A 288,358-nucleotide genomic window follows, 5' to 3' on the forward strand; every position below is an offset into this window, starting at 1 on the left:
AGCTTGGCGGATGAGCTTTTTGTCCCTAGGCCTTCTCAAAGGACTAGAGGACATGAGCTGCGCATGGAGGAAAAACGTTTTAGCCATTTATTTAGGAAAGGGTTCTTTACAGTAAGAGTGATTAAGATGTGGAATGCATTGCCACAGGAAGTCGTTATGGCAAACTCTATACCTGCATTTAAAGGGGGCTTAGATGCTTTCCTTGCATTGAAAGACATCCATGGCTACAATTACTAGGTAATGCCTAATGATGTTGATCCAGGGATTTTATCTGATTGCCATCTGGAGTCAGGAAGGAATTTTTCCCTTTTGGGGCTAATTGGACAATGCCTTGTAAGGGTTTTTTCGCCTTCCTCTGGATCAACAGGGATATGGGAGGGAGCAGGCTGGTGTTGTACTTTGTACTGGTTGAACTCGATGGACGTATGTCTTTTTTCAACCAAAATAACTATGTAACTTTGTCTAGACCAGGCATGGGCAAACGTGACCCTCCAGCTGTTAAGGAACTACAAGTCCCACAATGCATTTGCCTTTATGAGGCATGACTGTGGCTGTCAGACTTCTGCAATCCATTGTGGGACTTGTAGTTCCTTAACAGCTGGAGGGCCAAGTTTGCCCAGGCCTGGTCTAGGCATTCCCATGTGTACTGCAGCTATATTTCCATGAGTAGAGGTGATGACAGTTGGCAAATAGGAGCAGCTTGGTGAGAACATTTTATTGCAACCCCCCCCCCCAACCTTGCTCAAGACGGTTTGGGTAAGGTGATTTGCAATCACGTGTAGATACACTGAGCAGAATACATCTGGGGTGTAATTTTAATGAAATCTGAATAGCTTATGCTTCATACATGCTGCTTGAGTGCATAATGCCTTACTCAGCTCAGAGGACATTAATAAATCATAAAAGACTAAATTAAGAAGGAGGAGATGGGAATGTATGCCAGCAACGGTCAGAACTGAAGACTAGCCTCACTTTCAGCAGCAGAGAGGTCTTTTTATGAACATTCTGCTGGATTGGAGGACTGTGCATAACATTTGTGTCCCGGGGAACAATTACTATTTTATCAATAGTCCGACATTAGGTGGCAAAGCATGCATTTATGTTTGTGTAAAAGTGGATTTACGCCTTAAAGAGGACCTGTAGTGTTACATAGTAGAGTGCAGTAAATTAATCAGGATACCCACTTGTATTCAGCATCAAAAACACTTCCTATATCTATATATTGCTGCATATTGGTATGTAGCTCCACCCTGCCAGTGATGTCACATCCTAGGCTGTTTAGCTATGCAGAATTCTTCTCACATAGCATTCTGGGAGACCAGGCATTATTTTAATTGGCTTTGGAATTCTCAGAAACAAACATTCCACAGAGCTGCACCTGCCAGCAGTAAAGATGTCACCAGCCGTGATACATCCCAGAATGTAAATCAGGAAGAGGAAAGATTTTACAATGGCCAAACACTGACTAAAAAAACTACCAAGTCATATTGTAAAAAAACAAAAACAAAAAGCATTTTTCTTAATGTTATTATTTTTAGCCCAGTTCCTCTTTAAAGAGACACTGAAGCGGAAAAATAAATGATGATATAATGATTTGTATGTGTAGTACAGCTAAGAAATAAAGCATTAGCAGCAGAGATATGAGTCTCATATTGTTTCCAGTACAGGAAGAGTAAAAAAAGTCCAGTTGTTATCTATGCAAAAAAGCCATTGAGCTCCACAACTTTCAAAGTCGCAGAGAGCTCTGTCTTCTGAAGCTTGTTATCTCAACTGTCAGTCACTGTATTTTCTTTTTCTCAGCAGAGGACAGGTCAATAGTTCACTGGCCTGCTCTGTAAAATAATTTAGAATGCTGAGTAGTGTGTGAACTGCAAATATTAGAGGATGATGCAATGTTATAAAAAACACTATATAACTGCAAATAAAAATATGAGAATATTTTCTTTGCTACTAATGTTCTAGTAATTATCCGTACTACACAACCAATTCATTATATCATCATTTTTGTTTCCGCTTCAGTGTCTCTTTAAGGCTGCTGCCTGTTTATCTCATGCTTCCTGCCAGGGCTGTTTATGGTCGGAAATGCCAAGATCCACGGATAATGCGCACATTCTCATTTCATTGTAATTAAAAGGTCTTACAATGCAATCCCAGCCAAGCAGATTGAAGTTAGCTGCCTAATAACGGCAGGCGGCGTCCTGGGAGGGATTATTAAGAATAATTAGACTGAAGATTAACAATAAGAATATCTTCATTATATTTTAATTATATCAGTCAAAGAGTGTCTGTCAATCCTATTACCAATCCCTGGCAGGGCCCAGATGTGCTGAGGCCTCACTGCTTACTCTGGCCAATCCCTGGCAGGGCCCAGATGTGCTGAGGCCTCACTGCTTACTCTGGCCAATCCCTGGCAGGGCCCAGATGTGCTGAGGCCTCACTGCTTACTCTGGCCAATCCCTGGCAGGGCCCAAATGTGCTGAGGCCTCACTGCTTACTCTGGCCAATCCCTGGCAGGGCCCAGATGTGCTGAGGCCTCACTGCTTACTCTGGCCAATCCCTGGCAGGGCCCAGATGTGCTGAGGCCTCACTGCTTACTCTGGCCAATCCCTGGCAGGGCCCAAATGTGCTGAGGCCTCACTGCTTACTCTGGCCAATCCCTGGCAGGGCCCAGATGTGCTGAGGCCTCACTGCTTACTCTGGCCAATCCCTGGCAGGGCCCAGATGTGCTGAGGCCTCACTGCTTACTCTGGCCAATCCCTGGCAGGGCCCAAATGTGCTGAGGCCTCACTGCTTACTCTGGCCAATCCCTGGCAGGGCCCAGATGTGCTGAGGCCTCACTGCTTACTCTGGCCAATCCCTGGCAGGGCCCAGATGTGCTGAGGCCTCACTGCTTACTCTGGCCAATCCCTGGCAGGGCCCAGATGTGCTGAGACCTCACTGCTTACTCTGGCCAATCCCTGGCAGGGCCCAGATGTGCTGAGACCTCACTGCTTACTCTGGTCAATCCCTGGCAGGGCCCAGATGTGCTGAGACCTCACTGCTTACTCTGGCCAATCCCTGGCAGGGCCCAGATGTGCTGAGACCTCACTGCCTACTCTGGCCAATCCCTGGCAGGGCCCAGATGTGCTGAGACCTCACTGCTTACTCTGGCCACTCCCTGGCAGGGCCCAGATGTGCTGAGACCTCACTGCTTACTCTGGCCAATCCCTGGCAGGGCCCAGATGTGCTGAGACCTCACTGCTTACTCTGGCCAATCCCTGGCAGGGCCCAGATGTGCTGAGGCCTCACTGCTTACTCTGGCCAATCCCTGGCAGGGCCCAGATGTGCTGAGGCCTCGCTGCTTACTCTGGCCAATCCCTGGCAGGGCCCATATGTGCTGAGGCCTCACTGCTTACTCTGGCCAATCCCTGGCAGGGCCCAGATGTGCTGAGACCTCACTGCTTACTCTGGCCAATCCCTGGCAGGGCCCAGATGTGCTGAGACCTCACTGCTTACTCTGGCCAATCCCTGGCAGGGCCCAGATGTGCTGAGACCTCACTGCTTACTCTGGCCAATCCCTGGCAGGGCCCAGATGTGCTGAGACCTCACTGCCTACTCTGGCCAATCCCTGGCAGGGCCCAGATGTGCTGAGACCTCACTGCCTACTCTGGCCAATCTCTGGCAGGGCCAAGATGTGCTGAGACCTCACTGCTTACTCTGGCCAATCCCTGGCAGGGCCCAGATGTGCTGAGACCTCACTGCTTACTCTGGCCAATCCCTGGCAGGGCCCAGATGTGCTGAGACCTCACTGCTTACTCTGGCCAATCCCTGGCAGGGCCCAGATGTGCTGAGACCTCACTGCTTACTCTGGCCAATCCCTGGCAGGGCCCAGATGTGCTGAGACCTCACTGCCTACTCTGGCCAATCCCTGGCAGGGCCCAGATGTGCTGAGACCTCACTGCTTACTCTGGCCAATCCCTGGCAGGGCCCAGATGTGCTGAGGCCTCACTGCTTACTCTGGCCAATCCCTGGCAGGGCCCAGATGTGCTGAGGCCTCACTGCTTACTCTGGCCAATCCCTGGCAGGGCCCAGATGTGCTGAGGCCTCACTGCTTACTCTGGCCAATCCCTGGCAGGGCCCAGATGTGCTGAGGCCTCACTGCCTACTCTGGCCAATCCCTGGCTGGGCCCAGATGTGCTGAGACCTCACTGCTTACTCTGCCCAATCCCTGGCAGGGCTCAGATGTGCTGAGACCTCACTGCTTACTCTGGCCAATCCCTGGCAGGGCCCAGATGTGCTGAGACCTCACTGATTACTCTGGCCAATCCCTGGCAGGGCCCAGATGTGCTGAGACCTCACTGCTTACTCTGGCCAATCCCTGGCAGGGCCCAGATGTGCTGAGACCTCACTGCTTACTCTGGCCAATCCCTGGCAGTGCCCAGATGTGCTGAGACCTCACTGCTTACTCTGGCCAATCCCTGGCAGGGCCCAGATGTGCTGAGACCTCACTGCTTACTCTGGCCAATCCCTGGCAGGGCCCAGATGTGCTGAGACCTCACTGCCTACTCTGGCCAATCCCTGGCAGGCCCAGATGTGCTGAGACCTCACTGCTTACTCTGGCCAATCCCTGGCAGGGCCCAGATGTGCTGAGACCTCACTGCCTACTCTGGCCAATCCCTAGCTGGGCCCAGATGTGCTGAGACCTCACTGCTTACTCTGGCCAATCCCTGGCAGGGCCCAGATGTGCTGAGACCTCACTGCTTACTCTGGCCAATCCCTGGCAGGGCCCAGATGTGCTGAGGCCTCACTGCCTACTCTGGCCAATCCCTGGCAGGGCCCAGATGTGCTGAGACCTCACTGCTTACTCTGGCCAATCCCTGGCAGGGCCCAGATGTGCTGAGACCTCACTGCTTACTCTGGCCAATCCCTGGCAGGGCCCAGATGTGCTGAGACCTCACTGCTTACTCTGGCCAATCCCTGGCAGGCCCAGATGTGCTGAGGCCTCACTGCTTACTCTGGCCAATCCCTGGCAGGGCCCAGATGTGCTGAGGCCTCACTGCTTACTCTGGCCAATCCCTGGCAGGGCCCAGATGTGCTGAGACCTCACTGCCTACTCTGGCCAATCCCTGGCAGGGCCCAGATGTGCTGAGACCTCAATGCTTACTCTGGCCAATCCCTGGCAGGGCCCAGATGTGCTGAGACCTCACTGCTTACTCTGGCCAATCCCTGGCTGGGCCCAGATGTGCTGAGACCTCACTGCTTACTCTGGCCAATCCCTGGCAGGGCCCAGATGTGCTGAGGCCTCACTGCTTACTCTGGCAGGGCCCAGATGTGCTGAGGCCTCACTGCTTACTCTGGCCAATCCCTGGCAGGGCCCAGATGTGCTGAGACCTTACTGCTTACTCTGGCCAATCCCTGGCAGGGCCCAGATGTGCTGAGGCCTCACTGCCTACTCTGGCCAATCCCTGGCTGGGCCCAGATGTGCTGAGACCTCACTGACTACTCTGGCCAATCCCTGGCTGGGCCCAGATGTGCTGAGACCTCACTGCTTACTCTGGCCAATCCCTGGCAGGGCCCAGATGTGCTGAGACCTCACTGCCTACTCTGGCCAATCCCTGGCAGGCCCAGATGTGCTGAAACCTCACTGCTTACTCTGGCCAATCCCTGGCAGGGCCCAGATGTGCTGAGAGCTCACTGCCTACTCTGGCCAATCCCTGGCTGGGCCCAGATGTGCTGAGACCTCACTGCTTACTCTGGCCAATCCCTGGCAGGGCCCAGATGTGCTGAGACCTCACTGCTTACTCTGGCCAATCCCTGGCAGGGCCCAGATGTGCTGAGGCCTCACTGCCTACTCTGGCCAATCCCTGGCAGGGCCCAGATGTGCTGAGACCTCACTGCTTACTCTGGCCAATCCCTGGCAGGGCCCAGATGTGCTGAGACCTCACTGCTTACTCTGGCCAATCCCTGGCAGGCCCAGATGTGCTGAGGCCTCACTGCTTACTCTGGCCAATCCCTGGCAGGGCCCAGATGTGCTGAGGCCTCACTGCTTACTCTGGCCAATCCCTGGCAGGGCCCAGATGTGCTGAGACCTCACTGCCTACTCTGGCCAATCCCTGGCAGGGCCCAGATGTGCTGAGACCTCACTGCTTACTCTGGCCAATCCCTGGCAGGGCCCAGATGTGCTGAGACCTCACTGCTTACTCTGGCCAATCCCTGGCTGGGCCCAGATGTGCTGAGGCCTCACTGCCTACTCTGGCCAATCCCTGGCTGGGCCCAGATGTGCTGAGACCTCACTGCCTACTCTGGCCAATCCATGGCTGGGCCCAGATGTGCTGAGACCTCACTGCTTACTCTGGCCAATCCCTGGCAGGGCCCAGATGTGCTGAGGCCTCACTGCCTACTCTGGCCAATCCCTGGCTGGGCCCAGATGTGCTGAGACCTCACTGCCTACTCTGGCCAATCCATGGCTGGGCCCAGATGTGCTGAGACCTCACTGCTTACTCTGGCCAATCCCTGGCAGGGCCCAGATGTGCTGAGACCTCACTGCTTACTCTGGCCAATCCCTGGCAGGGCCCAGATGTGCTGAGACCTCACTGCCTACTCTGGCCAGTCCCTGGCAGGCCCAGATGTGCTGAGACCTCACTGCCTACTCTGGCCAATCCCTGGCAGGGCCCAGATGTGCTGAGACCTCACTGCCTACTCTGGCCAATCCCTGGCTGGGCCCAGATGTGCTGAGACCTCACTGCCTACTCTGGCCAATCTCTGGCAGGGCCCAGATGTGCTGAGACCTCACTGCTTACTCTGGCCAATCCCTGGCAGGGCCCAGATGTGCTGAGGCCTCACTGCTTACTCTGGCCAATCCCTGGCTGGGCCCAGATGTGCTGAGGCCTCACTGCTTACTCTGGCCAATCCCTGACAGGGCCCAGTTGTGCTGAGGCCTTACTGCTTACTCTGGCCAATCCCTGGCAGGGCCCAGATGTGCTGAGGCCTCACTGCTCACTCTGGCCAATCCCTGGCAGGGCCCAGATGTGCTGAGACCTCACTGCTTACTCTGGCCAATCCCTGGCAGGGCCCAGATGTGCTGAGGCCTCACTGCTTACTCTGGCCAATCCCTGGCAGGGCCCAGATGTGCTGAGACCTCACTGCCTACTCTGGCCAATCCCTGGCAGGGCCCAGATGTGCTGAGGCCTCACTGCTCACTCTGGCCAATCCCTGGCAGGGCCCAGATGTGCTGAGACCTCACTGCTTACTCTGGCCAATCCCTGGCAGGGCCCAGATGTGCTGAGACCTCACTGCTTACTCTGGCCAATCCCTGGCAGGCCCAGATGTGCTGAGACCTCACTGCTTACTCTGGCCAATTCCTGGCAGGGCCCAGATGTGCTGAGGCCTCACTGCTTACTCTGGCCAATCCCTGGCAGGGCCCAGATGTGCTGAGGCCTCACTGCTTACTCTGGCCAATCCCTGGCAGGGCCTAGATGTGCTGAGACCTCAATGCTTACTCTGGCCAATCCCTGGCAGGGCCCAGATGTGCTGAGACCTCACTGCTTACTCTGGCCAATCCCTGGCTGGGCCCAGATGTGCTGAGACCTCACTGCTTACTCTGGCCAATCCCTGGCAGGGCCCAGATGTGCTGAGGCCTCACTGCTTACTCTGGCCAATCTCTGGCAGGGCCCAGATGTGCTGAGGCCTCACTGCTTACTCTGGCCAATCCCTGGCAGGGCCCAGATGTGCTGAGACCTCACTGCTTACTCTGGCCAATCCCTGGCAGGGCCCAGATGTGCTGAGGCCTCACTGCTTACTCTGGCCAATCTCTGGCAGGGCCCAGATGTGCTGAGACCTCACTGCCTACTCTGGCCAATCCCTGGCAGGGCCCAGATGTGCTGAGGCCTCACTGCTTACTCTGGCCAATCCCTGACAGGGCCCAAATGTGCTGAGACCTCACTGCTTACTCTGGCCAATCCCTGGCAGGGCCCAGATGTGCTGAGACCTCACTGCTTACTCTGGCCAATCCCTGGCAGGGCCCAGATGTGCTGAGACCTCACTGCTTACTCTGGCCAATCCCTGGCAGGGCCCAGATGTGCTGAGGCCTCACTGCTTACTCTGGTCAATCCCTGACAGGGCCCAGATGTGCTGAGGCCTCACTGCTTACTCTGGCCAATCCCTGGCAGGGCCCAGATGTGCTGAGGCCTCACTGCCTACTCTGGTCAATCCCTGGCAGTGCCCAGATGTGCTGAGACCTCAATGCTTACTCTTTCCAATCCCTGGCAGGGCCCAGATGTGCTGAGACCTCACTGCTTACTCTGGCCAATCCCTGGCAGGGCCCAGATGTGCTGAGGCCTCACTGCTTACTCTGCCCAATCCCTGGCAGGGCCCAGATGTGCTGAGACCTCACTGCTTACTCTGGCCAATCCCTGGCAGGGCCCAGATGTGCTGAGACCTCACTGATTACTCTGGCCAATCCCTGGCAGGGCCCAGATGTGCTGAGACCTCACTGCTTACTCTGGCCAATCCCTGGCAGGGCCCAGATGTGCTGAGACCTCACTGCTTACTCTGGCCAATCCCTGGCAGGGCCCAGATGTGCTGAGGCCTCACTGCTTACTCTGGCCAATCCCTGGCAGGCCCAGATGTGCTGAGACCTCACTGCCTACTCTGGCCAATCCCTGGCAGGGCCCAGATGTGCTGAGGCCTCACTGCTTACTCTGGCCAATCCCTGGCAGGGCCCAGATGTGCTGAGGCCTCACTGCTTACTCTGGCCAATCCCTGGCAGGGCCCAGATGTGCTGAGGCCTCACTGCTTACTCTGGCCAATCCCTGGCAGGGCCCAGATGTGCTGAGACCTCACTGCCTACTCTGGCCAATCCCTGGCAGGGCCCAGATGTGCTGAGATCTCACTGCTTACTCTGGCCAATCCCTGGCAGGGCCCAGATGTGCTGAGACCTCACTGCTTACTCTGGCCAATCCCTGGCAGGGCCCAGATGTGCTGAGACCTCACTGCTTACTCTGGCCAATCCCTGGCTGGGCCCAGATGTGCTGAGACCTCACTGCTTACTCTGGCCAATCCCTGGCTGGGCCCAGATGTGCTGAGACCTCACTGCTTACTCTGGCCAATCCCTGGCTGGGCCCAGATGTGCTGAGGCCTCACTGCTTACTCTGGCCAATCCCTGGCAGGGCCCAGATGTGCTGAGACCTCACTGCTTACTCTGGCCAATCCCTGGCAGGGCCCAGATGTGCTGAGGCCTCACTGCTTACTCTGCCCAATCCCTGGCAGGGCCCAGATGTGCTGAGGCCTCACTGCTTACTCTGGCCAATCCCTGGCTGGGCCCAGATGTGCTGAGGCCTCACTGCTTACTCTGGCCAATCCCTGGCAGGGCCCAGATGTGCTGAGGCCTCACTGCTTACTCTGGCCAATCCCTGGCAGGGCCCAGATGTGCTGAGGCCTCACTGCTTACTCTGGCCAATCCCTGGCAGGGCCCAAATGTGCTGAGGCCTCACTGCTTACTCTTGCCAATCCCTGGCAGGGCCCAGATGTGCTGAGGCCTCACTGCTTACTCTGGCCAATCCCTGGCAGGACCCAAATGTGCTGAGGCCTTACTGCTTACTCTGGCCAATCCCTGGCAGGGCCCAGATGTGCTGAGACCTCACTGCTTACTCTGGCCAATCCCTGGCAGGGCCCAGATGTGCTGAGGCCTCACTGCTTACTCTGGCCAATCTCTGGCAGGGCCCAGATGTGCTGAGACCTCACTGCTTACTCTGGCCAATCCCTGGCAGGGCCCAGATGTGCTGAGGCCTCACTGCTTACTCTGGCCAATCCCTGGCAGGGACCAGATGTGCTGAGGCCTCACTGCTTACTCTGGCCAATCCCTGGCAGGGCCCAGATGTGCTGAGGCCTCACTGCTTACTCTGGCCAATCCCTGGCAGGGCCCAGATGTGCTGAGACCTCACTGCCTACTCTGGCCAATCCCTGGCAGGGCCCAGATGTGCTGAGACCTCACTGCCTACTCTGGCCAATCCCTGGCAGGGCCCAGATGTGCTGAGACCTCACTGCTTTCTCTGGCAAATCCCTGGCAGGGCCCAGATGTGCTGAGACCTCACTGCTTACTCTGGCCAATCCCTGGAAGGGCCCAGATGTGCTGAGACCTCACTGCTTACTCTGGCCAATCCCTGGCAGGGCCCAGATGTGCTGAGGCCTCACTGCCTACTCTGGCCAATCCCTGGCAGGGCCCAGATGTGCTGAGACCTCACTGCTTACTCTGGCCAATCCCTGGCAGGGTCCACATGTGCTGAGACCTCACTGCTTACTCTGGCCAATCCCTGGCAGGGCCCAGATGTGCTGAGGCCTCACTGCTTACTCTGGCCAATCCCTGGCAGGGCCCAGATGTGCTGAGACCTCACTGCTTACTCTGGTCAATCCCTGGCAGTGCCCAGATGTGCTGAGGCCTCCCTGCTTACTCTGGCCAATCCCTGGAAGGGCCCAGATGTGCTGAGGCCTCACTGCTTACTCTGGCCAATCCCTGGCAGGGCCCAGATGTGCTGAGACCTCACTGCTTACTCTGGCCAATTCCTGGCAGGGCCCAGATGTGCTGAGGCCTCACTGCTTACTCTGGTCAATCCCTGGCAGGGCCCAGATGTGCTGAGGCCTCCCTGCTTACTCTGGCCAATCCCTGGCAGGGCCCAGATGTGCTAAAGGCCTCACTGGCAACTCTGCCTACTCCGGCCAATCGGGCCATTTGCTGTACCGGGACATTCACTAAATCCTGTTCAGTTCATCAAATGAAGCCAGAGAGATGGCATACAGGAAAGGATGAAGATGCAATGGCGCCCCTAGACAAGATATCTCTTTTTGCCCGCCGCTGATGGTAACCTGGCTTTTTTAGTAAGACTTGATGGGGGCCAGCATCCACTGGGCCCCTAGATTCACTCCAGGCTCTAGGCAACTGCCTAGGATTACCTTGTGGATGATCCGGCTCTGACGGCTGGTAAAAGGATGATACTGGCCTGGCTATGGGAAGTCCAGAAGGCAAACAGATCATCAAACCATGATTTGACCTTGAGAAGCAATGAGTTTTTCAGTGACGTGTTTGCAGGACGTGTGGGTTGTACGATGCGGTGAAATCCGTAGCGAAAGCTTCCACACTCGTGAGAATATAAGTAAGCTATAGCTTCATACACACACGAGATAACCCCTGACCAATACGCAGGAATGGGAGAAGCCCAGTCCATGCCACTCTCTCTTAGAGAGACTCTGTAAAGAAAATAAACCTTCTGGGGGAGACTTACCTCAGGAGGGGAAATCCTCTGGATCCTAACAAGGCTTCCCCGTCCTCCTCCATCCCGGCGATCCAGTACTGGCAGCTCCCGAACACTAGTGTTGTCCGGATCATGAACGATTCGGATCTTTGATCCGAATCTATTTTGTGAGTCAAATCATCCGAATCATCAAAATGAGTGATTCGGATCACAAACGGGGCGGGGCCAGGAGTAGTGTTGGGCGAACAGTGTTCGCCACTGTTCGGGTTCTGCAGAACATCACCCTGTTCGAGTGATGTTCGAGTTCGGCCGAACACCATAAGGTGTTCGGCCAAACCGTTCGGCCGCATGGCCGAACTAAGAGCGCATGGCCGAACGTTCCCCGAACGTTCGGCTAGCGCTGTGATTGGCCGAACGGGTCACGTGGTTCGGGCCCGAACGCGCTGTGATTGGCCGAACGGATCACGTGGTTCGGGTAAATAAATACCCGAACCACGTCATATCTCCGCCATTTGTCTGTGGGTTTAGCTTTGGGTAGGCAGGCAGGGTAGTTCGCTCTCCAGCCACGCTAGCCAGAGTCCCCCCCAGTCATTGTGTGTCGCTGCTGGGAACAGTAGTACACCGCTCGCTCAGCCACACTATATATAGCATTGTTTACTGCCACTGTGTACCTCGCTCAGCCACACTATATATAGCATTGTGTTTACTGCCACTCTGTGTACACGGCTCAGCCAGACTATATAGCATTGTGTGTACTGCCACTGTGTACCTCGCTCAGCCACGCTATATATAGCATTGTGTTTACTGCCACTCTGTGTACACCGCTCAGCCAGACTATATAGCATTGTGTGTACTGCCACTCTGTGTACACGGCTCAGCCAGACTATATAGCATTGTGTGTACTGCCACTCTGTGTACACCGCTCAGCCAGACTATATAGCATTGTGTGTACTGCCACTCTGTGTACACGGCTCAGCCAGACTATATAGCATTGTGTGTACTGCCACTCTGTGTACACCGCTCAGCCAGACTATATAGCATTGTGTGTACTGCCACTCTGTGTACACGGCTCAGCCAGACTATATAGCATTGTTTACTGCCACTCTGTGTACACCGCTCAGCCAGACTATATAGCATTGTATGTACTGCCACTCTGTGTACACCGCTCAGCCAGACTATATAGCATTGCGTACTCTGCCAGTCAGTGTGTATATTGCTGGGATCAGTAATACTCCACTCACCGCCAACCACTATATGAGCTCACCATGAGTTCCTCAGAGACCTCCGCTGTGAGCAGCACTCCCAACAACAGCAACAGCCAACGCCCCACGCAAGCTATAACATCCACCCCAGCAGCCAGTGGTCAGCAGCAGCCCTCCCCGGAGGAGAACGTTGTGTCCATCGGTCCGTCGCCAGAGCGATTAATGAGGGCTGCCATTGAGGAGATGATGGGGCCTGATGTGGAGGAGGAGGTCTGGCTCAGGCCAGCATCCCAAGTTAATGTTGAGGACGATGAGGGGTCTGTGTCTGGGGATGTTGGGGTGGCAGAGGTGGTGGGTGGGTCAGACTCAGTAGAAGAGTTGTATGATGAGGATGATGATCGGGACCATCTGTATGTGCCTCAGAGTCCGACCCCGGAAAACATGTTGTATCGTGTGTTTAGGTACTAAAATCTGCGTTCCCACTTCCCAGTACTGCCCGCAGTGCCCGGGTCCACGGATCCATATAATTTTTTGGGCAGCACTATCAAACTGTGGTACTATGAGTGAGTTGCCATGGTCCTTCTGTGCTGCCTGTCACACTCACCGTCTGTCTGCAGATGGATTGTTCAACACAGCTACGCCATCTGACATGTAGTCCTGGACCTTGACCATCTTCTCCAGGCGATCGGTGTTGGAGGACGTGGAACTGCCCGATTGCTGTTCTGTGGGCTGCTGCATGGGTGTCAGAAAATGTTCCCACTCCAAGGACACTGCCAATACCATTCCCTTTTCGGCACTAGTAGCAGCTTGTGCTCTTTGCTGCCCTTCTGGTCCTCCTGGGTTTGCTGAAGTCAGTCTGTCGGCGTACAACTGGCTAGAGAAGGAGGAGGATGTCAATCTCCTCTCTAAAGTCTCCATCCTCAAGGGCCTGCTGGAATTGTTCCATTTTTGACCTGTCTGACACTTTCTTCAATCAGTTTTTTAACATTGTGTTTGTATAAACTGGGTATAAACCCAGTAATTGGTGTTGTCCAGATTCCAGAATAATGAATAATAATGAATAGTGAATAATGCGCGGGCCGCGTTCAATGCAGTCTAGCATGAATTGAGCCATGTGTGCCAGAGAGTCCTGCCAGACTCCTCTGTCTTCATGTTCTTGTGAGCGTTGTGATTGTTGTGATGCACCATATTCGTCACCAGCATCACTTTCTTCCTCTTCTGCTGTCCATTCCCGCTAAATTGTGGAAGTCCAACGTGCACCGCTCTGTCCCTCGGCAGTGGGGGCATCCAATTCCTGCTCCAACTCCAGCTGTTCCTCGTCCTGTTCTTTGTCATAGCTGGGACCAGCGTTTCCTGAGGCAGGTTGCCTGATGTTGGTATCATCACGCTGATCGTTTTCATCTTCAGAATCCCCCACTTGCATCATGCCAGCGGTTTCCATCTTCAACATTGATTTCTTCAGTAAACACAGCAGTGGTATTGTAATGCTGACTGTAGAGTTGTCACTGCTCAGTCACGCAACGTGGATTGCTCAAAATTTTGGAGGACTTGGCAGAGATCCAACATGGTGGCCCAATCAGATCCACAGAAGCTTGGTAGCTAGCTGCTGGAATGCGCCTCGGCACTGCGCAAAAGCGTGCTAGCATGTGCAGCGTAGAATTCCAGCACGTAGGGAGGGACATCACCCAGCGAGCGATGGTGCGCTAGATTAAAGCGCTCCTGCATCTCTTGGTGAGTCCTTCAGAAGCGGTACTGGACTTTTAACAATGTTTTTTTTTTTTCCCTTCAACAGAAGATTTGCCACGTTGGAGTGAGGAGGACGCCGCCGACCCCGACACCAAGCTGAACCCCGGCGAACTCCAAGCAGAGGATCTTCAGGAACCCTCAAGGCTTTGAGCAAGCTGAGGAGGATCAGCAGTCCCGACGAGACCTCTCCTCATATGCGAGTGCAGTGGAGCTCTCCAGAACAACCTCTCAGTTGTCACTTTGTCACTGGTCACTTTGTCACTTTGTCATTTTGTCACTTGTCACTTTGTCACTTGTCACTTTGTCACTTGTCACTTTGTCATTTTGTCACTTTGTCACTTGTCACTTTGTCACTTGTCACTTGTCACTTTGTCACTTGTCACTTTGTCATTTTGTCACTTTGTCATTTTGTCACTTTGTCACTGGTCACTTTGTCACTTTTCACTTGGTCACTTGTCACTTGGTCACTTGGTCACTTGTCCAGATGATCTCGGTACACCTCCTGCGATTCAAATTCCTGCACACATTGCTCTGGGATTTAGGTGTGATGAATGATGCATCTAACTGGCCACCGGAGGTAATTAAGGCCTTCAAAACATTGAAAGCAGCTTTCTGTTCCGCCCCCATTTTGCGTCATGTTGAGTTGTTGACGTCATGTTCATCCTCGGCCTCGCCTTGCATTTCAGTGCGAGGTGCATTTTCCACAGAAAAAGGTTGTGAATCCGGGCACAACATTTGTGGCTGTTCCATTGACCTTTCACAGGTAGAAGATTGTGGGGGTGGGAATAGCTCCTCCGAATAGCCCATTGTGTCCTGAAAACTACTCATTGCATTGCTTTGCGCACACATTTTTTTGTCCTCATGCAAGGCCTGAGTTGCACCTGAAAGCGTGGCCTTCTCCTCCTGCGCCTCCTCCTGTTCCATCACATCTGCTGCTGCTGGGTTAGCATTGACGCCCGGTCCCTGTTTATTGAACCTCTTATCTTTATTACATTTATGACTGCATGGCGGTAAAAAGCATGCTATCCGCACGCTTCTTGTCCTCATGCAAGGCCTGGGTTCTTGTGTCTCAAAAAGCGTGGCCTTCTCCTCCTGCGCCTGCTCCTGTTCCATCACGTGTGCTGCTGCTGCTGGGTTAGCGTTACCGGTCCCTTTTCCTGGAACCTCTTCTCTGTATTACATTTATGACTGCACAGGTAACATGCTTTTTGTCGCCATGCAAAGAAACATGACATTTTCCACATTTAAAAGACAGTTTTTCCTTTGAAACTTTACAATCTATTTTCTCAAAAACTATAAGCTCTTTTTCAAATATTTTTTTTCCTCTTGTACCCACTCCCAAGGTGCACATACCCTGCTAATTTGGGGTATGTAGCATGTAAGGAAGCTTTACAAAGCACGAAAGTTCGGGTCCCCATTGACTTCCATTATGTTCGGAGTTCGGCGCGAACACCCGAACATCACGGTGTTCGCCCAACACTAGCCAGGAGCGACACGCCCCCTCTCAGCGGGCAGCGGGGTCCTGGAAGCAGAGCTGAGATGGATCGCTCTGTTGGATGGGAGGCAGCCTTGCAGGGACAGCAGGTAGATAAGAGAGAGGGGACATGGGTGCCACTGCCAGATATGTGTAGAGCACACATACTGGCTATAACGTGCTGCCCATTATAGGCTGGCTGTTCCGTAGTTGTGCACAGTGAACACATTGGAAGCTTTTGGCTCAGCTCAGCACAGCTCAGTAACCTTGCAGGCACTGTGATTGCAGCGCGATATGATCCTCCTGCACTCGGCACTAAACAGCTGCACTTATCTTCTGGGAATGCTTTGGGGAATGCTTTCTTTCACTGTGCGACGTTTGCATTCAAGGTACACAGATGCACATATAGGTGAAATACATGTAAAGAATATGATTGCAGCATGTGGGTATTGTGTGCAAGCATTTCTGCTCTCTGCTCGTCCCTCCTCCCTTCTCTGTCCACTCCCTGCCCTCTGTCCATCTTCTCTGTGTGTCCACCCTCCTCCCCTTCTCCTGTCCTGCTAGTCATTTCACCCCCTGAATGCTTCGGTAGTAAAATGATCCGAGATTCGGATCAAAGATCCGGATCTTTTCAATGATCCGATTCGAATCATCCGGATCATTGAAAAGATCCGAACTTCCCATCTCTACCGAACACCAGGGAGGTCAATATTTACCTCTCCCGGCTCCAGCGTAGGCGCAATAGCGGCTCTCCGCTCGCGCTCCAGCAGAAATAGCCGACCCCAATCGGATCTTCTCTACTGTGTCTGCGCTGGAGGCAAGGAAGGTAGATGTTTCAGGCATCAGCTGTGGTTTTGGGGGAGCCCAGAACTGAGGGGCAGAGGAGGACGAGGGAAAGCCAACACGTAACTAGTATTTGGTGCAGTCATAGCCTGGAATCTATGGTGGTGCTGGGCACAGTTACATAGTTTGGTTGAAAAAAGACATCCATGCATCAAACTCAGCCAAGTAATTATAGCCATGCATGTCACCCCCTCCTCCCTGCAGATGTAGAATCTGCTTCTTACAATAAGATTCCGCATACCACTCTTAAAACTCCTTAATAAAGGTTAGAAAACTAAAAATAAACAAATCAAAGTGCCGATATCATCAGTGCCAATATCTTCAGTGCCAATATCTTCAGTGCCAATATCATCAGTGCCGATATCTTCAGTGCCGATATCATCAGTGCCGATATCATCAGTGCCGATATCATCAGTGCCAATATCATCAGTGCGAATATCATCAGTGCCAATATCTTCAGTGCCAATATCTTCAGTGCCAATATCATCAGTGCCGATATCTTCAGTGCCGATATCATCAGTGCCGATATCATCAGTGCCGATATCATCAGTGCCAATATCATCAGTGCCAATATCATCAGTGCCAATATCTTCAGTGCCAATATCTTCAGTGCCGATATCTTCAGTGCCAATATCATCAGTGCCAATATCATCAGTGCCGATATCATCAGTGCCGATATCATTAGTGCCAATATCATCAGTGCCAATATCTTCAGTGCCGATATCATCAGTGCCAATATCATCAGTGCCGATATCATCAGTGCCGATATCATTAGTGCCAATATCATCAGTGCCAATATCTTCAGTGCCGATATCATCAGTGCCAATATCTTCAGTGCCAATATCTTCAGTGCCAATATCTTCAGTGCCAATATCATCAGTGCCAATATCATCAGTGCCGATATCATCAGTGCCGATATCATCAGTGCCGATATCATTAGTGCCGATATCTTCAGTGCCAATATCATCAGTGCCAATATCATCAGTGCCAATATCATCAGTGCCAATATCATCAGTGCCGATATCTTCAGTGCCAATATCATCAGTGCCAATATCTTCAGTGCCAATATCATCAGTGCCAATATCATCAGTGCCAATATCTTCAGTGCCAATATCATCAGTGCCGATATCTTCAGTGCCAATATCATCAGTGCCAATATCATCAGTGCCAATATCTTCAGTGCCAATATCATCAGTGCCAATATCATCAGTGCCAATATCATCAGTGCCAATATCTTCAGTGCCAATATCATCAGTGCCAATATCATCAGTGCCAATATCTTCAGTGCCAATATCTTCAGTGCCAATATCATCAGTGCCAATATCTTCAGTGCCAATATCTTCAGTGCCAATATCATCAGTGCCAATATCATCAGTGCCAATATCATTAGTGCCAATATCATCAGTGCCAATATCATCAGTGCCAATATCATCAGTGCCAATATCATCAGTGCCAATATCTTCAGTGCCAATATCATTAGTGCCGATATCTTCAGTGCCAATATTATCAGTAGGGCTGAGCTCTCGGATTCCGAATTTCGAGTTTGCCATCGGAATTTGGCAGTTCCGAGTAAGCACTCGAAACTCGAAAATTCTGCAATTCCGAGTACCGAATTCGTGTTTACATTGAAGTCAATTGTGCTAAATTCCGTGGTGAATTGTGAAGCCCCCTTACATGCTATCATCACCAAATTTGGCATGTATATTAAGCAGATGAGTAGGAACATGGTAAAAAAATTTTTTGTGAAAAGAGCTTATAGTTTTTGAAATAAACGATTTTAAAGTTTCATAGGAAAAATGATTTTTAAACTGTAAAATGACACTGCTGCAGTACAGGTTACTGCATTCCGAGTTCTGTATACATATTGTATACATTTCATGAAAACAGACAGAGTGGGGTCCCCCCTCCCAAGCCTCCTTAACCCTTTGTCCCCCATGCAGGCTGGGATAGCCAGAATGCGGAGTCCCGGCCACGTGGGGCTTCGCACCCTGAGCTATACCAGCCCGCATGGTCCATGGTATGGGGGGGCTCTGGAGGAGAGGGGCGGCCAACCTCCCCCTCTCCCCCAGAGCCCTTGTCCAATACATGGACAAGGGCCTCTTCCCCACCTTTCGGTGCCCCAGGAGGAGGTGGGGGCCGCCGACATCCTGGGGGGTTCATGGTGCCATAAACTTGGAAACTTGGCAGCGAGCGGGAATCACTTACCGATTCCCGTACAATGCCCACTTTCAAATGTGCATTGTAAACAGTAAAACAATGACAGCACGCAGCCTTCCCCCCTCACACACACCTCTTCCCCACCACCAGCTTACCAAAAAGACTATGGGTAAAGAGTAGGCCAGCATCTTGCCTTGGACCACATTTCATCCTGATCCTTTTCTGCCAAAGCAGCACTGGGGCAGGTGAGTATTAAACTCCTCCTACTCTGCATGTTCCCTATAGTTACGCCACTTTGTTCAAGACTGTTCAATGAACGGAGCTTAAGGACGTGGACTGAGGACTCTTCTTGTGGATTTTATATGCGCAATTTTCTTTGGGAATATGTGAGTGTAATCTTTTTTAAACTTTTAAATTAAAGCAACAGTTTTACGCTATGAGGACTCCTTTCTAGTCAATAGGAAAAAGCTTGATGGATATTACCGTTATGGAGGTGTAGATGAAGAAGGAGACAGCGAGGTTGGGAATGATTATGCGCTATGGCTGACCTATAATTTGGCAGCATATAGGAAAGGTGAGAGGCTGGAGATCTTGGTGGTGTATATGCAGCACAGTGTGTTGGAAGGTGGAAGCACTGGGAATAAACTTATAAGCTGTCTGTGGTTTGGCAGCCTGCACGGAGGGTGAGGGGCTGTGAGATCTGAGTGTGGTGGGACCACATAAAAGCTCAATTTCACGTGGTGGAATATATATTCTTTACAGAATCACGCTATGTTTGTTTGTCTATATTGGGAGTGTGAAGGCACAGAGAATTGGAAGATTGGTGGATCTATTGAGAGCGCAGTGTCCGTGGATATATCAGACTGGTACACTTGTATGTTGGTGAAAAAAGACTGCGATCCAATACACAGTATTTTTATTTTTTACAGGTGGACTTTTTAAGTGCACTGATATCTTGAGGAGTAATGTTGGGGTCACAGTTTTTAGCATTATTTGCTGTGTTGTTTTTTTTTACAGGTGGGACTGTATACAGGTGCTTAGGCGCCGGGGGGATGCTAAAAACATTTGGGTTGTGTGCACATACTACACTATCGAGCGCACTTTCACTGGGAATTAAATGAATGTTAAACCTTAATAAAGAATCTGGCCCGCAAATTCCCGTATCCCCATCAAGCAAAGCGCTCCAGGGTGTGATCTCCTCAACCTCCCTGATAAGGACTTGTAGAAGATACTCCCAGCACTCCAATCTGTGTACAAGCGGGGCAACGCCCTGTCCCTCCCCCCCTCCATAGCAACAGAACACGTCGCTAGCCTAGAGCCATGCGTCTGTACGCATCCTGGGAGTTTAGCATCTGTACACACCCTGGGAGTTTAGCATCTGTGCGCACCCTGGGAGTTTAGCATCTGTACACACCCTGGGAGTTTAGCCTCTGTATGCACCCTGGGAGTTTAGCATCTGTGCGCACCCTGGGAGTTTAGCATCTGTACACACCCTGGGAGTTTAGCCTCTGTATGCACCCTGGGAGTTTAGCATCTGTACACCCTGGGAGTTTAGCCTCTGTATGCACCCTGGGAGTTTAGCCTCTGTATGCACCCTGGGAGTTTAGCCTCTGTACGCACCCTGGGAGTTTAGCCTCTGTACACACCCTGGGAGTTTAGCATCTGTACACACCCTGGGAGTTTAGCATCTGTACGCACCCTGGGAGTTTAGCATCTGTATGCACCCTGGGAGTTTAGCATCTGTACACCCTGGGAGTTTAGCCTCTGTATGCACCCTGGGAGTTTAGCCTCTGTATGCACCCTGGGAGTTTAGCCTCTGTACGCACCCTGGGAGTTTAGCCTCTGTACACACCCTGGGAGTTTAGCATCTGTACACACCCTGGGAGTTTAGCGTCTGTATGCACCCTGGGAGTTTAGCATCTGTACACACCCTGGGAGTTTAGCCTCTGTATGCACCCTGGGAGTTTAGCCTCTGTACACACCCTGGGAGTTTAGCGTCTGTACGCACCCTGGGAGTTTAGCCTCTGTACGCACCCTGGGAGTTTAGCCTCTGTACACACCCTGGGAGTTTAGCCTCTGTACACACCCTGGGAGTTTAGCCTCTGTACACACCCTGGGAGTTTAGCCTCTCTGTACACACCCTGGGAGTTTAGCATCTGTACACACCCTGGGAGTTTAGCGTCTGTACACACCCTGGGAGTTTAGCCTCTGTACACACCCTGGGAGTTCAGCATCTATACACACCCTGGGAGTTTAGCGTCTGTACACACCCTGGGAGTTTAGCGTCTGTACACACCCTGGGAGTTTAGCCTCTGTACACACCCTCAAGGTTTAGTCTCTGTACACACCCTGGGAGTTTAGCGTCTGTACACACCCTGGGAGTTTAGCCTCTGTACACACCCTGGGAGTTTAGCATCTGTGCGCACCCTGGGAGTTTAGCATCTGTACACACCCTGGGAGTTTAGCATCTGTACACACCCTGGGAGTTTAGCATCTGTACGCACCCTGGGAGTTTAGCATCTGTACACCCTGGGAGTTTAGCATCTGTACACACCCTGGGAGTTTGGCCTCTGTATGCACCCTGGGAGTTTAGCCTCTGTATGCACCCTGGGAGTTTAGCCTCTGTATGCACCCTGGGAGTTTAGCCTCTGTACGCACCCTGGGAGTTTAGCCTCTGTACACACCCTGGGAGTTTAGCATCTGTACACACCCTGGGAGTTTAGCATCTGTACACCCTGGGAGTTTAGCCTCTGTATGCACCCTGGGAGTTTAGCCTCTGTATGCACCCTGGGAGTTTAGCGTCTGTATGCACCCTGGGAGTTTAGCATCTGTACACCCTGGGAGTTTAGCCTCTGTATGCACCCTGGGAGTTTAGCCTCTGTATGCACCCTGGGAGTTTAGCCTCTGTATGCACCCTGGGAGTTTAGCCTCTGTACGCACCCTGGGAGTTTAGCCTCTGTACGCACCCTGGGAGTTTAGCATCTGTACACACCCTGGGAGTTTAGCATCTGTACACCCTGGGAGTTTAGCCTCTGTATGCACCCTGGGAGTTTAGCCTCTGTATGCACCCTGGGAGTTTAGCCTCTGTATGCACCCTGGGAGTTTAGCGTCTGTATGCACCCTGGGAGTTTAGCATCTGTACACCCTGGGAGTTTAGCCTCTGTATGCACCCTGGGAGTGTAGCCTCTGTATGCACCCTGGGAGTTTAGCCTCTGTACGCACCCTGGGAGTTTAGCCTCTGTACACACCCTGGGAGTTTAGCATCTGTACACACCCTGGGAGTTTAGCGTCTGTATGCACCCTGGGAGTTTAGCATCTGTACGCACCCTGGGAGTTTAGCATCTGTATGCACCCTGGGAGTGTAGCCTCTGTATGCACCCTGGGAGTTTAGCCTCTGTACACACCCTGGGAGTTTAGCGTCTGTACGCACCCTGGGAGTTTAGCCTCTGTACACACCCTGGGAGTTTAGCCTCTGTACACACCCTGGGAGTTTAGCGTCTGTACACACCCTGGGAGTTTAGCCTCTGTACACACCCTGGGAGTTCAGCATCTGTACACACCCTGGGAGTTTAGCGTCTGTACACACCCTGGGAGTTTAGCGTCTGTACACACCCTGGGAGTTTAGCCTCTGTACACACCCTCGGAGTTTAGTCTCTGTACACACCCTGGGAGTTTAGCGTCTGTACACACCCTGGGAGTTTAGCCTCTGTACACACCCTGGGAGTTTAGCCTCTGTACACACCCTGGGAGTTGAGCGTCTGTACACACCCTGGGAGTTTAGCCTCTGTACACACCCTGGGAGTTTAGCCTCTGTACACACCCTCGGAGTTTAGTCTCTGTACACACCCTGGGAGTTTAGCCTCTGTATGCACCCTGGGAGTTTAGCATCTGTACACACCCTGGGAGTTTAGCGTCTGTATGCACCCTGGGAGTTTAGCCTCTGTACACACCCTGGGAGTTTAGCGTCTGTACACACCCTGGGAGTTTAGCCTCTGTATGCACCCTGGGAGTTTAGCCTCTGTACACACCCTGGGAGTTTAGCGTCTGTACACACCCTGGGAGTTTAGCGTCTGTACACACCCTGGGAGTTTAGCCTCTGTACACACCCTGGGAGTTTAGCGTCTGTACACACCCTGGGAGTTTAGCCTCTGTACACACCCTGGGAGTTTAGCATCTGTACGCACCCTGGGAGTTTAGCGTTTGTACATAATAGTAAGGGCTGTGTGTGCAGACGGGAGTGAAGGCATTTCGGAGGGGAGGCAATCAGAGTAAATCTGGCCCTGGTGATCTGACTGATGTATCATCACTGTATCCTCCCTGGTAATTGTCTCAGCTATTTCTCTGTTATTTTCATACAGCAGAGAGCGTAACGCGTCCCATGCCGGCCATTAGTCGGAGTTCTTTTCATCATCCGTGAATCTGCGTGTTTGACGGCAGCTCCAGATATCTGCGGAGGGATTCCTCACTCGGTTAATATGTTTGTTGTTATCAGTGTTAAATCCATATGCCAGGGATATTCATTTACTGCATACGGTCTGCAATCAGCACTACTAGCATAATCAGCTCCCGCCCACACTTCTATGGCTGCTGGAGAGGCGGCTGCATGCGATCACCGCTCAGGGCGAGAATTCACCTCCCAGGACTTGTACTGCTTGTTACGCTCTTATCTGGCCAAAGTGTCAGTCTGGGATCTCCATCATTTCATTATGGGCGGGTCAGTCCTGCTACTCTTAGGTCTAATAATAATAATAATTTATAACACTTCTGCATCCCGGAGGACACGAAGCCTTGCAGAACTTAGGGCTGGGGCACACCGAGCGGGTTTTTCTGCGTTTTTGCAGCTGCTTGCGGCTGCGGATACGCTTGGGTAATGTATCTCAATGGGCTGGTGCACACCAGAGCGGGAGGCGTTTTGCAGAAACGCATACTCCCGGGCTGCTGCAGATTTTGGATTTCGGAGGCGTTTCTGCCTCCAATGTTAAGTATAGGAAAAACGCAAACCGCTCTGAAAACCGGCAGTTCAGAGCGGTTTTGCAGGCGTTTTTGTTACAGTAGCTGTTCAGTAAAAGCTTTACTCTAACAATATATGAAATCTACTACACCAAAAACGCTTTACAAAACCGCAAAACGCTAGCTGAAACGCTACAGAAAAATAACAAAAAGCGTTTCAAAATCTGCTAGCATTTTGCGGATCTGCTAGCGGGTTTTGGTGTGCACCGGGCCTATCTGAGGGTGTGAGACTATGAAGTGTGAGACCAGCCACACAACTGCGTCAGTATAGCTTCCATTGTGGCTGAGATCCAATAGCTTTAGGTGACATGTTAATGCTGGGATTACAGGTTGGAACAGTTGAGTACAAGGTTTGTGTCACTGCCTGTCATGTGACTCATTCAGATTGTTTTGATTCACCGTGAGCCAGCAGGTCCTCAGCTTTACTGCTGGCAGAATTTAAAATGAACCAGACAGCACAAACTGCCTTTGTCTATAGACACACCAAAAAACAATGTGATAGAAGGGCATGTATTTATTTTTTTATTTATATAATGTCATATTTAATTATTTATACAGTGGGATGCAAAAGTTTGGGCAACCTTGTTAATTATCATTATTTTCCTGTATAAATCGTTGGTTTTTACGATAAAAAATGTCAGTTAAATATATCATATAGGAGACACACACACACAGTGATATTTGAGAAGTGAAATGAAGTTTATTGGATTTACAGAAAGTGTGCAATAATTGTTTAAATAAAATTAGGCAGGTGCATAAATTTCACGTCATTTTATTGATTCCAAAACCTTTAGACCTAATTATTGGAACTCAGATTGGCTTGGTAAGCTCAGTGACCCCTGACCTACATACACAGGTGAATCCAGTTATGAAAAGAAGTATTTAAGGGGGTCAATTGTAAGTTTCCCTCCTCTTTTAATTTTCTCTGAATAGTAGCAACATGGAGGTCTCAAAACAACTCTCCAATGACCTGAAGACAAGGGGCCTGATTTACAAAGTGGTGCTAACTGTTAGCACGCTGGTGAAAAGCCCTTTATCATGCCTAAACTGAAATAAAGTCGCGCGCAAAGTTTTGCACGTAAAGTTTTAAGCTACTGATTACGATGAAGTTCAGTCCTGGGTTAAAATGACACTTTAAGCCTCATACTCACGGCAACGACCCAGGAAGATGGATCCGGTTACAGCTCCCTCACCACGGGAAAAACGAAAGGTCCGCACCAGTCCAGGGTTCCAAACTTTATTAGGACATATACATCAGTAAAACACGGATACAAGCATCAGTTAGCTAATCCCTCACCACGAGTGTCTAGCGATTCATCTTCCTGCCGGCGTGTCAGGCGATGTTACACGTGCGAACAAGACCGTACTACTGCTGAACCGCCCGCTGCCCGGCCTCCCTCAACGCGTCACTCTCCGGACTCCTCCTCCTCAGTCACTCACTTCACAGTGCCGCCCACTGCCAGCCACCCACTACCACCGGCCCGGTACTTCCTGAAACTTTTGTATGGGGAAGCGGGCAGAGGGGGGAGCGCTAGCGGAGGGGGTGGGGGGAATTTCCGACCCCCCCCCCCCCCGCGATCGGGGCATGCTCCCCCCTTATGCCTGCGACCCCATAGGGGGGCAGTATTCGGCCGAACAGGGCCCTGTTCGGCCGAACAGGGGCCCTGTTCGGCGGCCAATTAGTAGTTCGGGGCGAACCCGTCAGGTGTTCGGCCGAACTCGATCACCCGAACAGGGTGATGTTCTGCAGAACCCGAACAGTGGCGAACACTGTTCGCCCAACACTACCTGGGGGGTACTTGCCTCGGGAGGGGGAAGCCTCAGGATTCTATTGAGGCTTCCCTCGTCCTCCTCGGTCCTGCGTCGGTCTCGCTGTGCCCCTCCAAATAGCAAGGATGTAAATATTTACCTCCCCGGCTCCAGCAGACGCATTATCAGCTCTCCGCCCGGAGATAGGAGGAAATAGCTGTCAGGCCGCTCTACTGTGCAGGCACAAGTCTCCTGCAAGTCTCCTGCACCTGCGCAGTAGATCGTCTATTTCCACCTATCTCCGTGTGGAGAGCTGAAACAGCGCCCCCGCTGGAGCCAGGGAAGGTAAATATATCAGCGCTTATCAGGCTTGTCTAGGGAGGGTTGCGGGAGGTTTCGGGGGAGCCAGCGCCGGACTGCCTGCAGCTACAGGGGAGGGGGAAGCCTCATTGGGACCCTGAGTCTTCCCCTTCCCGAGGTGAGTACCCCCCAGGGGACGTTTTTTTTGTTAGAAGTTCTCTTTAAAGATCCGTTCCGCGGTGACTGTCTTTTATCACCGTGTGACGCTAAGCGACATTCGCATAGTCATGTGCCTGTACCCACGTGGTGACGTCACGTAAATGACCGCCTGCTGCTCAAAAAGAGAGAATCGCCACGTGGGTACACCGCTTTACTAGGAATTGTACACAGAAAGCCCAGACAGTGCAGTGGAGATATCACTATACAAGGCTGCAGCGATAGAACAGAGACTCATCTATTAGATGAGAAGTGAAGTACTCGGAAGAGAAAATGAGTTTGTTTTAAACATTGAATTAAATACAGGAAAGAAAAGAAAGAACCGTCTATTCGTGTCATGTGTGGTACATCACCAATCATAGGCATAATGGCGGCAGTGTGATATATCACCAATCATAGGCATAATGGCGGCAGTGTGATATATCACCAATCATAGGCATAATGGCGGCAGTGTGATATATCACCAATCATAGGCATAATGGCGGCAGTGTGATATATCACCAATCATAGGCATAATGGCGGCAGTGTGATATATCACCAATCATAGGCATAATGGCGGCAGTGTGGTACATCACCAATCATAGGCATAATGGCGGCAGTGTGATATATCACCAATCATAGGCATAATGGCGGCAGTGTGATATATCACCAATCATAGGCATAATGGCCGCAGTGTGATATATCACCAATCATAGGCATAATGGCCGCAGTGTGATATATCACCAATCATAGGCATAATGGCGGCAGTGTGATATATCACCAATCATAGGCATAATGGCGGCAGTGTGGTACATCACCAATCATAGGCATAATGGCGGCAGTGTGATACATCACCAATCATAGGCATAATGGCGGCAGTGTGATATATCACCAATCATAGGCATAATGGCGGCAGTGTGATATATCACCAATCATAGGCATAATGGCGGCAGTGTGATATATCACCAATCATAGGCATAATGGCGGCAGTGTGATATATCACCAATCATAGGCATAATGGCGGCAGTGTGATATATCACCAATCATAGGCATAATGGCGGCAGTGTGATATATCACCAATCATAGGCATAATGGCGGCAGTGTGATATGACATAGGCTGCCATTATCACAGCAGGTTATATATATATATATATACATGTGACAGCAGATCTGCGGGTGCTGCTACCACCTATCTCATCCATGTTCCGGGATTCGGGAACACCACTGGAGCACGACCAACCCCTCTCATGTTAGCGGCAATCACTGCTGAATTCACCGGCCAGGGAGACTTCAATTAGCGCCTGTAGTTTAGAAGCTGAGCAGCGATGGAACAGACCCCAAGCTAGTCTCATTAGTGCTGCTGTATGACAGTCATTAAGGATTCCCTGCAGCATTGTGCTGTACCCACAGCGGCACTACTAACACAAAGCTGCTACCCCCGCAGCAGATTATATCAGTGGCCTGTTAGTTTCCTGCGTCCAGAACTCTGCCTAAGGCAGTCCCCCGGACATGTGAAAGGACAGGACAGAGTCTTATTGTATTTATATTACAATATAAATTATTTTTGTATTATTGTGCACCCTATCTGAACAGCGCCACAGAATATGTTGTCGCTTTCTAAATCAATAATATACATAATATACGTAGGGATAGGATCAGCTGATCAGATGTTGCAGAACGGACAGCCATACTGTCCCAGGAAAAAAACAACACATATATCCTACTAATATAATAAATGGGAAAGTTCGGATGTTTGGATGTTTGTTACTCGATCACGCAAAAATGGCTGATCGGATTTGAATGAAATTTGGCACACACATAGTACATTACCTGGAATAAAGTATAGGATACTTTTTATCCCCATAACCAAAAAGGGGGCGGAGACAAATACAAATTTCACTGGGAAATGTAAACTGCAGCCATTCTTACACTGGTAATGGCAGGGTTCTCAAACTTTGCACAGTTGCTCACTGGGTGACTGGGATTTATATTTATAAAAGTGGGTGGAGCCTATAAAAGCCAATCAAAATTCACCTATTGACTTTCAAGGGGAATATTTCATTGCTGCCATTCTTGCACTGCTACTGGCACAAGCCTCAGATCTGGTACAGTTGGTCATTGGGTGACTGGGGTTCAAATTCAGAAAAGGGGGTGGAGCCACAAACAGCCAATCAGATTTGTTTCATTTCAATGCAAATTATTGATGCCAAACACCGCAAAGCTCACAAACTTGGTCATTGAGTAATTGTGTGTGAGGGTAAGTGGGCGGAGCCAACACCAGCCAAATACATACCCGGGCAACACCAGGCCATCAGCTAACCGGCATATAACATATGTATTGTCCACAGTTTGATTTCAGTGAATTTTCTATAATAAATAAAAGGAAAACTGTTCCAGGCATTTTCTATCTTTGCTCCCTCCGACTGAAGCCAATCCTAATGTAATTTCCTCCCTTACTCTTTTTTTCTCTCCTAGTAACTGCACTGGCTTTGTAAACACATGTGAGCACAGCACAGATCAGATTTCAGCAGCTCAGATAACTACCCTCAGCCAATCAGTGAGGAGCAGGAATATGTTAGGGGTGATGACAAACAGTGGCGTAACTAAGGAGCTTCGGGACCCAGTGCAAGATTTTCAAGGGGTCCCAAGAACTCTATTGATATGGAGTCCCAAATCCCACCAAGGACAGCTGCTGTGTCAGATAAGTGTATTTAGATTAAGGAAATAGTTTGTTACTGATTACCACTATGCAATGCCCATATAGAGGTGTTTATTATCAGAATAGCACTAATGAAAAGCTCATAAGATGCATGAAGGAGGCCCCTAGTGGGCTCCTCTGGTCCAGGGGCCCCTGTGCGGTCACAACCTCTGCATCCCCTACTGCTACGCCATTGATGACAAGCTTCCCTCTCCCCGGCAATGTACCAGAATAGAGCCAGGCTGACTGAGATAAGATTTATTACAGCAGAAACATTTCTGATTATACTGGAATTTTTGCAATGCAGGATCAGGATGTAGACTACATAATAAACACAGAGCAGTGGGTAAGTGGAGTTTGATTTTATGGATGACTATCCTACTTTAACCACTTTAGGACCAGGATATTTGGTGCAGATCTGTGCTGCGTGGGCTCTCCAGCCCACAGCACAGATCAGGAATCAGCCAGGGCAATCAGATTTCCCCACTTTTTTCCCCACTAGGGGGATGTCCTGCTGGGGGCGTCTGATCGCCGCTGGCTACTTGTGCCTTGCGGGGGGGGGAGGCTCTTCAAAGCCCCCCTCCGCAGTGATTCCCAGCGTCCCCGTCCTTCCCTCCGTCCCCCGCAGGCTATGGGCGGCGCAGGATGGAGATCCGTCCTGCGCCGCCTCTAATAGGCTTCAGCCTATCAAAATGCGGCGATCCCCGGCCAAACAGAGGCCGGGGATCGCCGATCTCCTTAGCAGCGCCGTATGTTGTAAACAGCGGGGATTTCTTCCCCGCGTGTTTACATTTCGCCTGCGAGCCGCGATCGGCGTCTCGCAGACTGTTCACGGAGACACCCTCCGTAAACTGACATGGAAAGCGGCCATTTCCATGTAAAACCTCTTAACACCTAGGTCCGCTGATCGGCTGACCGTGGTCGCTAAGTGGTTAAAGGAGATCTGAGACGGGGTGAAAAAGTTCCCTTTTACTTACCTGGGGCTCCTGCCAGCACTCCATAGTCTTGAAGGTCCCTTAATGGTCCGTTGGTTTGCTTTCAGCTCCTGTAAAGTCTATGAGTCGCTGCTGCACTACTGCACTACTGCGTGCATGCACAGAACACTCCATGACTTGTAGCTGTGCATGCGCAGAACATCTTCGGCCACAATCAAGGAGGTGCAGCACAGAGTCAGTGCATCACCCATACTTTACTGGGGCCGGAAGTAGATCAATGGTGGGGACAGGACGATAGAAGGGGGGCGGGGGGAGGGCGAACACTAAGGGACCATCAAGACTACAGGGGCTGGAAGAAGCCAGGTAAGTAAAAGCCAACTTTTTCACCACGCCTTGGGCTTCCCTTAAAGCGGTATAAAACTCTGACATAATATTCAATAAAAACATGTGTTTCTACTTTTTATAACCCATACAGTTATCATATTTTCTTTTGTGCATAAGTATGATTATTCATTTAGAAATTACAAGTTCCCAAAGTACACTTTTTTGCTCTGAGAGCTGACTTTGCATTTTATCCATAACGTGTGTATTCATATTGTAATGTGTGCAGACATGCTTTCTGAGTGTCTGACTGTGTACAGGAGAGTCTGCACAGTCAGAGAATGTGTCACATTCCTCACTTGATACAATTAAGTAAACACAAGATAATGTTATCTCCAGTTGGGATGCGTCCAGCTTTCCCTGCAGGGAGCTTGTAAATCCTGTGTTTAACTAGTTGAATGCTGTTGTAGTAAAAAAAAAAATGGTGGTAGTATATAATATGCTGTAAATAATCTTTTAAAGCAAAGAAGAAATGATTGGATTCATGCCACTTTTAAGTAAAAAGTGCTTAGTACAAGTTAGTACAGAAATGTGCATAACTGCATTACTGACAGATGAAGAAAGTGACATTAATTGTCTCTGTACAGTGGGGGAGATATATATTTGTCAAGGGAACAGTCAGTTCTTGAAGGTAATGTGTTAGACGTAGAGGAAAAAGAACAGGCGTGAGAATATGAACAACCTTGACAAGGGCAAAGTGCTGGGGTCAAAGTAACTCTTACCGAAACTGGCCCAAAGAGGAGGGGTAAGTGGTGAAATGGTGAGAGGGTCATGGGTGCCCAAAGCATACCTCCCAACTTTCTGAGACCAGAAAGAGGGACACTTAAGCCACACCCCTGCCATGCCTCTAATCACACCCCTGCCACACCCCTTGTCACGAATACTATAAAGATTTCATAAGAAAAATATGTTGTTTTATAATTCAAACCCCACTGGTCTGATTTATTTTCCTGATTTAACATTTGAAAATTATAAGCATACACCTTTAAATGATGGAAATAACATTTGGAGTCAGTTAAACACATTTTTTTCTGTAGACAAATACATACATTTGCATAAATCTGTACATCAGTGCTGAAAGAGGGACAAATGAGAAAGAAAGAGGGACAGGGGGACAGGGTTCCCAGTCCCTCCGAAAGAAGGACAGTTGGGAGCTATGCCAAAGTTCAATGAAGTAGATGGAGAGCAAAACGATCCCATCTGTTCTGATCCCACAGAAGAGCGACTGGAGCACACATTGCTGGAAACACGTAATACTGGCTGTCACGGAAGAGCCGTGAGAAAAGAGAACGCAATCGCAATCGGTTTGCTGCACCGATTGTCGTTGCGTTGCCAGATCTGGATTGTCTGTCTGTGGCTACCTGCAGTCAAGCCTGGGGTCTCTCCTTCTCTCAGCAGAGAAATAGCATTAACTTAGGTGCAGGAGAGCTGTTGATTTGCTAATGAACTTGGAACAAACTCTTGTGTCCAAGAGGCTAGTGTTTACTTTTACTGTAATTACCTGAGGACAAAGGGTCTGCACTCCCACCATTTGGTGAGCCCAGCAAAGGGAGCTTCCCTCACAGTTTGAGGCCAGACAGCCTGACTCCGTCAGCAGCAGAGAGAAATGAATGCTGTATATGATTTTTTGCATCTTTACGGAATATAGTATGTAGGATAATTATGAGAGTTATATCATTGGGTTTGTGGCGTCTTGCGAAATCTTTCGGAGACCAGCCTTGGGGGGCCAGGGGTACTCTACAACCCAGTTATTAAAGTCCTCAGAAACGGGATCCTCTGCCCTAATCAAATCTGATGTCATAGGCATTGTCATAATCTGAGGAATATTAATCTGTTATCAGCGCAAATGTGGCATTTATCGGTTTTGAGTTACAGCGTTTTATAAGTTTAAACCTAAATCTCTCTCCGAGGACAACTGTGATTGGTTTGTAGTTCAGAGGGGGCAGGCATTGCCACACCCCCGAACCAGCTTCATCAAAAGCACATTGCCAGCAGGCGGACCTCGGTCCTCCAAATTCCATCTTCTTGAGAGCATGCTGCAGCTTTGAGGAACAGTGGCGGCCATCTTGTCTGAACTTTGCTCCTGAACTGAAACAAAGGAAATTTACGAGTTTTCCCAGAAAGGGCATATTTCCACGAACTTTAAGTATCCGTATTTTCTTCCCTTTTATTTTTTATACTGTGCTATTATTGGTCTCTATAATTGTTGATTTTAACAATGTTCTGTATATATTAACTATTTATATTGCATTTTTAATAAACGACGCTAACGTCCTTTATTTGTTCAGCTACCCTATTCTTCAGCCGCACAAACTGAACCCTGGTCACTGAAGAGTCGCTACTATTGTTGCTAGCTAGATAAAATAGAGTGGGTTTAACCGTTTTATTTGCTGGTCTAGAGTCAGTCGGTCAGTGGGCTCCTCTGTCCCATGGTAACAGAGGTGGTGGCAGTTATACCCTGAAATAGTGTGTAATTTGTAATTACCGAAACTCACAGGCTCCTTTCTAGTTGGTCTGCGGCCAAATTCCCAGCAGTTTCTGCGCACCGATTGCGACCAGAGATTGCATGGTCTGTGTGCTGAAACCAATTGGAAGGCATTGTGTGGCCCGGCCACTAGGGGCTCTGTGACATTGGCCATAAAAGGTACAGAACACACATTACATCACAGCTTAACATGCACGATTTCAATTCATTACCCCCCAGGTCTTGTTGTACATACACCAGAGTGATGGAGCATCCTGGACCTGGATATAGAGAAGATGATATACACTTTGCTGATATTATTTATTTCCTTTTAAATGAACCCTGAAGAGACATCAAAAATGGAACACCGAACTTACCTGTGGCTTCCTCCAGCCTCTGTATCTCGCGAGGTCCCTCGCTGTCCTCTGGGTCCCTTCTATTCTCCCGATGGTGGCTCTGTTAGCTGAGTGGATAATAGGATAACAGAGGCGCCAATAGGATAAAAAACACTAAAAGAACTTAAAAACCCATCTTGGTAATAGAGGAGGCAGTGGTGGACTCACCCCCTCCAAGCAGAACACACGACTGTGGATTTTCAGTCAAAACAATTTTATTGGATACTCCAAATAAAGTGCAACGCGTTTCACGGGATACAAACCCGCTTCATCAGGCAATAACAGATAGGAGTAAACAGCATCTGCCAGTATCATCAACACTGAGCGCCTCTGTTGTGCGGAACTGTGCCTGCGTGGCTCGTCCGAGCGCCTGGCTCGATCACATGTACACCACCATGAGCCGTTCTGCGCATGTGCACAATGCTCACAGAGACTGGTGTGCGGACAGGCCACACACGCGCAGCTAATGCATCCTCCATCGGAAGAATGGAAAGAGAAAGGATCCAGAGGACACCAAGGAACCTCATGGGCTACAGGCCGCTGGAGGAAGACACAGGTAAGTTCCGTATTCCATTTGTGACGTCTGTTCAGGGTTCCTTTAAAGGTCCACCATCAAGAAAAAAGTGAGCAGTTAAAATTTGGCAGAACTGACAGGGCCATCTCCTGATGGGGAATCTCAGGGTTATCTTTATTTTCAGCAGCATTTCCTGAACAGCAGTTGCAAAGTCTAACTGCCAAAATAGTGTGCAGGTGAGTAGGGAGGCCGGCTGGTATTTTACTGTTTTGGCAATTAATCTGCTGTTCAGGAAATGGACTGCACCAAAACCTGTCGGTACTGTCAGATTTTAACTGCCTACTTTTTTCGTGAAAGTGGTCCTTTAGAGAGACTCTGTAACAAAAAAAAGCTCCCCTAGGGGGTGCTCACCTCGGGAGGGGGAAGCCTCAGGATCCCAATGATGCTTCCCCCTCCCCTGTAGCTGCAGGCAGTCCAGCGCTGGCTCCCCCGAAGTGTCCCGGAATCCTCCCTCGACAGGCCTGACAAGCGCTGATTTATTTACTTTCCTGGCTCCAGCGGGGGCGCTGTTGTGGCTCTCAGCACGGAGATAGGCGGAAATAGCCGATCTCTGGCAGGTCCGCTCTACTGCGCAGGTGCAGGAGACTAGCAGGAGACTTGCGCCTGCGCAGTAGAGCGGCCCGACAGCGATCGGCTATTTCCGCCTATCTCCGAGCGGAGAGCCGATACTGCGCCTGCACTGGAGCCGGGAAGGTAAATATTTACATCCCCGCTGTTCGGAGGGGCCCAGCGAGACCGCCGTGGGACACAGGAGGACGAGGGAAGCCTCAATAGGATCCGGAGGCTTCCCCCATCCCAGGTGAGTACCCTCCAGGGGAACTGATTTTAGTTACAGGTTTTCTTTAAATGGAAATAAATATGGCAGCCCCCATATCGCTATCACTTTAAGCATCCTTAAAGCTGCAGCATCCCAGAATCCTCTGTTTCCCTGTTTTCTCCATTCCGAGTCCCGGCTGCAGCTCTTTTCCCCGCAGTTATAAGTCTGCTGCAGTGTATTACAATTCTAGCGATATGTTTTCCTTCTGTATGATTTCCCTTTAGCACAGCCAGGCAAGGCACATAGCAATTATCTTATGAAATCCCTCTAGGTGTAATGGGCCTGTCATATTGGTCTTCCCACGTGTGAGTAGTTCCCATACACTGCGCTCTCACCCACTCCCATCAGTTGTGCTGCCCACACAGCGCTCTGTGATATGTCCCTGCAGTGGCTGCTGCTAATGTGACTCAGTCATTTGCATTGCTCTGTTACAGCCTGCAGTGAATTGATCTGTGAGTTCACACGCCGTGTGCGCTGGGGTGGAAATTCTGCAAATTCTGAAAAATTGTCACTTAAAGATATTTAACTTCAGTTCTGTGGAAGTTGGAGTTGAAAGACACAGAAAGTAACTGGATGGGCATCAGAAACACGTCTTCAGTGATTAACAAGTTTATTTGCGTTTCAATGATTATGTTAGAGCCAAACTGCCGCCACAGACTAGTGAGTGTAACCGCCTGGGTGATCTGTATCAGCTCCTTATCTGCATCAGTGTCTTATGCAGCGGCTCGATTGATAAGTAAGATCGCCACGTGTAGACCCGGCTTTAGAGTAGACAGCAGTAATGCCACATACTCACCGCAGAGATGCAAAAGAAGGATCCAGCGACGTCCTCCAATGATGAGCGTTGCCCGATCCCGCTAGCTGCAGGCAAAGTCATACATTGCTAAACGAGATTACCTGATGGGCGTGAACTGAAGACAAAAATTACAAAAAACCCCACAGGTCTCCCTCTATCTAACATAGTGCCCCTGCAGAATGCTGACAGAGGAGCGCACTCACCTGTCCCCCGGCGCTCCCTCCTGTGTCCTTTATCATAAATAGCATGCACTGGTATCCCTGCATGTTCCCTGTGACCTGCCGGCATATACGTCACACAACTACATACATGCTGTGGGCTCATGGGCTGGGATACAGACAGAAAACAGGAGAAGGGGACAGGACACAGGAGGAGGAGACAGGAGGAGGAGGAGACAGGACACAGGAGGAGGGGACAGGACACAGGAAGAGGGGACAGGACACAAGAGGAGGAGGGGACAGGCAACAGGAGGAGGGGACAGGACACGGGGGAGGGGACAGGACATAGAAGGAGGAGGAGACAGGACACAGGAGGAGGGGACAGGACACAGGAGGAGGAGATAGGAAACAGGAGGAGACAGGATACAGGAGGAGGACACAGGATACAGGAGGAGACAGAAAACAGGAGGAGACAGGACACAGGAGGAGGAGACAGGACACAGGAGGAGGAAACAGGACACAGGAGGAGGATAAGACAGGATACAGGAGGAGGAGACAGGACACAGGAGGAGGAGGAGACAGGACACAGGAGGAGGAGGAGACAGGACACAGGAGGAGGAGACAGGATACAGGAGGAGGAGAGAGGACACAGGAGGAAGGGCAGGACACAGGAGGAGGGACAGGATACAGGAGGAGGAGACAGGACACATGAGGAGGGGCAGGACACAGGAGGAGGAGATAGGAAACAGGAGGAGACAGGATACAGGAGGAGGAGACAGGATACAGGAGGAGGAGAGAGGACACAGGAGGAGGAGACAGGACACAGGAGGAGGAGATAGGACACAGGAGGAGACAGGACACAGGAGGAGGAGATAGGAAACAGGAGGAGACAGGACACAGGAGGAGGAGACAGGACACAGGAGGAGGAAACAGGACACAGGAGGAGGATAAGACAGGATACAGGAGGAGGAGACAGGACACAGGAGGAGGAGGAGACAGGACACAGGAGGAGGAGACAGGATACAGGAGGAGGAGAGAGGACACAGGAGGAGAGGCAGGACACAGGAGGAGGGACAGGATACAGGAGGAGGAGACAGGACACATGAGGAGGAGACAGGAAACAGGAGGAGGAGACAGGACACAGGAGGAGGAGGAGTCAGGAAACAGGAGAAGGAGACAGGACACAGGAGCAGGAGACAGGACACAGGAGGAGGGGACAGGACACAGGAGGAGGAGACAGGACACAAGAGGAGTGTGCTGGCTGACAGGTGAGGGTGCTGCCAACACCCTGCAGGATGTTCCCTGGAGCGATGTCATGTGATCACTTCCTTGGCACTAACATTTAAAAAAAACAAGTTGATACACACTATATACAGTATATATATATTTTAAAAAAATGCCCTATGTCCCTTGCCTATTTTATTTGCCTTCACACAAACCTTATATATAAAATCTGTATTCCAGTGTTTGGTGATATTTAGTGACAATAGCGATGTGATGTCAGTGTAAAGAAGAAGGCTCTCGTATGTAAATTGCCGGAACACACATTGAAATCCCTGGCGCAGGAGCGTTATTTAATAAGTAGGCACTATGTTAAAATCAATCAAATAAACCTCCCAGCGGGTGCCGACTTGCTCTGGAGTAAAAGGGATTAGATTATTATAAGCAAGATTTCCACTTTCCACCCAGCTGTGGGAGAAGCAAGTCCCCGGTAAATCGCTGGCAACCATTTCATACGCGAAGGTTCTCAAGCCTTTGAATACAGCACACCCTGCGACGTAGTCACTTAGAACGACAGAAGCTGCGACACCCTGCAGACTGCAGCAGCACCGCCGCACAACACACGCTACATAATGGATAAATGCCATTTCTCAAACACGGAAAAAAATACCACATAATTATGGTTATAGTTATTATTATACAATTTTCTTTGCAGTTTCTAAAGCCTCTGTGTATCATATTGTGCGGAGTAATTGAGGGTGAAATATACAAAGGGAAAGAAAAGGAACAAATCTAAAGTGCATAACAATAAAAAGAACGAAGAAGTTTACGGCTAGAAGCCAATGAAGACTTTTAAACACTTTGTGGCCGGGATTGTGTCTTATAGTGAACCTAAAGCAAAAAAAAAAAAAGGTTTAATTTGGGACTTCTAACAGCAGTGCAGTTTCTAGGCTAAAATGCATCCAAGGCGAGGGTGTAAAAATTGTGCCCCCCCCCCCCCCCCCGCGCGGAGCTATGTATAGGTGCCCGCAGTATAGGTTAGCCAGGTCTAGTTGCACTTAGTATAGGTCCATAGGTCCCCCAGTATAGGTGGCCCCCCCAGTATAGGTGGCAAGGAATAGGTATCCCAGTGTAGGTAGCCAGCTATAGGCCCCCAGTATAGGTAGCCAGGTATAGGTGAGCCAGTATAGTTGCCCCCAGCATAGGTTAGCCAGGTAGGTGCCTCCAGTATAGGTAGCCAGTATAGTTGCCCCCAGTATAGGTTAGATAGGCAGGCGTCCCCGGTATAAGTTAGATAGGTAGGTGCCCCAGGTTAGCTAGGTGGGTGCCTCTTATATAGGTAGCCATAATAGTTGCCCCCAGCATAGGTTAGATAGGTAGGTGCCCCCAGTATAGGTTAGTTAGGTAGGTGCCTCCAATATAGGTAGCCAGTATAGTTGCCACCAGTATAGGTTAGATAGGCAGGTAGGTGCCCCCAATACAGGTTAGATAAGTAAGTGCCCCCAGTATATGTTAGATAGGTATCTGCCCCCCAATATAGGTTAGATAGGTAGCTGCCCCCAAGTATAGGTTAGATTAGGTCGGTGCCCCCCAGTATAGGTTAGATTAGGTAGGTGCCCCCCAGTATAGGTTAGATTAGGTAGGTGCCCCCCAGTATAGGTTAGATTAGGTAGGTGCCCCCCAGTATAGGTTAGATTAGGTAGGTGCCCCCCAGTGTAGGTTAGATAGGTAGCTGTCCCCCAGCATAGGTTAGATAGGTAGCTGCCCCCCAGTGTAGGTTAGATAGGTAGCTGCCCCCCAGTGTAGGTTAGATAGGTAGCTGCCCCCCAGTATAGGTTAGATAGGTAGCTGCCCCCCAGTGTAGGTTAGATAGGTAGCTGCCCCCCAGTGTAGGTTAGATAGGTAGCTGCCCCCCAGTGTAGGTTAGATAGGTAGCTGCCCCCCAGTGTAGGTTAGATAGGTAGGTGCCCCCAGTATAGGTTAGTTAGGTAGGTGCCTCCAATATAGGTAGCCAGTATAGTTGCCACCAGTATAGGTTAGATAGGCAGGTAGGTGCCCCCAATACAGGTTAGATAAGTAAGTGCCCCCAGTATAGGTTAGATAGGTAGCTGCCCCCAGTATAGGTTAGATTAGGTAGGTGCCCCCCAGTATAGGTTAGATTAGGTAGGTGCCCCCCAGTATAGGTTAGATTAGGTAGTTGCCCCCCAGTATAGGTTAGATTAGGTAGGTGCCCCCCAGTATAGGTTAGATTAGGTAGGTGCCCCCCAGTATAGGTTAGATTAGGTAGGTGCCCCCCAGTATAGGTTAGATTAGGTAGGTGCCCCCCAGTGTAGGTTAGATAGGTAGCTGCCCACCAGTGTAGGTTAGATAGGTAGCTGCCCCCCAGTGTAGGTTAGATAGGTAGCTGCCCCCCAGCATAGGTTAGATAGGTAGCTGCCCCCCAGTGTAGGTTAGATAGGTAGCTGCCCCCCAGTGTAGGTTAGATAGGTAGCTGCCCCCCAGTGTAGGTTAGATGGGTAGCTGCCCCCCAGTATAGGTTAGATAGGTAGCTGCCCCCCAGTGTAGGTTAGATAGGTAGCTGCCCCCCAGTATAGGTTAGATAGGTAGCTGCCCCCCAGTGTAGGTTAGATAGGTAGCTGCCCCCCAGTGTAGGTTAGATAGGTAGCTGCCCCCCAGTATAGGTTAGATTAGGTAGGTGCCCCCCAGAGTAGGTTAGATAGGTAGCTGCCCCCCAGTGTAGGTTAGATAGGTAGCTGCCCCCCAGTATAGGTTAGATAGGTAGCTGCCCCCCAGTGTAGGTTAGATAGGTAGCTGCCCCCCAGCATAGGTTAGATAGGTAGCTGCCCCCCAGTATAGGTTAGATAGGTAGCTGCCCCCCAGTGTAGGTTAGATAGGTAGCTGCCCCCCAGTGTAGGTTAGATAGGTAGCTGCCCCCCAGTGTAGGTTAGATAGGTAGCTGCCCCCCAGCATAGGTTAGATAGGTAGCTGCCCCCCAGTATAGGTTAGATAGGTAGCTGCCCCCAGTGTAGGTTAGATAGGTAGCTGCCCCCCAGTATAGGTTAGATAGGTAGCTGCCCCCCAGTGTAGGTTAGATAGGTAGCTGCCCCCCAGCATAGGTTAGATAGGTAGCTGCCCCCCAGTATAGGTTAGATAGGTAGCTGCCCCCAGTGTAGGTTAGATAGGTAGCTGCCCCCCAGCATAGGTTAGATAGGTAGCTGCCCCCCAGTATAGGTTAGATAGGTAGCTGCCCCCCAGTGTAGGTTAGATAGGTAGCTGCCCCCCAGTGTAAGTTAGATAGGTAGCTGCCCCCGCCCGGCGGATCGCTCAGAAACAGCCTTATCAGTCCACCGACAGACTGTACACACGCTGTACTGTCTGCTGAAAACCCGCCCAGCGGGAGGTGACGACGGACCCATCGTTGCCTTCTGTCAGACGTGTGTACGAGCCTTAATGCTGGGCATACACGGGTCGATCCGGCGGCCGATTAGCCACCGGATCGACTCCCGCCACGTCCCCGCTCGTCCGCGCGGATCGATTACCGCTCGTCCCCGCTGGTGCTCCTTATCACTCAGCTATTGATCGAGCAGGGAATCTATCCAGCAGGTCATCGGACCAGTCGGATATTATCAATCGAGCCATCAGCGGCTCGATTGATAAGGACAAAAAACTTGGCCCTTCAGCTGTTGAGGAACTACAAGTCCCACAATGCAATGCAGGAGTCTGACAGCCACAGTCATGACTCATAAAGGCAAATGCATTGTGGGATTTGTAGTTCCTTAACAGCTGGAGGGCCAAGTTTGCCCATGCCTGGAATAGATTATGGCCTCAATTCACTAAGCTTATCTCCTGTCTTTAATAACGTTTCTAGAGTGGTCATCATGGTGATGAGGCATGTCCTATTCAGGAAACATTTTACCTCAGGCAAACCTAAAGTTACCTCTTCTGTCTTTAAGTTAACTTTTCAAACCTTAAAATAACTCCACAGTTAAAGACAGGCTGCTTATTAACTGCGTGTGAAAATAACTACAGAGGAGGTAAATTAACTACAGAGGAGGTAAAATAACTACAGAGGAGGTAACTTAAGGAATGAAGAGATAAGATAACTCTCTCACTGTGTCGTGGCAAGTTTTCTCTTGCCTTTTTATCTCCAACATGATCTTTATCTCCAGCCAATGGCCTCAATTCACTAAGATCATGCTGGAGATAATAAGGCAAGAGAAAACTTACCTCCACACAGTGAGAGAGTTATCTTATCTCTTAATTCCTTACGTTTCCTCCTCTGTAGTTATTTTTACACGCAGTTAATTAACAGCCTGTCTTTAACTTTAGAATGCTGGAGTTATTTTAAGGATCGAAAAGTTAAATTAAAGACAGAAGAGGTAACTTTAGGTTTGCCTGAGGTAAAATGCTTCCTGAATACGACATGCCTTATCGCCATGGTGATAACTCTAGAAATGTTATTAAAGACAGGAGATACGCTTAGTGAATTGAGGCTAAAGTCAGTTGTTGCTGTCTGGTGCTTCTTGAGATCACTTTGCAATGTCTTGATTAATTTATATTTCTTTTTCCTCACTGCTGCTATCTTTCTGTGAAGTTCCTCATTAAACACTGAGGTGAATTTGGAATGTGCTGGGTGGTTTTCCTCATTTGACTCTAGTTGTGGTTTTAATCAAAATGACATTCATAGCAAAAAAAAAGTCAGTACTCTGCGATGTGTCAAACCCGGCTGTGCCTGGAGGCAGAATTCCTCAACATTTATAAAGCGGAGGAAACATTCCACACTAGCCGCGTGACACGGGCGATTCTCACAGCGGTGACAAGTCCGCCAGCGGGGAACGGCTGTAGCCAACCTCCTGTCACCTGTGTGGCGTCTGTAGCAGTTGTCAGTGGCAGCTGAATGTCAGTAACTTGTTGCCTAGCAACGGAGCAGGGCTTCCTTCTGTTTCTAGGAACTCAAAGCTGGCAGCGAGCTGTTCCTCCAGGCACTTCCCCGTCGGCCATTGTGCCCCTAGAGTGGGAATCGCTCATGTGACATAAGTCTAATTAAGAAACCTCATGTACATGTGACTATAGAGACACTAATGGCTGCACCATGCATCATTTATCTCCAACCCCAGCCCCCCCCCCCCCCCCCCCCCAAAAAAAAAGGGATATAACCTAATCTAGCGAAATAGCTGCAAATTCTTTGAAGGTCCAAACATGAGGAATGTCACCTTTACATAAGAAATAAAGAAAAAACCAATAAACAAATATGAATACAGTGACATAAAATTATAATAGATATTTGCTCAGAATGAGACCACCACCATCGCACTCGAGGGGGAGGGGGGTACAGGAGGCGTGCCCCTGTGGTGACCTGCAGGGCAATGGCAGAAGTGATGACCACACATTTTGCATAATGGTTATTTTGCTGTAATGCCTGGCAGATTTCCTGCTTTCTTTCAGCTGCTATGCCCCCATCTATCACCACCTTCTTCACCCTATGTGGTGCGTCCCCGCTTGAACGGGAGGTGAGGAAACAACACCTACCGACTTCGTTTACACCCAGGCCTTGGAGGTGCAAGGTATAGCAGCTGAGGCCAAGAAAGCCAGAGTACCACCAGAGCAAACAATACTATGCAGCTGGGTGATGGAAGAGGCTACACAGATCACCACAGGAGTTATGGACAGGAGAGCGAGATTACCCAGAGCAACCGCAGCTCTGGGCTTCCGATAACCGTCACAAATAAACAAGACACAATGGTTGCTCAGGACAACCGCCGCCCTGAGCCTCTGACTAACAAGACAGACAATAGACAGGCAGACAGATTGGTGGCTAGCAAGTAACAGCAACAGCAAGTAGCAGTAACAGTAGCAACGAGTAACAAGACAGACAATAGAGAGACAGACGGAATGCTTGCCAATCTAATTGCTGCCCCAGCGATAGCAAGCATCCACACTGACTTGGACAAGACAGACAAGTAAGAGCGTAACTAATAGCAACCGCAGCCTATTATTATTATTATTATTATTATTTATTGTATTTATAAAGCGCCAACATATTACGCAGCGCTGAACATTAATTTAGGTTACAGACAATATTTAGGGGTGACATACAGCAATATGACAATACAGGAATACAAGAAAACCAGATCACACAGCACAGTATGAGTACAAGGTAATGCTTAGTCACTGGATGCAGCATGGAGATCACACAGCACAGTATGAGTACCAGGTAATGCTTAGTCACTGGATGCAGCATGGAGATCACACAGCACAGTATGAGTACATTGTAATGCTTAGTCAGTCACTGGATGGAGCATGGAGATCACACAGCACAGTATGAGTACAAGGTAATGCTTAGTCACTGGAGGGGAGCATGGAGATCACACAGCACAGTATGAGTACAAGGTAATGCTTAGTCAGTGGATGGAGCATGGAGATCACACAGCACAGTATGAGTACAAGGTAATGCTTAGTCACTGGATGGGAGCATGGAGATCACACAGCACAGTATGAGTACAAGGTAATGCTTAGTCACTGGATGGAGCATGGAGATCACACAGCACATTATGAGTACAAGGTAATGCTTAGTCACTGGATGGAACATGGAGATCACACAGCACAGTATGAGTACAAGGTAATGCTTAGTCAGTGGATGGAGCATGGAGATCACACAGCACAGTATGAGTACAAGGTAATGCTTAGTCACTGGATGGAGCATGGAGATCACACAGCACAGTATGAGTACAAGGTAATGCTTAGTCACTGGAGGGGAGCATGGAGATCACACAGCACAGTATGAGTACAAGGTAATGCTTAGTCAGTGGATGGAGCATGGAGATCACACAGCACAGTATGAGTACAAGGTAATGCTTAGTCACTGGATGGAGCATGGAGATCACACAGCACAGTATGAGTACAAGGTAATGCTTAGTCACTGGAGGGGAGCATGGAGATCACACAGCACAGTATGAGTACAAGGTAATGCTTAGTCACTGGATGGAGCATGGAGATCACACAGCACAGTATGAGTACAAGGTAATGCTTAGTCAGTGGATGGAGCATGGAGATCACACAGCACAGTATGAGTACAAGGTAATGCTTAGTCACTGGATGGAGCATGGAGATCACACAGCACAGTATGAGTACAAGGTAATGCTTAGTCACTGGATGGGAGCATGGAGATCACACAGCACAGTATGAGTACAAGGTAATGCTTAGTCAGTGGATGGAGCATGGAGATCACACAGCACAGTATGAGTACAAGGTAATGCTTAGTCACTGGAGGGGAGCATGGAGATCACACAGCACAGTATGAGTACAAGGTAATGCTTAGTCAGTGGATGGAGCATGGAGATCACACAGCACAGTATGAGTACAAGGTAATGCTTAGTCACTGGATGGAGCATGGAGATCACACAGCACAGTATGAGTACAAGGTAATGCTTAGTCACTGGAGGGGAGCATGGAGATCACACAGCACAGTATGAGTACAAGGTAATGCTTAGTCAGTCACTGGATGGCAGCATGGAGATTAGGCAAGTTAGGTTCACTCAAATGCATGGCATGGGTTCACAGTAATGGAGGTGCCAGATCAGGTAGGACACAAAAGGAGGAGGACCCTGCCCAAAGGCTTACAATCTAGAGGGAGAGGTAAGGACACGAATGGTAGGGGACCAGAGTTCAGCTGTAGGTTTAGAGCACTTGTGAGGGGTAGTAGGCCAGAGTGAAAAGGTGAGTTTTGAGGGCTTTCTTGAAGATGTTGAAGGAGGGGGCTGCCCTAATGGGTGGAGGTAGGGAGTTCCATAGTGTTGGAGCAGCTCTTGAGAAGTCCTGGAGGCGTGCATGGGACTGGGTGATGCGCGGGGTGGTTAGGCGAAGTTCATTGGAAGAGCGGAGTGAGCGGCTAGGTGTGTACCTCTGAGTAAGATCGGAAATGTAGGTTGGACAGGTTTTGTGGACAGATTTGTAGGTCAGACACAGTATCTTGAATCTGATTCTGGACTGGATAGGAAGCCTATAGTTATGTTCACAGGAAACAGGATTAGCAGGAACAGACAGACAGGAGGATTGTTTGCATAGCAATAGAGAACATCCACACTGATACAGACAAGACAAACAGGTAGGAGCGTGACTTATGGCAACCGCTGCTATAGTCATGTCCACAGGAACAAGCAAGCAGGATAACTACCAGTCAGAGCAGGGACAAGGTCCTCCAGCACCCAAGGCTGAGACACCAAAGTGCGCCCCTCCATCCCTCCCACGCCAGCTGTCACACACTGATTGCTATTAGACTAAGAGGGCCACAGAGCCCACAACCTCCACAACACCTTAATATCTAGTTATCTGGCTTGCAGTCACTGCTATGTATCCCCTTTTCCTATTTATTTCTGCTTCATAAACAATTAGGAATGACAGCTGAATGAATTGTGCGCCCCCTCCTACACTGCACCCTGAGGCTGGAGCCTCTCCAGCCTATGCCTCGGCCCGGCCCTGCTACCAGTCACCAACGTGGTGAAGGCAGTCTCCCACTAGCAGGATGGTAAGACTTCACTGACCCCTGCGGATGCAGTGAACGTCCAGGCAAGTAAGGTAATACAAAATACAACTATCACTGCATGGACCCAGTAACAACTCAGACAAGCTGTACGCTATGTCAGGCGGGGTCTGGAATGAGAGACAAGCTTTTATGTGGACATCAGCCAATGGGAAGAGACATGCAAATTCTTTCACAGCTGAATGGTAATCATGCAATCCTGTGCTACACTGATTGAAGGCTGCAAGCTGCCTGTGAATGGAAGGGATTCTCATTACAAATGCAGGCCAGATTATGCAGCAACATGCATGAAAGATATCCACAGCTGTCTGACTGCAGTTCAAACGCAGCCAGCCATAGATGGATTCATGACAACATCCTGGGCTACTCTGAACTGCAGAGTGACTGCAAATAGCAAAGACTCTCATGGCAATTGCAAACACAACCAAGCAACCAAATGCAGGCAGAATATCAAAACTGCTCGGCTGCAACCGGCAGGAGGGATCCTTACACTTGCATTGCGATTCGCAATTAGGATGCAAAATTGTAATGCAAAATTTTGGGGTAAAATCGTACGTAATTTTGTTTGCAAATGTAATTAAGAACTGTCATTTCACAATTTTGTGTAATTTTCGTGCCGACTTTAGTGGTTAATAGCAAAGCCCCCTATATGTTATCATCACCAATATTGCTACATATATTAAGAAGAAGGGCAGGAACAAGGTCATCATTTTTTTCAAGCAGACTTTGTCGTTTTTGAGAAAATTGTTTTTAAAAATTGAAAGGAAAAATGGTTTGTAAACTGTCATTTTTCTGAGTTTAACCTTTTTTTTTTCCTTTGCAATTTTCAAATCGATATTCTCAAAAACGACAAGGTCTGCTTGAAAAAGAAATATTTTGCCTTGTTACCATATAACAATTTTGGTGACGATAGCATATATGGGGTCTTTGCTATTAACCACTAAAGTCGGCACGGAATTACACAAAAATTATGCAAAACTTATGCAAAATTACAAAAATTATACAACTTATACAACTGTACACGAAATCAGTTGAATGTCCAAATTGTTATTACGTATAGGCCGTAATTGCAAAAATATATGAGAAATTTAGTGTAATCGTATTTAGCAGATTAATATCATCCCTAACCGGCAGCAATAGCCCAATACTGTTCCTGCTTCCAGCGGCAGAACAGGTCCTCTTGCCTCTCTTCAGTGTAGCCTTGTGGCGCTAGTGACTCCTGATGCTTGTCACATGACATACAGAGGCTGCACGGTGCGGAGTAGTGAGGACCTGTCCTGGCTCTGGAAGTAGGTACGCTATGACGCTCTGCTTCTCCTACTCTGCTATATCTGAGGGGGGGGGGCTGCCTAATACTGGGATTGTGGGGAACTTCCTAAATCTGGATTCACAGACTTCCTAACACTTGGACTTTTGGGGGGTGGGGCCTGGCAAGTTTCCGCTAAGCTGGTGGACCGCTGACGGAGGTTCCCTCCTTCTCTGTCTTTTCCCAACCTTAAAAACCCAAATGCACCCAACATTGAACATGGGAAATGATAATAGCAATTAGTTTGATAATTGAAGAATGAACAGTGTATAGATACATAGTGATGGACAGAATATCTGTTTTCATGAATCTAATATGCTTTTCAGAGCTTCCTGTTCTTTGTATATTTTTAGAAATGGTGATTTCATTTTGCACACAGCCCACTAAATAATATGCTTTTCTGATGAACTGTGTTTTGTATGGAGATTTAGTCAAAAAGACAAAAATCGGCACACCAGAGTGGGGAAAATACCATAGTATTTATTTTGTAAAATCTATCGGGGGATATGTTTATTTTGTGCTAAAGCGTTCATCTCCGGTTTCCTTTAAGGGATACCAGAAGTGACATGTGACATGATGAGATAGACATGTGTATGTACAGTGCCAAGCACCAAAATAACTAGGCTGTGTTCCTTTTTTTTTCTTTCTCTGCCTGAAAGAGTTAAATATCAGGTATGAAAGTGGCTGACTCAGTCCTGACTCAGACAGGAAGTGACTACAGTGTGACCCTCACTGATAAGAAATTCCAACTATAAAATACTTTCCTAGCAAAAAATGGCTTCTGAGAGCAGGAAAGAGATACAAAGAGGAATTTCTTATCAGTGAGGGTCACACTGTAGTCACTTCCTGTCTGAGTCAGGACTGAGTCAGCCACTTACATACCTGATATTTAACTCTTTCAGGCAGAGAAAGAAAAAAGGAACACAGCTTAGTTATTTGTGTGCTAGGCACTGTACAATGTACATACACATGTCTATCTCATCATGTCACATGTCACTTCGGGTAGAGCCCACCACCAACCTCAGAAGTTGGCCTTCATCACAGTGAGTACTGCCGGTGATTTGTGCTGGTTGAGACTGCTGGTTAGTTGAACTAAGGATAACCAGAACTCTGCTGCATTTTATTTAACTGCTGTGTAGTAAAGACATGTTCATAGCAAATCACAGAATTGAATGATCACTTTTTAAGTCAAGATAATTGGTTATAATCTTGCTGACTAGTTTACTACAGTAGTTTTCTTTTAACTTGCAAAACGTACTGGTCATACCAGCTTTAGTAGCTGCAAACATTTGAAATAAATTCTACGTTTCTAAATGTAAAAAAAATAGCATTCTTATTACTAAGCATTGTAAATGATATATATTTATTATTAAATTAAGGAGGCCCTGTAGTGACATATGATAGAATGTAGTATATTATTCAGGACACCCAACTCCATGAAGCCCTGCTGACCTACTGATATTCAGGCCAGGCTGATTAGCTATGCGGAATTCTCCCCCAACCTCCGAGCTTCTTGGGAGACCAGGTATAGCTTGTACTGGATTCAAAACTCTCATTAAACTAACATTCCTCAGAGATCACCCTGACAGGACTAAAAATGTTGCCACCTGTGATGCATTTCAGAATGTAAATCAGGGAGAGGAAAGATTTTACAGCAGTGAGCAAACACTGACTAAATACTTGATAAATGAATGTTGTAAAAAAAAAAACCAAAAAAAAAAACCTACATTTTTCTTTAAAAACAAGCAGTACATTCCTTTGGAAAGGGAGTAGGGTGCCCGTCATATAAACTTGTTCGCAGCCCCGCCCGATATAAACGCCCGAGCGCTGGGGTTCGTGTGGAGTAGAAGGGGTCACATGACACAGCCGAGCGTTGGGGTTCGTGTGGAGTAGAAGGGGTCACATGACACAGCCGAGCGTTGGGGTTCGTGTGGAGTAGAGGGGGTCACAGGACACAGCCGAGCGTTGTGGTTCGCGTGGAGTAGAGGGGGTCACAAGACACAGCCGAGCGTTGGGGTTCGTGTGGAGTAGAGGGGGTCACAAGACACAGCCGAGCGTTGGGGTTCCTGTGGAGTAGAAGGGGTCACATGACACAGCCGAGCGTTGGGGTTCGTGTGGAGTAGAAGGGGTCACATGACACAGCCGAGCGTTGGGGTTCCTGTGGAGTAGAAGGGGTCACATGACACAGCCGAGCGTTGGGGTTCGTGTGGAGTAGAGGGGGTCACAGGACACAGCCGAGCGTTGGGGTTCCTGTGGAGTAGAGGGGGTCACAGGACACAGCCGAGCGTTGGGGTTCGTGTGGAGTAGAGGGGGTCACAGGACACAGCCGAGCGTTGGGGTTCGTGTGGAGTAGAGGGGATCACAGGACACAGAGGTGCGCTGCTTCCACATATATCTGGAAATGCACCCGAGATGCCTGTTGTTAATTAGAATGTTACTAATTAATTATTTTTTATTAGGTTCCTTTTGCTGCCTATTATTGTTACTTAATTATAAATTGATTGAGCGCCTGACATTTGGTCTTATTTTGTGGAAGTAGCGAGTTTGGGGATTTTTCTGCTTTATTTTTATGGTTACCTCAGGTTAAAGCTATGAACCCCCAATAAAGCGGAAATGGCCATTTGGGAAGGTTTCTGCTTAAAGTGGATCCGAGATGAAAAACTAACTCTAACAAGTAACTTGTCTATATATCTTATCTAAAGTTTAGATAGTTTGCACAGCAAATCTAGCTGCAAACAGCTTCAACAGAATATGATTATTTCTTCCTGTGATACAATGACAGCGGCCATGTTTGTACACTCAGGCAACTTATCTGCATCTTCAGCCCTCAGCCTGGGACAAAAACCTAATCCCTCTCCTCCTCTCCTCTGCCTCTGTAATCTCTGGCTAGTAATACCTCCCCCTCCTCCTGCCGAGACTGAGCTCCCATGAGCCCTTGCTACTGTCTGAAAATGCCTTGGCTCTCTGAAAACCTGTGGGCGTGGCTTGTTTACTTTATAGGGAATTAGAGTGTTAAAACAAAAACAAAAAAGTATTTGGCTTGAGGAATGCCCTATAAACAACAGGAAAGGAACACAATTATGCAATGTGTAAAAGTTCACCTCGAATCCACTTTAACCACTTGACGCCCACAGTGTTAAAGAGACACTGAAGCGAGACTAAATCTCGCTTCAGGTCTTTTATATAGCAGGGGCACGTGTGCCCCTGCTAAAACGCCGCTATCCCGCGGCTTAACGGGGGTCCCTTCACCCCCAACCCACCCCCCGCAAAAGATGGTCGGAAAATGGTCGCTGGCTGTCTCTCTTCCTGGAGGCAGAGCTAACGGCTGCAGCCCTGCCTCCCAGCGCGTCTATCAGACGCGCATCGTCGCCTCTCCCCCGCCCCTCTCAGTGAAGGAAGACTGAGAGGGGCGGGGGAGAGGCAGAGATACGCGTCTGACAGACGCGCATGGGGCAGGGCTGCGTGCATTAGCCCTGCCTCAATACGGAAGCGCTCCCCCGCTGCACGGAGGGGGTTTGGGGGGACAGGGACCCCCGTTAAGCCGCGCTATAGCGGCGTTTTAGCAGGGGCACACGTGCCCCTGCTATATATGAGGTCTGAAGCGAGATCTATTCTCTCTTCAGACTCTCTTTAACTCCCCCTAAAGACCAGGCCATTTTATGCAGTACTGGGCTGTGCAGGCTTTTCAGCCTCCTGCACATCCCAGCTAAGGAGCCCAGCGATCGGAATCACCTCCTTGTTTTGTCCCTAAGGGGACATGCCGCCGGAGGGGTCCGATCGCTGTGGCAGTTTGTTTATTTTTTTCCCAGCCTCTATGTCTCCTTCCCTCCCACCTCCCTCCCCTTCCCTCCTGCCCTCCGTGAACAGAATTGGAACAGGAGGTCCTGCTCTGCGCCTCTCATAGGCATCAGCCTATGGGAGGACCGTGATCCCCCGGCCAATCAGAGGCCGGGGATCCCCGATCTCGTACAGCGCTTCTGGGGGCTGCAGCGATGTACGCTTGTAAACAAAGGGGATTTCTTTCCCCTTTTGTTTGCAAACAGCCTGCTAGCCGCGATCGGCAGCTAGCAGGCTGATCACGGTAATCCGCTCCGTGAAGTGGCAGGGACCGATCTTGCATGCACGCCGACGTTCCCTGCCAAACTGCAGCCCCAGGACTTGACACCAATTGCCGTGAGGCGGTCTTTAAGTAGTTAACATATAGGGTGCATACAGGTGTCCATAGATATACAGTAATTGCAAATTCAACATTTCAACGTTTCGGGGCCACAATGGACCCCTTCATTAAAGCTGGATTGTCAGACACAAAATCAAATTCCATTTACCCACTGCTCTGTGTTTATTATGCAGCCTGCAACCTTACCTGCATTGCAAGCACTTCAAGCTATTCAGAAATGTTTCTGCTGTAATGTTTCTGCTTGTTTAACAGACATGCATCTGCAGATCAGACAATCATCTGCAGATCTGAAGATCCATCCTGGTGGATCTGATCTGCACTGCAGGTGAATGTCAGTTAAACAAGGTGTGTATGATGATCTGCGGATATCATAGACTATGAATGCAATTTGCAGGAACTGATCTTTTGCAGATACTGATCTGTTGCATGTGTACAACATCTGTGTGTGCAGCATCTTGCAAAGATTTCTGTCTGATGGGGAGTTCAGCTCAATAGAATAGACTGTGTAGGTGTGGCTCTCATACTACATGGAAGGGGGTAAGATTTCTGTCTGATGAGGAGTTCAGCTCCATAGAATAGACTGTGTAGAGTATGGCTCTCATACTACATGGAAGGGGGTAAGATTTCTATCTGATGGGGAGTGCAGCTCCATAGAATAGACTGTGTAGGTGTGGCTCTCATACTACATGGAAGGATGTAAGATTTCTGTCTGATGGGGAGTGCAGCTCCATAGAATAGACTGTGTAGGTGTGGCTCTCATACTACATGGAAGGGGGTAAGATTTCTGTCTGATGGGGAGTGCAGCTCCATAGAATAGACTGTGTAGGTGTGGCTCTCATACTACATGGAAGGGGGTAAGATCTCTGTCTGACGGGGAGTGCAGCTCCATAGAATAGACTGTGTAGGTGTGGCTCTCATACTACATGGAAGGGGGTAAGATTTCTGTCTGATGGGGAGTGCAGCTCCATAGAATAGACTGTGTAGGTATGGCTCTCATACTACATGGAAGGGGGTAAGATTTCTGTCTGATGGGGAGTTCAGCTCCATAGAATAGACTGTGTAGAGTATGGCTCTCATACTACATGGAAGGGGGTAAGATTTCTGTCTGATGGGGAGTGCAGCTCCATAGAATAGACTGTGTAGGTGTGGCTCTCATACTACATGGAAGGGGGTAAGATCTCTGTCTGATGGGGAGTGCAGCTCCATAGAATAGACTGTGAAGGTGTGGCTCTCATACTACATGGAAGGGGGTAAGATGTCTGTCTGATGGGGAGTGCAGCTCCATAGAATAGACTGTGTAGGTGTGGCTCTCATACTACATGGAAGGGGGTAAGATTTCTGTCTGATGGGGAGTGCAGCTCCATAGAATAGACTGTGTAGGTGTGGCTCTCATACTACATGGAAGGGGGTAAGATTTCTGTCTGATGGGGAGGGCAGCTCCATAGAATAGACTGTGTAGGTGTGGCTCTCATACTACATGGAAGGGGGTAAGATTTCTGTCTGATGGGGAGGGCAGCTCCATAGAATAGACTGTGTAGGTGTGGCTCTCATTCTACATGGAAGGGGGTAAGATTTCTGTCTGATGGGGAGGGCAGCTCCATAGAATAGACTGTGTAGGTGTGGCTCTCATTCTACATGGAAGGGGGTAAGATTTCTGTCTGATGGGGAGTGCAGCTCCATAGAATAGACTGTGTAGGTGTGGCTCTCATACTACATGGAAGGGGGTAAGATTTCTGTCTGATGGGGAGTGCAGCTCCATAGAATAGACTGTGTAGGTGTGGCTCTCATACTACATGGAAGGGGGTAAGATTTCTGTCTGATGGGGAGTGCAGCTCCATAGAATAGACTGTGTAGGTATGGCTCTCATACTACATGGAAGGGGGTAAGATTTCTGTCTGATGAGGAGTTCAGCTCCATAGAATAGACTGTGTAGAGTATGGCTCTCATACTACATGGAAGGGGGTAAGATCTCTGTCTGATGGGGAGTGCAGCTCCATAGAATAGACTGTGAAGGTGTGGCTCTCATACTACATGGAAGGGGGTAAGATGTCTGTCTGATGGGGAGTGCAGCTCCATAGAATAGACTGTGTAGGTATGGCTCTCATACTACATGGAAGGGGGTAAGATTTCTGTCTGATGGGGAGTGCAGCTCCATAGAATAGACTGTGTAGGTGTGGCTCTCATACTACATGGAAGGGGGTAAGATTTCTGTCTGATGGGGAGTTCAGCTCCATAGAATAGACTGTGTAGGTGTGGCTCTCATACTACATGGAAGGGTGGTAAGATTTCTGTCTGATGGGTAGTGCAGCTCCATAGAATAGACTGTGTAGGTGTGGCTCTCATACTACATGGAAGGGGGTAAGATTTCTGTCTGATGGGGAGTGCAGCTCCATAGAATAGACTGTGTAGGTATGGCTCTCATACTACATGGAAGGGGGTAAGATTTCTGTCTGGTGGGGAGCTCAGCTCCATAGAATAGACTGTGTAGGTGTGGCTCTCATACTACATGGAAGGGGGTAAGATCTCTGTCTGATGGGGAGTGCAGCTCCATAGAATAGACTGTGTAGGTGTGGCTCTCATACTACATGGAAGGGGGTAAGATCTCTGTCTGATGGGGAGTGCAGCTCCATAGAATAGACTGTGTAGGTGTGGCTCTCATACTACATGGAAGGGGGTAAGATTTCTGTCTGATGGGGAGTGCAGCTCCATAGAATAGACTGTGTAGGTATGGCTCTCATACTACATGGAAGGGGGTAAGATTTCTGTCTGATGGGTAGTGCAGCTCCATAGAATAGACGGTGTAGGTGTGGCTCTCATACTACATGGAAGGGGGTAAGATCTCTGTCTGATGGGGAGTGCAGCTCCATAGAATAGACTATGTAGGTATGGCTCTCATACTACATGGAAGGGGGTAAGATTTCTGTCTGATGCGGAGTTCAGCTCCATAGAATAGACTGTGTAGGTGTGGCTCTCATACTACATGGAAGGGGGTAAAATTGGTCTGTGATCTTTCATTTTCCAAAGACTATGGTCTGCTGTGTGTATGCACCCTAAAGCTTAATGTATACAAAGGAGCATAGCTGTTCAGGACTCTGGTGCCTATGTGTGTGGATGAGGGGAAGCATGTACTGGGGAACTTAGAGAGGGACTTATACAGGGACTGGCAGAAGCATTTTTGACATGCACTTTACAAGTAGAGTTACCCTTTATGTGTTGAGGAAACTGAGAAGGGTTTGAGAGATGAGAGGGATCACAGCTGAGGTTTGGGGAGCAACAGGGGAGAGATAGGAGGATAAATGAGAAGTAAAGTAAGATAAAGAGAGAAGGAGAGACAGCAGACATGAAGGGAGCAATATAAAGAAGAGTGAGCGAGGATTGACTGATGAGGAGGCAGAGGATAGAATGACACATGACAAGATGGGGGGAGGAGAGGGAGGCAGAGGCAAACATTAACAGTAAGAGCTTTTTATCTAATTGCTCCATTTCCACCGTCAGTACTTTTTACTTTGCTGAACCGCCAACGTTACAGAGAAAGCGACACAAAGAACTGAAACGCTGTCCTTGAAAAATGACACATACATTAGGAACGTAGCGGCATCCACACAAGCAGAGGCTCAACAAGACATCACAGTTTAGGCTGGAGTCTTCTGCAGTCGCGGTGATGGGATAATGGCAAGATTTTCACCACAGGAGACGATAATTGCTTCGAAGCGTCTGAATAAGTGAAGGGAAGTGAAGTGGAGGATTTGCATATGTAACTGCGAGCGGAATCATGTTTATGTTTCCCTGTAGGACACCTGAGACATTTCTGACAAAGCCATTGGGGGCCATTCACAATGATTTGAATTCGCACGTTCTGCATTGTTACAATATCGCGTTCATCACACGTGGATTGTAATTCAATGGCTCTGCGGTTTTTCTGCATTTTGTGATTTTTCTGCCTATTAAAATTGTCCGGCAGGTCTGCTTTCTCGTGTGGGATGTGAAATTAGCGTTTAACCACTCAATATTTTTACGACAGTTTATCTACGCCCCCGGATACTTCATCTTAGCTCCAGGGGCGTAGACATATATATCTCGCTGTGATCGCCGCTGCGAGTGCTCCCATGCGCGCTCCCTCACACGTTCACACCGCCCATTAGTAGACTGATGGGAAATGGGAATGCATGTTCCCATACACTGATTAATGTGCCTGTGATGAGATGCTGGTGATCATTGAGAAAGTGAAAGTAAAAACATACACTATTTCCTGTGTACAGTACAAAGGAATAAACTCTAGTGGCCAAATAGTAAAACTATGCCCTAGTAAATTAACTTAAATAAAACATTTGTATATTCAAAAAAAAAGATATTTAAAAAAATACATAGTTACTTTAGGGACTCAACTTTTTTTTAATATGTATGTCACGAGGGTATATTACTGTGATTTTTGCAAATAAGAGCTTCTAATTAGTGACAAACACAAAACTGATAAAATGCACCTTTATTTTGAAATAAAATATTATCGCCATACATTGTACTAGGGACATAATTTAAACATTGTAATAAACAGGACAAATGGGCAAAAAAGTGTGACTTTTTTCAACAGTTACACATTTTATTTTAAAACTATAATGGCCATAAATTTTCTGAAAATCCTTAAAGGGAACCAGAGATGAACGATTCACACAAAATAAACATATCAGTTGATAGCTTGTAAAGAATAAATGCTCTACCTGATAATTTCGCCGCTCTGGTGTGCCTTTTTGAGTGTTTTTTATCCATTATTGCTCCAGGAAATATCCAATATGGCCGCCGGCTCATACCTGTTCTGCTTCCGGGTTATGAGTTGTTCTGGATGTGCTGTCTATCCTCTATGAGACTATAGACAAGCAGGGCTGCTGCAGCCTTTCATCTGTCTGCTTTCAACTTCATATTCTGGTATGCTGTGTGGCTGCCTGTAGGATGTGTCTCTCATAGAAATGAAACTGCATACAGTAGATAATGACAGGCTGCACACTGCACACAGATACACTTGTCTGTTTCAGAGCTTCTTTCTCGGCAGCAGCAGCCCCTCCCATGTCAACAGCTCTGAGTAGGAAATCTGAGCCAGGAGGTGGCAGGCTTGGGCTTGAAAAGACTCTACAGAAGAGTGACTCAGCTATAATGATTCCAGGTCAAACCTAGACTGAATAGTCGGTGGATTCTTATCACAGTTGATAACAGATAGATTAGACTGAGAAGAATAAAACTAAAAGCAGGGTAGGTGTTTACTGTCATGTTCCCACTGATAAATGTAATAAAATACATGAGGGTGCTTCCTCTCTGGTTCTCTTTAATTAATTTTGTCATAATTTGCAATTTTATGTAATATTTTTGTGTGTTATCCTAAATTTATGTTTAATTTCTAGCAACAGGAAATCACAATTTTCATGTTTTACATGAAAAATTGTCACTAAAATAATGATCATTACAAGAATTATCGTAATTACAAGCATTTAGTCACAAAAAATGTTGGATATGCTAATAATTACGTGACATTTCACATAATTTTTTTTGTGATTTTTTCAATTACAACTACGAAAATTACACAAAATTTGGGGCCCATTTAACCTTAATCCATCTCTAGTCCTCCCCGCATCTCAGGTTTACTCACTATGGGCTTAATTCACTAAAGTGTGCAAAGTGTTAGCACGCCGGGGTAAAAGCCACTTTGCATGTGCAAATTACTTAACACCATAGTTAGCACATGCAAAGCTTTTAGGCGTGATAACCGAGTTATCACGCTTTTGTGAATGAAGCCCAATGTATCCCTCTATGTCATTTTTTATCATGAAGTATCTCTGCTAATCTCTCACTAGTTGTAGTGAGAAATGTGGTGAGATAGTTCATGAGATACAGCGTGCATTATGATTCCTCCCTTTGTAGGTGGACCTGTCCTGCTAGACTGCAGAGCACTGTGACACCCCCGCTCTGTAGGTGGAGCTGTCCTGCTAGACTGCAGAGCACTGTGACACCCCCGCTCTGTAGGTGGAGCTGTCCTGCTAGACTGCAGAGCACTGTGACACCCCCGCTCTGGAGGTGGACCGGTCCTGCTAGACTGCAGAGCACTGTGACACCCCCGCTCTGTAGGTGGACCTGTCCTGCTAGACTGCAGAGCACTGTGACACCCCCGCTCTGGAGGTGGACCGGTCCTGCTAGACTGCAGAGCACTGTGACACCCCTGCTCTTTAGGTGGACCGGTCCTGCTAGACTGCAGAGCACTGTGACACCACCACTCTGTAGGTGGAGCTGTCCTGCTAGACTGCAGAGCACTGTGACACCACCGCTCTGTAGGTGGACCTGTCCTGCTAGACTGCAGAGCACTGTGACACCCCCGCTCTGTAGGTGGAGCTGTCCTGCTAGACTGCAGAGCACTGTGACACCACCGCTCTGTAGGTGGACCTGTCCTGCTAGACTGCAGAGCACTGTGACACCCCTGCTCTGTAGGTGGACCAGTCCTGCTAGACTGCAGAGCACTGTGACACCCCCGCTCTGTAGGTGGAGCTGTCCTGCTAGACTGCAGAGCACTGTGACACCCCCGCTCTGTAGGTGGAGCTGTCCTGCTAGACTGCAGAGCACTGTGACACCCCCGCTCTGGAGGTGGACCGGTCCTGCTAGACTACAGAGCACTGTGACACCACCGCTCTGTAGGTGGACCTGTCCTGCTAGACTGCAGAGCACTGTGACACCCCTGCTCTGTAGGTGGACCGGTCCTGCTAGACTGCAGAGCACTGTGACACCACCGCTCTGTAGGTGGACCTGTCCTGCTAGACTGCAGAGCACTGTGACACCCCCGCTCTCTAGGTGGACCTGTCCTGCTAGACTGCAGAGCACTGTGACACCCCCGCTCTGTAGGTGGAGCTGTCCTGCTAGACTGCAGAGCACTGTGACACCCTCACTCTCTAGGTGGACCTGTCCTGCTAGACTGCAGAGCACTGTGACACCCCCGCTCTGTAGGTGGACCTGTCCTGCTAGACTGCAGAGCACTGTGACACCCCCGCTCTGTAGGTGGAGCTGTCCTGCTAGACTGCAGAGCACTGTGACACCCCCGCTCTGTAGGTGGAGCTGTCCTGCTAGACTGCAGAGCACTGTGACACCACCGCTCTTTAGGTGGACCTGTCCTGCTAGACTGCAGAGCACTGTGACACCCCCGCTCTGTAGGTGGACCGGTCCTGCTAGACTGCAGAGCACTGTGACACCCCTGCTCTGTAGGTGGAGCTGTCCTGCTAGACTGCAGAGCACTGTGACACCCCCGCTCTGTAGGTGGACCTGTCCTGCTAGACTGCAGAGCACTGTGACACCCCCGCTCTGTAGGTGGAGCTGTCCTGCTAGACTGCAGAGCACTGTGACACCCCCGCTCTGGAGGTGGACCGGTCCTGCTAGACTGCAGAGCACTGTGACACCCCCGCTCTGTAGGTGGACCGGTCCTGCTAGACTGCAGAGCACTGTGACACCCCTGCTCTGTAGGTGGAGCTGTCCTGCTAGACTGCAGAGCACTGTGACACCCCCGCTCTGTAGGTGGACCTGTCCTGCTAGACTGCAGAGCACTGTGACACCCCCGCTCTGTAGGTGGAGCTGTCCTGCTAGACTGCAGAGCACTGTGACACCCCCGCTCTGGAGGTGGACCGGTCCTGCTAGACTGCAGAGCACTGTGACAACCCCGCTCTGTAGGTGGAGCTGTCCTGCTAGACTGCAGAGCACTGTGACACCCCCGCTCTGTAGGTGGACCGGACCTGCTAGACTGCAGAGCACTGTGACACCCCCGCTCTGTAGGTGGAGCTGTCCTGCTAGACTGTAGAGCACTGTGACACCCCCGCTCTGTAGGTGGACCTGTCCTGCTAGACTGCAGAGCACTGTGACACCCCCGCTCTGGAGGTGGACCGGTCCTGCTAGACTGCAGAGCACTGTGACACCCCCGCTCTGTAGGTGGACCGGTCCTGCTAGACTGCAGAGCACTGTGACACCCCTGCTCTGTAGGTGGAGCTGTCCTGCTAGACTGCAGAGCACTGTGACACCCCCGCTCTGTAGGTGGACCTGTCCTGCTAGACTGCAGAGCACTGTGACACCCCTGCTCTGTAGGTGGAGCTGTCCTGCTAGACTGCAGAGCACTGTGACACCCCCACTCTCTAGGTGGACCTGTCCTGCTAGACTGCAGAGCACTGTGACACCCCCGCTCTGTAGGTGGACCTGTCCTGCTAGACTGCAGAGCACTATGACACCCCCGCTCTGTAGGTGGAGCTGTCCTGCTAGACTGTAGAGCACTGTGACACCCCCGCTCTCTAGGTGGACCTGTCCTGCTAGACTGCAGAGCACTGTGACACCCCCGCTCTGTAGGTGGAGCTGTCCTGCTAGACTGCAGAGCACTGTGACACCCCCGCTCTGTAGGTGGACCTGTCCTGCTAGACTGCAGAGCACTGTGACACCCCCGCTCTGTAGGTGGAGCTGTCCTGCTAGACTGCAGAGCACTGTGACACCCCCGCTCTGGAGGTGGACCGGTCCTGCTAGACTGCAGAGCACTGTGACAACCCCGCTCTGTAGGTGGAGCTGTCCTGCTAGACTGCAGAGCACTGTGACACCCCCGCTCTGTAGGTGGAGCGGTCCTGCTAGACTGCAGAGCACTGTGACACCCCCGCTCTGTAGGTGGAGCTGTCCTGCTAGACTGTAGAGCACTGTGACACCTCAGCTCTGTAGGTGGAGCTGTCCTGCTAGACTGCAGAGCACTGTGACACCCCCGCTCTGTAGGTGGAGCGGTCCTGCTAGACTGCAGAGCACTGTGACACCCCTGCTCTGTAGGTGGAGCTGTCCTGCTAGACTGCAGAGCACTGTGACACCCCTGCTCTGTAGGTGGACCTGTCCTGCTAGACTGCAGAGTATTGTGAAGTCTGGCGGAGGCAGCTGAGTTCTATGTACTAGGCTTGACTTCCCCGGTATGTGTGTACAGCTCGGGTACACTGTGTGTCACAGCCGGAGGTACAAGCTGCTGTCACTACAGCTCTCTCCGTCTCGCCTGCCCACTGCTTCTTTTATCCTCACCCTTTACAGGATGAATAGGGACAATCTATTCTCTGAAATGTCATTGAATGATAAGCTCTTCATTCCATTCTGAAATGAGTCACTTGGTGAAAAGAAAGTGACAGAACAGACGGGAGGGAAACAAAAGGGAAGGAAAACGTTTCACAGACCAGAAATATTGGTTAATGTGTCGCTACATTTACCTGTCTTGTCATACAAGCGGGGGCGTAACTAGAAATCACTGGGCCCCCCTGCAGCTGCATCCCTTGCAGGGTCTATTGTTACGCCCCTGCATACAAGGACTGCCAATACATCTAGCCTCAAGCCAATGGGCAATAGGGAATGAAGAGGTTGTAACTGCACCAGGGCCCCCCTGGACCTGAAGACCCCTCTTCTGCCACTGTATTAGCATACCACCAACTTTATGAGATAGGGAAGAGGGACACTTAAGCCACACCCCTGATCACACCCTTGGCACACCCCTAATCACACAGTCCTCTCTATCCTGCTTCTTTTCCTTTCATAATAACATTTGAAATTAAAAAATACATCAATTTAAAGGATGGGAATAATGTGAGTCAGTTAAACACATTTTCGGAAGAAAAGTACATGTATGTATTAGTTCTTCATTGCTGGTAATGATCAGCTCTTTACAGGATGAATACAGAGTACAGCTCAGCACCTTGAGACAATGGGAGCCCAGACGGGGCAGTATCAGCAGTTCTGGTTCAGTTAGTGGTAGACAAAACATAGATATGATTCTCACAAAATTGGGTTGCTCAAAAGGCAACCAACCACCACCGTGGAATATGGAGAAAAGCTGGCTCCACTGGGCTGAGATTGCGGATGGCACTGAACATTGGCCTGAGGAAGTTAGCATTTGACTCCACGAAACGCATAATAACAATCTATTTCTTGTACTTTTGTTATGTTATCCTTGAGTTAAGTGAGTTAAGCCACTTCATTTATTCCATTTTACTGGTTTTAACTAGTTTTACCTTCTCTGGGCGCCTCTGCTCCCTTTGCAATGTATATATTGTAGATTAAAAAAGAAAACGTTTTTCAATATAGCCTTACATTAGCAGCTCCTCCCATCTCATCACAGCTCTCTGTGGTGCTGCCAGTATACAGAACAGGAAAGCAGAGCCAGAAGGGGGCAGGCTTGGGCTTGAAAGGACATCAGAGAAGACAGACTCAGCTATAATGATTACTGAGCAAAGCCAGACTGAGTGCTCAGTGGGGGATTTTATCAGGGCTGATAACAAGCAGGCTGAGCAGTGAAGGATAAAACAGAGAGCAGGTAGGTGTTTTCTCTAATGTTCCCACTGATATATATGGTAACATACATGAGGGTGCTTCATCTCTGGTACACTTTAAGAGAAACCTGTAACTAAAAAAAGTTCCCCTGGGGTACTCACCTCGGGTGGGGGAAGCCTCCGGATCCTATCGAGAGTTCCCCCGTCCTCTTGTGTCCCACGGCGGTCTCGCTGTGCCCCTCCGAACAGCGGGGATGTAAATATTTACCTTCCTGGCTCCAGCGCAGGCGCAGTATCGGCTCTCCGCTCGGAGACAGGCGGAAATAGCTGATCGTTGCCGGGCTGCTCTACTGGGCAGGCGCAAGTCTCCTGCAAGTCTCCTGCGCCTGCATAGCAGAGCGGATCCGACAGAGACCGGCTATTTCCGCCTATCTCCGTACTGAGAGCCGCAGCAGTGCCCCCCACTGGAGACAGGGAAGGTAAATATATCAGCGCTTGTCACGCTTGTCGGGGGAGGATTGCGGGACACTTTGGGGGAGCCAGCGCTGGACTGCCTGCATCTACAGGGGAGGGGGAAGCCTCATTGGGACCCTGAGGCTTCCCCCTCCCGAGGTGAGTACCCCTCAGGGCAGTGGCGTAGCTAAGGAGCTGTGGGCCCCGATGCAAGTTTTACAATGGGGCCCCCCATGCACTCTATACATAGCAATTGAAACGGCGCACTAAAAGCTGCCAATGGCAACTACAGTGTCAGAGGTGCAAGAAGGGGATGGGGAGCAGCTTGTTAATGATTACCCCCAAGCACTCTATACATAGCAATCCCTGCCAATGGCAACTACAGTGTCAGAGGTGCAAGAAGGGGATGGGGAGCAGCTTGTTACTGATTACCCCCAAGCACTCTATACATAGCAATCCCTGCCAATGGCAACTACAGTGTCAGAGGTGCAAGAAGGGGATGGGGAGCAGCTTGTTAATGATTACCCCCAAGCACTCTATACATAGCAATCCCTGCCAATGGCAACTACAGTGTCAGAGGTGCAAGAAGGGGATGGGGAGCAGCTTGTTACTGATTACCCCCAAGCACTCTATACATAGCAATCCCTGACAATAGCAACTACAGTGTCAGAGGTGCAAGAAGGGGATGGGGAGCAGCTTGTTACTGATTACCCCCAAGCACTCTATACATAGCAATCCCTGCCAATGGCAACTACAGTGTCAGAGGTGCAAGAAGGGGATGGGGAGCAGCTTGTTACTGATTACCCCCAAGCACTCTATACATAGCAATCCCTGCCAATGGCAACTACAGTGTCAGAGGTACAAGAAGGGGATGGGGAGCAGCTTGTTACTGATTATCCCCAAGCACTCTATACATAGCAATCCCTGCCAATGGCAACTACAGTGTCAGAGGTGCAAGAAGGGGATGGGGAGCAGCTTGTTACTGATTACCCCCAAGCACTCTATACATAGCAATCCCTGCCAATGGCAACTACAGTGTCAGAGGTGCAAGAAGGGGATGGGGAACAGCTTGTTACTGATTACCCCCAAGCACTCTATACATAGCAATCCCTGCCAATGGCAACTACAGTGTCAGAGGTGCAAGAAGGGGATGGGGAGCAGCTTGTTACTGATTACCCCCAAGCACTCTATACATAGCAATCCCTGCCAATGGCAACTACAGTGTCAGAGGTGCAAGAAGGGAATGGGGAGCAGCTTGTTACTGATTACCCCCAAGCACTCTATACATAGCAATCCCTGCCAATGGCAACTACAGTGTCAGAGGTGCAAGAAGGGGATGGGGAACACAGCTTGTTACTGATTACCCCCAAGCACTCTATACATAGCAATCCCTGCCAATGGCAGCTACAGTGTCAGAGGAGCAAGAAGGGGATGGGGAGCAGCTTGTTACTGATTACTCCCAAGCACTCTATACATAGCAATCCCTGCCAATGGCAACTACAGTGTCAGAGGTGCAAGAAGGGGATGGGGAGCAGCTTGTTACTGATTACCCCCCAGCACTCTATACATAGCAATCCCTGCCAATGGCAACTACAGTGTCAGAGGTGCAAGAAGGGGATGGGGAGCAGGTTGTTACTGATTACCCCCAAGCATTCTATACATAGCAATCCCTGCCAATGGCAACTACAGTGTCAGAGGTGCAAGAAGGGGATGAGGAACAGCTTGTTACTGATTACCCCCAAGCATTCTATACATAGCAATCCCTGCCAATGGCAACTACAGTGTCAGAGGTGCAGGAAGGGGATGGAGAGCAGTTTGTTACTGATTACCACTATTCAAAGTATCTATAGAAGTGATTATTATGTGCACAGGACCAATAGAGAGCTAATACTGTAGTTGAGGGAGGGCCCCTCTGGCCCAAGGGCCCCGATGCGGTCGCTACCGCTGCACCCCCTATTGCTACGCCCCTGCCTCAGGGGATGTTGTTTTTTTAATACAGAGTCTCTTTAAAGGGAGACTTAAAGAGGAACTCCAGTGAAAATAATAAAAAAGTGCTTCATTTTTACAATAATGATGTATAAATCATTTAGTCAGTGTTTGCCCATTGTAAAAGCGTTCCTCTCCCTGATTTACATTCTGACATTTATCACAGGGTGACATTTTTACTGTTGGCAGGTGATGTGTAATGATTTGTGTCAGAAAGTAACAGAATTCTGATTATTAGGTGATCTGCAGAATCACCTATAATGCAGATATATACCTGATTATATGGTGATCTGCAGAATCACCAATAATGCTGGTATATCAGACAGCTAATGTGTTACTAAGGTTTAGTGCTTGGTGCAACAGTAGTACTGATAGATTTAGCTATGCCACACCAGAGGAGCTGGTGGGCACTAACAGTACAAAAGCCCTCACCAGAGACTACAAACAAAAAAAACAAATAACATTTATATCACACTTTTCTCCTGGCGGACTCAAAGCGCCAGAGCTGCAGCCACTAGGACACGCTCTATAGGCAGTAGCAGTGTTAGGGAGTCTTGCCCAAGGTCTCCTACTGAATAGGTGCTGGCTTACTGAACAGACAGAGCCTGAGATTCAAACCCTGGTCTCCTGTGTCAGAGGCAGAGCCCTTAACCATTACACAATCCAGCCACTCCTGTCAGAGGCAGAGCCTAGGGTCCTCTGGTGAGAGTAGAATGGTCAGACTAAACGAGTTGGCAACAGACTGGCAGATACGGTACAAAGTCAGAAGGCAAAGGCAAGAAGGTTATAACAGGCTGAGTCAGCAACAAGATCAGATGGGCAGAGGTACAGAATCACTGAGAGTAAGGATAGTCGGAATGAGGCAGAGTCATACACAGATAATACAATATTGAATTATGATTATGGCTATCAACAATCTTAACACTGTGTGAAATCCCCGGTTTCCTCCCGGATCAAAGCACACCGGATCTATCTAAGGTCTGAGCACTAACACCAAGTATTCGCAACAGCAGACAGACAAAGAGCAACTGACAGCTCTCTGCTTTTATGCTGACAGGGACTCCCAGAGCCCTGCCCAACTAGTCAGACCAATCAGCGGCGAGTAGCACTCCCCGTGACGTCATCCGACCCGCAGGTCAGCTGAAACGCCTTCGGGAAGCGTAAAGGTCCCGCCACTGGGCGCGCACACGCGTAGCTCTGGGCCTGTGTGCTGGCGAGACCTCCGTGCGTGTCGTGTGCGACCCAGCTGAGCGGCGGGGATGGCGGCGGCGGTCACGCTGCTTTCCGTGATCACCGCTTCCCCACCGCTCATTACATGATGTCAGTGGAAGGAGATGCTGCTTGCATTGTTGGCAGTTGGAAACAGCTTTAAACAACTATTTCCCACAATGCAATGTTTACAGACAGGAAACTGTCAGAACCATGGTCCTGACATCACACTGTGGGAGGGATTTCACCACAATATTACCCATACAGAACCTCCCGATTTAGTGATGATTGTAATCAACAAATTATGATTTTTAAAAATTTCACGTAAATTTTCGCAATTATACGTAATTAAAATTTTGTGTAATTTGGTGCTAAACTTCAGCAGTGAATAGCACAGCCCCCCTACATGCTACTGACACCAAATGTATATACATGAGTTAAGGAGAGTCGTGGGTACAAGTCAAAAAAATAATTTTTCAAAAAGACCTTGTAGTTTTTGAGAAACTCGATTTTAAAAATGCAAGTAAAAAATTGTTTTTAAACATAGAAAAATGACAGTTTAAAAACCATTTCTCTTTGCATTTTTAAAATCGAGTTTCTCAAAAACTACAAGGTCTTTTTGAAAAATTATTTTTGCGACTTGTACCCACAATTCTGCTTCACATATGGCAGCAATAGCGTGTACGGGGACTTTGCTATTAACCTCTAAAGTCGGCACAAATTTATGCAAAATTTCGCTAAAATTATGCGGAAAATTACACAAAATGTTCAAATACTACTATTACATACGGAATTAATTACGATTTTCTCTGACATTTCGATGTGTAATTGCAAATTTCGATGTGAAATTTCGCATATGCGAAATTTCGGCCCACCACTGCCCCTGATGATCCGTTTGTGAACAGGAATAGATTTCTGTAAAAGGGGGCATCAGCTACTGATTGGGATGAAGTTCAATTCTTGGCTAACGTTTCTCTTTAAGTCAACCTGCAAAAATGATAATAACATACCTGGTGCATCTTGCAGCCCCCTGGAGTCCTCCGGTGCTCTGGTGCAAGTCCCTCCGGCTCCGGTCAGCAGCGGTGACCCCCGCAAAGCTGGCCAGTTGCTGCCAGTCAGTGGCTACTGGCGTGTGTGTCCCTGAGCAGCGTGCACCCCCTGATTACTCTCTCGTGGCCGGGAGTGCTCTATTTTCACATACTAGGCGTGTGTGTCCCTGAGCAGCGTGCATCCCCTGATTACTCTCTCGTGGCCGGGAGCGCTCTATTTGCACGTACTGCGCGTGTGTGTCCCTGAGCAGTGTGCACCCCCTGATTACTCTCTCGTGGCCGGGTGTGCTCTATTTTCACATACTTGGCGTGTGTGTCCCTGAGCAGTGTGCACCCCCTGATTACTCTCTCGTGGCCGGGAGCGCTCTATTTTCACATACTGGGCGTGTGTGTCCCTGAGCAGCGTGCACCCCCTGATTACTCTCTCGTGGCCGGGAGCGCTCTATTTACACATACTGCGCGTGTGTGTCCCTGAGCAGCGTGCATCCCCTGATTACTCTCTCGTGGCCGGGAGCGCTCTATTTGCACATACTGCGCGTGTGTGTCCCTGAGCAGCGTGCATCCCCTGATTACTCTCTCGTGGCCGGGAGCGCTCTATTTGCACATACTGGGCGTGTGTGTCCCTGAGCAGTGTGCACCCCCGATTACTCTCTCGTGGCCGGGAGTGCTCTATTTACACATACTGGGCGTGTGTGTCCCTGAGCAGTGTGCACCCCCGATTACTCTCTCGTGGCCGGGAGCGCTCTATTTTCACATACTGGGCGTTTGTGTCCCTGAGCAGCGTGGATCCCCTGATTACTCTCTCGTGGCCGGGAGCGCTCTATTTGCACGTACTGGGCTTGTGTGTCCCTGAGCAGTGTGCATCCCCTGATTACTCTCTCGTGGCCGGGAGCGCTCTATTTACAGATACTGGGCGTGTGTGTCCCTGAGCAGCGTGCATCCCCTGATTACTCTCTCGTGGCCGGGAGCGCTCTATTTTCACATACTGGGCGTGTGTGTCCCTGAGCAGTGTGCATCCCCTGATTACTCTCTCGTGGCCGGGAGCGCTCTATTTGCACGTACTGCGCATACACAGAATGCTACATAGACTGTCACTGAATGGGGTATAGTGCTGTATTAGCTGGGCCTATTTTTATGGAGTCTCAGGCAAACAGAAAGCCCACTTATCTGGCATTACCTGATCCCCATCACTGCCAAATAACTTAGCTTTTTTTTTTTTTTTTAGATAGGCCCCTTTTGAGTCAAAGGTTTTCCTATTTCTAAAATAGTTTTACAAATGTGGCCACTATTTACATGAGATCATTGTAGGACCCCAGTATGGCAAACCTGCTTATGGCTGATCAGGTGGAGAGATTTCCTAATACCACTCAACAGAAATGACACAGTTATTAGCGCTACATCGATGATGTTTTTTAGTATATGGACAGACAGGAAGCATAAACTAAACAAAAATCAGTCACTACTCTACATTTTCCATCCACCAATCAGGTTAAAAATGGCATTCTCTGTAAACAGGATTGAAACCCGATGAAGGCTGCACAGCCGAAAGCTTTCTTACTCTTATTCTTTTAAGTCAGCCAATTATTGGTGTCCTCCTGATTCACAACATCTTGCTTTGCCTGTAAACTCTGTGAACTTCCTAGACGCCATTGTAACTGTTATAGTATTCCTGATCCTAGGTATAACCCGCTAATAAGCACATGGAGGTACGTCCATGCTGGATCCACACACCTCTGTACATTGTCCGCTCCTCTCCTCCTCCCCCCTGATCTCTGTAATCACTCCTTGAAAATGTTACTTTTGGCTAAAGTAAATTTCCAGACAGGAAGAGGCGGGGCTGCCGCCTTTCTTCACCATTCTGATTGCAGCACTTGTGCCTTGAGGGATAGTGACAGCTTGGCACTGATGTCTCCTGCCAGCCCCAGATGTTCAGGCTGGTCAGCTTACTGACAGCAAGAGATTAGAGTGTGGGTGAGCTGTGGGGATAGTCTGGGCTTGATTCACAAGAGCGTGATAACTCAGTTATCACGTCTAAAAACTCAGTTATCACGCCTAAAATCTTTGCACGTGCTAACTAGGGTGCTAGGTAGTTTGCACCCTAGTTTGCACCCTAGTTTGCATGTGCAAAACATCTAGGCATGATAACTCAGTTATCACCCTTTTGTGAATCAAGCCCCCTGTGTCTATGCTGTGCCATTGCTTCTGGAGTCTGGACCTGATTCAGAGTAGCCTCCCCCTCTACACCTCCAGGACTGGCTCTTCCTTAGAGGCAAACTGGTCAATTTATCCTGGGCCCTCGAGAGCTGAACCCCCCCCCCTCCCCTCAGGCCCCTGCAGAACTTTCGGCAGCATTGCCACTCACCTGTCCCAGCTCTCATGCTCCTTCATTAGACTATGAACTCGCGGGGCGCCTCTCCTTTTGTTGGGGGGGGGGGGCGGCTTGGGAGCCCTAAGGGGTAAATCTGCAAATGGGACACTAATGTCACTTATGTGGGGGTTGTCAGAGGGGCTCCTAGGTTCATTTTGCCCCATTGTAACTGGAACTGGCTCCTCACACTGCTGCACTCATGACTGATGCCTCTCTTGCCTCTGCCTTGACCAAGCCCTGCCCAGAGCCATTGTCACTGAGGTGGAGATCTAGCAATGCCCTCTTACATGATGGCCATCAACCTCTTTCAATATTCATTACAGTGATGAGAAATGGAGATCTTCGACTGAAAGGACAGCTGCCGCCCACACAGTGGTGACCAATAAGTTAATAATTGATAGAGATCTCTAGATGGAGACATCTGCTGCTGGACCAGGAGAGAGAGGAACAGCAGAGTCCTCAGAAAACCTTGCTGGGGAGGCCCAGAGGTGGACGTTTCCATTCCTGGCAGCAGCGCTACTACAGATGCCGCGATCCGCTCGCTGTTCGGAGATGCCCAGATGCGTGTGTAGACTTGGCAAGACATACAGGAGAATCTGCTTAACTCACAAGTGGGTGGGAAGATACTGCAGCCTCTCAGCATATGAGCTTCAAAGGAGACCACCATGCCAGGAAGAGGACGAGGAGAACCGTATGCTGCAAACTCCCACACTGTGGGGTTAAACAAATGTTTAACATTTAACAAAAAAGAAGGGATATCTACACATTGCCTTTATTTCTAAAGACCCTGGAATGCAGCTTTAAAGACCATAACATGCCACAAAAAAGCTTCACCCTCTTTGTAGAATAAAAATGAAAGACACACCGAGGACTGAAATTTAGATACTCACCTTGGGAGAGGGAAGCCCCGCCTCCTCTGTTTCAGCACTGGGACCCTGAAGTTGGCGCCTGCAATCTTGTACAAGGATGAGTGTGGTTGCACTGCGCAGGCGCAGGATGGCTCACGCCTGCCCGATAGTGCGGAGCCGCTGCTTAACCTTGGCTGAAAAAGACAAGTCCGTTCAGCTCGGTGTTAGTGTGCCCTTGTCGACATAAATGTGGGAGTCCCAGTGCAGAAACTGTGAGGAGGAGGGCGATGGGAATGCCTTTGGAGGCCCCTGAGGTAAGTACCAAAATTGGGGGCTGTTTTTACCTTCAGGTTCTCTTTAAAGAGGTCCTGTAGCGACACACAGTTAGAATGCAGTAAATGACTCAAGATACCTTCTTTTATGGTCATTTTCCTGGGTTCAGCATGACACACTGCCCATATGTATATATTGCTGTATACTGAATGTAACCCTGCACTTTTAGGCTGTTTAGTTATGTGGAGTTTTCCTCCCAGAGCTTTCTGGGAGAACAGGTATTATTTCTACTGGCTTTGGAATTCTCAGAAACAAACATTTCGCAGAAATCACCTGCCAGCACTAAAGATGTCGCACCTGTGAAAAATGTCAGAATGTAAATCAAGGAGAGGAAAGATTTTACAACGGGCAAACACTGACTAACTAATTTATACATGAAAACTTTGTAAAAAATAAAGAAGATACATGAATCAGGCAGTTTTATGAATTATTTTCACTACACTTTAAATTCAGCTTCAAAACAGAGACGCACCTCTGTGATTACACAGCACGATCTCTCTCCCGGCATTCCTGTCTCCTGATTACCAATATTTGCTTTTCCCCTCTTCCTGTTTTCCTGCCCCCCCCCCCCCCCCCCATTCCGGTGCCCACCACACCGCCCACCACCGCCGGCACGCCGGTGCAATAACTAATCAGGTGTGGATGAAATGTACGGGGCTGTTACTCTGCTAATTAGCTCTGCAGCATGTGTGCAGCTGCTTAATTATCCATACAAGTAAAGCATATTCATCTATCAGAGCGATCGCTTGTGTGAGAATTAACCTTTTCCTGGAACCGGCATTCATCAACAGAATTGATGCTGATTGTTTAAAGGAAACATTCAAGCTCGTAAAAAAGATCCACTTACCCGGGGCTTCCTCCAGCCCGTGGCAGCCGTCCTGTGCCCTCGCCGCAGCACCAGAGGCTCTCGGTCTTCTCCCCTGGTCCAGCCGGGTTCGGTTCCGGGTCGGCCTCCTCTGCCACGGGCTGGAGGAAACCCCAGGTAAGTGGATCTTTTTTTTTATGAGCTTGGACACTCACTTTAACCCCTTTACCACCCGTGGTGCGTGTATCTATGCTCCTTTTATCACCCCCTCCCCACCAGCTGCGTAGATACACGCACCCCCCTCACCACTACCGCCGCTGTCCGCGCTCCCGCTCGCTCATGCGCGTGCTCCCGCGCTTGTGCACGTCGCCGCCCGCTCCCCCTGAGATCAATGAACGGGAAAAACCATTCCCGTTCATTGATCTAAGCCCCCCAGCAATGATTGGCTGCTTCTATGAGAAACAGCACGATCATTGTGAAAAAAAAAGTTTCCCAGCCTCATTACACTTCCTGTAAGCGTACTTCCTTCACTTACAGGACGCATTCACAAAAAATTACTGTGGCCATATTGTGGCCAAAAAGTAAAACTACAGTTAACAACATTTTTCATATATAAATACATTCTTTTACATTAAATTACCTCATTAACTCCCACACTCCCCAATTTTTTTTAATTTTTTTTGTAATAGAAAGAAAAAAATTACAATAAAAAAAAATACATAAATAGTTACCTTAGGGACTGAACTTTTAAAATATTTATGTCAAGAGGGTATAACACTGTTACTTTATAAACTATGGGCTTGTAATTAGGGATGGATGCAAAACTGAAAAAAATGCACCTTTATTTCCAAATAAAATATTGGTGCCAAACATTGTGATAGGGACATAATTTAAATGGTTTTATAACCGGGACAAATGGGCAAATACATTTCATGGGTTTTAATTACAGTAGCATGCATTATTTAATAACTATAATGGTCGAAAACTGATAAATAATGAATTTTTCCCCACATTTTTTCCTATTTTCCCATTAAAACACATTTAGAATAAAATAATTCTTGGCATAATGTCCCACCTAAAGAAAGCCTAATTGGTGGTGAAAAAAACAAGATATAGTTCATTTCATTGCGATAAGTAATAATAAAGTTATAGACGAATGACTGGAAGGAGCGCTGAAAGGTGAAAATTGCTCTGGTGTTTCAGGGGTAAAACCCCTCAGTGGTGAAGTGGTTAAGCATGCAGCATATGCGGCTGCTCCACCGACGAGCGTCGGGAAAGATGGGTGTACAACCCCGGGAAGACGATCACGCCCAGAGGTTACCGATACGCTTAAAGGGGGAGGCCAACTCCCATGATGCTTCTGTTATATGCAGCACTGTTCTGATTATCAGCATGGCAAGCCTAATGATCTGATCATAGCCTCTGCTCAACCCAGCCATTCTCCTCAGGACCACTTCTCCGCAAAGGCCACAGAGGCCCAGGCTACCATAGAGGCAACCTGGGCAACTGCTCCAGGTGGGGATCCATATTCTTTGAGGTTGCAGAATTTGCTATTATTATTTGTGTGCGATGCATATTGCCGGGAAGATGGACCGGTCATATATTTGAGACTAATATTTCTCCCCAAATGTAAGGGGCCGGTTAACCTCCAGTTGTCCCTGAGTTCCGCCCACAAAGCCGGATGCTACATAAGGGAGAGACTGAATTCTAATTGAAGTTCTCCAGTTTAACAAAACCTACGGATGGAAGCTAGCGAGAGAACCCAATGCTAGCTGCCCTGAATTCTGAAAACTTTCCTGGACTTCCACACAAAGGACACATTTCTTGAATACTTATTGTCTAAGTATCCATCTTCTTTGTTTTCCCATTTATTTTATACTGTAGCTACATCTCTATTATTGTTACTTATAATAGTTTTCTGTACATATAAATTCTGTATATTGCATTTGAAATAAAGTGACTTAAAGAGACACTGTAGAGAAAAAAAAAATGCATGATATAATAAATTGGTTGTGTAGTAAGGATAATTACTAGAACATTAGTAGCAAAGAAAATATTCTCATATTTTTATTTTCAGTTATATAGTTTTTTTTATAGCATTGCATCATTCTCTAATAATTGCAGTTTACACACTACTCAGCATTCTAAATGATTTCACAGAGCAGGCCAGTGAACTATTGCACTGTCCTCTGCTGAAGAAAAAACAATACAGTGACAGTTGAGATAACAAGCTTCAGAAGACAGAGCTCTCTGCAACTTTGAAAGTTGTGGAGCTCAATCAGGGGCATAACAATAGACCCTGCAAGGGATGCAGCTGCAGGGGGCCCAGAAGCCACAGAGGGCCCTGTCCTGGGAGACTGACAACTAAGAGAGAGAGAAAGCTTTCTGCTCTCTGCACAATTGTTCTAATGACTGCATCTGCTCGGCCACTGATAAGGAATCATACAAAGTTTTGTACATAACGATTTGTAGAAAGTCCCTATTCAGTGTTCAGCAGGGTCATGTGTAAAACTCCCACCCAGCCCCCAACCTCTCTACCCCTCCCCAAGTGCTGTGTACTGTAGTGATGCTGGAGGAGTCTGCAGAGCCCCGCCCCCAGCCTCTCCACCCCTCCCCAAGTGCTGTGTACTGTAGTGATGCTGGAGGAGTCTGCAGAGCCCCGCCCCCAGCCTCATCAGAGATGGACAGAGTGAGTGTAACGAGCTGAGGCTGGGAGCACACTTGTCTGTTAGTTTTATGTATGTGTTTTCTGCACACCATGTGTGTCTGTATGTGGGAAACATGCACATTTTATCACAGAGGCTAATGTAATTAATATACAAAATGTGTGCAGTGCTTCACTGCTGTTTGTTTTTATCTACATGGGGAAAACACATTCAAGTGTGCAAGGAAAGGGGGGGGGGTCTATGCTTTTTTTGCATAGATAACAACTGGAATTTCTTAACTCTTCCTGTACTGTAAGCAATACTAGACTCATATAACTGCTGCCAATGTTTTATTTCTTAGCTGCACTACACATACCAATCATTATATCATAACTTTTTTTTTAGTTTCAGTGTCTCTTTAAGGTCGTTTTTATGGCTACATACCTGATTTGAGCACCGCAGAGAGAATCCTGGCCTTTCTGAACATTTGCTACCTGAAGTATCGTATTGTGTCAGTTCCGACTAGAGCGTGCTAACAATTTTATCCGCAGGCTCAGAATAGTCATAGTGGGTTTCTCTGTCCTTATACAGAGGTGGTGGCAGATAAGAATAATAATAATACCTGAAATATTGTGTAGTAAAGTGTTTGTGTTGCTGGAACGTTCCCTCCAGGCCCGTCTGTTTGCCCAATTCCAGCATTTTTAGCGCATCAAGTGCATCCACGAGATTAGATGGTCTGTTGGTTGAAAACAGATTGGGAGGCATTGAGCATTCCGTCCAGTAGGGGGCCCGTGACACTTGGAAATACCGCATTACCGCAACTTGGTAATTTAAGCCCAGTTACACAGCTCGGAAGCATTTGGATCAATCAGAGAATGCCCCCCCCCCCAAAAAAAAAGAGTCCTCAGAAATCGTTATCAGAAATCCACAGGATCAATAATTCGCATTGGCGAAAATCAGAATTTCCGTAGAATTGAAAATCGGCATTTCAGACCCTCCCTAGCGCCAGGCCCCCAAGCACTGCCGGGCCCCCAGGCCTCCCTTTGACCTGTGCCCCTGGTGCCTCTGCAAAGTCTTTGGCAGCATAGCGACTCTGCTGGCACTCTGGACCATCAGTCTGTGCTTCCCGTCCTCATCCCTGCTGACCTTCTCAGGGTCCTGGCGGGTATAGGCATGCGGTGAGAAGAGGTCTCCCTGCGGGGATGAAGACAGGGGGCACGGACTGATGGAACAGAATCCCAGCACTCTGTAGGGGCTCCAAAGAGCACAAGTCAGGGGGAGACCGGGGGGAGGGGAAGGCTGGTGCTTAGCAACCCGCTCTGGGCCCTGTGGGGGGATTTGCTGCCAGGGGACGGGGTGGGAGGTAACCCAGGTGACTTTTGCCCTGGTGTCGTGCCCCAATGTAGCCAGAACTGGCCCTGCATAGGCCCAGGGGAGATGCTGACCAAAGAGGGAATTTTCACATGAAAAAAAAGGGGAACTGGTACACATGGAAGGTCAGGCTGCAAATGCAAAGGGTCTTTAGCTGGCCAGTCTAAGTAATGTCACATGACACCATCACATGGCAGCCCATGCTGTCACGTGACCTATGCATGATCCGGAAGAGAAGGGGAGAGGTCGAGGCCGAAACCATCCAGCACTCGTCAGATCCATCAACTGGTCAAGCAGATCCGACCATCAGATAGATCCTCCTCTGATCGAGTCTGATTCCCTCTATTGCTGCCAGTGCACAGAGATCTTCTATAGGAAATCTGTGCAGCCGCCTCTGCCTGGTAGCCCCTCATGTGTTGTGTACCCCGAGGCTTGTGGTGAGTGTTGTAGGCTCCCTTTCTGCTGACGTGCCTCCTCCTGTGCCCCACATTTGTCTACACATGGTCACCGGGGGCACCTGTACCAGGTGAATTCACCGCCTGTGTGTGATGTCAGTACATGTGGCGGTGTCACATGGTACAGCTGCCAGCAGACAGGTGAGCTGCAACACTCACCACAGGCTCGGGGCCAGGAGGGAAATCAGCTATTGGGCCGTCAGGTTGGTCGTTGGGAGCTCAGACCCCGCTAGCACCACACACCTAACTCACCCCTTTACAGCATTTTTGGCTGGAAATTGATCGAAATGTCAATCGGACAGCCAGGTTGTGGAACTGTTCTCTGCCGGAGCCTAAGATGCCCAGTAATGGTACAATCTTAATTGTACACCGACTGACCATTTGTATGTAATACGAGGGAAACTAACTAAAGTATCCATTTCAAGTACATTCACTCAGTTTACCCTCCTATTATATTCTATAGATTTGGTAAGATTGTACAGCTGAGACTCATTGATGCTCAGCTTTAGTCTTTGACCAGATGATGGTTCTAGTGAGGAGGAGGAAAGACGCCCCTGGGGGGTACTCACCTCTGGATCCCGTCGAGGCTTCCCTCGTCCTCTTCCGCCCCCCGGCAGGCATGTAAATATTTACCTTCCCGGCTCCTGCGCCAGCGCAGTAGAGCGGACCCAACTGTGATCGGCTATTTCCGAGCGAAGAGCCGCAACAGCGCCCCCGCTGGAGCCGGGAAGGTAAATATTGAACAGCCTGACAAATTGTCGGTAGTGATGTCGCGAACCTCCGATTTTCGGGTTTAACAGGGTTCGCGAACTTCCGCGGAAGGTTCGGTTCGCGGATACGTTCGCAAACCGCAATAGACTTCAATGGGGAGGCGAACTTGAAAATTTACAAAAATTTCTACCGGCTGGAAAAATGATGGAAAACATGTTTCAAGGGATCTAATACCTGGAGGAACACATGATTGAGTGAAATACACATCAAAAGTCCCAGGCAAAAATCTAGATTTCACATAAACCCCAATTTTAAGATCACAAATCTCATTCAATGTTCAATTACAGGCCTACGCTACTTTACAACATCAGGTAGTGTATCCCTCACTCCTTCCTTCCCCTCCTTCTCTCCTCCCAGTCTTGGCCGGAGGGAGGAGGGTGTCATCTTCCAGGGAATTGCTCTCTCTTTCTCTCTCGCTCTAGGACTTGATGGTTTTAAGCTGAAAATTCACGTCAATGGCATTAACGGATACTAGTGTTGGGCGAACACCTAGATGTTCGGGCTCGGGCCGAACATGGCCGCGATGTTCGGGTGTTCGCGCCGAACTCCGAACATAATGGAATTCAATGGGGACCCAAACTTTTGTGCTTTGTAAAGCTTCCTTACATGCTACATACCCCAAATTAGCAGGGTATGTGCACCTTGGGAGTGGGTACAAGAGGGAAAAAAATATTTGAAAAAGAGCTTATAGTTTTTGAGAAAATTGATTGTAAAGTTTCAAAGGAAAAACTGTCTTTTAAATGCGGGAAATGTCTGTTTTCTTTGCACAGGTAACATGCTTTTTGTCGCCATGCAGTCATAAATGTAATACATATAAGAGGTTCCAGGAAAAGGGACCGGTAACGCTAACCCAGCAGCAGCACACGTGATGGAACAGGAGGAGGGTGGCGCAGGAGGAGAAGGCCACGCTTTGAGACACAACAACCCAGGCCTTGCATGAGGACAAGAAGCGTGCGGATAGCAATTTGCATTTTGTCACCATGCAGTCATAAATGTAATACAGATAAGAGGTTCCGTAAAAAGGGACCGGCAACGCTAACCCAGCAGCAGCACACGTGATGGAACAGGAGGAGGCGCAGGAGGAGAAGGCCACGCTTTCAGGCGCAACCCAGGCCTTGCATGAGGACAAGAAGCGTGCGGATAGCAATGCATTTTGTCGCCATGCAGTCATAAATGTAATACAGATGAGAGGTTCAATAAACAGGGACCGGAAACGCTAACCCATCACAGATGTTCATTGTTCATGTTACTTGGTTGGGGTCTGGGAGTGTTGCGTAGTCATTTCCAATCCAGGATTGATTCATTTTAATTTGAGTCAAACGGTCTGCATTTTCTGTGGAGAGGCGGATACGCCGATCTGTGACGATGCCTCCGGCAGCACTGAAACAGCGTTCTGACATAACGCTGGCTGCCGGGCAAGCCAGCACCTCTATTGCGTACATTGCCAGTTCGTGCCAGGTGTCTAGCTTCGATACCCAATAGTTGAAGGGTGCAGATGGATTGTTCAACACAGCTATGCCATCTGACATGTAGTCCTTGACCATCTTCTCCAGGCGATCGGTGTTGGAGGTGGATCTGCACGCTTGCTGTTCTGTGGGCTGCTGCATGGGAGTCAGAAAATGTTCCCACTCCAAGGACACTGCCGATACCATTCGCTTTTGGGCACTAGCTGCGGCTTGTGTTGTTTGCTGCCCTCCTGGTCGTCCTGGGTTTGCGGAAGTCAGTCTGTCGGCGTACAACTGGCTAGACGAGGGGGAGGATGTAAATCTCCTCTCTAAAGTCTCCACAAGGGCCTGCTGGTATTCTTCCATTTTGACCTGTCTGACTCTTTATTCAAGCAGTTTTGGAACATTGTGTTTGTACCGTGGATCCAGAAGGATATGAACCCAGTAATTGGTGTTGTCCAGAATGCGCACAATGCGTGAGTCGCGTTCAATGCAGTCTAGTATGAATTGAGCCATGTGTGCCAGAGTCCTGCCAGAATCCTCATCATCCTCTTGTGAGCGTTGTGATAGTTGTGATGCATCATAGTCGTCACCTTCTTCCTGGTCTGCTTCTGCTGACCATTCGCGCTGAATTGTGGAAGTCCAACGTGCACCGCTCTGGCCCTCGTCAGTGGTGGCATGAAATTCCTGCTCCAACTCCAGCTGTTCCTCCTCCTCTTCTTCGTCATAGCTGCTGGGGCCAGCGTTTCCTAAAGCAGATGGCCTGATGTTGGTATCATCACGCTGATCGTTTTCTCCTTCAGATTCCCCCAGTTGCATCATGACAGCTGTTTCCTTGATTTTCAACATTGACTTGGCAGCTGTCCGGATGCGCCTCGGTACTGCGCCGTCATGTACTGGACCACTGCACTCTTCTGCTCGCAAAAGCGGGCTAGCATGTGCAGCGTAGAATTCCAGCGCGTAGGGACATCACACAGCAAGCGATGGTGGGGGAGATTGAAGCGCTCCTGCATCTTGGCGAGTGCCCCCGAAGCAGTACTGGAATTTCTACAATGTTTGGCCACTCGTCGCACCTTCAACAGAAGATCGGCCACGCCTGGGTATGTCCTCAGGAACTGCTGAACTACTAGGTTCATCACGTGCGCCAGGCAAGTGATGTGTGTCAGCTTAGCCAACCTTAAAGCGCGAATGAGATTACTCCCATTATCACACACAACCATGCCCGGTTTCAGGTCCAGCGGTGCCAGCCACAAATCCGTCTGTTCCTTTATTCCCCTCCAAATTTCCTCCCCGTGTGCTGCTTATCCCCAAGGCAGATCAGCTTCAGCAACGCTTGCTGACGCATGCTAACAGCTGTGCTGCACTGCTTCCACGATCCTACTGCTGCTTGGTTAGCATTTCTGGATGAGGTACAGCTTTGAGATGCGTTGGAGGAGAAGGAGTCAGAGAGGTAGGTGCTGCTGTTGTTATCCAGTGGGAGGGACGGCGGTGCAGCTGTTTACGGCGTGGGCAACACCCGCGCCGTAGCAGGTGAGGAATCGCTGCCAGGCTCCACAAGGTTCACCCAGTGCGCGGTAAGGGAGATGTATCGACCCTGGCCGAACGCACTCGTCCAGGTGTCAGTGGTGAGGTGAACCTTGCAGGCAACGGCATTCTTCAAGCTTCGGGTTATTTTGCTGACCACGTGCTCATGCAACTCAGGCACTGCAGAGCGCACAAAGTGGTAGCGGCTGGGAACCACGTAACGTGGGATGGCCACTGACATCATGCCCTTGAAGCTGCTTGTCTCCACCACTGGATATGGCAGCATTTCGCAGGCCAGAAGCTTGGCTATGCTGGCTGTTAGTGCCACGGCCCGGGGGTCATTTGCTGGCAATTTCCTCTTGCGCTCAAACATCTCCGAGACAGACAACTGAACCGTAGGGCTGCACACTGAAGGGCTGTTGGTTGTTGTGTTTGATGAACACTGGGAGACCTCAAGAGCACTACTCTGGAAAGTGACAGTGTCAGCGTCGTCTGATGTTTGTGAATGTTGTTGTGAACCACGCAATGGCTGGGCTACTGCTGCTGCTGAGGAGGGTCTGGTGGTGAGTCTGGTGACCCCAAGGGAGGCAGTGTTGCTGGTACCCTGTCCTGCCGCGTTTGCCCACAGAGTGGGATGTTTGGATACCATGTGGCGGGTCATGCTGGTGGTGGAGAGGTTGTTAATATTTTTCCCCCTGCTCAGGCGGGTCTTGCACACCTTGCAAATCACCATGGTACCATCCTCAGTGCAGTCTTTAAAGAAAGCCCAGACTTTGGAGCACCTGCCTTGCTGGCGATTTCTGTTTGTGCCTCTTTTGCGTCTCACTTGAACTTCCACGCTTGTGGTGCCTGAAATTTCGCGCCGCCTACCTTGTGGCACAAGGCGAACTCGTGCAGCAGTGGGTTCTTCAACAGACTCATCTGTGCTGCTACGACGGCGATGTTCTCCTTCACATACAAAATCTGGGTCTGTGTCCACATTGTCCAAACCCTCCTCTTCCATCTCCTCAAACTCGTCATATGTGATTGTGGGCCGCCGCCGTGGAGTAGAGCTCCCCAGTACAACGTCTGCGCAGCTCACTCCAACGTCGTCTTCCAGATCTTGTCGGCCGACCTCCTGCAATTGCAACCCCTCCTGCCCAACTTGCTCTGGGATTTGGGTTTCCGAGTCCTCCTCGGACTCGCCTTGCATTTCAGTGCGCGGTGCATTTCCCACAGTAAGTGGTTGTGAATCCGGGCACAACATTTCTGGCTGTTCCTCCATTGACCTTTGAAAGGTGGAAGTTTGTTGGGCTGGGAATAGCTCCTGCGAATACCCCATTGTGTCCTGAGGAAATTCTTCGGACTGGTTATTTGGCAGTTGTGTGCGTGGTGTCGCTGCCAGTTGTGTCAGCTTTGTGCCCACTGGCTCCTTGTAACTGGCTGAGGACTCGGACCTCGTGCGTGATGTGCTGGTGCTGCTTAACCCACTGCTGGACGCTTGAGAGGTCATCCAAGTAATTATCTGGTCCTGTTCTTTTGGATTTGTGAGGGTTGATTTCCTGGACAACATGGGCGGTATTGAGTGGGTTTTTTTCGGTGCTCCACTGTGGCCTGTACATGAACCGTCAGGGGGAACACCTCTTCCCTTGCCCCTCCCTCTTTCACAGGATTTCTTCTTCATTTCACTTATCCTTAAAGTACACGCTGACTGGCAGCAGTACAGTGGCAGTACAGAAATGCTATATAGTGGTGGGTGAGCGGTGTACTACTATTCCCAGCAGCGACACAGAGCACAATGCTATACAGTGGTGGCTGAGCGGTGTACTACTATTCCCAGCAGCGACACAGAGCACAATGCTATACAGTGGTGTGTGAGCGGTGTACTACTATTCCCAGCAGCGACACAGAGCACAATGCTATACAGTGGTGGGTGAGCGGTGTACTACTATTCCCAGCAGTGACACAGAGCACAATGCTATACAGTGGTGGGTGAGCGGTGTACTACTATTCCCAGCAGCGACACAGAGCACAATGCTATACAGTGGTGGGTGAGCGGTGTACTACTATTCCCAGCAGCGACACAGAGCACAATGCTATACAGTGGTGGGTGAGCGGCGTACTACTGTTCGCAGCAGCGACACAGAGCACAATGCTATACAGTGGTGGGTGAGCGGTGTACTACTATTCCCAGCAGCGACACAGAGCACAATGCTATACAGTGGTGGGTGAGCGGTGTACTACTATTCCCAGCAGCAACACAGAGCACAATGCTATACAGTGGTGGGTGAGCGGTGTACTACTATTCCCAGCAGCGACACAGAGCACAATGCTATACAGTGGTGGGTGAGCGGTGTACTACTGTTCCCAGCAGCGACACAGAGCACAATGCTATACAGTGGTGGGTGAGCGGTGTACTACTATTCCCAGCAGCGACACAGAACACAATGCTATACAGTGGTGGGTGAGCGGTGTACTACTATTCCCAGCAGTGACACAGAGCACAATGCTATACAGTGGTGGGTGAGCGGTGTACTACTATTCCCAGCAGCGACACAGAGCACAATGCTATACAGTGGTGGGTGAGTGGTGTACTACTGTTCCCAGCAGCGACACAGAGCACAATGCTATACAGTGGTGGGTCAGCGGTGTACTACTGTTCCCAGCAGCGACACAGAGCACAATGCTATACAGTGGTGGGTGAGCGGTGTACTACTATTCCCAGCAGCGACACAGAGCACAATGCTATACAGTGGTGGGTGAGCGGTGTACTACTATTCCCAGCAGCGATACAGAGCACAATGCTATACAGTGGTGGGTGAGCGGTGTACTACTGTTCCCAGCAGCGACACAGAGCACAATGCTATACAGTGGTGGGTGAGCGGTGTACTACTATTCCCAGCAGCGACACAGAGCACAATGCTATACAGTGGCGGGTGAGCGGTGTACTACTGTTCCCAGCAGAGACACAGAGTGGCAGTAAACACAATGCTATACAGTGGTGGGTGAGCGGTGTACACAGAGTGGCAGTAAACACAATGCTATATAGTGTGGGTGAGCGGTGTACTACTGTTCCCAGCAGCGACACAATGACTGGGGGGACCCTGGCTAGCCTGGCTGGAGAGAGAACTACCCTGCCTGCCTACCCAAAGCTAAACCCACAGACAAATGGCGGAGAAATGACGTGGATCGGGTATTTATTTACCCGAACCACGTGACCCATTCGGCCAATCAGAGCGCGTTCGGGTCCGAACCACGTGACCCGTTCGGCCAATCACAGCGCTAGCCGAACGTTCGGGGAACGTTAGCCCATGCGCTCTTAGTTCGGCCATATGGCCGAACGGTTTGGCCGAGCACCATCAGGTGTTCAGCCGAACTCGAACATCACCCGAACAGGGTGATGTTCTGCAGAACCCGAACAGTGGCGAACACTGTTCGCTCAACACTAACGGATACCAGCAGAATTTCACAGGCAATTTCAGAATTCTGCCGGATTAAAAAAGCAATTCTGTTCTGACCAAACGGAGTGGAATGACCAATTTCCGCCCAAAATTGCAGAAAATACAATTCCGCGGAAAGTGGTGACCATCCCTACTAGAGAGAGAGAGAGGGAGAGAGAGAGAGAGAGAGAGAGAGAGAGAGAGAAATCTACATGGCTATGTGGGGTTCTCTCCGGACAACTGTTGAACACAAAAGGCAAGGCCATGCCTGGGTGGGGTTGAACCACCAACCTTTTAGTTAACAGCCAAACATGCTAACCAATTGTGCCACAGAGACTGTGTTCTCCCCCTGGCCAATGTGAGTTGGCTTTGACATACTACACATCCTTAAGCAAGCTCATTTTTCTCTAGGATAGATCATAATGGTACATGCTAGGCTGCCTTCAGCATGTAGTGTTGGTGGTGGACCAGCAGTTAAGAGCGCTGACTACCAAGCACTCAGACCTGGGTTCAATTCCTGGCCAAGGTATATAAGCTGGCTTTTGAAATTCAACAATACCCTGGAAGATGAGACCCTCCTCATGGGCGTCCGCACATATGGCAAAATGGGGCAGACGCCGCCCCCTGGCCAGCTGCTGCCCCCCCCTAGCCACCCGAAACCGGAAGTATCCAGCCGCCTGTCAAAGACAGCTCTGAGGGGTACAGTAACTCTCCCTGGGTGGCTGGATGATCAGCCATAGCGGGTAGGGGCGGGCGGCTGTGCTGCTGGATCCGTAATAATTGGATGGGCCGGCAGCTGTGGGCTGGGCGTGATTCTGAGCTAAGGGCCAATCGGAAGCTGCTGTTTCTGTGCTGGGCTACAATAATATGGCGGCGCACAGTTGCAGGGACGGAAGCAGCTCTCTCGGGGGTGACAGTTGAAGCAGCACACTGACCAGGATGGGAAAGCTGCCTACAGCAGCCAGTTGTCCACGGAGGCTGAGTGATGACAGGGCTTCCAGGGCTATTCAGCATCCCAGGCTCGCCTTGCTGACAAAGCTGAGGAGGTGAGAGAAGACTGCACAGCAGGGGCTCTAGATGCTATCACAGCGTGCTGGCTTTCCTGTACACGCCCCCCTCCTCCACTATCCTCCTGCAATCTCAGAATCCCCCGACTGAATGTAACACACTGGAGCCTCAAAGTCACACTATCCTGCACTGGATGAGGCTACAAAACAGTCTACAGGTACAACAGTGTGCTGCTGGACAAGCGGCCTTTTAAAAAAAACTGGTGTATGTGTTTGTATATATATGTGTGTGTTTTTGTGAATGCACATTGATATGGAGCTGTGTATGCAGTATGTGTGGTGTGGGTGGTTTGTAAGGTGTGTGTCTGTGTGGTGTATGTGATGTGTGTGGTTTTTGCAGTGTGCGGTATTTGCAGTGTGTATGGTGTAAGCAGTTTGTATGTATGTGTGTGTTTTTGCCTGAGTGAATGCACATTGATATGGAGCTGTGTGCAGTTTGTGCAGTGTGTGGGGTGAGCAGTTTGTGCAGTGTGTTCTTTGTGTGGTATTTGTGGTGTAAGCGGTTTGTGGTATGTGGTGTGTTCAGTATGTGTGGTGTGGGCAGTTTGTGAGGTGTGTGGTGTATGTGATGTGTGTGGTATTTGCAGTGTGTATGGTGTAAGCAGTTTGTGCGGTGCGGTGTGCAGTATGTGTTTGGTTTGTGCAGTGTGGTGTATGTGATGTGTGCGGTATTTGCACTGTGTATGATGTAAGCAGTTTGTGCGGTGCGGTGTGGTGTGCAGTATGTGTTTAGTTTGTGTAGTGTGTGTGGTGTATGTGATGTGTGTGGTATTTGCAGTGTGTATGGTGTAAGCAGCTTGTGCGGTGTGGTGTGCAGTATGTGTTTGTGCTGTGTGTGTGGTATTTGCAGTGTGTATGGTGTAAGAAGTTTGTGCGGTGCGCTGTGCAGTATGTGTTTGGTTTGTGCAGTGTGTGGTGTATGTGAATATGTGTGGTATTTGCAGTGTGTATGGTGTAAGAAGTTTGTGCGGTGCGCTGTGCAGTATGTGTTTGGTTTGTGCAGTGTGTGGTGTATGTGATGTGTGTGTGTGTGGTATTTGTAGTGTGTATGGTGTAAGCAGTTTGTGCGGTGTGGTGTGCAGTATGTGTTTGGTTTGTGCAGTGTGGTGTATGTAATGTGTGCGGTATTTGCAGTGTGTATAGTGTAAGCAGTTTGTGCGGTGCGGTGTGGTGTGGAGTATGTGCTTGGTTTGTGCGGTGTGTGTGGTATTTGCAGTGTGTATGGTGTAAGAAGTTTGTGCGGTGTGCTGTGCAGTATGTGTTTGGTTTGTGCAGTGTGTGGTGTATGTGATGTGTGTGGTATTCGTAGCGTGTATGGTGTAAGCAGTTTGTGCGGTGCGGTGTGGTGTGCAGTATGTGTTTGCTTTGTGCAGTGTGTGGTGTATGTGATGTGTGTGGTATTTGCATTGTGTATCGTGTAAGCAGTTTGTGCGGTGCGGTATGTGTTTGCTTTGTGCAGTGTGTGTGGTGTATGTGATGTGTGTGGTATATGCAGTGTGTATGGTGTAAGCAGTTTGTGCGCTATGTGTTTGGTTTGTGCAGTGTGTGTGTATGTGATGTGTGTGTGTGTGTGTGGTATTTGCAGTGTGTATGGTGTAAGCAGTTTGCGCTATGGTGTTTGGTTTGTGCAGTGTGTGTGTGTGGTATTTGCGGTGTGTGGTAGGCCTGAACGATTTTTGGAAAAAATTGAATTGAGCGATTTCTGTCTGAAATTTCGATTCTAGTCACGATTTCCTTCAAATCAAGCTTTGTTCCCCCTCTGTCCCCCTGTATCTCTTTGTGTCCCCTTTGCCTCTTTATGCCTCCTCTGGGTCTCTCTCTTGCCCCCTTTGTGTCTCTGTGCCCGCTCTGTTTCTCTCTCTGTCTCTCTGTGCCTCCTCTGTCCTCCAAGCTGCATCAGTTCTGGACATAGCTTCAAGCACGAGTCCAGCGATGCCCGTCTATCCACTTCGCCTCCTGCCGGTTCTAATGCACGGAATACTTCCTGTATGTCATGTGACATAGAGTAACCCAGAGTTTTGCTAAGCACCAGAGCTGGCAGATGATGATAGAGGACGGAGAACGTTGGACTCGAGCGGTAGGTATGTCCAAGGCTGCGGGCCGCACGCGCCGGGACTTTGGGGAGGTTTGAAGCCATTTCTTCAAATTCCCCATGTGGAAATTATGTGATCGCGATAATTGTCACTTTGACGATTCCGAAATTGTGATGTTGGTGATCACGATTTTGGTTTAAATTCGATTTATCTTTCAGCCCTAGTGTGTGGTGTGTGCTGCATTGCTGCCTGTGTAAACAAACATGTTTTTGGAATCCTCTGACTAGCACTGGTCTGCTCTTCAGCCGTAGCTCGTCCTGTGCACATTTGGTTTTTGTTATCCTTGTTATATTTTTGACCTTGCTACAGCGCTTGTGTAGCAGATTTGACATTTGGTTTTTTAGCCGCTGATGTGATGTAACTGATCATATTTTAATATTTACTGCAGGAGATCTAGTTGGTGTGGGAATGCTCCTGCTACTGCTCAGAATGCTCCTGCCAAATATTTATTGTGGCAATATTTTTTGTAGAAAAGGGGGCTTCATCTAACATTTTGCTGGGTAGGCCCACTTCCACCACTTCTAAGTTCGTGTACCCATGACCACGCCCCACCCATGACCACGCCCATGTTCTGTTGCATGGACACACCCATTTTTCGGCGCGGCGCGCTACGCGCGCCGCATTGCTTCGCCCCCCCCCTCACTTTTGCCCCCCCCTGGAAAATTTTCTGCGGACGCCCATGACCCTCCTCCCTCCGAGAGGAGGGAGTAACGTAATAACAATTAGCTAGGAACAAGCCTATAAGAGCCTAGCAGAGTCTGTCAGCAGCTGTCCCTTAACTAATTAGTGCAGGCAGACTAGTGAGTAAAACGGCGCAAGGACCTTGCCTTTTATAAGGGGGGTGGGGGTGGGGGGCTCTAGGAGTGAGTGCAGTCTGATTGGCAACAATGTGCCGGCTGACTGTGATGTAGAAGGTCAAAGTTCTGCTTAATAGAGCATTATGGGGCGAATCGAACTTCCGGAAAAGTTCGCCTGCTCTTGGCGAATGCGAACTACCGAAGTTCGCCGGCGAACAGCTTGCGACATCTCTAATTGTCGGCTGTGCTTTCCGTGGGCTGCAGCGAGACCGCCGTGGGTCAGAGGGGGGCAGGGAGTACTCCCAAGGTGAGTACCAACCAGGGGCATTTTTTTATTATAGTCTTTTTAAGAAGGTCTCACATTCTCTACTCCGGATTTATCTTTCAACATGTTTATATTCTAATCCTCGGTGGTGTGGGTGGGTGATGTGTGTTACTGGCAGGTATGAGACAATGGCGTCAATTCACCAGAGAGGATTCACTAAGAGAAAAAAGGTAGGTAGTTTATCTCATGAGGTATTTTAACACTCTGGAGTCAATTCACCAGTGTGAGAGTAGTGTTGGGCGAACATCTAGATGTTCGGGTTCGGGCCGAACAGGCCGAACATGGCCGCGATGTTCGGGTGTTCGACCCGAACTCCGAACATAATGGAAGTCAATGGGGACCCGAACTTTTGTGGTTTGTAAAGCCTCCTTGCATGCTACATACCCCAAATTTACAGGGTATGTGCACCTTGGGAGTGGGTACAAGAGGAAAAAAAAATTAGCAAAAAGAGCTTATAGTTTTTGAGAAAATCGATTTTAAAGTTTCAAAGGGAAAACTGTCTTTTAAATGCGGGAAATGTCTGTTTTCTTTGCACAGGTAACATGTTTTTTGTCGGCATGCAGTCATAAATGTAATACATATAAGAGGTTCCAGGAAAAGGGACTGGTAACGCTAACCCAGCAGCAGCACACGTGATGGAACAGGAGGAGGGTGGCGCAGGAGGAGAAGAAGGCCACGCTTTGTGAGACACAACAACCCCGGCCTTGCATGAGGGCAAGAAGCGTGCGGATAGCAGGCTTTGTACCGCCATGCAGTCATAAATGTAATAAAGATAAGTGGTTCAATAAACAGGGACCACGCGGCAACGCTAACCCAGCAGCAGCAGACGTGATGGAACAGGAGCAGGCGCAGGAGGAGAAGGCCACGCTTTGTGAGACACAACAACCCAGGCCTTGCATGAGGGCAAGAAGCGTGCGGATAGCATGCTTTGTACCGCCATGCAGTCATAAATGTAATAAAGATAAGTGGTTCAATAAACAGGGACCACGCGGCAACGCTAACCCAGCAGCAGCAGACGTGATGGAACAGGAGGAGGCGCAGGAGGAGAAGGCCACGCTTTGTGAGACACAACAACCCAGGCCTTGCATGAGGGCAAGAAGCGTGCGGATAGCATGCTTTGTACCGCCATGCAGTCATAAATGTAATAAAGATAAGTGGTTCAATAAACAGGGACCACGCGGCAACGCTAACCCAGCAGCAGCAGACGTGATGGAACAGGAGCAGGCGCAGGAGGAGAAGGCCACGCTTTGTGAGACACAACAACCCAGGCCTTGCATGAGGGCAAGAAGCGTGCGGATAGCATGCTTTGTACCGCCATGCAGTCATAAATGTAATAAAGATAAGTGGTTCAATAAACAGGGACCACGCGGCAACGCTAACCCAGCAGCAGCAGACGTGATGGAACAGGAGGAGGCGCAGGAGGAGAAGGCCACGCTTTGTGAGACACAACAACCCAGGCCTTGCATGAGGGCAAGAAGCGTGCGGATAGCATGCTTTGTACCGCCATGCAGTCATAAATGTAATAAAGATAAGTGGTTCAATAAACAGGGACCACGCGGCAACGCTAACCCAGCAGCAGCAGACGTGATGGAACAGGAGCAGGCGCAGGAGGAGAAGGCCACGCTTTGTGAGACACAACAACCCAGGCCTTGCATGAGGGCAAGAAGCGTGCGGATAGCATGCTTTGTACCGCCATGCAGTCATAAATGTAATAAAGATAAGTGGTTCAATAAACAGGGACCACGCGGCAACGCTAACCCAGCAGCAGCAGACGTGATGGAACAGGAGCAGGCGCAGGAGGAGAAGGCCACGCTTTGTGAGACACAACAACCCAGGCCTTGCATGTGGACAAAAAGCGTGCGGATATAGCAGCAATGCTTTTTGCCGCCATGCAGTCATAAATGTAATACAGATGAGAGGTTCAATAAACAGGGCCCGGAAACGCAACACCATCCCAGATGTTCATTGGTCATGTTACTTGGTTGGGGTCCTGGAGTGTTGCGTAGTCATTTCCAATCCAGGATTGATTCATTTTAATTTGAGTCAGACGGTCTGCATTTTCTGTAGAGAGGCGGATACGCCGATCTGTGACGATGCCTCCGGCAGCACTGAAACAGCGTTCCGACATAACGCTGGCTGCCGGGCAAGCCAGCACCTCTATTGCGTACATTGCCAGTTCGTGCCAGGTGTCTAGCTTCGATACCCAATAGTTGAAGGGTGCAGATGGATGGTTCGACACAGCTACGCCATCTGACATGTAGTCCTTGACCATCTTCTCCAGGCGATCGGTGTTGGAGGTGGATCTGCACGCTTGCTGTTCAGTGGGCTGCGGCTGCATGGGTGTCAGAAAATTTTCCCACTCCAAGGACACTGCCGATACCATTCCCTTTTGGGTACTAGCTGCGGCTTGCGTTGTTTGCTGCCCTCCTGGTCGTCCTGGGTTTGCGGAAGTCAGTCTGTCTGCGTACAACTGGCTAGAGGAGGGGGAGGATGTCAATCTCCTCTCTAAAGTCTCCACAAGGGCCTGCTGGTATTCTTCCATTTTGACCTGTCTGACTCTTTCTTCAAGCAGTTTTGGAACATTGTGTTTGTACCGTGGATCCAGAAGGGTATAAACCCAGTAATTGGTGTTGTCCAGAATGCGCACAATGCGTGGGTCACGTTCAATGCAGTCTAGCATGAATTGAGCCATGTGTGCCAGAGTCCTACCAGAATCCTCATCATCCTCTTGTGAGCGTTGTGATAGTTGTTGTGATGCATCATAGTCGTCACCTTCCTCCTGGTCTGCTTCTGCTGACCATTCGCGTTGAATTGTGGAAGTCCAACGTGCACCGCTCTGGCCCTCGTCAGTGGTGGCATGAAATTCCTGCTCCAACTCCAGCTGTTCCTCCTCCTCTTCTTCGTCATAGCTGCTGGGGCCAGCGTTCCCTGAGGCGGATGGCCTGATGTTGGTACCATCACGCTGATCGTTTTCTCCTTCAGATTCCCCCAGTTGCATCATGACAGCTGTTTCCTTGATTTTTAACATCGACCTCTTCAGTAAACACAGCAGTGGTATGGTAATGCTGACTGAAGAGTTGTCACTGCTCACAAGCAACGTGGATTGCTCAAAATTTTGGAGGACTTGGCAGAGGTCCAACATGTTGGCCCAATCGGATCCACAGAAGCTTGGCAGCTGGCCGGATGCGCCTCGGTACTGCGCCGTCATGTACTGGACCACTGCACTCTTCTGCTCGCAAAAGCGGGCTAGCATGTGCAGCGTAGAATTCCAGCGCGTAGGGACATCACACAGCAAGCGATGGTGGGGGAGATTGAAGCGCTCCTGCATCTTGGCGAGTGCCCCCGAAGCAGTACTGGAATTTCTACAATGTTTGGACACTCGACGCACCTTCAACAGCAGATCGGGCACGCCTGGGTATGTCCTCAGGAACCGCTGAACTACTAGGTTCATCACGTGCGCCAGGCAAGGGATGTGTGTCAGCTTAGCCAACCTTAAAGCGCGAATGAGATTACTCCCATTATCACACACAACCATGCCCGGTTTCAGGTCCAGCGGTGCCAGCCACAAATCCGTCTGTTCCTTTATTCCCCTCCAAATTTCCTCCCCTGTGTGCTGCTTATCCCCAAGGCAGATTAGCTTCAGCAACGCTTGCTGACGCATGCCAACAGCTGTGCTGCACTGCTTCCACGATCCTACTGCTGCTGGGTTAGCGTTTCCGGATGAGGTACAGCTTTGAGATGCGTTGGAGGAGAAGGAGTCAGAGAGGTAGGTGCTGCTGTTATCCAGTGGGAGGGACGGCGGTGCAGCTGTTTGTGGCGTGGGCAACACCCGTGCCGTAGCAGGTGAGGAATCGCTGCCAGGCTCCACAAGGTTCACCCAGTGCGCGGTAAGGGAGATGTATCGACCCTGGCCGAACGCACTCGTCCAGGTGTCAGTGGTGAGGTGAACCTTGCAGGCAACGGCATTCTTCAAGCTTCGGGTTATTTTGCTGACCACGTGCTCATGCAACTCAGGCACTGCAGAGCGTGCAAAGTGGTAGCGGCTGGGAACCACGTAACGTGGGATGGCCACTGACATCATGCCCTTGAAGCTGTTTGTCTCCACCAATCGATATGGCAGCATTTCGCAGGCCAGAAGCTTGGCTATGCTGGCTGTTACTGCCACGGCCCGGGGGTCATTTGCTGGCAATTTCCTCTTGCGCTCAAACATCTCCGACACAGACAACTGAACCGTAGCGCTGCACACGGAAGGGCTGTTGGTTGTTGTGTTTGATGAACACTGGGAGACCTCAAGAGCACTACTCCGGAAAGTGACAGTGTCAGCGTCGTCTGATGTTTGTGAATGTTGTGAACCACGCAATGGCTGGGCTACTGCTGCTGCTGAGGCGGGTCTGGTGGTGAGTCTGGTGAACCCAAGGGAGGCAGTGTTGTTTCTGGTACCCTGTCCTGACGCGTTTGCCCAAAGAGTGGGATGTTTGGATAGCATGTGACGGCTCATGCTGGTGGTGGAGAGGTTGTTAATATTTTTCCCCCTGCTCAGGCGGGTCTTGCACACCTTGCAAATCGCCATGGTAACATCCTCAGTGCAGTCTTCAAAGAAAGCCCAGACTTTGGAGCACCTGCCTCCTTGCTGGCGATTTCTGTTTGCTCCTCTTTTGCCTCTCACTTGAACTTCCACGCTTGTGGTGCCTGAAATTGCGCGCCGCCTACCTTGTGGCACAAGGCGAACTCGTGCAGCAGTGTGTTCTTCAACAGACTCATCTGTGCTGCTGCTACGACGGCGATGTTCTCGTTCACAAACAAAATCTGGGTCTCTGTCCACATTGTCCATACCCTCCTCTTCCATCTCCTCAAACTCGTCATATGTCATTGTGGGCCACCGCCGTGGAGTAGAGCTCCCCACAACAACCTCTGCGCAGCACACTCCAACGTCGTCTTCCAGATCTTGTCGGCCGACCTCCTGCAATTGCAACCCCTCCTGCCCAAATTGCTCTGGGATTTGGGTTTCCGAGTCCTCTTCGGACTCGCCTTGTATTTCAGTGCGCAGTGCATTTCCCACAGTTAACGGTTGTGAATCCAGGCACAACATTTCTGGCTGTTCCTCCATTGACCTTTGAAAGGTGGAAGTTTGTTGGGCTGGGAATAGCTCCTGCGAATACCCCATTGTGTCCTGAGGTAATTCATCGGACTGGTTATCTGGCAGTTGTGTGCGTGGTGTCGCTGCCGGTTGTGTCAGCTTTGTGCCCACTGGCTCCTTGTAACTGGCTGAGGACTCGGACCTCGTGCGTGATGTGCTGGTGCTGCTTAACCCACTGCTGGACGCTTGAGAGGTCATCCAAGTAATTATCTGGTCCTGTTCTTTTGGATTTGTGAGGGTTGTTGTCCTGGACAACATGGGCGGTATTGAGTGGGTTTTCTTGGGTGCTCCCCTGTGGCCTGTACGTGAACCGTCAGGGGAAACACCTCTTCCCTTGCCCCTCCCTCTTTCACCGGATTTCTTCCTCATTTCACTTATCCTTACAGTACACGCTGACTGGCAGCAGTACAGTGGCAGTACAGAAATGCTATACAGTACCACTATTCCCAGCAGCGACACAGAGCACAATGCTATACAGTGACGGGTGAGCGGTGTACCACTATTCCCAGCAGCGACACAGAGCACAATGCTATACAGTGACGGGTGAGCGGTGTACCACTATTCCCAGCAGCGACACAGAGCACAATGCTATACAGTGGCGAACGAGCGGTGTACCACTATTCCCAGCAGACACAGAACAGTACACAGAATGCTATATAGTGTGGCTGAACGAGCGGTGTACCACTATTCCCAGCAGACACAGAACAGTACACAGAATGCTATATAGTGTGGCTGAACGAGCGGTGTACTACTGTTCCCAGCAGACACAGAACAGTACACAGAATGCTATATAGTGTGGCTGAACGAGCGGTGTACTACTGTTCCCAGCAGACACAGAACAGTACACAGAATGCTATATAGTGTGGCTGAACGAGCGGTGTACTACTGTTCCCAGCAGACACAGAACAGTACACAGAATGCTATATAGTGTGGCTGAACGAGCGGTGTACCACTGTTCCCAGCAGACACAGAACAGTACACAGAATGCTATATAGTGTGGCTGAACGAGCGGTGTACCACTGTTCCCAGCAGACACAGAACAGTACACAGAATGCTATATAGTGTGGCTGAACGAGCGGTGTACCACTATTCCCAGCAGACACAGAACAGTACACAGAATGCTATATAGTGTGGCTGAACGAGCGGTGTACTACTGTTCCCAGCAGACACAGAACAGTACACAGAATGCTATATAGTGTGGCTGAACGAGCGGTGTACTACTGTTCCCAGCAGACACAGAACAGTACACAGAATGCTATATAGTGTGGCTGAACGAGCGGTGTACCACTATTCCCAGCAGACACAGAACAGTACACAGAATGCTATATAGTGTGGCTGAACGAGCGGTGTACTACTGTTCCCAGCAGACACAGAACAGTACACAGAATGCTATATAGTGTGGCTGAACGAGCGGTGTACTACTGTTCCCAGCAGACACAGAACAGTACACAGAATGCTATATAGTGTGGCTGAACGAGCGGTGTACTACTGTTCCCAGCAGACACAGAACAGTACACAGAATGCTATATAGTGTGGCTGAACGAGCGGTGTACTACTGTTCCCAGCAGACACAGAACAGTACACAGAATGCTATATAGTGTGGCTGAACGAGCGGTGTACCACTATTCCCAGCAGACACAGAACAGTACACAGAATGCTATATAGTGTGGCTGAACGAGCGGTGTACTACTGTTCCCAGCAGACACAGAACAGTACACAGAATGCTATATAGTGTGGCTGAACGAGCGGTGTACTACTGTTCCCAGCAGACACAGAACAGTACACAGAATGCTATATAGTGTGGCTGAACGAGCGGTGTACTACTGTTCCCAGCAGACACAGAACAGTACACAGAATGCTATATAGTGTGGCTGAACGAGCGGTGTACCACTGTTCCCAGCAGACACAGAACAGTACACAGAATGCTATATAGTGTGGCTGAACGAGCGGTGTACCACTGTTCCCAGCAGACACAGAACAGTACACAGAATGCTATATAGTGTGGCTGAACGAGCGGTGTACTACTGTTCCCAGCAGTGACACACAATGACTGGGGGGGACCCTGGCTAGCGTGGCTGGAGCGCGAACTACCCTGCCTGCCTACCCAAAGCTAAACCCACAGACAAATGGCGGAGATATGACGTGGTTCGGGTATTTATTTACCCGAACCACGTGACAGTTCGGCCAATCAGAGCGCGTTCGGGTCCGAACCACGTGACCCGTTCGGCCAATCACAGCGCTAGCCGAACGTTCGGGGAACGTTCGGCCATGCGCTCTTAGTTCGGCCATATGGCCGAACGGTTTGGCCGAGCACCGTCAGGTGTTCGGCCGAACTCGAACATCACCCGAACAGGGTGATGTTCTGCAGAACCCGAACAGTGGCGAACACTGTTCGCCCAACACTATGTGAGAGGACAGAGAGAAAAGTGTTGGATAGCAGGGGATAATGGAGAGATATGCATGAGGAAAGTGTGAGAAAGCAGAGAGTTAGGTAATCGGTATTAATGATTTGCATGGGATACTTTTCCTCTCTGTAAGCTTGAAAGTGAAGCATTGTGGGTAGGAGGCGGAGTTTTACCACTACCTGACCAGAGTATTCCCGCCTTTTACAGCCGGATCATATCATAAATCATATCACGAGTGAGTCTGAACTTCTTCACCACCTCTGTCTCAGTAAAATTATCAAGAACTGTTCTCTCACGAAAAATACGAGGGGCGATTAAACAGACCCTCCTCCTGCACCTTCGTCTCCTCATAATAGAAGCAAGCTCTAAGGCCTAGTGCACACCAGAGCGGTTCGGCTGCGTTTTGCGATCCGCCTGCGGGTGCGGATCCGCTAGGGTAATGTATCTCAATGGGCTGGTGCACACCAGAGCGGGAGGCGTTTTGCAGAAACGCATACTCCCGGGCTGCTGCAGATTTTGGATTGTGGATGCGTTTCTGCCTCAATGTTAAGTATAGGAAAAACGCAAACCGCTCTGAAAAACGGCACTTCAGAGCGGTTTTCCAGGCGGTTTTTGTTACAGTAGCTGTTCAGTAACAGCTTTACTGTAACAATACATGAAATCTACTACACCAAAAACGCTTCACAAAACCGCAAAATGCTAGCTGAAACGCTACAGAAAAATAAGAAAAAGCGTTTCAGAATCTGCTAGCATTTTGCGGATCTGCTAGCGGGTTTTGGTGTGCACCAGGCCTAACAGAGTAAGCTCAAAAGGCTCCATCTTCCACAGCAGCAGCTGCTGTGTGAAAAACACGATATCTCCAGGTTCATTCAGGGGATAAAGAGATGAAAAAATAATGAATGGTCACACCCCCTTTCTTCCCTGGTGAATTGTGATTTGGAGAAAAACTAACTGCTAACTATCACTTATTTATCTCATACTTATCTCACATTTATCTCTTGCATTTCTCTCTGTCAATATTTTCCCCTATACTTCTTGAGAATTGCTATTTGGAGATATCACAGGAGGTAAATTACCTCCCAAGAGATAAATAGGTTCGTAACCTCTGGTGAATTGACGCCAATGAGAGATTGTTTCCCAGAAATCGCCATACTGGATGTGCGGTGATGGAACCAGCAAGGCCTTCATGAACCCCCTGTTTTTATGTATAGGAGTGAGAGTGGTGTTTATATTTATCCCTTTCTGTACTGCAGTTTTGTCCTCCTGTTTAAATGCAGTTTTACCAAATGTACAGCTTATTACAACAACACGAAATAAGATTTGTAAAGTGATTTTTTCCCGTAGGACTCGAAGCACACAGACAATGCTCAGACCAGTAATTGGTTGATTGGTAAATTGTGGTCCACTTGCAGATTAGCTGGCAGTGGGAAGAGATTTCTTGTCATGTTGAGCTTGATTTCTGATGGAAGAAGAAGTCCCGTGTTTCCGTACATATCCGTTCACGCATGTCCGTTCATTTGCCGTACATTGTAGCAGGTCTGGTATCTGTACTCACGCGAAGACTTTAGAGCTTGCAATCAGTCATTGCCTATTTAAATCTGGGCTTCTTCGGAGCCTGACATGAAGAATCAGCGCTATTAGCAGCAGGCCATCTCCCGTCAATATTACACAGCATGACAGCATGAATTAATAATGCTGATAAAATAGAATTTAAATGAATTTCCGTATAGCGGTAAGAATAGCGGTCAGCTGGGCGCCCGGCGCTGTGTCACTGTCATCTGCTGCTATTGGTCATTGTCTTTGTCGAGACAACTTTCTGTACATTTCTGGAGAACGCCAGGTCTTCCTGAAAGGGGTCACATGTGGTAAATGCATACGCAGCGGTCAGCGTATGTGTTCATGTGCTGCTTATTTCATGAATGATCCATGAGGAAAGATGAGGTAAAGCAAACTAGTCCTAGATATTCCATTTGTTGAGTTGTTGGGTCATTTGTAGTATTTATATATATAAAGTAAAGTATACATGTGCCAGAGCCAGCATTCCAGCTGATATAAAGTTATTCATGTAATTGGCTCAGAAGACTTGGAATCGCTCTGTATCCTGGAGAAGATCGACAAACCCTTATCTGCAGCATTTGTTTGTCTACTACGGGATAGGGGGGATAAGATAGACAATGTATAGATAGATGTCTTCCTGAGGTCCAGACCTAGACTTCGAAGGAACTCAAGGCCTCCATTTCTGCCCTCCAATCACATCCAATCTGCTCAGGCTGATCTCATTAAAAATCCAAAATCAAATTTACTATACCCCACTCCGTTTACATAAAATGAATTTCACCCTTCTCGAACCAGATGCAGTTCTTCAACTGGCACATTCGGTCATATGTTTCGGACCTGTCTACTTTCTGGTGGAAGGTTGATGAGTCTATCGTATTGCTGTCAGACATTCCAGGCCCACTTTTTCCTAGAATTGTGTCCTCCTGACCGATTGATCTGGAACATCTTAGAAGGCACCAAAAAACACTGATTAGAGTGCTCTGTCGCTATGCAAAAAACTTGATTGCCATTCACTGGAACCATCCTACTTCCGACTCTATAAAATGACACCACTTAATAGGAATAGCCCTGCTAAATCCAATACAATTTGTAATGAATGGAATAAGATTCATGCCCCCAAACCCTCAGATTAGATAGTGCTCAGCCCAGAGCCAGACAGAACCAGGCGGGTTGTTACCTCCCCCTTGACCATTGCCATGGTCGACCAAAGAAGTTAATTGCACGTGCTAAGTACCATATCGTTGTCTTTTGCAAACAGACATATGAGTGCTGGCAGCATTGCTGCAGAGGTGGGGGGGGGGGGGGTCAGACTGTCAGTGCTCAGATCATACGCTGCATACTGCATCATATAGGTCTGCATGGCTGTCCTCCCAGAAGGAAGCCTCTTCTAAAGATGATGCACCAGAAAGCCTGCAAACAGTTTTCTGAAGACAAGCAGACTAAGGACATGGATTACTGGAACCACTTCCTGTGGTCTGATGAGACCAAGATACACTAATCTGGTTCAGATGGTGTGAAGCATGTGTGGTGGCAACCAGATGAGGAGTACAGAGACAAGTGTGTCTGGCCAACAATGAAGCATGGTGGTGGGAGTGTCATGCTTTGGGAGAGCTGCAGGTCATTGAGGGAACCATGAATGCCAACATGCACAGTGACATACTGGAGCAGAGCATGATCCCTTCCTTCAGAAACTGGGCAGTATTCCAACACAGGCCTTGGTAGCCTTTCCAGAGATCCGACGATGGGTAAGGTCGGTAAGGCCTTGTTCACATCATACGCGCTTCCGTGCGCATTTGGAAGCACGTATGATGTGCTGAAATGCAGGAACGGCAGAAGGGCATAGAAAGCCCTTCTACAGCTCACATCTACTGCGCTGCGCAGCAATACAATGTGCTAGGAAGCACGCTTGCGTACTGCTGCAAGCATTTTGCCCGCAAGCGCAGAGCTGATCCCATCACTGTCAATGGATGGGATCAGCAGCGCAGCGGGCAGGGGAGCAGATGGCGTGCGATCATATGCGTTGCATTCGGATCGCACGGCCATCTGCGCTAGGTAGATGTGAATGAGGACTTAGGCTAAAAAGAATGCAGTTCGACCCCCAGCAGTCATGGGGCTCGAATTACAAAAGGGTGCTAACTCAGTTAGCACGCCCAAAGCTTTTATTGAGTAAAGTTTAGCGCTGCGCGGAAACTTTGCACTGGTTGCGATCAAAATGTTGCACCGAGTGCGCCTTGAACGTCGCACCGGGTGCGCCCGAAAAAGTGACGTTTCAGGTGCACCCAGTGCAACGTTTTAGGTGCACCCGGTGCGACGTTTTAGGTGCAACCGATGCAATGTTTTGCATGCACTGCACAGCAGTAAACTTTGCGCTCGCTATCTTAGTGCGCAAAACACTGCCCGTCTTAAAGGGCTTTAGGCGTGCTAAGGGGCTTTTAGGCCGGACCGCACAATGCATTCCAATCGGTTTCAGCACACAGACCATGCAATCTGTGGTCGCAATTGGTGCGCAGAAACCGATGGGATTTTAGCAGCAGACCGACTAGAAGGAAGCTTGTGAGTTACGGTAATACCAATTAAACACTATTTCAGGGTATAACTGCCACCACTCCTACAGAAGGGTAGGAGGCCTCTACACTGATACTAATACCTGCAAATAAAACGGTTAAATGCACTCTATTTTATCTAGCGATAAACAACAGTAGCGACTCTTCAGAAGGCTAGGATTCGGTTTGTGCGGCTGAATAGCAGGGGTAGCTGAACAAATAAATGACTTTTTAGAAGTCTTTATTATAAATGCAATATAAATAATTAATATATGCAGAGAATCATTACAATCAACAATTAGGGAGACAATCGTAGCGCAGTATAAAAATAAAAATGGAAGAAAATACGTATACTTAAGGTCAGGTGAAATATGTCCTTTCTGGGAAATCTGAGCACATGGAAAATGTCCTTTGTTTCAGTTCAGGCAATGGCCGCCAGCCACATAGTCCTCTGGCTGGCTTGATCAGGTGATGGTACACAGGGGAGGACTGTCCCTCCTTGTATGCATCCTGGTTTTATGGAAGCGAGTTTTGGGGTGGGACCAAGCCCGACCCTCTGGTTGACAAACCAATCACAGTTCAAGTCCTTGGATAGAGATTTAGGTTTAAACTTATAAAACGCTGTAATTCAAAACCGATAAATGCCACATTTGGACAAAGTCATGCTGTGTTGCTGCCGTTCTGTCTATGGGACTGCAGTTTCTGAATAGGCCCCCCTGCTGTGGGTTTTCCTGACTATTCCTGGGTGGAGGCAAATGCTACCTCCACCCAAAGCCTGCGCATGCACACCACAACCGCTGCCTACAGCACAAATACTACCTCCACCCAAAGCTTGCGTGTGCACACCGGAACCGTGACCTACAGTGCAAATGCTACCTCCACCCAAAGCCTGTGCATGCACACCACAACCGTGACCTACAGTGCAAATGCTACCTCCACCCAAAGCCTGCGCATGCGCACACCACAACCGCGGCCTACAACGCAGAATTGTATTTGCTTTAGCTACTGCTGCTTGGCATTGTGTGCGATTACCTATCTTGTTATCAACCAGTATTCCTAAGCCCTTCTCCATAGTGGTGCTCAAATACCCCTTTTTAAAATTCGAGTTTGGTCGAATTCGAATAGTAAATTATTCGAGGTCATTCGAATATTCGAGTCGAATAATTTTTACTATTCGATTCGACCTCGGACTTCGAGCTCACTATTCGAGTCGGTATTCGAGCTAACTATTCGAGCTGACTATTCGAATTGGCCTTAAATAGCTTCCAACACTTGTTTTGAGGGTGAATGATGCAAGAAACCTCTTTTTTTCCAAGTAACAACAGCAAGTGATTATGTGGGGATGTTCCTTTAAAAGAAAATGTGGAAAGAGAAGTTGTGTCCTTAATTTTGTTCAGTAGTGTTACTGTATATACTTGTTCTTCTTCTTCTTTATCTTTCTTCTTCTTCTTCTATATCGTCTTCTTCTATATCTTCTTCTTCTATATCGTCTTCTTCTATATCGTCTTCTTCTATATCGTCTTCTTCTATATCGTCTTCTTCTATATCTTCTTCTATATCGTCTTCTTCTATATCTTCTTCTATATCTTCTTCTATATCGTCTTCTTCTATATCTTCTTCTTCTTCTTCTTCTTCTTCTTCTTCTTCTTCTTCTTCTTCTTCTTCTTCTTCTTCTTCTTCTTCTTCTTCTTCTTCTTCTTCTTCTTCTTCTTCTTCTTCTTCTTCTTCTTCTTCTTCTTCTTCTTCTTCTTCTTCTTCTTCTTCTTCTTCTTCTTCTTCTTCATCTTCTTCTTCTTCTTCTTCATCTTCTTCTTCTTCATCTTCTTCTTCTTCATCTTCTTCTTCTTCTTCTTCTTCTTCTTCTTCTTCTTCTTCTTCTTCTTCTTCATCTTCTTCTTCTTCATCTTCATCTTCTTCTTCTTCATCTTCTTCTTCTTCTTCTTCTTCTTCTTCTTCTTCTTCTTCATCTTCTCCTTCCTTTTCAATATCGTCTTCTTCACGTATTTCTCTTTTCAATTTTTTTTTAAAGAAATGCAGCTATTTTTGAGCGTAACAAATAGCTGGTGGGCGCACGCATGTTGGAAGCGCCATTGTATGTGCTCCCTGGCAGTGGAAACACAAAGACAGCAGGAGGTAAATTCAGCAGCAGGAGGAGGAGGATGAGTGTGTGGCAGCAGGCAGTCAATGAGGCAGGCAGCTCGCCGTGACATAATAGCCCTGGTACCTAGCGGTGATACCAGGGCTGTAAATAAACACAACAGGAGGTCCCAGACAGCGGTCGTGCAGCCCACATTGTGTCCAATACACAACTGGGACAACACAGTTTTCAACCCGGGCACCTCAGAAAAATTAAACCTTTTTTTTTTTTTTATGGTTTTTTGGTTTTTGGTTTTGCAACCAATATAGCTATTGTTTGACGTAATAGCTGGTGGCAGAGTGGCAGCAGAAGGTAAATCATCTGTGTACCCTGGCAGTGGGAAACACAGACAGACAGCAGCAGCAGGAGGAGGAATGGAGGAGTAGGCGAGCAGCTATTGTTTGACGTAATAGCTGGTGGCAGAGTGGCAGCAGAAGGTAAATCATCTGTGTACCCTGGCAGTGGGAAACACAGACAGACAGCAGCAGCAGCAGCAGGAGGAGGTATGGAGGAGCAGTGTGAGTGTGGCAGCAGGTAGGCAGCGTGACATAATAGCCCTGGTACCTAGCGGTGATACCAGGGCTGTAAATAAACACAACAGGAGGTCCCAGACAGCGGTCGTGCAGCCCACATTGTGTCCAATACACAACTGGGACAACACAGTTTTCAACCCGGGCACCTCAGAAAAATTAAACCTTTTTTTTTTTTTTATGGTTTTTTGGTTTTTGGTTTTGCAACCAATATAGCTATTGTTTGACGTAATAGCTGGTGGCAGAGTGGCAGCAGAAGGTAAATCATCTGTGTACCCTGGCAGTGGGAAACACAGACAGACAGCAGCAGCAGGAGGAGGAATGGAGGAGTAGGCGAGCAGCTATTGTTTGACGTAATAGCTGGTGGCAGAGTGGCAGCAGTAGGTAAATCATCTGTTTACCCTGGCAGTGGGAAACACAGACAGACAGCAGCAGCAGCAGCAGCAGCAGGAGGAGGTATGGAGGAGCAGTGTGAGTGTGGCAGCAGGTAGGCAGCGTGACATAATAGCCCTGGTACCTAGCGGTGATACCAGGGCTGTAAATAAACACAACAGGAGGTCCCAGACAGCGGTCGTGCAGCCCACATTGTGTCCAATACACAACTGGGACAACACAGTTTTCAACCCGGGCACCTCAGAAAAATTAAACCTTTTTTTTTTTTTTATGGTTTTTTGGTTTTTGGTTTTGCAACCAATATAGCTATTGTTTGACGTAATAGCTGGTGGCAGAGTGGCAGCAGAAGGTAAATCATCTGTGTACCCTGGCAGTGGGAAACACAGACAGACAGCAGCAGCAGGAGGAGGAATGGAGGAGTAGGCGAGCAGCTATTGTTTGACGTAATAGCTGGTGGCAGAGTGGCAGCAGTAGGTAAATCATCTGTTTACCCTGGCAGTGGGAAACACAGACAGACAGCAGCAGCAGCAGCAGCAGGAGGAGGTATGGAGGAGCAGTGTGAGTGTGGCAGCAGGTAGGCAGCGTGACATAATAGCCCTGGTACCTAGCGGTGATACCAGGGCTGTAAATAAACACAACAGGAGGTCCCAGACAGCGGTCGTGCAGCCCACATTGTGTCCAATACACAACTGGGACAACACAGTTTTCAACCCGGGCACCTCAGAAAAATTAAACCTTTTTTTTTTTTTATGGTTTTTTGGTTTTTGGTTTTGCAACCAATATAGCCATTGTTTGACGTAATAGCTGGTGGCAGAGTGGCAGCAGAAGGTAAATCATCTGTATACCCTGGCAGTGGGAAACACAGACAGACAGCAGAAGGGCAGTACACAGCAGCCCACTGTAGGTGTAAAATGTGTGGCTGCAGGCGACGTAATAGTCAAAGTGAACCAGGCTGGCTTAGTGAGCAGGAGCCAGGAGGTGGTAAAGGGTGGTAAGGCACATTAACGATGGTTCCGGCAGCCAGTTCATGTCCCCCTCTCGCCGACAACAGGGGCCAGGAACTCGCCTTCCACCCACGCCTGGTTCATCTTGAGAAACGTCAGTCTGTCCACAGACTTGTGAGACAGACGTGAGCGTTTCTCGGTGACCACGCCACCAGCTGCACTGAAGCAGCGCTCGGACAGCACGCTGGAAGGGGGGCAGGACAGCACTTCCAGGGCGTACTGCGCCAGCTCGCTCCAGATCTCCATGCGCTTGACCCAATACTCCATGGGATCAACAGGGGCATCGCTGTCAAGCCCGCTGTACGACCCCATGTAGTCAGCCACCATGCGGGTCAGGCGCTGGCTGTGACCGGAGGAGGATGCTGCTGCATGCATCTCCTCTCTAGTCACTGCTGCCGGAGCCTCTACAGTCCTGTAGAGCTCGTGGCTGAGAGACAGCAGGTCTGTGGGGCGCTTGCTGCTGCTGGATGCAGGCACCTGCTGCTGCCTCTGTGCTGGCTGCTGGACAGTGGGGGTGGAAGGCTGGGGGAAGGCTTCCTCCAAGCGCTCAACAAGGGCCTGCTGCAAGCTCCTTATTTGTTGCGCTGGGTCTCCTCCTGCAGGCGGCAGGAACTGGCTCAACTTCCCCTTGAGGCGTGGGTCCAACATCATGCTGATCCAGATGTCCTCCCTCTGCTTCATCTGGATCACCCTGGGGTCCCTGCGCAGGCACGTCAGCATGTGCGCTGCCATTGGGAAGAGGCGGGCCACGTCTGCTGGCACATCGACGTCAGTGCTGTCCTCATCCTCCTCCTCTGCCGCCTCATCCTCTCTCCACCCCCGCACCAACTCAGCTGCGCTGTGCTGATCCCCCTCATCAGCAGCCAGGTCAGGGACCTCCACCAAGTCCTCCTCCTCCTCCCCCTCAGAGGTGGACTGCGCAGCTGGTTGCCGCTCCTGCTGGTCCAAGGCTGCCGCTCCCTGTTCCAGCAAAGCATCGAGGGCCCTGTTCAGCAGAGAAACCAGGGGCACCCACTCGCAGACCATAGCATGGTCCCTGCTCACCATGTTTGTGGCCTGCAGGAAGGGAGCCAGCACTAAGCACACCTGCTGCATGTGCCTCCAGTCATCATCGGGGACGATGGACGGGAAGTTGCTGGTCTTGTCCCTTCTCAGAGCTGCGGAAACAGTGGCCAGGGCAAGGTACTGTTTGACAGCGTGCCTCTGTTCAACCAGACGCTCCAACATCGCCAGGGTGGAGTTCCAGCGAGTCGGAACGTCAAGGATCAGCCGATGGCGTGGCAGATCCAGCTCCTTTTGCACGTCTTCCAGGCTCGCACAGGCTGCAGCCGAGCGCCGGAAGTGACGCACAACATTCCTTGCCGTTTCCAGCAGTTCGCCCATCCCCTGGTAGGTGCGCAGGAACTTCTGCACCACCAGGTTCAGCACGTGGGCAAGACAGGGGATGTGGGTCAGGTTTCCCCTGTGTATTGCGGCAACCAGATTGGCCCCATTGTCGGCCACCACCTCTCCGACTCTGAGGCCTCTGGGGGTCAGCCAAATCCTCTCCTGCTCCTGGAGTTTGGCCAACACATGGGTTGCCGTCAGCTTGGTCTTCCCAAGGCTGACCAAGTGCAGCAGCGCTTGGCAGTGGCGGGCCTTCACGCTGCTGCTGAGGCGGGGGGTTTGGCCAGGTGTGCCGGAGGATGGCAGAGGATCGGAGGAACCTGCTGCAGTTCCCCTGAGCCTGCGGGGTGGCACCACCCACTGTGTTGCTGCTGCTGCTGTGCCCGCTGCTGCTCTCCCATCCTCACCCCCTTCCACCAAGCTGACCCAGTGGACAGTGAAGGACAGGTAGCGGCCTGTCCCGAAGCGGCTGCTCCAGGAGTCCATGGTGACGTGGACCCTTTCACCAACCGCGTGCTCCAGCCCTCGCTCCACATTGGCCATCACAAAGCGGTGCAGTGCAGGAATGGCCTTGCGGGAGAAAAAGTGTCTGCTGGGGAGCTGCCAGTCTGGGGCTGCGCAAGCAAGCAGCGCACGAATGTCGCTCCCCTCCTGCACGAGCGTGTACGGCAGGAGTTGGGAGCACATGGCCCGTGCCAGCAAGCCGTTCAGCTGCCGCACGCGACGGCTGCTGGGAGGCAGAGCCCTAACCACCCCCTGGAAGGACTCGCTCAAAAGGCTCTGGCGTGGCCTTTTGCTGACACGGGAATCAGCAGACACAGCAGAGGAGGCCACTGAGGACTGGCTGCCAGAACAGGCCTCAGTGTCGGCGGCAGGAGTTGCAGAGGGGGGAGGAGCAGTGCGTTTCCGCACTCCTGCTGGTGCTGCTGGAGGAGCAGGAGGGCGGGTGGCTGCTGTTGCTGCTGCTGCTGCTGAAGGCTGTGCAGTGATGGGTGTGGTGCCACTGCCAGCACCAGATGCCTTCAGCCTCTGGAACTCCTCATGCTGGTGGAAATGTTTAGCCGCAAGGTGGTTGATGAGCGAGCTGGTGCTGAACTTTAAGGGGTCTGCACCTCTGCTCAACTTCCGCTGACAGTGGTTGCAAGTGGCGTACTTGCTGTACACAGTGGGCATGGTGAAAAAGCGCCAGATTGGTGACAGAAACATCCCCCTACGGCATGGAAGCGCTGCTGCCTGTCTCCCTGTGGTGGTTGGGGGGGGGGCTTGGGTGCTGGTGGTGGTACTGGCTGATGCTGCTGCTGCTGAGCCTGAGACACCAGCAGGGTGTGGGACGCTGCCAATGCTTGCAATGATGCGCCTCCTTGCAAGGCCCACAAGCGCATCCTCCTCCTCCTCCTCAGAGCTGCTGAGGACGACATCCCCTGGAGGTGGTGGCACCCAGTCTCTGTCTGTCACCGGGTCATCATCATCCTCCCCCTCCTGAAACATGTCCTGCTGGGATGAGGACCCCCCAAACTCCTCTCCTGATGCATGGATGGGCTGCTTGACTGTCGCCACAGTCTTGCTGTCCAATCCCTCATCCCCCAAAGTGCCCATCAGCATCTCCTCCTCAAGATCGCCAACAACAGCAGACAATTTACTCATGATGCCTGGGGTCAAAAGACTGCTGAATGACAGGTCGGCGAGTGACGGTGAACTGGCCTCCTCCCCAGACCCTGCTGGGCGGCTGCTGCGAACAGGGGTGGTGGTGGTGGTGAGGGTGGAGGCCTCGGATGCAGAGCTGATGGCGGGCTGCTCATCCTCCGTCATGAGTTGCACCACAGTGTCTGCATCCTTTTCCTCAATGGGACGTTTCCGACCCGGCTGGAGGAAAATGGGAGCAGGTGCTACACGCTGCTGCTGCTGTGTCTCTGCAGCGTGAGTTGCAGATGCTCCTGCTGGGCGGCGCCCAAGGCGTCCACGGCCAGTGGCTATGGGAGGAATGTTAGCCACTGACGCTGCTGCTGCTGCTGCGGAACTGTGCATGGTGGCGCGCCCGCGGCCGCGGCTTGCCACAATGCTGCTCCCTCTCCTCCTGATTCCCTTGCTGCCCTTCCCCTTGCCCAAACCGCGCTGGCTGCCACTTCCAGACATCTTCAATGTTTTGGGCGTATAGACAAAAGTTTTTTAAAAGGGCGGGTGAAAAGTGGGGTACTTTAATGGAGTGGGTTGGTTGGTGAGGTGACTGAGTGAGTGTCCCCTAGTACAGTAAGTAAGTAGTAACAGTCAGGAAGTACAACTAGCAGTTACAATAATCAGTAGTAATCACAAGTAAATTTAGTGTGTGTACACTCAGACAGTGAGTGCCCGCACGCAGGAGCTAGTAGCCTATGAACACAGTGACTGAGTGTCCTAGACTCCTAGTACAGTAAGAGTAAGTAGTAACAGTAAGTAGAACTAACTAATTACAATAATCAATCAGCGATCAGAAGGAAATGGAGTGTGGGTGGTGTGTGTACACTCAGACAGTGAGTGACCGCACGCAGGAGCTAGTAGCCTATGAACACACAGTGACTGAGTGTCCTAGACTCCTAGTACAGTAAGAGTAAGTAGTAACAGTAAGTAGAACTAACTAATAATCAATCAGCGATCAGAAGGAAATGGAGTGTGGGTGGTGTGTGTACACTCAGACAGTGAGTGCCCGCACGCAGGAGCTAGTAGCCTATGAACACAATGACTGAGTGTCCTAGACTCCTAGTACAGTAAGAGTAAGTAGTAACAGTAAGTAGAACTAACTAATTACAATAATCAATCAGCGATCAGAAGGAAATGGAGTGTGGGTGGTGTGTGTACACTCAGACAGTGAGTGACCGCACGCAGGAGCTAGTAGCCTATGAACACAGTGACTGAGTGTCCTAGACTCCTAGTACAGTAAGAGTAAGTAGTAACAGTAAGTAGAACTAACTAATAATCAATCAGCGATCAGAAGGAAATGGAGTGTGGGTGGTGTGTGTACACTCAGACAGTGAGTGCCCGCACGCAGGAGCTAGTAGCCTATGAACACAGTGACTGAGTGTCCTAGACTCCTAGTACAGTAAGAGTAAGTAGTAACAGTAAGTAGAACTAACTAATTACAATAATCAATCAGCGATCAGAAGGAAATGGAGTGTGGGTGGTGTGTGTACACTCAGACAGTGAGTGACCGCACGCAGGAGCTAGTAGCCTATGAACACACAGTGACTGAGTGTCCTAGACTCCTAGTACAGTAAGAGTAAGTAGTAACAGTAAGTAGAACTAACTAATAATCAATCAGCGATCAGAAGGAAATGGAGTGTGGGTGGTGTGTGTACACTCAGACAGTGAGTGCCCGCACGCAGGAGCTAGTAGCCTATGAACACAGTGACTGAGTGTCCTAGACTCCTAGTACAGTAAGAGTAAGTAGTAACAGTAAGTAGAACTAACTAATAATCAATCAGCGATCAGAAGGAAATGGAGTGTGGGTGGTGTGTGTACACTCAGACAGTGAGTGCCCGCACGCAGGAGCTAGTAGCCTATGAACACAGTGACTGAGTGTCCTAGACTCCTAGTACAGTAAGAGTAAGTAGTAACAGTAAGTAGAACTAACTAATTACAATAATCAATCAGCGATCAGAAGGAAATGGAGTGTGGGTGGTGTGTGTACACTCAGACAGTGAGTGACCGCACGCAGGAGCTAGTAGCCTATGAACACAGTGACTGAGTGTCCTAGACTCCTAGTACAGTAAGAGTAAGTAGTAACAGTAAGTAGAACTAACTAATTACAATAATCAATCAGCGATCAGAAGGAAATGGAGTGTGGGTGGTGTGTGTACACTCAGACAGTGAGTGACCGCACGCAGGAGCTAGTAGCCTATGAACACACAGTGACTGAGTGTCCTAGACTCCTAGTACAGTAAGAGTAAGTAGTAACAGTAAGTAGAACTAACTAATTACAATAATCAATCAGCGATCAGAAGGAAATGGAGTGTGGGTGGTGTGTGTACACTCAGACAGTGAGTGCCCGCACGCAGGAGCTAGTAGCCTATGAACACAGTGACTGAGTGTCCTAGACTCCTAGTACAGTAAGAGTAAGTAGTAACAGTAAGTAGAACTAACTAATTACAATAATCAATCAGCGATCAGAAGGAAATGGAGTGTGGGTGGTGTGTGTACACTCAGACAGTGAGTGACCGCACGCAGGAGCTAGTAGCCTATGAACACACAGTGACTGAGTGTCCTAGACTCCTAGTACAGTAAGAGTAAGTAGTAACAGTAAGTAGAACTAACTAATTACAATAATCAATCAGCGATCAGAAGGAAATGGAGTGTGGGTGGTGTGTGTACACTCAGACAGTGAGTGACCGCACGCAGGAGCTAGTAGCCTATGAACACAGTGACTGTCTGACTGAGTGTCCTAGACTCCTAGTACAGTAAGAGTAAGTAGTAACAGTAAGTACAACTAACTAACAATAATCTATCAGTAATCAGAAGGAAATAGAGTGTGTGTACACACAGACAGTGAGTGAGTGCACACACGCAGGAGCTAGCTAGTAGCCTATAAACAGTGACAGTCAGTGAGTGTCCTACTCCTAGTACAGTATAACTACAATACTATTAGTAAAGGACAGCAGAAATACTGGTATAGATGAGAGAAATAAACAGAGGACAGCTGCCCACAGAGGCAAGGCCCCCCTGAGGCCTAAACCTGTAAGCTTGCAGCAGCTGCCTGTCTCTAATGTAACACACAAGCTACTAACTAAAATACAATGTCTATCTAACTAACAACAATATAGGTGTATATGGCAGGTGTAGGTGAGCAAAAACGCTAGGTAAATGATCACAATAGAGCACTTGCTAAGCCAAAGCACAAAGGAGCAACTCTCTCTCTGTACAAGTCTCAGGCAAGCATGGAGAAACGGAACATGGCGGCCGCTATTTATAGGGTAGGGGCTGGCCAGGGTCCCCCTCTGTGATTGGCTGCCGTCAGAGGGCCTGGGAGCCCTCTGATTGGCTCTAAGGACATCAATCTGGGCTATGACGCTATTCGAGCTCGGTACCGAGCTCGAATAGCGCCGTTTGCTCGAATAGCTCGAATAGTGAATGGGCTATTCGAGTGTACTCGGATAGCCCATTCGAATAGCTACAGCTATTCGGAGCTCGAATACCGAGCTCGGATAGCTGAAAAAGAGCTCGAATATTCGAGCTACTCGAATATTCGAGCTCTGCTGAGCACCACTGCTTCTCCAAGTCTGATGTTCCCAGCTGTATGCAATTTATTGTATATGGTGATCTACCATTGGTACGTCCAAGGTGCATAACTTTACATTCATCAACATTACATTTCATCTGTCATGTGCCTGCCCATATGGCCATGTTGTCAAGGTCCTGTGGTAATAAATCACTATTTGTCTTGTCGTGTTAACAACACTGCATAATTTTTTATCCTCTGTGAAAATGTCAACATTACTCTGTATTCCATTAACTAGATAAATTGAAAGGATTTGACCGACTACTGACCCTTGCGGGACCCCACTGCTAACAGTTTCCCATTTTGAGTATGTTCTGTTTACCACCACTCTTTGCCTTCTGTCCCTTAACCATTTCTCCACAACACACACACATTTCCTTCTAGTCCCTGTATCCTCAGCTTCTGCATCAGGCTGTTGTGGGGAACAGTGTCAAAAGCTTTTGCAAAGTCCAAGTACACTACATCTATAGCTTTCCCAAGATCTAAATTTTCATTCACCACTTCATAAAAGCTGAGCATGTTGGTGATACAGGACCTGTCTTTAGTGTAAAACCGTGCTGTCAGATTGGAATAAGATTATTCTACGCTACATAATTTTGTATAGCATCACTTAGGGTACCTTAAAAAATGTACTGTATACACATCAGATGTTAAAGCAGCAGGGAAAGCCATACTATCCCAGGAAAAAAAAAACATATAGGAGTAGATAAATACATACATAACATATTTATTGCACTGTCCACATTTTGATTTCAGTGAATCTTATATAGTGAATAAAAAGAAAAAAATTCCAGGCATTTTCCATCTTTACTGCATCTGACTGAAGCCAATCTTGATGGTATTTCCTCCCTCAACTCTTTTAGTACCCGGGGGTGGATGCTATCTGGGTCAGGTGCACTGCACCCCATACGGTACTACCCGATTGGCTACAGAAGTAGTTGATTGGATGTAAGGAAGGGAAAGAATATTGTAACCGATGGTCTATTTGTAGATGATCAGCTACAATAGCAGTTGTTTCAGCACTTGAGGGGGAGGTAAGTGTTAGGTGCATGGAAGGGAGGATTAGTGTGAGGAGGTTAGGTTTAGGCACTAGGAGGGGGGGGGGGGGGGGTCAAGTGAGAGTAAGTGCATAGTTCAATATTGTTAATGTAAGAAATCAATACTTTTACGAGCTGCAGCACCGGACGCCGCAATATGTACGCATATAATTTGTAAATGGAATTATGACAGATGAGTTTTGTGAATAGGGAACTGAACTATTTTACAAGCCTAACATCCTTTCCAGAAACCGACCCCAAGACATTCCTGACGCAAGACTAAAAAAGGGTGAGATTAATAATAATAATATTATTCGGCCAGGCGGTCCGATGACAGGGGGTCAGATGACAGGTGATCTGATGACAGGTGGTCTGATGTGAGGTGATCCGATGTCAGGAGGTCCGGGTACAGGTAGTACGATGACAGGTGGTCTGGTGACAGGTGGTCTGATGTCAGATGGTCTGGTGACAGGTGATCCGATGACAGGTGGTCTGATGACAGGTGGTCTGGTGACAGGTGGTCTGGTGACAGATGATCCGATGACAGGTGGTCTGATGACAGGTGGTCTGATGACAGATTTAGTGACAGGTGATCCGATGACAGGTGGTCTGATGACAGGTGCTCTAGTAACAGGTGATCCGATGTCAGGTGGTCTGATGTCAGGTGGTCTGGTGACAGGTGATCCGATGACAGGTGGTCTGATGACAGGAGGTGGTCTGGTAACAGGTGATCCGATGGCAGGTGGTCTGATGACAGGTGGTCTGATGTCAGGTGGTCTGATGTCAGGTGGTCTGGTGACAGATGATCCGATGACAGGTGGTCTGATGACAGGTGGTCTAGTGACAGGTGATCCAATGACAGGTGGTCTGATGACAGGTGATCCAATGACAGGTGGTCTGATGACAGGTGATCTGGTGACAGGTGATCCGATGGCAGGTGGTCTGATGACAGGTGATCTGGTGACAGGTGATCCGATGACAGGTGGTCTGATGACAGGAGGTGATCTGATGACAGGTGATCTTATGACAGCTGATCTGGTGACAGGTGATCCGATGGCAGGTGGTCTGATGACAGGTGGTCTGATGTCAGGTGGTCTGATGTCAGGTGGTCTGGTGACAGATGATCCGATGACAGGTGGTCTGATGACAGGTGGTCTGATGTCAGGTGGTCTGGTGACAGATGATCCGATGACAGGTGGTCTGATGACAGGTGGTCTGATGTCAGGTGGTCTGGTGACAGATGATCCGATGACAGGTGGTCTGATGACAGGTGGTATAGTGACAGGTGATCAGATGACAGGTAGTCTGATGACAGGTGGTCTGGTGACAGGTGATCCAAAGACAGGTGGTCTAGTGGCAGGTGGTCTGATGACAGCTGGTCTAGTGGCAGGTGGTTTAGTGACAGGGGGGCATTTGGGAATAAAGGACCGAACGCTGAAATCTGTGAATTTAGCGACATGTGTATGGCGTTTCTAGCAAATCTTTTTCCAGCCATCCCACACAGAATTCATAGCGTCAGTAATTCAGATTAATGTTGGGATCAGAGGAGATCGATCATGTGTCTGGTGGTATAAATCACATTTATTGATATAGTGGCTGAAATAAATGTTTTCATTGTAAATCATTTATCAGCGTCTGCGCGGCGAGCATATGGACGCCGTACAGGGCCGAGATATAATGTGCGGCTGCGTTCTACTGTCATCCTCAGTGTCTGGAGCAATTACGGGTGTCTTTAATGCAACCCGGTGATGATAAACCGCAGCCATTATCTCCCCAGGAGGTTTTATTAAATCAGGTACCAATATTACACTGCGGGGATGGAAAAATCTATTCATTGACAGAGCAGGCCAGGGACAGATATTTCTCCCCTCAGAAATAGCAACTTAAATCTACTGTACAATTTTCTTCTTTAATAAGAATGTTGAACTTCATTTGAAGCCCTAGTTCTCCCTGCTTGTCCTTTGTTTGTTAGTAACAGCTGTGGAGGAGAGTGCACGTTATTCACATTATCATCATATTTCATGCAGTCTAATCCAATGGCTAGAACTATAGAATGCCAAAATAGGACATCATGGTCAAACCATAAAGACCAGCACTCTTGATTCAAACTTGTCATTTGAGGTGCAGAACTGTCACTCTACCAAAGTACCAGGCTGGACCATATGTAACACCCTAATGTTGGGCATACACAGCTCGATTTTGCCGTTCGCTTCTCCCGCTCGATCGATTCCCCGCTCGATTCCGCAGGCAATTCTCTTATCTTCCGCTCGTTTTTCTTATCTTTTTCAATTGCGTTGAATGCAGAATCGAGCGGGGAAATGATCGGGCTGGGAGATCGGACGTGTCGGAAATTATCTATCGAGCCATCTAAATTGCTCAGAATCCAGCCGTGTATCCCCAGCATTAGACCAGCACACTTTATTCTAGTGAAGTGCAGCCAGGAACTTTCCGCTTTGTCAAAAAGGTCAGGGTGACCCAGAACCAGTAGGAAAGTATAGGGGGCTACAAGAGACCGAAGACCCCTCTTACTAAAAAGCAACATTTAGTGTAATTTGCCTTCTTGAAACAGAAGGTATTTGCAATAATTCGGCGTTAAGTGAGCAACTGTGCTTACCCACAATGCATCACTACTGAATATGCCAATTATCTTATTATGCGCCTGAAGAATTATGCCCTAGAACTGCTGATGTACAGCACGCCTATAGCTTATACATGTTACAGAGCCACATCAGCCCCACATGCATAAAAGCTGTCTGTAAAGGAGTTATTCTTGGTGGATAGTTACCAGTAGTGTTGGGCGAACAGTGTTCGCCACTGTTCGGGTTCTGCAGAACATCACCCTGTTCGGGTGATGTTCGCGTTCGGCCGAACACCTGGTGGTGTTCGGCCAAACTGTTCGGGTTCGCCCGAACGGCTCATTGCCTGGCCGAACAGGGCCCCTGTTCGGCACGAACAGGGCCCTGTTCGCCCGAATACTGGCCCCCTATGGGGTCGCAGGCATAAGGGGGGAGCATGCCCCGATCGCGGGGGGGGTCGGAAATTCCCCCCACCCCCTCCGCTAGCGCTCCCCCCTCTGCCCGCTTCCCCATTCAAAAGTTAGGAAGTGAAACTGTACCTGTGCGGCCGGTAGTGGGTGACTGGCAGTGGGCGGCACTATGGAGAGACTGAGGAGGAGGAGGAGTCCGGAGAGTGACGCGTTGAGGGAGGCCGGGCAGTGGGCGGATCAGCAGTAGTACGGTACTACTGCTGATCCGCCTGCTGCCCGGCCTCCCTCAACGCGTCACTCTCCGGACTCCTCCTCCTCCTCAGTCTCTCCATAGTGCCGCCCACTGCCAGTCACCCACTACCGGCCGCACAGGTACAGTTTCACTTCCTAACTTTTGAATGGGGAAGCGGGCAGAGGGGGGAGCGCTAGCGGAGGGGGTGGGGGGAATTTCCGACCCCCCCCGCGATCGGGGCATGCTCCCCCCTTATGCCTGCGACCCCATAGGGCCCCCAAAAGCGGGATGTTCGGGGAGTTCGGGGTTCGGCCCGAACATGCCGAACATTGCGGCCATGTTCGGCGAACTTTCCCGAACCCGAACATCCAGGTGTTCGCCCAACACTAGTTACCAGTAACCTCAGAGAGTCTAGAAGAATAAGAGCAGGAGCCCGGTGGTGCAGTATTGTAGGGTGGAGGAGGGTGTGATGCAACTGAAATATCTCTACTCACAAAGGTGGGTTCTAACAACCTGCAACCCCCGTCAGAGCCTGTGGGATATAACCGTCCACGCTTGTTTATTCCAGGTCTGCTGTGCAGGTGATGGGTGGAGCTTTTAGGGAGGACTAAAAAACTATAAACCACTATAAGGGGTATAAAGGTAAAAAAAAACACTGTTGGAGGCACCCGGTATAATTAAGTTGTAATGACAATTTAACTGTAGAGAGGCAATGTGGATCTTACCACTTTTAAAGAATACGCCAATATTATCAGAAAAAATATACTTATTCATTCGAGTACTTAAAGGGAAAATGCATCTGACGGGTGCTGGTCCTCTTCTTCAGGTGAGTACAGTGCCTTATCTGTAGAGCTGTGACACTGTGAGCTCCTCTCATAATCAGGCATATGAGAGGCGCCCAAAAATATATCAAATATTTATAAACCATTTAAAAGAGGCATTTTTTGGCTTACCTCAATAATGCAGACAAAAGATGTGCCCAAAAACAATTCATTAAACACAATCTGGCAACGTGTTTCGTGAGAGTTAATTTCACTTCTTCAGGTCAGAAAAATTTCTGTAGAAATCTATACATTATCTCTCGTAGCTCCATAGTAACTGCATCATAATGTATATAAGAAACAATAATATAATAATAACAACTAAACAACAGCAACAATAATAAGAATACAAATATATTTAATATATAAGATATAATAATGTATGTAATGTAAGAAGAATAAAGAATACATATAAAAACACATATGCATATGGTATAAAATAAAATATAAAAAAAGACGTATAAAATCACAAAAAGATATATATACAATATGTGTACAGTAGCCAAATTATTGACTGTGGAATAATTGCAGCAAAAGTAAAAAAAAAAAAAGAAACAAAATCATAATAAAATGTCCATGACCAGTTTTGTTTATTGCAAACAAAAGAAACAAATACAAAAATGAAATGATTAGTAATTCTAATGACTACAGATTATCTAATTGATAAATAATTCATAAGAAAATGCATCCACATAGAGAGACAGTTTTGTAAACCAAACCAGTTTGTCACGTGTTAAAAAACATTTTCATAAATGGTTAAGTTCAGTGCGAATTACGGTTTATATTCTGAGATATTACGCATTAAGGTGAAAATAAACTTATGAAATCAAGAATTGTATCTATCCTCTTTCTCCTAAAAATGACTTCCACGGTTTTATTTTATATTTAAATCTACTTTTTACGTTTTTACTGTTTTATAGTTTTTGCTCAATGACACATTCATTGAAGTATGTCACAGCTAAAATCGATGAACTATTGAACCTTTTTATCTCTTCCGTGCTCTCAGAAGCCATTTCCTGCCAGGAAAGTGTTTTATAGTTGTAATTTCTTATCAGTGAGGGTCACACTGTAGTCTGATCCGGCCTCGACCCAGACAGAAACTGTCACTTGCATACCTGATGTTTAACTCTTTCAGGCACAGAAAGAAAAAAAGGAACACCGCCTAGTTATTGGTGTGTTTGGCTTAGAGTTGGGCCGAACGGTTCGCCGGCGAACGTGGTTCGCGCGAACGTAGGTGGTTCGCGTGCGGGTACCGCACGCGAACCTTTTGCGGAAGAAGTTCGGTTCGCCCCATAATGCACTGAGGGTCAACTTTGACCCTCTACATCACAGTCAGCAGGCCCAGTGTAGCCAATTAGCCTACACTAGCCCCTGGAGCCCCACCCCCCCTTATATAAGGCAGGCAGCGGCGGCCATTACGGCCACTCGTGTGCCTGCATTAGTGAGAGTAGGGCGAGCTGCTGCAGTCTCTCATATAGGGAAAGATTAGTTAGGCTTAACTTCTTCCTGGCTGCATACCTGTTCTGTTCAGTGAGCCCTCAGCCCACTGCATACCTGTACTGTGATCCTGCCACTGCATACCTGTACTGTGATCCTGCCACTGCATACCTGTTCAGTGATCCTGCCACTGCATACCTGTTCAGTGATCCTGCCACTGCATACCTATTCTGTTCAGTGAGCCCTCAGCCCACTGCATACCTGTACTGTGATCCTGCCACTCCATACCTGTTCAGTGATCCTGCCACTGCATACCTGTTCTGTTCAGTGAGCCCTCAGCCCACTGCATACCTGTACTGTGATCCTGCCACTGCATACCTGTTCAGTGATCCTGCCACTGCATACCTGTTCAGTGATCCTGCCACTGCATACCTGTTCTGTTCAGTGAGCCCTCAGCCCACTGCATACCTGTACTGTGATCCTGCCACTCCATACCTGTTCAGTGATCCTGCCACTGCATACCTGTTCTGTTCAGTGAGCCCTCAGCCCACTGCATACCTGTACTGTGATCCTGCCACTCCATACCTGTTCAGTGATCCTGCCACTGCATACCTGTTCAGTGATCCTGCCACTGCATACCTGTTCTGTGAACCCGTCACTGTATACCTGTTCTGTTCAGTGGACCCGCCACTGTATACCTGTTCTGTGAACCCGCCACTGTATACCTGTTCTGTTCAGTGGACCCGCCACTGTATACCTGTTCTGTTCAGTGGACCCGCCACTATATACCTGTTCTGTTCAGTGGACCCGCCACTGTATACCTGTTCAGTGAACCCGCCACTGCATACCTGTTGTGTTCAGTGAACCTGCCACTGCATACCTGTTGTGTTCAGTGAACCTGCCACTGCATACCTGTTCTGTGAACCCGCCACTGTATACCTGTTCTGTTCAGTGGACCCGCCACTGTATACCTGTTCAGTGAACCCGCCACTGTATACCTGTTCTGTTCAGTGGACCCGCCACTGTATACCTGTTTAGTGAACACGCCACTGCATACCTATTGTGTTCAGTGATCCTGCCACTGCATACCTGTTCTGTGAACCCGCCACTGTATACCTGTTCTGTTCAGTGGACCCGCCACTGTATACCTGTTCTGTGAACCCGCCACTGTATACCTGTTCTGTTCAGTGGACCCGCCACTGTATACCTGTTCTGTTCAGTGGACCCGCCACTGTATACCTGTTCTGTTCAGTGGACCCGCCACTGTATACCTGTTCTGTTCAGTGGACCCGCCACTGTATACCTGTTCTGTGAACCCGCCACTGTATACCTGTTCTGTTCAGTGGACCCGCCACTGTATACCTGTTTAGTGAACACGCCACTGCATACCTATTGTGTTCAGTGATCCTGCCACTGCATACCTGTTCTGTGAACCCGCCACTGTATACCTGTTCTGTTCAGTGGACCCGCCACTGTATACCTGTTCTGTTCAGTGGACCCGCCACTGTATACCTGTTCTGTTCAGTGGACCCGCCACTGTATACCTGTTCTGTTCAGTGGACCCGCCACTGTATACCTGTTCTGTTCAGTGGACCCGCCACTGTATACCTGTTTAGTGAACACGCCACTGCATACCTATTGTGTTCAGTGATCCTGCCACTGAATACCTGTTCTGTGAACCCGCCACTGTATACCTGTTCTGTTCAGTGGACCCGCCACTGTATACCTGTTTAGTGAACACGCCACTGCATACCTATTGTGTTCAGTGATCCTGCCACTGCATACCTGTTTTGTGAACCCGCCACTGTATACCTGTTCTGTTCAGTGGACCCGCCACTGTATACCTGTTCTGTTCAGTGGACCCGCCACTGTATACCTGTTCTGTGAACCCGCCACTGTATACCTGTTCTGTTCAGTGAACCCACCGCATCAGTGCGCATACCTGTGCAGTTAAGTGAACCCACCTACCTACGTGAGTGCACGCAGTGTGATATACCACTCCGTGCATACCCAATATGGACAAAACAGGTAGAGGAAGAGGAAGAAGTAGTGGCAGAGGCAGAGGAAGGCCACCCGGCAGGTCTGCGCGAGGTCATGTAAATGTAATTTCGTGTGGACCTGGCCCACAGTACAGTGCTCGGAAGAAGGCACGTCCCATCACCTCCCAAGATTGTCAGGACGTGGTTGAGTATTTAGCGACACAGAACACCTCATCTTGCTCAGCCACCATCGCTACTACTAGCACCACTTCCGCTGCATTTGACACTTCGCAAGAATTATTTAGTGTTGAAATCACTGATGCACAGCCATTGTTGTTACAGCCAGATGAATTTTCACCAGCTAATATGTCTGAGTTACGCGGCAACACTATGGATGTAACGTGTCAGGAGGATGAAGGACCTACTGATGGTGCAAGTTTGGATTTGTCTGAGGCAAGCGAAGCTGGGCAGGATGACTACGATGATGACGGTAATAGGGATCCTCTGTATGTTCCCAATAGAGGAGATGAAGAGGGGGACAGTTCAGAGGGGGAGTCAGAGAGTAGTAGGAGGAGAGAAGTTGCTGAAAGAAGCTGGGGCAGCTCTTCGTCAGAAACAGCTGGTGGCAGAGTCCGGCACCATGTATCGCCACCTATGTACAGCCAGCCAACTTGCCCTTCAGCATCAGCTGCTGAGGTCCCCATAGTGCCCACATCCCAGGGTGGCTCAGCGGTGTGGAAATTTTTTAATGTGTGTGCCTCAGATCGGACCAAAGCCATCTGTTCGCTCTGCCAACAAAAATTGAGCCGTGGAAAGGCCAACACTCACGTAGGGACAAGTGCCTTACGAAGGCACCTGGAGAAAAGGCACAAACAGCAATGGGATGGCCACCTGAGCAAAAGCAGCAGCAGCACACAAAAGAAAAGTCACCCTCCTTCTCCTCTTCCTCCTTCAGGTGCATCATCTGCTTCTGCCGCTTTCTCCTTTGCACCTTCACAGGCACCCTCCTCCACTCCGCCTCTGCCCTTGAGCGGTTCCTGCTCCTCTGCCCACAGCAGCAGTCAGGTGTCCGTGAAGGAAATGTTTGAGCGGAAGAAGCCACTTTTGGCCAGTCACCCCCTTGCCCGGCGTCTGACAGCTGGCGTGGCGGAACTGTTAGCTCGCCAGCTGTTACCATACCGGCTGGTGGACTCTGAGGCCTTCCGTAAATTTGTGGCCATCGGAACACCGCAGTGGAAGATGCCAGGCCGCACTTATTTTTCGAGAAAGGCCATACCCCAACTGCACCGTGAAGTTGAGAGGCAAGTGGTGTCATCTCTTGCGAAGAGCGTTGGGTTAAGGGTACACCTGACCACGGATGGCTGGTCTGCCAAGCACGGGCAGGGCCGCTACATTACCTACACAGCCCATTGGGTGAACCTGGTGGTGAACGATGGCAAGCAGAAAGCGGCGGACCAAATTGTGACACCTCCACGGCTTGCAGGCAGGCCTCCTGCCACCTCCTCTCCTCCTGCTACATGCTCTTCGCTGTCCTCCTCCTCCTCCTTGGCTGAGTGGCAGTTCTCCTCTCCAGCTACACAGCCCCAGCTCCGCAGGGCCTATGCTGCATGCCAGGTACGACGGTGTCACGCCATCTTAGACATGGCTTGTCTCAAAGCGGAGAGTCACACTGGAGCAGCTCTCCTGGCTGCTCTTAAGAAACAGGTGGATGAGTGGCTGACCCCGCACCACCTGGAGATAGGCAACGTGGTGTGCGACAACGGCAGCAATCTGCTTGCCGCTTTGCATATGGGGAAGCTGACACACATACCCTGCATGGCACATGTCATGAATCTAGTGGTTCAAAGATTTGTGGCAAAGTACCCTGGCTTAGCGGATGTCCTGAAGCAGGCCAGGAAGTTCTGTGGGCATTTGAGGCGCTCTTACACAGCCATGGCACGATTTGCAGAAATTCAGCGTAAAAACAACATGCCGGTGAGACGCCTCATTTGCGATAGCCCCACTCGCTGGAACTCGACCCTGCTCATGTTCTCCCGCCTGCTAGAACAGAAGAAAGCCGTCACCCAGTACCTCTACAACTGGAGTAGAACGAAACAGTCTGGGAAGATGGGGATGTTCTGGCCCGACAACTGGACACTGATGAAAAATGCATGCAGGCTCATGCGGCCGTTTGAGGAGGTGACCAACCTGGTGAGCCGCAGTGAGGGCACCATCAGCGACTTAATTCCCTACGCGTACTTCTTGGAGCGTGCTGTGCGTAGAGTGGCGGATGAAGCTGCGAATGAGCGTGACCAGGAACCGTTACGGCAGGAACAGGCATGGGACCAATTTTCATCAGACCCAGCTGTTTCCTCAACACGCACGCAGTCAAAGACAGGACGCTCCAGCGATCTCATGGTGATGTCGGACATGCGGACGTTCTTTAGTCCAACGCCTCGCCGTAGCCCTTCCGGATCCACCCTCCACCAACGCCTCGACCGGCAGGTAGCCGACTACCTGGCCTTAAGTGTGGATGTAGACACTGCTGTGAACAGCGATGAGGAACCCTTGAACTACTGGGTGCGCAGGCTTGACCTGTGGCCAGAGCTGTCCCAATTTGCCATCCAACTTCTCTCCTGCCCTGCCGCAAGTGTCCTCTCAGAAAGGACCTTCAGCGCAGCTGGAGGCATTGTCACAGAGAAGAGAAGTCGCCTAAGTCACAAAAGTGTTAAGTACCTCACCTTTATCAAAATGAATGAGGCATGGATCCCGGAGGGCTGCTGCCCGCCCCAAGACTAAGTCAGTCCCCGCACACACAGCATCTCTGCCTGCACGCCGTGTGACTGGCTGCCTGGCCTGCCCCAAAAAGACTAAGTCGCTCCCAGTCCCTCCACACAGCATGTCTGCCTGCAGGCCGCTTCACTACCTTCTCCGCCACCACCAACAGGGTCCGGGACTCCAGGCGGATTGCTGAATTTTTTAGGCCGCTGCTAGCAGCGGCCGCTGTAATAATTTTTATGGTGCGTGTACATGACTGCCTAATTTTTCTGGCTGCACTGAGGGCAGCTGCAACAACAAAAGAAAAGGCATGTACATGCGCCCATTCCCCTTCGTGATCATTACCTTGCCGTGGTGAAGGGGCTTGCGTATCACAATGAAGCAATGACCGGCGCCTAGATGAGTGTCTCGGGGGGCACACAAAAGATAATAAGGTCGTTGCTTCATTGTGGTCAGACCAAATTTGATCAGCTGGACAGTCACTGTTCTGTCATTCAGCTACATCAGCCAGGCCGACCATATGGGCTGTAAAGCCACAAAAACCTGCACTCTCGCCATGGTGCGCACCAGTCCAGCACGGCCGTCACTAGTACAAACAGCTGTTTGCGGTGCGTTACACGGTGAGTTTGGTGTGTCAGTGTGAAGCAGTACCTTAATTACACTACCTGATTGATGTATACACATGCAAGATGTTTTAAAGCACTTTAGGCCTGTCATTTAGCATTCAATGTGATTTCTGCCCTTAAAACGCTGCTTTGCGTCAAATCCAGATTTTTCCCCGGGACTTTTGGCGTGTATCCCACTCCGCCATGCCCCCCTCCAGGTGTTAGACCCCTTGAAACATCTTTTCCATCACTTTTGTGGCCAGCATAATTATTTTTTTTTTTCAAAGTTCGCATCCCCATTGAAGTCTATTGCGGTTCGCGAACTTTAACGCGAACCGAACGTTCCGCGAAAGTTCGCGAACCCGGTTCGCGAACCTAAAATCGGAGGTTCGGCCCAACTCTAGTTTGGCTCTGTACATACACATGTCACCTCGGGTATCCTTTAAAAACATACAAGTTTAAAGTAGAGTTTTAAAATTATTCCGCACTACTACTAAAAACTCATTGGTCCACGATTGTTGGTGCTGCCCTGGATCTATGCTATCTAAGGCCGGACAGTCCATCTGTTTTTCTTCTCCCAAGGCCCTTTATTGGGTCATAAGCCACCAAAGACCAAACACCCAGCTCATAGGCTTATCCAGCACATAACTCCTCCCACTAAGATTCATGTTGCTGCTTACTGGATGACCAATGTGCTCTCTTGCTCAGACATCAGCTAAGAAAATTGGCTCAGTTACGCTATCTGAAAACAATCCTAGCTAAAACTGATGACAGGGCCTTTCTTCCACAAATGTGGGGTCCATGTCCACTCCATGGGGGACACCATGTTTTGAACTACTTGCGTGTTTTCACCTGTTTATATCTATCCCACCTATCTATGTTTTATGTTTATGTCTATCCCACCTATCCTTAGACTATCGTATTGTCTGCAATCATGATAACTTATATTTGTATCCTTCTAATTCTTATTCTTGATGGATGTGAAACCATCTCTCTTACCACAATGCCACGATGTCTACCTGTCTACTTTTCTGCCAATGAGATTTGGTTGGATCTTATAACTGTACTTTACCTGTTAGACTTTTACTGCATTCATAATACAGAAATGTTTTAGAGTGTCTACTAGTGAGAACTTACTAACCGCGAGTAAGTGAATAGCTGGCACCTGAAGAGAGCGATACTGATACTGATGAGGCTTATACAGTGGGGGGAGGGGAAGGAATCTTCATTTTTCAGGATGTAGACATAGCCCCATGATTGGTCATCTCAGTCCCGTACAACACAGCTGGTCCGGAGGGCTGGTCTGCACACGATCGAGATGTCTGTTCATGTGTCCCAGGGCAGCTTGTTAGTACGAGCACAGTTACAGGGAAAGAGGCGCCCTGGTATGTATAAAATGGATTAAAACCAGTTTAAAATCGAAAAAGGTGAGGTGGCGTACCTCAATAACGAAATTCTTGTATGAACAAAGGGTCTTATTTAGCACAGGCAACGCGTTTCGTGGGTTTCAGCCCGCTTCCTCAGGCCAATCACAGTGCCTAAAACAACTATCAATACTCCTCAGTGCCTTCACAGAGTACAAAGATCAACAAAATGTACACATATACAGGAAAAAATTCCTTTCATGAATACAATATATTTTATACCAAAAACATGTACGGATGTCGTAGACCTGCATACATGTTTTTGGTATAAATTATATTGTATGTATGAAAGGAATTTTTCCCGTTTGAACATGAAAAGTATATGTGTACATTTTGTTGATCTTTGTACTTTGCGCATGCATTGCGGAGTATTGATTGTTGTTTTAGGCACTGTGATTGGCCTGAGGAAGCGGGCTGAGACCCGCGAAATGCGTTGCCTGTGCTAAATAAAATTAATTTCGCCGTCTAACAGTCTCCCGAGTGGCGACCACCACTCTGAGACTGAAGGCTCCGCTCCGCCCACCAAGCAGGAGATGCGTGCACAGCCTGTGCGCAATCTCCTGCAAAACAGAGCCCCAGGACTTTACGCCGATCTGCGTTAGGTGGTCCTGGGGCTGCCGCCGCAGCCACACCCATCAGCGCGACGCGTTAAAGTCACAACGTGTCTGCATTGAGAGGTAAAGCACTGCAAGCAGTGAGTTATCACAACGCAACATTTTTGAATGCGACTTTAACGTGGCACTGTAAACGGCCTATATAGGGTTAGCATATATAAGACTTTATAAGACTTTATAACGTAGCTCCGCAACGTGGCACTGTGAATGCGACCTTACACAGATTTATGTCATGACAATCTATGTTCATTGCAGGTATGTTATGGCAATGGAATGCCCCAGTATAGCCGTGTCTTGTAGCAATATCCATATCCTTCTCCAAGTCTCTCCGGGACTCTCATCCCATCTCCACCTCTGACTTCATTGCTGCTTTCTGATTCCGCCAACATTCGCCGTGCATGAGAGCTTGGCACCATTGCTCTTAACAGGTGCCTCTGCGAAATCTGATAAGGACACGATGACAGATGGCAGATGACTTATTCTATTGGTTCTTCTGGGATTATGTGGCCAGGTTATTAAGCGACAGAGTCAAGCACATGAATGAAACAATTGCTTTTCACCGTCTCTCGGTAAAATAATCTAGCATTTTTTTTTTCTTCTTGCCAAACAGATTCTTAAATGTAACGTGACAAAATTATCTCGGCGTCTAAGTGCCTCCATGCATGGCTTTGTGGTTCAGATTTCTGATGAAGGGGACTCGTCTGTCCTCAGTTCTGCTCCCGGGTGGTCAGTGGTCTCATTCCGAACAACAGAAACCTCTCTGACCTTGCAGGCACTTTCCTGTAAATGGAGGAGGCTGCCTCTCTAGGGAGGAACATGCTGAGATGCAACATGTTAATCATAGATTGATAAACTCCAAGGTTTGACCTTCTTGTCCGCCGCTTTCAGCTCTCGTCAATTACCTGCTAAAAGCCAAGGTGTAGAATGCTTTTCATGTATGATACATAGCAATCAACGTGCACTTAGGAGGAACAGTAAGGAAACACTAACGGTAAATATAAAGAAAAATCTACGAATATTCATTGAACAAGGCTCTGAATGTAAAGGGCTGACAATGGTCAGGCGGCGACACTCAACAAACCTTTCTTCGTGTAGCTCTATAATGGAACGGGATAATGGTCCTTTGACCACTTTATGGCTGAGTATAAGAAAGGGGGAAAATGTGTGTAAAATAACCTGGCAAGCTCAAGTAAGTATCATCATAGTATTCAAAATGTTATCTTGTTTTATTAAGACAACCGAGAGTCCTATTGGACGAAACGCATGGGGCAGAGCCAGTGCGCACTGATGTCATTGAAGTAGGAAATGCTAGTGTTAGTTGTCGAGATTTCCATATGGCGGGATATCATTTTTCCAATAAACTGAACTGTGTATGATCAGATACACATAGACCTAATAATTTCCTTCCCTTAGGTTACAGAAGACAAAGACTTCTTAATGTAGGGTGATTATAGGTTAACATATACATTGATCATTGAGAAAGGCAGAGCATATTTTAATATGGCGATGTAATATTGCCATGCAAGGCTGACTTGTATGTGTCTCTAAAGGAAGGTCAGATGTTGAACAACAGGCAGTCAGCTGATGTGCTATTTGCAATGGGTAATCCCATTCACCTTACTGGGAACAATGATATCAGACCATTCTTTGTTTTAGGTCAAAACACTTGACAAGATAGCAAACAAGAGGAGTCTGAGTGACAATAGTGTGTTTAAAAAATGGACTAATATCTGTATACAATGGCTCAAACCTGGCTACATTGAATGTGAAACCAAAACCCATGCAAGGTTTCTATGCAATATTTGTGTTTCCAAAGTCCAGACACAAACACAAGGCTTAGGAAATACCTTTATTTTTCTTATAGCTGGGCAAACCAGTAACAATATGAAAATGTTATTGAAAATGTATACGTGTTAATATAAAGATTCCCTGAATGAATATATCCAGAATGGTATAGAAATGTTATATGGTTACCAGTGTTGTATGTTAAACAATGATGTTAGAGATATAAAACTCTGCTAACAAGCACAATATGTTATAAAGGAGAGGTCCATGGTGGTTTTAAGCATGCCAATGATTCTTGGATCAAATCCAATCTATCTTAAATATGGTAGAAAAGGTCACTGTATAATAAATAATAACCAGTGATTCCAGCAAGGTCAGCTATCCATAGAGGAATTATAACATTGATTTATTCACTGTTGGGTTATAATAAAACATGATTTTTGTTTTTAGTTTGCCAAATATCCCAGTAAGTCTGTGATTAGTTAGCCAACAGCACCTACAAAGGGTGAAAGCCAGTATTACACTTGGGTTAAAGATTAGTCACAGAAAGCTCCCATTGATCACTCCCACTGCCCAGTGATAGGCTAGAAGACTTAATCTCCTGGGCAGGACCATAGGTAGTGAGGGGAATAAGATGAGAGGGGTCATTCAATGAGGAGGATCAGACCATCAGGAGATCTGAGCAGACCAGGACATAGAGGATTCATGCCATCTGAACACAGCCACGCCTAAGAGGAACACGCCCAGAGGCCATCTTGGTGACTATACTTGAACCCAGTTCTGATTTTTCTTTTTAGTCATATGGCTTATCACAGCACGAATATCTGAACTTTTGATTTATTGACGATTGTCTTTCTTAAGTTTATAGTCATTTATAGCCAAAGGGAGTGCGTTCTTCCAGTGCACAGGAATTACTCATTCCATATATTTGATAAAACCCATTCAGTGGGTATATTTTTCTTTAGATTGACACAATCAATCGTTCAAGAATCGCTGACTGTGAAATCCATAACTTATCTTTCTTTTTGGATAAAAGCTAGACCTTTCAAGCTACCTCCTCTAGATATTTTGATACTTTGCCGCAGCATGTGCAAGCCACACCTAACCAAGTTTAGGACGACTCAATAGATATTTTATTCCAAAATTATATGTATTTTACCCGCCTGCTCTGTGTAGTAACACAGGCCAGCGGAGGTTAAAGTGTGGACAGAGGGAAAATTCCTGTCATTTATAGTTGATTGCATAGCGATTGTGGGGCAACGCCCAGTCGTCAGATCCACTGAGTCATCCTAAATTTGTTATATTGAATGGTATAGCTGACATCAGCCAGTTTATTTTAGATAGCGCATTTTTGATTTTGGACTGCGCAATTTTGATTTTTGATAGCCACCATTTTGTTTTTGATAGCCACCATTTTGTTTTTGATAGCCACCATTTTGTTTTGATAGCAGCCATTTTGATTTTGATAACAGCCATTTTGTTGTCGTTCAATTCATCCATTTTGTCTCCAGAGACCCTGTGGTAAATTGAGTAACAGGGCCGACGGCCATATTTGATGAGTCATAACTCTGCACTGTATTTGAGTTGACTGCTAATTGGTTTAAGCCTTTTGTATTGGTGATTAAGTATAATAACATTTTGATGTTTTACTGAAATTATTATCCCGCTTATTGCTTATTATAAGAATGACCTTATGAGTTTTGTTTTATATCAAAAGTGCAATATTATATTGTTTTGATATTGTAATATTTATTCGATATTAAATTGATATTTTTATAAATTGGTCCACATTTATTTGCATGTTTAAACCAGTACTGTAAAACCTCGGAAAACAAGCTCACACAGTTAGGCGTATGTTTGTATCTTAAGCTCCTCCTATTTTTTCCCAGGAGCATTGCATTTACATTTTTGATTTTATAATTATTTTTAAACAAGTTATACAAACATTGACAAAACGCCCGACATAATGCTAGTGTACATGTGGAATCGTGCATCACCCTGCAGCCTCATTCAGCCCCATCTGTGAATATAGGAGGGGGTCAGCTGGATTACATAATTTAAACTCTGTCTGGATCTCAAGGGGAATAGATTTTAGGGACAGCACTTCTTCACACCACATGTAGATTACAGACAAGACCAGGGGCGGACTGACAACTCATGGGGGTCCCCGAGCAGAAGGAGATTATGGAGCCCTGTACACCTGCAAGCCACACCTGCCCATCCTCAAGCCCCACCTACACACAGCCCCACCCACATAACCTACACTACAAAAATGTATCTTCACTATGTTCAAAATAAATGTTTACTAATTAAAATGTAGCCTCTATGACCATCAAATAAACAAATGCAGCAACCATTACCTCCGACACATGAATTGCAAGAACCATTACCTCCGACACATCAATTGCAAGAACCATTGCCTTAAACACATGAAATGCTAGAACCGTTGGCTCCCACAAATGAAATGAAAGAACTGTTAACTCTCAGACATGAAATGCAAGAACCGTTACCTTAAACAAATGAAATGCAAGAACTGTTAGCTCCCACACATGAAATCCTTTGGGTTGTTTGGGTGCTTGGAGGGAGGGAGGGAGGGTGGTTTGAGTGCTGGGTGGGTGGTTTTGGTGCTGGGAGGGTGGTTTGGGTGCTGGGTGGGAGTGTGGGAGTGTGGTATGGGTGTATGGAAGGGTGGTTTGGGTGCTACATGCTTTGGGTGGGAGTTTTGGGTGCTGCTTGGTTTGGGTGGGAGTTTTGGGTGCTGCTTGGTTTGGGTGGGAGGTTTGGGTGCTGCTTGGATTGGGTGCTGGCTGTGGTGCCGGGGGCTTCCCTCCCACCCTGCAGAGGTGCGAGCGGACTAGTTGGCTTGCCACATATACTTATGTTCTCCAGGGCAGGCACCAGCAAGCAGCGGCAGTGCGGCACTGACTGCTCTTTGTTCGCCGCTAGTGTCCTATCTTTCGTCCGGCAGCGCCTCCTATGACGTTATAGGAGGTGCCGCCGAAACCATGGGGGCAGGACACCAGAGGCAGAGAGAGCAGTGAGAGAGGCAGTGCTGTAGCCTGGAGCTTGTAAGAGTATCTGTGCCAACTACTGTAGCTCTGCCCGCAACTCTGCAGGGCGGGTGAGGGGTATAGGTGGCACCACAGCCAGCGTCCAAACCAAGCAGCACGGCACCCAAACCTCCAGATCAGAGGGGTGCCAGGGGCAGGCCCTATACTGACCACGGGCCCTTGGTCCATGCCCGAATGGTCAATCTGTTCCTGGGCAAGACTAACTTCAGTAATAATGGAAAGATTCAGGTTAATATTAAGAAATTTAGATTAAGGTTAGGCATCAGAAAAGGCTTAAAGTGAACCAGAGACGAAGCATCTTCATGTATTTTACCATGTATATCAGTGGGAACATTAGAGAAAACACCTACCCTGCTCTCTGTTTCATCCTTCACTGCTCAGCCTGCTTGTTTTCAACCCTGATAACATCCCCCACTGAGCATTCAGTCTGGCTTTGCTCTAATGACTCAGCTATAATGATTTCTGAGCAGAGCCAGAAGGGGGCAGGCTTGGGCTTGAAAAGACATCAGAGATGACAGATTTAGCTATAAAGATTCCTGAACAAAGCCAGACTGAATGCTCAGGGATTTTATCAGGGCTGATAACAAGCAGGCTGAGCAGTGAAGGATGAAACAGAGAGCAGGGTAGGTGTTTTCTCTAATGATCCCACTGATATGTCTGGTAAAATACATGAGGGTGCTTCATCTCTGGTTCACTTTAAAGGGAAGCTAAGTGACATGTGACAGGATGAGCAGTGGCGTAGCAATAGGGGGATCAGAGGTAACGACTGCATCAGGGCCCTTGGGCTAGAGGGACCCCTCAAACACAGTATGAGCTCTCTATTGGTCCTATGCTGATAATAATCACTCCTTGAATAGCAGTACTAGTAATCATTAACACACTATTCCCCATCCCCTTCTTGCACCTCGGACACTGTGGTTGTCTTTAATTCGTTTTGGAGTGTTGTATCAATTATTATTTATAGCATGCTTGGGGGGCCCAATGCCAAACTTGCACTGGGGCCCACAGCTTCTTAGCTACGCCACTGAGGATGAGATGTGTATGTACAGTGCCTAGCACACTAATAATTATGCTCCTTTCTCTACCTGAAAGAGTTAATATTCAGCTATGCAACTGACAGCTTTTCTCCAGTCGGGACCCAGTCAGACTACTGATAAGGAATTACAGCTATAAAATACTTTGCGCTAAGAAGCCCAGTTCTCTGCCAGGAGAGGATAGATAAAAAGGTCACTAGTTCATATATGTGAACCTTCTTAGACACAGGGAGCTGAGACAAAACAATACATCTGTATTTGTGTCCCCCCCCCCCCCTAGTTTTGAAACATAACATAAAGCTGTAGAATATCAAAAAGTCATTTTTAGGAGTAGGAGGGTAGATACTATTGTTTATCTCATCACCTTGTTTTCACTTAATTGTAGGTAGGTATACAGAGGTGCCAGTAAGAATAAAACCGTTTAAAAAAAATTTAAAAGGGGGAAGTATGGTGGACTTACCTGCCTCGTAGAAAAAACACTGTGAATTATAGTAACGTTTCACTGTCTAACTTGTATTAGATACTCCATATGTGCAACGCCTTTCGCAAGTCGTGGTCCTGCTTCATCAGGTAATTTTTTTCTTACGTTTTCACTTAAGTTTCACATTCAGCTCATTGGGGAGAGGTTAGGGTTAGGCATTATGGAGGAGTTAACAATAAAGAGGGAGGTTAGGGTTAGGTGTTTGGACAGAGGTAACGTTAAGCGGGAGGTTAGGGTCAGGCATCAGTAGGAAGATTGAGAAGCAGAAAAAGTACCACCACCAATAATAATGTTGTAAAGGTAAAAGCCAATGCCAAATTTCCGTGCACCCAAATAATACTTACCCCAGGTATGAAGCCTAACCCTACCCTAACCCTCGGGCCTTTCCCCTAAGCTAGTCTGTGCTGTGCCTGTATTTATTATCACACTTTTCCTTTAACCAATTCCTGTCCCTATGATGTGAATATAAGTCTCTGCACTCCCTACAAAATGTTAGATAACACTGTTTATTTATCTCTGAACTGATAAAAACTCAAACCCTTGCAAACAAAAACGCCAGCAAACCCTTCTCCTCCCCACAGGGAATTCAATAGCAGAGTTAATTAGAAAACAAGTGTAAAATACACATTCCAGGAGCAGACAGTAGCAGATTGTATACATTACTTAATCGTTACATCTAATACATTATCAAAATAAATGAACTGTTTAAATAAACAGGAGGACTAGACAAATAAAATGTGTGGGTTCAATGTACGATAGAACTGTTTACATTAAAGCTACAATATATGAAAGTGGGTAAATGGTGTATTTTTTCACTTTTTTACATTATTTTCCTTTTAAAATGCATAGAAAATAAGGTAATTACTAATAACAAATATGAGCCACCAAAAGCTCAATTTGTCCTTAAAAAAACAATATATAGATCATTTAGTTGTGATAATTATTGATAACGTTTTTTCCAAAGTAATCAGAGCTGAGCTGAACTGTGAAAATGACCAGGGTAGGGAAGTGGTTATTTAACCAAGGAGATTATCCATCTATTATACAAGAATATATATGGATACCTTGGGCTTGCTTCACTAACCGGCGCTAAGTGTTAGTGCCGGAGTGAGCAGCCGCTTAGTGCCCCATAAGTAGCTTTGCGGGCACTAATAGTCCCGCAAAGCTACATCACGCACAAGACCACCCACATACCGCGCAGCGCGGCGGGACAATAATAGTGCACGGTGCGACGATAACGTTGCACCCGCCGCGACAAAAACAATGTGCCGCTTAGGGGGCACCTTATGCGCCGTTACAAGACAGTGGGTGCGACGTTATCGTCGCACTGGGCACTATTACTGTCCCGATGCATTGCACATGATGTGGGTGGTCCTGTGGGTGAAAACCACCTAACGCTGTGGTTTGCGCCCACTAACTGTTAAGGCCTCCTAACCGGCTTAGGGCTGGTTAGTGAATTGAGCCCCTTATGTCCAAACTAAGTGCTAAGTGCTAAGAATTATTGTTTGAAAAATGTGCTCTTGAGAGATGTACCAATATGTAATGCCAGCGGTGATTAACTTCACATTCATCGGTCTTTATGCCACAATAAGATGTTTTGATGAAATGAAATCGTGGAGATCCCCCTTGAGAATGGTACAGTCTGGTTCTGCCCTTGTCTCCCATTATAATGTCATCAGGACAGTTTGGGCAGCGCCTTATACGGGATGAATAATCGCCATCTGGTCCATCATCACATCGCAGAACTCTGACGGGCTGTTTTATGGCAGTGTGATTTTGTGCGCTCGTTTATTGCGATGTGTTCACCTGAATGTTACAGTCCAGAGCTGTGAGCTCACAGTCATTACCAGCAGCATGTGGTTTATTAACGGGAGTGTTTAATGTTATTCCTTCCCCCATTTATAATAAGATAATATGTATTCAGCGTGCTGGGAGTAGCATGCTGGGAGTGTGGGGGTGTGGGGGGTTCAGCTGTGTTATTTGTGTACGCTGCACAGATTTTACCAGCGGAGCTGACATGGAGAGACCTTATATAATGAGGACATAGAGAGACCCTGACATTGTCTACATCAACATCCTACACAAGATGACAAGTTCAACTTCAGCCCGGGACAGGAGCCGGTCTCCAGACTACCACAATCAGTACATCTACCTATGTGCTCTTATTATTATTATTATTATTACTAGCTGATTGCCCGGCGTTGCTCGGGTATGTATCTGGCTGGTGTCGGCTCCGCCCACTTTTTTTAACCCTAACACACAAATACTCAATGACCAAGTTTGTGAGCTTTGCGGTCTTTGGTATCAATAATTTGCATTGAAATGAAAAAATCTGATTGGCTGTTTGTGGCTCCACCCCCTTTTCTGAATTTGAACCCCAGTCACCCAATGACCAACTGTACCAGGTTTGAGGCTTGTGCCATTAACAGTGCAAGAATGGTAGCAATTAAGTATTCCCCTAGAAAAGCAATAGGTGAAGTTTGATTCACTTTTGTAGGCTCCACCCACTTTTCTGAATATTAATCCCATTCACTGAGTGACCAACTGTGCAAAGTTTGAGAACCCTGCCATTAACAGTGTAAGAATGGCTGCAGTTTACATTTTCCCAGTGAAATTTGTATTTGTCTCCACCCACTGATGACCCGGCGTTGCCCGCTTATGTATTTGGCTGGTGTTGGCTCCGCCCACTTTCTAACCCTAACGCACAAACACTCAATGACCAAGTTTGTGAGATTTGGGGTCTTTAGCATCAATAATTTGTATATTCCCATAGAAATTAAACAAATCAGATTGGCAGTTTGTGGCTCTGCCCCTCTCCAGCATTTGAACCCAACTGTAGCAGGTTTGAAGCATCTACTATTACCAGTGTAAAAATGGCAGCAATTTAAATATTCCACTTGAAAATCAACAGGTGATATTTGATTGGCTATTATAGGCTCCACCCACTTCCCTGAATATTAATCTCAGTCACTCAGTGACCATCTGGGCAAAGTTTGTGAACCCTGCCATAAACAGTGTAAGAAGGGCTGCAGTTTACACTTTCCGGTGAATGTTGTTTTTGGCTCCGCCCACTTTTTGTAACCTGGACACAAAGTCACTACTCAATGCCCAAGTTTGTGAGTTTTGGGGTTCTTGGCATCAATAATTTGTATTTTCCCATGAAATGAAACAAATCTGATTCACCATTTGTGGCTCTGTCCCCTTTTCTGAATTTGATCCCCAGTGACCCAATGACCAACTGTACCAGGTCTGAGGCTTGTGCCATTAACCTCCCTGGTGGTCTATTAAAAACTGCCAGGGGGCAGCGCTGCCATTTTTTAAATTATTTTTTTAAAATCATGTAGCGAGCCTAGGGCTCGCTACATGATAGCCGCTGCTCAGCGGCATCCCCCCAGCCCCTCCGATCGCCTCCGGCGATAGGCGATCAGGAAATCCCATTCAAAGAACGGGATTTCCTGGAGGGCTTCCCACGTCGTGACGCCTAAGGGAGTCCCGATCCACCCCTTAGTGCTGCCTGGCGCTGATAGGCCAGGCAGTGCAGGGGTCTAGGGGGGGGGCTCTGCGGCGGCACGGATAGCGGCGAATCGGCGCGGGGCAGCGGCGATCGGTGTGCAGGCGCAGCTAGAAAAGTGCTAGCTGCGTTCAGCAAAAAAAAATTACGCAAATCGGCCCAGCAGGGCCTGAGAAAACCTCCTGCGTGGCTTACCCCGAACTACGTTCGGGGTTACCGCCAGGAAGGTTAACAGTGCAAGAATGGCAGCAATTGTAATATTCTCCTTGAAAAGCTACATGTGATTTTTGATTGGCATTTTTAGGCTCCACCCACTTTTGTGAATATTAATCCCAGTCACCCAGTAACCAGCTATGCTAAGTTTAAGAACCCTGCCATTAACAGTGAAGAAGGGCTGCAGTTTACAATTTCCCAAAAAAAATCTGTTTTAACTCCACCCACTTTTTGTAACCTTGACACACAGTCACTACACAATGACCAAGTTTGTGAGCTTTTGGGTTCCTGGCATCAAAATTGTGCTAATGGAAGCAGTTTATCCAGCAAAGAAATCTGGCTGTTTTTAGCACAGCCCCTTTACTGAATTTGAACCCCAGACACTTAACGACCGACTGTAGCAGGTTTGAGGCCTCTGCTATTAACAGTGTAAGAATGGCTGCAGTTTTAATATTCCCCTTGAATAGGTGAATTTTGATTGGCTCTTGTAGGCTCTACCCACTTTTCCGAATATTAATCCCAGTCACCCAGTGACCAACTGTGTGAAGTTTGAGAACCCTGCCAGTAACAGTGTAAGAAAAGCTGCAGTTTACATTTTCCCATGTAAAAAGTTAGTTGTTTTTGGCTCTGCCCACTATTTCTAACCTTGACATACAGTCACTTAATGACCACGTTTATGAGCTTTGGGGTCCTTGGCATCAATAAGTTGCATTTTACTATTGAAATTAAACAAATCTGATTGGCTGTTTTTGGCCCGCTCCCTTCAAAATTTAAACCCCAGTCTCCCAGTGACTGACTGTACCAGATTTGAGTCCTCTGCCATTAAGAGTGTAAGAATGGCAGCAAAGTACATATTCCCTTGAAAATCAATAAGTGAATTTTGATTGGCTGTTGTAGGCTCCACCCACTTTCCTGAATATTATTCCTAGTCATCCAATGGCCAACTGCGTCAAGTTTGAGAACCCTGCCCAGGGCCAGCCCGCTCATGAGATGGGGTGAAACATTTGCCTCAGGCGGCAGATCTGGGGGGGGGGGGGGGGGCGGCACCCGCCTGTCCTTGGATGCTGGGGGCCGCCCACCGAGCTGGAGGGGTAGCTGGCAGAAAGGGGGTATTGGGCCTAGCGGTGGGGAGGGGGGTCAGATCCCCCCTCCCTCGCCTGGGTCCCCCGATCTGCGCTGCTCCTCCAGCGTTAAACCAGTGTGCATATCATTAAGAGGCAACGGGCGGGGGAATCACTCACCTTATCCGTGTTCCATCGTGTGCTCCACTGACGCCACTTCCGGCAACGCCGCCCACTGTATTGTAAGTGGACGGCCTTGCAGGAAGTGACGTCAGTGGAGCACGCGATGGAACGCGGAAGTGGTGAGTGATTCCCCCGCACGTTGCCTCTTAATGATATGCACGCTGGTTTAACGCTGGAGGAGCAGCGCAGATCGGGGACCACTGCTAGGCCAATACCCCCTTTCTGCCCACTACCCCTCCAGCTTGGCGCCCGCCCCCCCCCCCCCGGCTGGTGTGGCGGCGATTTTTTTCTAATTTTGCCTCAGGCGGCAAAAAGTCTAGGGCCGGCCCTGAGCCTGCCAGTAACAGAATGGCTGAAATCCATCTAACAAATCTGATTGGCTGTTTGTAGCTCCACCCCATTTAGTAAATGTGGACCCCAGTCACCCAATGACTGACTGTATCAGGTTTGAGGCCTCTGCCAGTAACAGTGTAAGAATGGTAGCAATGTGAATATTCCCCTTGAAAATCAATAGGTACATTGTGATTGGCTGTTGTAGGCTCTACCCACATTTCTGAATATTAATCCCAGTCACTCAGTGGCCAATTGTGTAAAGTTTGGGAACCCTGCCATGTAAAAAATGAAGTTGTTGGCACTGCCCACTTTTTCTACCTTTGACATACAGTCACTCAATTATCAAGTTTATCAGCTTTGGGGTCCTTGGTATCAATACTTTGTATATTCCCATTGAAAAATAAACAAATCTTCCTGTTGGTGGCTCCGCTCCCTTTCTGAATTTGGGTCCTAGTCACCCAGTGACCAACTGTACCAGGTTTGAGGCATCTGCTATTAACAGTATAAGAAAATGGTAGCAGATGAAATATTCCCTTTGAAAATCAAAAGGTGAATTTTTACTGGCTGTTGTAGGCTCCACCCACCTTCCAAAATCTTAAAGGGAAGGTCCAAGCAAAAAAAAAAAAATGAGATTCACTTACCTGGGGCTTCTACCAGCCCCATGCAGCCATCCTGTGCCCTCGTAGTCACTCACTGCTGCTCCAGTCCCCCGCTGGCAGCTTTCTGACCTCGGAGGTCAGGGCCAAATTGTGTACATTTTTACGCATTCCCGCTAGTGCAGGAACATTAACACATACATTTTTACGTGTTAGTGGTGAAACGCGTAAATTTTTGTTCCTGCACTAGCTGGAATGCGTAAAAATGTACGCAATGTGGCCCTGACCTCCGAGGTCAGAAAGCTGCCAGCGGGGGACTGGAGCAGCAGTGAGTGACTACGAGGGCACAGGATGGCTACATGGGGCTGGTAGAAGCCCCAGGTAAGTGAATCTCATTTTTTTTTTTTGCTTGAACCTTCCCTTTAATCTCATTCACACAGTGACCAACTGTGCAGAGTTTGAGATCCCTGCCATTAACGATGTAAGAATGGCTGCAGTTTATATTTTCCCAGTAAAATCTGTTTTGGCTCCGCCCACTTTTTGTAACCTTGTCACACAGTCACTCAATGACCAAGTTTGTGAGCTGTCAGGTTCCTGGCATCAAAAATGTGTGAATGGAAGCAATTTATCCACCAAGGAAATCTGATTGGCTGTATGTGGCCCTGCCCCTTTAGTGAATTTGGACCCCAGTCACCCAATGACCGACTGTAGCAAGTTTGAAGCCTCTGCCATTAAAAGTGTAAGAATAGCAGTAGTTTCAATATTCCCCCTTGAAAATCAATAGGTGAATTTTGATTGGATGTTGTAGGCTCCACCCACTTTCTTAAATCTTAATTGCATTCACCCAGTGACCAACTGTGGCAAGTTTGAGAACCCTGCGATTAACAGTCTAAGAATGGCTGTAGTTTACATTTTCCCATTCAAAATGAACGGCTGAAATTTGATTGGCTGTGTTATGCTCCTCCCACTTTTCCTGGATTTGTACCCTCGGTCACCAAGTGACCACCAGTGCCATGTGTGGGGACTCTGGGTTGATTACTGTGAGAATGGCAGCCTTTTCCATTTTTTCCATTGATTTGAATGGGTGGAATCTGATTGGCTGTTTGTAGCTCCGCCCAGGTGTGCAGGGGGGCCGCGAGACCCCCAGAACATATCATCCCAGGTAGTAAGGTATCTGCATACCAAGTTTCGTACAAATCGGTCAAGCCGTTTTCGCGTGATCGCGGCACATACACACACACATACACACACACACATACATACATCCGATTTTATATATATAGATTATTATTATTATTAATATTATGTATTTATATAGCGTTGACATTGTCTGCAGCCCTTTATGGAGTACATAGTCATGTCACTACGATAATCTTATGTCTATGTAAGTATCATGTAGTGTATGTATCGTAGTCTAGGGCCAATTTATGGGGAAATCAATGACTTAAAAACTATAAAGAAAAAGAGGTGTGTGCCCAGTATGACCCTATGGAAGCACCCCAAAGTGAGAATAATGATCATGTGCAGATTATTCCTACAGGATGCCGCAGGCTCACTTGCCACTCCCTGTCCCTCCTGCCCCCTCCATACAGCAGCACATAGGGGTTTGTCACTGATTGTACATTCCACTTTTGACCTTTTCCTGGAAGAGGAGAGCAGACAGAAATCATTGTGTGCCTTGTCCATATGCTCTGGTCAAAAGTTCCGTTATACGGGAAATGAGTTGTAGTAGTGTTGGTCTGTTTGACCAGGTGATGCCCCGGGTGTCAGGCATGCATTACTCTACATTAGATCTAATATTCCGCAGCCAGCCGTCCTCAGACTTTCCATCTTCTCATCAGAATGTAATGTATGATATCTCAGGATCACTTTACTGAATATTCATATAGTTCCGAGGTCTAGAAACACATTTACATGATGGAGTCACAGTTCCCTGACATTCACTTTGTTTTCAGCAGTTTTCTTACTCGGTTAATTGCATCCAGATGTGGTATAACACCGTCTCTGGCAATCGCCGGTCTCCATGAGGCCAATCTATAGGCAGAGGCTGGGAATAGGATGCCAGTGTAAAGATTCTCGTGCCTGTATTGTTTACATTGCCCTATCATCCTCCATGGCACTATACAGAGAACAATACAGGCAACATGGAGTACTATAAATACAGACATGGCTCATCCACAGTACAGTCCACACATCCAGCAACACAGGTACAAAGCTACAAGTACACATGTTACGGCCGCGTGTAATTTGGGCGCATGGAGAAGCTGACATTCCTCTGCTGATTACCTAATCTCTTCCTTTCTGCACATAATTCAGGGTCCAGATATTGCTAATACCCACATTACGCTGATTATATTATAATTCGGGCTCTAGTCATTTCTGGCACCAAATTACATAAGCACATTAAGACTGTAATTACCATTCTGTCCTACAGCTGTGCCTAAATCCAGGCACAGCACAGGTGCCAAAATGACCAGCCTCGCAAAACCAGAACCGTGCTTAAAGTGCACGCGAGATCAACCTTGGCTCAGAAATACCAAAGTAATGGGAAGCCTGCCCACCTCCAGAACTACTGCGCCTGGAGGTCGGCTTGACGTCATCGCCGGGGACCGGGAGGCAGCGGAAGTGAATGGCTGATGGCAGAGCTGCGGTGAGGGACATGCTGGGAGATTGGAGCTGGACGAAGCCCCGGGTAAGTAGCACTTATTTTCATTTAAAAAACCTGATGACTCCTTTAAGTGCAGCCAATACCTCCTCCAGGCCCCAAGTGCTGCAATTATTCACTTCCCTTCCTGCAGCCCAGTATGTCCCGTCCCTTTCCTTGTTAATTGTTGTGGCCGGGACTTTCACACCTGTGTTTTCTTGCCATTTCCTTTATCAGGATAGTGTCACTTACCACAGGGTAAATTAGTGCAAATGTCACTATTAGTGCATGCATTATTCAGTGTGCTCAGTGTTGCCCATGACTTGTGTATAAGTCGACCCCTATACTCTTATGATGTGAGTCAGACTTAAATTCCTAGACTTATACTCGAGTATATACAGTATATATATATATATATATATATATATATATATATATATATATAATCGTATGTATGTATGTATGTATATATATATATATATATATATATATATATATATATATATATATAATCGTATGTATGTATGTATGTATGTATGTATGTATGTATGTATGTATGTATGTATGTATGTGTGTGTGTGTGTGTGTGTGTATGTGCCGCGATCACTCGAAAACGGCTTGACCGATTTGAACGAAACTTGGTACACAGATCCCTTACTACCTGGGATGATATGTTCTAGGGGTCTCGCGGCCCCCCTGCACACCTGGGCGGAGCTACAAACAGCAAATCAGATTTCACCCATTCAAGTCAATGGAAAAAATGTAAAAGGCTGCCATTCTCACAGTAATCAAGCCAGAGTCCCCACACTTGGCACAGTTGGTCACTTGGTGACCGAGGTTACGAATCCAGGAAAAGTGGGAGGAGCATAAAACAGCCAATCAAAATTCAGCCATTCATTTTAAATGGGAAAAAATACAGCCATTCTTACACTGTTAATCGCAGGGTTCTCAAACTTGCCACACTAGGTCACTGGGTGAATAAGATTAAGATTTTGGGAAGTGGGTGGAGCCTACAACAGCCAATCAAAATTCATCTATTGCGTTTAAAGGGGAATATTTAAACTGCTGCCATTCTTACACTGTTTATGGCAGAGGCTTCAGACTTGCTGCAGTCAGTCATTTGGTGACTGGGGTCCAAATTCACTAAAGGGGCCCCAAACAGCCAATCAGATTTCTTTGCTGGATAAACTGCTTCCATTCACACATTTTTTATGCCAGGAACCTGAAAGCTCTCAGAATTGGTCATTGAGTGACTGTGTGACATGGTTACACAAAGTGGGTGGAGCCAAAAACACATTTTACTGGGAAAATATAAACGGCAGCCATTCTTACACTGTTAATGGCAGGGTTGTCAAACTTTGCACAGTTGGTCATTGAGTGAATGTGATTAAGATTTTGGAAAGTGGGTGGACACTACAACAGCCAATCAAAATTCAACTTTTGATTTTCAAAGGGAATATTTAAACTGCAACCATTCTTATACTGTTAATAGTAGATGCCTCAAACCTGGTACAGCTGGTCACTGGGTGACTGGGGTTCAAATTCAGAAAGGGGCGGAGCCACAAACAGCCAATCAGATATACAAAGTATTGATACCAAGGACCCCAAAGCTGATAAACTTGGTAATTGAGTGACTGTATGACAAGGTTACAAAAAGTGGGCGGTGCCATAAACTTAATTTTTTACATGGCAGGGTTCCCAAACTTGATACAATTGGCCACTGGGTGCCTGGGATTATTATTCAGAAATGTGGGTGGAGCCTACAACAGCCAATCAAAATTCACCTATTGATTTTCATGGGGAATATTTACATTGCTACCATTCTTACACTGTTAATGGCAGAGGCCTCAAACCTGATACAGTCAGTAATTGGGTGACTGGGGACCAAATTCAATAAAGACGGTGGAGCCACAAACAGCCAATCAGATTTGTTAGATTGATTTCAGCCATTCTGTTATTGGCAGGGTTCTCAAACTTGACACAGTTGGCCACTGGGTGACTAGGATTAATATTCAGGAAAGTGGGTGGAGTGTACAGCAGCCAATCAAAATTCATCTTTTGATTTTCAAGGGGAATATTTACATTGCTGCCATTCTTGCACTGTTAATGGCACAGATTATTATACAGAAAAGTGGGTGGAGCCTAAAAAAGCCAATCAAAATTCACCTGTTGATTTTCAAAGGGAATATTACATTGCTGTCATTCTTGCACTGTTAATGGCACAAGCCTCCAACCTGGTACAGTTAGTCATTGGGTCACTGGAGTTCAAATTCAGAAAAGGGGATAGAGCAGGCATGGGCAAACTTGGCCCTCCAGCTGTTGAGGAACTACAAGTCCCACAATGCATTGCAGGAGTCTGACAGCCACAGTCATGGCTCATAAAGGCAAATGCATTGTGGGATTTGTAGTTTCTTAACAGCTGGAGGGCCGAGTTTGCCCAGGCCTGGGATAGAGCCACAAACAGCCAATCAGATGTGTTTCATTTCACTGGGAAAATACAAATTATTGATGCCAAGGACCCAGAGCTCACAAACATGGTCATTGAGTGACTGTATGTCCAGGTTACAAAAAGTGGGCGGAGCTAAAAACAAATGTCACTGGGAAAATGTAAACTGCAGCCCTTCTTCACTGTTAATGGCAGGGATCTCAAACTTTGCCAAGATGGTCACTGGGTGACTGAGATTAATATTCAGGGAAGTGGGTGGAGCCTATAATAGCCAATCAAAATTCACCTGTTGATTTTCAAAGGGAATATTTAAATTGCTGCCATTTTTACACTGATAATAGCAGATCAGAGCAGTTTCTAGGCTAAATTTCACCCAGGGCGAGGGTGTAAAAATCGCCCCCCCCTCACCCCCATGGAGCCAGGCATAGGTGCCCGCAGTACAGGTTGTACAGGTTAGCTACGTAGGTGCCTCCAGTATAGGGTAGCCTGTATAGTTGCCCCCAGTGTAGGTTAGATAGGTAGGTGCCTGCTTTATAGGTTATCTACGTTGGTGCCTCCAGTATAGGGTAGCCCATATAGTTGCCACCAGTGTGGGTTAGATAGGTAGGTGCCCGCAGTATAGGTTAGATAGGTAGGTTCCCGCAGTATAGGTTCGATAGGTAGGTTCCCCCAGTATGGGTTAGATCGGCAGGTTCCCCCAGTTTGGGTTCGATAGGTAGGTTCCCCCAGTATAGGTTAGATAGGTAGGTTCCCCCAGTATAGGTTAGATAGGTAGGTTCCCCCAGTATAGGTTAGATAGGTAGGTTCCCCCAGTATAGGTTAGATAGGTTGGTCCCCCAGTATAGGTTAGATAGGTAGGTCCCCCAGTATGGGTTAGATAGGTAGGTTCCTGCAGTTTAGGTTATATAGGTAGGTTCCCGCAGTATAGGATAGTTAGGTAGGTTCCCGCAGTATAGCTTGGCTAGGTAGGTTCCCGCAGTATAGGTTAGTTAGGTAGGTTCCCGCAGTATAGGTTAGTTAGGTAGGTTCCCGCAGTATAGGTTAGTTAGGTAGGTTCCCGCAGTATAGGTTAGTTAGGTAAGTTCCTGCAGTATAGGATAGTTAGGTAGGTTAACACAGTATAGCTTGGCTAGGTAGGTTCCCGCAGTATAGGTTAGTTAGGTAGGTTCCCGCAGTATAGGTTAGTTAGGTAGGTTCCCGCAGCATAGGTTAGATAGGTAGGTTCCCGCAGTATAGATTAGTTAGGTAGGTTCCCGCAGTATAGGTTAGTTAGGTAGGTTCCCGCAGTATAGGTTAGATAGGTAGGTCCCCCCAGTATGGGTTAGATAGGTAGGTTCCTGCAGTTTAGGTTATATAGGTAGGTTCCAGCAGTATAGGATAGTTAGGTAGGTTCCCGCAGTATAGCTTGGTTAGGTAGGTTCCCGCAGTATAGGTTAGTTAGGTAGGTTCCCACAGTATAGCTTGGCTAGGTAGGTTCCCGCAGTATAGGTTAGTTAGGTAGGTTCCCGCAGTATAGGTTAGTTAGGTAGGTTCCCGCAGCATAGGTTAGATAGGTAGGTTCCCGCAGTATAGATTAGTTAGGTAGGTTCCCGCAGTATAGGTTAGTTAGGTAGGTTCCCGCAGTATAGGTTAGTTAGGTAGGTAGGTTCCTGCAGTTTAGGTTAAATAGGTAGGTTCCTGCACTTTAGGTTAGTTAGGTAGGTTCCCACAGTTTAGGTTAGTTAGGTAGGTGCCCCGCAATGTAGGTGTTAGGTAGGTTCCCGCAGTTTAGGTTAGTTGGTATGGGCGGTATGAGTTGGGCGCAGGAGCGGGGGGAGCGAACATAATAGTAATAACTCACCTGCTTCCGCCGAACCCGCGCTGCTTCAATGTCCTTCCTTTCCCGGCATCTATCTCATTAGTAACAGTGCTTCCTGTGATGACATGCGGTATGTCATCACAGGGGGCGCTGTTACCAGGCGATGGACGCCGGGAGAGGAAAGATATTGAAACTGCGGGGGAACGGATGAAGAAGGTGAGTTCTAAACTATTATGTCCATTCCCCACTCCGGCGCCCCCCCTCCTGCCGCACAATAAAGCGCCCCGGGCGATTGCACGTATCGCACGCTCATAGAAACGGGGCTGTAGCAGATGCCTCAAATCTGCTATAGTTGATCATTGGGTGACTGGGGTTCAAATGTTGGAGAGGAGTGCAGCCACAGACAGCCAATCTGATTTGTTTAATTTCTATGGGAATATACAAATTATTGATGCCAAAGACCCCAAAGCTCACAAACTTGGTCATTGAGTGTTTGTGCGTTAGGGTTAGAAAAAGTGGGCAGAGCCAAAACCGGTCAAATACATACCCGGGCAGGCAGTTCCACGTCATTAGTGGGTGGAGACAAATACAAATTTCACTGGGAAAATGTATACTGCAGCCATTCTTACACTGTTAATGGCAGGGTTCTCAAACTTTGCACAGTTGGTCACTGGGTGACTGGGTTAAATATTCAGAAAAGTGGGTGGAGCCTACAAAAGTGAATCAAACTTCACCTATTGCTTCTCAAGGGGAATATTTAATTGCTGCCATTCTTGCACTGTTAATGGCACAGGCCTCAAACCTGCTACAGTTGGTCATTGGGTGACTGGGGTTCAGATTCAGAAAAGGGGGTGGAGCCACAAACAGCCAATCAGATTTTTTTCATTTCAGTGCAAATTATTGATTCCAAAGACCGCAAAGCTCACAAACTTGGTCATTGAGTAATTGTGTGTTAGGGTTAGAAAAAGTGGGCGGAGCCAACACTAGCCAAATACATACCCGGGCAACGCCGGGTAATCAGCTAGTATATATATATATATATATATATATATATATATATATATATATATATATATATATATATATGTACACACACTATTTTATTAAAGGGGCACTATGGGGAAAAATTGTAAAATTTAAAATATGTGCAAACAGACAAATAAGAAGTACATTTTTTCCAGAGTAAAATGAGCCATAAATTACTTTTCTCCCATGTTGCTGTCACAGTAGGTAATAGAAATCTGACAGAAGCGACAGGTTTTTGACTAGCTCATCTTCTCATAGGAGATTCTCAGCAAGGCTTTATTCTTTATAAAGATATTCTCTAAAAAGGATTTACACAATGATCCCGGCCAGCTTCCCTGCTCGCTACACAGGTTTTTGGTAGTTGGACAGAGCAACTGCCATTCACTAAGTGCTTTTGAAAATAAATAAATCCCTGAGAATCCCCCATGAAGAGATGGACTAGTCCAGAAAATGTCGCTTCTGTCAGATTTCTACTACCTACTGTAAGTGACAGCAACATAGGAGAAAAGTCATTTATGGCTCATTTTACCCTGGAAAAAACAGTTCTTATTTGTTTATTTGTACTTTTTTTCGCCATAGTGCCCCTTTAATGTGGTAAAATGTAATCCAGTGCCAGTCAGTTCCCAGCCATGTGTCCATTAATCACATTGTCCAGCGAGGTGGTCCAGAGTCAATTATGATAATATGTCCCCCCCTGATCTGCACACGCCTCACTCCTGCTGCTATGTTACAGATTCCCGGCTGCAGTCATTTCAATGTACTAAACACAGTCAGTAACGTCACTTGGGATTCCTGGAGGAATTAGCGCAGCGGAGAACCTGTCACTGAGCGCCGGCCGCACAGCGTGTACAGATCATCAGAGGAAGGATCATTATGACTGACATTGGATTCATTTCTGGGAAGATTGATTGATAAACTTTAAAGAAAAGAAATGCAGTAAGTGTGTGTTTGTGGTTTATTTCATTAACCCCTTGGGGATCACGCGGCTCTTGCCCCTTAAAGTGTACCTGTAGTGAAAAAGTGCCCCTGGGGATATTTATGTTGGGAGTATGAGAAAATCTTGTACTGCATATCCACAGGACACTCCTGGCGGCGGGAGCGTGATTGAGGACACACGTGGGAATCCACAGATTCACAGAGGCGCTTGGCATAGTACCAGACCTGCATTGTATATGCTTCATCTTATTTCCTGAGGAAGCGGGTCTCTCCCACGAAACGTATTTTACTGGAGTGTGTAAATAAATAGTTTTGCTGAAAATTGATGGGCATTTTCTTGTGTCTGCCCAGAGGGGGTAAGCCCACCACTAACGCCTTATTTTTATACGTTTTAGCTCTTTTTATCCTTCTGGGGCCTCTGTAGCCATACTGGCCAATGATTGGTCACTTTTACCCCTTCCATGTAGTGTGAGAGTTACCTGAATAATCTGCTCACAGTATTCAGAATCTGTCGGCTCTGGTGTGATTGTATGTTACATGCGGACATGTCAGCGATCTGACAGCCTGGCTTCTGTGTTTAGCCCGTGCCATGTGTAGCGCTGATCTGCCGGAGGATTCCCACTCTTTCACAGCGATAGAGGGATTGCTCTTTAATTCTTGTGCTGTGACTGTATGTTACATGCAGACATGTCAGCGATCTGACAGCCAGCTCTGCGTTTAGCCCCTGCCATGTGTAGCGCTGATCTGCCGGAGGATTCCCACTCTTTCACAGCGATAGAGGGATTGCTCTTTAATTCTTGTGCTGTGACTGTATGTTACATGCGGACATGTCAGCGATCTGACAGCCTGGCTTCTGTGTTTAGCCCCTGCATTGTGTAGCGCTGAACTGCCGGAGGATTCTCCCCCTTCTCAGCAATAGAGGGATTGCTCTCTAATTCTTGTGCTGTGACTGTGACTTATTATTCCTGAATACCTATGCTAAGATGAATAACCAGCTCCACAATTATCTGTAACAAAAAACATGAGGCAGATAGCAAACATATGAGAGCATATAAAACAGATCCAAGGCGCAGGCAGCTGAAGCATATGGAGCTTTCACTGGAACAGGAGTCTCTGGAAACTGGCATATCAATGAGGAAATCAGAACGCTTCTCTCTGTAGAGACACTGAGGCCTATACTAAGAGAGAAGAGTATCAGCATGAACCTCAGGGATGCCCCTCCTCCCAGGGGTCTGCCCCGCCTGCCAGGGGCCTCTCTGTATAGACAGGGAGGGTCTATACTAAGGGAGGTGAGTATAGCCATTGACCTCAGGGCTGCCCCGCCTCCCAGGTGCCAATGTGTAATCACATGCTAAAGGAGATGAGTACTGACATGGACCTCAGGCCTTCCCCTCCTCCCAGGGGTCTGCCCCCCCTCCCAGGGGCCTCTGTGTAATCGCATGCTAAGGGAGATGAGTACTGACATGGACCTCAGGCCTTCCCCTCCTCCCAGGGGTCTGCCCCACCTCCCAGGGGCCTCTGTGTAATCGCATGCTAAGGGAGATGAGTACTGACATGGACCTCAGGCCTTCCCCTCCTCCCAGGGGTCTTCCCCACCTCCCAGGGGCCTCTGTGTAATCGCATGCTAAGGGAGATGAGTACTGACATGGACCTCAGGCCTTCCCCTCCTCCCAGGGGTCTGCCTGCCTCACAGGGGCCTCTGTGTAATGGCATGCTAAGGGAGATGAGTCCTGACATGGACCTCAGGCCTACCCCTCCTCCCAGGGGTCTGCCTGCCTCACAGGGGCCTCTGTGTAATCACATGCTAAAGGAGATGAGTACTGACATGGACCTCAGGCCTTCCCCTCCTCCCAGGGACCTGTCCCGCCTCCCAGGTGCCACTGTGTAATCACATGCTAAAGGAGATGAGTCCTGACATGGACCTCAGGCCTTCCCCTCCTCCCAGGGACCTGTCCCGCCTCCCAGGGGCCTCTGTGTAATCACATGCTAAAGGAGATGAGTCCTGACATGGACCTCAGGCCTGTCCCGCCTCCCAGGGGTCTGCCCCACCTCCCAGGGGCCTCTGTGTAATGGCATGCAAAGGGAGATGAGTCCTGACATGGACCTCAGGCCTGTCCCGCCTCCCAGGGGTCTGCCCCACCTCCCAGGGGCCTCTGTGTAATGGCATGCTAAGGGAGATGAGTCCTGACATGGACCTCAGGCCTACCCCTCCTCCCAGGGGTCTGCCCCACCTCCCAGGGGCCTCTGTGTAATCGCATGCTAAGGGAGATGAGTACTGACATGGACCTCAGGCCTTCCCCTCCTCCCAGGGGTCTGCCCCACCTCCCAGGGGCCTCTGTGTAATCGCATGCTAAGGGAGATGAGTCCTGACATGAACCTCAGGCCTGTCCCGCCTCCCAGGGGTCTGCCCCACCTCCAAGGGGCCTCTCTGTAATCACATGCTAATTACTGCATCATTCCTGTAAACAAATCAGGAACAAAGTTTAGTTTACTGGTTATATTTGCAGCGTTTGCCTTCCCAATGCTTCAGCCAATGGTTCTGTAGTTATAATAAATCCATGGTCATCTAAGGACGAAAGGAAGGAGAGGCCAGGAGCCCAGTGGTGCAGTAAGTTGTAAGTAGTTGTAGATATAAGTAATATTGATATATACTCCCAAAGGTGCAAAACCAGCAACCACGGTTTCAGCCTGTGAGAAATTAACCACCCCACTCGGTTCTCCAGATCTTTGCTCAGGAACTGGGCAGTTGCTCCCCTGAGGATCTTTGGACGTTTCTGAAAACGAGTACCTCCCAGAGGAGATTTAGGTTATAAACATATATATAGAAATGTTTATAGAGTCGCTCACAAAATCCAAATCAGAAGACACATGTTGATCTTTGAACTGACCTGAAGAAGCGTTTTAGTGCCCACGAAACACGATGTATTGCTTTTTGTGCTCAAATAAAAACTATTTCCTGTATCACTCTCCTCATATATTTTATTTCTTTGTTTACACTTTCAGTAAGTTTTCTCCTAAGTGGTATGTTCACATCTGATCAATAAATTGCCTTTTAAACCACCAGCAAGCAGGAAAATAATCTAAATAAGGTTTATAATATTTTTCACCAACTTTGGTACTCTTTCTTCTTATATATATATATATATATATATATAATGTTTTTTAATAAAGGTAAGACATAAACTAGATCATACAAACAAATCCCAAATTCTCCATACAAAAGTCTCACATAATTTTACAAAAATCCAAATAAAAATGCAGCAAAACAATGCAGAAAGAAAAAGGAAAGATGAAAAGAAATAACCCCCCCCCCCCCCCCCCTGAGTATATGTGTATATTTCCTATGACGTATCCCCCCCCCCCCCCCCATAGACACGGTTGGTACTCTTCCAATTGCAAAGTGTTGAAAAGCTACTTTAAATAGAAGATGAAAAACTAACTCCTAGGAGAAATCTGAGGAGAAAAAAATAATTGCACATGGATCCTGGGAGATAATTTTTTATTTTCTATTTAGAATACATTTTCAGCACTTTGCAATTAAAAAAGCACCAAAAAAGTAGATGAAAAAGTACTATTTTAATTTTTTTCTTGCTTGCTGGGGTTTTAAAATGCATTCTATTGACAAGTTTGAAAATATCACTCAGGCGAAAAAAAAGCGTAATCTCCCTTCTTCAAGGTTTTTTTCCTTAAAGAGAACCCGAGGTGGGATTTAATTATGCTAGTGGGGCACAGAGGCTGGTTGTGCACACTAACACCAGCCTCTGTTGCCCCATGGTGTGCCTCCAGGACCCCCCTGCACGTCGCTATACCCCCCGCAGCGTGTCGCCAACACAATGTTTACCTCTGCCTGTCTGTTAGCTCCTCCCGCTGATTGGAGGGAAGGGACGTGGGCTGGGTAGCGCCGATACGGAGGAGGCGGGGGAGCAGCGCTGACAGACAGGCATAGGTAAACATTGTGCTGGCGACACGCTGGGTGTCGCCAGCACTGCGGGGGGTATAGCGGCGCGCAGGGGGTCTTGGAGGCACACCATGGGGCAACAGAGGCTGGTGATATCAGTGAATGGTAGAAAAGATGAGGCTCCAGCACACTCAAAATAACAGCAGGGGACTGGACTCGACTCTCAGCATAGGACTGCAGCGGAGTAATTCCTTTAAAAGCGTGCACAGGCTGTTAGGTGGCAAATGAGCAAGTATAGAGGAGAGAGAGGAGATGAAGCCAGCACTGCTATTCAGGTAATTTACAGTCAGCAAGGTCGGATGCAAAGCGGAAGGGTGGGCGCCAGGTCTATATCCCCCTGCGGACAACTGTTTCGCGCCGCTGGCGCTTGTTCACCGCAACGGGGAGAGTTGGGGGCGGATCGCTTAAGCGTGGGTTACATACCCACGTAACTGCGGCACTTCCGCCTACGTTAGCTTGTCACGCCCCCAGTTTCTAAGGCAACCAATGGCTGCAGAGGCTGGTGATAGTGTGCACAACCAGCCTCTGTGCCCCACTAGCATAAGTAAATCCCACCTCGGGTTCTCTTTAAAAGACAACTGGAGAATCCAAAAGAAATCGACACACAAAAACGCTATGCCAGGAATGGTGCTAAGGACATTCACACTCAATAAAGCAAGTGCAAGGAGAGAGTGCTAGTGAGTGTACAGTGATATTCTGAACTACCAGGAGGGACTGAAGAGAGAGGAGCTGAAACTACGGACTTTATTCAAGTCACTTGTTCTCCAGATTTTTATCCTAAGGTAACCCGTGATCTCGAGCTGTTTTTCCTGATCACAAGGTCGGATTCTGAATTTGTGATTGCCTCTCGATCACGGATTCAGTTCCGAATGTATTCGCGATTGTGTCCAAATCCGACTTGTGATCACTGGTCGTGATTATTACCTGAAAACCCGCCGACGTTAGCGGTTAATAGCAAAGTTCCCCTACATGATATAAACATCAAATTTGCAGGATATGAAGAACAGTGGAAACAACTTGGTGACATTTTTTTTTTCAAAAAGACCTTATAGTTTTTGAGAAAATCGATTTTAAAGCTTCAAAGGAAAACAGTATACACTTAAATGTGGTAATGACAGATAATGTATTTACCGCATTTACATGTATACTTTTTTCCTTTGAAACTTTAAAATTGATTTTCTCAAATCCGGATCACGATCACGGCATATACGGATTTCGATTCTGCCATGGCCGGATTGACTTGAATTCGGGGGGTATCCAAGCATCACTGGTGAGGATCTCGCCCTCGAAGGACTGGTTTGACATCCCTGGTATAGAGTAACACACAGTGACAGCACCAGAGATGGCTCCCAGATTCCTCCATAAGCTCTCCAGGATATATCACCACGTGTGTTGGGAGTTACCACCACCTACCCAACCACTAGGTGGAGCTGAGCTACTTGCCCATGATATAGACAAAGGATTTGGTGGAGAGAATTCTGTCTATACCAGTCTGCATGAATGACAAGATGGTAGAGGCTCAGGAGGGGGGACCCCACCTTATCTGTTTTGTTAGAAATGTTTACAACATGATATGATTGAAAAGTATTACACTGCAATCTGTCAATTAATTGACTCATTTTTCCTATCATAACTTTAAAGGAAACATCCAAGTAATACAAAAAAACAAAATCCATTTACCTGGGGCTTCCACCAGCCCGTGACTGCCATCCTGTGCCCTCGCCGCAGCTCAAGTGGCTCCCGGTGTCCTCCGCTGCAGAAGCCAACCTCGCCAGGTTATCTTCCGGGTTGGCTTCATGTGCATATATCCTGGTCCGAGGAAGCCCTAGGTAAGTGGATTCTGTTTTTTTTTTATTGCTTGGACCTTCCCTTTAAGAACAGTCTTCTAAAAAAAAACTACAAGATATTTTTTGATTTTTACTTGTTCCCACCATTGTCCCTAATATACCTAGCAGGAGCGTAACTAGACTTAATAGGGCCCCCTTGAAAAAATGATAGCACAGGGCCCCCTTAGTTCCCAAACACCATTCGGGTCACGTGATAGGGAGCCAGCGAATGGCAGCATAGAGTGTTCTGCTGTGAAGGGAGGTTTTTTTTTTTTTTTTGCTAATTGGCTGCACTTGCGGTTGGGGAGATAGAGGAGGAGGAGGAGGGGCCTCTGGACCCCCTGCGATGGCAGGGGTCGCAGGTAGGGATGCTCGTTCGGATTCCAGGGAAATGCAATTTCCACATTTCCAATCGAAAATTTAATTTCTGCATCAAAATTCGGAAATCGGTATTGCAAGTGCGGTAGGCAGATTTTCGCGGAACTTTCAGTTGACTTTAACGTCAATTTTCTCAAAAACGACAAGGTCTTTTTGAAGGATTTTTTTTCCTCTTGTTCCCACCTTTCTGCTTAACATACCTTGACAAATGTATGTTTTTATCGCTTACAGGGGCTTTGCTATTAACCGCTAAAGTCGGCAGCTGTTGACTGTAATGTAAAATGTGTAAAATCTGCATTACCGATATGGGGTATGACGCCGACTTTAGCGGTTAATAGTAAAGCGCCCGTAGGTGGAAACACCAGATGTTCAGTGTATTTTAAGTAGAAGAGTGGAAACAAGATGAAAAAAAAAATCTTTCAAAAAGACCTTGTAGTTTTTGAGAAAATCGAAATGCAGAATCGGTAGCGATAACCGGCAATGGCGGAAAGCGGATTTTCTGCAGAAGCGGAAATTGGCACTTCTGACCATCCCTAGTCACAGGGGTGATTGCTACGCCTACGATAATTTGGTGTTGATATCATGTATGGGGCTTTGCTGCAATTAACCACAGAAGTCGTTGGCTCAACTGATTCCAGCGCAAGTTCATGAAACCGATGCACGGAAATGTTGCAGATTGTTTGGACATGTGATGAAAATCTTTCGAGTAAAGCAGTGACCATTTCCTGTATTCCTAGTGACAGACATGGACAGCCACCCCTCCTTCTCATTAGTGTTGGACGAACAGTGTTCGCCACTGTTCGGGTTCTGCAGAATATCACCCTGTTCGGGTGATGTTCGAGTTCGGCCGAACACCTGATGGTGTTCGGCCAAACCGTTCGGCCGCATGGCCGAACTAAGAGCGCATGGCCAAACGTTCCCCGAACGTTCGGCTAGCGCTGTGATTGGCCGAACGGGTCACGTGGTTCGGACCCGAACGCGCTCTGATTGGCCGAACTGTCACGTGGTTCGGGTAAATAAATACCCGAACCACGTCATATCTCCGCCATTTGTCTGTGGGTTTAGCTTTGGGTAGGCAGGCAGGGTAGTTTGCGCTCCAGCCACGCTAGCCAGGGTCCCCCCAGTCATTGTGTCGCTGCTATGAATAGTAGTACACCGCTCGCTCATCCACACTATATAGCATTCTGTTTACTGCCACTCTGTGTACCTCGCTTAGCCACACTATATAGCATTCTGTTTACTGTTCTGTGTCTGCTGGGAATAGTAGTACACTGCTCGCTCAGCCACACTATATAGCATTCTGTTTACTGCCACTCTGTGTACCTCGCTCAGCCACACTATATAGCATTCTGTTTACTGTTCTGTGTCTGCTGGGAATAGTAGTACACTGCTCGCTCAGCCACACTATATAGCATTGTGTTTACTGCCACTCTGTGTACCTCGCTCAGCCACACTATATAGCATTCTGTTTACTGCCACTCTGTGTCTGCTGGGAATAGTAGTACACCGCTCGCTCAGCCACACTATATAGCATTCTGTTTACTGCCACTCTGTGTATCTCGCTCAGCCACACTATATAGCATTCTGTTTACTGCCACTCTGTGTCTGCTGGGAATAGTAGTACACCGCTCGCTCAGCCACACTATATAGCATTGTGTTTACTGCCACTCTGTGTACCTCGCTCAGCCACACTATATAGCATTCTGTTTACTGTTCTGTGTCTGCTGGGAATAGTAGTACACCGCTCGCTCAGCCACACTATATAGCATTCTGTTTACTGCCACTCTGTGTACCTCGCTCAGCCACACTATATAGCATTCTGTTTACTGCCACTCTGTGTCGCTGCTGGGAATAGTAGTACACCGCTCGCTCAGCCACACTATATAGCATTCTGTTTACTGCCACTCTGTGTACCTCGCTCAGCCACACTATATAGCATTCTGTTTACTGTTCTGTGTCTGCTGGGAATAGTAGTACACCGCTCGCTCAGCCACACTATATAGCATTCTGTTTACTGCCACTCTGTGTACCTCGCTCAGCCACACTATATAGCATTCTGTTTACTGCCACTCTGTGTCTGCTGGGAATAGTAGTACACCGCTCACCCGCCACTGCATAGCATTGTGCTCTGTGTCGCTGCTGGGTTTAGTGGTACACCGCTCACCCGCCACTGTATAGCATTGTGCTCTGTGTCGCTGCTGGGAATAGTGGTACACCGCTCACCCGCCACTGTATAGCATTGTGCTCTGTGTCGCTGCTGGGAATAGTGGTACACCGCTCACCCGCCACTGTATAGCATTGTGCTCTGTGTCGCTGCTGGGAATAGTAGTACACCGCTCACCCGCCACTGTATAGCATTGTGCTCTGTGTCGCTGCTGGGAATAGTGGTACACCGCTCACCCGCCACTGTAAAGCATTGTGCTCTGTGTCGCTGCTGGGAATAGTGGTACACCGCTCAGCCACACTATATAGCATTCTGTTTACTGTTCTGTGTCTGCTGGGAATAGTAGTACACCGCTCGCTCAGCCACACTATATAGCATTCTGTTTACTGCCACTCTGTGTACCTCGCTCAGCCACACTATATAGCATTCTGTTTACTGTTCTGTGTCTGCTGGGAATAGTAGTACACCGCTCGCTCAGCCACACTATATAGCATTCTGTTTACTGCCACTCTGTGTACCTCGCTCAGCCACAGTATATAGCATTCTGTTTACTGCCACTCTGTGTCTGCTGGGAATAGTAGTACACCGCTCACCCGCCACTGCATAGCATTGTGCTCTGTGTCGCTGCTGGGAATAGTGGTACACCGCTCACCCGCCACTGTATAGCATTGTGCTCTGTTTGCTGCTGGGAATAGTGGTACACCGCTCACCCACCACTGTATAGCATTGTGCTCTGTGTCGCTGCTTGGAATAGTGGTACACCGCTCAGCCACACTATATAGCATTCTGTTTACTGTTCTGTGTCTGCTGGGAATAGTAGTACACCGCTCGCTCAGCCACACTATATAGCATTCTGTTTACTGTTCTGTGTCTGCTGGGAATAGTAGTACACCGCTCGCTCAGCCACACTATATAGCATTCTGTTTACTGCCACTCTGTGTACCTCGCTCAGCCACACTATATAGCATTCTGTTTACTGTTCTGTGTCTGCTGGGAATAGTAGTACACCGCTCGCTCAGCCACACTATATAGCATTCTGTTTACTGCCACTCTGTGTACCTCGCTCAGCCACACTATATAGCATTCTGTTTACTGTTCTGTGTCTGCTGGGAATAGTAGTACACCGCTCTCTCAGCCACACTATATAGCATTCTGTTTACTACCACTCTGTGTACTTCGCTCAGCCACACTATATAGCATTCTGTTTACTGTTCTGTGTCTGCTGGGAATAGTAGTACACCGCTCGCTCAGCCACACTATATAGCATTCTGTTTACTGCCACTCTGTGTACCTCGCTCAGCCACACTATATAGCATTCTGTTTACTGTTCTGTGTCTGCTGGGAATAGTAGTACACCGCTCGCTCAGCCACACTATATAGCATTCTGTTTACTGCCACTCTGTGTACCTCGCTCAGCCACACTATATAGCATTCTGTTTACTGCCACTTTGTGTCTGCTGGGAATAGTAGTACACCGCTCACCCGCCACTGCATAGCAATGTGCTCTGTGTCGCTGCTGGGAATAGTGGTACACCGCTCACCCGCCACTGTATAGCATTGTGCTCTGTGTCGCTGCTGGGAATAGTGGTACACCGCTCACCCGCCACTGTATAGCATTGTGCTCTGTGTCGCTGCTGGGAATAGTGGTACACCGCTCACCCGCCACTGTATAGCATTCTGCTCTGTGTCGCTGCTGGGAATAGTGGTACACCGCTCAGCCACAGTATATAGCATTCTGTTTACTGTTCTGTGTCTGCTGGGAATAGTAGTACACCGCTCTCTCAGCCACACTATATAGCATTCTGTTTACTGTTCTGTGTCTGCTGGGAATAGTAGTACACCGCTCGCTCAGCCACACTATATAGCATTCTGTTTACTGCCACTCTGTGTACCTCGCTCAGCCACACTATATAGCATTCTGTTTACTGTTCTGTGTCTGCTGGGAATAGTAGTACACCGCTCGCTCAGCCACACTATATAGCATTCTGTTTACTGCCACTCTGTGTACCTCGCTCAGCCACACTATATAGCATTCTGTTTACTGCCACTCTGTGTCTGCTGGGAATAGTAGTACACCGCTCACCCGCCACTGTATAGCATTGTGCTCTGTGTCGCTGCTGGGAATAGTGGTACACCGCTCACCCGCCACTGTATAGCATTGTGCTCTGTGTCGCTGCTGGGAATAGTGGTACACCGCTCACCCGCCACTGTATAGCATTGTGCTCTGTGTCGCTGCTGGGAATAGTGGTGCACCGCTCACCCGCCACTGTATAGCATTTCTGTACTGCCACTGTACTGCTGCCAGTCAGCGTGTACTTTAAGGATAAGTGAAATGAGGAAGAAATCCGGTGAAAGAGGGAGGGGCAAGGGAAGAGGTGTTTCCCCTGACGGTTTACGTACAGGCCACAGGGGAGCACCCAAGAAAACGCACTCAATACCGCCCATGTTGTCCAGGACAACAACCCTCACAAATCCAAAAGAACAGGACCAGATAATTACTTGGATGACCTCTCAAGCGTCCAGCAGTGGGTTAAGCAGCACCAGCACATCACGCACGAGGTCCGAGTCCTCAGCCAGTTACAAGGAGCCAGTGGGCACAAAGCTGACACAACCGGCAGCGACACCACGCACACAACTGCCAGATAACCAGTCCGATGAATTACCTCAGGACACAATGGGGTATTCGCAGGAGCTATTCCCAGCCCAACAAACTTCCACCTTTCAAAGGTCAATGGAAGAACAGCCAGAAATGTTGTGCCCGGATTCACAACCATTAACTGTGGGAAATGCACCGCGCACTGAAATACAAGGCGAGTCCGAGGAGGACTCGGAAACCCAAATCCCAGAGCAAGTTGGGCAGGAGGGGTTGCAATTGCAGGAGGTCGGCCGACAAGATCTGGAAGACGACGTTGGAGTGAGCTGCGCAGAGGTTGTTCTGGGGAGCTCTACTCCACGGCGGCGGCCCCCCACAATGACATATGACGAGTTTCAGGAGATGGAAGAGGAGGGTATGGACAATGTGGACAGAGACCCAGATTTTGTTTGTGAACGAGAACATCGCCGTCGTAGCAGCAGCACAGATGAGTCTGTTGAAGAACACACTGCTGCACGAGTTCGCCTTGTGCCACAAGGTAGGCGGCGCGCAATTTCAGGTACCACAAGCGTGGAAGTTCAAGTGAGAGGCAAAAGAGGAGCAAACAGAAATCGCCAGCAAGGCAGGTGCTCCAAAGTCTGGGCTTTCTTTGAAGACTGCACTGAGGATGTTACCATGGGGATTTTCAAGGTGTGCAAGACCCGCCTGAGCAGGGGGAAAAGTATTAACAACCTCTCCACCACCAGCATGAGCCGCCACATGCTATCCAAACATCCCACTCTGTGGGCAAACGCGGCAGGACAGGGTACCAGCAACACTGCCTCCCTTGGGTTCACCAGACTCACCACCAGACCCGCCTCAGCAGCAGCAGTAGCCCAGCCATTGCGTGGTTCACAACATTCACAAACATCAGACGACGCTGACACTGTCACTTTCCGGAGTAGTGCTCTTGAGGTCTCCCAGTGTTCATCAAACACAACAACCAACAGCCCTTCCGTGTGCAGCGCTACGGTTCAGTTGTCTGTGTCGGAGATGTTTGAGCGCAGGAGGAAATTGCCAGCAAATGACCCCCGGGCCGTGGCAGTCACAGCCAGCATAGCCAAGCTTCTGGCCTGCGAAATGCTGCCATATCGAGTGGTGGAGACAAACAGCTTCAAGGGCATGATGTCAGTGGCCATCCCACGTTACGTGGTTCCCAGCCGCTACCACTTTGCGCGCTCTGCAGTGCCTGAGTTGCATGAGCACGTGGTCAGCAAAATAACCCGAAGCTTGAAGAATGCCGTTGCCTGCAAGGTTCACCTCACCACTGACACCTGGACGAGTGCGTTCGGACAGGGTCGATACATCTCCCTTACCGCGCACTGGGTGAACCTTGTGGAGCCTGGCAGCGATTCCTCACCTGCTACGGCGCGGGTGTTGCCCACGCCGCAAACAGCTGCACCGCCGTCCCTCCCACTGGATAACAACAGCAGCACCTACCTCTCTGACTCCTTCTCCTCCAACGCATCTCAAAGCTGTACCTCATCCGGAAACGCTAACCCAACAGCAGTAGGATCGTGGAAGCAGTGCAGCACAGCTGTTGGCATGCGTCAGCAAGCGTTGCTGAAGCTGATCTGCCTTGGGGATAAGCAGCACACAGGGGAGGAAATTTGGAAGGGAATAAAGGAACAGACGGATTTGTGGCTGGCACCGCTGGACCTGAAACCGGGCATGGTTGTGTGTGATAATGGGAGTAATCTCATTCGCGCTTTAAGGTTGGCTAAGCTGACACACATCCCTTGCCTGGCGCACGTGATGAACCTAGTAGTTCAGCGGTTCCTGAGGACATACCCAGGCGTGGCCGATCTTCTGTTGAAGGTGCGACGAGTGGCCAGACATTGCAGAAATTCCAGTACTGCTTCGGGGGCACTTGCAAAGATGCAGGAGCGCTTCAATCTCCCCCACCATCGCTTGCTGTGTGATGTCCCTACGCGCTGGAATTCTACGCTGCACATGCTAGCCCGCTTTTGCGAGCAGAAGAGTGCAGTGGTCCAGTACATGACGGCGCAGCACCGAGGCGCATCTGGACAGCTGCCAAACTTCTGTGGATCCGATTGGGCCAACATGTTGGACCTCTGCCAAGTCCTCCAAAATTTTGAGCAATCCACGTTGCTTGTGAGCAGTGACAACTCTTCAGTCAGCATTACCATACCACTGCTGTGTTTACTGAACAGGTCGATGTTGAAAATCAAGGAAACAGCTGTCATGATGCAACTGGGGGAATCTGAAGGAGAAAACGATCAGCGTGATGGTACCAACATCAGGCCATCCGCCTCAGGAAACGCTGGCCCCAGCAGCTATGATGAAGAAGAGGAGGAGGAACAGCTGGAGTTGGAGCAGGAATTTCATGCCACCACTGACGAGGGCCAGAGCGGTGCACGTTGGACTTCCACAATTCAGCGCTAATGGTCAGCAGAAGCAGACCAGGAAAAAGGTGACGACTATGATGCATCACAACAACTATCACAACGCTCACAAGAGGATGATGAGGATTCTGGCAGGACTCTGGCACACATGGCTCAATTCATGCTAGACTGCATTGAACGTGACCCATGCATTGTGCGCATTCTGGACAACACCAATTACTGGGTTTATACCCTTCTGGATCCACGGTACAAACACAATGTTCCAAAACTGCTTGAAGAAAGAGTCAGACAGGTCAAAATGGAAGAATACCAGCAGGCCCTTGTGGAGACTTTAGAGAGGAGATTGACATCCTCCCCCTCCTCTAGCCAGTTGTACGCCGACAGACTGACTTCCGCAAACCCAGGACGACCAGGGGGGCAGCAAACAACACAAGCCGCAGCTAGTGCCCAAAAGGGAATGGTATCGGCAGTGTCCTTGGAGTGGGAAAATTTTCTGACACCCATGCAGCAGCAGCCCACAGAACAGCAAGCGTGCAGATCCACCTCCAACACCGATCGCCTGGAGAAGATGGTCAAGGACTACATGTCAGATGGCGTAGCTGTGTCTAACAATCCATCTGCACCCTTCAACTATTGGGTATCGAAGCTAGACACCTGGCACAAACTGGCAATGTACGCAATAGAGGTGCTGGCTTGCCCGGCAGCCAGCGTTATGTCGGAACGCTGTTTCAGTGCTGCCGGAGGCATCGTCACAGATCGGCGTATCCGCCTCTCCACAGAAAATGCAGACCGTCTGACTCAAATTAAAATGAATCAATCCTGGATTGGAAACGACTATGCAACACTCCTGGACCCCAACCAAGTAACATGAACAATGAACATCTGTGATGGGTTAGCGTTTCCGGTCCCTGTTTATTGAACCTCTCATCTTTATTACATTTATGACTGCATGGCGGCAAAAAGCATTGCTATATCCGCACGCTATTTGTCCTCATGCAAGGCCTGGGATGTTGTGTCTTAAAAAGCGTGGCCTTCTCCTCCTGCGGCTCCTCCTGTTCCCTCACGTGTGCTGCTGCTGCTGCTGCTGGGTTAGCGTTTCCGGTCCCTGTTTATTGAACCTCTCATCTTTATTACATTTATGACTGCATGGCGGCAAAAAGCATTGCTATATCCGCACGCTATTTGTCCTCATGCAAGGCCTGGGATGTTGTGTCTCAAAAAGCGTGGCCTTCTCCTCCTGCGGCTCCTCCTGTTCCCTCACGTGTGCTGCTGCTGCTGCTGGGTTAGCGTTTCCGGTCCCTTTTCCTGGAACCTCTTCTCTGTATTACATTTATGACTGCATGGCGACAAAAAGCATGTTACCTGTGCAAAGAAACATGACATTTTCCACATTTAAAAGACAGTTTTTCCTTTGAACATACAAACACAATTGAGCACTGTCAAATATCGTGCACTTCTGTGCATTTTAAATTTAGCCCTGTGGCAATCAAACATAGAAACTTGCCAACTAAAGAAAAGAGAAAGCCATCTAGGGCATCACATCCAAGGATTTAGACTACACAATGTCTCCAATTCAAGTATTAATCTTTATTTAAACAAGCTAGTTCACAGTAAAAACAATTAAAATTCATTAAAAAAGCTCCCAGGGGCTACCAATATAATGGATATGTATCCCCACCAACAATAGAATAAATAGATCTATATATATCAATAAGTACAATTCAAATTCAAGCAGATGCCGATTATGTGCAAAATATTACTGTAAAGTGCTTGGAGTGCAATACAAAAGTGCAAATGCCATAACCTCAAAATTTAAGTACATGTGTGAACATCAATAATCAATTCATATAAACAAACATAAATAAGAAAAAGTGCCAGTGCTTGAAGGTGGGTAGGTGTGTGCATGCCCACACCCATCGAAAAATAATGGGCGTGCGCATACACACAGACCACCACAAAACCAATGCAATACAGTGTAATCAAAAATTATACAAACAAACACCGCAGTTACTAGTGAAGCGCATGTCCAGTACACTAAAATTGTGAATCAAGTAGACAACTCCGTGCCCAGTGAAAGCATCCGCTTACCGAAGGGTAATCGTGGGGAGCCCGGGGAGACGTCTGGAGACGTCTCCCCGGGCTCCCCACGATTACCCACTGGGCACGGAGTTGTCTACTTGATTCACAATTTTAGTGTACTGGACATGCGCTTCACTAGTAACTGCGGTGTTTGTTTGTATAATTTTTGATTACACTGTATTGCATTGGTTTTGTGGTGGTCTGTGTGTATGCGCACGCCCATTATTTTTCGATGGGTGTGGGCATGCACACACCTACCCACCTTCAAGCACTGGCACTTTTTCTTATTTATGTTTGTTTATATGAATTGATTATTGATGTTCACACATGTACTTAAATTTTGAGGTTATGGCATTTGCACTTTTGTATTGCACTCCAAGCACTTTACAGTAATATTTTGCACATAATCGGCATCTGCTTGAATTTGAATTGTACTTATTGATATATATAGATCTATTTATTCTATTGTTGGTGGGGATACATATCCATTATATTGGTAGCCCCTGGGAGCTTTTTTAATGAATTTTAATTGTTTTTACTGTGAACTAGCTTGTTTAAATAAAGATTAATACTTGAATTGGAGACATTGTGTAGTCTAAATTCTTGGATGTGATGCCCTAGATGGCTTTCTCTTTTCTTTAGTTGGCAAGTTTTTCCTTTGAAACTTTACAATCAATTTTCTCAAAAACTATAAGCTCTTTTTCAAATATTTTTTTTCCTCTTGTACCCACTCCCAAGGTGCACATACCCTGCAAATTTGGGGTATGTAGCATGTAAGGAAGCTTTAAAAAGCACGAAAGTTCGGGTCCCCATTGACTTCCATTATGTTCGGAGTTCGGCGCGAACACCCGAACATCGCGGCGATGTTCGGCGAACGTTCGCGAACCCGAACATCTAGGTGTTCGCCCAACACTACTTCTCATACACGGCTTCCATTTACACATTAATTTCTGCATTCTAGTATGATACGTCCATAAAGATACAGCATCAGGATAAGAAGGAAATGGTTGTGACGTGATCTGAGACTGACTGTCCTCCGATCTGACAGACCATTTAGGGAATACGAGGATGAGCAAGGCTGCTCTCGGCTGGAGGAGTCGTGCTGAAAAGAGGTGAAAATGAAACACTTGTAACAAGGCAAATAAACTGGTCCTTCTCAATGTCTAGAAAGTGATTGGAAAGAACATCAGTGTCTGACGCTACAGAGAGAAATATTGCAGCCTGACTGTGTGCCCATCCCCTTTGCGTTCCTGTAGCTGGGAGCATTGTGCGCAGGGCCGGATTTGTACTCTTTACTGCCCAAAGCCACCGTCAGCAGCCACCCCACTTCAGTATAGAGAGCCAGATGACCCTCCCCTCCTCCAGTTTAGATAGTCTGATGACCCCTCCCCCCCTTCCCGCTAGTATAAGAAGCCAGACAACCCTTCACCCCCCCCCCCCCCCCCAAGTATAGCCTGCTGCCCACCCGCCCTTCATCCTGTGGTGCCCTAGGCCATGGCCTATATGGCCTTTACTTAAATTCGACCCTGATTGTGCACCTGGGCAGTAGGACCACAAATGTGCAGAACAGTGCAACTGGGCAATCTAAAAGAGCTCAGAACAGGAGGACAGTGGTGGAGCCCAAAGTCGTTTTTTTTTTTTTTTTAAATATTCTTTTTTTTTAAATTTTCACAAAGAATATTACAACAACTCCCATATCCACACGCAGGTAGGGAGTAAACACAACAGATTAACCCCAATAGACAACTCAAGCAGACCACCCTCCCCCCCTTCCACATTTCACTCCACCATACTACTTAACTGGAGTCTTAGCCAACAATGGCCATGAAAGTGAAGCTATGCCACAGCCCACATTGATGTAGATACGTGACCAGTAATCTGGCCTAGGTCGTGTCCTTATTTGAAATCCATGGTTTCCACATCTTCTCAAATTTAGATGTACAGCCTCTTGCCAGGTATGTGACTTTATAAAGGTGCAAAGAATTGTTGGCCTTTTTCTACTCCCTTGTATGGTTGGAGGGTCTCTCTGTTTCCAGGTGAGAATAATGGCTTTTCTGTAGTAATAGAGTAGAAGTCCTACAAGGGAGTGTTGTGCACATGCGCGGGCTATCCCAGTACACACCATGTAGGATCCAGGGGAACTTTCACTTTTGTCACGTGGTTGATGAAATCACATACCTGCTGCCACGGTGGGATTAATGACCCGGTGCCGTGAGATTGGTGGTTGATGCAACCCCAATTCAGATCAGCAGGAAGTGCATTTTAATGGCCTGATTCCAAGCTCCATGCCATTTGCATTACTTTATCGGTTAAATAAGGATTACTAGCTAGCATCCCATCTCAATTGTTCACTTTCATAATTGATTGCCGCTTTTACAACATAACAATTATAAACAGGCAATCAGATTTTGTTCCTGAGAAATCCGTACTTTGAGCCTCCAAAAAGATTGATAATTACCTAGTAAAAACTAGACTGCTAAATAATGAGTGCACATATTTTATGGAATTATGAATTACGAATTTAGCATTGGAATTTTGCAATTTCGAGCTTGAACTTGGAGCTTAAAATTCATAGATTTCCGAAATTCAAATTCTGAATGTTACACGAAAAGCAAAACGTAACTGCTGAGCATGCTCCAGAAACATGAATGTGAAAATTGGAAAATTCAAGTGAAATTACAAGCTATTGTGAACATAGATCGGTAAAGTCCCACTGACCATGATTAACCTTATGGTTAGTGGGAAAATTTATTCACAATAAATGACATGAATGTTTGCTAGTTAGCTGAGGGTAACTGCCAGGAAGACCGATGCCAGGAGAACCGATGGCAGGTAGACGGATGCCAGGGGGACCGATGCCAGGAGGACTGAAGTCAGGAAGACCGATGCCAGGAAGACTGATGCCAGGAGGACTGATGTCAGGAAGACCGATGCCAGGAAGACTGATGCCAGGAGGACCGATGTCAGGAAGACTAATGCCAGGAAGACCGATGCCACAAGGACCGATGTCAGGAAGACAATGCCAGGAAGACCGATGCCAGGAGGACCAATGTCAGGAATGTCAGGAAGACTGATTACAGGAAGTCTGATGCCAGGAAGACCGATGCCAGGAAGATGATGCCAGGAGGACCAATGTCAGGAATGTCAGGAAGACTGATTACAGGAAGTCTGATGCCAGGAAGACCGATGCCAGGAAGATGATGCCAGGAGGACCAATGTCAGGAATGTCAGGAAGACTGATTACAGGAAGTCTGATGCCAGGAAGACCGATGCCAGGAAGATGATGCCAGGAGGACCAATGTCAGGAATGTCAGGAAGACTGATTACAGGAAGTCTGATGCCAGAAAGACCGATGCCAGGAAGATGATGCCAGGAAGACCGATGCCAGTAGGACAGATTCCAGGAAGACAGATTCTATGAAGAATCATGCCAGGAAGACCGATGTCAGGAAGATGATGCCAGGAAGACCGATGTCAGGAAGATGATGCCAGGAAGACCAATGCCAGGAAGAACAATGTCAGGAAGACGATGCCTGGAAGACCGATGCCAGGAAGACCGATGCCAGGAGGACAGATTCCAGGAAGACAGATTCCATGAAGAACGATGCCAGAAAGGCCTATGTCAGGAAGACAGATGCCAGGAAGTCCGATGCCAGGAAGACCGATGCCAGGAAGACCGATGCCAGGAAGACTGATGCCATGGAGACTGATGCCAGGAAGACCGATGTCAGGAAGACAGATGCCAGGAAGACCGATGCCAGGAAGACTGATGCCATGGAGACTGATGCCAGGAAGACCGATGTCAGGAAGACAGATGCCAGGAAGACCGATGCCAGGAAGACCGATGCCAGGAAGACTGATGCCAGGAAGACCGATGTCAGGAGGACAGATTCCATGAAGAACGATGCCAGAAAGGCCTATGTCAGGAGGACCGGTGTCAGGAAGACAGATGCCAGGAAGACCGATGCCAGGAAGACCGATGCCAGGAAGACTGATGCCAGAAAGGCCTATGTCAGGAGGACCGATGTCAGGAAGACCGATGTCAGGAAGACAGATGCCCATTTTTAGCATTGAGACAATTCAATCTATGAATCGCTCAGGTGATTGATTCTAGCTGGTTGTAAATTACCAGGTACTGCCACGAATCACATATGGTTGTAAATGGTTTTATTGTTATTGCATCAATGAATTAATAAACGTTGTATTGAACTTATTTATTGATATGAAATGGCATTCTTTTTCTTCGGCGGGCAGCAATAATCCACTTACGCCTTTACCTAGAGTGCATCCAGTCTGCTCAAGAAAGCTGATCACTTCCAAAGCGTGGCCTAAGGTCTTGTGCTGCATTGAATGTAACACCTGTGGGATAACAACCACACCGGCTCAGAGCTGTTACAATATGTCAGGCAGCTCAGGAGTAAAAACTTAAAGTTTAACTTACCTGGGGCTTCTACCAACCCCTGCAGACCAGTGCTGCTCGGATACCCCTTTTCAAAATCCGGATCCGATTCGAGTCCGGATACCCCGATATCCGATCCGGGTCAGATATCCGAGTTCAAAATTTTCTGATCTGAATCGGATATCCGACCCTAGTATCCAGGATATCCGGGCAAATTCGGATATCTGGATAGAAAAACCGGAAGTGGCCTTTAAATTGCTTTAAAAACGTTTTTTAGGGCATGTAGCATCATTATTTTGTAAAGGGGAACACTAATTGATGATGTGGGGACTTAAAATCCCCCCCCCCCCCCAAAGAAAAATGGCTTTCTATTAACATTAGGCCTAGGTTCCAGACAGCGGTTGTGCAGCCCACATGTAACGATTGGTGTCAGCAAGTAACAGAGTTCTGATTATTAGGTGATCTGCAGTATCCCCTATAATGCAGATATATACCTGATTATATGGTGATCTGCAGAATCACCAATAATACAAGTATACCAGCAGCTAATGTGATAGCAAGGATAGTGCTTGGTGCAACAGTAGTACTGATAGGTATAGCTCTACCTCACCAGAGGAGCTGGTGGGCACTAACAGTACAGAGCCCCTCACCAGAGACAAGGGCCCTCTGGTGAGAGTAGAGTGGTCAGACTAATCGAGTAGGCAACACACAGACAGATACGGTACAAAATCAGAAGGCAACGGCAAGAAGGTTTTAACAGGCAGAGTCGGCAGCAAGATCAGATTGGCTGAAGTACAGAATCAATGAGAGTAAGAATAGTCAGAACGAGCAAGAGTCATACACAGATAATAAACAGTATTTCGATTATAATTATAGCTATCAAACAAATCCTATCACTGTGTGAAATCCCCGGTTTCCTCCCGGATCAAAGCACACCGGAACTATCTAAGGTCTGAGCGCTAACACGAAGTGATCGCAACAGCAGACAAGTTGCGAGTGATTCTTCCGGGCTTAAGAGCCCGGAGAGACCCCGAGGCACGCCCCCCCCCCCCCCCCTGCGCCTGGTCAATCAGTGGCGAGGGGCGCATAGTGTGGCGTCAGCCGACCCGCAGGTCAGCTGATACGCCTCCTCGCCACATAAAGGTCGTGACGGTGCGCGCGCGCACGCGTCAATGCGACCTCATGTGCGGACGAGAGACCCGTCCTCGGCGTGCTAGACATCCGAGGCACGGGAGCGCTGCTAGGTAGGGAGATAGAGGCAGCTGCGGTGGCGGCGTGATTTGCCGCCACTGCCTCCACACTATTTGTTACACCACATTGTGTCCAAAGTCCAACCGCACAACTGGGACATGACAGTTATCAGCCCAGACATCTCCAAAATATTACGCAGCAATTGTGTTTTGGGTTAAATATAGGTGGTATCAGTGGCCTGTGGCACCCTGGCCTGGCGGTGGGAGCTGCACAGGCAGCAGGAGCAGAGCAATGCAGCAGCAGGTGAAACGTCTGCCAGGAGCATGCCGGACGTGGCACGTTGCAAGTGCCAAGTGCCGAGTGACAGTCAGACAGCAGAGGAGAAGACACTAGTGCACACTAACTGTCACACTGGCACTGCTCACAGCACAGCAGTTCTGTAGAAGGCTAACACAGTAGTACTACTACTCTAACAACTACTAGCACTCACTGCAGTACAACAGTACTAACTACACAATAACACAGTAATCCTTCCTATCCCCTAATCCCTAACCTATGCCTAAGGCTAATAGCTGGCCAGCAGGCAGCAGCTGGCCTGGTCTGTGCACAGCACACACACAGGCACATAGGAGCTGCCTGCAGCACACACTCTGACTGTCACACAATGAAATCAAGCTAGCTAGTCTAATTAACAATATAACAATAGTGTAGTGATAGTGAAGGGGTTAATCACTGAACAGCTTTCGGTTTATCACTGTGTACAGCCCTTGCTAGGCCCGCAGCACTGGAGCACACACTCTGACTGTCATACAATGACATCAATCAAGCTAATTAACGATTTAACAATCGTGTAGTGATAGTAGTGAAGGGGTTAATCACTGAACAGCTTATCTCTGTGTACAGCCCTTGGCCCAGCAGCACTGGAGCACTAGAGATGGGCCGAACCTCCGATTTTAGGTTCGCGAACCGGGTTCGCGAACTTTCGCGTAACGTTCGGTTCGCGTTAAAGTTCGCGAACCGCAATAGACTTCAATGGGGATGCAAACTTTGAAAAAAAAAAATAATTATGCTGGCCACAAAAGTGATGGAAAAGATGTTTCAAGGGGTCTAACACCTGGAGGGGGGCATGGCGGAGTGGGATACATGCCAAAAGTCCCAGGGAAAAGTCTGGATTTGACGCAAAGCAGCATTTTAAGGGCAGAAATCACATTGAATGCTAAATGACAGGCCTAAAGTGCTTTAAAACATCTTGCATGTGTATACATCAATCAGGTAGTGTAATTAAGGTACTGCTTCACACTGACACACCAAACTCACCGTGTAACGCACCGCAAATAGCTGTTTGTGTAGTGATGGCCGTGCTGGACTGGTGCGCACCATGGCGAGAGTGCAGGTTTTGGTGGCTTTACAGCCCATATGGTCGCCTGGCTGATGTAGCTGAATGACAGGTATGCAGTGGTGGGTTCACAGCACAGGTATGCAGTGGCAGGTTCACTGAACAGGTATGCAGTGATGGGTTCACAGAACAGGTATGCAGTGGTGGGTTCACAGCACAGGTATGCAGTGGCAGGTTCACTGAACAGGTATGCAGTGATGGGTTCACAGAACAGGTATGCAGTGGCAGGTTCACTGAACAGGTATGCAGTGGTGGGTTCACAGTACAGGTATGCAGTGGTGGGTTCACAGAACAGGTATGCAGCCAGCCAGGAACAAGTTAAGCCTAACTAATCTTTCCCTGAGAGACAGTCTGCAGCAGCTCGCCCTACTCTCACTAACGCAGGCAGCACACGAGTGACCGTAATGGCCGCCGCTGCCTGCCTTATATAAGGGGGGGTGGGGCTCCAGGGGCTAGTGTAGCCTAATTGGCTACACTGGGCCTGCTGACTGTGATGTAGAGGGTCAAAGTTGACCCTCAAGGTGCATTATGGGGCGAACCGAACTTCCGCAAAGGTTCGCCAGCGGGACGCGAACGCGAACCACCGAAGTTCGCGTGGAACCGTTCGCCGGCGAACCGTTCGGCCCATCTCTATGGAGCACACACTCTGACTGTCACACTATGACATCAATCAAGCTAATTAACGAGTTAACAATAGTGTAGTGATAGTAGTGAAGGGGTTAATCACTGAACAGCTTTAGGTCTATAACTGTGTACAGCCCTTGCTAGGCCAGCAGCACTGGAGCATGTCTCTCAGTGAGCATTCAGCAAGCTAGGACAATATGTCTCATCATGGCAGTCCTCCTTATTATATAGGGGGGCTGGCCAGTGTTCCTTTCTGTGATTGGGTGCCAGGGTTTAGGCTGGGAGCCCTCTGATTGGCTCAATGAGGTCAGGTGGGGCTGGCCAGGGTTCCCCTCTGTGATTGGTTGCTAGGGCTTCTGCTGGGAGCCCTCTGATTGGCTCCAGGACATCATCTCCGTAGTTACAGTATTTCGGATGCGGATATCTGCAATATCTGCAGATATCCGCGTTATGCGGTCAAATATCCGCAGATAGCTATCCGGATTTCTAGAGAAATCCGGAATCCGATTCGGATAGCTGAAAAATGGTCGGATATCCGGAATCCTGATGAGCAGCACTGCTGCAGACGTCCGGTGCCCTCGCGGGGTTAAACAATCCTCGGATCCCCTGCCGTGGCTCAGTTTCGGTTTTGGCAACTGAGCATGTTGCTGGCCACTGCGCCAGCGTGACTCTGGCCACGTGCGTCCTCGATCATGCTCCACTGCCGGGAGCATCCTGCGCATGCGCAGTAAGAGAAAATCCCGTATTGTGTATGCAGTAGGCATCGTCTTCCTGGCATCGGTCTTCTTGTCATTGGACTTCCTGGTTTGCCTGCAATAAAGGGTCCCTAATGGGGGGGGGGGTCTGTTGGGTGCCCCTGAAGAAATTTTGCCCAGGGGCGCCATTGTTACCAGAACCAGCCCTGCTCATCCTATAAGACTTGTCAACTAGTCATCCTTATCCTTGCATCGAAGCATGCGGCCAGTGAAGCCTTGCTCTCCATACTTGCTCCAGGTCACTTCCTCACTCAGTAGTGCAGCAAGGACAGCAGTGGGGGCTTCTGGGTATTCTGACAGACACTTCCTGCTGAGCTGTGGTACCCAACGTGCACATTCTGACGCCTAGCAAGGGTTAATGTGCTACTGCAAGTGAGAAGGTGAAAAAATGTGCTGGCATTTTATGGCAGCTGCAAAGATAGCAATTTTTATTTAACCACCGTTGGAACAAGAAATTCTGTTCTGCTGAACAATTAACTTAGCAGGGGGAGAGGAAAAAAAAAAAAACGTTGCCTAGAAACAATTTGATACCTGTCTATTGTAAAGTATCAATCATGGTTGCCATGGTAACAACATCCTGTCTTTCTGTGGGAAGCAGCGATGAAGCTGTTGTTACCATAGCGATGCAGAACAGGGTCACTGTCCATGCATGTAATTTGGGTAGATGTGAGATGCTACGGCACTGTCATCTGTTTGTTTGTTCTGTGTCTGCGCTCTCGCACTCCCTGTAGCATTCTTCAATATTCAGGAGGATTTTTTTGAAGTCAGGGGCAGTGTAAAAAGAAGGAAAAGGGGGGTGGGATGATGTTTGGGAAGCAGTTGCCCAGGCAACAGAGTTAGGGCGTTTCAGAGGGTGGTTGCTATGGGAATGTGGATGCTGACGACGACTGGTAAGGTTGGAGGGGACAGATTGGCTTCATGCTTATCTGCAAGCTTGTCAGTCAGCGCCCCTGCCTTCCTCACCTTCAAGATAGCAGCAGGGACCAGGAGTGAGCTACGAGGATAAGACAGAATATCTATCCAGGGACAGTGGCAGGCAGTGTGTGAGCACCACAGAGGAAGACGAGTGAGCAGGAGAAGCCACCCAGAGTCAGTAGACAAGCAGTCAGAAAGGTGACCATAGGGAGCAGAAGCAGCTGATAGCTACAGGCAAGACCATTGTGGAGCCCTCAGCTTCAGGGTAGGTGGAGCACGTGTCAAAGCGAAAAAAGGAGGTAGCGACAAAAAAGGCAAAAAGGCAAGGATTCCACAGAAGAGGGCGATAGAATTAAGGGGGAGTACAGAGACATTTGAACGCAGGAGCAGCGTCCCTTCCGCACACAGAAGCAGGAGATACCGCCGTCGTACCACGCCGAGAGTGCGCACGACTTCCGTCAGCTGCTTGTGACATCTCTATTTTGCCACCACCGAACATCTCTGGGGTCACCGTGGTGTGAATCCGGCATGGCAACCATCACCTGCACGCGCTTCAGCGAGGAATACCAACTGTTCGAGGAGCTCGGAAAGTAAGTTGGGCATCTGCTAGAGAGAATTTCGATTCAATAGCAAGAGCAGCAAACTGTTAATAGTGTAGGAATGGCCACAGGTGAAGACCTGCCAAGTGGACAGTCTTCCTTCCTGTTGTGATGGATTTGGGGAAGTTCAGGATCTTGGGTAGCAGGTGTGACATTCTCACTTGAGGGAGGTCTGTGAACATCTCCTGGGTGGGTTTTATGTTTGGAAGATATTTTAAGTGACATTTGTGGCTAGGAGCTTCTCTAGGTAGCATACGTGGCTAGAAGCTTCTGTAGGTAGCATGTGTGGCTAGGAGCTTCTGTAGGATACCATGTGTGGCTAGAAGCTTCTGTAGGTAGCATGTGTGGCTAGAAGCTTCTGTAGGTAGCAGGTGTGGCTAGGAGCTTCTGTAGGTAGCATGCGTGGCTAGATGCTTCTGTAGGTAGCATGCATAGCTTGGAGCTCCTGTAGGTAGCATGTGTGGCTAGGTATTTCTGCAGGTAGCATGTGTGGCTAGGAGCTTCTGTAGGTAGCATGTGTGACTAGATGTTTCTGTAGGTAGAATGTGTGGTTGGAGCTTCTGTAGGTAGCATGCATGGCTAGGAGCTTCTGTAGGTAGCATCCGTGGCTAGGTATTTCTGTAGGTAGCATGTGTGGCTAGGAGCTTCTGTAGGTAGCATGTCTGGCTAGGAGCTTCTGTAGGTAGCATGTGTGGCTAGGAGCTTCTGTAGGTAGCATGCATGGCTAGGAGCTTCTGCGGGTAGAATGTGTAGCTAGGAGCTTCTGTAGGTAGCATGTGTGGCTAGGAGCTTCTGTAGGTAGCATGTGTGGCTAGGAGCTTCTGTAGGTAGCATGTCTGGCTAGGAGCTTCTGTAGGTAGCATGCGTGGCTAGGAGCTTCTGTAGGTAGCATGCGTGGCTAGGAGCTTCTGTAGGTAGCATGTGTGGCTAGGAGCTTCTGTAGGTAGCATGTCTGGCTAGGAGCTTCTGTAGGTAGCATGTCTGGCTAGAAGCTTCTGTAGGTAGCATGTCTGGCTAGGAGCTTCTGTAGGTAGCATGTGTGGCTAGGAGCTTCTGTAGGTAGCATGTCTGGCTAGGAGTTTCTGTAGGTAGCATGTGTGGCTAGGAGCTTCTGTAGGTAGCATGCATGGCTAGGAGCTTCTGTAGGTAGCCTGTGTGGCTAGGAGCTTCTGTAGGTAGCATGCGTGGCTAGGAGCTTCTGTAGGTAGCCTGTGCGGCTAGGAGCTTCTGCAGGTAGCATGCGTGGCTAGGAGCTTCTGTAGGTAGCATGCGTGGCTAGGAGCTTCTGTAGGTAGCATCTGTGGCTCGGTATTTCTGTAGGTAGCATGTGTGGCTAGGAGCTTCTGTAGGTAGCATGCGTGGCTAGGAGCTTCTGTAGGTAGCATCTGTGGCTAGGTATTTCTGTAGGTAGCATGTGTGGCTAGGAGCTTCTGTAGGTAGCATGCGTGGCTAGGAGCTTCTGTAGGTAGCATGTGTGGCTAGGAGCTTCTGTAGGTAGCCTGTGCGGCTAGGAGCTTCTGTAGGTAGCACGTGTGGCTAGGAGCTTCTGTAGGTAGCATGCGTGGCTAGGAGCTTCTGTAGGTAGCATGCATGGCTAGGAGCTTCTGTAGGTGGCATGCGTGGCTAGGAGCTTCTGTAGGTAGCATGTGTGGCTAGGAGCTTCTGTAGGTAGCATGCATGGCTAGGAGCTTCTGTAGGTAGCATGTGTGGCTAGGAGCTTCTGTAGGTAGCATGCGTGGCTAGATGCTTCTGTAGGTAGCATGCATAGCTAGGAGCTTCTGTAGGTAGCATGTGTGGCTAGGAGCTTCTGTAGGTAGCAGGTGTTGCTAGGAGTTTCTGTAGGCAGAATGTGGCTAGGAGTTTCTGTAAGTAAGATTTGTGACTAATAGATTCTGTATTTAGCACATATGGTTAACAGGTTCTGTAGGTAGCATGTATGGATAGGAGTTTCTGTAAGTAGAATGTATGGCTAGAAGCTTTTGCAGGTAGGCTAACAGATTTTGTAAGCAGCATATGTGACTAGAAGCTTCAAACAAGAGACGTTTATCTAGAAGCTTTGAGAAGTGGTAGGCATGGGAATACTCCACTTGGAGGTGGCATGGGTAGCCATGGGTAGCTTTGAGAGCCTTCTATAGGTCGATTATAATATAATAATATAATCTATTCATGATGAGCTTGGAGAGATGACACCAGTAGCAATGGGCTTACTATAAGAGGTATGGACCTCTAGCAGAGACAGATGCAACTTTGACAGACGGCGTGCAAACCTAGGAACTCCAAACAGTACCACGCATGATAAAAGTTCCCATTAGAATTGTTTTGACTTTTTGCCGAGTACAGTTGCCTATTGTAGGTCAAGAGGGTCCTTTATAGACACTTTATAGATTGGTGATCGAAATACAACTGTCAAATTGTACCTTGCTAATTATGAGAACATGCCTGGTTCTGATATTCTCGACCCCCAACCTACCCCCTCTCCAGACATCGATCCAGATTCTTGGTAGTGTGTTGAACTCCAGCCAGGGCCGGCCCTAGACTTTTTGCCGCCTGAGGCAAAAAATTTTTTTTCCACCGCCACCCCCCCCCCACCCCCGGTGGGGGGGGGGGGGCGCTCTGGGGGGCCGCCGAGCTGGAGGGGTAGCTGGCAGGACGGGGGTATTGGGCCTAGCGGCGGGGAGGGGGTCGTACCCCCCCCCTCCCTCGCCTGGGTCCCCCGAACTGCGCTCCCCTCCAGCCTTACATAGAAGAAGCAGCCGCTATTTGTAAGACGCACGGGCGGGGAGGACTCACCTCTTCCCAGCGTGCGCTCCACTGACATCACTTCCTGCAGCGTTGCAGGAAGTGACGTCAGTGGAGCGCACGCTGGATCGAGGAAGAGGTGAGTCCTCCCCGCCCGTGCCTCTTACAAATAGCGGCTGCTTCTATGTAAGGCTGGAAGGGAGCGGAGGACGGGGGACCCAGGCGAGGGAGGGGGGGGTCCGACCCCCCATCCCCGCCGCTAGGCCCAATACCCCCGTCCTGCCAGCTACCCCTCCAGCTCGGCGGCCGGCTCCCCGCACGGACGGGCGGATGCCGCCCCTGGAAATTTGCCGCCTGAGGCAAAAGTTTCACCCCGCCTCATGAGCGGGCCGGCCCTGACTCCAGCCTTGTCTTTCACGGTAATTTATTCTGTGGTATGAAAGTCTGGCGATCGATCACAGAAGAGCGAAAAGTAATTACTTATCAATTCAGCGGTACGCACAACAGACCCAGACCTCCGAACACAGGATGGAATCCTGGTCTAGCCGTCCTTCGTAGCGAGCGTAAGCTTTCGGGTAACAGCCGCCTGGGTCATCTTAGACCGGTTCCTTTTAGGAAGCCGTTAGCGATGTATGGCCTGTTTGGGCGCACAGGGAATTGGCTCGCTTTACAGGAATCGAGGACATCTTAAGCCATTGAGCTGGCAGAGAGTCAATAAAACTGCTATCTGTGACATGAGTGGCAGTTATTTCCTGTTAGAGGAACTCACCACAATGCAAGCCTGTGTATTGATGGAGCCCATTAGAATGCAGCGTTAGTTGAGCCATTTTATGCTAATCTCGCATGGCAATGCATTGGAGATAAATATCTGTTATATCATCCAATACATCGCTTTGGAATAACATTGGCTGGCGTACAGCAACCACTCTGATCTGAAAATTGCTGCTCACAGACTGATGCATTGTTAGGAGACTTGTCTTGTTTACACACATTTATGATAGCTGGTTTAATGCATTCTTTAAATCTGGTGATTGGGGAAGTCGATCCACATCGCCCAACCTGTTTCGCTTTTCCTGGGCTGATTAAGTATAACCGGGCAAAGGGCTGTGATAATGACAGTGTAAGCTGCAATGAGACATGTCCACTAATCCCATTCTGCCTTTTATTAGTATTTCATTACTGGCAATACAGCAAAAGGTACTTGTTTAATGGTTACCGTGGGCAACCAGGAATTGTAAACAGCTTTTTGCTTATTAATTCAGACTGCAATTGTCAAATCATCAAAGATTGTGAAGAAAAAAAAAAAGAGAATTCCAAAGAATTGTGTGTTGCAAAGGCTGTTATAACATATGGTCATACTGAGACGGTACTAAGTAATGTACAGGGGCCCTATCGTGTCTGCCTGCAATTATTGTGTTTTAAATATTTTAACAAATACAGGAGTCAAGTCATTGAGCTGACGTTATAATATGATTATCACAGGATTATATTGCAGCAAAGCATAAGGCAAAAACAAACAAAACAAAACTGTTGCTATTGCCGAGTAACCAACAGTGGAAAATTGGAGCTTTCCTGAGTTTTTAACTATTTCTGAAGCTGCTATAGAGCATCCTGCATCTAAACAACTTAGATGATTTGCAAAAAAATCACAGCACTCTCAGCTGATTGTGTATGATACCGTAACGTTAAAGCGGGACTCCAGCCAATCGTCGTCTTTGTGTAGAAGAGGTAATAACCTTAATTGTAACATCTGGAAGACCCACCAATGTTTTTATATAATAAAATTCCTGGTAACATGTCAGTACTTGCTGTGTGGAAAACCTGTGTCTGGGCTAAGCAGCTTCCATGCAATGAGATGTTTTTTTGCCCCGCCCACTCACTGCGCTAAATGATCTATGCTGCGTATCAGAACCCAGTACTTCCTGTGTGGAAGACCTGTGTCTGGGCTAAGCAGTTTCCATGCAGTGAGATGGGTTTCTGTCCCGCCCACTCACTGCGCTGAATGATCTCTGCTGCACATTAGGGCCCGCCCACACAGCAGAATCTCTCTCAACGGGATACAGAGAGCAAAAATGATGCAAATCCTCTTTTTCAAAGAGACTTGAAAGGCATTTGCTAAGAGAATAATAGTTTAAATGCTTAAGCGTTTGCTGTACGGGGGTGTCGAGCATTTCACTGTCCGCATGTTCTCTGCCTTGCTGCCATCATATTTCTGCTTTTATTACAGACACTGAAAAACATATTTATGATCTGTTCTGATGACCGTTTTCTTAATTGTGTATTTTTGTAAGCCTGTTAGGATCCTTCTCCTCCTCCTCATACGTTTTTTAAATCGCGAAACAGCACATCGGTTTACATGTAAATCGCAGCTCTCATTTCCCAGTATCGTAATTCGCAATCGCCAGGATGAGTTTTGTTGCGATTGCGTTTCTATACCCAAAGGCGAGTCAAAATTGAAGGTAGCGCGTCGCAGCACGATTTTGCACGCGATTGCTCTTCTTTAAGTAATTCCCGATTTTGCGGCGAACCATTTGAAGCCCTGAGCTGATAGTTACATTTGTGGTTTATTATGGCAAGCTTATGATTGATTGCACAACGTGTTGCCGCTGCCTTTGCAACGCATATTTATTTCTATTCTCCGGGCTCTGTGTATTTTTATAGCATGGAAAAGAATTGCAAGGCTTCCACCGGCAGCACCGAGATTGCCTAATCAAGTTTTTATCCTTCTGGAAAAGCCCTCTCCCCCCCCCCACTCTCCCCCTCTCCTCCTCCCCCCCCCCCCCCCCCCCTCGCCGCCTATCAAGCTACAAGAAAATCCTGTTTCATTTAACAGGTTCAATGCTGAGAAGGTCATCAGAGTATTGGCGTTTTTATTGGCCCCAGCAGAGCGATCTGTGATCTTCAGCGGCGTGCAAATTACCATCACTATTGATGGATGAAACCCCCCCTACTGGAGGCAGAAAACTGACATTGATCCCCCCCAGTGTTCTTGACATGTCCGCCCACCCGCTGCAGTGTAATGGCATTCAGCAGGGAAGACTTAATGGGAGACCCCACGCTGCTCCCATATCCCCCCCGGGGCGCTCGGAGAGGCAGAGCAGCATTTTGCTGGGAAATCTTCCTGGATGATAGACCTGAGGTTTTATAGCATCTTCCGCATAGCAGGAGAAACATAAAATAATAACATACATCTATGCACGGTTGGCCAATCAGGCGTGTTCTTTGGTGTTATTTGCATTGAATCTGATCCGGGATTGGCGAGGAGGGGAGGAGGGGGGTGGGGGGGCACAGGTCATTCCGCTGGTGGAGGAAAAGGAGGAATTGAGTCAGCGAGGCGCCAGTGACTGAACTGTTCTCTGACCGACGACCCGTTATTGAGCAGTTACTGTCCTCTGACCGACCACCTGTTACTGAGCAGTTACTGTCCTCTGACCGACGACCTGTTACTGAGCAGTTAATGTCCTCTGACCGACGACCTGTTACTGAGCAGTTACTGTCCTCTGACCGACCACCTGTTACTGAGCAGTTACTGTCCTCTGTCTGACGACCTGTTACTGAACAGTTACTGTCCTCTGACCGACCACCTGTTACTGAGCAGTTACTGTCCTCTGACCGACGACCTGCTACTGAGCAGTTACTGTCCTCTGACCGATGACCTGATATTGAGCAGTTACTGTCCTCTGACCGACGACCTGTTACTGAGCAGTTACTGTCCTCTGACCGACGACCTGTTACTGAGCAGTTACTGTCCTCTGACCGACGACCTGTTACTGAGCAGTTACTGTCCTCTGACCGACGACCTGTTACTGAGCAGTTACTGTCCTCTGACCGACGACCTGTTACTGAGCAGTTACTGTCCTCTGACCGACGACCTGTTACTGAGCAGTTACTGTCCTCTGACCGACGACCTGTTACTGAGCAGTTACTGTCCTCTGACCGACGACCTGTTACTGAGCAGTTACTGTCCTCTGACCGACCACCTGTTACTGAGCAGTTACTGTCCTCTGACCGACGACCTGTTACTGAGCAGTTACTGTCCTCTGCCCGACGACCTGTTACTGAGCAGTTACTGTCCTCTGACCGACGACCTGTTACTGAGCAGTTACTGTCCTCTGACCGACGACCTGTTACTGAGCAGTTACTGTCCTCTGACTGACGACCTGTTACTGAGCAGTTACTGTCCTCTGGCCGACGGCCTGCTACTGAGCAGTTACTGTCCTCTGCCCGACGACCTGTTACTGAGCAGTTACTGTCCTCTGGCCGACGGCCTGCTACTGAGCAGTTACTGTCCTCTGACCAACGGCCTGTTACTGAGCAGTTACTGTCCTCTGACCGACGACCTGTTACTGAGCAGTTACTGCCCTCTGACCGACGACCTGTTACTGAGCAGTTACTGTCCTCTGCCCGACGACCTGTTACTGAGCAGTTACTGTCCTCTGACCGACGACCTGTTACTGAGCAGTTACTGTCCTCTGACCGACGACCTGTTACTGAGCAGTTACTGTCCTCTGACCGACGACCTGTTACTGAGCAGTTACTGTCCTCTGACCGACGACCTGATACTGAGCAGTTACTGTCCTCTGTCTGACGACCTGTTACTGAGCAGTTACTGTCCTCTGACCAACGGCCTGTTACTGAGCAGTTACTGTCCTCTGACCGACGACCTGTTACTGAGCAGTTACTGTCCTCTGACCGACGACCTGTTACTGTTACAGGGCCCTGTTCGGCCGAATACGGCCCCCCTATGGGGTCGCAGGCATAAGGGGGGAGCATGCCCCGATCGCAGGGGGGGTCGGAAATTCCCCCCACCCCCTCCGCTAGCGCTCCCCCCTCTGCCCGCTTCCCCATAAAAAAAGTTTAATGCAAGTTAAATAGTACCGGTGGCTGGCAGTGGAGTGAGGAGGAGGAGTCCGAGTAGGAGAGTGACGCGTTGAGGCCGGGCAGCGGGCGGTTCAGCGGTAGTACCCTTGTGGTACTTCCGCCCTTTCTCTGACCTCACGTCCTCTACGTGATGACGCATACGAGGGTACGCGTGACGCTCCACTGCCAGCCACCGGTACTATTTAACTTGCATTAAACTTTTTTTATGGGGAAGCGGGAAGAGGGGGGAGCGCTAGTGGAGGGGGTGGGGGGAATTTCCGACCCCCCCCCACGATCGGGGCATGCTCCCCCCTTATGCCTGCGACCCCATAGGGCCCCCAAAATGGGCATGTTCGGGGGTCCCATTGACTTCCATTGAGTTCGGGGTTCGGGCCGAACATGCCGAACATCTGGCCCATGTTCGGCCTGTTCGGCCCGAACCCGAACATCCAGGTGTTCGCCCAACACTACTGGCTACCTACAAGGGGGAGAAGCATCCGGCTACCTATAAGGGGGAGAAGCATCTGGCTACCTATAAGGGGGAGAAGCATCCGGCTACCTATAAGGGGGAGAAGCATCCGGTTACCTATAAGGGGGAGAAGCATCCGGCTACCTATAAGGGGGAGAAGCATCCGGCTACCTATAAGGGGGAGAAGCATCTGGCTACCTATACGGGGAGAAGCATCCGGCTATCTATTAGGGGGAGAAGCATCTGGCTACCTATAAGGCGGAGAAGCATCCTGCTCCCTTGGAGAAGCATCTGGCTACCTACAAGGGGGAGAAACATCCGGCTACCTATAAGGGGGAGAAGCATCCGGCTACCTATAGGGGGGAGAAGCATCCGGCTACCTATAAGGGGGAAAAGCATCTGGCTACCTTGGAGAAGCATCTGGCTACCTACAAGGGGAGAAGCATCCGGCTACCTATAAGGGGGAGAAGCATCCGGCTACCTATAGGGGGGAGAAGCATCCGGCTACCTATAAGGGGGAGAAGCACCCGGCTACCTATAAGGGGGAGAAGCATCCGGCTACCTATAGGGGGGAGAAGCATCCGGCTACCTATAAGGGGGAGAAGCATCCGGCTACCTTGGAGAAGCATCTGGCTACCTATAAGGGGGAGAAGCATCTGGCTTCCTATAAGGGGGAGAAGCATCCGGCTACCTATAAGGGGGAGAAGCATCCGGCTACCTATAAGGGGGAGAAGCATCCGGCTACCTTGGAGAAGCATCTGGCTACCTACAAAGGGGAGAAGCATCCGACTACCTATAAGGGGGAGAAGTATCTGGCTACCTATAGGGGGAGAAGCATCCGGCTACCTATAAGGGGGAGAAGCGTCCGGCTACCTATAAGGGGGAGAAGGATCTGGCTACCTATAAGGGAGAGAAGCATCCGGCTACCTATAAGGGGGAGAAGCATCTGGCTACCTATAAGGGGGAGAAGCATCCGGCTACCTATAAGGGGGAGAAGAATCCAGATACCTATAAGGGAGAGAAGCATCTGGCTACCTATACGGGGGAGAAGCATCCGGCTACCTATACGGGGGAGAAGCATCCAGCTACCTATAAGGGGGAGAAGCATCCAGCTTCCTATAAGGGAGAGAAGCATCTGGCTACCTATAAGAGGGAGAAGCATCTGGCTACCTATAAGGGGGAGAAGCATCCGGCTACCTTTAAGGGAGAGAAGCATCTGGCTACCTATACGGGGGAGAAGCATCCGGCTACCTATAAGGGGAAGAAGCATCCGGATTCTATAAGGGGGAGAAGCATCCAGCTACCTATAAGGGGGAGAAGCATCTGGCTACCTATAAGGGAGAGGAGCATCTGGCTACCTATAAGGGAGAGGAGCATCCGGCTACCTATAAGGGGAAGAAGCATCTGGCTACCTATAAGGGAGAGAAGATCATTTGGCTACCTATAAGGGGGAGAAGCATCCGGCTACCTATAAGGGGGAGAAGCATCCAGGTACCTTGGAGAAGCATCTGGCTACCTACAAAGGGGAGAAGCATTTGGCTACCTATAAGGGGGAGAAGCATCTGGCTACCTATAGGGGGAGAAGCATCCGGCTACCTATAAGGGGGAGAAGCATCCGGCTACCTATAAGGGGGAGAAGCATCCGGTTACCTATAAGGGGGAGAAGCATCTGGCTACCTGTAAGGGGGAGAAGCATCCGGCCACCTATAAGGGGGAGAAGAATCCAGATACCTATAAGGGAGAGAAGCATCTGGCTACCTATACGGGGGAGAAGCATCCGGCTACCTTTACGGGGGAGAAGCATCCAGCTACCTATAAGGGGGAGAAGCATCCAGCTTCCTATAAGGGAGAGAAGCATCTGGCTACCTATAAGGGGGAGAAGCATCCGGCTACCTATAAGGGAGAGAAGCATCTGGCTACCTATACGGGGGAGAAGCATCCGGCTACCTATAAGGGGAAGAAGCATCCGGCTTCTATAAGGGGGAGAAGCATCCAGCTACCTATAAGGGAGAGAAGCATCTGGCTACCTATAAGGGAGAGGAGCATCTGGCTACCTATAAGGGAGAGGAGCATCCGGATACCTATAAGAGGAAGAAGCATCTGGCTACCTATAAGGGAGAGAAGAGCATCTGGCTACCTATAAGGGGGAGAAGCTTCCGGCTACCTATAAGGGGGAGAAGCATCCGGTTACCTATAAGGGGGAGAAGCATCCGGCTACCTGTAAGGGGGAGAAGCATCCGGCCACCTATAAGGGGGAGAAGAATCCAGATACCTATAAGGGAGAGAAGCATCTGGCTACCTATACGGGGGGGAAGCATCCGGCTACCTTTACGGGGGAGAAGCATCCAGCTACCTATAAGGGGGAGAAGCATCCAGCTTCCTATAAGGGAGAGAAGCATCTGGCTACCTATAAGGGGGAGAAGCATCCGGCTACCTATAAGGGAGAGAAGCATCTGGCTACCTATACGGGGGAGAAGCATCCGGCTACCTATAAGGGGAAGAAGCATCCGGCTTCTATAAGGGGGAGAAGCATCCAGCTACCTATAAGGGAGAGAAGCATCTGGCTACCTATAAGGGAGAGGAGCATCTGGCTACCTATAAGGGAGAGGAGCATCCGGATACCTATAAGAGGAAGAAGCATCTGGCTACCTATAAGGGAGAGAAGAGCATCTGGCTACCTATAAGGGGGAGAAGCATCCGGCTACCTATAAGGGAGAGAAGCATCCGGCTACCTATAAGGGGGAGAAGCATCCGGCTACCTATAAGGGAGAGAAGCATCTGGCTACCTATATGGGGGAGAAGCATCCGGCTACCTATACGGGGAAGAAGCATCCGGCTACCTATAAGGGGGAGAAGAAACCGGCTACCTATAAGGGAGAGAAGAATCTGGCTACCTACACGGGGGAGAAGCATCCGGCTACATATACTGGGGAGAAGCATCCAGCTACCTATAAGGGGAAGAATCATCCAGCTACCTATAAGGGGGAGAAGCATCTGGCTACCTATAAGGGGGAGAAGCATCCGGCTACCTATAAGGGAGAGAAGCATCTGGCTACCTATACGGGGGAGAAGCATCCGGCTACCTATAAGGGGAAGAAGCATCCGGCTTCTATAAGGGGGAGAAGCATCCAGCTACCTATAAGGGGGAGAAGCATCTGGCTACCTATAAGGGAGAGGAGCATCTGGCTACCTATAAGGGAGAGGAGCATCCGGCTAACTATAAGGGGAAGACGCATCTGGCTACCTATAAGGGAGAGAAGAGCATCTGGCTACCTATAAGGGGGAGAAGCATCCGGCTACCTATAAGGGAGAGAAGCATCCGGCTACCCGTAAGGGTGAGAAGCATCCGGCTACCTATAAGAGAGAGAAGCATCTGGCTACCTATACGGGGGAGAAGCATCCGGCTACCTATACGGGGGAGAAGCATCCAGCTACCTATAAGGGGGAGAAGCATCCAGCTTCCTATAAGGGAGAGAAGCATCTGGCTACCTATAAGGGGGAGAAGCATCTGGCTACCTATAAGGGGGAGAAGCATCCGGCTACCTATAAGGGAGAGAAGCATCTGGCTACCTATACGGGGGAGAAGCATCCGGCTACCTATAAGGGGAAGAAGCATCCGGCTTCTATAAGGGGGAGAAGCATCCAGCTACCTATAAGGGAGAGAAGCATCTGGCTACCTATAAGGGGGAGAAGCATCCAGCTACCTATAAGGGAGAGAAGCATCTGGCTACCTATAAGGGAGAGGAGCATCAGGCTACCTATAAGGGAGAGGAGCATCCGGCTACCTATAAGAGGAAGAAGCATCTGGCTACCTATAAGGGAGAGAAGAGCATCTGGCTACCTATAAGGGGGAGAAGCATCCGGCTACCTATAAGGGAGAGAAGCATCCGGCTACCTATAAGGGGGAGAAGCATCCGGCTACCTATAAGGGAGAGAAGCATCTGGCTACCTATATGGGGGAGAAGCATCCGGCTACCTATATGGGGGAGAAGCATCCGGCTACCTATAAGGGGGAGAAGAAACCGGCTACCTATAAGGGAGAGAAGAATCTGGCTACCTATACGGGGGAGAAGCATCCGGCTACATATACGGGGGAGAAGCATCCAGCTACCTATAAGGGGGAGAATCATCCAGCTACCTATAAGGGGGAGAAGCATCTGGCTACCTATAAGGGGGAGAAGCATCCGGCTACCTATAAGGGAGAAAAGCATCTGGCTACCTATACGGGGGAGAAGCATCCGGCTACCTATAAGGGGAAGAAGCATCCGGCTTCTATAAGGGGGAGAAGCATCCAGCTACCTAAAAGGGGGAGAAGCATCTGGCTACGTATAAGGGAGAAGAGCATCTGGCTACCTATAAGGGAGAGTAGCATCCGGCTACCTATAAGGGGAAGACGCATCTGGCTACCTATAAGGGAGAGAAGAGCATCTGGCTACCTATAAGGGGGAGAAGCATCCGGCTACCTATAAGGGAGAGAAGCATCCGGCTACCCGTAAGGGTGAGAAGCATCCGGCTACCTATAAGAGAGAGAAGCATCTGGCTACCTATACGGGGGAGAAGCATCCGGCTACCTATACGGGGGAGAAGCATCCGGCTACCTAAAAGGGGGAGAAGCATCCGGCTACCTATAAGGGAGAGAAGCATCTGGCTACCTATACGGGGGAGAAGCATCCGGCTACCTATAAGGGAGAGAAGCATCTGCCTACCTATACGGGGGAGAAGCATCCGGCTACCTATAAGGGGGAGAAGCATCTGGCTACCTATATGGGGGAGAAGCATCCGGCTACCTATACAGGGGAGAAGCATCCGGCTACCTATAAGGGGGAGAAGCATCCGGCTACCTATAAGGGAGAGAAGCACCTGGCTACCTATACGGGGAGAAGCATCTGGCTACCTATACTAGCAGAATCATCCGGCTACCTATAAGGGGGAGAAGCATCCGGCTACCTATAAGGGAGAGAAGCATCTGGCTACCTATGAGGGGGAGAAGCATCTGGCTACCTATAAGGTGTAGGAGCATCTGGCTACCTATAAGGGGGAGAAGCATCCGGCTACCTATAAGGAAGAGAAGCATCTGGCTACCTATAAGGGGGAGAAGCATCCGGCTACCTATAAGGGGGAGAAGCATCCCGCTACCTATAAGGGGGAGAACCATCCGGCTACCTATAAGGGGGAGAACCATCCAGCTACCTATAAGGGGGAGAAGCATCCGGCTACCTATAAGGGGGAGAAGCATCCGGCTACCTATAAGTGGGAGAAGCATCCGGCTACCTATAAGGGGGAGAAGCATCCGGCTACCTATAAGGGGGAGAACCATCCGGTTACCTATAAGGGGAAGAAGCATCCGGCTTCCTATACGGGGGAGAAGCATCCAGCTACCTATAAGGGGGAGAAGCATCTGGCTACCTATAAGGGAGAGAAGCATCTGGCTACCTATAAGAGGGAGAAGCATCCGGCTACCTATAAGGGGGAGATGAGCATCTGGCTACCTATAAGGGGGAGAAGCATCTGGCTACCTATAAGGGGGAGAAGCATCTGGCTGCCTATAAGGGGGAGAAGCATCTGGCTACCTATAAGGGGGAGAAGCATCTGGCTACCTATAAGAGGGAGAAGCATCCGGCTACCTATAAGGTGGAGAGGAGCATCTGGCTACCTATAAGGGGAAGAAGCATCTGGCTACCTATAAGGGGGAGAAGCATCTGGCTGCCTATAAGGGGGAGAAACATCCGGCTACCTATAAGGGAGAGAAGCATCTGGCTACCTATAAGCAAAACCCGCCGATTTTAGCAGTTAATTTTGCCAGATATGTTAAGAAGAACAGTGGGAACAAGAGGAAAAACATTTTTTTCAAAAAGACTAAAATTTCAAAGGAAAAAGTATACATTTAAATGTGGCAAATATCAGTTCTTAGTGAAACAATTCCCGCCGACTTTAGCAGTTAATAGCAAAGGCCCCTTACATCCTAGCAACACCTAATTTGCAGAATATGTTAAAAAAGATAGTGGAAACAATATTAAAAAAATTTATATATTTATATTATATATATATATTTTTTTTTTGTGCTGATAGTGGGAAGTTTTCTCCCCAAAAATGACGTTCCCCTCTCCCGAGCCTCTGTAGCCCCTTGTCCCCCATGCAGGCTGGGGTAGCCAGAATGCGGACCCCTGGCCGACTGGGGCTTCGCATCCTGAGCTATACCAGCCCGCATGGTCCATGGTATGGGGGGGGGGGGGCGCTCCGGGGAGAGGGGCGGCCAAGCCTTCCTCTCTCCCCCAGAGCCGTTGTGCAATCCATGGACAGTGGGGGCGACGACTCCCTGGGGGGGTTTCATGGTGGCATCTGGGAGTCCCCTTTAAGAAGGGGAACCCCAGATGCCCGCCCCCCCCCCCCCTCCCAAAGTACCTCTTACTCATTTCCGCAAAGGGTTAAATGAAATAAAAACACAAGCACGAAAAAAAGTATTTTATTATTCTAAATTAACCATAAATACTTACCTGTACTTTTTTTAAAAAAGTTCCCACGCCAATATCCTCGAAAATGGCCAACACCAATATCCTCTAATCTTGCGATCATCATTAACTTGATTGAAAATCTCCGCCGCTCCGACGCCACACACAACGCCCCCCGCGCAGCTATACTAATTGGTATAGCTGAGAATGTGTCCTTTAGAACGCATAGCCTCTGCCTCCTGCAGTCCTCCCTGCCTTCTCACCTGTCACCCTCACCTAGTCTGGCACCTGGTGCACCCATGGCTAGGTGAGGGTGACAGGTGAAGGCAGGCGGGGAGACAGCGTGAGACAGCGGCTATACGTCCGCATAGGACGCATTCTCAGCTATACTAAGTTTAGCTGAGCATTACCATCTTTAAGTTTTGGCTCCAAGGCTCCCCATTGGTTCTTTAACAGACCAATGGGGATCCTCCTGACCCACATTGGTCTGTTAAAGAACCAATGGCTAGCCTAGGAGCCAAAACTTAAAGATGCTTTTCAGCTATACACTTTAGTATAGCTGAGAAGCTTGTCCTGTTGTTTCCCACTATCTTTTTAACATTTCCTGCAAATTTGGCGTTACTACCATGTAAGGGGGCTTTTCTATTAATTGCTAAAGTCGGAGGGAGATAATCACCTCTCAGACACTGCAGCTGTCCCCTCCCCTGCTTACACCTCTCTGACACTGCAGCTGTCCCCTCCCCTGCTTACACCTCTCTGGCACTGTAGCTGTCCCCTCCCCTGCTTACACCTCTCTGACATTGCAGCTGCCCCCTCCCTTGCTTAAACCTCTCTGACACTACAGCTGTCCCCTCCCCTGCTTACACCTCTCTGACACTGCAGCTGTCCCCTCCCCTGCTTAGAACTCTCTGGCACTGCAGCTGTCCCTTCCCCTGCTTAAACCTCTCTGACACTGCAGCTGTCACCTCCCCTGCTTACACCTCTCTGGCACTGCAGCTTTCCCCTTCCCTGCTTAGACCTTTCTGACACTGCAGCTGTCCCCTCCCCTGCTTACACTTCTCTGACACTGCAGCTTTCCCCTTCCCTGCTTAGACCTCTTTGACATTACAGCTGTCCCCTCCCCTGCTTACACCTCGCTGGCACTGCAGCTACCTCTTCCCCTTCTTACCTTTCTAACACTGCAACTGTCGCCTCCCCTGCTTACACCTCTCTGACACTGGAGCTGTCCCCTCCCCTGCTTAGAACTCTCTGACACTGCAGCTGTCCCCTCCCCTGCATAGACCTCTCTGACACTGCAGCTGTCCTCTCCCCTGCTTACACCTCTCTGACACTGCAGCTGTCCCCTCCCCTGCTTACACCTCTCTGACACTGCGGCTGTCCCCTCACCTGCTTACTCCTCTCTAACACTGCAGCTGTCCCCTCCCCTGCTTACACCTCTCTGACACTGCAGATGTCCCCTTCCCTGATGCTGGACCCACAGCTGAAGGGGAAGCTGCATCAGTTCCTGCCTGTAGGAGGAGACCCTGTGCGCCGAATGAGGGACTTGCAGCGGATTCTGGTTCAGCGCTTGGAGGAAGCCTTCCCCAGACTCCCCCCCCCCCTGCTGTCACAGTCCAGCCAGCACAGCAGCAGGTGCCTGCTTCCATCAGCAGCAAGTGCCCATCAAACCTGCTGTCTTTCACAAAGGCATTGTACGCCCCGCCGGTACAGCTGCCAACTGAGGAGGTGGCCTGCAGCAGCACCTCCTCAGTCCTCCCGACCACGCATCTGCTTGACCCTTGGGTCACTGTGCAGGCACTGCAGCATGTGCGCTGCCATGGGGAAGAGGGACGCCATCTCTGCTGACACATACTCTTCATCACCCCCAGTGCTGTTCTCCTCTGATTCCTGAGCCTCCTCCTGCTCTCCCCCCCCCCCCGCACCACTGCAGCTGCACTCGGCTGTGCCCCCTGCTCTTCAAGGTCAGGGACCTCCAACTCCTATAAGTCCTCAACCTCCTCCTCCTGCCACACAGAGGTGGACTGTAAAGGTTGCTGCTGCTGCTCCTGCTGGATCAAGGCTGCCTCTCCCACTTCCAGCAGAGCATCGAGGGCCTTGTCCAGCATGCACACCATGGTCACCGGCGCATGGTCTCGGCTGACCATGTTGGTGGCCTCCAGGAAGGGTGCCAGCACCAAGCACACCAGCTGCATTTTTTCCCACTCTGCATTCAGGATGATGTCCGGGAGGTGGGTGGTGCCAGTCCCGAACACGGTGGTGTCCGCGGTGGCTCTGGCCAAGTAATGGTTGACAGCCTGCCTCTGTTTAACCAGATGCTCTAACATGGCCAGGGTGGAGTTCCATCGTGTTGCAACATCAATAATGAGCCGGTGCCGTGAGAGGTTCAGGTCCAGCTGCACGGCTTCCAGGGCCGCAGAGGCACCGCCCGAGTGGCGGAAATAACCCACGGTTTTCCTAGCCGCTTTCAAAAGTGGGTCCATCCCCTGGTGGGTGTCACGGAACAGCCGTGAGAAACGCAGGCGAATCGGCAGGATTCGCGCAGTCCATTTTGTGATCGCTTCCTGGTTAGATTTGCACAGTCATTGCAGTGAACGGAATGACATTCCTTCTTTTAAAATACAGTTTTTTATTCCTTTTACCAAATGGCAGGAAGCCCTCAGCAGGAACATGTCCCAGGCACCCAGCTGTGCTAAGGGCCAATCCATCAGATGAAGTCAGATAAGTAGCATGACAGATCCAATTTAGAGGAGAGAGAGCGAGACTCCTCGGCCCCGATCACAGCAGGGAAGCCGACACGTAGCCTGCTGTCCTAGCTTCAAAAGAGCCCTTCACCTAGAACTGACCTGCTGTAATTCCTAGATGTATATAATAATCCATAAACTGCTATATTTGTCATATTTCCTGTGTTACAAGGCTGGCAGGCCATCCAAACTCACAGAGCGTGCCGGGCTTTGCCTGGCGCTGGTACTGAAAAAGTTTCAGAACATTCTGATGTAAGGGCTGTCAGTTAGGCAGTTCGAAAGTGCCCTGGTGATACCACAGGGGTCCTACCCTGGTGTTTGGTACCAGGGTGCTGGGTAAATCAAGACAGATCTGAAAATGTTAGTAAATCTGCCCTGACCTGTACGGTTCTGTGAGATAGAGCCCATAGATGGTTAGATATGATTTTTGGTCCCCAGCAGAAGGGGAGGACTCATCTCATGTTCTAAGGAGGTGTGCGGTTCCCGCCTTCACTCCCTCTTTACTGGATCAGGGGTATAAGAATGGCAGAGGACCCAAACTTTGAACATCATCCTGATTACATCCTTGCCAGCTTGAGGACATGCTGGCATCTGGCTTGTTTGGACTTTGACACTGAGTCCTCCACTCTGAAACCAAGGACTTAGCATTTATTTCCCAGAAAGGACATATTTCCACGAACCTAAGTATTTTCTCCTTCCTTTTATTTTCATACTGGCTTTTAGTGTTTCTATAATTGTTGATTTTAATGATTTTCTGTATATATTAATTATTTATATTGCGTTTTTAATAAATGACGCTAACGTCCTTTATTTGTTCAGCTACCCTATTATTCAGCCGCACAAACTGAACCCGGGCTTCTGAAGAGTTGCTACTATTGTCGCTAGCTAGACAGAATAGAGTGTGTTTAACCATTTTTATTTGCAGGTCTAGACTTAGCCAGTCAATGGGCTTCTCTGTCCCATGGTAACAGAGGTGGTGGCAGTTATACCCTGAAATAGTGTGTAATTTGTAATTACCGTAACTCACAGGCTCCCTTCTAGTCGGTCTGCGGCCAAATTCCCAGCGGTTTCTGCGCACCGATTGCGACCACAGCTTGCATGGTCTGTGTGTTGAAACCAATTGGAAGGCATTGTGCGTTCCGGCCACTAGGGGTCCTGTGACAGTAGGTGCTCAGAGATTTCTGCACCACCAGGTTCAGGACGTGGGCCACACAGGGCATGTGGGTGAGGTCTCCCCAGTGGATGGCAGCAACCAGGTTGGCCCCATTATCGGTCAACACCTCTCTGACTCTGAGGCCTCTGGGGGTCAGCCAACTCCTCTATGCAACCAAATATCCGCATAGTGCTATTCGGATTTGCCCAGAAATCTGGAATCCGAATCTGAATCGGATAGCTGAAAAAAGTTCGGATATCCGGAATCCGGATGAGCACCACTGGTTGCCTGGCACCTAGTAGTGGTGTGCTGCCAATAGGACCTTTATTGTTTAATCTAGTAAGTGATGTTGAGGGAGTGTAATGCTGTTTCTTGCGTGGCCACTTCCGCCCAGTCTCCATGTGGCCACTTCCGCCCGGTCTCCATGTGGCCACTTCCGCCCGGTCTCCATGTGGCCACTTCCGCCCGGTCTCCATGTGGCCACTTCCGCCCGGTCTCCATGTGGCCACTTCTGCCCGGTCTCCGTGTGGCAACTTCCGCCCGGTCTCCGTGTGGCCACTTCCGCCCGGTCTCCGTGTGGCCACTTCCGCCCGGTCTCCGTGTGGCCACTTCCGCCCGGTCTCCGTGTGGCCACTTCCGCCCGGTCTCCGTGTGGCCACTTCCGCTTGGTCTCCGTGTGGCCACTTCCGCCCGGTCTCCGTGTGGCCACTTCCGCCCGGTCTCCTTGTGGCCACTTCTGCCCGGTCTCCATGTGGCCACTTCTGCCGGGTCTCCGTGTGGCCACTTCAGCCCGGTCTCCGTGTGGTCACTTCCGCCCGGTCTCCGTGTGGCCACTTCCGCCCGGTCTCCGTGTGGCCACTTCCGCCCGGTCTCCTTGTGGCCACTTCCGCCCGGTCTCCATGTGGCCACTTCTGCCCGGTCTCCATGTGGCAACTTCCGCCCGGTCTCCATGTGGCCACTTCTGCCCGGTCTCCATGTGGCCACTTCCGCCCGGTCTCCGTGTGGCCACTTCTGCCCAGTCTCCACACAGCAGCCAGGGTGGCGGATGTGCTGCCGGATGGGGGTTTCCCCCTCAGTAAGTGATGCTGAGGAAGTTTAATGCTGTTTCTTACGGCTATGCTGCCTCCCATGTGGTCACATCCGCCCGGTCTCCATCCAGCAGCAGCTGTGGGCAGATTAGCTTGTGGATGAGTTCAGAGTCACATTATACAGCCACCTCTGATGTGCTAAATTAGAGCTGCAACTCTTACATCTAACCTCGCCACCGCCTCATCTGTTAGTGTTTCCATGACAACTGGCAAGCATGCCACCACACAGGACTACAGTAATTCACAAACAGGCATTACTAATAGTCTCTTAAAGAGGCCCTGTAGTGACATATAGGAGAAACCAGAGACAAACTAAATTCAAAGATTTATACATACCTGGGGATTCCTCCAGCCCCATCCGCGCGGATTGCTCCCACACCGCCGTCTTCAGTCCTCTCCAGCCTGCACAATACAATTCTCTGCCGGAGAGAGCACACTGCGCTTGTGCAGAATGGCCGCGACTGGCCGACGTTATAGGACCCGGTACCAGAGCTGCGGGCAGCGGAGGACGGCGACGTGAGAGCGATCCGCATGGATGGGGCTGAAGGAAGCCCCATGTATGTACAGGGAGTGCAGAATTATTAGGCAAGTTGTATTTTTGAGGAATAATTTTATTATTGAACAACAGCCATGTTCTCAATGAACCCAAACAACTCATTAGAGTAGGGCCGAACCTCCGATTTTCGGTTCGCGAACTTCCGCGGAAGGTTCGGCTCGCGTAAAAGTTCGCGAACCGCAATAGACTTCAATGGGGATGCGAACTTTGAAAAAAAAAAATTATGCTGGCCACAAAAGTGATGGAAAAGATGTTTCAAGGGGTCTAACACCTGGAGGGGGGCATGGCGGAGTGGGATACATGCCAAAAGTCCCCGGGAAAAATCTGGATTTGACGCAAAGCAGCGTTTTAAGGGCAGAAATCACATTGAATGTTAAATGACAGGCCTAAAGTGCTTTAAAACATCTTGCATGTGTATACATCAATCAGGGAGTGTAATTAAGGTACTGCTTCACACTGACACACCAAACTCACCGTGTAACGCACCGCAAACAGCTGTTTGTGTAGTGACGGCCGTGCTGGACTGGTGCGCACCATGGCGAGAGTGCAGGTTTTGGTGGCTTTACAGCCCATATGGGTTCACAGAACAGGTATGCAGTGGCGGGTTCACTGAACAGAACAGGTATACAGTGGTGGGTTCACTGAACACAACAGGTATGCAGTGGTGGGTTCACTGAACAGGTATACAGTGGCGGGTTCACTGAACACAACAGGTATGCAGTGGTGGGTTCACTGAACAGGTATGCAGTGGTGGGTTCACAGTACAGGTATGCAGTGGTGGGTTCACAGAACAGGTATGCAGTGGTGGGTTCACAGTACAGGTATGCAGTGGTGGGTTCACTGAACAGGTATGCAGTGGTGGGTTCACAGTACAGGTATGCAGTGGTGGGTTCACAGAACAGGTATGCAGTGGCAGGTTCACTGAACAGGTATGCAGTGGTGGGTTCACAGTACAGGTATGCAGTGGTGGGTTCACAGAACAGGTATGCAGTGGTGGGTTCACAGAACAGGTATGCAGTGGTGGGTTCACAGAACAGGTATGCAGTGGCAGGTTCACTGAACAGGTATGCAGTGGCAGGTTCACTGAACAGGTATGCAGTGGTGGGTTCACTGAACAGGTATGCAGTGGTGGGTTCACTGAACAGGTATGCAGTGGTGGGTTCACTGAACAGGTATGCAGTGGTGGGTTCACTGAACAGGTATGCAGTGGTGGGTTCACAGTACAGGTATGCAGTGGTGGATTCACAGTACAGGTATGCAGTGGTGGGTTCACAGAACAGGTATGCAGTGGTGGGTTCACAGAACAGGTATGCAGTGGTGGGTTTACTGAACAGGTATGCAGTGGTGGGTTCACTGAACAGGTATGTAGTGGTGGGTTCACAGCACAGGTATGCAGTGGTGGGTTCACAGAACAGGTATGCAGTGGTGGGTTCACAGTACAGGTATGCAGTGGTGGGTTCACAGAACAGGTATGCAGCCAGGAACAAGCTAAGCTTAACTAATCTTTCCCTGAGAGACAGTCTGCAGCAGCTCGCCCTACTCTCACTAACGCAGGCACACGAGTGAGCGTAATGGCCGCCGCTGCCTGCCTTTTATTAGGGGGGGAGCAGCTACAGGGGCTAGTGTAGCCTAATTGGCTACACTGGGCCTGCTGACTGATGTAGAGGGTCAAAGTTGACCCTCATGGTGCATTATGGGGCGAACCGAACTTCCGCAAAACCGTTCGGCCCAACTCTACAACTCATTAATATCAAAGCTGAATATTTTTGGAAGTAGTTTTTAGTTTGTTTTTAGTTTTAGCTATTTTAGGGGGATATCTGTGTGTGCAGGTAACTATTACTGTGCATAATTATTAGGCACCTTAACAAAAAACAAATATATACCCATTTCAATTATTTATTTTTACCAGTAAAACCAATATAACTCTCAACATTCACAAATATACATTTCTGACATTCAAAAACAAAAACAAATCAGTGTCCAATATAGCCACCTTTCTTTGCAAGGACACTCAAAAGCCTGCCATCCATGGATTCTGTCAGTGTTTTGATCTGTTCACCATCAACATTGCGTGCAGCAGCAACCACAGCCTCCCAGACACTGTTCAGAGAGGTGTACTGTTTTCCCTCCTTGTAAATCTCACATTTTATGATGGACCACAGGTTCTCAATGGGGTTCAGATCAGGTGAACAAGGAGGCCATGTCATTAGTTTTTCTTCTTTTATACCCTTTCTTGCCAGCCACGCTGTGGAGTACTTGGACGCGTGTGATGGAGCATTGTCCTGCATGAAAATCATGTTTTTCTTGAAGGATGCAGACTTCTTCCTGTACCACTGCTTGAAGAAGGTGTCTTCCAGAAACTGGAAGTAGGACTGGGAGTTGAGCCTGACTCCATCCTCAACCCGAAAAGGGCTCCACAAGCTCATCTTTGATGATACAAGCCCAAACCAGTACTCCACCTCCACCTTGCTGGCGTCTGAGTCGGACTGGAGCTCTCTGCCCTTTACCAATCCAGCCACGGGCCCATCCATCTGGCCCATCAAGACTCACTCTCATTTCATCAGTCTATAAAACCTTAGAAAAATCAGTCTTGAGATATTTCTTGGCCCAGTCTTGACGTTTCAACTTGTGTGTCTTGTTCAGTGGTGGTCGTCTTTCAGCCTTTCTTACTTTGGCCATGTCTCTAAGTATTGCACACCTTGTGTTTTTTTGCACTCCAGTGATGTTGCAGCTCTGAAATATGGCCAAACTGGTGGCAAGTGGCATCTTGGAAAGGAAAGGAAGTTGCCTAATAATTATGCACACCTGATATAGGGTGTTGATGTCATTAGACCACACCCCTTCTCATTACAGAGATGCACATCACCTAATATGCTTAATTGGTAGTAGGCTTTCGAGCCTATACAGCTTGGAGTAAGACAACATGCATAAAGAGGATGATGTGGTCAAAATACTCATTTGCCTAATAATTCTGCACTCCCTGTATAAATCTTTGAATTTACTTCATCTCTGGTACACTTTAAGCACTTCACCCCCAATCGGTTTTTACCCTAATGGAGCAGAGCAATTTTCACCTGTCAGCACTCCTCCCATTTATTCACTAATAAGTTTATTATTACTTATCACAACAAAATGATCTATACCTTGTTTTTTACCACCAATTAGGCTTTCTTTGGGTAGTCCACTTTGCTAAAATATATTTTTATTTTAAATGCATTTTGACGGGAAAAATGAAAAAAAAAAATGAAAAAAAAAATTATTATTTCTCAGTTTTCAGTCATCATAGTTTTAAAATAAAACATGTTACCATTCATAATTTGCCCAGTTGTCCTGGTTATTAAAACATTTAAATTATGGGGTCAATTCATAAAAGGCTGTGTGGTAAAAAAAATCTTGGAGGTATTTTAGACTTTTGTGTGCTAATTCATAAAGATTTTCACAGCTGTGATATACTGTAAATGCAGCGTTTTACCAAACTATACTGTCTGTAACATGAGAAGAGTAGCTGGCTGAGTTGTTACATTTCTCCGTACAGAGACAGCACAGCATTGCAATAGAAGAGGCGTCCCCAACTTCAATTTAGATGTGCATATTTTTGTTATACTGCCTCTGCTTGCCCTGAATCTGCTCTGAATCTGTCTATTAGTCTTTCTAAACACTCTAATAGCCACAGCATAGAAAAACCTCAAGAAACTTTACACATGCCAGGCTTTGTGATGTTCACCTCCAGCAAATACACATCTGAAAAACAGGTACCCAAGAAGTTAAAAACACAGCCTAGGGTATTCAGGGGAAGCCTTGTTTGTTCCAGTCGCTCTGCTGATGGCTTGGGGGAGAGCTCACTGCTTCTGCTGATTCTCCTTTAACCGGTTCAGCACCGCAGTCCGAAAATCTCATGCATCCGAGCAACGTTCACCTCCCATTCATTCGCCAATAACTTTATTGCTACTTATCACAATGAATTGATCTATATCTTGTTTTTTCCGCCACTAATTAGGCTTTCTTTGGGTGCTACATTTTGCTAAGAATTATTTTTTTCTAAATCTATTTTAACAGGAAGATTAAGAAAGAAATGAAAAAAATTCATTATTTCTCAGTTTTTGGCCATTATAGTTTTAAATTAATATACGCTACCGTAATTAAAACTCATGTATTTTATTTGCCCATCTGTCCCGGTTATTACACCATTTAAACGATGTCCCTATCACAATTTATGGTGCCGATATTTCATTTAGAAATAAAGGTGCATTTTTTCAATTTGCGTCCATCATTATTTATAAGCTTATAATTTTAAATAATATAATAACATATTCTCTTGACATGCATATTTAAAAAGTTCAGACCCTTGGGTAACTATTTATGTTGTTTTTGTTTTTTTTAATTGTATTTTTTATTTTTATTTTTAATAAAAAAAAGTGTATGTGGGTAATTTTTGGTGTGGGAGGGAAACTGTTAATTTTAAATGTAAAATAATATTTTTTTTTTACTAAAAATGTATGTTGGTGCAGTTTACTATTTGGCCACAAGATGGCCACAGTGAAAAAAGTCCTGGATGCGAACGATCTCGCATCCAGGAACTAAAATGCCGGGGAGATATTTCCTGGGGGCAGAAATACCGCGCTCTCTGGAGAGAAAGCGTCGGTATTTCTGCGGGGAAGTTAGATCGGTGAATGGGAATTATATTCCCATTCACTGATCGGGGGCTAGCGGCGGGCAGCGGGAGCGTGCGCGGGAGCGCGCCCGATCGCACGCACAAGCCGGCGACAGCAGTAGTGCCTATCTGGACGAGGAAGCTCGTCCAGATAGGCCAAACCGGTTAACATCACACAGTCCCATGCTCATATCTCTCTCATATAAGATCTTCAAAGCACTAAAGCAGGCGGTATTCTCAGTGCTGGGCCGAAATTACGCATGAGCGTAATTACGCATCGTAATTAAATGTAAATTTACGCGTAAGCGTTACGCGTAACTTACGGTCTTACGCGTAATTATTTACGCGTAAGACCATAAGTGGTATCGTAATTACACTGTCTACCGTAATTGCTAGGCATGCGTAATTTTACGAACACTTACGCGTAATTTTACGCGTAATTACTAACGTAAAATCTCCCATTTTCTAAGAGTAGCCAATCAGTCAACATCCTAAGCAACCAATAGTATCTTCTCCCGCCCTTCAGTATAAGCGTACGTTTTGACGCATACGAATGATATGTACGCAATAACTGTCACATTGACGGCTATTGCGTACATATCGTCCGCATGCGTCAAAAATACGCATTAATGGGTATTATGGCACTACGCGTAACATCGTAGTGTAAGCGCCTTCATTACGGTATCCTTACGCGTAATTGCGTAAGTTTACGCGTAATTACAGTGATGTACCGTAGATAATTTCCTACGCCGTAACCGTAATTGCGTAATGCGTAATAGCGTAAAATTACGCGTAATGATCCGTAAGCGTAGATTTTTCCATTACGAGCAGCACTGGGTATTCTCCGTGGCATTACCACCTGCTCTAATCTTTATGAATTTACATTTACTGACATTTGTTGGAGGTATTTACCGCACTGCTCGGGAATTGTAGCTTTCATGCTGTAACAGCTTTTATGAATGGACATCTTGCTAAGTGCTCGGTAAAGTCAGCTGGTTTCTGCATTACCACATGCGGTAATGCTTTATGAATCGAGACCTTTGTCCCTATCACAATGTATGGCGATTATATTTTATTTGGAAACAAAGGTGTAATTTTTTTGTCGCCTTTTTGTGTGTGTGTGTGCGGTCCATAATTACAAGCCCTTACATAGTAAAACAACAGTAATATACCCTCATGACAAACATATTAATAAAAAGAGTCCCTACTCCCTAAGGCAACTATTAAGTATTTTTTTATTCTTTTAACAAGTGTAGGGGGGGGGGAGCTTTGGAAGTGTAAGGGATTCATTATATTCATTTTTGATAATAAATATATTGTGTAGGTGTGCATTTTTACTTTGTTGCCACTAGATGGTGCTGCAAATACTATCCTGGTTTATAGGAAGTGTTCACAGGTGGGGAGATTAGGCCACCTGACCCCACTCAGGTATAAGAAGTCGCTCTCCCGTAGATCAGGAAAAAAGGGGATGACACCCCTCCACCAAGGGTGGACTTAGAACAACGTAACATGGATACAGAGGTGACAGAAGAATAAAAATGTCTATAAACTTTAACATTTGTGGAGCCAGTGGTGGACTTACCTCCTCCAAACAGACACAAGATACGCCAACAAAGTTTAGCAGAACAAATTTATTTACATACCTCAGGGGAAAGTGCAACGCGTTTTGCAGGTATGACCCCGCTTCATCAGGCAATAGGCAGGAGTAGGTACAGTGCAGGTCTGTAGCTGGGCCAAGTGCCTCTGTCTCACTTGAAAAGGTAGCTTGAAAAAGTGAGGAGTAGTTGGCTTGAAGACTATGACTCGATAAACTTGATAAACTCTTGCACTGTTGGTGAGTGGCTGTCTTGAAATCCACAGGAGAGGAAGGCCAGTTATTGCTGCCGACACCTCTGTTGGGAAGTTGTATTTAAGGTGCAGCTCTTTGTTTTTAGGATCTACCTAACGAGAAGTGCGACCTTCTGAGGACCCTCGCAAACCCAAATGGGGGCAGGAATTCCATAAGTAAAGGTAGCCACTACCGATACAATTTCTAGTGAATAGTGAATCCAATTTCTAGATCCAATTTCTAGTGAAAAATCGTTTGAGTGATCAGATAATTCTGCAATAGGCAGCCACGGACGTGTCACGCCCATGCGTCTGAAACGGTTAATCCACCAGCAAGCAAGAAAATACTTACAATAATTTTCACAACACTTTTTCACCAACTTTTGTGTACTTTTTAAATTGTAAAATGCAGAAAAGTTATTTTAAAGTGAAGATGAAAGTGATCTCCTAGGAGATAACTGAGGAGAAAAGGTGAATTGCATATGGGCCCAGGTGTCTGACCTCCTTTGTGTTTTCTCAGTCCATGGATTGCTGAGGCCCACCTTCTCCAGATCTCCTCCTCCTGATATGTTTAGTCAACTCTGACTCTTCCTGACCATATGTACTTTTGCACGCCAGATGTGCCTGTCAATCTCTGCTTCTTTCAGCTGTTGCCTAGGCATGTTCATAGCCACATCTTATTCTACAGCAATTCTCCTACAGCAGGATTGATGGAGAAACACGCTCTTTTTCATCCGTTGATTGATTTTTAAGTCTTTGATTGGCTAGGACTGTCATGTGTGTTTCCTGAGTAGGGTAAAACAGAAAGCAGAAATGACATGAATACAACCAATCAGAGACTCACCGACCATCACCTGGCCACACGCTGTTCCTGGGGGAGGATTTCTGTAGAATACATCGATCCTCACTACTGTATAAAAGAATGATGAGAAGCTTTCACGTCTGCTTTTACTGATTGATTTCTCCCCTCCTCCCTTGGTGGCGCTATCAGATGACTTTCCTCTGGGGACGTATTCTACCCATAACCCTCAGCATTAGGCATACATTACACAGATGACCCCCCGACCTCGTAGAGCAGTGTGATATCGTCACCAGCGCCAATCTGAACAATTTCCTGAGCGTTGCGTCGCATGTAACCTTTCCTTCTCGCTAATTCCAACTGACACATTCAGCGAGCAGCATTGATTAATGAGTAACCTATTTCTTATTGCAGCCAACTTTTAATGTCTTCTGTGGACACACTAAATGTGATGGCGTTACAATGGCTGGCAGATCCCATGTGCCCACCAACACGATCTGCATAATGTGTGTCCCAGCAATCGTGTGCATCCAAAGAAGGATTAACCGATGGGTGTCGCTGGAGCCTGGCTTTCTCCATACAAACCACCAATGTCACTAAACGTACTTATTCTGATCTATAGCTTTAGTGGCCTGATATATACTGTATACACTCGAGTATAAGTCTAGAAATTTAGGTCTGGTTCCCTTCATAAAAGTATAGGGGTCGCCTTATACACGAGTCACCGGCAACACTGAGCACACTGAGTCCTGTGTGTACTAATAGTGACATTCCCATTTGCAGCAATTTATCCTGTGGTAAGTGACACTTTCCTGATAAAGGAAATGGCAAGAAAGCACAGGTGTGAAAGTCCCGGCCACAGCAATTAACAAGGAAAGGGGCAGGGAGGAAATACTGGGCTGCATAAAAGGGAGTAAAACATTGCAGCACTTGGGGGCCTGGAGGGGTTAATGGTTGCAATACTCTATGCAGTGTAGTCATGAACCCCTCCTGAGCCCCAAGTGCAGCCATTAACTTTGCTGGGTAGACTTATACTTGAGTCAATAAAAACTTCCAGCTTAAGATGGTTAAATATTGGAGTCAATTTATACACGAGGTTGACTTGTATTCGAGTAAGTATACTCAGTACATATATATATATATATATATATATATATATATATATATATATATATATATAGTATTGTATAAACATATATATATATATATATATAGTATTGTATAAACAGTACAAGCTAGCATTGCAGCACGCCAAAGAAACAAACATCAAGCCATATATACATACATATATATATATATATATATATATATATATATATATATACATACATACATACATACATACCTATACCTATATTTTTGGGGCAATTAAAAATACCACTGCAATGTACAACAATGATTCTCCTCCAGGCTGCCTGATTATCTGGACTTTGTCACATGACATTGGAAACATCATGTGACACTTTTTTCCCTGAGTTTTCCTCTTAGGTGAGATTTTCACAATATGTCAATGAAATGTGTTTTAAACCACCAGCAGCAAGAAAACACTCCAAATAATTGTGTTATTACTTTTTCTTTTACTTTTTGGTACTTTTGTAATTGCAGAGAGAGTACTGACAAGTTGTTGGAGATGAAAAATGATCTCCTAGGAGAAATATGAGACTCCAAAGGATGAGAGGCGCCCAAAAAGGATAAAATATATCAAATGTTAAACTTAAGAAAGTGAGGTAGCTTACCTCAAAGACGAAAACACTTACAGTACAGGACAAAAAGTTTAATCGGTACAGGACAAAAAGTTTAATCGCACAAAGCAAAGCGTTTCGTGAGCCCAAACATCTCACTTCATCAGACCGACAATCTGTGTCTGCAAATCAGTACAGAGGATACTCGATGAAACCCCCACATATATAAAACTTCCATTTTCATAATCCTACTAATATAATAAATGGGAAAGTTTGGATGTTTGGATGTTTGTTACTCGATCACGCAAAAACGGCTGAACGGATTTGAATGAAATTTGGCACACATATAGTACATTACCTGGAATAAAGTATAGGATACTTTTTATTCCCATAACCAAAAAGAGACAAATACACATTTCACTGGAAAATGTAAACTGCAGCCATTCTTACACTGTTACACTGGAGGTGTGTTTAGCTTCTAAGGGTAATGGTGAATTTGCATATATTCAGCAGTGATGCACTGGGAGACATCTCAAGCTCACTCCAACCTGAATTATTCTTTCTGTTTTAGGAAAGCAAACTTTAGTTTTTCTTACACTGTTAATGGCAGGGTTCTCAAACTTTGCACAGTTGGTCGTTGGGTGACTAGGATAATTATTCAGAAAAGTGGTTGGAGCCTATAAAAGCCAATCAAAATTCACCTATTGATTTTCAGGGGGGATATTTACATTTCTGCCATTCTTGCACTGTTAATGGCACAAGCCTCAAACCTGGTATAGTTGATCATTGGATGACTGGGGTTCAATTTCAGAAAGAGGGTGGAGCCACAAATAGCCAATCAGATTTGTTTCATTCCAATGCAAATTATTGTTGCCAAACACCGCAAAGCTCACAAACTTGGTAATTGAGTAATTGATTAATTGTGTGTTAGGGTTAGGAAAGTGGGCACAGCCAACACCACCCAAATACATAAGCGGGCAACGCCGGGTCATAAGTGGGCGGAGACAAATACAAATTTTACCGGGAAAATGTAAACAGCAGCCATTCTTACACTGTTAATGGCAGGGTTCTCAAACTTTGCACAGTTGGTTACTGGGTGACTGGGGTTAATATTCAGAAAAGTGGGTGGAGCCTACAAAAAACAATCAAAAATTACCTATTGATTTTTCAGGGGAATATTTCATTGCTGCCATTCTTGCAATGTTAATGGCACAAGCCTCAAACCTGGTACAGTTGATCATTGGGTGACTGGGGTTTAAATTTATAAAAGGGGGTGGAGCCCCAAACAGCCAAGCTGATTTGTTTCATTTTAATGCATGTTATTGATGCCAAAGACCGCAAAGCTCACAAACTTGGTCATTGAGTAATTGAGTAATTGTGTGTTAGGGTTAGGAAAAGTGGGCGCAGCCAACACCAGCCAAATACATAATCGGGCAATGCTGGGTCATCAGTAGGCGGAGACAAATACAAATTTCACTGGGAAAATGTAAACAGCAGCCATTCTTACACTATTAATGGTAGGGTTCTCAAACTTTGCACAGTTGGTCACTGGGTGACAGAGATTAATATTCAGAAAAGTGGGTGGAGCCTACAAAAGCCAATCAAAATCCACCTATTAATCTTTAAGGGGAATATTTAATTGATGCCATTCTTGCACTGTTAATCACCTGTACCTGGTACAGTTTGCCATTGGGTGATTGGGGTTCAAATTAAGAAAAGGGGTGGAGCCACAGCCAATCAGATTTATTTTATTTCAATGCCAATTATTGATGCCAAAGACCGCAAAGCTCACAAACTAGGTCATCATTGAGTAATTGTGTGTTAGGATTAGAAAAAGTGGGCAGAGCTAACACTAGCCAATTACATACCCGGGCAACGCCGGGCGACCAGCTAGTTATAAATAACATTATGTACATACTGTATATACATAGCTACCTGCAAACATGCATCCATATACACGCACAGGATGCACAGTAGCCGCATAACGTAACTATGAAATGTAAGCAAACATTTAAAATTATGTAGAAAAATTTAAAAAGTTGCACCGAATGCGCAAATAAATGAAACGGAAGAGTCCTGCCAGTTCTAGCACGACTTTTTAGTTTCATTCATCTGCACTTTTTCCCGATTCACAAATTACAATCAATTTTTCTGATTGTAACTTTTAAAACATTTTACCAAAGTATCACACACTTCAGTCAAGAAACCTACAATCTATCATACACCATCCAATTTCCTTCAAAATTACGGTAATCAGAATTTCCCACCTCTCCCAATCCACTTTTATAAAAGAAAAAAGAAAAAAAAATTCACTCCCATTTCCCGTTTGAAAAAAAAAACAATCAAAAAAATCTTTCAATTTTTCTCTAGACATAATATTTTTTATTGAAAAACAGGAAAATCTATTCTTTTTTATTGTATAGTGTTTGACGACCTTCAGGAGAAGCTGCAATGCTGAACACCCAATGGGTCTCATCACACTTTTCCTTAGTCCCATCTAAAGTAAGAAATGAAGACCAGAGCATGAATTGTATGTGCATACAAAGATACACAGTGCGTGGATTTACTGTACTGTCCCTTAGTTAGGTAACTGATATCTTAATAAGTACCTGAACTGTCACCTGAAGCTGCTATTCAGACCTCGGAGACTTGTCCTACATCCTGCTGAGGGGAAGAGGACCTGACTAACTGCTGGCAGGAAATAACATTACACACTGCTGGGATTCTGGGAAGTGTAATTCATGTATACCTAACTGCTGTAATCTAGTGACAGTTACAAGATTAGTAAGGACCGCTCAGGGGGAATAACCGCATTATATAGCACAACATAGGCCTGAGCTGATCAGTTTATTTATAGCTTTCCTTAAAGGACCTCTATTGTGGAAAATAGTGAAACGTAAAACGCCAATGTATAGGAAGCAGTAAAAATCTGACAGGCTTTGAACTAGTCCATCTCCTCATGGGGGAGTCGCATTATTTTCTTTATTCTTCACAACATCCCTGGAAAGGATCTATATGAAGATCCCAGCCCCCCTATTAGCCTGCACACTATTTTGGCAGTTGGGTTGAGCAATTGCCATTCTGGATGTGCTTCTGAAAATAAAGAAAACACAGAGAATCCCCCATGAGGAGATGGACTTGTCCAAAACCAGATTTGTACAATAAATTGTAAGTGACAGCGACATGGCTAAAAATAAATATATAGTGCCTTTTATTCTTGAGCAAATGCACATTTTATACATAGGCATAGACATGCAATTTAAATTTTTTAAATTTTCCCGATAGTGGCAGTGATAAGCAAAAATGCTCATATTCTTTTTGCGTTATTTTTGCAAAAGTAAGTACAACTTTCTTTTCGATAAGCAAAGAAACACTCTAATAATTTAGCGGGGGTTTTTTTCCATTTAATTTTTGCATAAAAAGGGAACATTTCGTTAAGTGTTTTTTTTAGAAATGACTTCCTACATTTTCTCGCAAAGCACATTTCGAATATGGCAGTTATTTTCAAAAACTGCTATTTGGTCGAAAATATGGCACTTGTTTTTTACATTCGCTATTTGGGCAAAAGCCCCCAAATTTTGTGTATTTTCTTGGAAGAAATGCAAAAACAAAATTGGCATCTTTGATACAGAAATGATTTTGCCGAAAATTTGCAAGCAGCGCTGGATGAAGGTGCTCTTGTGTCATCGCTGTGCGTTCTGGGGGTTATTTTCTAACATTTATACCAGATTTAAGCAGACGAGGAGCAGCAATCATGTGTAAAGCCTCCTGCACTTTTCCTGGTGAGTGAATGGTAAAGTATTATAGATGGAAGATGAAGAAACTAACATCTATTAGAGGCAGGTCAGACTCGGCAGCCAGTATCTATATCTCTGGTGACAGGTAACACTCAGGATCTCACCCATATGATTGGGGTGACTGCGTGAGGCCTGCTTCATGGCCGCTGGCTCCCGCGGTTTCTGGGTGACTTGGCGATGTGAGGTCACGGCCGTCGCAGGCGTCTCTGATTAAGCCTTAATGGACGATGTGACAGCAGTGACACCCCAGAGGGCAGCAAGCGTGTGATCGCTCCTTCTCTGTCTACTGAACATGCCTGACATCAGAGCCGGCAGTTACATACTGCTGTGCCGTATTGGGACCCGCCTATCACTGTTAGCCTGACATGTGAAGTGCAGTGTTCAGGGCTGGCAGTTACATACTGCTGTGCTGTACTGGGACCCGCCTGTCACTGTTAGCCTGACATGTGATGTGCAGTGTTCAGGGCTGGCAGTTACATACTGCTGTGCTGTACTGGGACCCGCCTGTCACTGTTAGCCTGACATGTGATGTGCAGTGTATAGGGCTGGCAGTTACATACTGCTGTGCTGTACTGGGACCCGCCTGTCACTGTTAGCCTGACATGCGATGTGCAGTGTTCAGGGCTGGCAGTTACATCCTGCTGTGCCGTATTGGGACCCGCCTATCACTGTTAGCCTGACATGTGATGTGCAGTGTTCAGGGCTGGCAGTTACATACTGCTGTGCTGTACTGGGACCCGCCTGTCACTGTTAGCCTGACATGTGATGTGCAGTGTTCAGAGCTAGCAGTTACATACTGCTGTGCTGTACTGGATCCCGCCTGTCACTGTTAGCCTGACATGTGATGTGCAGTGTTCAGGGCTGGCAGTTACATACTGCTGTGCTGTACTGGGACCCGCCTGTCACTGTTGGCCTGACATGTGATGTGCAGTGTTCAGGGCTGGCAGTTACATACTGCTGTGCTGTACTGGATCCCGCCTGTCACTGTTAGCCTGACATGTGATGTGCAGTGTTCAGGGCTGGCAGTTACATACTGCTGTGCTGTACTGGGACCTGCCTATCACTGTTAGCCTGACATGTGATGTGCAGTGTTCAGGGCTGGCAGTTACATACTGCTGTGCTGTACTGGGACCCGCCTGTCACTGTTAGCCTGACATGTGATATGCAGTGTTCAGGGCTGGCAGTTACATACTGCTGTGCTGTACTGGAACCCACTTGTCACTGTTAGCCTGACATGTGATGTGCAGTGTTCAGGACTGGCAGTTACATTCTGCAGTGCTGTACTATGACCCACCTGTCACTGTTAGCCTGACATGTGATGTGCAGTGTTCAGGGCTGGCAGTTACATACTGCTGTGCTGTACTGGGACCCACTCGTCACTGTTGATCCTGCAGTGGTATAGGTAGGTTTTAGAAATTCCAGGCAGTGACACTTGAAAGCCTCCATACTGAGACAATACAGGCCCATACACACAGGGCACAACTGTCGCCACAAATACGTGGCGTGCACATGTCTGAGCGACAGTTGCCCGTGTGTATGACGCGCGCCATGAACTGTCGCCGGATAGTGAAGTTGCCGTGCGATTGAAAAGTTAAATCGCCGGCAACTTCTGTCTCCGCAACTGTCGCTAGTCATGCCACGCGTACTGCGTGTGTATGCGGACTGGCGACAGGAGACAAATGCAAGTGAATGGAGCATCCCTTCACAGACAGCTTCCGCCGCATCTCTGCCTTTCTGGCGAGATGTGTGGATAGCGGTCGCCACCAGGGAGCGCTCTCTAGGCTGCATGCAACAGGGGACAGTTGTCGTCAAACAATCGGTTTTCTGATGGCTGATTGTGTTTCACGTTACAATTCAGATTGGATGTGTAGTTGTAGTACAGGTGAAAGCTGGACGCCATTGCTATTCTGGGATGACAATGTTTTTCATTAATTAACTAGACCAAAGGACATTCTTGCATCAGGCACCTCACACATTGTTGTGACACCAGCTTGAAAAGAACCATTTGGCAGTACACTGCAGAAGCAGCCCTTCAGCACAGCAGGAGATAGATTTTCAGGAGAATAGTCCTGGTTATATTTATAAATATATTTGCTTATTTTGTCCTTTAGAGAGTTACCGTACTTGTGATTTATATAAACAGTATATCATTTGACTGCTAAGTAGTGATGGGCGAACACCTGGATGTTCGGGTTCGGGAAAGTTCGCCGAACATGGCCGAGATGTTCGGCATGTTCGGGCCGAACCCCGAACTTTCTGAACATCCAGCTTTTGGGGGCCATATGGGGTCGCAGGCATAAGGGGGGAGCATGCCCCGATCGCGGGGGGGGGTCGGAAATTCCCCCCACCCCCTCCGCTAGCGCTCCCCCCTCTGCCCGCTTCCCCATTCAAAAGTTTAAGCAAAGTACCTGTAGTGGATGGCCTGGCAGTGGGCGGCACTGTGGAGTGAGGAGGAGGAGTCCGGAGAGTGACGAGTTGAGGGAGGCCGGGCAGCGGGCGGTTCAGCGGAAGTACCCTTGTGGTACTTCCGCCCTTTCTCTGACCTCACGCCCGCTGCCCGGCCTCCCTCAACTTGTCACTCTCCGGACTCCTCCTCCTCACTCCACAGTGCCGCCCACTGCCAGGCCATCCACTACAGGTACTTTGCTTAAACTTTTGAATGGGGAAGCGGGCAGAGGGGGGAGCGCTAGCGGAGGGGGTGGGGGGAATTTCCGACCCCCCCCGCGATCGGGGCATGCTCCCCCCTTATGCCTGCGACCCCATAGGGGGGCAGTATTCGGCCGAACAGGGCCCTGTTTGGCCGAACAGGGGCCCTGTTCGGCCCTGTTCGGCGGCCATTAGAAGTTCGGGGCGAACCCGAACTTAAAAGGCCGAACACCATCAGGTGTTCGGCCGAACGCGAACATCACCCGAACAGGGTGATGTTCTGCAGAACCCCGAACAGTGGCGAACACTTTCGCCCAACACTACTGCTAAGGTCCTGCCGAGTACCCTCATATTTCATTTATGAAGCTGACTTAACCAGCAACACGGTTATTAAACTTCTCAGGAAGGGAATGTCACACACTATTCATGTCTAGTATTGAAGTGATCCATAATCTTTGGGGATTGTGACTTTGCTATTATTATTTGTGGGCAATGAATGTGACCTGAGATATGGAAATGTCACATATTTTGGATTTAAGATTCCGTCCAAAATAAGATAGCGCCCCAACCTCCAGCCCAGGGGCTGACCCTGAGTTCCACCCTCAAGAGCCGGGTCCTACATATGGAAATGACTGAAATCTGATAGAGGTTCTCCATTTTAACATCACATATGGATTAAAGCTAGCAAGAGAACCCACGGCTAGCTTCCCTGAATTCTGAAACAAAGGAACTTTGAATTTCTTAGTTCTGCACCACAGAAAGAATCCTATCCTTTCCAAAGATTTGCTACCTGAAATATTGTATTGTTTCTGCCAGACTAGAGTGTTTTAGCAATTTTATCCGCAGGCTTAGAATAGTCAGAGCAGGTCCTCTGTCCTTATACCGAGGTAGTGGCAGATACCGGAAATATTGTGTAGTAAAGTCCCTCCTGGCCTGTCTGTTTGCCCAATTCCAGCTGTTTTAGCGCATTGATTGCATCCACGGTTTGGGTTGTCTGTGCGTTGAAACAGATTGGGAGGCATTGAGCAGTCCGGCCACTAGGGGGCCTGTGACACTGGACACTAATAGGAAAACGTTCTCTGTGATTTGTTTGGTATGAAGGACAATTGTTTTATATTTGGGGGATAGAACAGAGCATATAGCTCGGGTCAAACAGGAAATGCTTCCCTAAGAGGAGGAACATTTCTGGATCCTGTAGAGGCTAACTGCTGACTGAAAAACAAAAAGAAATATTGACCCTTTGAACTTTCCAGCACTAAAACCTTATTGCAAGCCTTTTCTCAGTCGCACAAATCTTTTGGCTTCTATTTACTTTTCAGGAAACAGACTGAATTCCCAAGTTGGTTGACATTTTTTGCATATTCCCATACATAACAACTCTACTTTTTTTATACTGTATTTGCTGTACTGGAAAACAGAAAAAGACTTTGAGCAATTTCTTGGTAGGGTTGGTACAATATGTACCTCTTGTTTATCATGTTCATCATGTCACATGCTTTACATATAGTGGGGCAAATAATTATTAGACCACCTGATAAATGTGAAAGTTTGGTTGTCAGTGATAATCATAATCAGCTAATTACAATTACGCAAAAAAAGTCACGTACATTTTCACAATTACGCCTATACGTAATTTGTGGTTTGTGGGGATTTCGTACACACATTCATAATTTAGTATACATTTTCATGTAATTTTCACGTAATTTTGTGTCGACTTTAGCAGTAAATAGCAAAGTCTCAATACATGCTATTGACACCAACATTGTTAAGGAGAACCTCCAGACTAAAAAACGACTCAGCAGCACTGAAAAGGCTTTGTGTTTCTTTAACTGTTTCACAGCATCAGAACTTTGTTTCTCTTATACAAGCCTCATTTTTAGATGCACAGAAGAAAACTGCCTGGACATTTTTTCCCCTGATGCTGTGCAAAGCATGATGGGATTTCTGATGTTGTTGTTCTCGTTCTGCTGTTTTGGTGCAATTTTTTTTTTTTTACATTTTGAATTTGACATTTGAAGCCTAGCGTGTGCAGCTGGGAGGGGTGATCAGGACACAGGACAGTTGGAACTGTGTCTCCTGCTCCTTGTCACCTCCTTTCAACCCATGAATCACAAACATTTGCCTGTTCTTTTAAAACAGGGTGCGTAAGAGATTATATTACCTAACCTATCTATTCTAATTAACATAACTAATGTAACTTAATGACAGAATGTTTGTTTAGGCTGAAGTTCCCCTTTAAGGAGAATACTGGGTGGGAACTAGTAAAAAAAATAAATAAAAAAAAGATGTAACTCAGAAAAATGAAAGTATAAAAACCATGTTTCCTTTGCATTTTTAAAATACATTTTTTTCAACTACTACATTTTTTTGAAAAATTCTTTTTTTTTACTTGTTCCCAGTATTTCCCTTAATGTACATAGCAATTTTGATAATTATGGCACATATGGAAGCTTTGCTATTAACCGCCAAAGTCGGCACAAAATGACACAAAATTTCATGAATTTATGGATGGATTAGGTTTACATGTGAAATTTATTATGAATCAGTTCTATTAGTTCTTTTATCTGCCATATTTTAGTCTTAGACCCTGAACTTTGTGGATTATTTCACACAATCTTCTAGGTATCTCAGATCCTCAGCGCTTAGACTCAGGAGTTGCCCGCAATCACCCAATAGTGCTGCACATATATATATAGATGACTGTCACCGGTAGTTATCGGTAGTCCGGTAGAACGGAAGTCAAATGTTCCAAATGAAGCACCCAGCAATTTATTTCCAGCAACACAAAGTTAAAAACAATATACAAGAACTCACATTGCCGGGTGCCGGCCCTTGCAACAGGCCAGGACCCACAGTGTAAAAACAGCAAATTGTATATAATAATAATAATAATCTGAACATTTGTATAGTGCTTTTCTCCTGTCGGACCCAAAGCGCTCAAGAGCTGCAGCCACTGGGAGGCGCTCAAGAGGCCACCCTGCAGTGTTAGGGAGTCTTGCCTTGAACTCCTTATTGAATAGGTACTTGACCTAGCCAGGATTCGAACCCTGGTCTCCCATGTCAAAGGCGGTGCCCTTAACCAGTACACTATCCAGCCACCACACCAGGAACACACATAGTTCCAGTCCACAAATGCCCAATCTCCAGTTCCCGGCGTTATTTTACGATCACATTTATCTTTTAGCCGAAACAATTCTTTACTAAAAATTGGATCGTTAGTGGCCACCTTTAGAATCGTTCACAGTCGATTTGGAACTTCAACAAGGTTTATTTTCTGCCAATCTAATCCCATTCCTCTGATCGCTCGGGCAATTCTTCACTGAAAATTGTTCCGTTAGTGACCTCCTTAACATTGGAACAATCTGACCAATGTATCACACACATAAGTTAAATTTTTCCCCAATTATGAAAAAAATTATTGAAAATTCCATTCAATATTCTGAAAAATAGATCTGAAATATCTACCACTCCCGACTGAGTTTTATGGGGAACAAAACATTAAATTCAGATTTCTCAGTGAAAAACCCTTTCAATACTTCAAAATAACCAATCGTTTTTATGGAAAAATGGGAAAATCAGATCTTTGTATTGAATGGTGTGTGGCCACCTTGAAGAGAACCTGAGATGAAACAAACGTAAGGCTTCATAGTTACTTCCTCCAGCCCCCTGTAAGCTGTGGGCTCCCTCGCTGTTCTCCCGGGCTGTTCCCTTCTCTGCAGTCAGCCCTGGTAGTGGAGGACTACTGGCCATGTGCGGTCTTGGCCATGAGCGGTCTCTGATCCAGCTCTTGTAGTCAGGCCGTCCTGCACCTGTGCTCCAAGTTAAGGCTTTTAACTGCACAGGCACAGAGCAATTAAGGAGGCGCATGGCCATGACCGCGCATGTACAGCAATCCTCGACTCTACCAAATGGTGGATAGCAGAGGAACGGACAGGGCCAGACAGACACCATGGGAGCCCATAGCCTACAGGGGGCTGGAGGAAAGCCCATGCTAGTACAGACCCTTATATTTTCTTGATCTTATGTTCTCTGTAAGGTGGGTGTAACTGTTGGGTAATATGTGGGTGTATGATGGGTTGTGGGTAATATGTAGGTGTATGACGGCATGTGGGTAATGTGTGAGTATATGATGGGATGTGCACACCCTTCCCTCTGAGGCTGGCCCCAATCATTTCCCGCCAGCATGCCCCTCATGTATTTAGCTGTGGTGGTTTCATGTGGTGACATCCATAACAGCGGCTCCCCCTGCTGGTCTAGACAGCTCATTATAGCTACATTCAGAAAGCAATGGACTGAGGCTTTTACACTGCGTCCTAAACACACCACGCCAACCCAGCCACATCTTATCACAGAGGACAAAGCAAAAACCAAGTCTTCAGAGGGCCACAAAGCCAAAAACTATGTAAATGAGTTCCGATGGGTTCTTCTTCTTTTTTTTCCATAAAGCCTTTTTTTCACGGTTGCTATAGTAACACCAGAAATGTTTAATTATACAACGCGTTTATTTGTTAGAACTAGAGATGGCCCAAACAGTTCGCCGGCGAGCAGTATTCTGCGAACTTCTGCTGTTGGCATTCACGGCGAACAGCAAACATTTGGTGCGTTCGACCTGCCCCCTGTACATCATCATTGAGCTAAACTTTGACCCTATACACCACAGTCAGCAGATACATGGCAGCCAATCAGCTAGCACCCACTCCTGGACCCCCCTGTCAAAAAGCAGAAAATAATCGTAATGCAGCAATGTTTCACCACAAAATATTTATAATGTGGGTAGCGTTTCACCAGAAAATACTGTTCACCTATTAAAAAAAAGCATTTACTCACCTGCAGAAGAATCCTCTCCCTGGGCACAGCTCCCCGATCACCTTCCTGCAGCCAGCAGCTGAGAAAGTCCCACGCTGACAGGCAGAGAGCAGGGTTACGGGAAGATGGTGCCCGAAGCCCTGTACTGAAGACACAAATAGTCTCCAGTGCAGGGCTTTGGACGCCACCTTCCCGTAGCCCTGCTCTGCCTGCCAGAAGACTTTGCAGAGTGGAGCGGCAGGCTGCGTGGGTGAACTGGCGCGGCGTCTTGAGACACTATGGCCACTTCACCACGGGGGTCCCACAATCTGGCGGGGGAAGGTGGGCATGCCCCCTCCCCCCGCGGCAGCACCCCCCTCGCACGGCACCCCAGTGGACCGCTTGGTCAGCCTTGTGGACCAGGTGCTAATCCCTTTTAGGGATTAGGGTCAGTACACATTCTATGATACAGGAAGGTGATCGGGGAACTGCACACCGGGAGAGGAGTCTTCTGCAGATAAGTAAATGCTTTTTTTTCTTTTTTTTACAGGTGCACATTATTTTCTGGTGAAACGCTGCTCACATTCTGGTGTGACATTGCTGCATTATGATTATTTTCTGGAGAAACATTGTTGCATTACAATTATTTTCTGGAGAAACATTGCTGCGTTACAATTATTTTCTGGAGAAACATTGCTGTGTTACGATTGTTTTCTGGTGAAAGATTGCTGCATTACCATTCTGGTGAAATGCTGCCCACATTATGATTATTTTCTGGTGAAACACTGCTACGTTACGATTATTTTCTGGTAAAACCCTGCCCCATTGCGATTATTTTCTGGTGAAACATTGTCGCATTATGATTATTTTCTGGTGAAACACTGCTACGTTACAAATATTTTCTGGTAAAACCCGCCCCATTGCGATTATTTTATGGTGAAACATTGTCGCATTATGATTATTTTCTGGTGAAACACTGCTACGTTACGATTATTTTCTGGTAAAACCTTGCCCCATTGCAATTATTTTATGGTGAAACATTGTCGCATTATGATTATTTTCTGGTGAAACATTGTCGCATTATGATTATTTTCTGGTGAAACACTGCTATGTTACGATTATTTTCTGCTAAAACCCTGCCCCATTGCGATTATTTTATGGTGAAACATTGCCGCATTATGATTATTTTCTGGTGAGACACTGCCGCATTATGATTATTTTCTGGTGAGACACTGCCACATTATAATTATTTTCTGGTGAAACACTGCTGCGTTACGATTATTTTCTGGTAAAACGCTGCCCCATTGCGAGTATTTTATGATGAAACATTGCCGCATTATGATTATTTTCATGAGGCAGCACGGGGGAAAGGGGGTTGGAGCCACAGGTTTCCTTGCCTGGAATGACAAAATGGCTAGAGGTGCCCTGTAATACTGGAAACACAGGGTGTCACCCCTCCACCAAGAGTGGACAACAAATGCTGATACCTTTTATAATCGATAAACAGTGGTGCCAACAAGAATAAAATGTGCTAAAACAGTTTAAATGGAGGTAGCGGTGGACTTACCTTCAAGGAAAGACACAAACGGTCACATAAAAAAAAAATATATATTATTTGGACACAACTCCACTATGCAACACGTTTAGCAGGAAAACCTGCTTCTTCAGACAAAAATAAATTGGACTGTCTGAGAACCGGTGTCTGTGAGCTCAGCCCCTCTGCTTACAGAGACTGGCATGGAGCTCACTGAGACCGGTTCTCACACTACAATTTATTTGTGCCTGAAAAAGCAAGTTGTCGTACAAAACGTGTTGCATAGTGGAGTTCTGTCCCAATAAAGTTTTCGTTCTTTGAATGAGACCGTTTGTATCCTTCCATAGCGGTAAGCACACCGCTTCCTCCTCTTAACATTTTTTCTCTAACACATTTTATACTTGCTGGCTTTTGTGTTTATAGATGATATCATCTTTATGCTGTTACTTAGTGTATTCTCTGTAGTTTCCTATAGAAGGTTTCCAATGCTCCACTGGGGTTAGTCAGATGATTTTAGGCTTTGTATATTATCTGTAACATCTGCGGCTGTGGGCACGCCGGGTGTCTCCGGAGCCGCCTCGGGTCCCTGTTCAGGGTTTTTTTCCGTTCCGTCTAGCACGCCGAGGACGGAATTGTCATTTACGCAGAGGGTTGCTGTATCGCACGGCCGCGCACGAAGACAGGACCTTTATGCTGGGAGGAGGCGTGTCAGCTGACCGGCTGGTCGGCTGACGTCAGAGGGGACTCACACCGCTCTGGATTGGTTGATTATTGTTGGGCGCGGCTGTGAGCTCTCCTCTGCTTCTTTAGCCTTCTCTGCTCACTTGCAACCTGTCTGCGGTTGCGAATACATACGTGCTAGCGCTCAGACCTTAGACTAGTATCCGGTGTGCTTTGATCTGGGAGGAAACCAGGGATTTCACACAAGACTAGGACTATTATTATTACTGTATATTTGATACTCTGTGTATGACTCTGGCTATCTCTGACTCTGCTCTTGCTTATTGATTCTGTACCTCTGCCCATCTGATCTAGTTGCTGAACTTCTGCCTGAATACTTACTACTCTCAAGCCTACTGATTCTGTGCTGTATCTGTCTCTCAGTTGCCGAACCCAGCCTGTCTGACCTCTCTACTCACCAATGGGCCCTTGCCACTGGTGAGGTGTTCTAGCAGTTCCCACCAGCTCCTCTGGTGAGGTTCTGCCAAACTAGTCAGTTACTGTGTTGTAACAGTGCCCACCAGCTCCTCTGGTGAGGTTCTGCCAAACTAGCCAGTAGCTGTGTTCTAACAGTTCCCACCAGCTCCTCTGGTGAGGTTCTGCCAAACTAGCCAGTAACTGTGTTCTAATAGTACCCACCAGCTCCTCTGGTGAGGTTCTGCCAAACTAGCCAGTAACTGTGTTCTAACAGTTCCCACCAGCTCCTCTGGTGAGGTTCTGCCAAACTAGCCAGTAACTGTGTTCTAATAGTACCCACCAGCTCCTCTGGTGAGGTTCTGCCAAACTAGCCAGTAACTGTGTTCTAATAGTACCCACCAGCTCCTCTGCTGAGGTTCTGCCAAACTAGTCAGTAACTGTGTTCTAATAGTACCCACCAGCTCCTCTGGTGAGGTTCTATCTATCTATCCGATACTGTGTTCCAATAGTGCCTACCAGCTCCTCTGGTGAGGCCTAGTTATTCTACTCTGTTACTGTTGCACCAAGCACTATACACTATTGCATTATCCTGTTAGCTATACTTGCATTATTGGTGATTCTGCAGATCACACATAATCAGACATCTGTGTTGCTACACCGATCGTTACATTATCCTTTACAATCCTCTTTAGCTTATTGGAGATTTTTATGACGTTCTTCTGTAATCTCTCTGAGCTCTTCCAGCAGAGTTGTTCTGCAAAGTCTGAAGAAGGCTCATTAGCCGAAAGCTTATTCTTTTTCTTTTAAAGAGTAACTGTTAGGCATTAAATATGAAATTAATTTTCTATTTTAGGCTGTTACATAGATAAAAATGGATGCTAACAAGGCAATGCAAATATTTAAAATCATTCTTACTTTTTTCCTAAGAGGTTTTTCCTCCTCATGCCCCCAGGCTCTAAGAGATGCAAAAGAGAAGTGACATGCATGCTGGATAGGCCTGATTGGCTGAAGCCTCTGTCACTCACCTCTCTGTGCTGCGATTGGTCGCCTGGTCTCCTCTTGTCTGCGGTGGTTGCAGCCGCTGTTAGAACTCATGGAGGGGGGCCAGAGGCTATCTTCTGTCACTGTCCTCTGCCCCCCTCCTCCAGTGGCATGTCCGCGCCCCCCTTTGCCCTCCTGCCGCTCGCCGCTGCCGCATTCTCCTTCTTACCTGCACTGAACGTTGGGGAAGGATAAAGGCAGTGCACACAGATTCCAGGAATAATGGTTCCAGGTGCTGCAGTTCCCTACTATACTCTCTGCACTGCCGCCGGCGGTGCAGAGAATAGATGGGAATGGCAGCGCTTGGATCTATTATTAGGCGAGTCTGTGCCTGCTGCATTTATCCTCCTCACTGTGCACATAATCAGTGCGGGGAGGAGGGGGGTGCGGGGGGGGGGGGGGGAGAATCTACCCGGAGGAAGCAAGCATGTTATTGCTATTAGTTCTTCTTTAAGTTAGCCACTAAATGGTATCATCCTGATTCAAAACATCTTGCTTTTACTGTAATACTGATAGCTGACACGGTGCAACACTCTACTGCTACTGGTTTTCATTCCTGAGTCACTGACACAGAATGAGTGTGCAAACCATTGTCTGTGTGCGACAGAAGGTAACATAGATGAGCTTGAATTCTGACTTTTCCTGCAGATTAATTCCACTGACTTGTAGCTACTGATCAAGTCCAGTAACTGCTGGTTGATTAACCAGTTAACTGATCATCAGCTACTGGGTTTGATGGAGCAGGCATGGCACGAGGGAGCTGGCATGGCGTCCATGGCACAAGCTACACCTGCACCCCTCTGGATACGCCACTGCAACTGGCTCTGTGCTGAGATCAGTGGAAATTTCCATGAGAAGTTGGAATTCGAGCTCATCTCTGCTGACAAAGTCACAAGATCCGCATTTCATGCAGGCAGCCAGCACGTTTTAAAAGGAATTACAATGGCAGCCCCCGTATTCTAGAATGCTTCCACTCCAGGCGTCCTGTGCGATTGTTTCCAGACATTTGTCTTTTATCTGAAGTACGAGAGATAATTAGCTTTACGGATAAATGGCGCTTAGGCTTCCCTCGGCGTTCATCTTTAGAGGCTTTGTGCTTCTGAAGAACCCGAGTCCCTCTTCTCCTGCAATGCAAGGCGGACTATAAAGAACAGCTTTACAATGATACGAGAGCTTATGCTCAAAGCATGAACCTTCCGCAAAACTCACGTACATCATCTGAAATTCTCTGCGCTGCATATTCCTCCAACAACTGTCTGGGGATTAACAAGCTTTTTATGAACCACATGATGAATTTTAAGCCATTTCAACATCTTCGTGTAATACTAGTAACAGGATTACAGACCAATAGGCATCTAAAGACTGAAAGGTTGTGTAATTACAGCCAATATGTAGCATGAGGGCCAAGAGATTCTGAATACTTGGAACGGATTATGTAGGTAAGCTCCCAAACTACATGGACGTGGTAATATTGGCCAATCAAAATTGGATGTGTGGGATTTAGTGCCGACTACTATAACATGTTTGCGGCCGATCTAACCTCATACTTGACAACATTTTACAATTCCCTCCTACAAGGAGCTCATCCTCCCCCAGAATTTCTTCAATCTACTATTTCCTTGATCCCAAAACTGGGGAGAGTCCCTCTCCTTACAAAAAATGATCATCCAATATCTCTCCTAAACTTAGATTTTAAGCTTCTCACCTCACTACTCACAAATAGGCTCAACCATAAGCCCCCCTTCTTGGTCCATAAAGACAAAGTAGGGTTCATTCCTCCACTTCAAGCGTCGGACAACATTAGAAAAATTGTAGGTATCATGCACTATGTTCACTCCCAGAAATCCCTACTGCTGTCCTCACCCTGCACATGGAAAAGGCATGTGTTACTACTTGGTGGCCTTTTATGCTTTCTGTTTTAGGTAGATTCAGGAAAGGAAAAGAAACAGATATATTTCAGGCACATCACCGCTAGTTAGGACATTTAACCACTTGAGGACCGCAGTCTTTTCAACTTTTTTTCCTATTCAGACCACTGCAGCTTTAACGGTTTATTGCTCGGTCATACAACCTACTATATAAATGAATTTTACCTTCTATGAACTCACCATACTCCTAACGGAATACCTTGGGGTGTCTTCTTTTTAAAAATGGGGTCACTTGTGGGGTTCCTATACTGCCCTGGCATTTTAGGGGCCCTAAACTATGAGGAGTAGTCTAGAAACCAAATGCCTCAAAATGCCCTGTGAAATCCTATAGGTATTCATAGGACGTTGGGCCCCCTAGCGCACCTAGGTTGCAAAAAAGTGTCACACATGTGGTATCGCCGTACTCAAGAGAAGTATTATAATGTGTTTTGGGTTGTATTTTTACACATACCCATGCTGGGTGGGAGAAATATCTCTGTAAATGGACAGTTGTGTGTAAAAAAATAAAAAAAATTGTATTTTACAGAGATATTTCTCCCACTCAGCATGGGTATGTGTAAAAATACAACCAAAAACACATTATACTACTTCTCCTGAGTACGGTGATACTACATGTGTGACACTTTTTTTGCAGCCTAGGTGCACTAAGGGGCCCAACATCCTATGAGTACCTTTAGGATTTCACAGATCATTTTGAGGCATTTGGTTTCTAGACTACTCCTCATGCTTTAGGGCCCCTAAAATGCCAGGGCAGTATAGGAACCCCACAAGTGACCCCATTTTAGAAAGAAGACACCCCAAGGTATTCCATTAGGTGTATGGTGAGTTCATAGAAGATTTTATTTTTTGTCACAAGTTAGTGGAAAATGACACTTTGTGAAAAAAAAAAAACAATAAAAATCAATTTCCGCTAACTTGTGACAAAAAATAAAATCTTCCATGAACTCCCCATACTACTAACGGAATACCTTGGGGTGTCTTCTTTCTAAAATGGGGTCACTTGTGGGGTTCCTATACTGCCCTGGCATTTTAGGGGCCCTAAACCGTGAGGAGCAGTCTAGAAACCAAATGCCTCAAAATGACATGTGAATAGGACGTTGGGCCCCTTAGCACACCTAGGCTGCAAAAAAGTGTCACACATGTGGTATCGCCGTACTCAGGAGAAGTAGTATAATGTGTTTTGGGGTGTATCTTTACACATACCCATGCTAGGTGGAAGAAATATCTCTGTAAATGGACAATTGTGTGTAAAAAAAATAAAAAAAATGTCATTTACAGAGATATTTCTTCCACCCAGCATGGGTATGTGTAAAAATACACCCCAAAACACATTATACTACTTCTCCTGAGTACGGTGATACCACACGTGTGACACTTTTTTGCAGCCTAGGTGCGCTAAGGGGGCCAACGTCCTATTCACAGGTCATTTTGAGGCATTTGGTTTCTAGACTACTCCTCACGGTTTAGGGCCCCTAAAATGCCAGGGCAGTATAAGAACCCCACAAGTGACCCAATTTTAGAAAGAAGACACCCCAAGGTATTCCGTAAGGAGTATGGTGAGTTCATAGAAGATTTTGTTTTTTGTCACAAATTAGCGGAAATTGATTTTTATTGTTTTTTTCCACAAAGTGTCATTTTCCACTAACTTGTGACAAAAAATAAAATCTTCTATGAATTCATCATACACCTAACGGAATACCTTGGGGTGTCTTCTTTCTAAAATGGGGTCACTTGGTGGGGTTCTTATACTGCCCTGGCATTTTAGGGGCCCAAAACCGTGTGGAGTAGTCTGGAAACCAAATGCCTCAAAATGCCTGTTCAGGGGTATAAGCATCTGCAAATTTTGATGACAGGTGGTCTATGAGGGGCTGAATTTTGTGGAACCAGTCATAAGCAGGGTGGCCTCTTAGATGACAGGTTGTATTGGCACTGAAGTGCAGGAAGCGCAGGATGTTCTCAAATCATGACCTGGACATGGCAGCAGAGAACATGGGCATGTGATGTATTGGGTGCGTAGACCAATAAGACCGCAATACATTCTTTTTGACTAGACCCATGTTAAGGAGAAGGCCCCCAAAAAATGTTACGTTCGGAAACTTGGAGTGGTTTCCACCGAAAAGGCTGGGCATGGTAGCTTCTTGGATTGGCGTTTGCGTATTGTGTGGCATAACGGTTGGTCTCAGCGACAATTAAGTCGTAGAGACCAGCAGTGATCAGAAAAAAAAAATTCTGTCACTGCGGTGGGGCGGGTGAGGGTTTGGCCAGGTGGTCAGAAGCCCGCAGGGGCAGATTAGGGCCTGATCTGATGGATAGGAGTGCTAGGGGGTGACAGGAGGTGATTGATGGGTGTCTCAGACGGTGATTAGAGGGGAGAATAGATGCAATCAATGCACTGGGGAGGTGATCGGAAGGGGGTCTGAGGGGGATCTGAGGGTTTCGCCGAGTGATCAGGAGCCCACAAGGGGCAAATTAGGGCCTGATCTGATGGGTAGGTGTGCTAGGGGGTGACAGGTGGTGACAGGAGGTGATTGATGGGTGTCTCAAGCTGTGATTAAAGGGGGGAATAGATGCAAGCAATGCACTGGGGAGGTGATCAGGAGGTGGGGGGGTGAGGGGGTCTGAGGGCGATCCGAGGGTGTTGGCGGGTGATTGGGTGCCCGCAAAGGGGCAGATGAGGGTCTGATCTGATGGGTACGATGGGTAGCAGTGACAGGGGGTGATTGATGGGTGATTAGAGGGGAGAACAGATGTAAATAAAGCACTGGAGAGGTGTTCAGACGGGGTCTGAGGGTGATCTGAGGGTGTGGGCGAGTGTTTGGGTGCCCGCAGGGGGCAGTTTAGGGTCTGATCTGATGGGTAGCAGTGACAGGTGGTGACAGGGGGTGACGGGGTGATTGATAGGTGATAAGGGTGTGATTAGAGGGGAGAAGAGATGCAAAAAATGCACTGGCGAGGTGATCAGGGCTGGGGTCTGAGGGCATTCTGAGGGTGTGGGCGGGTGATTGGGTGCCCGCAAGGGGCAGATGAGGGTCTGATCTGATGGGTAGCAGTGACAGGTGGTGACAGGGGGTGATGGGGTGATTGATAGGTGATCAGTAGGTGATTACAGCGGAGAATATATGCAAGCAATGCACTGGCAAATTGATAAGGGGTGGTCTGAGGGCAATCTGTGGGCGGGTGATTGGGTGTCGCAAGGGGCAGATTAGGGTCTGATCTGATGGGTAGCAGTGACAGGGGGTGACGGGGTGATTGATGGGTGATTAGTGGGTGATTAGAGGGGAGAACAGATGTAAACAATGCACTTCGGAGGTGATCTGAGGCTCGGTCTGAGGGCGATCTGAGCATGCGGGCAGAAGATCAGGTGCCCGCAAGGGGCAGGTTAGGGTCTGATCTGATGGGTGTTAGTGACAGGTGGTGACAGGGGGTGATTGATGGGTGATTGACAAGTGATCAGTGGGTGATTACAGGGAAGAATAGATGTATACAGTACACGGGGGGGGGGGGGGGGGGGTCTGGGGAGGATCTGCGTGTGTGTGTGTGTGTGTGTGTGTGGGGGGGTGATCAGGAGCCCCCAGGGGGCAGTTTAGGACCTAACCTAAAGAAATGGTGTTGACAGATAGTGACAGGAAGTGATTGATGGGTGATTAGGGGGGTGATTGGGTGCAAAAATGGGTCTGGGGGGTGGGCAGGGGGGTCTGAGGAGTGCTGTGGGCGATCAGAGGGCGGTGGGGGGGCAGATCAGTGTGTGTGTGTGCAGACAGTGAGGGCTGCAGCCTGCCCTGGTGGTCCCTCGATCACTGGGACCACCAGGGCAGGAGGCAGCCTGTATAATACGGTTTGTATACATTACAAAGCGTATTATACGCTTACTATGCGGCGATCTGTGGGTTAACAACCCGCCAGCGCTTCCGAACGGCCGGCGGGTTGACGTCGCGGGTGGGCGGAGCCTATTGCAGGCGGATGCGCGCGCAACGAGCGCGCGATCCCCGGCCAGACAGCGCAGAATGAGCCGGCTGTGGCCGGTCGTCAAGTGGTTAAATAAGTTATTAAGGAAAGGGAGTTGCTAAAGGGGGTGTGGCCAGAAAATAAAAAATAAAAAACTGACCCTTTGCACGCTGGCATGCAAATGTTCAAACAAATACATTCACAGATTCACTCATCCAGGCACCACTGTTATCCCTACAGCTAAGTTAAAAGCCAGGGTTTTAGTTCACAGAAGAATGCATTCTTATGCTTAGTCACCTATACTGCGCAGAAGTACCCAGGTAAACATAGGTGTCCTAACTCTGGCCCTGTAACATGCATAGTGCAGACATGCAAACACATTCATTGCATCAAACCTATCAATGGATTAGGAGCACACATCCTGCTGTCCTCTCCTGGGACAGACAGTGCATCTTACCAACCGCACAAGGGAGCTAACGTTATGTGTCCATGTGCACCATGCGCATACACCAGCATAAGCTGTCTTCATGCTGACAAACATACAGGGGAAGGGGGGAGTGCATCGAATTGGACACTAGCCACAGGGGTCAATGATAAGAATAAACATACATATATCCAGGCACATCGCCTCTAGTTAGGACATTAAATAAGTTATTAAGGAAAGGGAGGTGCTGAAGGGGGTGTGGCTAGAAACAGCAAAAATCTATTAACCCTTCGCACACTCACATGCAAATGTTCAAACAATTGCATTCACAGATTTACTCATCCAGGCACCACTGTTATCCCTACAGCTAAGTTAAAAGCCAGGGTTTTAGTTCACAGAAGAATGCATTCTTATGCTTAGTCACCTATACTGCGCAGAAGTACCCAGGTAAACATAGGTATCCTAACTCTGGCCCTGTAACATGCATAGTGCAGACATGCAAACACATTCATTGCATCAAACCTATCAATGGATTAGGAGCACACATCCTAACTTCCTCTCCTGAGAAAGACAGTGCATCTTACCAACCGCACAAGGGAGCTAACGTTATGTGTCCATGTGCACCATGCACATACACCAGCATAAGCTGTGTGCATGCTGACAAACACATACAGGGGAAGGGGGGAGTGCACCGAATTGGACCCTAGCCACAGGGGTCAGTAACAAGAAAAAAGTACATATATCCAGGCACATCGCCTCTAGTTAGGACATTTAAATAAGTTATTAAGGAAAGAACGGTGCAATGAATGTTTGCATGTCTGCACTATGCATGTTACAGGGCCAGAGTTAGGACACCTATGTGCACCTGGGTACTTCTACGCAGTATAGGTGACTAAGGAAGAGAATGCATTCCTCTGTGAACTAAGACCCCGGCTTGTAACTTGGAATTCTACTTTAACCAGTCCTCGTTCTGAAGGCGGTCTTCTTAATTCTCCCAGGTTCACCCCCTACTACCTTGCCTCCTGATTATTACAAATGGCCTCTGTTAATGGATTTGTTGAGGTTAATGGGTCTTCAGCTTGTAGAATAAGTACTGTGGCGCCCCACTCTAATGAAGAAAAATAGTTGCAGCTGTGTTAGGATAAATCCTTATATCCAGGTAGTCAATATTGTAGTAGTTATGCACAGCGCAGGTATATTCTTCTTATGATATCTCTCCACTCCACCACCTGTATGCCCTCAAGGTGCAGATAAAGCAGATAAAGCAGACAGGGATGCTCTCAGTGGAAAATCTGAAGTTCGATTTATTTCTGGATAAAAAGGCAGTACAGGCGTAATGAGGTAAACACTTACTTTCAGAGGGCCCTAATCCACTTAGGACCCTCCCCAGGCATGTAACGCTTCCCACTCCATGTGGTACTAAGACCTCAATGTACGATCCTGCCTCCGTGCTGCCCGCTCTTGTCCCGACTGGTTTCGGCTGCTGCCGTCAGAGGATATTTTTTTATTTTTTTTTTATCCCCTGATGACGGCAGCAGCAGCCGAAACCAGTCGGGACAAGAGCGGGCAGCACGGAGGCAGGATCGTACATTGAGGTCTTAGTACCACATGGAGTGGGAAGCGTTACATGCCTGGGGAGGGTCCTAAGTGGATTAGGGCCCTCTGAAAGTAAGTGTTTACCTCATTACGCCTGTACTGCCTTTTTATCCAGAAATAAATCGAACTTCAGATTTTCCACTGAGAGCATCCCTGCCTGCTTTATCTGCACCTTGAGGGCATACAGGTGGTGGGGTGGAGAGACACCATAAGAAGAATATACCTGTGCTGTGCATAACTACTACGTTAATGGGTCTTCACTTAGAGTCAGACCTAATAACTCCGTCCTATCCACCTCAGAGGATTAATGTGGACCTCCTCATTTACCTGGAAGACGTGCTATATAAATATGTATGTCAGTGCTATATGAATACATAATAATAATAATATGGTAGGACATTACACTATGACTATGGTAGGATTGGAGTGTGAGCTCCTCTGAGGACAGTCAGTGACATGACTATGTACTGTGTAATGTGCTGCAGGAGAGGTCAGTGCTATATAAGTACATAATAATAATATGGTAGGACATTATACTATGACTATGGTAGGATTAGATTGTGAGCTCCTCTGAGGACAGTCAGTGACATGACTATGTACTCTGTAAAGTGCTGCAGAAGATGTCACTGCTATATAAATACATAATAATAATAATAATAATATGGTAGGACATTACACTATGACTATGGTAGGATTGGAGTGTGAGCTCCTCTGAGGACAGTCAGTGACATGACTATGTACTCTGTAATGTGCTGCAGGAGAGGCCAGTGCTATATAAATACATAATAATAATATGGTAGGACATTAGACTATGACTATGGTAGGATTAGAGTGTGAGCTCCTCTGAGGACAGTCAGTGACATGACTATGTACTCTGTAATGTGCTGCAGGAGAGGTCAGTGCTATATAAGTACATAATAATAATATGGTAGGGCATTAGACTATGACTATGGTAGGATTAGATTGTGAGCTCCTCTGAGGACAGTCAGTGACATGACTATGTACTCTGTAATGTGCTGCAGAAGATGTCAGTGCTATATAAACACACAATAATATTATGGTAGGACATTAGACTATGACTATGGTAGGATTAGAGTATGAGCTCCTCTGAGGACAGTCAGTGACATGACTATGTACTCTGTAATGTGCTGCAGAAGATGTCGGTGCTATATAAATACATAATAATAATATGGTAGGACATTAGACTATGACTATGGTGGGATTAGAGTGTGAGCTCCTCTGAGGACAGTCAGTGACATGCCTATGTACTCTGTAATGTGCTGCAGAAGATGTCAGTGCTATATAAATACATAATAATAATATGGTAGGACATTAGACTATGACTATGGTAGGATTAGAGTGTGAGCTCCTCTGAGGACAGTCAGTGACATGACTATGTACTCTGTAATGTGCTGCAGAAGATGTCAGTGCTATATAAATACATAATAATAATATGGCAGGACATTAGACTATGACTATGGTAGGATTAGACTGTGAGCTCCTCTAAGGACAGTCAGTGACATGACTATGCACTCTGTAATGTGCTGCAAAAGATGTCAGTGCTATATAAATACATAATAATAATACGATAGGACATTAGACTATGACTATGGTAGGATTAGAGTGTGAGCTCCTCTGAGGACAGTCAGTGACATGACTCTGTACTCTGTAATGTGCTGCAGAAGATGTCAGTGCTATATAAATACATAATAATATGGTAGGACATTACACTATGACTATGGTAGGATTAGATTGTGAGCTCTTCTGAGGAGAGTCAGTGACATGACTATGTGCTCTGTAATGTGCTGCAGAAGATGTCAGTGCTATATAAATATGTATGTCAGTGCTATATAAATACATCATGATAATAATATGGTAGGACATTAGACTATGACTATGGTAGGATTAGAGTGTGAGCTCCTCTGAGGACAGTCAGTGACATGACTATGCACTTTGTAATGTGCTGCAGAAGATGTCAGTGCTATATAAATACATGATAATAATAATTTGGTAGGACATTACACTATGACTATGGTAGGATTGGAGTGTGAGCTCCTCTGAGGACAGTCAGTGACATGACTATGTACTCTGTAATGTGCTGCAGGAGAGGCCAGTGCTATATAAATACATAATAATAATATGGTAGGACATTAGACTATGACTATGGTAGGATTAGAGTGTGAGCTCCTCTGAGGACAGTCAGTGACATGACTATGTACTCTGTAATGTGCTGCAGGAGAGGTCAGTGCTATATAAGTACATAATAATAATATGGTAGGGCATTAGACTATGACTATGGTAGGATTAGATTGTGAGCTCCTCTGAGGACAGTCAGTGACATGACTATGTACTCTGTAATGTGCTGCAGAAGATGTCAGTGCTATATAAACACACAATAATATTATGGTAGGACATTAGACTATGACTATGGTAGGATTAGAGTATGAGCTCCTCTGAGGACAGTCAGTGACATGACTATGTACTCTGTAATGTGCTGCAGAAGATGTCGGTGCTATATAAATACATAATAATAATATGGTAGGACATTAGACTATGACTATGGTGGGATTAGAGTGTGAGCTCCTCTGAGGACAGTCAGTGACATGCCTATGTACTCTGTAATGTGCTGCAGAAGATGTCAGTGCTATATAAATACATAATAATAATATGGTAGGACATTAGACTATGACTATGGTAGGATTAGAGTGTGAGCTCCTCTGAGGACAGTCAGTGACATGACTATGTACTCTGTAATGTGCTGCAGAAGATGTCAGTGCTATATAAATACATAATAATAATATGGCAGGACATTAGACTATGACTATGGTAGGATTAGACTGTGAGCTCCTCTAAGGACAGTCAGTGACATGACTATGCACTCTGTAATGTGCTGCAAAAGATGTCAGTGCTATATAAATACATAATAATAATACGATAGGACATTAGACTATGACTATGGTAGGATTAGAGTGTGAGCTCCTCTGAGGACAGTCAGTGACATGACTCTGTACTCTGTAATGTGCTGCAGAAGATGTCAGTGCTATATAAATACATAATAATATGGTAGGACATTACACTATGACTATGGTAGGATTAGATTGTGAGCTCTTCTGAGGAGAGTCAGTGACATGACTATGTGCTCTGTAATGTGCTGCAGAAGATGTCAGTGCTATATAAATATGTATGTCAGTGCTATATAAATACATCATGATAATAATATGGTAGGACATTAGACTATGACTATGGTAGGATTAGAGTGTGAGCTCCTCTGAGGACAGTCAGTGACATGACTATGCACTTTGTAATGTGCTGCAGAAGATGTCAGTGCTATATAAATACATGATAATAATAATTTGGTAGGACATTAGACTATGACTATGGCAGGATTAGACTGTGAGCTCCTCTGAGGACAGTCAGTGACATGACTATGTACTCTGTAATGTGCTGCAAAAGATTTCAGTGCTATATAAATACATAATAATATGGTAGGACATTAGACTATGACTATGGTAGGATTAGAGTGTGAGCTCCTCTGAGGACAGTCAGTGACATGACTATGTAATCTGTAATGTGCTGCAGGAGATGTCAGTGCTGTATAAATACATAATAATAATAATAATATGGTAGGACATTAGACTATGACTATGGTAGGATTAGAGTGTGAGCTCCTCTGAGGACAGTCAGTGACATGACTATGTACTCTGTAAAGTGCTGCAGAAGATTTCAGTGGCAGTACACAATCATTATTACATGCTTAGTTAAGATTACTTTAATATGCGACAGTTGTACTTTAAAAAAAACAGTGTATGTTATTGTAGTGCTGCTGAATAGTTCCTCCTCAGTACAACAGTAATGTGACGCCAGGCTGGGTGGTTTCTGTGATCTCGGCCTCCACGCTTCCCTCCGGTGTGTTGCCGACTTATTCAGATCCTTCTGTTTATAACAAAATATCACCGACCACCATAAAACCTCGCCTCGCTATCTGACATCTCTGGACACGGCTGGAATGAAAGCCAATAAAACTTTAATAAGCGGAAAGGAAACTCAAGGAACATAAACCAGCCGAGTACCAGACCTGAATGCCAATGGAAGGTGCAAGAACAGAGGAAAACTGTCACAAGTCCACCTACCAAATATACTTCTCATCAATTCTCCCTCCAACAAATGAATCCTAAGACTTTAAAGAGAAACTCCAACCAAAAATTTAACTTTATCCCAATCAGTAGCTGATACAGCCTTTTAAATGAGAAATCTGTTCCTTTTCACAAACAGACCATCAGGGGGCGCTGTATGACTGATCTTGTGGTGAAACCCCTCCCACATGAAACCCCTCCCACAAGAAAAGTACGTCCTTTTTTTGGCAGTTTCCTGTCTGTGAACCTCGTTGCATTGTGGGAAACAGCTGTTTCCAACTGCCCAAAACCATGCAGCAGCTACATCACCTGTCAACACTAAAATGTTCACTGGAGTTCCTCTTTAAGAGGAACTGTAATCAAAATAACATAATAAATAATAGTGCTTTTTTTTTTTTGTACAATATTTATTTATAACATATTTAGTCAGCATTTGCCGATTATAAAATCTTTCTTCTCCATGATTCACTTTCTGAAATGTATCACAGGCGGCGATATCCTTTATTACTGGCAGGTGACCTCTGTGGAATGTTCATTTACTGAGAGTTTTGAAGCTAGTACAAAATATACCTGATCTCCTGGAATGCTTGGTAGAGGGGCAGAGAATTCTGCATAATAAACAGCCTAGGCTAAGCATCACTGGGTGGGTGGTGCTACATCTCAGTACGCAGCAATTTTATATATATATATATATATATATATATATATATATATATATATATATATATATATATATATATATAGGGTATGTTTCTGATGATAAAACCAGGGAAATTACTGTAAAATTGGGTATCCTGCCTCTTAACATTTTTCATATGTGAAGTTTTTTGAAAATAATTTAATATTTTGCTCATTTCAGTCTTTATTTTTTTATTTAATATATTCAGAACTCTTCATGTAGAACTGTTTACTCTAATTTACATAATTTGATACATACTGTATGTGTGCTGTCATTATTCTTTAACCACTTCACCACTGAGGGGTTTTACCCCCTGGGCACCAGAGCAATGTTTACCTTTCAGCGCTCCTTCCATTAATTCGTCTATAACTTTATCACTACTTTTCACAATGAAATGAACTATATCTTGTTTTTTTCGCTACCAATTAGGCTTTCTTTAGGTGGGACGTTATGCCAAGAATTATTTTATTCTAAATGTGTTTTAATGGGAAAATAGGAAAAAATGTGGGAACAAAATTCATTATTTTTCAGTTTTCGGCCATTATAGTTTTTAAATAATGCATGCTACTGTAATTAAACCCATGAAATTTATTTGCCCATTTGTCCCGGTTATAAAACCGTTTAAATTAAGTCCCTATCACAATGTTTGGCGCCAATATTTTATTTGGAAATAAAGGTGCATTTTTTCAGTTTTGCGTTCATCCCTAATTACAAGCCCATAGTTTATAAAGTAACAGTGTTATACCCTCTTGATATAAATATTTAAAAAGTTCAGTCCCTAAGGTAACTATTTATGTATTTTTTTTATTGTAATTTTTTTTTAATTAAAAAAATTGGGGAGTGTGGGAGGTAATGAGTTCATTTATTATGTAAAACTAATGTATGTGTATATGTAAAATGCTTTATGGTGTAGTTTTACTATTTGGCCACAAGATGGCCACAGTGATTTTTTTGTTCATGCGACCTGCAAGCGTCCGGAAGTATGCTTGCAGGAAGCACAATGAGGCTGGGAAAATCACAATGATCGCGCTGCTTCTTATAGAAGCAGTCGATCATTGCGGGGGATTAGATCAACGGTCTTTCCCATTCATTAATCTCCGTGCGAGCGGGCGGTGGCGTGCACAAGATCGGGAGCACGCGCACGAGCGGCGGGAGCGCGGACAGCGGCTGTAGCACAGGAGGTGCGGATATCTCCGTCCCTGGGGGTGAAAGGATGGAAAAAGGGACGGAGATATCCGCACCAGTGGGAGTAAAGTGGTTAAATAGCTTGCCTATCATTGCTTCATGCGTGTGATACGTGCACTGCTGCAGGAACAGAGGCGGTATCTCACCTCGCCGCGGGCTGTAACTGATCACATACGTGTTATACAACGTGATCATGTAGTGTGATACGTGCACTGCTGCAGGAACAGAGGCGGTATCTCACCTCGCCGCGGGCTGTCGCTCCATGCTAAGAGACTTTCATAAGAGTTAAACAGATAAATGCAAACCTCTGTGAATGAGAACTTTATTAGATATAAACCTCTAAAAATACCCCCTAAACTGTTGTTATCCATCATAGTGTGCGATTTGGTCCTGACACGCCGTATATCACTGAACTCCCGGCGGTCGCGCTCTATATTTAGCGCTTTCTGGAATATTACTCTTTAGGGGTAGAATGCTCTACATTCGCTATCATGCATCATGTTGGGAGGTGTCATTCGCGCTGGCAGTTTTCCTCGCGGTAACGCTGGCTTTGGCGCTGAATGCTTGACTTGCTTCTCTCTCTCTCTGTTACATATTTATGCTATTTACAGAAGATATATTATCATATGCATTCCGTGTCCGCAGTGTAAGCGTTTAGCAATGTGTTATATATGGCTGTTATCAGGAAGATGAACAGAGCTAGCAGCAATCTGACGAATCCTTATAGTCTTTGGAGGCGCACGTGTTGTGGCATCACTGCAGGATTAGGGCTCCGGGTGGCGCCACTAGTAAACATATTATTCACTTACATTACCCATATTTTACTATACACTTATTCTGCACCCACTCTCACCTCAACTCTCCCCCCCAGTGTACAAGACTAACCCCTCCCCCCATGCCTAACACTAACCCCACCCTTCTAATGCCTAACACTACCCTCCCTCAATGCCTAACACTAACCCCCTCTTCAAGTGCCTAACACTGACCTCCATCTCCTAGTGCCTATGCCTAACACTAACACCGCCCTTCTAATGCCTAACACTAACCTACCTCTGAATTCGTAACACTAACCTACCTCCTAATGCCCAACACTACCCCCCCAAATGCCTAACACTAACCCCGCCCTTCTAATGCCTAACACTGACCTCTATCTCCTAGTGCCCCAAACTACCTCCCCCAATGCCTAACACTAACCCCCTCTTCAAGTGTCTAACACTGACCTCCATCTCCTAGTGCCCAGAACTAAGCCTCTCATAATGCCTAACAATAACCCCATTTCCAAGTGCCCGACACTAACCTCCCTCTCCTTATGCCTACACTTACCCCTGAGCACAAATGACCGCTGGCTGTAGCCATTGTAATTAGGGTCAAGCTTTCAAAACAGTTACGAGTCCTGAAGTTCCGCATCAGAATTCGGCTGTTTCGAGTAAAATCACAAAAACTCTGAATTTTCCACTGTTCCGAGTACTGCGCTCTGTTTCTAAGATTGGCTCCTAAAACAAGACTTTTCAGCCCATATGGATGTCAACAAAATGGCCAACAAAGACTCCTTGGTCCCCGGAGGCCACACTAAAGTGGCAGAATGAGCGTTTTTTCACATAAATGGGGGAGGGGGGGGGGTGTCAGGGGACAAAGGCATCCCTGCCCTGGTGACCCTGATCCATGTGCAAAACTGCTCGTTCTGCCACTCTAACATGGCCTCCGGGTACCGGGATTACCCAGCAGCCATTTTGTTGGCATCACTGTTTGTCAAAATTTATTTTTTAGAAGACAATTTTCGTGTTGCCAACAAAATGCCACAAGCTTGGCACACCTATCCTTGGCCAGTTTCATACATTCCACTTTGCAGCACCTCAGATACAGAGTTGTCCTGAAGCCACGCCTTTGATATCTTGGCTGTGTGCTTAGGGTCATTGTCTTGCTGAAAGATGAGCAGTCGTCCCAATCTCAGTTCAAGAGCGCTCTGGGGCAGGTTTTCATCCAGGAAGTCTCTGTACATTGCTGCAGCCATTTTCCCCTTTATTCTGACTACTTTCCCAGTTCCTGCCGCTGAAAAACATTCACACAGCAGGATGTTGCCACCACCATGCTTCACTGTAGGGATGGTACTGGCCTGGAGATGATGCTGCCACCACCATGCTTCACTGTAGGGATGGTACTGGCCTGGTAATGAGCGATGCTTTGTTTTCTCCACACGTGACGCCTGGCATTCACACCAAAGAGTTCAATCTTTGTCTCATCAGACCAGAGAATTTAGTTTCTCATGGTCTGAGAGTCCTTCCGGTGTCTTTTGGCAAATTCCAGGCGGGCTGCCATGTGCCGTTTATTAAGGAGTGGCTTCCGTCCGGCCACTCTACCATACAGGCCTGATTGGTGGATTGCTGCAGAGATGGTTCTCCTTCTGGAAGGTTCTCCTCTCTCCACAGAGGACCTCTGGAGCTCTGACAGAGACCATCAGGTTCTTGGTCACCTCCCTGACTAAGGCCCTTCTCCCCGATCGCTCAGTTTAGATGGACGGCCAGCTCTAGGAAGAGTCCTGGTGGTTTTGAACATCTTCCACTTACGGATGATGGAGGCCACTGTGCTCATTAGGACCTTCCAAGCAGCAGAAATATTTCTGTAACCTTCCCCAGATTTGTGCCTTCTCACAATGTATTGCCTCAGGCGGCAAAAGGTCCAGAGCCGGCCCTTTCACTACAGCACCAATAAAGAGCTAATGCATTGAATGGAGAAGAGCCCCACGTGGACCCTTAGATTGTAAGCTCACAGGGGCAGGGACTTCCTCCTAGTGTTTCTTATTTGGCTGTAATTTATCATATGAACATGTACAAGTATTGGTGAGGTCTCTCCAAGCACACATCAGCTACTGTATGTATTTATATTGCTGGATGTCCTGATTATACAGCGTTTTGAATATCTGATGTATCTATGCTCCAGACTATTTGCCTTGTACTATGTACAGCGCTACTGAAGATGTTGTTGTTGTTATTATTATTATAGATTTATAAAGCCCCAACATAATCTGTGTTGCCACATACGGGCAAAATGGGGTGGACGCCCCCCCCTTGGCCATCAGCCCCCCCCCCCCCCCACCCCGACCGCCAGTCTTCCCCTCTGGCCTGGCACCTTTTATCACCTAAGTTAGGGGGAGTCCTTGTCACTACACATGGGGGTCCCTGTCACTACCTAAACTGGGGGGGGGCATCTGTGTCGGAGGCGCTCACAATCTAATTCCTACCATAATCCTAATCTAATGTCCCACCATTGCTAAATTCATGTAAAATTGGCTCCACCCATGACCAGATCCACATCCTCGTCCATTTTTCAGCATACCCCCATTTTTTGGCATGGCGCGCGTATCTCCCCCCCCCCCCCCATTTTTTGGCGCATGGAATGGCTTGCCCCCCTCATGGAAAATTTTCTGCGGACGCCCATGCGTGTTGCTGTACAAAGTGAGAAACAAACAAGGGGTGCACAATAAAAGGGTACAGTAAACACCGAATATAGACCCTGGTACAAAATACAGAATTACAGGTAGTAGAGTATAGACATAGTAATTACAGTGACAAAAATAACATGATGAATAAAATGTATAACAAAATCAAAAACACAGAAGGGTGAAAGAGTCCTGTCCTTGCCATCTTACAATCTACAGGGATATGTGAGGGTGCAGGCTGGTGTTGTACTTTATTTTCCAGTTGAACTCAATGTGCTGATGTTTTTTTTTAACCTAAATAACCAGCTTCAAATTTTGGGAGGGGCACAAAGGGGGCACGATGGCTGGCTGGTGGGGCCCATTGTGGAGATCAAAATCCATGTTTCTATGGCAAGATGTAGATATTCTTTGTTTAACTCAGGTGATAAAATTAAGGCCAACTAGTTCAGCAGTGATAGGAACCAAATAAATGTAAATATCACAAACAGAACTCTTTTTGAGCAAAGTAGATTGTCCAAATGATGGTGTTATTATGGAAGAAAAATTAGCTGACAGCGGAGGTGGGGTATTAATATACACTATGACTATACCTAGAGGCAGCATGTTTTTAGATTACCTGGTAAGGATTACAGCTTGGCCAGTTGATGAAGGGGAATGGCCCAAGGTGGAGCAAAACGTTTTCAGAGAGTGCTTAAAGATTTCAAAGTTTTCAGATGTTGGCTCTATATAATAATAATAATAACATAAATATGAATAATGATAATTGCTGCCATTTGCACATGCTGCAGAGATGACTGAAGTAATCTGTTGTCCATTCTGTCTCTCTCGTCTCCAGGGGAGCTTTCTCCATCGTCCGGAGATGCGTGAAAGTTTTGTCTGGCCAGGAGTATGCAGCAAAAATCATCAACACCAAGAAACTGTCCGCTCGAGGTGAGTGCCGGCCGGTGACGGTCCTTCCTTCCTGCCTGCCGCCTTCACCCGATAAGGTCGCCTCTCCATACAGAATACATCCACATCCTATCTGTGTCATGCTGACCATACATGGAACAATTTTTTTCATTTTTTTTTTATCGGAGAAATTTGATCGATTATTCCATTCGGTTGAATAGTTTTTAAAGTGGCCCTGAACTCTTCCACAGGACTGAAGTATTACATAGAAAAATGCACCCTGTATGTATTTAGAGAGTTTAGCCTGTGTCATTCTCCCTCATTTGTGTTTAATCTCAAGTTGTAATTTGATCCCTCCCCTGTGTCACATGACTGCCTATGGCAGAGATGGCAGATAAGGCCATTTGAAAGCACAGGATGTAAACAATATGTCTGCTTCCATGAAAGCAGGAAGTAGAAACAGTGCAGAGTTATTGCAGGATTTGTATCAGCTGTAACAAAGGAATATTTTTGTTTAAAGGTTATTATGCTGTTATTTATCTTTTAGAGCAGAAAGGAGTTCTGAGTTCAGGTCCACTTTAAAATGATTTTCGAGGTACCATACACTAATGTTCAATTTTTCCAAAAATCGGAGAAAAAAGATCAAAGATGAAGAAAACGTTTTCCTTATACTACATACTTCTACCTACTTATATTATCTACCATATCCTATACAGCGTCACAAACAAGCACCCAGATTTCTCCAACATGTCTGTTCAGATTGTTATCGAAAAAGCTGAATAATCGTTTGGTTTTCTTACTCGAAAAAAAGATTATTTTTTGATTTTCACTCGATGGTTTTAGGCAGATAAACGTGAAAATCTAATTAAAAAAAATAGTACTGTGTATGGGCACCATAAGAGAGATTAAAAATAATATTGTATGGAATAGGGCAGAGGTTCAAGACGGGTATGAAAAATCTGTTTCATACTTGATCTACAAAAGTTTGCTTTCTTAAAACAGAAAGAATTTGCGATAATTCAGGTTGGAGAGAGCTTGAGATGTCTCCCAGAGCACCACTGCTGAATATATGCAAATTAACCATTGTTACCCTTAGAAGCTAAACACACCTCCAGAACCGCTGGAATGCAATGATGTGTCAGCTTGTTAATTTGTACAGAGCCATAATAATCCAACATGCATACAGACTGTTTTGGATTGTTTGATCCTCATCAGTGCATGGCATGGATTAATTTGGCTCTATGCAGTAGGGCTTCTAACACCGAGAGGTACAGACTAACCAGCAAGCTCATGGTGACCCAGAACTCATTGGAGTGTGTAAGGGACTACAATGGTCCTAAAAGCACCCTTACTAAGATGTTAAGAAAAACAAAAGTTTGCTTTCCTAATACTTGATCTACTAAATACATTTTATAGAAATCTCTTGCCCAAAAGTTGAAAGCAACTTAATGATCAAAATGGCTTATATTTTACAACATTCATTTATAGATTATTTACTCAGTGATTGCCCATTGTAACATCTTTCCTCTGCCTGATTTACATTCTGACATTTATCACATGGTGGTGACATCTTTACTGTCACTGTGGAGTGAGCAGAAACAACATCTGGTCTCCCAGAGTGCTCTGGGGCAGAATGCTGCATAACATAAATATATATAGGACAGAGAGAGATCTGCTGTTGATACATTCTTACAGATGGATACGCAAACAGCTTTGCTGAAGAATCTCAAGTGTAAATAATATCATGACATTAATGCCATGTGTAGATAAAGCAGACTTAATAATAGGACACATACAGGGGTTAAAGTGGACCCAAATTTAAAATAAAATATTTCAGAAATAAAATCTATTTTCTAAATTATAATAATAAATAGCGGCCTTTTTTCAGCGCGTACGTTAAAAAGGGGCGCTGGGAAAAAAGGGCGCGGGGTTTTAAACGATAAGCATGGATAACGTTTAAAAATGTATTGTACTGTATTTCGTTTAAAAATAATGTTTTATAAAGTTATAAATCATTAAATAATGTGCATTAAATCGGCAATTGTAAAAACGTTAATCTTTCGTTTAAATAGTGAAACGTATAATAACGTTTAAAAAAAAATTACTAAGTAACCCTCCCTGTACCTACCCCTAACCCCTAGACCCCAGTGTTGATGCCTAAACCTAAGACCCCCCCTGTTGGTGCCTAAGTAACCCTCCCTGTACCTACCCCTAACCCCTAGACCCCCCTGTTAGTGCCTAAACCTAAGACCCCCCTGTTGGTGCCTAAACCTAAGACCCCCCTGTTAGTGCCTAAACCTAAGACCCCCCTGTTAGTGCCTAAACCTAAGACCCCCCTGTTAGTGCCTAAACCTAAGACCCCCCTGTTAGTGCCTAAACCTAAGACCCCCCTGTTGGTGCCTAAACCTAAGACCCCCCTGTTGGTGCCTAAACCTAAGACCCCCCTGTTGGTGCCTAAACCTAAGACCCCCTGTTGGTGCCTAAACCTAAGACCCCCCTGTTGGTGCCTAAACCTAAGACCCCCTGTTGGTGCCTAAACCTAAGACCCCCCTGTTGGTGCCTAAACCTAAGACCCCCTGTTGGTGCCTAAACCTAAGACCCCCCTGGTGGTGCCTAAACCTAAGACCCCCCTGGTGGTGCCTAAACCTAAGACCCCCCTGTTGGTGCCTAAACCTAAGACCCCCCTGTTGGTGCCTAAACCTAAGACCCCCCTGTTGGTGCCTAAACCTAAGACCCCCCTGTGATAAGCATTAATAACGTTTCAAAAACATATTGTGCGGTTTTTTCGTTTAAAAATAATGTAAAAAAAAAAAAAAAATTGTACTGTTTTTCGTTTAAAAATAATGTTTGAAAAAAATATTGTACTGTTTTTCGTTTAAAAATAATATTAAAAAATGTATAAATCATTAAATAATGTGTAATCATAAGAAGCAGTAATAAATCATTAAGTCTCCGGGCGCCGCTTTTAAAACGTTATTTTTCTCCGGCGCCCTTTTTTCCTATCGGGCGCCCATTAAACGATATTTATTATGGGAGTGAATGGCGGCGCCCGATTTGTCAACTAGCCTCCTGCGCCCTTTTTTACTGTTAACTTTTTCAGCTGCATGATGACAAATATAAAATATTTTACATTTATTGGAGGAACCCCTCCCTTCCTCTCATATTGCCGGGACAGAATCCGGCAGACTGGTGGAGTAGGTGGTGACCAGCAAAGGAGGAATTGCTAATGGCTGCCACCAGTATAACCCTAGTTATGAAAAGAGAAGGGTGAAAAGCATGCACTGAAATGTTTATTATCTTGAAGGAGTGTTTATTTATCTTTATATGTGTCAGAGTGGTGCAACTAAATATTTTGAATTAAAAAAATGTTCGGTTTGGGTCCGCTTTAAAAGCAATGCAAAACCTCATAGTGAGCACTCACTATAAACAGAATGGGACCAGCAGCAGTAAACATGTAGCACCATCGCCCGGCTCCGCCTATGCAGACAGCCCACACCACAGTGCTGATATGTCCCTAATCCACCAGCGATACACCCAATACAGTGTGTTCCGGAGACTGGCCCTTGGCTGATGGTGTAGTGGTTAAGGGCTCTACATCTGACACAGGAGACCTGGGTTCGAATCTCGGCTCTGCCTGTTCAGTAAGCCAGCACTAATTCAGTAGGAGACCTTTGGCAAGTCTCCCTTACACTGCTACTGCCAATAGAGCGCGCCCTAGTGGCTGCTGCTCTGCTCTGGCGCTTTGAGTCCGCAAGGAGAAAAGCGCAATATAAATGTTATTTGTCTTGTCTTGTCTAATCACTAGCAGCTAAGAAGGCGGCTACCTCCAAAGGCCTGATAGGTGGGCTTTCTGCACTTTACAAGCCATTATACTACTGATCCTCAGTAACCTGTTTCCTATATTGAAGTGGCAATGGCATAACACTGCTAAACGTTGCTTCTTTGCTTATTTATGGTAACGGGTTACGGTAACGGTTTATGGTACAGAAGGAAGCAAAGAGCAAAGTCAGGACAGAAAGCAAGGTTTGGCAACAGATTAGCAAGAACAGGGGCAGATCATGAATCAGAATCAGAACCGGGCCGGGAAACCACTAAAGCAATTTTTTCAGCGTTTAGGGAGCGATTTCCCTAAACGCTCTACCAATGTAAAGACATGTAACACATTCCAGAGTAGCGGTTGTGATTAGCAAAGTCACCATCGCAGGACATGCAGCATTTTGGCAGCGTTTCCGCTTCTATGTAAAGTATTGAATCAATGGCAAATCGCTCATGAATCGCTACACACAGCAATTTCTGTGTGATTTTAAATGACTGCAAACTGTAAAAAAATAAAATAAAAAAATAATACATTGAAAGGACCAATCAGAATTAAAATCACTAATTGCAAATCGCTATCACAATCGCTGGCAAAAAGCTGACACTTTTTAAAATCGCTCCCAAAAGCACCAGAAATTGCTTACAAAACGCTAATTAAAAATGCTAGCAATTTGTAGTGGGTTTCAGGCCCCAGGGCTGTCCACAAATTCAGAGCTAGCAGCATGCAGAGTTCTGGCAATGTTGAGCTCTTGCAGGGCTCTTATATAGAGAGGCCACACCTGCTGCATTATGAGACCAGAGAGCCAGCAGGAACACCATCTGCAGACAGGCCAGGAAAACACTAAGACTGCTCCAGACAGGAGAGAGCCACCTGCTGGTGGACAGCGGGACAGCAAGTCCAGTACAACCAGAGTCAATACTGCCACCAGCAGGCAGAAAGTGGCAGGACATGATTCCTAACATGTTTGTATTAGGACTAAATTCAAACAGATTCTCTGTATGGACTATTTCCGTTTTAACCCATAAACCTGCAACAAGTATGATGTGCATTCTTATTCCTGGTTACTGAAGACAGAGGATCAGAACAAGAGTCTGAGGATTAGCGTTTTGGAAACTGAGTCAGCAAACATATTCCTTTTAGATTAAATCCTCTTGATTATTTTATACTAAATTCGGTGCAGCTGTGCAGCAACCCGACGTCCTCCAGCCAGGAATGTTATACAACAAATGATTGTGAAGTCTGGGAGGTGAAATTAATGTGCTTCACCTTAAGTGTGGCGCTGATGAGACTCTGTGATTCCTGAGCACACTCCAGCGCACAATGAGCGATATTTATGCTGCTTGTCTGCAGATCCATAGTGCGGAGCACACAAGCACCGGGCAGCTGAGCCCAGGCCCATCTCATATCTCCTCTACTTTTATCAAATGCTCTTTTGTTTTTTATTTTGTGTTTTTGTGCACCTTACCTGGTAATACAATATTTATATACGCCAGCGGTTCTGGATGTGTAAGCCTGGCTTCAGGGGCATAAAGAGATGATTAGCATACATCAGCAGTGATGCTTGGATCAATTGTAATATTGGAGTTGTGCCTTGCGCCTAAGTCTGTCCACGTCAAGTCATCACGAAATTACGCGAAAATTACTCAAAATTGTGAAACTGGGGTTCTTGATTACCAGAACGTTTACATAGTTCATTACAATTTTTCACAAAAATGTGTATGATTTTGCATCATCATTCATTGTGAATTATAATGTAAAATTACGACTGTACGAAATGTGTGCTCATTACTAAACTCACACGTAGCTGTCTCAGTGCTGCAATATAGAGTGCTGCGCAGCATTCTGTCCATGTTGTCAGAGCTTATAGCTTTCTGCAACCACATTTACTTCACAAGCAAAACTTCACAAGCAAAGAAGTTCTTTTAGGCCTCATTCACATCTAAAATCGTAATCGCAAATGCAAGTGTTTTGTGATTCTGTGCGGCGGTTTTATTTTTCCCCTCCCAGCGCTCCACTGCGTTTCTGGTAAAAGCGCTTTTCTAAGCGCTTTTCCAGAGCGGTTTTGGAATTCACTCCCTGACGCAAGTCAGGAAGTGAACTCTTTGAATCGGAAAATAATAAATACAATAAATACAATGTATTTATTCTAAAAAACACAAACGCAATCGCTGCATAAAGCGGTTTTGTGAGCGTTTAGCGCTCTTCCTATACCTTCCATTATAGCAAAAACGCCCCAAAAATGGTCCAGGCAGCTTTTGCGGAGCACAAAGCGGACGCAACGCGCTGATGTGAACCTTTTCATAGAGATTCATTGCACAAGCGTTTTGTGGGCGATTTTGAAAATCGCCTGCACTGGAAAAAAGGGCAAAAACGCCCTAGATGAGAATGAGCTCTCAGTGAGGCCTTGTTCACATTATAGGCGTTTTTGTTAAATTTTAAGCACTCACGATTATCAAAATTGCCCTGAAAGCGCTTGAGCAATGATTCTCTATGGGAGAGTTCATATCAGAGCGGTTCATTTGCGATACGCTTTGAAAAGCGGTGCTTGAGCCATTTTTGAGGCGATTTGCCTCAATGGAAGGTATAGGAAAAGCACAAAATGCTCACAAAATCGCTTTGGCAAGTGATTGCGGGAGTGTTTTTTTTTTTTAAATACTATGGCCTCTATTCACTAAGCTTTATCACACACTTTATCAGAAGTTTGATAATTTACTTCATGGGTAAAATCTAATTTTGAATTCACTAAGGTGTTTATATATTTATCAAATGTTTTATCGATAAAACGTTAAATAAATCTATAACACCCGAGTGAATTCAAAATTAGATTTTACTCATGAGGTAAATTATCAAACTTCTGATAAAGTGTTTGATAAAGCTTAGTGAATTGAGGCCATTGTATTTATTGTTTTTGGATTTTTTTCCGGAACAACAGACGGAAGAGCTCTGCAAAAGCGCTTACAAAAACGCCCATAAAACACAAGCGAACATGCAGAAAATCACTGGAAAACGATCTAAAGCCACAGAAAAAAAGCCCACCGCGGACGGACACACGAGCTGAACGCAATGTGAACAAGGCCTGAGGGCTGAAGCAACATCTGCTATGCTGCTACCATTAAAGTGTAGAATCTATAGAATACACCCCGTCCTTCCTCTCCCAGGCAGTGAATTGGCAAAGCTGGCTTTCTGGCATCAGGTAAGTCATTTTCATGTTATGCGAATACGTAATTGTCAGACATCCGGACCCAAGCAGTGAGCTGCACTGTAGGCTCAGCCGGGTGTTGAAGGAACATGGAGGTGGTTGTAAAGCCAGAAGAGCCATCCTCATTGCCAGTTGGTTGTGTTCAATAATCACTGATGCACAATAACTGAAGCTAGGTGCATTTACGGGGGGGGGGGGGGGGGGGGGCGTTGCTAGGAGGATCCTAAAAGATCCGGGGCAATTTTGGGCACTCCAGTCGAAAATGGGTGTGGTCATGCACCAGAATGTGGGTGTGGTCATGGGTGGAGCCAAATTTGCATGAACTTAACAGCGGTCTAAGTAGGCCTGCCCAGCAAAATGTTGGATGAAGCCCCCTCTACATTAATACAAAAATGCAGCATATCATATAAATAGGCACTTAAATGTAACTAGGCAGTTACCTGGCTTCTGTGCTGGCTGGTCTGGCTTTCTGCTGGGTGGGCTGGCCTGTTGCCAGGTTGTCTGGCAGTTCCCCCATAGCATTCGCTGACCTTCTAGTGGACCCCCCTCCCATGCTCCCACAGGCCTCCCATTGAGGCACCACAACTCCCAGCATGCCCCCATAAAAGAACCACAGCTCCCAGCATGCCCCCATAAAGGAACCACAGCACCCAGCATAACACCACAGCACGCCCACATAGAGGCATCACAGCATCCAGCATACCCTAGACTAATGCACCACAGCTCCCAGCATGCCCACCATTGAGATACCACCAGGGCTGGATTTAGGCCAAGGCCGCCTAGGCCATGGCCTAGGGCACCACAGGAGCAAGGGCACCAAAGCAGCAGGCTAAACTGGTGCAGCATTCACAAGCTTGCAAATGCTGCAATGCAGGGAGATCAGGCGGGCACCTGACCGTGGTACTCTGCTGCCAGCTTCCTGGCCTTGCATTGTGGCTGCATTGTGGGGTAGTGGTCATCTGGCTACCTATACTGGAGGGAAGGGGGAGGGGTGACCTCACTACCTATACTGAAGAGAGGGGGGCAGGGGGGTGACAGTGGCCTTGGGCTGTAAAGAGTACAAATCTGGCCCTGGATACCACAGGTGAGTACCCCAGAATAGATCCAGGGCACGTGCCACTGATTTTTGGGGTTAGCCACGCCCCTGTTTACAGGCTACTGCAGTTCTAGACATGCTTTGCTTGATATATCCAGTTCATACAGGCAGGACAGAAATCAAGGAGTAGCTAGAACAGCATAGAGAGATCCCATGCAGTCATGCATCATCACAGCAATATCACAGTGAGGCCGGGTGCACACATGACAGAAACGCTGCATTTAATGCAGCAATGTTAGTCTATGGGATGCAGAAGGAGCGGCATTTCACTGTGTTTGTACAGTATGCATTTCTCAAATGCTGGCAGTGTTGCATATTATGCAGGATGGCTGCCAAAACGCACATAATGATAGTCTATGGGAACGCATATGCATTGCGGTTTTCATGCGTTTTTTTATGCGTTTTTGATAATAAAAAAAAAAATCTCTGATGTGTTTCCACTTCCTGTTGTCTTCCTAGTAATTTGCATAAATTAAAAAAATGTACACAAAACGCATATGCGTTTTAAATCAGCGAACCACAAACACATTAAAACGCACGCAAAAAGCATAAAAAAACGCATTTGCGTAAAAAAAACACAAAACACACCAAAAACGCAATAGAAAATCGCAGACGCACTATCCTAAAACGATACTTTTTCACGCTATGTCGTGTGTGAACCCAACCTCATTTTTCATCTAAAAATTCCATATTCGCTTTTGAAAATATTTTAGTGACTTTCATTTACTTGTTTTCACAAATTTTTAGATAAAAAATACAATGTGCACTGGACAGTAAATGAAAGTAGGTATGAAAATGCAAATTTTCGCATAAATCACTCATTTTAGGTAGCGAAACTTTTAATGCCAAAAATAAAAAAAACCTGTGAGCACCTTTTTAAAGCAAAAACACCGCTCCCCACCCCCACACCACCACCCAAAGAAAAATGAAATCAAATTTCAGCTTTTAATGTGAAAATTGCACAAAAAAAAAAAAAAACACAAAAAACGAACACACACAAAAAAAAACTGCAACCATATTACAAAATTTTTTTCAACAACATTTTAGTTTAAAAGCTGAATTTTTGGATATTTATTATTAAAAATGAATACAAAAAGAATATGGGCATTCTGGCTCATCACTAATCGCAGTAATATCGCAGGCCTGGGAGCCACTCCAAAGTGCAATCACAGCGATTTGTGGCAGCGTTTTGCAAGCGATTTTGGGAGTGATTTCCCAGCTCCTATACAATACATTAGATTTGAAACGCCCCCAAAATGCTGCATGTCCTGCGATTGCGATTTGCTTAATCGTTATCGCTCCAGCGAGATCTGCTCCATCCATATACATTGGCAGAGTGTTTTGGGAAATCGCTAGCGATTGAAAGCGATCCCTAAACGATGCCAAAAACGCTGCAGTGGCTCCCATTCCTCAACCCCCTTGCCGGTCCAATTCCTGCGGCAAGGGGGCAGCGCAGCACTTTTTTAAAAAACATTTTTTAATCATGTAGCGAGCCCTGGGCTCGCTACATGATAGCCGCAGCACAGCGGCATCCCCTCACCCACTCCGATCGCCTCCGGCGATCAGAGTAAGCAGGAAATTCCGTTCAGAATGGGATTTCCTGCTGGTCTTCCCCGGTCGCCATGGCGACGGGGCGGGATGACGTCACCAACGTCATGGACGTCGGGACGTCAGAGGGAATCCCGATCCACCCCTCAGCGCTGCCTGGCACTGAATGGCCCGAGGTGAGAGTGATAAACAAAGCAAGTGACCTGGTAGTCCTCCTGATCCTCTGCCTCTAATACCTTTAGCCATAGCCCCTGAACAAGCATGCAGCAGATCAGGTGCTCTGACTCAGCTGACTCAGGTTATACTGGATTAGCTGCATGCTTGCTCCAGGGTTTTGACTCAGACACTACTTATGGCACAGATCAGAGGATCAGCAGGGCTGCCAGGCAACAGGCATTGTTTACAAGGAAATAAACATGGCAGCCTCCATTATATCCCTCTCACCTGCGGCTCCCTTAATGCCATACAGAGGCCAGAAGCAGGAGGCTACAGACAGTGTCCGGACTGGGGATTGGCTCTGGGACTCTTCCTCCACAAGGTGATGATGCTAGCCACCACTAGTGTTGGGCGAACAGTGTTCGCCACTGTTCGGGTTCTGCAGAACATCACCCTGTTCGGGTGATGTTCGAGTTCGGCCGAACACCTGACGGTGCTCGGCCAAACCGTTCGGCCATATGGCCGAACTAAGAGCGCATGGCCGAACGTTCCCCGAACGTTCGGCTAGCGCTGTGATTGGCCGAACGGGTCACGTGGTTCGGACCCGAACGCGCTCTGATTGGCCGAACGGTCACGTGGTTCGGGTAAATAAATACCCGAACCACGTCATATCTCCGCCATTTGTCTGTGGGTTTAGCTTTGGGTAGGCAGGCAGGGTAGTTCGCGCTCCAGCCACGCTAGCCAGGGTCCCCCCTGTCATTGTGTCACTGCTGGGAACAGTAGTACACCGCTTGCTCAGCCACACTATATAGCATTCTGTTTACTGCCACTCTGTGTACCTCGCTCAGCCACACTATATAGCATTCTGTTTACTGCCACTCTGTGTCTGCTGGGAATAGTGGTACACCGCTCGCTCAGCCACACTATATAGCATTCTGTTCACTGTTCTGTGTCTGCTTGGAATAGTGGTACACCGCTCGCTCAGCCACACTATATAGCATTCTGTTTACTGTTCTGTGTCTGCTGGGAATAGTGGTACACCGCTCGCTCAGCCACACTATATAGCATTGTGTTTACTTCCACTCTGTGTCTGCTGGGAACAGTAGTACACCGCTCACCCGCCACTGTATAGCATTGTGCTCTGTGTCACTGCTGACAATAGTGGTACACCGCTCACCCACCACTGTATAGCATTTCTGTACTGCCACTGTACTGCTGCCAGTCAGCGTGTACTTTAAGGATAAGTGAAATGAGGAAGAAATCCGGTGAAAGAGGGAGGGGCAAGGGAAGAGGTGTTTCCCCTGACGGTTCACGTACAGGCCACAGGGGAGCACCCAAGAAAACCCACTCAATACTGCCCATGTTGTCCAGGACAACAACCCTCACAGATCCAAAAGAACAGGACCAGATAATTACTTGGATGACCTCTCAAGCGTCCAGCAGTGGGTTAAGCAGCACCAGCACATCACGCACGAGGTCCAAGTCCTCAGCCAGTTAAAGTCTGGGCTTTCTTTGAAGACTGCACTGAGGATGTTACCATGGCGATTTGCAAGGTGTGCAAGACCCGCCTGAGCAGGGGGAAAAGTATTAACAACCTCTCCACCACCAGCATGAGCCGCCACATTCTTTCCAAACATCCCACTCTGTGGGCAAACGCGGCAGGACAGGGTACCACCAGCAACACTGCCTCCCTTGGGTTCACCAGACTCACCACCAGACCCGCCTCAGCAGCAGCAGTAGCCCAGCCATTGCGTGGTTCACAACATTCACAAACATCAGACGATGCTGACACTGTCACTTTCCGGACTAGTGCTCTTGAGGTCTCCCAGTGTTCATCAAACACAACAACCAACAGCCCTTCGGTGTGCAGCGCTACGGTTGAGTTGTCTGTCTCTGAGATGTTTGAGCACAAGAGGAAATTGCCAGCAAATGACCCCCGGGCCGTGGCAGTAACAGCCAGCCAGCATAGCCAAGCTTCTGGCCTGCGAAATGCTGCCATATCGAGTGGTGGAGACAAACAGCTTCAAGGGCATGATGTCAGTGGCCATCCCACGTTACGTGGTTCCCAGCCGCTACCACTTTGCGCGCTCTGCAGTGCCTGAGTTGCATGAGCACGTGGTCAGCTAAATAACCCGAAGCTTGAAGAATGCCGTTGCCTGCAAGGTTCACCTCACCACTGACACCTGGACGAGTGCGTTCGGCCAGGGTCGATACATCTCCCTTACCGCGCACTGGGTGAACCTTGTGGAGCCTGGCAGCGATTCCTCACCTGCTACGGCGCGGGTGTTGCCCACGCCGCAAACAGCTGGATAACAACAGCAGCACCTACCTCTCTGACTCCTTCTCCTCCAACGCATCTCAAAGCTGTACCTCATCCGGAAATGCTAACCCAGCACCAGCAGCAGTAGGATCGTGGAAGCAGTGCAGCACAGCTGTTGGCATGCGTCAGCAAGCGTTGCTGAAGCTGATCTGCCTTGGGGATAAGCAGCACACAGGGGAGGAAATTTGGAGGGGAATAAAGGAACAGACGGATTTGTGGCTGGCACCGCTGGACCTGAAACCGGGCATGAAGCTAGACACCTGGCACGAACTGGCAATGTACGCAATAGAGGTGCTGGCTTGCCCGGCAGCCAGCGTTATGTCGGAACGCTGTTTCAGTGCTGCCGGAGGCATCATCACAGATCGGCGTATCCGCCTCTCCACAGAAAATGCAGACCGTCTGACTCAAATTAAAATGAATCAATCCTGGATTGGAAACGACTACGCAACACTCCTGGACCCCAACCAAGTAACATGACCGATGAACATCTGGGATGGTTTAGCGTTTCCGGTCCCTGTTTATTGAACCTCTCATCTGTATTACATTTATGACTGCATGGCGGCAAAAAGCATTGCTGCTATATCCGCACGCTTTTTGTCCTCATGCAAGGCCTGGGTTGTTGTGTCTCACAAAGCGTGGCCTTCTCCTCCTGCGCCTCCTCCTGTTCCATCACGTGTGCTGCTGCTGCTGCTGCTGCTGCTGGGTTACCGTTGCCGGTCCCTGTTTATGGAACCTCTTATCTTTATTACATTTATGACTACATGGCGGTACAAAGCATGCTATCCGCACGCTTTTTGTCCTCATGCAAGGCCTGGGTTGTTGTGTCTCACAAAGCGTGGCCTTCTCCTCCTGCGCCTCCTCCTGTTCCATCACGTGTGCTGCTGCTGGGTTAGCGGTGCCGCGTGGTCCCTGTTTATTGAACCACTTATCTTTATTACATTTATGACTGCATGGTGGTACAAAGCATGCTATCCGCACGCTTCTTGTCCTCATGCAAGGCCTGGGTTGTTGTGTCTCAAAGCGTGGCCTTCTCCTCCTGCGCCACCCTCCTCCTGTTCCATCACGTGTGCTGCTGCTGGGTTAGCATTACCGGTCCCTTTTCCTGGAACCTCTTATATGTATTACATTTATGACTGCATGCCGACAAAAAGCATGTTACCTGTGCAAAGAAAACAGACATTTCCCGCATTTAAAAGACAGTTTTCCCTTTGAAACTTTAAAATCGATTTTCTCAAAAACTATAAGCTCTTTTTGCTAAATTTTTTTTTTCCTCTTGTACCCACTCCCAAGGTGCACATACCCTGTAAATTTGGGGTATGTAGCATGTAAGGAGGCTTTACAAACCACAAAAGTTCGGGTCCCCATTGACTTCCATTATGTTCGGAGTTCGGGTCGAACACCCGAACATCGCGGCCATGTTCGGCCTGTTCGGCCCGAACCCGAACATCTAGATGTTCGCCCAACACTAGCCACCACTGAGCCACTGGGCAGGATCTGCTAGCCGCAGGGCATGCTGGGACTTGTAGTTCCATATCAGACCCAGCGTTGCATTCATATGCCCCTGAGCAGTAAGTATTGGGTGAAATGAAGCGTCACTGATTCCCGAGGGGGATAATTTAGCAGCAGAAGCGAGATGCGAGTGAGATCTGACCTTGTCAGGTGTAACAATATATCCTTCCCACTGTCACACAGAGCGCAGCAATACTGGCACATTCTGACAGCTTGTACATCACCAGCCTACATCCCCTGCCAGTGCCAGACATCAACTGCCTCTTATCTTACCAGAAAGAAACTGCAGGTGTCACCGCGGGAACAACACTGCCAGCGATCGCTACCGCACTCTTCACATTCTATGGATAGCTATGTGCCTATTTCACAGCTTTGGGCTGTTTGTCAGCCTATACTGTCTGTGCCTGTTACTAACTCAGTGTGTGCCATAAATATACACTTATCCTTCAGTGTCCTCACACTAAATCATGTATAAATTGTCTTAAAGCAGCAAGGACAGCCATTCTATCCCAGGGAAAAAAAATCACATATATATATACGTAAATAACTACTTTTCTAATTACATAACACGTGTATTGCACTGTCCATGTTTTGATTTCAGTGAATTTTATATAGTAAATAAAGAGAATTCTGTTCCTGGCATTTTCCATCTTTACTGCCTCTGACTGAAGCCAATCCTGATATCATTTCTCCCCTTACACTTTTTTCTCCTACAAACGGCTCTAGCTTGCTTTGTAAACACGTGAGCACAGCATAGATCAGATTTCAGCAGCTCACTGAACTGCCCTCAGCTAATCAGTGAAGAGCAGGAATGTGAGAGATGAGATAACAAGCTTCCTTCTCCCTGGCAGTTTATCAAATAGAGTCAGTATGACTAATATGATTTTCTCCTAAGAAAAAAAAAAACAACAGCCCTAGCTTCCAAACGAACGCTTTAACTCAAACTACATAATTAGGCAGCATATCCCCTATAACTAGGAATTATGTACCCCCATATAACATAATAAGGCAGTATACCCCCACAAGCAGCATATTTAAACAACATCCTGCAAATCCCGTTGCATGCAAACTGAGTCCTGCAAATCCCGTTGTATGCATTCTGAACCCTGCAAATCCCTTTGTATGCATTCGGAGTCCTGCAAATCATGTTGTATGCATTCTATGTACTGCAAATGCCGTTGTATGCATTCTGAGTCCTGTAAATCTCGCTGTATGCATTCTGAGTCCTGTAACTCCTGTTGTATGCATTCCGAGGCCTGCAAATCCCTTTGTATGCATTCTAAGTCCTGCAAATGCCATTGTATGCATTTTGAGCCCTGCAAATCCCTTTGTATGCATTCCAAGCCCTGCAAATCCTGTTGTATGCATTCTGAGTCCTGTAAATCCCGTTGTATGCATTCTGAGTCCTGTAAATCCTGTTGTATGCACTCCGAGTCCTGCAAATCCCTTTGCATGCATTCCAAGCCCTGCAAATCCTGTTGTATGCATTCTGAGTCCTGCAAATCTCGTTGTATGCGTTCGAGTCCTGCCTGTCCAACGTGTTGTAGTGCAATGCGCTGCCCCATCACATCCCATAGCAATGCCAAAACCACATTCTTATAACCCTGCGGCACAGATGGTGACAGGGTCATATGCATAGCACCGCCCCTTTCAGGCTCCCCCCATCATGCCTCACCCATCGCTGCCCCTCGTCCAGTGATGTACTCCCTCCAGGACAGGAAGTATGTCACAGGGATTCCCGGGTTCCCCATCGTATTTGTTTTGTTCTGCGCATGCACGCCGCACCGCCGGCACCAACAAATGTTACATTCTACGTCGCCCATTGACTACCATCAATTCCTGCGTCGACAACAGAAGTCACGCGATAATGTGCTGCTGACTTTGCGCTGGGTCGGGAATTTCCTGCATAAGGCCACACGACGGGGTAAGTGTGCTATGCCCCATGGACTTTAATTGCTGTTGTGTTACCCTGTGTGCAGAAAGGGTAACGCAATGCAAAGAAAGAGGCCTAGTGTGTGGGGCCTAAAGGTACAGTATTACCTAAAGCAGAATGATTGTTTATCTTCTTCACACCTGACCACGCCTTAGCTCACCTGTATCTCCAAACTTCTGCTGATTGCCCTAAGTGAAAAACACAAAATCCAGGCTCCTCACCTTGAGTTAGGACATTTAAACACTTGTGCTATTGTTTGTGCTATGCATGTTACAGGGCCAGAGTTAGGACACATACGACACTGGGCTACCTCTACGCGGTGTATGTGACTAAGCAAGAGATTTTATTCTTGTAACAAAGATCCCAGCTTTGAACTTAGCTGTAGGGACAGCATTGATTGCTGCATGATTTTTGTAAGTGGATTTGCACGAGGATTTGCATGAGTGTGCGGAAGTTCATTTTGATGTTTTGCTGGATTGCCCCAAGTGCACTGCTAGAGGCTTATTTTCCAATAAATACATTTGAATCCCCATTTAAACTCACGGGATGGTCCGAATTTCTAAACTGTCATTTATTGTAAATATACTGTATTTTTCGGACTATAAGACGTGCTGGACTATGAGACGCACTTAGGTTCAGAGGAAAGAAATCGGGGACAAAAATACTAACCTGGAGCATCTATAGTAGACGTGTTGTATGCTTATGGCGGTTCATGACTGTTTTCCGTGAGTGACCGCCAGGCATGGGCTCATGGGAAATCTGTAAGGACTCGAATGCTTAATTAAAATGAGCCTTAATTGCTGCAGCTGTGCGGCTGGATGACAAGGGGTTATTTACCCATAATTCCGCCGTCCTGCCTGTGCTCCAAATAGCTTGCATGTGTCCTATCGGTCGCGTTGCAAGCCTCACTACGCACACTTCCTCTTTCAAGTCAGAAGCAGGAAGTGTGCCATGGTGAGGCTTGCAACGCGTCCAATAGGACACATGCAAGCTATTTGGAGCGCAGGGAGGACGGCGGAATTATGGGTAAATAACCCCTTATCATCCAGCCGCACAGCTGCAGCAATTAAGGCTCATTTTAATTACACATTCGAGTCCTTACAGAATCATGATTTCCCGTGAGCTCATGCCTGGTGACCGCGCTTGCGTTTACGTGAAATTGATGCGCTGACTCTGCTGGCTGAATATGTTACCATAGCTCCGGGAGAAACACGTAGTGTAACACAGCGGTGTAAATTATTAAATCCATAAAATGCTGGAAGCAGCTGTCCTGAACCGTCTGCGGCCAGAACTGATGATCCCGCTCCCAGGTCACGCCGCGCTTCTGCTGTCATTCCTCAACCTCCTCGTTGGATGAACAATTGATGGAATTCTATCCTTTTTTTTGAATGCGAGAGGTGAACAAGGTTGTACTACACAGCAGTTTTCATCTTTATCATCTGATATTGATGGAACATCCAAAACTCATTCTTAACCCCCTCGGCGTTATGATTCTTTCTAGACTTAAGGGTCTAAAAGCGTTACAATTTTTTTGCACCCTTTCAGACCCTAAAACCTGGAAAAAATCATTCTGCCCGGGCAGGGCCGGGACAAGGTCCACCATCAACAGAGGCTGAGCTGCCCAAATGCGCCCCCCCCCCCCTTCCGGTCATCTCCGTAAGCTTACTGTGGATGCGCGGCTCTCTGATGACTGAACTGCGTGTGTGAAGTAAGCTTATTGAGACAGCCTGAGCCATCTTGCCAGAAGCGCAGACGGGCCGCACATGCGCACTTTGCCACAACTTCAAGTGAAGTCACAGGATTTCAGGAGCTCCAGCCGAACGACTGATGGGGACATTGAGGACACCGAGGGATCTTGGAGACTATGGGGGGCTAGAGGTATGTCAAAAAGTCCCCAGGTTTGTAAAAAGTATTTTTTTTTTCAGTTGTGGGTCTCTTTAAATCTTTAGAAGATGGCTTAATAATACATTGTGTTTCAATCAACCTAGCAGTGTCTTGATTAAAGGATACCCGAACTGACATGTGACATGATGAGATAGACATGTGTATGTACAGTGCCTAGCACACAAATAACTATGCTGTGTTCCTATTTTTTTCTTTCTCTGCCTGAAAGAGTTAAATATCAGGTATGTAAGTGGCTGACTCAGTCCTGACTCAGACAGGAAGTAACTACAGTGTGACCCTCACTGATGAGAAGTTCCAACTATAAAACACTTTCCTAGCAGAAAATGGCTTCTGAGAGCAAGAAAGAGGTAAAAAGGGGAATTTCTTATCAATGAGGGTCACACTGTAGTCACTTCCTGTCTGAGTCAGGACTGAGTCAGCCACTTACATACCTGATATTTAACTCTTTCAGGCAGAGAAAGGAAAAATAAGGAACACAGCATAGTGATTTGTGTGCTAGGCACTGTACATACCCATGTCTATCTTATCATGTCACATGTCACTTCGGGTATCCTTTAAAGTAAAGTTGTCACATAATACAGCAGCAGCATTATAATCTAAATCTCCACATTCAATAAATATTTAACCACTTAACATCTCAGTCGTTTTCAGCGTATGCATCCGAGCAATGTTCACCTCCCATTCATTAGCCTATAACTTTATCACTACTTATCACAATGAACTGATCTATAGCTTGTTTTTTCCGCCACCAATTAGGCTTTCTTTGGGGGGTACATTTTGCTAAGAGCCACTTTATTGTAAATGCATTTTAACAGGAAGAATAAGAAAAAAAATGAAAAAATTCATTATTTGTCAGTTTTCGGCCATTATAGTTTTAAAATAATACATGCCTCCATAATTAAAACCCACGTATTGTTATTGCCCATTTGTCACGGTTATTTCACCATTTAAATTATGTCCCTATCACAATGTATCGCGACAATATTTTATTTGGAAATAAAAGAGCATTTTTTCCGTTCTGCATACATCACTATTTACAAGCTTATAATTAAAAAATAAAGAGAAATATTTCATCTTTACATAGATATTTAAAAAGTTTAGACCCTTAGGTAAATATTTATGTGTTTTTTGTTTTTTTTTAAAGTAATGTTTTTGTTTTTTTTTATTAAACATTTTATGTGGGCATTTTTGGGAGGGTGGGATATAAAAGTGTTTAATTTGGGGAAATATTGGTGTAGTGTAATGTTTTTGGGTATTTACTTGTAGTTTTACTTTTTGGCCACAAGATGGCAATCTCGATTTTTTTTACATGACGTCACTCTAAGCGTACAATGTACGCTTAGAGGGACATAGCTTCAGAAAAAGCGAAGCTTCCGAGAGAAGCTGTCTCTTTTTCAGCGGGGGAGAGGAATCAGTGATCGGGCTCCATAGCCCGACACATTGATTCCGTGGCTACCGACTCCGCGGCCGGGAGTGCGTGTGCACGCGCGCGATCGGCCGCGGGAGCGCGCCTGTCCTCCTTGACGTTTTTATACGTCAAGGAGGACAAAGTGGTTAATGGTACGCAGAATTAATTGTCATCAGTTAGGCCTCTTTTCCACAGACTGTTGAGCTGTGTGCTCAGCAAGCAGTTAGTAGGCAGTCGAGAGCCGTTACCAGGCAGCAGTGAGCAGTTGGGAGAGTATGAGAGGCATTTCACTGCCAATCAACAATCTGTGGAAAAGAGGTCTTACTCTGACATCATATCACTTTCTGTGTGCTGCTCCTGCTCATCTCCCTTGCGACTTGTCTGAGGGGACTGGAGGGCTCATCACATTCACAGACAGTCTCTCAGAGAGCCAAGTGCCCAAATTGCCAAAACACACTAACTATGGCCGAGGCCCGCAGGTGCCAGTTGAGTCCACCACTCCTGCCTGACTCCTGGCTGTTCACTCACAAGACAGGAGACGCTGAGAGGCACGTTTGTTCAGCCGCATAAGAAAGGGGGCAGACATCACACAGACAGTCTGACGTCATGTGAGATGCATGCTGGCTGGCTCTCTGCACAACAGAGAGAGGTGCTGGGCCACTTTAAAGCATACCTGAACTTCCACTCTGCTCTCAAAGATAGGCAACAGCATAAGACAACAGCATAAGAACTTTTAAAGAAAAACATTTGTTGCAGCTGAAACAAATCCTGCAATAAAGCTGCACGGTTTTTACTTCCTGCTGTCATTGAAGCAGACATATTGCTGACATCCTGTGCTTTCAAATGAGCTAACATGCCTTATCTGCCATAGCAATCAGGTGGCACAGGGGAGATATCAAATTAAAACTTGTGATTCAACACAGATGAGGGGGAATTAGGCAGGCTAAACTCTCTGAATACATCCAGGGTGCATTTATCTCTGTTTTCCTTTCAACCTGTGCAAGAGTTCAGGTCCACTTTAAAAGTGAAACATTGATTGGATGCTTTTAGGGAGGGATATATTTTTGGGCTTCCTTTCACCCAGGAAGCCCAGCTCTGACATAACACACTGCAGCTATCTAACAACCCCCATGCAGCAGCTTCATATTTCCAGGAAGGAGAGAGAGACACAGAGCTCCCAGCTGGACACTCACTGCAGAGGGGGTGAGAGTATCCTGCACACACACTGTAGCAGCAGCATTAGGGAAAGTGATCCAGCTGCAGAACAGGCAGTGTGTGCTGGACCTGAGCAGAATCTCTGCAAGTTCTGCTCTGACTTCTCTCCCTTCCTCACCCTCCTTTCCCAGCAGATCTACCTGTCCTGTGGAATCATCTGCTCCATTTAGATTTCCCGGGTCCAGGTCCTCTCGTCTCCAGTGCTCAGCCCCGCCCCTCAGTGTTACAGAGGAAACAAGAGAAGGGGCGCTCTGCTCTGTGCAATGCACGCAGGGGAGACTGGGGGCAGCGCAGCAGCAGACAGCTGATTGATTACCCGATTAATAGCTGTATGCAGCTAGCTTGGGACACCCGCCCCAGCTCTCCTGCCTCTCACCAAACTAAAGTGACCGCAGCATTAACACAGCGGGGATGGTGGGTGGCAAGCCAGGCTCAGCACAGACCTGCTCCTTGCGCCCCTCCCACACTGCAGTGAGCTCCGCCCAGAGGCTCCAGCCTCTCGAGCCTCTGTGTTGGCACGGCCCTGTGCCCGGGAGATCTGCAGCAGTTTTTTTACAATCACTCCCCTCCCTGGCTCTATTATTATTATTATTATTATTTATTGTATTTATAAAGCACCAACATATTACACAGCGTTTATTTACATACTCTGGGGGACAATGCAACGCGTTTCGCAGGTTTGATCTACTGACCACATATGCTATTGCTCCGTTATTATTGCCCGATGAAGCGGGATCAAACCTGCGAAACGCGTTGCACTGTCCCCCGGAGTATGTAAATAAACTTGTTGTATTTGACACACATTCACAATTTTTATGTCTGCTTGGAGGAGGGGGGTCCATCACTGCCTGCTCATGTTTTACACTTTTTAGATACTTTTATCCTTTTGGCGCCTCTGTATCCATACTACGCTATATTAAGTCCACCCCTGTTGGAGGGGTGTTGCCCCCTTTTTTCCTCATCTACACAGAGCGACTTCTTAATCCTGAGTGGGGTCAGGTCTGATCTCCCCACCTGCTTATACAGTGGTTGCCTTGGAGGTAACCCTGGTTTGTGAGTATAGCTTGTTACTCTATCATACTTCATTTCTACTACCAGTACATACTACACTGTATTTGGTTCCAGGTGTCCCTACTCTGTGTTCAGTAAAGGACCAGCCTTTAAAGTGTTGCTATCATATAAATCCGGCATAGTGGGGTCTGAACCCTCTATAACAGTAATTATAGACTGACGGTATACCTTGAAATGAATCAGAGCACTCAGTATATGATTTTATATAAAAAATTGTATTTGCTTATCATACAGCATATATACAAAATATGAACAGTTCCAAGTACTGTTTCCTTCTAACAGTATTCCATCTTATCAAGGCTTTATAGCCTAGCGTTCATCAATCTTCTAAGTACATTCAAAAAAGAATATAACAGTTGTGTTATGTAGAATAGGATCAAAAGTAGTCTCATCTGTATCAATAGCTGTGTATCTAGTAGCTGTGTAAAACTTGTAGTAATCTACTTGAAAAAAAAGGTGTAAAAAATAGCTTCTAAAAAAACTTCTTGCTAACATCTTAATAGAACTTAATGCTGAAAAATGAATAAAGTAAATCACCAGAATATTTAGCATATTACCCCTTCTCTGTCATCTCTTCAGCACCTAGAACAACGTGTGGGAAGGTAGCTCCTAGTTTGTAGCTGAGTAGGTGTCTTTAAAAGAGATTGGGTCTGGATGTCTCTAATTAGCTCTCAATTCACCTATTTTTATACACACTGGATCCAATATGGCTGCCTAATTTGTAATTTAAATCTCTGGTTCTGATTGGCTGAAATTTCCACGCATCAATCTTTGTCATGTTTTGAATATCGAAGCCATAATATTTTTTGTTCACAATTTCCTTATTTAACTTATTGGTGGGCATCTGCGTAGTTTGGGATATTTACACACATTGACATTTGCTTATCAGGCCAATTTGACAAAGTTGATTAAAAATGGAGGCCACCAGCCATCTTGACCTACTGATTGACTTAATTGCCCCAAACGTTATGACTTTAAATTATTAAACAATCTTCATTCTGTGTATCTATCTTTCTTGATGCACATCTGATAATATGTCTCTCTGCTACTTAGTTTGGAATGTTTCTGCCCTTTTCCTGAAAGGGAGTCGGCCATATAGACCCAGCAAAGCACGTCGATCTGTAACTTACAGTCTACAGTAGTTTAATGTTTATTTAAACACTATAACTATTCTTATCAAATATTTAAATACCATGTGTACTGATCAAGTTATCTAAATTACATTTTGTAATTGTTTTATCAAAAAATATTTATAACATATATAAAATTAACTTTTTAAAGATGATAAAAACTGCCAGGTAGCATCATAAGACAATAGGAAAACCCTTCAGCTTATTGTTTGCATTCCAGAATGTCTGAAAACCAAAACATTCCTGGTTCTTTCAGCTGAACCAAGGACATGATAATAATCTTTCTAAAATGTGTTTCAAACTCTTTTACTTGCTTGCAGACTCCAATATTTAAATATATTTCCAAATTATAAATTATATTATATTTAATTATGGGGTTTAACAACAATTTTTTATTTCTTTATAAGGAAATATTGATTATTGTATCTCTGCAATATAAAATGCCATCAGCACTTCTTAATGTATTAAGCTTTCAATTTGTTGATGCTTTCCTTTCATATGCTGACTTTATCTGGCTGAGAAATGGTATCTGCTTTTGCTGGCTGAAAAACCTTGTAACTAAAGTCATTGTCAACAAGCTTGCAAATGTTCTTCAGCCTCAAAATAAAAGTTTAATTAGTTACAAAGTCACAGAGTAATATTTAAAGAATTACCCTAACTTGAGTCTACAGTGAAATTCCCCTCCCTACTTCCACAGCTTACTGACCCGCTCACAGAAGAAAACATCACCTCGGCAACAGGCTTATGTCAAGGTGTAAATGCTTCAAAGGGCTTCGGGGATTCAATTACCTTCTTTGGGTTATAGGGCTTGATTCACAAAGCCGTGCTAACAGTTGGCACGCTGGTGAAAAGCCTATTAACTTAGTTTAGGCGTGATAAAATAAACTCGCGCACAGTTTTGAGCGTAAAGTTTTACGCACGCAAAGTTTACGCGCACAATGCCATTAAACCCTATGCGACGTTTCACGCGCACTGGTCTTTGCGCACGCAAAACTTTGCGTGCGAGTTTTTCCCTCAAAACGGTGCTAACCTACTTAGTGCAATGCTTATCATGCCCAAAAGTCTTTAGGCGTGCTAACTAGGTTAGCACCGCTTTGTGAATCAAGCCCTCAGTGTCTTATCTTATCCAGAATAGGAAGCTTTCTGATCTTTGCATGCTTAGATAAGCATTGGGGCTATGTGGGTCCGCCCCTTTCCCCAGAATGAACGCTTGGAGCAGTGTATATCTCCAGCACTGTGTCAAGTTTCCTCTACTTCCCAGCAGCCACACAGTCTACGCTGTGTATGCTGTATGCCGGTCAAGCAGGTCAATATACACCACTCTGCTGTGCTTACTCTGCGGGGAGGGGGATGTGTGACTGTGGCCACACTGGGGGACAGGCTCCCACAAATAAGACAAGCTTTTGACGTGTCCATTTGTCTTTTGGTGTCCGTTGTGGAACAATGGTCAGTTTGGCAAGAATCCTTGGACTTCAGTTACTGGTTCCAGTACTAACTGCTGCATCTGCCTACAGCGCCTATGCCAGGTTTGGGGGATTGGAGATCCCACCCTCCTCCTGTACAAGAAGCCACTTCCTAGAGAGATGGCACATGCCGCTATCGAGACGCATACGCGTGGGCTGTACAGAAACAGCCGCCATGCTTGTAGGCCCTTCACACGTTCAGAGATCACAAACCACTCAGGTGGTTAAACTGTGCGGCCGGGAAGAACTGGAGCAACTTGCGGGCGAGTTACCTGCCCCCGCGACGCCCTGCTAATTCAGGGCGGCAGCACTCAAGAGGCGCCATTATATAATACGATCTCACCATGAGCTATCGCTGCTGATATAAATATAAAACTCCAGCACCTGATTCCCACCGGAATTATAATTGTCTTTCTACACTTAACTTTTCTTTTTTCTTTTTGAAAACTGGGAAAGAGACCAAGACCGCTGTGACTAAACAACTTTAATAGGAAAATAAATGACACACTTTGGGCTTATCACAGACGGTTCCCGTTTTTTTATATTGTAACATCCTGGCAGCCTCTGACTCAGTGACGGGGGAGGGGCAGAAGGGGGGGAGGGGGGGCATGACGGCTGTTTGTGGGTAACAACGCCAGCTCTGACACACAGGATCTGTGAGCATCTTCTGAGGGATGTCAGACATGGAGACGGGATATACTGAATCGTTCATTCATGTTTTACAGCATAAAGCGCAGAACGTTCCCGAGTCTACTGCACGTGTACATTCCAATAGGTTTATCAATGAAACTTTCCTGCTGCCATATTTTCAATATTTTATCTGTTTTTCTACTTATATTAGTTCCACCTTTAGTAAAGTTAGGGTTAGGGTAACAAACCCAAGAATGATGTTATCAGATTGTTGAGGAGGATGCGGGTCGCACTGCCTGTGATACATGTGGAGGCTGTCATAGCGGTTTCTCACCCCCTGTTCCTCCCCTGCTCTGCGGACCTTGGAAACTCCAAATCCTGTGCCCCCTCTCCTTGCACATTAAATTGCACCTTATGCACCTCTATAGAGATGGCCTGAACTGTTCGCCCGGTGAATAGTTCACAGCAAACAAGGGCTGTTCACGTTCGCCCCCTCAGGTGAACACAAGGGGTGTTTAATTCGCCCCCTATACATTATAATGGAGCCAAATTTTGACCCCTCACCCCAGAGTCAGCAGACACATGGCAGCCAATCAGCTATCCCTCCCACCTGGACCGCCCCCCCACCTATCAGAGAGCCAGCGCAGCAGCCAATCAGCTATCCCTCCCACCTGGACCCCCTCACCTATCAAAAAACTAGCACAGCAGCCATTTTGCAGTCTATGTGTGGCTTCTGTGCTTGGCAGATTAGGAAGAGTGTGCTGCTGACAGGGAGAGCGTTAGGTAGGCCTGTGTTCTGTGTCCTCAGTGCAGATTCTTGCTGCTACCACATTGCCCTGAACAGCTAAGCCCTTCTTAGGGCTGATACATTGTTTTTCTTGCTATTGTACTGCTGCTCTATGTCCAGTGCACAAGTTAGCTGTTGGAGACAGGTCTGCTGGTCCTAGTAGTGCATCAACCATAACCCAATAATCCTTCACCACCACTACTGGCATCTAGTATCCACTACTTCCCCTGTATAAGGCCTCAGTGCAGAATCAGTGTTTTTTTGGTCACTTAACTGTCAATGAACTACCTCAGCCCGACCATAGAGGCTGGAACACTACAATCGCCTGCACTCCCAAGAACGCGTGCACAAGTTCTGTGGCCACTACACAAAGATTGCCACCGAGAGGACTAACATTTATGTCCTGGAGGTGTCAACTAGCAAAAGCAATTACTTGCTCACCTGACGTTATCACCAAAGCTATTTGCGGTTGTTTGTGGTGCATTAAACATGGCGTTTCGTCTGTCAGTGTGATCCTAGGGCCTAACCCTCACTCTACCTTATCGCTGTATATGCAGACCAGATGGTTTATAGCACTTTATTCCACACATTTAGGAATGTACTGTGATTTCTGCCCTTTAGAGATTAAAACCTGACTCTGCGTTAACTCCGTAATTTTTGGTGAGACTTTTGGCATAGACCCCCCTCCGCCATGCCCCCTCCAGGTGTTAGGGCCCCTTGAAACAACTTTTCCATCACTTTTGTAGCCAGAAACAGTCCCTATAGGTTTTAAAATTCACCTGTCCATTGAAGTCTATGGCGGTTTGCCAGATTCGACTGTTCGCAAACTTTTGCGGAAATTCGTGTTCAAAGTTCGCAAACCGAAAATTTGATGTTCGGGCCTTTACTACACTTGTATGCCGGTCCGTTGTATTCATCTGCACTAGTTGTTGCACTTTATGGTTTATGAGATTTATAGATTTGTTGATTTCAGTCAACAATAATGTGATTAATATTCTACAAATACAAGCTCTGTCTCGAACACAGTTTCAGTACTAGGGAGCTTCAATATTGAGTCCATCCAAAGTACATAATTTTATACAGAGCTTGCTATTATATTATACCAATTATATATATCGGGGGGGGGATCCAGTTTATCTTTATTTTAAGAAGTTTTATTTTAAGAAGTTTTATATAGCACTGTATTTTTTGGACTATCGGACTCACTTTCTCTTATAGTACAAATGCAGGGAGTTCCTGACTTGTGAACGCTGCCAATACAAACCTCCAACCCACCGCAATGTGGGGGACTCCCTGTACTGTGCCCATGCAGAGGAGAACACAAGGGGGACACACGGAGGATATAAAGAGGCATAGAGGAGGACACAAGAGGGACAGAGGCAGACAAATGGGGGACACAAGGGTGACAGAGGAGGACACAGGGAGACACAAGAGGTACACGGGGACATGAGGTACAAAGAGGGCATAATCCACAAGATGCCCCTTCACCATGGATGCACCAGGTTTAGTATATATATATATATATTCCCCTGGTATTTGTCCTCTAAACCTAGATGAGTCTTATAGTCAGGAGCGTCTTATAGTCCAAAAAATACGGTATATATTTAATTTAGTTGAGGAAAGGTGGGGGGAAAAGGCTGCGCATCCCTAAACACATGTTGCAATTGAATGGTTAATCGCACAGGCATACACCGCCTCTATTAGACTGAAAAATGCATGCCCTGCATCCAAGACAAGTGCTAACATTTATTAAACTAGGAGGTACTTTAGCTTCCAATATGGTTTGCATGCAAAGTATATTATACTAGACACTTGCGCCACGGTGAGGTAGACCTCCGGGCAAGTGACCTAACCTAAATTTAAAACCTCGGGAGCAGCTAAGCAAGAAAAATGTGTAACTTACATTTGGTAGAACAGCGAGGGGAACGCCAGCGCATACCACTAAGGCTGCATCTGAAATGACCACCAGCTCAGTGTGCAGCAGCTTTATAGACTTTCTTCACACTTCACATTCAATTCAGATGCAAATCATATGCAAATCTGCTACTACTTATCATGCAAACAGGAAACTCAGGAGGAGGGGCTGGGAGCAGCTAACCTGACAGTTACATAGTTACAAAGTTAAGGAAAGGTGGGGGGGGAAAGGCTGCGCGCCCCTAAACACATGCTGCAATTGAATGGTTAATCGCATAGGCATACACCGCCTCTATTAGACTGAAAAATGCATGCAGAGAGTCTATAAAGGTGCTGCACACTGAGCTGGTGGTCATTTCAGATGCAGCCTTAGTGGTATGCGCTGGCGTTCTCCTCGCTGTTCTACCAAATGTAAGTTACACATTTTTCTTGCTTAGCTGCTCCCGAGGTTTTAAATTTAGGTTAGGTCACTTGCCCGGAGGTCTGCCTCACCGTGGCGCAAGTGTCTAGTATAATATACTTTGCATGCAAACCATATTGGAAGCTAAAGTACCTCCTAGTTTAATAAATGTTAGCACTTGTCTTGGATGCAGGGCATGCATTTTTCAGTCTAGCAGAGGCAGTGTATGCCTGTGCGATTAACCATTCAATTGCAGCATGTGTTTAGGGATGCGCAGCCTTTTCCCCCCACCTTTCCTTAACTTTGTAACTATGTAACTGTCAGGTTAGCTGCTCCCAGCCCCTCCTCCTGAGTTTCCTGTTTGCATGATAAGTAGTAGCAGATTTGCATATGATTTGCATCTGAATTGAATGCGAAGTGTGTAGAAAGTCTATAAAGGTGCTACACACTGAGCTGGTGGTTATTTCAGATGCAGCCTTAGTGGTATGCGCTGGCGTTCTCCTCGCTATTTAATTTAGTTGACCTAATAAATCTTGTTATACACCGATACAACAGGCAGTGCTGGTGGGCCATTCTTTTCTCTTTTTCTGAATGCTAGATATTTAGGCCTTGCTCACATTATAAATCGCCAGTGCTATCGCAAGCGCTGAGCGATTTATACTGTGATTTTTGAAGAGCTTTTGTCTGCGATTTGCGCAGTTTTCTAAGCAGTTTTCTAAGCGCTTTTGCTGAGCGATGATTTTTTTCACTTCCTGAAGTCAGGAAGTGAACTCTTTCACCAGGAAATGAATAAACACACTGGGCTTGATTCACTGACCGGTGGTAAGTCAGTTATCACGTGTTAAGGCTTTGCATGTGCAAACTAGGGTGCTAAGCATTTTGCACGTGCAAAGTTTATGCCGTTCACGTGCTAAGTTTTAGTGCGCGTACGGCGTTACACCATATGCACAATAAGTGCACTTTGCAGGTGATAACTACGGCGCTTCGCGTGTTAACCTATTAGAATGTATGCTTAGCACGCCCGTGCTAAGCTGGTTTGCACACGATGTAATGTGCGCAAAACTTTACGCGTGTAAACTATTGATTTTGCGTAAAGTCAATAATTTACACGCGTAAAGCTTTACGCACATGATATCACGGGCAAAGCAGCTTTGCACGGGCGTAGCAAGCTTTTGTGAATCAAACCCAATGTATTTATTCATGAAAGCGCTGGGGAAATTGCTATACAAAGCGCTTTTTCAAGTGCTTTGCGATTTCCCTATACCTTCCATTGAGGCAAATCGCTCAGAAAACGGTACAGGCAGCGCGTTTGCAATTTCAATGAAATCGAAACACTTACATGTGAACACTGTTATAGGAAATCATTGCACAAGCGCTTTTAAGGTGATTTGCACAATCGCCAGCGCTTAAAAAAAATCAGCAAACACTGATAGTGTGAAGAAGACCTGGCTGACTGTTGATGAATGTAAAGTCATGCACCTTGGATGTACCAATGGTAGATCACCATACACAATAAACGGCCTACAGCTGGGAACACCAGGCTTGGAGAAGGACTTAAGGTGCGTACACACATGCGACTATAGTCGTTTGTAATGATCGTTCCCCGATCTTTACCAACGACGATCGTTACAAAAAACGAACCACCGACTATTAAGGCAAACGACGAACGAGCCAAATCGCTACAAAAGAAAGTTCTGTCTCGGCGGATTTTTCCCAACGACGATCGTTTGCAAGAGTAGTACATGGTTGGAAACGGTCGTTCGTACTAGGCTCGCCATGCGCATTTCGCTATTTCTCTGTGAAACTTCTCATTTTTATGCGCAGGCGCAATAGTTGCTTTACGTGATGTAGCGTTCGTTCTAACGATCAGATCGTTACACACCTTTTACAACTATCTTTATTTAGGTCGTTCTTTCATCAATTAAAAGTTTGTTCGTCGTTCTCAACAAACGATCGTTGTCGCATGTGTGTACGTAGCATAAGGAATACAGGTTGATAACAAGTTAGGTAATTAATCAGAGGGATGGAAGATCTCACCTACCAAGACAGGCTGGACAAACTGGGCTTATTCAGCCTGAAAAAAAGGTGACCTGATTAACATGTATAAATACATCAGAGGGCAATAGAAAAGCTTGGCAGGTGAGCTTTTTGTCCCCTAGGCTTCTAGAAAAGAAAAGGGGGACATGATCTGTGTATGGAGGAAAAAGGTTTTGCCATCTATTCAGGAAGGAGATCTTTACAGTAAAATATGGAATATCTTACCGCAGGAAGTAGTTACAGCAAATCCTCAATTTGCATTGAAAGGGGGCGTGGATGCTTTCTTTCTTTATATTGAAGGACTTCTATTTTATCTGATTGCCATCTGCAGTCGGGAAGGATTTTCCCCCGTTTAGGGTTAATTGCTCCAAGCCTTTGAAGCGTTTTCTGGCTTCCCCTGGACCAGCTTGGGAGAGGGCGCAGAACTGTGTTGTAGCAATTTCTCTGGTTTAATTTGATGGACAGGAGTCTAACTACTTATGCAACTATACAACTAAACTGAGCTGGGAGCTGTTAATGAAGTCATCTCTCTCTCTTCTTATCTTCCCTTCTTGTTCTAATGGCATAAGTCAACTTTCAAGATAAGGACTTTGAGGAAAATTTCAACAAGAACATAAAAAAAGAATAAATGACAAATGTTACTCTAATTTGGATCCCCAGCCCAGGAACTGTGCTTTAGAATTCAAGTGGTGATCTGTGAGGTTTCAGGTTGAATAAAGCTCACCTGTCATGGATTCTGTGTTGGCTGAGAAACTTCTCGGTATCGGTGCTGAGGATGTTATACTGTCTGTGATCTGTGTCTTGTGCGTCGCTCAGCCCCGCTGCCCCAGTCATAGCATAGCTCTATATTGCGGGAGGCTTTGAGTAAAGCTCACCTGTCATGTGTTGGCTGCTCTTGGTGTCAGTGCTGAGGATGTTATACAGTCAGTGATCCGTGTCTTGTGCGTCGCTCAGCCCCGCTGCCCCAGTCATAGCATAGCTCTGTATTGCGGGAGGCTTTGAGTAAAGCTCACCTGTCATGTGTTGGCTGCTCTCGGTATCGGTGCTGAGGTTTATACTGTCAGTGATCAGTGTCTTGTGCATCGCTCAGCCCTGCTGCCCCAGTCATAGCGTAGCTCTGTATTGCGGGAGGCTTTGAGTAAAGCTCACCTGTCATGTGTGTTGGCTGCTCTCGGTGTCAGTGCTGACAATGTTGTACTGTCAGTGATCCGTGTCTTGTGCATCGCTCATCCCTGCTGCCCCAGTCATAGCATAGTTCTGTATTGCGGGAGGCTTTTGATATATTGCCAGCAGGCAGAACTCCTGGGAAGTGGAATGAAGGAAAGACAAGAGAGGCACACGACTGAGAGATGACATTGGAGACATTTGGGAAGCAGCTCACACCGAACTGAACTGAAGCCTGACGGCGAAGATGAAGTTATTAAAATTCTATTCAGTATGGAGATTTCTTGATTAACCACTTAACGACCAGCTAACGCCGATAGGCGGCGGCTGGTCGTTTGTGGTTTTACATAGAATCACAGAGGGTGTCTCCGTGAATAGCCTGCAAGCCTCCGATCGCAGGCTAATTGTAAACACGCGGGGAAGAAATCCCTACTGTTTACATCAATACGGCGCTGCTGCGCACCAGCGCCGTAAAGCAAAATCGGCGATCCCTGGCCTCTGATTAGCAGGGGAATGCCGCCGTGTGATAGGCTGAAGCCTGGCAGAGGTGGCGCAGGACGCAGCGCCGTCCTGTGCCGCCCAGGGAGGAAGAGGTAGGGAGGGAAGGAGAGGGATGGAGGAATCGCGCTGTAGAGGGGGGCTTTGAGGAGCCCCCCCCCCCTCTCGGCCACACGGAGCAGCGGCGGTCAGACCCCCCCAGCAGGACATCCCCCTAGTGGGGGAAAAAAGGGGGTAAGTCTGATCGCCCTGGCATAATCCTGATCTGTGCTGCGGGCTGGAGAGCCCACGCAGCACAGATTGCAGAGAACAGCCTGGTCCTTAAAGAGAAACTCCAGCCTAAACAAACATACTGTCATTAAGTTACATTAGTTATGTTAATTAAAATAGATAGGTAATATAATCTCTTACCCACCCTGTTTCAAAAGAACAGGTAAATGTTTGTGATTTCATGGGGGCAGCCATCTTTTGGAGCATGAGACACAGTTCAAACTGTCCTGTGTCCTGAGCACCTCTCCCAGTTGCTAGGCAACGTGAATAACAACATAGGAAATCCCATCATGCTCTGCACAGCATCAGGGGAAAAAAGCCCGGGCTTTTTTTCTTTGATGGGTGGAGCTTAGGTAAAAGTGCAGCTAAAAATGATGCTTTGGTAAGAAAAACAAAGTTCTGATGCTGTAAAACTGTTAAAGAAACACCAAGCCTTTTCAGTGCTGCTGAGTAGATTTTTAGTCCGGAGGTTCACTTTAAGTGGGACCTGATGCATCATTTGGCAATTTTTAAAGTATTTTACTTACTTTTTATACAGCCTCCCTCCCCCCCCCCCCCCAACTAGCCTAACCATGTAGTGGAAAAATGTAGTGGAAAAATGCCCTAAATTAAATACTGAAGGATTCTTTACTATATGAAATAGTGCATGAGGTATTCTGTACATCTCAGGGAATTGCCATGCAGTTTTTCTTGGAAAATGACAAACTATTACCGCATGTGTGAAAATATGAGTGAATTCGGGAAAAAAAAGCCTAAAACACCAAATGTGGGATTTTACCGACCCCTTAATCTTACTTTTTACACTTTACACTGAACGTGTCTTTTTAGTGAAGCCAGGGGATCCGATTAACTTCCTCTCTTCAGTTTTCTGTTGGGAGATCATTTTTCATCTCATCTAAACATAACTTTTCAGCACTTTTCAATAAAAAATAAATAAATAAATAAAAAGGTAGGTAAAAAAATGCTGTCAAAATTATTTGTAGTATGTTCTTGCAAGCTGGAAGCTTTAAAGGTTTTTTATTGAAGAAAAAGACTGGGGCACATGAGAAGCTGGGCACCAGGCTCTGCCACTGCACCTGGGCCCCCACTCCACATGCAACACCAAAGGGCAGCCAGTGCAGGTGGGCCCCAGTGCTCCCACCAACCAGGGAACCCCCACAGCTGCCACAGCAAGGTATTTTATTGTTAAGGTTTGAAAATATCTCCTTGGAGAAAAGTCAGTAAGACACGGGCCACATGCATTAAAGGGAACCTAAACTGAGAGGGTTATGGATGATTCCTTTTAAGCAATACCAGTTGCCCAGCAGTCCTTCTGATCTCCTTGGCTGCAGTAGTATCTGAATCACACCAGAAACAAGCATGCAGCTAATCTGACTTCAGTCAGAGTACCTGATCTGCATGCTTGTTCAGGGGCTGTGGCTAAATGTATTAGAGACACAGGATCAGCAGGTGAGTCCGGCAACTGGAATTATTTAAAAGGAAAAATCCATATCCTTCTCAGTTTAGTTCCCTTTAAAAATGAGTGTTCAGAAATATGGGTGTTTGGAAAATTTACCAATATTTCTACGGGTAATAAATATTGATATTTTATTGCACACTGAACCCTCCCACTACCAATGCCTAACCTTAACCAACCCCCACCCCACGGCTAACCTTAACCACCCACCCCAGTCTAACCTTAACCAACCCCCCCTCTCCACGGCTCCACGGCTAACCTTAACCAGCCCCTGCACAGTTAACCTAAACCACCCACGCCAGTCTAAACGTAACCATCACCTCCTGTGCCGCCAATCCACGCGCCCCCATTCACATAAAGTAAGACTTTATTTGGCTGCAGGGTCACTGGGGACGTATGCCTTCAGGCTAGCAGGGTATGCAGAGTGGGCGGCAGGGGGCTGTTATAGTGGCTGTCAGAACGGCTGGTTCGGCTTTTTCTCTCCTCCACCGCGGTGGCGATGTACTCCCAGCAGGTCTCCTCGGTTCCAATGACATGGTATAGCATGTGATCAGGAGACTATGTCAGCGTTACAGCGCCTCCCGGTGGTGGAAGAGGGGTGACGGAAGAGTCTTTTTCCCCACCCCTCTTCCAGCACTTAGTGATATGATATGACGTGTGATTGGATGTGACCGGGACCCAGAAGACATGCCGTGAGAAGCTGATCCAGCCGTCCGGACAGGTAAGTATAACCGCTCCCTGCCGCTCTGCATGGCTGCGCAAGGCAACAGAGTTTAACCGATCCCGGCTGAGAAGAGAAACCGTGTCCAAGAATTGAACTTCATCCCAATCAGTAGCTGATACCCCCTTTCCCATGAGAAATATTTTGCTTTTCACAAACAGACCATCAGGGGGCGCTGTATGACTGATATTGTGGTGAAACCCCTCCCACAGGAAACTGTGAGGACCATGGTGCTGGCAGTTTCCAGTCTGTGAACCTTGTTGCATTGTGGGAAATAGCTGTTTACAGCTGTTTTCCAACTGCCAAAAAAGCAAGCAGCGTCTCCTTCCACTGACATCACCTGCCAGCAGTAAAAATGTCACCATGTAATAAATGTCAGAATGTAAATCAGGGAGAGGAAAGATTTTACAATGGGCAAACACTGACTAAATCATTTATACATAATTATTGTAAAAATGAAGCACTTTGTTATTACATTATTTTCACTGGAGTCCCTCTTTAAGCTACAAGTTGTCTGAAATGAGTAAACACACCCGGGGCTGCTAACAGGTTCAAAATGGGGGTGCTTATAAGAAGCTGTAATGATCATACAGGTACATCAGCATAACAATTAAATCAGTGGTACAGAGGTGCCTGATGGAATAAAATGATTTTTAAAAAGCATAAAAACAAGGTGGTGGTGGAATTAGCCCCAGGCAGCTGGACACCGCCTGTCAATTTTCAAAAGCAGTTCTTTATTACTATAGAAGAATCAGCAACAGCAGTGGCTTCACTTGCAACGCGTTTCGCGGGCACACCCGCTTCCTCAGGAAAAAAATAAAGTGCAGCATCTGCTCATCCTAATGTAGCTGGCTTGGTGCCTCCCTGAATGTGCACAGAGGTGCCAAGCCAGTGAGGACACTCACTCACACTGTGTTTGCAGCTGAGTTTCCCTATGTCAGCCATCAGTCAGGTTCCGGGTTGTGGCTGGTTGGAACAGATACCTCTTTACTAATTAAATTCACTTTTATGACTGTATATATTCTCTGGTCAAGATAATTCTCTATGCTTTGTAAAGGCCTGACGAAGGGTCAATAACCCGAAACGGACTAGTGTCGCCGCCTGAACTAAAATTACCTTTATTCATCAAACAAAGCACACTGTGTCTATGATCTGCTTTTTGTATTGCTTTTTATGTCTGTACCACAAATTTTTCTGCTGCTTTACAAAGAATTTTTCTACCTTTTTGAAGAAGAAAAATAACTTTTTGTGAATATAATAAAGTGTGAAACAAAAATTTTGGAAACAGATCGCTATTTTGTGGCTTCATTTGATTTAAATCGATCCTCCTATAAAGAAACCTCAAATATTGTCATACATCAGCATAATGCATTCATGACTGGTCCTCTTTAGACTCCGGGGTCAGTGAGCACACGTCTCATCGATAGACTCAGACATATTCACATCCCTGAACCTTAAGTGAATTCTCAGTGGAGTTGAATATCCTGTAGCTGAAAAATGAAGTGGTGATAAATAATGCATATGGGCTGCCTGTTATACAGGGTGATGTCTGGTGATGAGCGGGGTAATGCACGCCCAACATTCGTCATTAGCTATATCCTGTACATCTTGCCGGTTACAGTATGTACCTGTTATACAGGGTGATGTCTGGTGATGAGCAGGGTAATGCACGCCCAACATTCGTCATTAGCTATATCCTGTATATCTTGCCGGTTACAGTATGTACCTGTTATACAGGGTGATGTCTGGTGATGAGCGGGGTAATGCACGCCCAACATTCGTCATTAGCTATATCCTGTATATTTTGCCGGTTACAGTATGTACCTGCTATACAGGGTGATGTCTGGTGATGAGCGGGGTAATGGATGCCCAACATTCGTCATTAGCTATATCCTGTACATCTTGCGGGTTACAGTATGTACCTGTTATACAGGGTGATGTCTGGTGATGAGCGGGGTAATGCACGCCCAACATTCGTCATTAGCTATATCCTGTATATCTTGCTGGTTACAGTATGTACCTGTTATACAGGGTGATGTCTGGTGATGAGCGGGGTAATGCACGCCCAACATTCGTCATTAGCTATATCCTGTATATCCTGCCGGTTACAGTATGTACCTGTTATACAGGGTGATGTCTGGTGATGAGCGGGGTAATGGATGCCCAACATTCGTCATTAGCTATAGCCTGTATATCTTGCTGGTTACAGTATGTACCTGTTATACAGGGTGATGTCTGGTGATGAGCGGGGTAATGCACGCCCAACATTCGTCATTAGCTATATCCTGTATATCCTGCCGGTTACAGTATGTACCTGTTATACAGGGTGATGTCTGGTGATGAGCGGGGTAATGGATGCCCAACATTCGTCATTAGCTATATCCTGTATATCTTGCCGGTTACAGTATGTACCTGCTATACAGGGTGATGTCTGGTGATGAGCGGGGTAATGCACGCCCAACATTCGTCATTAGCTATATCCTGTATATTTTGCCGGTTACAGTATGTACCTGCTATACAGGGTGATGTCTGGTGATGAGCGGGGTAATGGATGCCCAACATTCGTCATTAGCTATATCCTGTATATCTTGCCGGTTACAGTATGTACCTGTTATACAGGGTGATGTCTGGGGATGAGCGGGGTAATGCACGGCTAACATTCGTCATTAGCTATATCCTGTATATCTTGCCGGTTACAGTATGTACCTGTTATACAGGGTGATGTCTGGTGATGAGCAGGGTAATGCACGCCCAACATTCGTCATTAGCTATATCCTGTACATCTTGCCGGTTACAGTATGTACCTGTTATACAGGGTGATGTCTGGTGATGAGCGGGGTAATGCACGCCCAACATTCGTCATTAGCTATATCCTGTACATCTTGCGGGTTACAGTATGTACCTGTTATACAGGGTGATGTCTGGTGATGAGCGGGGTAATGCACGCCCAACATTCGTCATTAGCTATATCCTGTATATCCTGCCGGTTACAGTATGTACCTGTTATACAGGGTGATGTCTGGTGATGAGCGGGGTAATGCACGCCCAACATTCGTCATTAGCTATAGCCTGTATATCTTGCTGGTTACAGTATGTACCTGTTATACAGGGTGATGTCTGGTGATGAGCGGGGTAATGCACGCCCAACATTCGTCATTAGCTATATCCTGTATATCCTGCCGGTTACAGTATGTACCTGTTATACAGGGTGATGTCTGGTGATGAGCGGGGTAATGGATGCCCAACATTCGTCATTAGCTATATCCTGTATATCTTGCCGGTTACAGTATGTACCTGCTATACAGGGTGATGTCTGGTGATGAGCGGGGTAATGCACGCCCAACATTCGTCATTAGCTATATCCTGTATATTTTGCCGGTTACAGTATGTACCTGCTATACAGGGTGATGTCTGGTGATGAGCGGGGTAATGGATGCCCAACATTCGTCATTAGCTATATCCTGTATATCTTGCCGGTTACAGTATGTACCTGTTATACAGGGTGATGTCTGGGGATGAGCGGGGTAATGCACGGCTAACATTCGTCATTAGCTATATCCTGTATATCTTGCCGGTTACAGTATGTACCTGTTATACAGGGTGATGTCTGGTGATGAGCAGGGTAATGCACGCCCAACATTCGTCATTAGCTATATCCTGTACATCTTGCCGGTTACAGTATGTACCTGTTATACAGGGTGATGTCTGGTGATGAGCGGGGTAATGCACGCCCAACATTCGTCATTAGCTATATCCTGTACATCTTGCGGGTTACAGTATGTACCTGTTATACAGGGTGATGTCTGGTGATGAGCGGGGTAATGCACGCCCAACATTCGTCATTAGCTATATCCTGTATATCCTGCCGGTTACAGTATGTACCTGTTATACAGGGTGATGTCTGGTGATGAGCGGGGTAATGCACGCCCAACATTCGTCATTAGCTATAGCCTGTATATCCTGCCGGTTACAGTATGTACCTGTTATACAGGGTGATGTCTGGTGATGAGCGGGGTAATGCACGCCCAACATTCGTCATTAGCTATAGCCTGTATATCTTGCTGGTTACAGTATGTACCTGTTATACAGGGTGATGTCTGGTGATGAGCGGGGTAATGCACGCCCAACATTCGTCATTAGCTATATCCTGTATATCTTGCCGGTTACAGTATGTACCTGTTATACAGGGTGATGTCTGGTGATGAGCAGGGTAATGGATGCCCAACATTCGTCATTAGCTATATCCTGTATATCCTGCCGGTTACAGTATGTACCTGTTATACAGGGTGATGTCTGGTGATGAGCGGGGTAATGGATGCCCAACATTCGTCATTAGCTATATCCTGTATATCTTGCCGGTTACAGTATGTACCTGTTATACAGGGTGATGTCTGGTGATGAGCGGGGTAATGCACGCCCAACATTCGTCATTAGCTATATCCTGTACATCTTGCCGGTTACAGTATGTACCTGTTATACAGGGTGATGTCTGGTGATGAGTGGGGTAATGCACGCCCAATATTCGTCATTAGCTATATCCTGTACATCTTGCCGGTTACAGTATGTACCTGTTATACAGGGTGATGTCTGGTGATGAGCAGGGTAATGCACACCCAACATTCGTCATTAGCTACATCCTGTATATCTTGCCGGTTACAGTATGTACCTGTTATACAGGGTGATGTCTGGTGATGAGCGGGGTAATGCACGCCCAACATTCGTCATTAGCTATATCCTGTACATCTTGCCGGTTACAGTATGTACCTGTTATACAGGGTGATGTCTGGTGATGAGCGGGGTAATGCACACCCAACATTCGTCATTAGCTATATCCTGTATATCTTGCCGGTTACAGTATGTACCTGTTATACAGGGTGATGTCTGGTGATGAGCGGGGTAATGCACGCCCAACATTCGTCATTAGCTATATCCTGTATATTTTGCCGGTTACAGTATGTACCTGTTATACAGGGTGATGTCTGGTGATGAGCAGGGTAATGCACGGCTAACATTCGTCATTAGCTATATCCTGTATATCCTGCCGGTTACAGTATGTACCTGTTATACAGGGTGATGTCTGGTGATGAGCGGGGTAATGCACGCCCAACATTCGTCATTAGCTATATCCTGTATATCTTGCCGGTTACAGTATGTACCTGTTATACAGGGTGATGTCTGGTGATGAGCGGGGTAATGCACACCCAACATTCGTCATTAGCTATATCCTGTATATATTGCCGGTTACAGTATGTACCTGCTATACAGGGTGATGTCTGGGGATGAGCAGGGTAATGCACGCCCAACATTCGTCATTAGCTATATCCTGTACATCTTGCCGGTTACAGTATGTACCTGTTATACAGGGTGATGTCTGGTGATGAGCGGGGTAATGGATGCCCAACATTCGTCATTAGCTATATCCTGTATATCCTGCCGGTTACAGTATGTACCTGTTATACAGGGTGATGTCTGGTGATGAGCGGGGTAATGGATGCCCAACATTCGTCATTAGCTATATCCTGTATATCTTGCCGGTTACAGTATGTACCTGTTATACAGGGTGATGTCTGGTGATGAGCGGGGTAATGCACGCCCAACATTCGTCATTAGCTATATCCTGTATATCTTGCCGGTTACAGTATGTACCTGTTATACAGGGTGATGTCTGGTGATGAGCGGGGTAATGGATGCCCAACATTCGTCATTAGCTATATCCTGTACATCTTGCCGGTTACAGTATGTACCTGTTATACAGGGTGATGTCTGGTTATGAGTGGGGTAATGCACGCCCAACATTCGTCATTAGCTATATCCTGTATATCTTGCCGGTTACAGTATGTACCTGTTATACGGGGTGATGTCTGGTGATGAGCGGGGTAATGCATGCCCAACATTCGTCATTAGCTATATCCTGTATATCTTGCCGGTTACAGTATGTACCTGTTATACAGGGAGATGTCTGGTGATGAGCAGGGTAATGCACACCCAACATTCGTCATTAGCTATATCCTGTATATCTTGCCGGTTACAGTATGTACCTGCTATACAGGGTGATGTCTGGTGATGAGCAGGGTAATGCACACCCAACATTCGTCATTAGCTATATCCTGTACATCTTGCCGGTTACAGTATGTACCTGTTATACAGGGTGATGTCTGGTGATGAGCGGGGTAATGGATGCCCAACATTCGTCATTAGCTATATCCTGTATATCTTGCCGGTTACAGTATGTACCTGTTATACAGGGAGATGTCTGGTGATGAGCAGGGTAATGCACACCCAACATTCGTCATTAGCTATATCCTGTACATCTTGCCGGTTACAGTATGTACCTGTTATACAGGGTGATGTCTGGTGATGAGCGGGGTAATGGATGCCCAACATTCGTCATTAGCTATATCCTGTATATCTTGCCGGTTACAGTATGTACCTGTTATACAGGGAGATGTCTGGTGATGAGCAGGGTAATGCATGCCCAACATTCGTCATTAGCTATATCCTGTATATCCTGCCGGTTACAGTATGTACCTGTTATACAGGGTGATGTCTGGTGATGAGCGGGGTAATGTATGCCCAACATTCGTCATTAGCTATATCCTGTACATCTTGCCGGTTACAGTATGTACCTGTTATACAGGGAGATGTCTGGTGATGAGCAGGGTAATGCATGCCCAACATTCGTCATTAGCTATATCCTGTATATCTTGCCGGTTACAGTATGTACCTGTTATACAGGGTGATGTCTGGTGATGAGCGGGGTAATGCACGCCCAACATTCGTCATTAGCTATATCCTGTACATCTTGCCGGTTACAGTATGTACCTGTTATACAGGGTGATGTCTGGTGATGAGCGGGGTAATGCACGCCCAACATTCTTCATTAGCTATATCCTGTACATCTTGCCGGTTACAGTATGTACCTGTTATACAGGGTGATGTCTGGTGATGAGCGGGGTAATGGATGCCCAACATTCGTCATTAGCTATATCCTGTATATCTTGCCGGTTACAGTATGTACCTGTTATACAGGGTGATGTCTGGTGATGAGCAGGGTAATGCATGCCCAACATTCGTCATTAGCTATATCCTGTATATCTTGCCGGTTACAGTATGTACCTGTTATACAGGGAGATGTCTGGTGATGAGCGGGGTAATGCACGCCCAACATTCGTCATTAGCTATATCCTGTACATCTTGCCGGTTACAGTATGTACCTGTTATACAGGGTGATGTCTGGTGATGAGCGGGGTAATGCACACCCAACATTCGTCATTAGCTATATCCTGTACATCTTGCCGGTTACAGTATGTACCTGTTATACAGGGTGATGTCTGGTGATGAGCGGGGTAATGGATGCCCAACATTCGTCATTAGCTATATCCTGTATATCTTGCCGGTTACAGTATGTACCTGTTATACAGGGTGATGTCTGGGGATGAGCGGGGTAATGGATGCCCAACATTCGTCATTAGCTATATCCTGTATATCTTGCCGGTTACAGTATGTACCTGTTATACAGGGAGATGTCTGGTGATGAGCGGGGTAATGCACGCCCAACATTCGTCATTAGCTATATCCTGTATATCCTGCCAGTTACAGTATGTACCTGTTATACAGGGTGATGTCTGGGGATGAGCAGGGTAATGCACGCCCAACATTCGTCATTAGCTATATCCTGTACATCTTGCCGGTTACAGTATGTACCTGTTATACAGGGTGATGTCTGGGGATGAGCAGGGTAATGCACGCCCAACATTCGTCATTAGCTATATCCTGTACATCTTGCCGGTTACAGTATGTACCTGTTATACAGGGTGATGTCTGGGGATGAGCGGGGTAATGCACGCTCAACATTCTTCATTAGCTATATCCTGTACATCTTGCCGGTTACAGTATGTACCTGTTATACAGGGAGATGTCTGGTGATGAGCAGGGTAATGCACGCCCAACATTCGTCATTAGCTATATCCTGTACATCTTGCCGGTTACAGTATGTACCTGTTATACAGGGTGATGTCTGGTGATGAGCGGGGTAATGCACACCCAACATTCGTCATTAGCTATATCCTGTATATATTGCCGGTTACAGTATGTACCTGCTATACAGGGTGATGTCTGGGGATGAGCAGGGTAATGCACGCCCAACATTCGTCATTAGCTATATCCTGTACATCTTGCCGGTTACAGTATGTACCTGTTATACAGGGTGATGTCTGGTGATGAGCGGGGTAATGGATGCCCAACATTCGTCATTAGCTATATCCTGTACATCTTGCCGGTTACAGTATGTACCTGTTATACAGGGTGATGTCTGGTGATGAGCGGGGTAATGGATGCCCAACATTCGTCATTAGCTATATCCTGTATATCTTGCCGGTTACAGTATGTACCTGTTATACAGGGTGATGTCTGGGGATGAGCAGGGTAATGCATGCCCAACATTCGTCATTAGCTATATCCTGTATATCCTGCCGGTTACAGTATGTACCTGTTATACAGGGTGATGTCTGGTGATGAGCGGGGTAATGCACGCCCAACATTCGTCATTAGCTATATCCTGTATATCTTGCCGGTTACAGTATGTACCTGTTATACAGGGTGATGTCTGGTGATGAGCGGGGTAATGCACGCCCAACATTCGTCATTAGCTATATCCTGTATATCCTGCCGGTTACAGTATGTACCTGTTATACAGGGAGATGTCTGGTGATGAGCAGGGTAATGCACGCCCAACATTCGTCATTAGCTATATCCTGTATATCCTGCCGGTTACAGTATGTACCTGTTATACAGGGTGATGTCTGGTGATGAGCGGGGTAATGCACGCCCAACATTCGTCATTAGCTATATCCTGTATATCCTGCCGGTTACAGTATGTACCTGTTATACAGGGTGATGTCTGGTGATGAGCGGGGTAATGCACGCCCAACATTCGTCATTAGCTATATCCTGTATATCCTGCCGGTTACAGTATGTACCTGTTATACAGGGTGATGTCTGGTGATGAGCGGGGTAATGCACGCCCAACATTCGTCATTAGCTATATCCTGTATATCCTGCCGGTTACAGTATGTACCTGTTATACAGGGAGATGTCTGGTGATGAGCAGGGTAATGCACGCCCAACATTCGTCATTAGCTATATCCTGTATATCTTGCCGGTTACAGTATGTACCTGTTATACAGGGTGATGTCTGGTGATGAGCGGGGTAATGGATGCCCAACATTCGTCATTAGCTATATCCTGTACATCTTGCCGGTTACAGTATGTACCTGTTATACAGGGTGATGTCTGGTGATGAGCGGGGTAATGCACGCCCAATATTCGTCATTAGCTATATCCTGTATATCTTGCCGGTTACAGTATGTACCTGTTATACAGGGTGATGTCTGGTGATGAGCGGGGTAATGCACGCCCAACATTCGTCATTAGCTATATCCTGTACATCTTGCCGGTTACAGTATGTACCTGCTATACAGGGTGATGTCTGGGGATGAGCAGGGTAATGCACGCCCAACATTCGTCATTAGCTATATCCTGTACATCTTGCCGGTTACAGTATGTACCTGTTATACAGGGTGATGTCTGGTGATGAGCGGGGTAATGGATGCCCAACATTCGTCATTAGCTATATCCTGTATATCTTGCCGGTTACAGTATGTACCTGTTATACAGGGTGATGTCTGGGGATGAGCAGGGTAATGCACGCCCAACATTCGTCATTAGCTATATCCTGTATATCTTGCCGGTTACAGTATGTACCTGTTATACAGGGTGATGTCTGGTGATGAGCGGGGTAATGCACGCCCAACATTCTTCATTAGCTATATCCTGTACATCTTGCCGGTTACAGTATGTACCTGTTATACAGGGTGATGTCTGGTGATGAGCGGGGTAATGGATGCCTAACATTCGTCATTAGCTATATCCTGTATATCTTGCCGGTTACAGTATGTACCTGTTATACAGGGTGATGTCTGGTGATGAGCGGGGTAATGCACGCCCAACATTCGTCATTAGCTATATCCTGTATATATTGCCGGTTACAGTATGTACCTGTTATACAGGGTGATGTCTGGTGATGAGCGGGGTAATGGATGCCCAACATTCGTCATTAGCTATATCCTGTACATCTTGCCGGTTACAGTATGTACCTGCTATACAGGGTGATGTCTGGTGATGAGCGGGGTAATGGATGCCCAACATTCGTCATTAGCTATATCCTGTATATCCTGCCGGTTACAGTATGTACCTGTTATACAGGGTGATGTCTGGTGATGAGTGGGGTAATGCACACCCAACATTCGTCATTAGCTATATCCTGTATATCTTGCCGGTTACAGTATGTACCTGTTATACAGGGTGATGTCTGGTGATGAGCGGGGTAATGGATGCCCAACATTCGTCATTAGCTATATCCTGTACATCTTGCCGGTTACAGTATGTACCTGCTATACAGGGTGATGTCTGGTGATGAGCGGGGTAATGGATGCCCAACATTCGTCATTAGCTATATCCTGTATATCCTGCCGGTTACAGTATGTACCTGTTATACAGGGAGATGTCTGGTGATGAGCGGGGTAATGCATGCCCAACATTCGTCATTAGCTATATCCTGTATATCCTGCCGGTTACAGTATGTACCTGTTATACAGGGTGATGTCTGGTGATGAGCAGGGTAATGCACGCCCAACATTCTTTATTAGCTATATCCTGTACATCTTGCCGGTTACAGTATGTACCTGTTATACAGGGTGATGTCTGGTGATGAGCGGGGTAATGCACACCCAACATTCGTCATTAGCTATATCCTGTATATCTTGCCGGTTACAGTATGTACCTGTTATACAGGGTGATGTCTGGTGATGAGCGGGGTAATGGATGCCCAACATTCGTCATTAGCTATATCCTGTATATCCTGCCGGTTACAGTATGTACCTGTTATACAGGGTGATGTCTGGTGATGAGCGGGGTAATGCACGCCCAACATTCGTCATTAGCTATATCCTGTATATCTTCCCGGTTACAGTATGTACCTGTTATACAGGGTGATGTCTGGTGATGAGCGGGGTAATGCACGCCCAACATTCGTCATTAGCTATATCCTGTATATATTGCCGGTTACAGTATGTACCTGTTATACAGGGTGATGTCTGGTGATGAGCGGGGTAATGCACGGCTAACATTCGTCATTAGCTATATCCTGTATATCTTGCCGGTTACAGTATGTACCTGCTATACAGGGTGATGTCTGGTGATGAGCGGGGTAATGCACGCCCAACATTCGTCATTAGCTATATCCTGTATATCTTGCCGGTTACAGTATGTACCTGTTATACAGGGTGATGTCTGGTGATGAGCAGGGTAATGCACGCCCAACATTCGTCATTAGCTATATCCTGTATATCCTGCCGGTTACAGTATGTACCTGTTATACAGGGTGATGTCTGGTGATGAGCGGGGTAATGCACACCCAACATTCGTCATTAGCTATATCCTGTACATCTTGCCGGTTACAGTATGTACCTGTTATACAGGCTGATGTCTGGTGATGAGCGGGGTAATGCACGCCCAACATTCGTCATTAGCTATATCCTGTATATCCTGCCGGTTACAGTATGTACCTGTTATACAGGGTGATGTCTGGTGATGAGCGGGGTAATGCACGCCCAACATTCGTCATTAGCTATATCCTGTATATGTTCCCGGTTACAGTATGTACCTGTTATACAGGGTGATGTCTGGTGATGAGCGGGGTAATGCACGCCCAACATTCGTCATTAGCTATATCCTGTATATCTTGCCGGTTACAGTATGTACCTGTTATACAGGGTGATGTCTGGTGATGAGCGGGGTAATGCACGCCCCAACATTCGTCATTAGCTATATCCTGTATATCCTGCCGGTTACAGTATGTACCTGTTATACAGGGTGATGTCTGGTGATGAGCGGGGTAATGCACGCCCAACATTCGTCATTAGCTATATCCTGTATATCCTGCCGGTTACAGTATGTACCTGTTATACAGGGTGATGTCTGGTAAAGAGCGGGGTAATGCACGCCCAACATTCGTCATTAGCTATATCCTGTATATCCTGCCGGTTACAGTATGTACCTGTTATACAGGGTGATGTCTGGTGATGAGCGGGGTAATGCACGCCCAACATTCGTCATTAGCTATATCCTGTATATCCTGCCGGTTACAGTATGTACCTGTTATACAGGGTGATGTCTGGTGATGAGAGGGGTAATGCACGCCCAACATTCGTCATTAGCTATATCCTGTATATCCTGCCGGTTACAGTATGTACCTGTTATACAGGGTGATGTCTGGTGATGAGAGGGGTAATGCACGCCCAACATTCGTCATTAGCTATATCCTGTACATCTTGCCGGTTACAGTATGTACCTGTTATACAGGGTGATGTCTGGTGATGCGCAGGGTAATGCACGCCCAATATTCGTCATTAGCTATATCCTGTACATCTTGCCGGTTACAGTATGTACCTGTTATACAGGGTGATGTCTGGTGATGAGAGGGGTAATGCACGCCCAACATTCGTCATTAGCTATATCCTGTACATCTTGCCGGTTACAGTATGTACCTGTTATACAGGGTGATGTCTGGTGATGAGCGGGGTAATGGATGCCCAACATTCGTCATTAGCTATATCCTGTACATCTTGCCGGTTACAGTATGTACCTGTTATACAGGGTGATGTCTGGTGATGAGCGGGGTAATGGATGCCCAACATTCTTCATTAGCTATATCCTGTACATCTTGCGGGTTACAGTATGTACCTGTTATACAGGGTGATGTCTGGTGATGAGCAGGGTAATGCACGCCCAACATTCGTCATTAGCTATATCCTGTACATCTTGCCGGTTACAGTATGTACCTGTTATACAGGGTGATGTCTGGTGATGAGTGGGGTAATGCACGCCCAACATTCGTCATTAGCTATATCCTGTATATCTTGCCGGTTACAGTATGTACCTGTTATACAGGGTGATGTCTGGTGATGAGAGGGGTAATGGATGCCCAACATTCGTCATTAGCTATATCCTGTACATCTTGCCGGTTACAGTATGTACCTGTTATACAGGGTGATGTCTGGTGATGAGCGGGGTAATGCACGCCCAACATTCTTCATTAGCTATATCCTGTACATCTTGCCGGTTACAGTATGTACCTGTTATACAGGGTGATGTCTGGTGATGAGCGGGGTAATGCACGCCCAACATTCGTCATTAGCTATATCCTGTACATCTTGCCGGTTACAGTATGTACCTGTTATACAGGGTGATGTCTGGGGATGAGCGGGGTAATGGATGCCCAACATTCTTCATTAGCTATATCCTGTATATCTTGCCGGTTACAGTATGTACCTGTTATACAGGGTGATGTCTGGTGATGAGCGGGGTAATGCACGCCCAACATTCGTCATTAGCTATATCCTGTACATGTTGCCGGTTACAGTATGTACCTGTTATACAGGGTGATGTCTGGTGATGAGCGGGGTAATGGATGCCCAACATTCGTCATTAGCTATATCCTGTATATCTTGCCGGTTACAGTATGTACCTGTTATACAGGGTGATGTCTGGTGATGAGCAGGGTAATGCACGCCCAACATTCGTCATTAGCTATATCCTGTACATCTTGCCGGTTACAGTATGTACCTGTTATACAGGGTGATGTCTGGTGATGAGCGGGGTAATGCACGCCCAACATTCTTCATTAGCTATATCCTGTACATCTTGCCGGTTACAGTATGTACCTGTTATACAGGGTGATGTCTGGTGATGAGCGGGGTAATGGATGCCCAACATTCGTCATTAGCTATATCCTGTATATCTTGCCGGTTACAGTATGTACCTGTTATACAGGGAGATGTCTGGTGATGAGCAGGGTAATGCACGCCCAACATTCTTCATTAGCTATATCCTGTATATCTTGCCGGTTACAGTATGTACCTGTTATACAGGGTGATGTCTGGTGATGAGCGGGGTAATGCACGCCCAACATTCGTCATTAGCTATATCCTGTATATCTTCCCGGTTACAGTATGTACCTGTTATACAGGGTGATGTCTGGTGATGAGCGGGGTAATGCACACCCAACATTCTTCATTAGCTATATCCTGTACATCTTGCCGGTTACAGTATGTACCTGTTATACAGGGTGATGTCTGGTGATGAGCGGGGTAATGCACGCCCAACATTCTTCATTAGCTATATCCTGTATATCCTGCCGGTTACAGTATGTACCTGTTATACAGGGTGATGTCTGGTGATGAGCGGGGTAATGCACGCCCAACATTCGTCATTAGCTATATCCTGTATATCTTCCCGGTTACAGTATGTACCTGTTATACAGGGTGATGTCTGGTGATGAGCGGGGTAATGCACACCCAACATTCTTCATTAGCTATATCCTGTACATCTTGCCGGTTACAGTATGTACCTGTTATACAGGGTGATGTCTGGTGATGAGCGGGGTAATGCACACCCAACATTCTTCATTAGCTATATCCTGTACATCTTGCGGGTTACAGTATGTACCTGTTATACAGGGTGATGTCTGGTGATGAGCGGGGTAATGCACGCCCAACATTCTTCATTAGCTATATCCTGTACATCTTGCCGGTTACAGTATGTACCTGTTATACAGGGTGATGTCTGGTGATGAGCGGGGTAATGCACGCCCCAACATTCGTCATTAGCTATATCCTGTATATCCTGCCGGTTACAGTATGTACCTGTTATACAGGGTGATGTCTGGTGATGAGCGGGGTAATGCACGCCCAACATTCGTCATTAGCTATATCCTGTATATCCTGCCGGTTACAGTATGTACCTGTTATACAGGGTGATGTCTGGTGATGAGCGGGGTAATGCACGCCCAACATTCGTCATTAGCTATATCCTGTATATCTTGCCGGTTACAGTATGTACCTGTTATACAGGGTGATGTCTGGTGATGAGCGGGGTAATGCACGCCCAACATTCGTCATTAGCTATATCCTGTACATCTTGCCGGTTACAGTATGTACCTGTTATACAGGGTGATGTCTGGTGATGAGCAGGGTAATGCACGCCCAACATTCGTCATTAGCTATATCCTGTATATCTTGCCGGTTACAGTATGTACCTGCTATACAGGGTGATGTCTGGTGATGAGCGGGGTAATGCACGCCCCAACATTCGTCATTAGCTATATCCTGTATATCTTGCCGGTTACAGTATGTACCTGCTATACAGGGTGATGTCTGGTGATGAGCGGGGTAATGCACGCCCAACATTCGTCATTAGCTATATCCTGTATATCTTGCCGGTTACAGTATGTACCTGTTATACAGGGTGATGTCTGGTGATGAGCAGGGTAATGCACGCCCAACATTCGTCATTAGCTATATCCTGTATATCCTGCCGGTTACAGTATGTACCTGTTATACAGGGTGATGTCTGGTGATGAGCGGGGTAATGCACGCCCAACATTCGTCATTAGCTATATCCTGTACATCTTGCCGGTTACAGTATGTACCTGTTATACAGGGTGATGTCTGGTGATGAGCGGGGTAATGCACGCCCCAACATTCGTCATTAGCTATATCCTGTATATCTTGCCGGTTACAGTATGTACCTGCTATACAGGGTGATGTCTGGTGATGAGCGGGGTAATGCACGCCCAACATTCGTCATTAGCTATATCCTGTATATCTTGCCGGTTACAGTATGTACCTGTTATACAGGGTGATGTCTGGTGATGAGCAGGGTAATGCACGCCCAACATTCGTCATTAGCTATATCCTGTATATCCTGCCGGTTACAGTATGTACCTGTTATACAGGGTGATGTCTGGTGATGAGCGGGGTAATGCACGCCCAACATTCGTCATTAGCTATATCCTGTACATCTTGCCGGTTACAGTATGTACCTGTTATACAGGGTGATGTCTGGTGATGAGCGGGGTAATGGATGCCCAACATTCGTCATTAGCTATATCCTGTATATCTTGCCGGTTACAGTATGTACCTGTTATACAGGGTGATGTCTGGTGATGAGCAGGGTAATGCACGCCCAACATTCTTCATTAGCTATATCCTGTACATCTTGCCGGTTACAGTATGTACCTGTTATACAGGGAGATGTCTGGTGATGAGCAGGGTAATGCACGCCCAACATTCGTCATTAGCTATATCCTGTATATCTTGCCGGTTACAGTATGTACCTGTTATACAGGGTGATGTCTGGTGATGAGCGGGGTAATGCACGCCCAACATTCGTCATTAGCTATATCCTGTACATCTTGCCGGTTACAGTATGTACCTGTTATACAGGGTGATGTCTGGTGATGAGCGGGGTAATGGATGCCCAACATTCGTCATTAGCTATATCCTGTATATCCTGCCGGTTACAGTATGTACCTGTTATACAGGGAGATGTCTGGTGATGAGCGGGGTAATGGATGCCCAACATTCGTCATTAGCTATATCCTGTATATCCTGCCGGTTACAGTATGTACCTGTTATACAGGGTGATGTCTGGTGATGAGCGGGGTAATGGATGCCCAACATTCGTCATTAGCTATATCCTGTATATCCTGCCGGTTACAGTATGTACCTGTTATACAGGGTGATGTCTGGTGATGAGCGGGGTAATGGATGCCCAACATTCGTCATTAGCTATATCCTGTATATCTTGCCGGTTACAGTATGTACCTGTTATACAGGGTGATGTCTGGTGATGAGCAGGGTAATGCACGCCCAACATTCGTCATTAGCTATATCCTGTATATCCTGCCGGTTACAGTATGTACCTGTTATACAGGGTGATGTCTGGTGATGAGCGGGGTAATGCACGCCCAACATTCGTCATTAGCTATATCCTGTACATCTTGCCGGTTACAGTATGTACCTGTTATACAGGGTGATGTCTGGTGATGAGCGGGGTAATGCACGCCCAACATTCGTCATTAGCTATATCCTGTACATCTTGCCGGTTACAGTATGTACCTGTTATACAGGGTGATGTCTGGTGATGAGCGGGGTAATGGATGCCCAACATTCGTCATTAGCTATATCCTGTATATCTTGCCGGTTACAGTATGTACCTGTTATACAGGGTGATGTCTGGTGATGAGCAGGGTAATGCACGCCCAACATTCTTCATTAGCTATATCCTGTACATCTTGCCGGTTACAGTATGTACCTGTTATACAGGGAGATGTCTGGTGATGAGCAGGGTAATGCACGCCCAACATTCGTCATTAGCTATATCCTGTATATCTTGCCGGTTACAGTATGTACCTGTTATACAGGGTGATGTCTGGTGATGAGCGGGGTAATGCACGCCCAACATTCGTCATTAGCTATATCCTGTACATCTTGCCGGTTACAGTATGTACCTGTTATACAGGGTGATGTCTGGTGATGAGCGGGGTAATGGATGCCCAACATTCGTCATTAGCTATATCCTGTATATCCTGCCGGTTACAGTATGTACCTGTTATACAGGGTGATGTCTGGTGATGAGCAGGGTAATGCACGCCCAACATTCGTCATTAGCTATATCCTGTACATCTTGCCGGTTACAGTATGTACCTGTTATACAGGGTGATGTCTGGTGATGAGCGGGGTAATGCACGCCCAACATTCGTCATTAGCTATATCCTGTACATCTTGCCGGTTACAGTATGTACCTGTTATACAGGGTGATGTCTGGTGATGAGCAGGGTAATGCACGCCCAACATTCTTCATTAGCTATATCCTGTACATCTTGCCGGTTACAGTATGTACCTGTTATACAGGGTGATGTCTGGTGATGAGCGGGGTAATGCACGCCCAACATTCTTCATTAGCTATATCCTGTATATATTGCCGGTTACAGTATGTACCTGTTATACAGGGTGATGTCTGGTGATGAGCGGGGTAATGCACGCCCAACATTCGTCATTAGCTATATCCTGTACATCTTGCCGGTTACAGTATGTACCTGTTATACGGGGTGATGTCTGGTGATGAGCGGGGTAATGCACGCCCAACATTCGTCATTAGCTATATCCTGTATATCTTGCCGGTTACAGTATGTACCTGTTATACAGGGAGATGTCTGGTGATGAGCAGGGTAATGCACGCCCAACATTCGTCATTAGCTATATCCTGTATATCTTGCCGGTTACAGTATGTACCTGTTATACAGGGTGATGTCTGGTGATGAGCGGGGTAATGCACGCCCAACATTCGTCATTAGCTATATCCTGTATATCTTGCCGGTTACAGTATGTACCTGTTATATAGGGTGATGTCTGGTGATGAGCAGGGTAATGTACGCCCAACATTCTTCATTAGCTATATCCTGTACATCTTGCCGGTTACAGTATGTACCTGTTATACAGGGTGATGTCTGGTGATGAGCAGGGTAATGCACGCCCAACATTCTTCATTAGCTATATCCTGTACATCTTGCCGGTTACAGTATGTACCTGTTATACAGGGTGATGTCTGGTGATGAGCGGGGTAATGGATGCCCAACATTCGTCATTAGCTATATCCTGTATATCCTGCCGGTTACAGTATGTACCTGTTATACAGGGTGATGTCTGGTGATGAGCAGGGTAATGCACGCCCAACATTCGTCATTAGCTATATCCTGTATATCTTGCCGGTTACAGTATGTACCTGTTATACAGGGTGATGTCTGGTGATGAGCGGGGTAATGCATGCCCAACATTCTTTATTAGCTATATCCTGTATATCTTGCCGGTTACAGTATGTACCTGTTATACAGGGTGATGTCTGGTGATGAGCGGGGTAATGCACGCCCAACATTCGTCATTAGCTATATCCTGTACATCTTGCGGGTTACAGTATGTACCTGTTATACAGGGTGATGTCTGGTGATGAGCGGGGTAATGCACGCCCAACATTCGTCATTAGCTATATCCTGTACATCTTGCGGGTTACAGTATGTACCTGTTATACAGGGTGATGTCTGGTGATGAGCGGGGTAATGCACGCCCAACATTCGTCATTAGCTATATCCTGTACATCTTGCCGGTTACAGTATGTACCTGTTATACAGGGAGATGTCTGGTGATGAGCAGGGTAATGCACGCCCAACATTCTTCATTAGCTATATCCTGTACATCTTGCCGGTTACAGTATGTACCTGTTATACAGGGAGATGTCTGGTGATGAGCAGGGTAATGCACGCCCAACATTCGTCATTAGCTATATCCTGTACATCTTGCGGGTTACAGTATGTACCTGTTATACAGGGTGATGTCTGGTGATGAGCGGGGTAATGCACGCCCAACATTCGTCATTAGCTATATCCTGTACATCTTGCCGGTTACAGTATGTACCTGTTATACAGGGAGATGTCTGGTGATGAGCAGGGTAATGCACGCCCAACATTCTTCATTAGCTATATCCTGTACATCTTGCCGGTTACAGTATGTACCTGTTATACAGGGAGATGTCTGGTGATGAGCAGGGTAATGCACGCCCAACATTCGTCATTAGCTATATCCTGTATATCTTGCCGGTTACAGTATGTACCTGTTATACAGGGTGATGTCTGGTGATGAGCGGGGTAATGCACGCCCAACATTCGTCATTAGCTATATCCTGTATATCCTGCCGGTTACAGTATGTACCTGTTATACAGGGTGATGTCTGGTGATGAGCGGGGTAATGCACGCCCAACATTCGTCATTAGCTATATCCTGTACATCTTGCGGGTTACAGTATGTACCTGTTATACAGGGTGATGTCTGGTGATGAGCGGGGTAATGCACGCCCAACATTCGTCATTAGCTATATCCTGTACATCTTGCCGGTTACAGTATGTACCTGTTATACAGGGAGATGTCTGGTGATGAGCAGGGTAATGCACGCCCAACATTCTTCATTAGCTATATCCTGTACATCTTGCCGGTTACAGTATGTACCTGTTATACAGGGAGATGTCTGGTGATGAGCAGGGTAATGCACGCCCAACATTCGTCATTAGCTATATCCTGTACATCTTGCCGGTTACAGTATGTACCTGTTATACAGGGAGATGTCTGGTGATGAGCAGGGTAATGCACGCCCAACATTCTTCATTAGCTATATCCTGTATATCTTGCCGGTTACAGTATGTACCTGTTATACAGGGAGATGTCTGGTGATGAGCAGGGTAATGCACGCCCAACATTTGTCATTAGCTATATCCTGTATATCTTGCCGGTTACAGTATGTACCTGTTATACAGGGTGATGTCTGGTGATGAGCGGGGTAATGCACGCCCAACATTCGTCATTAGCTATATCCTGTATATCCTGCCGGTTACAGTATGTACCTGTTATACAGGGTGATGTCTGGTGATGAGCGGGGTAATGTATGCCCAACATTCGTCATTAGCTATATCCTGTACATCTTGCCGGTTACAGTATGTACCTGTTATACAGGGAGATGTCTGGTGATGAGCGGGGTAATGGATGCCCAACATTCGTCATTAGCTATATCCTGTACATCTTGCCGGTTACAGTATGTACCTGTTATACAGGGAGATGTCTGGTGATGAGCAGGGTAATGCACGCCCAACATTCGTCATTAGCTATATCCTGTATATCCTGCCGGTTACAGTATGTACCTGTTATACAGGGTGATGTCTGGTGATGAGCGGGGTAATGTATGCCCAACATTCGTCATTAGCTATATCCTGTATATCTTGCCGGTTACAGTATGTACCTGTTATACAGGGTGATGTCTGGTGATGAGCGGGGTAATGCACGCCCAACATTCGTCATTAGCTATATCCTGTATATCCTGCCGGTTACAGTATGTACCTGTTATACAGGGTGATGTCTGGTGATGAGCGGGGTAATGTATGCCCAACATTCGTCATTAGCTATATCCTGTACATCTTGCCGGTTACAGTATGTACCTGTTATACAGGGTGATGTCTGGTGATGAGCGGGGTAATGCATGCCCAACATTCGTCATTAGCTATATCCTGTACATCTTGCCGGTTACAGTATGTACCTGTTATACAGGGTGATGTCTGGTGATGAGCGGGGTAATGGATGCCCAACATTCGTCATTAGCTATATCCTGTATATCCTGCCGGTTACAGTATGTACCTGCTATACAGGGAGATGTCTGGTGATGAGCGGGGTAATGCACGCCCAACATTCGTCATTAGCTATATCCTGTATATATTGCCGGTTACAGTATGTACCTGTTATACAGGGTGATGTCTGGTGATGAGCAGGGTAATGCACGCCCAACATTCGTCATTAGCTATATCCTGTATATATTGCCGGTTACAGTATGTACCTGCTATACAGGGAGATGTCTGGTGATGAGCGGGGTAATGCACGCCCAACATTCGTCATTAGCTATATCCTGCCGGTTACAGTATGTACCTGTTATACAGGGTGATGTCTGGTGATGAGCGGGGTAATGCACGCCCAACATTCGTCATTAGCTATATCCTGTATATCCTGCCGGTTACAGTATGTACCTGTTATACAGGGTGATGTCTGGTGATGAGCAGGGTAATGCACGCCCAACATTCGTCATTAGCTATATCCTGTACATCTTGCCGGTTACAGTATGTACCTGTTATACAGGGTGATGTCTGGTGATGAGCAGGGTAATGCACGCCCAACATTCTTCATTAGCTATATCCTGTACATCTTGCCGGTTACAGTATGTACCTGTTATACAGGGTGATGTCTGGTGATGAGCGGGGTAATGCACGCCCAACATTCTTTATTAGCTATATCCTGTATATCTTGCCGGTTACAGTAGGTACCTGTTATACAGGGTGATGTCTGGTGATGAGCGGGGTAATGCACGCCCAACATTCGTCATTAGCTATATCCTGTATATCTTGCCGGTTACAGTATGTACCTGTTATACAGGGTGATGTCTGGTGATGAGCGGGGTAATGCACGCCCAACATTCGTCATTAGCTATATCCTGTACATCTTGCCGGTTACAGTATGTACCTGTTATACAGGGTGATGTCTGGTGATGAGCGGGGTAATGCACGCCCAACATTCGTCATTAGCTATATCCTGTACATCTTGCTGGTTACAGTATGTACCTGTTATACAGGGTGATGTCTGGTGATGAGCAGGGTAATGCACGCCCAACATTCGTCATTAGCTATATCCTGTATATCCTGCCGGTTACAGTATGTACCTGTTATACAGGGAGATGTCTGGTGATGAGCAGGGTAATGCACGCCCAACATTCTTCATTAGCTATATCCTGTATATCTTGCCGGTTACAGTATGTACCTGTTATACAGGGTGATGTCTGGTGATGAGCAGGGTAATGCACGCCCAACATTCGTCATTAGCTATATCCTGTATATCCTGCCGGTTACAGTATGTACCTGTTATACAGGGTGATGTTTGGTGATGAGCGGGGTAATGGATGCCTAACATTCGTCATTAGCTATATCCTGTATATCTTGCCGGTTACAGTATGTACCTGTTATACAGGGTGATGTCTGGTGATGAGCGGGGTAATGCACGCCCAACATTCGTCATTAGCTATATCCTGTACATCTTGCCGGTTACAGTATGTACCTGCTATACAGGGTGATGTCTGGTGATGAGCGGGGTAATGGATGCCCAACATTCTTCATTAGCTATATCCTGTATATTTTGCCGGTTACAGTATGTACCTGTTATACAGGGTGATGTCTGGTGATGAGCGGGGTAATGCACGCCCAACATTCGTCATTAGCTATATCCTGTACATCTTGCCGGTTACAGTATGTAGGTTGTACCAGTCGCCCCCTTCGGTGGAGAATTCCAGAACACTACTGAGGTTCTCAATGGACCACTGATTATATGTCTGCAGTTGCAAAGCATTTTTGGAAGTGTAAATGATAGGAGGACCTTTGAGACGGCTCAGTCTCGCTTGAGGCCATTCGGTCCCTTGCGGTCTCCCTAGGCCACTCCTATCTCCCGCTGGATGGCCTGGTACTCTGGACGATTGCGCTTCGTTGCCCATGGCATGGAGTATTTTACGCCTGTGGAGAACTATCCTAGATGCGCGGCCACAATGGGGGAGCGTGCGCAGCCAGGCCGCATGCAAGCGTGCAAAAAAGCATTTACATGAGACGCCGCGGGACGCCCTTGTGAATCAAACCCTACGGTTTAAAAAGGAACTTTAACCGAGCATTGGACTTCATCCCAATCAGTAGTCAATGCCGCCTTTTATATACTGTCTGTATAAAAGTACATATTATTCAGGCGCGGGGCAGTTGGGCGCAGGGCGGGCTGAATTACGTCTCTCCTGGCTGCTCCCGCTAAACTACACGGCGGCGTTAAATACTATTTCCCCCTACAAGTTGCTAGATGTAATTCTGGGTTTGGTGATCGCTGGATGCCCAAATTACTCTTACACACCCCGCGCAGCGCAGCATTGCTGTTATAATGACGGCAATGCCAGAATGAACTGCACACTGTATATATAAAACAGCCTTTCCGTCTATCTGATAGAAGGCTGTATAATCTAGCTTCTTAATGTGCAGCAATGTAGAATCCTGGAGAATCAGATATTAATATCATGGCTACCAGCTCTCTTGGCTGTACACACCAAGAATAACAAACAAGTTTTTATTCAACGTCCTTACAGACACAGGATGTTACTAGAACACACTGCCACCCTGTGGTTATAGCTGGTAATGAATATTTATACACATACTAGACTGTTGTTGCTAAAAACACACTATTGCATTGTTTGAGGGGTGTGGTTATAGATAATGGCAGTGGGGTGCTGTCTAGTTTTTTTTCTTGCCTGTCAGTAGTAAAGATGATGACCTGTAGGCTCACTGTAGATCAAACAACATGAACGCATTGTACATCCACTTTATGTGCTTTTTTTCTGCACACATGCATTTTACCAACGACTTGTGAATATACCCCCCCCCCCCTCCCCTGGGCTTTTTTCTCGGGGCAGGTTGAGTTGTGGTAGTTAGAGATGTCGCGAACGGTTCGCCGGCGAACGGTTCCAGGCGAACTTTGGTGGTTCGCGTTCGCCTGGAGCAGGAGAACTTTCCCGGAAGTTCGATTCGCCCCATAATGCTCTATGAGGGTCAACTTTGACCCTCTCATCACAGTCAGCAGGCACATTGTAGCCATTCAGGCTACACTAAGCCCTGGAGCCCCCCCCCCCCCCCTTATATAAGGCAGGCTGCGGCGGCCATTACACTCACTCGTGTGCCTGCTAGAGACAGACTAGGGACAGCTGCTGCAAACATGTTCTCCTAGGGACAGATTAGTCA

The 288,358-nt window shown here is 47.3% G+C and overlaps 1 protein-coding gene and 1 long non-coding RNA gene across 3 annotated transcripts; one reads left to right on the plus strand and one right to left on the minus strand.

The window, feature by feature from the left end:
• Positions 1 to 16,756: 16,756 nt before the first annotated feature.
• On the minus strand, positions 16,757 to 18,040 carry LOC137562444 (uncharacterized PPE family protein PPE16-like). Its single transcript, XM_068273790.1, has one exon. It carries the CDS (start codon positions 18,038 to 18,040, stop codon positions 16,757 to 16,759), a length of 1,284 nt encoding a protein of 427 aa, XP_068129891.1.
• A 64,188-nt stretch (positions 18,041 to 82,228) lies between these two features.
• Positions 82,229 to 230,446, plus strand: LOC137564496 (uncharacterized). 2 transcript variants are annotated; one of them, XR_011030610.1, is made up of 3 exons: positions 82,229 to 82,557; positions 128,254 to 128,303; positions 230,358 to 230,446. It is a non-coding gene; the product is annotated as an uncharacterized lncRNA (long non-coding RNA). The 2 variants fall into 2 exon arrangements; XR_011030609.1 differs by lacking the exon at positions 230,358 to 230,446 and adding an exon at positions 142,759 to 142,953.
• The last annotated feature ends 57,912 nt before the right edge of the window (positions 230,447 to 288,358 follow it).

Source organism: Hyperolius riggenbachi, chromosome 3 (genome assembly GCF_040937935.1).
Source record: "Hyperolius riggenbachi isolate aHypRig1 chromosome 3, aHypRig1.pri, whole genome shotgun sequence".
Classification (NCBI taxonomy): domain Eukaryota; kingdom Metazoa; phylum Chordata; class Amphibia; order Anura; family Hyperoliidae; genus Hyperolius; species Hyperolius riggenbachi.

Coding starts and splice junctions, on each gene's coding strand:
- LOC137562444 (XM_068273790.1), bottom strand. CDS start 18,040: ATGGCAAACTCGAAATTCGGAATCCGAGAGCTCAGCCCTACTGATAAT.